The 288,358-nt window shown below is 45.1% G+C and overlaps 2 protein-coding genes across 2 annotated transcripts; one reads left to right on the top strand and one right to left on the bottom strand.

Moving 5' to 3' along the window:
* Positions 1 to 89,520: 89,520 nt before the first annotated feature.
* On the top strand, positions 89,521 to 189,602 carry LRIG1 (leucine rich repeats and immunoglobulin like domains 1). The gene is given in 21 exon segments (XM_076346606.1): positions 89,521 to 89,655; positions 89,657 to 89,809; positions 89,811 to 90,184; positions 127,784 to 127,855; positions 132,769 to 132,843; positions 152,368 to 152,505; positions 153,558 to 153,701; positions 155,997 to 156,140; positions 156,978 to 157,121; positions 162,122 to 162,265; positions 166,195 to 166,275; positions 171,738 to 171,809; positions 173,119 to 173,190; positions 175,477 to 175,640; positions 177,486 to 177,806; positions 178,459 to 178,740; positions 183,785 to 184,204; positions 185,509 to 185,631; positions 186,222 to 186,386; positions 187,519 to 187,827; positions 188,025 to 189,602. Coding segments are annotated over 21 exon segments (3,765 nt in total). The 3' UTR covers positions 188,258 to 189,602.
* A 1,309-nt stretch (positions 189,603 to 190,911) lies between these two features.
* Positions 190,912 to 283,120, bottom strand: SLC25A26 (solute carrier family 25 member 26). Its single transcript, XM_076346607.1, has 10 exons — positions 282,964 to 283,120; positions 280,761 to 280,917; positions 279,018 to 279,127; positions 262,488 to 262,592; positions 260,996 to 261,043; positions 220,473 to 220,517; positions 208,785 to 208,854; positions 200,570 to 200,634; positions 199,047 to 199,120; positions 190,912 to 194,149 (listed from the first exon to the last, which is right to left on the bottom strand). Exons 1-10 carry the CDS (start codon positions 282,994 to 282,996, stop codon positions 194,053 to 194,055), a joined length of 804 nt encoding a protein of 267 aa, XP_076202722.1. The 5' UTR covers positions 282,997 to 283,120; the 3' UTR covers positions 190,912 to 194,052.
* Between the last annotated feature and the right edge of the window lie 5,238 nt (positions 283,121 to 288,358).

Genomic DNA, 288,358 nt, shown 5'->3' with positions numbered 1-288,358 from the left:
AGAATCTCCATGACCTTGCACACCGGCAGGGCTCGGTGGCACCACCGACACGGCTGGAGCACCCTCCCTCTCCTGTAGCACAGACCCCTCGAACCCCACTGAGCAAGCGGCTCCAGAAGGGCCTTTTGCTCTCTATTGCCAACAACGGATTTGCACCACAAGCTCATCCTGTCGACACCCCCATGAAAATGAGGTGGTTTTTTTTTTATTTTCGCTGCACTGAATTGTTCACAGACTCCCTGTTTTAGTGACCAACTCTCAGTGCGTTGGACCACAAGAGCTCCAGCGGTGAGTGGTGATGGAAGGAACCCAAAGGTGCATAAGAGTCAGTATTTGTCAACCACAGTTATATCATCTTTATCCAAATAGGAAGGCTTAACCTCAACAGGCACACAATAAACCTGCATGGTGAAGGCGCGGCTTTCACGAATCTAGTACAAAACCGATGGCTTCACCAAACCCCAAAGTGTTGTTTCACAGAAGTGTTTGTCATTTACCAGTAAAATGCAGTGGTTGGGTATGAACTCTGCCTTTTGGCTACCCTGGGGTCAGTGGGTCCCAGATGAGGCAGCCCCAGCCCAAAGCAGGGCCTGAAACCCTAAACACCTAAGCCCTAAATTTGGGTCTTTGGAAAGATGGAAAATTCCCACGAGCCCTTCGTGTTGCTCAGCCTGCAGAAGGAAGGACCTGAAATATGGGGCCTTGGTGAGATTGAGATGGCCCTTGTCTTTATGGTTCAGCAATTTTTCATGGCAGCTGCTGTCTGTCATCTGTTTTGCACATTGGCCAGGTGGGCCCAAAAATAAACTGCCTGTAACTAGCTGTGATTATAACCAGCTTGCATTGCAGAAGGGCTCCTGCAATCACCCTCTGGCCTCTCCCATCACTGGGAGAACTCAACCAGTGACTTCTGCATCAAGCTTAACATTGTGCAGTTGGGCTGGTGGATCAGGAGCCAACCCTGAAGGCTCCAAGTGAGAGAGAAGTTACTAATGCTCATCCCTTCAAATTAAAATTCCTCTTCCAGCCAAGCTCCTGCCTCTTAGTTTGAACATGGCTCCATCACCCCGTTGGGACATTGGTCCTGCCAGGCGTGCCTTTGCTGGCTGATACCACTGCATCACGCTGTGTGTAGGCTGGCACAGTCCTCGGAAACTTTTCACTCTGTCTCTCAATAAAAAGACTTTGAATTAACAACTTGCGTTTTTTCCATCTGATTATTCTTCATTGGGACCCTTATAAGTGAAGTACCATCTAGAGACAGTGGCCATGGCCCATAAATTTAATTACTAACCTTTAATTCATAGGTGGCAGAAACAGTTCTTCAAGCATCTGAGTTAATCAGGCTTTGCTGACAGTGGCAATCAATTGTTCAGCGGTCTACTTTTTGCTTAATTACTGTTGGACTACATTGCATTTTCAAAATGTCAAGCATCCTCTTTTAGAAATGCAATAAATCATTTCTACATGGCGTGCAAGGCTAGGGTAGGAGACTATTATTCTCTCACACCTGACCTTGGCTACAAGGAGCAGAAATGGATCATTTACTATAGCAGTGAAATATCATTTAAGGAAAAATGAATCTTAACCAAGAACTTCAGCTCACTAAAAGGAAGGAGAGTTACTTTCTGGCCATGCAAGGAAGATGCTGGCATGGGGATGGGGCTCTCTTAAAACTCTTCTGCTAATGAGGCACCATCTACACTGGGGATCAAGTATCAGAGTATCAACTGCAGCAGGAATCCACAAAGCACTTGTGCCCAGATTTTCACTGTGTCCCAGGGAGAGATACCCTGATTCTTGTTCTTCTGATATCAGGCCAGGGTATGTGTGTCAACGAAAAAGTCATCTAGTCCTCTTGGTTTCAAAAAGGATGTCTTGGTGGAGGCAATTTAGTCAGTTGGACTGACTTGGAGAAGACAAAAAACTTGACTATTTGTCAAAAGTGAGATTGACTTTTCCAAGAGGAACATCTCATGGTCCCACCAGACCTACCTGTGACCACTGGCACCGCAGTCAGCTGCATGAACCTGCATGGGTACAGGTGGAGGGGCCATTTGCTGGAGCTGTGGCCTCCACGGTGCCCGTAGCTCAGACAGGCAGAGAAGAGGCAGTTTCTTCGTGGCACAGCTCCGCTGCTTGTGCCTCACCTGGGTCCGATTCTGCCCTAAGGAACTGCTGCCGGGAGTAGGTCCATTCCCATTTGTATCCATCTGTAAGAAGCAGTGGGCAATTTTTTAATTGTGTATATTTACAGTGACTAACACAATAGAAACCTGCTCTCTGCTCAGTCCCCAGAGACTAATGGGGTAGAAGTAATAAATTGACATCTTCCTTGCTGAGAAAAGGGAGGCATTTTCAGCAACAAGATTGTGCTCAAGTATGTTGAGAGCGGTACATGGATTGTGGCTAGTGTCAGCCAAGATGATATGAAGATAAAAGACATCCTCTGAGGATGCTGCCAGAAATAAGAAGGAAGAGGCTGTGTGGTGAATCATATGGATCAAATTTCCTCTCTCACTGTGTTTTAATAGAAAAGCTTTTCGCCTGCTCCCAAGGGTACCGATGAAAACTTCCTTCAAACCAGAGGTAGGATGGGGCTTTTTTGCTTTTTTTTTTCATTAAACATACATGCATCCAGAAAAAAACATTTTTCCCCTCTAGAAAGCAGAGCTGATTCAAGCCGGGAGCCAACAGCAAAGTGCGATCAAGAAATGAAAATGAAGCAATAAAATGTTTAGCACTTGCAAGACAATAAAAAACATTTCTTAGAGGAAAAAAGAGAAAGAAGACAGATACAAAAGAAGTCCCTAATCTAAATTAACATTGCTGTTTTCTTAATTCAAACTTTTCTCCCCATTTATTTCATCAGGAGTTCAACTGTGTGTGTCGGGCATCACCTGTTGTTTGAAACATGCTGATTTAGTGGCAGCAGAGTGCGATGGGTTGTATGGGAGCTTCCCAATGTGAATATGCCATGAGCTCGCAGGGATCCCAGCCACCACACTGGGGACACAGGGCACCACCGGGAGAGGACATCCCTGCAGAGCCACCATCGATCATCTGCACATCTCAGTTCTTCCTGTGACTCCAGGGGGGAATCCCAGTGTCAAATGGGTTTTCCTCTGTGTCTCCCCGCTCCATGGTGGCCCCAGTTTCTCCTCACTGCTGGCCACCATGGCCACCACCGATGCAGCTCCTCCAGCAAGAACAGCAACCATGGCCACCCCGTGCCCAGGGTGCTGGCACAGCAGCTCAGGGATTTATGTCCGTCTGTCTGTGCCACCAAGCCAGCTTGGACCGGGGCTTTGCTCTCACAGTTTTTCTCTTTAATATTTCCAGCGATGTCCAAAGGCAGCAGCACTAGAGGGCAGTGCCTGCACGCCGTGAGAAAAGGGGGACGCATCTCCGGCGGGTCTGCCAGGGCACCCAATTTTGGCTGTTCGCTGGCACGCTCCCTTCTCACCTGTGCCCTTTCTGTAGGCAAAGAAATGGAGCCAGCCGGGGCCATTAATTTTGTTGGCTGCAAATGAGGTTGGCAGTACAAGATGATGTACAAGATCACTCCCAGCAAACAGTTTTGGTAAAACCGAAGGGAGGCGTTATCAGGCGTGTTTGTTACAGGCACAACGCAAGCAGTGAAACAACTGCACGCATTTTTAGGCCAAAAGCTGAAATCATGCTGGGGGGTGTCCAGCAGTGCAGGGGAGGTAGAACCCTGCCAGAGCCCTCCCCCGGGGTGCCTGCAAGGAGCTGTGCCCGGCCGTGCTGCGGGGAACCTCACTGCTACGTCTCTGCTCCAAACCCGTCCTGTGGACAGAAATTCCCTTCTGGATCCAGCCATGCTGGTGAAAATGGCTCCTCCACCCTCGCTCATCCTCCTGCTGCAGTGGAAAAGCCCACGGACTCATGTCCAGAGAAAGCAGCAGAATTAATTCAGGTTAACCCAAACTGCGGGGGCTAAAGCCTAACAGCAGAGTAGACCTCCACGGGGCTGGCCTGGATTGCAGGGAGCTGGTATCAGCCTGGGCTACAGGTGACAGGGGAGCTGATCCCCTTCCTTTGCCAAAAGCATCTTGGAGTGCTCACACAGCCCAGGAGGAGCACAGGGGCTTTGGCACAGCAGCTGCTCCCACTGCCTGGCTCGGCCAGCACGTGTCACGAGTGAAAAGTCCTCAGCGGCACAGCTGATGCTTTAGTCTCTCTGGTGCCAAGCCCAGTTGCACCAGCCTCGCCTTGCACCACAGATCCTCACAGGCTTCCTGGATATCACCCTCCACACCAAAAAGCCATCAGGCCTGGACGGTGTGCCGTGGTAGATAAAGTCCAGACAGAGCCAAACTCCTCCGAGCTTTCCTATGGGGCCCTGTGCAGCTGAGTTGACACTCCCGTGACTGATTTCTTCCAGCCTGAAGTATTTCCCTTGATGATCTGCCCTAATGGAAAAACAGCTTTTCCACCTTTCAAATGCAAGCAAGATAAAAAATGCCTTCCTGGTTCGAAAAACACGTGGAACCGCTGCCAAAGAATATGCATGTTAATAACATATCCTTTGTATGAGAAGACGGCGCTGAAATTTCAAGTGATTTCCCCAGAATACAAACAATACCCAGAGTATGGCAAGGAGATTAAAATAATCCTTGGGTCGCCTTTCAATTTTCATGCCTTTTGTAAAATAAATAAATAAGTACAAATTAGCAGTGTATTACAATCTTCCGAAAGCTTGTGTTTTCGCCCCCTAGGATCCCTGCTCCGCAGTTAATAAAAACCAGTTGCATAGATAGCAGTTCCCTGAGGCTGAGGTGTTATTTCTAAAATAAATTGCTTATTTGAAAAATTGCAGGGAAACCATTGTGTTTGGAAAGTTTGAAACCTTTTCTAATTAATCTGGGAGCACGAGGAAAAGGCACAGATCCTGCTTTGCAACCCGGTTTCTCAAAGTGCTTGCACACCACAGGGGCTGCTGCCAGGACATGACACTGAGCCTGCAATCCGGAGGCTGATTTGTTTCAGAGGAGAAGGACTTGGTGATGGTGTTAAGCTATTTTGTTCACCAACCGGCTAATCAACCAGCTAGTCATTTTGCTGGAATCCGGATGAGGGATGCAGCACAGCAGCCGCCTCCAAAACAAAAGGTACTTCTGTACAGAGACAGCTGAATCTGCCTTTTCTGGGGAGGTACAAGGGCTCTGCCGCAGCGGGGCATGTTTCCTTTTCCCTCGTGGGGGAACGATGCTGCCTTGACACCCCATCAGCGTTTCCATGGGTGGGAGCTGCAGGGCAAGAACAGCTTCAGAAATATGCACATGCTTCATGCTGATCTTTTTTTTCTTTTGGTCAAAAAAAAAGAAACGCTGGCATTCCCGAGGCAGGGAATTGGAGTCCTCGCTCAGCAGTCACCTGCTGTGCTTTGTGAGAGTCCTTTCGACATCCCGGCGCTCCCCTATAAAGCTCCCCTGTGGGCTTTCCAGCTCTGTGACCAGCTCAGGCCTATATAAGGTCCCCGGGGCTATGGCACTTCTATAGGGCACCGCACCACACAGACAGATGAAAACCGGGCAGCTCCCCTATAGGGAAGGCAGTCCTGCAGCCGCTCCGAGACCAGGACATTCCTTAAGGCGCTGAGCCACAATACAAGGGCCCAGGATGTCCTTTTGGCTTCAATTCGTTGAAAAGAGAACATTCTGAGTTAATTAAAAATAAAAGCAGTAGTCTGTGGTGGAACTGCTGTAAGATATTCCCTGCGATGCTCTTGCTGCAGGAGGAAGCAATGGGCAGATTTGGAGATCAGAAAAGTCCACACAGAAGAATAACGTCCTCCTTTGGCCTGGAAACAGCCAGATTCCCATGAGTGACCAAACCTCCAACTCCTTGTCTGCTGGGCTGAGGCTGCGTCAGGGATTTTGGCCTCAGGGAAATGGAAGAGATGGGCTCACTTGTCCACATGGCTATCAAGGAGCAAACACAACCATGAAGCGCAAGATATAGAGGCTGCACCTGGAGACTGGGTGCCTTCCCACACAGCTCCTGTAGGCACAGGTCCTCCTTGGCAGGACCCGCCTCTCCAGCCCCTCCACCACCTCCTGCTACCTGTGAACTCGGCCCTCTGGAAATCAAGATAAAAGTAAAGAGGGAACACTTGAAAATTTCTGTAAAACAGAGTGATTTCAGGATTCTGAGATGCGGAAATGACTGTGAACTCCAATGCATTTATTTTTCAAAAAACAAAATCGGGTTTCCCATTTTTAAAACTGATCTAATGAAAAAATAAATAAATATGGGGCCTTGCTTTGCAAATGTGTATTTATAGAGACCACCCTCTCACCTTTCATCTTTGCCAGACTAAACAAGTTGGTTTAGCTTCTTCTCTGACAGACTCCCCATTGCCTCGCCATCATGCAGCCTTCCCACGCATCTGTTTCAGCTACAAGTCTTTGAACATGGGCAACCAAAATCATACACACTGCTCTAGACAGTGCCTCACCCACAGCTTCTACAAGCTCAATACATACATCCCTGCTCCTCCTGGAAACACTTGACCTGTGTCATTCTCAGAGCATATTTTGTGCATCATAGACTCTCTGCAGGAACTTTTTCTCTTAAGGCCCTTCCAACACATTTGCAACTGAAAAGTACATTAAGGGCTTTGGTTTCCATCTTTCTCATCCACTTGGTATCCTTCTGGTGCCCAGGTTCCTTTCATACTAGTGACAGCTACGGAGCACAGCTCATCACAGGCATGGGTGCAATAGTAAGGTGCACTTGGATGTGTTCATCTCCAAGCTCCTAAGATTTCCACCCAGTGCATGGAGACAAAGAGAGCCCGTGTTGATCTGCCATGAATACATATCATGGGGAAGGTGCAGGTGGGCAGACGATGTCCTCAGACTTGTCTTTATTAGATGGAAATCACGCTGGTTTGCCAATGCATGTCCTGTCCCAGACTCCAGGTCGTCATCCCTTTCCTGGCTGGCTGGACCCAGCCGTGGACAGAACCAAGTACTTAAACCACCAGCTTTTACCCGTCCTGATTACACTGGCTGTACTGGGATTTCTCAAAATGTTTTAAAGTAAGAGTACATGAGAGACAAAGAGAGAAGACAATGTATGCGCAGCAGTAAGAAAACCCATGGCCTCCTTTGTTTAATGGCCCTTGCAGTGGGCAGCACAGTATATTTTTACTCATTAAATCAAAGTGGCTGCTCCTTGCCCTTCAAGTCCCCAGAGAGCAACTATTCTCGATAACAGCCAGTCCCCACAGACTCATTAAGCTTTCTTGAAGCTGTTTGCAGAGGCAGGGTGCTAATCTATGAAGATAAGAAGTCAAACCTTTCACTACGAGGACATTTTTTACTACTCGCCTCGTGCTCTCCCTTGTAATTTCATCAAAGGCCAAAACTAAAAACCTATCTAATCTGTCAGAAGGGCCAATCTAATCTATCATTATTAAACACTTTTATGGAGAAAAATGGATTGCAACATTAGAGAGCTTGTGATTTAGCACATGAAAGAGATGGAAAAATGTCTCTGAAATGACAAACAATACAAAATCTGCTTTCCCAACAGAACAGATTAGCTGGTGGCACAAATAAATAAGTAAATACAGTTAAAAATGCTTAGATTTATAGCAAGAGGTGTAGAAAATGCCTGGGACTTGTCAGTGATAGCCTTTTATGGCAAGAGTAGATTTTAGTGGGTATGTATCAAAATGAACTTTCCCCTACTCTCTGCAAGCTTTCAGAGCCGAGTGCCATGAGAGCAAACGTTACAAGGTCTGTCACGGGGCCTTGGAAAGACATTGCAAGGTTGGTGGGTGCAGGAGGGGTTGGTGTTTAATGTAGGAGGCATGATGGCTTCTGAGAAGATTAGTACTCATATAGTCAGTGGAGAAAAACAGGCTCTTCCAGAAGATAATCAAAGGCAAGGACAAAATATAGCTCAAATGTCCTTGTGGAGCAACTCTCGACCCTTCTCTCTCCAAGCAAAGACCAGGAGAAGTAGGTCTTCTCGATGTAGACACTTCAGCTAGGAAAAAATTTTTGGTCCATCATTTCCACCTGAACAGGGAAAGCAATGGCCTGGCTGCAGGAGTTTCGGATGTTCTGCGGGGCTGCAGGTGGGCATTTCAAGGTCTGAGTGCTCCTTGCACCCACGATTGAGATGCTCAATGGGGTGCAGAGCTGCCCACGGCCAGTGGAAAGGCTCTGGGACTCTGGGTGCCATGCTGAGCCTAGAGCTTTCTACTAGAAAAAGCAATCTGATTTCAACGTGGGGAAACTTGCCATCATCCCAGACAGATTAATTAGACTTGGCAGGTTTCTCAGTAATTGGAAATGAGATCCGTTGCCATGAAGATGTGGGAAAAAAGAGGTGCTGGATGATTTGTATAGGGGATATATTTGTATTGCATGCCTGGCAGCCTGAGCGCAGATTGGGAGGACCCTATGAAAGTCAGAATCTAAAGCCCAGTCTTTGCACTATCAAGGCTGAAGACGGCACTAGGATGTAGCAGCAAACCCAACCCTTTCTTGCCCTTGGCTCCAGCAGGGTGCCAGGGGCAGGACTGGGGCTGGGAGTGAGTTAGGTGGGCAGAGGTCCTTTGTACCGCTCCACCGTGTGCTCATCAGGAGATTAACTGAAGCTTTACCGCATGTTGGCTATCAGGCCACCAAACTGCAGCAAGAGTCGCGGCATCATCTCTCTGCAGAGCAAATGCCGGCACAATGGGGAAGGGATGCAGAGCCTGGCTGTGCCTGGAAAGGACCAAGAACATGGACGTTCCACCTGCAAAGCAGGATACGCGCCCTGACACCTCCACTGACATTTAGGCTAGAAAGCTGCTCTTTAGCTGTGCTGAACACTTCCAGATTTCCAGCATTTCAAGGGGGATTTGGCAGGGCTTGCTTGTGCTTGATTTTACTTCAGATGCCATAACATTTGGGCCTTTTTATGCAGCTTTTGGCTGGTGTTGAAGCAATTTCTGTCTGTCTCTTCTTTCTCTTCCCCGTCCCCTTTGCATCCCTGGTGAGAGGCTGACAAAAGTCAGTGACTCAGCCCTAGAAGAGAATGGAGAACTCCAACAGGGCTTTGAATTGAAATGCAGGCAAGGAAGGAGAGACCAAAGGGGAGGCTAGAGAATAGGAGGGAAAGGGACTGTAATGAGAAAAAACGTGAAGGGAGCAATGAAGCACTCTACATTGAATAAGCAAGCAAAAATAAGTTCTTACAGGAAAGTCACTTATACTTCATAGACTGGGCAAAGGTATATTTACACACAAGCAAATCCCAAATTATTTGAACAAACAAGGAATTTCAGGAGCTGCAGAACTATAGCCTGATTAAGCACAAATTTGTGTCCTCTGTCTCCTATACCCTCACCAGTCTCGACACCTCCTTTCTCTGTGGCTCTTATGGCCTCTTACCGAGCAAGAAATTGACTGTCTTGGCAATAAAAAGGTGAGCAGAGAGACAAGCAGGCAAGAAAAGGAGCGCCACAAAATTTCATGGTGTGCAGGAGACATAATATTAAAATCCAGCAGCAGGCTTTAACCCCAGCCCAAGCTGCAGCATGGTTCTCCAGCAAAGCTCTGCACCCCAGTGCAACCCCGTCAGCAGTGGGGGCAAACACCACCCCCTTGCTTAGCGAGTCAGGAAGGTGTCTTCCAGCACCCACAGATGCAGGTTTGTCCTGAGGACAACAAAGGACCTCTATCCCCATGCACAGGGCAGTGCATCTGGTCTCCCTGCAGCCAGAGGGATATACAGCCTCCCCTCCAAAGCTCGATCTGGCCCTGTAGCAGTAACAGGGAACTGCTCCAAAGCCAAAGGTTCTCCTTCTATCAAATCTGCACGTATCACATAGGGACTCCCTAGGTTTTTCAGTCTCTCTGAACAGCCAGTATGCTACCCCATGGACTTGTAAGCAAACAGTGTGATGGACATGAGAATACCCAGGCTATCCAAGCACCAAATTACTCAGCCGTTTGCTGTTCTGGATCCTTGACACATCTGTGCAACGCACCGTGGAAGCATTTCAAAGGAAAAATCTGCCATTTTGGGGTTGCGATTCTCCCTCAATGCCTCATTGTGCTGAGGAAGGGCGACAACCAATGCATTGTACTGGCAAGCATTTCTCATCACACTGGGTCCCTGGGTAAGCTGGGTCCACTCTAAAGAGCTGTTGTCTTTTGCCTGCCACCACACCAGCGTAACATATCTCACACGTCCATGGCAGCCTACTTCTTTCCCATTCACAAATTCCTCCGCTGAATAACACCAAAGAGTTAAGGCTCTGTCAAAAGGTTGCGTTATGGGAAGGGAAACTGGAGAAAAAATGGCTTTCAATGCAATGCGAGCATAGACAATACTGTTTTGTAACTGCGCCGTTTGATGTGCAGTGACAGAAATTAATCATTTTACTTAACAGAATTACTTTTTGTTATGTAAACTTTGTAAAGTCAGTCTCATGTGACCTCTTTCAATTAGGAACAAATTGTTTAAAACTGTCGTCTTTCTGAAGGCGCAGTATTCGTAAGAGCGACCTCAGGGATGGGTTGTCATTTCACCCTGGAGTACTCACAGCTGTGCAGTTTGACACCAAATGGAGACCAAAATGTGCAGAATTACTCTTTTTTCTTTTCAACGGAGCAAGCGATCCCTCTGCGCTTACTCTAATCTGGGACAAACATTTGTTTCCCATTTCATTTTTTTCAGTTCTGAGAGAGCTGGATTTGTTTTTATAGGTTTCTCATCACCTCGGTCTGCGAGCACCTCAGTGGTGAGAACAGACATGCTTCCCGAGAGCCCCTTAGAGAAAAGGAAGCATTTTCCATCTACCAAGAGAGAACCCAGACCAGAAAAGATGAAGGGCCACATCTTCAGAGCATGAAAATCAGTGCTTCAGCAAAAAAAAGTAGAGCTAATGTCATGCAGAAAGTCTGTAGCAGGGCCAAGAAGAGCCTCCAGGAGTCCACAATTTCACCCCAACATCTCAGCCTTCTCTCCTGGTTCCCGTAACCTCAAGAGCTGCTGGAGCTCCCTTTGCTGCCAAACTGTTTCACACGAACTATTTGACCTGCAAAGGGCTGGAAGCATCCTCTGTTACGTACGGAGATGCTCAGACTTTGCCATATTGGCCATATTAAGGCACAGAGCGGGACTCTTGCCAGGCTAGTGTGAGCACCACATATTTGCTTTTGAAGCTGCTTGCAGAAACAAGGCAGCAGCAGACCTAGGATATGCATGCCTTGATGGTGCTGGGGATAACTGAGCCACACCGGCTGGGCTGCGCGTCCCGGTCCTCTTTGGAAATCCCGTTTCACCTCTGCTGCCCATGGAGGAGGCTGCCTGCGTTCCCGCTCCAGTCCTGCCCCTCCAAGAGGAAAACTCATTACACCTCATAACCTCTCTCAACCACATCAACAGGCCCAATTTTTGTCCTCTTAGTGCTGTGTTAAGCTAATAGCCAGCCCTGATTGCTCTCGCTGATAAAAGCATTTGCTCTCAGTGTTTCCCATGCATAATGCAACGTTTTCACTCAGGTCTGTGCACTTTCAAAGGATGGCTGTGTGGCTTTTATTTAAGAGCCCAATCAGAAGATACGCCGCTTGGCTTTGAAAGGCATCGGGCGAACTTTGATCTCATTTCCCTGGCTGCCCTGCCCAGCAACATTGGCCACGTTAAGAAAAACGAACCTACCTTGTCCAAACGAGAAGGCTAACAATCTCACATCCAGGGGCTTTCAAGTCAAGCTGAGCCATTATGTACATCCCCCCCGCTGAAATCAAACGTGATCAAAGATTGCAGAAGGACCATTGCCTGGCAGGACCTGCCAGCTAAGCTTGTCCCTCGTACAGCGCTGCTCGCCTGTACGGACTTCCCCAACCTGCAAGTCGCTGACATGACTCCAGTACGACCATAGGACTCACTTATTACTCACCACAATATAAAGTGAGGAAGCTATGGGGTCTGCAAAGGCTGGATTAACATCTGGGGCCACGGCCCCGTTAAACAGCAGCCCAGGGTTGCCCGAGGAATTAGACCACTGCAGTAGGTTTTTCTCAATATCTTCCCATGCGGGTAGCTGAACATAACCCCCAGCCCCTATAGTACCAGGTGAAAGATGCAGAAAGATGAAGCCAAAGGAGGTGAAGCGGGTGCATTAAGGTGTCCGGGGAGCCTGCAGCACAGCTCACATCACAGCTGACTTCCCCCAGGATGCCAGCCTGGACTTTGCAGGATGGCATCACAGGATGGAAACCACGTGGAACCCGCGCTCTGCAATAAACCACGCTGGAAACCAAGCCCTGTGAGCAGGAGTTTTTTGAGCAAGGCAGGCCGCAAGTATCTGCATGAGCTAATAATAGTGTCTTCCTCTAACAAGCTCATTAGCTTCTGGAGCAGTGAAATCACCTCTGGCATATTCCTCTTGATTGCTGTGGCTGTATCTAGTGTTTTTATCAAGGCATTTCTAATAGCTAATATTCATTGTGGTATTGCAATATGGGATTTACTCCCACTCTCTGCAAAATAGCCCTGGTTCAGCCCCAGGAAATAAAAAACAACAGCGGCTATCGGCACTGTTAAGTAGGAGAGAATTTTTGTCATCTGGTTATGCCTGTCTTTTACATAATTTCATCAGTTCTTTGTGAAAAGGAGCCCTTCCTCATTCCCTAGGACAGAGGCTGCATGTGCTGGGGACAGCCTCTCCATCCCAGGGGAGCAGTTGTTCACCCCGGGCTCAGCACAGTGCCCCAGCATTGTGCAATGGGAAACCGCCTTGACTGCACTGTCAGTGGAAACAGGCTTTTAGCTTGACAATTCCATGGATATATCCCTGCAAGCAACAGCCAGTGCTTTTGACTCCCTTGAGCCAAGGAAATCAGCCTCACAGTGGGGAACTGTTCAGCGATCTCATGAAAGAATGAGGCTTCAACCTATGAGACCAAACTACCTCGCAATTGAAAGGTCAGACAAGAGGATGCCCACTCTGCAAAACCACTCCTGGGCCTTTAGTATCCTTTCTCAACCCTCTTTTGGTCTATTTATCTGATACTGTATTTACATATCCAACAGTTTTCATGTCAAATACCAGCAAGAGCTGACATTTTGCTGGGAAATGAAGATGTCGAAGACGATTCAGTTAACACTTCAGTGCCTCTTCTGCAGTTTCCCCTTGAAAATCACTGTGTAATAACAGTTTTCTTAAACACATAAAACCCAATAGAAGTATTTCTAGCAGTAACTTCTGTTTAGCACCAATGTCCTACCACCACCAACAGGTGACAACAGCAGCAATCCAATGCAGTCTTCGTTAGAAGTAGATAAAGGTAATCACGCACGCGCGCGCGCACACACACACACACACACAAGCTTGTATGTTTAAAAGAAAGGTAATTTCTGCAAATGGTATTATTTTTTCCTGGAATTCCACTTGATTCTATTTCATCCTCACTCAACAGCATTAAAGCTTAAAGAAAGGATATCAGTCCCTGTTACTAGCACTTGCTGTCACTGAAATCTAGAGGACAGAGCAAGCCAGGAGAGATACTGAAGAGAAATGCATTCCCTGGGTAGAGTACATTTTCTCTCCCCTGTGTCCTCCCTCGAAGCCCAGGAATTTCGGCACCTGAAGGCAGTACCTCAAGGCTGGTTCTGTTGGGAAAAGCAACAGCAGGAGCATGTTTAACAGCAGCGATGCTCCTAAGGACTGGACCAGGCTTTAGGAACAACCTGACCAAAAAGTGACCCTGATGATGTCCTGGGAAGAGATGTACCCCACAGCTTGTCTTGGCTGTGAAACAAACTTGAGCTCCATCTGCAGCCAAAAATGCTTGACTGGGAGGGAATCGAAGGCAAACTCCTTGAACTCCAGTTCATCCTGTTCAGACTACTGCTGCAGACCACGGGCCATGCATGCTGCTCGGTGGAAGCCACCAGCGTTGCTCACAAGTTACGCCAAGACTTACATACCGCAACATATGACAGTATTGCAATTTCCTTCACCTGCAGCATGTTTCAGTGGCATTAACAGAAACTGTGGATGCTCCCCAGCCCCAAAAGGGATCCTGTGGATGGAGCCAATGGTTATCAGTGGAGCCTGCCATGGTCTCAGCCTCCCGCCCTGTTTTCAGTAACAAGTTCCACTCCTCCAGGGTTTTATTTTCACTAAGAATTCTTCATAACTTGTATTTATTTGCTCAGTGTCAGTTAGATGTCTGCCTTTCCGCCTGAACTATCTTTAGCTTCCAAAATATTTTGCATTTCAGGGAAGTATTTGAGCCACTTTTCTGAGAAGAAATAACGCAGAGCGTTGGACCGCAGATGCCGCGGCCGTGTGCAGCGTGCAGAGGCACCTCGGCGGCTCAGGGATTGTGCGTTCACCTTGGAAACTGTCCTGTTGGCTTTTTTTCTCGTCTATGTGGGGGGATCCACAACCTGTCCTGAAATGTCTGCATGAGGCTGGCGCCCAAGGCGAGATTAGTGGGACTCATGGAAATAGGAGGATGGGCACCGCAGCGCACAGCAGGATGCACAGTGCTGCACAAACACACAGCACGATGCACAGCACAGCACAACACGCAGCCCAGCACTGCCCAGCTCAGCGCCTGCTGCACTGGGGGACTGGGATCAGTTTTTAATTAAAGAAGGATTTCCATCTAATGCCCAGGGAAGGAGCGTGAATAAAATTGAACTCCCAGAAAACCTGCAGGATTAACTTTCTCTTTTTGTTGTCACTGAGAGAGCTGTTTGCCTGTAATACCTGCCGCACAGTTTGTGTCCTGGTTTTCCTTCCCAAGCATTTTCCTGTAAGAATCAGTGCCTGCACCATTCGCGCATAATCATTAGCATGTTAATCTTCTTTTTGCATATGCAAATCAGAGCTATTTGCCTTCCAGATTTTAATTTTAGCACATAAAAATAAAAGGAGAGGAAAATAATAGGAAAACACTATGGGATATTTTGAAAAGCGCTCTGCACACAGAGATGCAGGCGTGCCAGCTAACATTAATGGTAGAAAGACCCCTTTGAGATAAGTGAGCTGGAGAGGTTTGACAGTGTCAGTCTAGGATTGGGATGGTCTCCAGTCACCCTTCCTTCCCATGCAGGCTGTCACACTGCAGAGCAGCTTTGGTGAATGCAAACTGGGGTCCATTCAGAGGAAACCTGACCATAAGCATCCCCCAGGATGGGGGTTAACCAATGACTGGTCCTTCAGAGACCTCTACCACTTATGGGGACATTGGGTCCAGGGGACCAGATGAAATCTAGTCCTAAATCAACCATCACACCACACACAGGTAGACCTAGCAGCCCCAGCCCTGATGGCTTCAACCTACCAAGCCGCTCCTGCTGTGCTGAATTACCTGCTCAGGTAGCCCTAACTCGTACAAGCTGTGTGTTTCAAGACAGCCCTAAAAACATGTTATTTTTGATGCCACATTGCGAAGGCATAGCTCAGACCTACTGGGGGGAGCAGCATGGTATTGGCAGGCATAGCAGAGGTAGCACGAAAGGGGTGCGGTACCCTCCGGATACCCTGGCCACGCTGGGTGCTCATTAACTACCTACCAACTCACTGGGTTGGATCCAGCATGATCCACTCCCATTGCTCCCTGTGGGATTGTGCTGATGTCCAGCTCCTAAGGCTCCAGCCAGGGTGCATCTCCTTGCAATGCCAGCATAGCTGGCAGGATCATTATCTTTGCAGCAAGCTGTTAATCAAAGCCACCGCTTGCTGTGCAGGGATATGTAGTGGGCGGCAGAGCGGGCCAGTGGAGCTTGTCATTGTTAATGAGATTATGCTCTCCTAATCTCATAGCAAATCGGATTTTCATGCTGTGCGCATTTATCGCAGGCCGAGAGCGAGAAGGGAGGCGAGAGGCAGCGCAGACCCGGCCTGCCTGGTTCAGTTCAACAAGCAGGAGCTCTGCAGCAGAGGGGATCCATTTCATGTCTTTTAAGCATTTATTTGTAGATGACTTCTGAAACCAGAGAGGAGGGGGCTAGCAGGTTTGCCCGGGACCCCCAGGACAGGGAGCGAGTGTCACTGTGCGGGAGGGGGAAAGGAAACCTAACTGCAGGCGCGTACCTCTGGCAGGGAGGAGGACGTGGCTCTTGGCATGCCTGTCCAGCGTGAACAGCTGTGCTGTTTTCCACAGGGTTATGCAACTGTTTTGTTCCCAAATAATATAACCAGTGTTATGTTTAAATTCATACCAAATCTTGTTTATCTTGCTTCAGTTTCACAGAGAAATCATGTGTGAAATTTTACCGGGGCCTGATGATCGCTGGCCGCAGCTGCGGCGCTCGCTGCCTCCCACGCGTCCTTCGACGCGGGTCAGGGGCTCTCCCAGCCCCGCAGCCCCACGCTGGGGAGCGGGTTTGCTCCTGTTTGGGGACACGGCCTCTCGGGTGATCACAGCTTCTGCTCTCTCAATAAAGGCTGCAGTCCTACAGCAGCTTCCCCAGTACAAAACCCTGTTGCCTGACCTATGCTGATGCAGAGCATGGAGAAAAGACGTGGCCTGGGGGGAAGGACCCCTCCAACAAGACCTAGCAGGAAGACCCAGTGCCCAAGCTACAGAGCATCACTCAACCTAGAGGAGACCGTTGGTCTCCTGGTAAGCCCCAAAGCAAAAAATATATCTACTACTGGCTGATCTGACAAATCAGCTACATTTCTTTTGATACGCTCATCAGAAGTATGGTAAAATGCCAAGGTCCAGCTTTCAGTGAAGAGAAGAGGGTTCATAGGGCTTCTCTGTGCTCTTGCTGCAGCCAAAACCACGGTCCTGGTAAATGCAAGTACAAGTCCAGTGTCTGTGGCATCGCTGGAGAGTGCGAGCAGCATCCCTGCATGTGCTGGGCGGTAACTGCATGGGCAAGTCACATGTTTTTGCAACTGCTTTTTAAGAGTCTGAGCCCAACTGTTCAGCTACATATTTAGGGCAAAGTTGCAATAACCAGAGAGGCTTTTGAACTTGGGAACAATAGGAGCTATTTTCAATGGGTGAATAATGTTGAAAATCTGTCCCTTAACGTCAGCTCGCAGAATCATCATTTTTCCAAGTAATTAATACAAAAGTTTAATTTTTTTCTCAATGGATTTCAATGCAACATTTACTTTGAGACCGTTTATTCCTCATCCCAGAATAGCAGGGAGACAAACTGAGAAAGAACAAGATGATCTTTATCATTTCAAATAGAGCGATTCCAATATTTCTTTTAACCGTCTCACTGTAGTTCTGCATGTTTATATGCATCCCATAAAAACAATTTTAAGAAATCGCTTATTTTCACATTTCACATCACATTCCTTTCAAGAGGAGAAATAAAACCAAAACTCATGTAGATATTGCCACTGTTGGTGTAAAAAAAAAAAAAGAAATAGTTTTCTATGCAAAAATGAAGCATGTCCAAAGTAATGCACTTCAGGAGAGTATATTGATGTTTAAAGGAAAAGAATGATTATTCACTTGGATTCTTTTTCATGGTAATAATTTCTAAATGTTCATTGATGGCTTAAATATGGCGGGAGATACATATTTTGAATTGCATAATGTTTTGACACTACTAAAAAAACTTTCTGAATAGACATGTTTTAGAAATCCAATTTGGAATGAAAACTAATTTTGAAATATTGGAATCTCTCCGATTTCAAAGTAGGTCTCTTCATTACTCAGTGCAAGTATCTCTTCTTAATTAAAAGAATACATAGCAGCATTTTTCATAGCCTGGCAGCAGTGTGCTGGGCAAATAATTAATTTTGTATTGTCTGCTTGGCAGCATAGCACTTTCCTGCAACACTACTTGTGCAGTAGTTTATCCCTGTATGAACTAGGAGCAGGCTATGCTAAAATAAGGTTCTGATTCAGATATATTACAAGGACTGAGATTTTACAGCCATGAAAGCAGCTGTGCACAACAATTAAAAAACAGCAGTTTATCTAATCCTGTGTTTCATGAACGTGGGTCTTCTATTATTACAATTCAGAGATACCCTCCTTTTCATGTCAGACTTTGTGCTTGCAGTATTTGCTTTTTTGCTTCTTGTTGTACACATTTAAACATCTGTTTTCCATTACTGACCCTCTGAAACATGGCTTGCCACTGTAGCGCAGGCAAAAGCATTGAGGATGGCCATGAAAACCCTGCTTTTGTTTAGAGTGGAGTTGCCAGATAAGATTATTTAAGCTGATAAAAAACCAAAACAATCTCAGGGTCACCGATGTTGGCGTTCTGGCCCACTTCTCTTTATTAGATAGTTTTGGCCAAGGGGTTTCGACTGATCTTGTCGCTGTTTTAACCTCCTGCCCAGTGATGATTTCATCTTCCTCTCCACACCATTCTTCTGTGATTAGAAATGATCCTCTGACAACATGTCTGAAACAGAGCGGTGGACGGGGTTTAAATGAGCGGTCAGCACACAACGTGCTGCGACATCTATTTCTATGCCGGCACCCTGACACCAACTTGGTAGGTACAACAGGAGTGTCTTCGTGCCACCGTGCATCACCTTCACCTTACTGTTGAAAAGAGGTTATTGCCAATATAAGAGCTAGTAGGAGGAGGTGGCAGCAAGGAAACCAGCAATGTCCTTTGGTGATCTGCTGCATGTTGAAGAGGCTGGAAATCCCATTAAGTTAAAGCAAAAGGCGAGGATGGTGATGGCGGCTCTGCTGCAATGTTCATCCCTTTAGGCGATACGCAAAGTGGAGCTGGAGCAAACCGCATTTTCCCCACAGCGATGATAGCAGCTGCTTCCCAAAGCTCAGCTTCGGGATGACTGCTGTCCTCGAAAACCACCTGCTCTCCTGGACTGGGGCTCATGGCACGTCTGACTTATCCACGCACGGAGCAATTTCCTGCCAGATTTCCACTGCCATAAGAGGTTATAAATGATGCCCAAATAGCTCCTCCTCTGCACTAATTAACACTGTAACTCTGCATAGTCCTATTTTTGGCCGGCGGTTTCCCATGCTTTATAGTCCAAACGCTCCCCCGGCCTGTTCCAGCACTCGCTTCCCCTCCGACGGGACACAGGCAGAGTCCAGCAAGCAGTTTCCACCTCCTCTCTCAAGGCACTGACACACTGGCAAGCAGAGAGAAGGTCCCTCGAGTTTAAACTTCAGCAAAACTGAGTGAATGTGGCTGACTTTTACCACGAGTTGAAGAACATGGAAATTTTTAATGCATGTTTTGATATGTCCTGGGATAATCTATGACCTTTTGAGTCCTTTTTTATCCAAAGCAAACTTCAGAACATAATCCTGGCAGATTTCTTGGAATCGTGACGCTGAGTGATTCTACAGATATCCCAAGTGATGCTCTGAGAGGAATGAAAATATCTTCAAATTACCTCCCATTTACCAAGGGATGAAAGTGAAGAGTAAATGCGGAGTGCTTATTGCATGGGAAGCTGTCAGAGCAATCAGTTTGTATGTCTACATGGTGTGTCCTAGTCCCAAAGAAATTCCTTGCATATTTCTGTAATATTTAAATAATGCCTGCTCCTTGGAAAACAAAATGTTTCACAGTCTTTCATAGGCTTTTCACAGCATTTTGGGGGTAAGAAGTTCAGCTCTTTCTCAGAGTTGCACAGTTTATCTGAATTTGCCCATTTTACCACCATTCAGAGTGCACACCCAGGGTATCCCGAGGCACAGATGACTCAGCACCTCACAGCTAACTGCCCCTGCATGACTTTGTTCCCATGACCAGAGCCACGGGGGCAAGCACCATCCGTATCATGTCCTTCATCCGAGCAAACCAAGCTGCCTCACAGATGAGATGGGATTTGTGTTGGAGACAGCCATGGCTGAGAAGGTTTTACTCAGGGACACCAGGACAACAAATTATACTTTAAAAGTTGAGTTGCTCACTGTGTGTGCAAAGCACGATGAACTTCTCATTACTGTCTCATTGTAAAAGTCAAGAATTATTTTCCCTCCCAAGCTATGACCTGTCTAAACTCCCTGAGGAATTCCTCCTGCAACATTTAGCGTGGAGCAGAGCAGACTTGGTAAAGAGCCTCCAAATAAGACATTTTTAACATGGGCAATCCTTGCTCCCCTGCACCAGGAACAGAGTTTCTTTCACCCCTAAATGGGTAAGCATTATGTTGTGGCTGCATCTAACCCTACCGATGGCCAAGATAAGATCATTCAGGCTTCCTCTAATGCCAGGTACCCATTTAACGTGCGCCATTTTAAATACATCCTCTTCAAAAGCTCTGCAAACACCAGCCAAACAGATCACAGCTGAAAACTCCCTGTCTCACAGAGTTTAGACAGAAATGCACATCTATGTGTAGGCACGGCTCAGCACCTTTCTCATTGATCATGGTTTCTGGAGTGTTTAAAGGATTAAGATGAACCTATCCTAGATACCTGCTAGCTAATAGTTTGGGTCGGATGAAACTTTGTTTAGCTGCTCCCTTCAGCACTACTAAGGGAAGTTCATAGGTATTTTGATACAAAGAAGAGGAGGAGAGGACAACGATTTAAAAAAAGACATCATTAAGACTTATAAATGCAGTAACATCTGTCAGAAGGTGCTATCTCAGGAAAAGGCAATGTTTGTGTGTTTGTTTGCTTCAAAATCACTTTGTTTAGCTGCCAAGAGGACATTGTACGAGGAACTTCCTTTCCAAACATCGTGTATATGCCATCAGCCCCCACTCTTTCCTACTCCAGGCGAGCTTTTTGCATATGATTTCCAAACAGAATGACAGGTTGGACCTCTCTGTCTAACTCATTCTCTTTCCCATATTCAAAAACACGTCATCGTGATTCTGGAGAGGACAGCAGCATGTGTGAAAGTCTATTCTTGTTCATCAAAGCACTTAAGCTCATGCTTAAAGCTAAGAAAACACTTAAGTGCTCTGATAAAAAGGGAAGATCCGCCAAATTGGGACCAAAGAGATGCTACAGTTAATTGATTTCCTTTGAGAACAGCCTGTATTTTCCCCAAAGGGCTAGTACTGTAGTTCTTCTATTCAACTCAAAAGCTGTTCCAAAGCTGCTGCAAGTTTGATAGGGTTGGCATTTCTTAGAAGCTATTTATTCACCCATGACCAAAGTATTAAGACTCGCTCTCTGCAGTAAATATGCACAAGTGGACACACACTGGGAAATTCTTTGTCTTGTCCCCTGTTCTGCTGCTGAAGGAAGACACATGGTTTCAATGATGTCTTTGTTATCTGATCAAGCATCCAGTCCAATTTGCAATTTTAATGAAAATCAGACACCTGCGCTGCAACTGATCTCCACTCCCAGGATTAACAACAACAAGGAAAAGAAGCATTCCCCCTTATCAGAAGAACTGAAGCCACCAGTATCCTCTTACCAAAGCCCAGGCTGTGACTTCAGATGTTACCCAGAAGAAAGGAACCCTTTATCCCTCTTTAGACAGTGATCTCCTCAGACGGAGAACCAAACTGAAATGACTAGCTAGTGGTAACATTAGATCCAATGCAGAAGCACAAGCTGGGGAGCTCTGGCTGCAGCACATCTCTGCAAGCTTCAGAGACAGGCTGTGCTGTCGGACTCCGAGGCAGCACGAGTATTGCACTGACCACACAGCCATCTCTCTTTTACACACCATTTACCAAGAATACTACCAGGACATGCACTTTTTGGTGTTGATCCAAGTTTTTTTCCTCTTTTTAAATCTGTACAGGGTCATTTTTAATCTGGTCTGTCTTGGACGCAGCCTGAAGATGTCACACCCCGTGGCACTGAGCAAAACCCCAAAAAGAAATCAGGAGTGGATTTGGAAATGCGACAAGTACCCTGGTTGCAACGCCACCCAGGAGAGGTCCCCTGGCACATCCCCATGCCACAGGTGAGGCTGTGTGATGCCTGGGAGGGAGCAAGGCCAGGCGCCACACATGGGGCATTCAAACATCAGGGGCAAAAGACCAGCTCAACACATGCCTGGCACCTGTTTACAAAGCCACAGCTCCAATTAAAATGGGAGGAAGATACGGTGTGTGCCAAAAATGGGAAATCACTTCATAGAGTGTATCAGAGAGACTTCCTCCACTCTAAGATGCAAAGAAACCCACTTCCTCAGTGTTTTAGCCGATGTTTACTGAAGTACTTTCCAAAATGTTTCCTGATTTCTCCTCTTGCCTGAAGCCCATTTCTTTCCATCAGCTGGGTTGGTGTTTGTTGGTGTTTTTCATGTAGGGGGAGAAGGATAAGAGGAGGAAAGGAGGAAATAAAAATATTAGTGAGCATCTTCAATGAGTTGATAAACTTCAAAGACTACCCCAAATCAAGAACTTCTAATAAAATTGGCAATTTTTCACACAGCCTTTGGTTGTTAAAAGACATTTGTTTCAATGGAAACCCCCCTCAGCTGTGGAGATGCTCAGGTAGCTCTGACCACACCAAGGAAGTTTCAGGTGCCAGAGCTCTTGGGATCTTCCTTGTCCTGAGAAGAAAGTCTTATCTATTGCATCGTTTGTCTTCTTGTTGTAGCATGAGCTCCCTCTTTTGCCCTTCGGAAGGTAAATCAGGCAGCTCCAAAGAAAGGGCTTGTCAAATAATTTCAAGCCGTGCCTCTCTTCCTGTCCTACAGCAAGGCAAACAATTTGGAGACCCCAGGTCAGCGGAGCATCGCATGTATTGCTGAATTGAGCTCTTTATGTGCATGGGCTTATGTTCCAGAGAGAGGCAATGATGCTTTTTATAGCAAGACTATTTTCTATTCAACTCTGAGTTGGGCTCTGCTTTCCTAATAAGGATTTTTCACCCCATTTTGCAAAGGAAACTGTATTATTTTGAAACTACATTTAGCCACTCCAGCCTCACAAAATCTTCTTGAAAACACTGTGCGCTTGAAACTACCACCCGTGAAATAACAGAGGGAGCTTTCTCCCCAGGCTGTTTCTCTTTCTGTGTGGTTTAGGGACAGCCTCTTCACCGTATGCCCAGTGGATCATGTTCTCTTGTAACACCCCCAAGCCCGGTGTGCTGGTGCTGCTGCTGAGGACGCGCGCACTCGTTTCTAATGTGATTCAGGGCTCACATAAGTTGATGGAAAAAATCTCCGGTTGATTCCAGGAGAGCTGGACACTCTCGTAACGTCCCTGCACGGCATTTGGACATACCCTTGCAAGTGCTGCAGCAGTTGTAACGTGAAGCAGTTCCTTAAGGGCCTGTTTGGTATGTCCGCCTGTTCATCCAAATGACATCCACAGGGCTTATCTCTCCCATCATTTATCTTCCTGCCTCCTATAAACACCAAGTCTGAAAAAGTTGTAAAACAATCACAACAAATGTTTAAACGCCATGTTCAGGTCCATGCTAAGTCTCAGATCTCTTCTCCAAGTCCCATTGTCCCTGTGCATTTTGGTCAAGGAGCACTTGGGGAAGGATAGTCACGAACGTGAGACATTACCAGGCAACTAAAAGACGGTGTTTACAAAAGCACCTGCAGGTGGGGTTACGTGACTCAGTGCTAAAAACTGGATATTTGAGTTGTGTGCTAAAGCTCAGTGCTGTGATTACCCCAACGGGCATGTCTACACTGCACAACAGTCCTAAGAGGGGTCCTGGAAGCAGTGCAGCTGCGTTAGCTATTCATCCAGTGAGGAGCCGTTCTGGTGCAGTTACATTTCCTAATCCTGAAGCTTGATTTTTGACAGCTTCCAGGAGGATTTGTGCCCATGGTGTGGTGCAGAGGTACCTATTTCAGGCGCCTGTGCCTAACTGATTTCAATGCCCAAACTTCACACTGTCATAAAGGAGTTTTAGGAAAATTATATGCAAAAACATTTATCAGCTAGCGTGGAGGGGATGTCACAGGGCTGAACACAGGTCTTGTGATTGTCTCTCTGCTCTGGGAAGGGCCAAAGCAGAAGCGAGCCCATCCGAGCGCTGTGCACATGTCCTGGCCACCATCCCTGCTCCCTGCTCACTTGTCACTGGATGTGCTTGGCATGTCCCTGCGGGCATGGCAGGGCCATCTGGGCATCTTCTCTCCACCAGAGCCTCTAGGGACCATCACGGTCCAAAACTCAATCAGCAGCAACAGCTCTGCCTTCATCCAATGTTTTTAGCAGTTGTGGTATAACAGTTGCGGGGGAGGGGGAAATTTAAAGCTTTGTTTTTATCTTCCTCTCTCTTTGCTTCTTTTTCCTTTTCTTTTGTTTTTTAAGCAGGCAAACATCTGCAGAGCACTTTAAGATAACCATAGCAATGACATGAGGACAATTGGCAGGCACGCTCTGTGCTCCTCAGCTGCGCGCTGTGATTCACTGGTCCAGTGCTTGGGGCTGCGTCCAAGCGGCCCAACAAGGAGGGACCTCTTCACATCGAGACCTTGCCCGGGGGTCAGTGATAGAGCACACGAGAGCTTTTATTGGAGCCGAACGGGGGGAATGTAGATATCAGGGGATTTTCAATGGAAATCACAGGTGTTTCTTCCCTGCCTCCTCCCTGTGAGAGGCCCCTCTATGTTCTGTTATGATTTGTTTTTCTGGCAACCAGCGTGCTCTATTTTTCTTGCCTGTGTTTTTATGAGTTATGTTTGGTTTCTGCTAAAACAACAGAAAACAGCACAGGGCTGGGTTTTTTTGTGTGGGTTGTTTTTTTTCTTTTCCTTTTAGGAACTATGCAAAGGGTCATTTGGAAGCCCTGATTCTAGTAAAACTTTTCAGAAGGATTGATGGCGGTTTCAGATCAGCTGAAGGTCACAGGTCAAATGGTTTAGCCCCCGAGGCGGGTGAGAAGATGAGCTTAGCAGCCATGCAGCCACAGCTAAGCCGTGAAAGAGGACGCAGGGCTCCACAGGGCATGCATGGCGGTGGGAGGAAGACGAGCTTTTAGCAGTGGGCTTGCAAACCACCGCTTAAAAATGTCTCACTGAAGAGCCACTCTTCCACCCCGTTTCAGCAGAGAAAGTAAACTGCAGCTGGCCAGAAGTGAGGACATGGAAAGAAGCAGCCACGTGTTCACACAAGAGCAGGAGAACAAATACCCTGTTTTTTAAGAGGAAGAGTTTTTTTCATTTGGTGGAGGACTAAATTTTTTTGAAATATCCGATACTGTGTTTAAAAGCAGAATCAATGGCTATTCAGTGCAGGCCTGAGCCAAAGATCAAGCAGGGAATAAGAGCAGGTGTTTAATAAATCTTTAGAGGAGTTGCTTTAAAGAGTATCTATTTTTTGCTCTAGACATGAAGTATTGTTATTGGTAAAATGCGTTATTCACACACCTCCATCTAACCAGTGAAAGATTTTGGCTATGTTTCAGAGAAAAAAATTGGTGGCATATGGTCTGCATAAAGCGTAAGCATGACTTGTTCTTTCGGCTGGTCTTGGCACAGGGGAGGTCATGAAATCATCTTTAAGAAACCTCAGCTGGACCAAGGCAGAGCCTCCTCCCGTTTTCGTAGTTCTCCCTACCAAGAACCTTATTCATAACCACTACTGTCATCATCATGCCATGCATCTTCCCAGGACCAAAAATTTGCTGTGCTGAATACAGAAGTATCTTGCTTTTTCCCACTGAAGACAGGGATGGAGATTAAAAAAAACCCAACAGGCATTATTCCCTGAGAAATGCATGCAAGACCTCTGCATCTTCTAACATTTCAGATTGCTCCCCCCATCCATCGCCATCAGGAGGAGAGGACTCCAGGCTCTCCAGCAGGGCTCAGGACTCAGCTCGTGTTGCAGGCGTTCAATATTCACAGGAGCAATTGCTACCAACCGTGCGTCACCAGCCTGTGAGCCCTGCGAAGACAGGAGGTAACGAGCACCCCTAATTTTCACGGGTAACTCTACCTGCGAGACAGCTTTCAGGGGGAGGAGGGCAGCGGAAAGTCTGGAAGCAGAAAGGAAAAATTCCATGTTACATGAGATCATTAAGGCGAACTGCATGCCTCTAAGCCAAACCAACAGTGCTTATTTGCATGGACAAGCATCCTTTCTCTGCCTTTACAAAGAGTTTGCAAAGGATTAATAGACTGGCTATTTCAAATCAGGCAGAATGGACAAACCCTATTCCTGCAGTCCCCGAGACTGAAGAAAATATGTTAGACTCCTGCCCAACTGAGAAATGTGTTTGCATGATGACCACAGCACTTACATAGCTGGGAGGTATTGCATAGGGTTGGTTCCTCAAAGGAAGTAAAAGAGTCGAGGGTGCTTTTCTTCTCTACACAAAAAGTGATTTATTTAAAGCCAAAAGGTGTGAAGGATTATCTTTTGAACCTGCCAAACTGGCTGCAGACATCCTGAAGAGCAGATTTTATTATTTTGTATTATATTATTTTTAAAAGAATGAAAGAAGCTTTGGAAGCAGAGAGATGAAAACTGGCTTTCCCTTGACATTTCTCACTAATTCCTCAGATTAAGTGTGTGTAATTGTATGCTATATACACACCACTGTAGATAATAGAGGTGCTAGCTGTAGGACATTGCAACATCCAGGATGTCATTTATATCTCTCCCCACATCTTCACTCTCAAACATATGTGGTTCATCATATTCTTTGCCATTGCTGGACATTGGCAGGGCTCCAGCATTTCAGAGGTCACTGGGTTCCTGAGTGGCCGATTTGTCAATAGCTACTTTGGCCGTGTTTACCCAGGTATTATTCAGCTTTGTACCACTAAGACAAGCTCGTACACGCTGGTTCTGTTCCGCGTATTGTTTATTCTCTGGTGTTTTGACCTTAGAGTTCATCTATGAAACGTGTCCAACCAGCACTTCTAGAAGCTGCTGTGAGGCTGTAGAGATGAGGACAGGCATAGGGTAGGGTAGGATAGGGTAGGATAGGGTAGGATAGGATAGGGTAGGATACAATATGATACAATATGATATGATACGATATGAACGGAATGGAACTGGTGTTGGGGAACACCAGTTAGAGCAAGATGAATTTGACATTTCTATTAAACTTGATGTTTGCAAATTTAGTACACAGCAGAGGCATCACTCCTCTGTCTCTAAAACTTACAGCATGAAGATCGATAATAGCTTTGGCATACCTGTTTTGAATCCTACTGAACGTAACATTGGGATACCTCAGGAAGGTACTTCTTTTTTCCTTGTTTTACATTTAAAGATCACAAATTTTATCCCAAGGGGAAAGCCTGCCCTTTGCTCATGCCAGCCAAGTACAAGTACAAGGAGAACTAAAGCACCACAACACAGTGGGTAACAGTTGCAGTCCAGCCCCGCTGCCTTCGTGGCAGCAGGACTCTGAAAGACCATCTTAGGATGCCAGCGATGCTCCTCCAAGCCCAACCTGCAACTGTGAAAATGTCTACTCCATGAAGACCTCCAAGGACTGAGTCTAATCGCTTACCAACAGATGTTCTACAAGCCCAATTTTCAGAGGACGGCTATTCAAAGCTTTCTGAAAACCAAGACCTTTAGAAGTTTCTTTAGCTGGACACCCAATAGCTAAGGCATCCCAAATCCCTAGCTATTTCTGAACATCTTGGCACACAGTGCTGAGCATAGGAAATGGGTGAGATTAACGACTTCAGCTCACACATCGAGCAGGATATGAAGGCCTACGTGTGCTATGTGCATAATATGTCCCTTTTGCCAGTGTCAATCAAATTTTAAAGCACAAAAAAGACATTGTACCCACTTGGAGGGCAAATATCTCACTTCTCCGGATCAAAACTTAAGGGAAAGATCCTCTTTCTTCCTGTCCTCCTGCCATCATATGAACTGGAGAATATAATTATCTAATATGAAAAATAAGATTAAATAAACCAGCAAATTTACAAGCTGAAAATTCAGAGGGAACTGCTTCCTCTCATTGAACTTCTTATGTTTTTGTTGCCTGAGCTAAGATCGAGGTTTTCCAAAGGTGTATTCAAGGATCTTGCACAAACTCGCTCTGCTGCACTGGATGTTTCTTATCAGCCTCAGACTGCGAAAGCCGTGATAGGAAATGTGCTGTTCATTCACAGGGCTGCTGGTGGGGATCTGAGACGTATCTTGAACGTGTTATCACACGCTTTGTATTGTCTACTCCATCCTGAGAAAGAAACACTCTAATCAGCCCGACATTTTCTCCTCCTGGAAATCACCAACGCTTTTCTCTGCCTTTTGCCTTGCGTTGATTAAACACCTTCCTGTTGAAACAGTAACTAGACAACCACAATAGCAGCAAAAAAGACTTTGAAACTCGGTATCAGCTGCCCAGATTCCTGTTCTCTTTCACGTGAGAACAGAGTTATTTTGAATGCCTGGGCAGGGAATAGGTGCGGAAGGACTGTGAGAAGAAATTTTCCTGCTTGGTTTAATAACGATCACCTCCTAGTGCTATCCTGTGTGTACGTACAAGTGGCCTGGATTTGGTTCCTTTGGGTTTGGAAGGTGCTCCCATGCATGACCACCAGGAAAGGAACCCCTCTGCAGAAGATCTGCTGCCACTGAGCTCAGGGAAGCGTCTTCTGTGAGCAAAGTCATACAAACTTGAAATATCAAGGCCAAAAATATTAAATCTGATACCACCCAGAAATTCTAGGAAATTTACTGTTCATTAATTGAAAACAAGATGTGTGTCTGGAATTTTCTTCCAGCAGAACATTTTCCATTTTTCTGTGGGAAAGGGTTTTCCCTCGCACCAGTCATGTTACCCATTTAGATCTGCTCATTCTGATAAATTCCAACTTTCCAAATACTTTTAACTCTATTTCCCAAGCATAGGATACTTTTTGCTGTGTCCTTTTACATTAGCTAAAGTGTAAAAGGATATTTTCTAATAGGAAGGAGAACTCAATCATTAAAAATGTACACACACAAGCCACTAAGGCGGTATACATGTAAGAGAAGCATTTATCTAATCATACCTATATCAGCTTAGTGTGACATTGCCTTCCAGAAAGGGAAAAAAATTACACTAATGTTAACATTGCAATAAGATAAAAGGCTTTTTTTTTATAATGTAATTCTATCCATTCAATTAGCTTCTAGCACTTATGCTTCTAGGCTGCCCCCTTCTGTAATTGTCTTTTCCTTAAAGGCAGTTTTTAACTTTTCACCTCACTAAAATCTAGTGGAGGAAAACCAAAACTGCTCTTCTTTTTATCTAAACTGGTAAGCGTATAGTTCTCAGGCTGCTTCTGTGAATATCCAAGAAGAAAGAATGCTGTTCTTAACATCCTGTCTGTATGGTAAATTAAACATTCTGTGGATACCAAAATATTCCCTGTATTACAATGCTTATCAGCAGAAAGAAAAGAAATAATACAGTCCAGAAGTTATTTTAATTTCAGAAAACTCCTGGAAAAATTCTAACTGCAATGGAGAGAATCATTAAACTTCTTTTGCCGATGTCTATATTAATAACCGAGTTGAGCACTTTCTCTCCTTCCCGGGCAAATACTGCATTACGCTTAAGGACGTTGCATTAGTCTTCTCTCAGCTGCAACTCTCTGACAAAGGGCCCTTAGTTTAGTGGGTTGCATGGACCGTATAAGCTTGCAAGGAAGTGATGTGCAGAAAAAAGGCTGGATACAGAAAACCTCCCATGAAAATGAAAAGGCAATCCCAGCATTCTTCCCCAGACATCGTTCAACTCAGTGAGAACATTCAAGTGTCATGGTAAGGAGCGATCCCAAAACCAGGTCCTCCCAGACTTCATCTCAGCTGTAGTTTGGATCTCTTCTTTGTTCAGTGTTTCTTAAACCCTTATTCTTGCCAGTTTAAGGTTTTCCCCATGGCTATAATAATGCTTACCCTGGTATTCTTTAAATGACAATTTGGGATGAGCATATTTAGCTTGGGCACCGACATATATGAAATATATTAAAATGAAGAGTCAAAATGGCCCATTACTCCACTCAGTGCTTCACACACTGTTGAAAAATAGCAAATAACAAAGTGAAATTTCTTCATTAAAAACTTACTAGCAAGCATTTTAAATCCTTACAAAATCCACCTTATACAATACCTCGGCTGAAACTACTCATCAAATTCCACTCAAATTTGCCAAAAACAGTTCATTAAGCGTTGCCTAGAAGGGTGACCAGCTGGATGCTGTGCAGGAAGACAGGGCTGACTGATACACACACACGTACACACAGACGTCCAGAGAAGATTTAAGAGCCATCCTCTGCTGCAGCTGTTTTCATAATTTAGACCCAATGTTCTTACTCATTGCATGTAGTCCTATCAGTCAGACTTAAAGGCATGAGGAGGACCTAAAGATTGGTTCAAACCTAAGCCCTCCTCATCCATCTTAGTCATTTTACAGGCTTATAAAGCAGGAGTTTGTCCTTAGAAGCTTACATACAAGCCTTTCCTCGGTCAAACCAGAGCTTTAATTTATTGCAATTCAGCCACTTTGGACAAGATGACAATGTGATGACAGCAAGCCTGTACCATCAGTCTTCCTGAAAGCACCATGAAGATAACTTCCTTGATGTTTCATGAAATTCAAAGCTTCTGAAGAGCACATCGGAGTAGCATTAAAAAAGGGGATGAAAGTTTAGTCCAGTAAGAATGACACAACCCACCGAACTCATGGGACCTTGTTATCCGCATAGTTCCTACCGTAATCTGCCTGTCTTCAGGCCTCCAATAGTAACATGTAGCACAGGATATTTCACCTATAGTGCCTGCAAACCTGCTTTTGAAAAAACAAACATGTAATGGTATACTCTTATCTTTACTGTTACTAACGGTTTTTCTAAACTTCCCGTCAAAGCCTGTGGGATATTCAAGACAGTTCTCTTCATAGCAAAAATAAAGGGTAAAAATTAAGCATGTTCTGTGACCATTCCTAAGCAGATTTTGCATCAGCTCTTGCATTGTTAACCAAAATAAACACCTGCTTTATAGTGAATCACTCACCAAATTATCAAGTATTTCTGAATTTTTTACCCCACACGGGTGATGAATTCCCTCTTAGAGCAGAGGCTGTAGGTGGGGGGGTCACTGCTATGCAGAAGCTAAGCTCACTGGCAAGAAATCTCACAGTAAATGATCCCTTTGATCCAATGCTCAAGATCAATCCCTAATATTACTAATAAGCTTAGATGTAGTTTTGAGAGGAACAAACCAAACAGTACCACAACAAGAGATGGAGAACCACATAGAAGAGAGTCTTAGGGATAAGAGTACAACTATCTTTGGTCTGATCCATTTCTGTTTAAAATTGCTGTTTTTTTCTGGGAACTCCTGACCCTTGAGACATCAATATAAAAATGAATTCCTTCTTTCATTTCTATACACAGCTCTCTCTTGATCCTTCTTCATAAACCATGACGTCTTCTTCTTTTACAGTAGCTTCCAAATGCAATCTTCAGTGGTTTTGGTTATTTTTTTTTCTATTTGTCCACATTAGAAACAGTTTTAATATGTCCACAGACCTTTGAAAATATATTGAGTATAATTCAGGTTTAATCACCAGTGATTAGGGATGAGTCATTGCTAGAGAGTTTGCTTTGGTGTAGCTACCCAGTTGTCTCTGTCGAAGACTATACGAGGTGGCTGCAGCTGAGTACATACATTGTAAATCTAGCCCTGACTCAGACAGGAGAAGCCGCTGTATGAGGCTGGGTTCCATTTCTTTTTTAGATCACAGATAACAAAAGGTTGCGTTATTGCTGCGTATTCCAATTACTTCTGCAGTGGTTCTAGATACTATTGGCCCATAAGTCAGTATGTCCAAGATATGCGCAGGATGTACCAATTCACTGCAGCATCTCCTCTTCCTTCTGTAAAAGGAGGTATTGTTCAAATGCCAAAGTTACATGGCTGGATTTCCAAAAGCACTTACCATTTTGATAACTTTGTTCCTACTGCTACCCCGATGAACTGTTGAAACACCAACCTGCAGGTCTAGCAAACTGAATGGGAGGTGATTTCTCAGGAAGGATCTTGCTTTTAATGTAGCAAAATTCACAGAACCTGTGAAATGCAGGAGAGGTCCAGTGCTTGGACTCTGAAGGCAGCTCCTCCATCCCCATCCCTATCACAGATCCAGCTCTCCTTCCTTTTTCATTGACTGCAGAGGGAGTGGAGGGGACTGACTCCCTAATTTAATATACTAGCATTAGCTGACCGTGTCTTTGGAGGGAATGGGGCATGTCATGGTCTTGCAAGACATGTATACCATGCTGCCAAGAAAAATCCTCATCAAGGACATTATCACATCCTGCTGTTTTTACAGCTGTCAATTTTTTTCTTCCTAAAATGGAAGCAAACCTTTGCAGACAAACTCATCCCTGGTGTAAGTACACTGAAGCCAAGTTCAGTATCAATAAATCAGTGCCTTCATCAGGAAAGCAATTGCATGGTTGTTTTTATCTGCTATTATCTGTAAGTTTAATTGGAGAACAAAAAGTAAGTAAATTTTTAATGACAGCTGCATTCCCCATCCCAGCCTGTTGTATGACCTTCAGATATTGAAAACAAATGAATAATTGAAAACAAAGCTTCGATCATGCAACTTTTAGGTGTTTTTGAAGCTTGCCTAAGAGACCTCAAAAGACTCCTTGCTCCTACCAGAAAGCAAATACTTCAATCAATTCTGATTTTAACCATTTCTCCTTTAAAAATAATTAAAATCTATTTCTGTACTTCTCTAATATGGCAATAAAAAAATCTATATAGAAGCTAAATTCTGCTGGTTTTCATGTGGCTTAAGTCAAATAAATTACTGCAGATTTACACTGCACTAAGAATCCACTGTCTTTATGTTGGGAGACTTCAGCTTCAGTACTCATAAAATCAGTCCAAATTTCATATAGAAATAATGGTTTTTCTTACAGAAAGAGAAGAAAATTATTTTTCCATAAATTAATTAAACGGACAGGCTCAGAGGTTCTGAACCAGCCCCTGCACCGTTTTAGCTGACACTCTCTGTATTTCTCCCAGGGCAGCTCAGGCTGCCCCAGGAACGAAGCTGCAGCAGGAGCTTCGGGGCCACCCAGGGAGAAACCCGCAGATGCGGTGACAGTCAGGGGACACCGCGCCCATTCCTGACCACTGCACATGGAAACCAAACTGACACCCAGCTCGGAGTCACGCATCAGTGAAAAAGGCAGGCGGTGTTTGGGTAAAATCCAGCAGAAAATATCAGGCTTGCCTCCAGTGACCACTTTGAGTGACAAGGGGAGGGAGCAGAGCATCAGCCCAGCAGCCCAGTGTCAAGACCTGTCCTCCATCACATGCCAAGCCATTGCCCCCGGCGAAGTGATGCCTTGCCTCATTGCAACACCGACTGTGTGGCCACGTATCTGCCCAAACCCTTTTTGTTCAGGGATACGGGGTGGAGGAGCAAGAACTCTGCCCGTGAGCATCCTTGCAGGAAAAGGGACATGCAAGCATGAAGTTTGCCTTCTACATGCATCCAAAAAAACCCCACCACCTATATAGAAACCCTCCTTTGCTTTTTGCTTTGGCTCTGCGTCTCGCCCTAGCACGGAGGGTGGCAGGCGCTGACCCAGCCCAGCACCCAGCTGCTCCCCAGCTGCTGCCCGAGAGGTTGTGGCACATTTTCCAGTGATGGGACTGAGCCGGTGCGAAATGCTGCACATTGCAGCCAGGCGCGGGGCACTCACCAGTGTTTTAGAAGAAGCCCCTGAGATTTCCTTAGTTGGAAGAAAAAACATTCTCTGAATTCCCTGCTTGGGCTTTTGCTTTGTCTTAAAGGAAAACAGCGGGGGGCAGGGAGGGAGGGGTAGCCTGTCCATGCTGCAGCGCAGGAAGGCAGTCACTCCTGGCATTGCAAATAATTACCCGTGCACGAAGCAAAGAGCTGCCGGGAATTGCTACCTTCAGCAAAACCTGTACCGGCTTGTGGTGACAGACGACCAGCCAGGAGAATGGGCTGTTGGCAGCAGCACGTACATGTGCTTTGTTACAAGTGCAGTTGCGTGTTACAGATAAACCCTAATTGTCAGTTGACGTCCGTATGCTCGACTCGGTGCTTGCAGGTCTCCCCGCAGCATCGCCCTGCCTGGGCATCATGGTCACCCAGCTCAGAAGGCCTTACTGTTTCTGGAGTTTTCTCGATTTTAAAAGCCTCCTGGAAAGACTATAACCCGTGGCGTCCTGCAGGTCAAATCTTTCCCACAGCTGCAGAACTGGAAGTTGCCCTGGGTAAAGTGCAACTGCAAAGGCATTTCTGGAAAAGCTGACATTTTGTTTTTGCTTTCTGTCTTTTAACTGTGAGGCTTTAGAAGGAAACAGTGCACACAACAATGTGAAATGTTTAATTTATCTATATTCCATTTTATGTTTACTATCAGGTAGAAATTCAGTGTCAGGGAGAAAATCATTCCTCAGGGCAAAACAATTGGTTACTGTTCATTTCCCAGTGTGGCAGAAGACACTTCTAATATTTGTAGCAGATTGGTGCACTTTTACTAGCGATAGTCTCACGTAATTCTTTGCTCCCACTTTATGTCAGCAAGTGCAAATTCACTATTGAATTAATCATTGTCCTTGGCAAAGAGGTATGGGTTTTTACTGGGAAAAGTATGAAACTGATAGGGCTTTTTTTCTTTAAAGTTTAGTAGATTTTAAACTGAATATTAAATGAGGTAAACAACTGGTATTCCAGTTATTAGAATGCAATATATTCTCCTTTTTACCTACCCGGAGCTCTTTATGAAAGAAAATGATCTTTGTATATTTAGCTAACTCAAGCAGCATTTATCCAAAAAGGAAAATGCCACATGTGGGATGTGAGTGATCAACAGCTTTTGAAATGAATAGGAACTGAGCACTATATCCGTAAAACATCTTTGCAGACCTCAGACTGAAACCATATTCGTATGCCTCGACCCCAGTCTGAGTGAGGCATCCAGCCCAGATTTCTCCCCTTAACCTGGTTTTCATTTTGAATGCGCAGTTTACTTTAAGAAATTAATCTTTTAAATATGAATTGGTTTTCTCAGATGCCTGGCTATCATAAAAGGCTCCAGACACTGCCAGGAATGAGATTACAATGAATATTGGTATTTGTCATGATTTGTCTGCCTCTTTGCCGTTTTATTTTATGTTTCAAACTTGAATAATCTAGGCCATGCATATTAAGCACCTGTGGCTTGTACATTCACAGGCACACTGGGAGGAAAAAGGACAGGCTTTATTTTAGAAGTGCCCGGTTACACACCCAGCCCATAGCTATGGGAGTAGTCGTTTCCATCTGTTCAGCGGGAAATGACTCTTTCCTTTGTCAGATTTTGAGGAAACTTGGAATTCCTGATTTTGAGCGCAGCTGGCTAAAACGCATCCTCCCAGTTTTGAGATTACAGCCTGGTTTGGATAAAGCATTGCAAAACCACGCGTTGCAATTTAAAAGCTTGGGCAATGGGCAGCCGGCAGCGTTGCTCTGTGCCGAGCAGGAGTTGCAGCCTGGTCCACGCAGCAGCTCCCTGGGTAACCCTGCTCGGCACCCCCGCACTTGGGGGATGCTACGCACATCCCCGCTCACAGCCGGAGCCCAGGAGGCACCCAGCACCTTGGTCTGACATGATGCCACAGCCTCTGGGTGAGGAAGGCTCTGAGCTACAGCTGGCTGAAGGCTGGGGACTCCTCCATGCTCACCCCATCCCCACGCTCTTCCCATGCCCCCAAGGTGGACCCCAGCCCCCCCCAGGAGGTGGGCACCAACCTGCACAACCCATCGCTCTCACCAGCTGCGCCCGCTACGTTCAGAAAAACCCAGAAAAGGGCAAGTCAAAGCAAACTATGTCTTTTGCCTTCCGTAAGAGTTTCTCGGGCCTTGTTGACAAAGGTAACATTTGGTTTTTTGGAAAGCAGATGTCCAAAACCCTACCGAAGGCTCCTCCTGCCGGCCCGCCTGCTGGCCCTCATGTGAGTTTGGGCGGTCTTGTTTGTACACATTTGGTCTGCTACACATTCGGTCTGCTACACATTTGCTGTGATTTCTCTTGATTGAATAAAGCATTAATAAGATAATCAAAACAAATGCCACTCTTTGGCTGTCCCTTAAGCATGTCTGGAGCTACGTAAATTGTTCGATATGACTGCTGGAAAATGGGAATGGTGTAAAACTGTAAACATGGTGCCATATGGCTTACACGCAGTTTCACGATCAATCAGCATCAAATTAAAAGCAGGAATTATTATTGAAGTTGAAATGAAGTACAGAGAGCAAATGTGAGTACTTACAACTTCTGGGTCACGCTTGAGCAAGGAAATGATGCTAAGAGCTATAACTGGTTCTCTTCCAAAGGAACCTTTAATAAGAGCTCAAAATATTTTTAGAAGGGAAGGGTCCTATAGCTTATCCCCAAAGACCAGCAGAAGGCAGCGAGCTGAGAGGGCGCACGTCACGGGATGGCTTTCCCCACCTGAGCCATTTTTCTGGTGCTGCCTCAGTTTCTTAAATCTGTAAAATGGGCTAATATTCCCAGCAGCTTTGAGGCTGGATCAAAGCAAAACCCTGGAAGGCACCGGCAAACCCTGCACACCGCTGCAGAAAGTAAAGCATGACTGAAAGGAGCCTGTAGCACATTGAACCTAACCCTGGCCATATACCTTCTTCTCACCAGACGCTCTGTACCTGAGTGAGGCCGAAGGGGGATGCCACAGCAGCCACTATATTGTGTTTCTCTCCCCGACTATTTCAGTGAAGGGCGTTGTTCCCATCGTGATCCCCGCCTTGCATTGTATTGGCGCGGTGATTGCATTAGAGATTTTCTGGGAAATCTCCTTTCCAGCAGATTAGCAGGTCCTTCTCTCCACCCTCCCACCCCACCCCATGGTGCCGGGCAGTGAGCCCCTCCATAGCCCGCAAATCCTGGAGCAGTTAGGAGGAGTTTTGGGGTGTGAGGGCTGCAGGGCGAGGGCTGGCACTATTGCTAATTTAATCCTCTTTTCCCATTGCACCAGAGCCTGCAATACACCGAGGGTTGCAGCATCCTCAGATGCCCACTCTCACTTATTTTATTAAAATTTGAGAATTTTTTCTTGTCATATCAAAATATCTACCGGTGTCTTTGGGCAGTGCCTTAGAAAACGAGGTCTCCTTTGAAAAGCAAACAAAGCAGACAAAGCCAACAGCTAGAGATGTGGGGCTCAGTGGACATAGGGATGTTTTGCAAGCTTTAAGGGTTTGGGATTTTTTTCCCAGTATTTTGGATTGGACTAAATGAATCAGAATCAAATTCTGCCCAGAAAATGACCTTTTTCATACAACTCTTTAAAGAGACAGTTCTGCCCACAGGAGCAGAACCAGGCTCTTGTCTTAGACCTCATCAGTAGAAAGGTAGGTAGAAATACATAATGGCATTTTGAGTTAATATGGAGCTTTTGGATTTTATCCTCTCACTTTTAAAAATAGTGGAAGGGCATTCTTTGCAGTAGCGTGATTGGCTTTGCTGGTTTGCTTTAACCTCATTAATTTCTGTGGCAAAAATGACAATCATCTTGTGTAACCAAGCCCCTCATCAGGAGAGCGCTTAGACCTACTGCCAGGCTTAAGGTGGGGGAGCGCTCCCACTGAACCAGAAAAACTTCCTCCGGGCAGCAAAGCTGCTCACAAGGCCAAGTGCTGGCTGAAATGGTGCCTGAATAACTGGAGCTGCAGGGGAAAGAAAGCTGCGCTCGGCTGCTGATTTCCCCAGGCCACGGTGTTTGCTCGGGTGCTTTTACCACTGTGAACCAAGGGAGAAACAGAGCAAAGGAGATTGCAATGCTAATTATGGTTGGGAAAAACCTGGGACTCACTGCTGCTCTCATCAGACTATTTGTTTAATTATGAAAATATTCTCATTAATAAATGAGATACAAGAAGCAAGAGCTCCTGCCCCCCTGAGCACCTTGTATGTCGTTATATCACCGGTCCTTATATCACACAAGCACTTTCTCAAAAGCATCACAGGCTCCCCCGAAACCCTCCCACCCTCTTTGGTCTCCTCGCCTGCAGCAACCCCAGCAGACTTGATCATTTAAGGATTACAAACCTTCCCGTTTTCTGCTTGTTTATGTCCATTTGCTCTGCTGCCAAAACTCGCATTGGGATTTTTTTTACCCTATTATTTTCTAAAGAAACATGAAGTTAACTCTGAGCGCCACGTCCCTTCACTTGAGTCGTGTTTTGACAGCAACGCCACAGACCCCTTGCATGTCAAGAAAATGCTTGTCTGACTTTTAAAGTCCTATTTCAACAAGCCCTTCAATTGCTCCATCAAACTGGGGGGAGGAAAAAAAAGGTAAAACAAACAAGGTACACTTTTGCCCCGTCTTTAAAAGAGAAATCCACCACGCGCGCCCAGTGTTGATTCGGGCAAAACGCCAATTTGGGAGTTCAGTGAATTATCACCTTTTCAGCAGAGCTGAAAAAAAATCTGTCCCTCTTTTATTAGTCACCCTAGTCCCGCAAGGGCCGGACCCGTCCAAATAGCTGTGGGGGGAGAGAGCCCCAGGGGACGGAGCCCCCGCAGAGTGTCCCCACGTGGGGACGAAGCCACAAAGGGACCACGGCTTCTCCTTGCTCCCCGTCTGCATCCAAATGTGGCTTGGAACTGGGAGGGACACAGGGAGGGGAGGGTGTTTTTTAAGTAATAAATTAATAAATAAGGAATAAAACTAACACTGCCAAGGGCCACAAGTCAAAAAAAACCAAAGCGAGCCAGAGCGTTATGAAATCCAGGCAGAATATGGAAGCACTTCCTTCACTGTTTGCATTACAACCAGCACCCAAAAAAGTTCACACCTGTGCTGGGAACCTTGCCTAAAAAAAGCCCAGCCAAGTATTTGAAACAAACACATTTTCAGACTTTTCTAACCCCAAGGCATTTTCACAGGGATTGCCAAGGCTCCGAGTCAAAGCACGGAGAGGAGAAAAAAAAAACAACCCTTGGCCAAGCCTGGCTCACCTGTCTCATGCAAAGCCACCCCAGCGGGATGACCACAGCCGGGATGGGGAGCCGGGTCGGGCCAGGGATGGGTTTCCTAAAGAAAAGGCTCCTCCAGCATCCCCGGTCCCACCTCCAGCCGTGGGCGTCGTAGGGAGGAGCGTTATCGGCTCAGCATCTCCAGGAGGAAGGGAAGAGTGCCCTGATTTCAACTGTCTCTGGAGCTAAGCAGGACTAGATAACAACATTGCACAACGTTGCCATAAAATGTAAAAACGGGCTCAAAATGATGAGCTGCGAGTTAAGCAAGCAAGCTGCATTCAGGGAGGTAATCTGCTTGCTTTCTCGGTGAGGCTTGACAGTAGCTTAGTAACTCGTGTCACCAAAATATTGATAGGGTTTCCAACCTGGCAGAGCCTGCATACTGCATGGAGACCAACTGTATCAACAAACAAAGCAACCCCTCAGTGCTGCTCTCTGTTTAGTTAAGCACATCTTCCTGAAAGAAATAGAAAGGTAATTCCTTGGCTATTTATAGAGCAATTTACAGCACGAGTTGCCGCAAACAGCCCGCTTGCCCTTGCCGTGTCCCGCAGATGCCTGGGCTGTGTTTTTGCAGTCCACCTTGCTCAGCGTGCACGGGTGGCTCCTGCCAAGCGGTAGCAGACACCCGAGCAGACACAGACAATTAGCAGCGTCCCTCATCGGACGGCTGGACTTTCTGTGTGGTCCTGCTCTTCAAAGCACGGAGACTTAAGCCCAGACCCATGCGGCGCATAGGAAACGCTTGTAGGTGGTTTGTCGAGAAGACAAACCTCCCTGACAGCCATCCCACAAGGAGCTGGACCGCGCTGAAAGCCGCTCTGTACATTTTCTGCCTCAATCGGGAAAGGCATGGGGAAGGGGAGCTGGCCCTCCCCGCCATCACTCATCCTGCCAGATGTGGGGTCAGACATCCAAGTCAACTTGGCCCCGTAACAAATGCTCCCTGTGGAGGACCGTGGAGGTCCCTGTGCCAGGCAAGCCAGCAGCTCTGGCAGATAAAGCCGAGGTTTGAACCCGGCTCCCCATCCCGGCTGCGGTCATCCCGCTGGGGTGGCTTTGCATGAGACAGGTGAGCCAGGCTTGGCCAAGGGTTGTTTTTTTTGTTCTCCTCTCCGTGCTTTGACTCGGAGCCTTGGCAATCCCTGTGAAAATGCCTTGGGGTTAGAAAAGTCTGAAAATGTGTTTGTTTCAAAGCCATCCCTGTGATGCATCGATGGATGGCAGAGCCATCGGGGCTGGATGCGGGCTCCCACATGCCTGGCAGAGAAGCTTTGGGTTTGGCTCTGTCCTGCTGAGAGGTGGGGCGTCACCGAGAGCCTTGTGGTCCTCTGTGGAGGCTTCTGGACTCAGCATGGCAGCGCTGCCGATGGGCACGCATGGTGGGGATAAACCAGAGACACTCAACGTCAGCCCCATTCCTCCAACAGGCAATGCTAAGGTGAGAAAAGACTGTTACTGTTACCGATTTTGGGCTTCTTTTTAACCCAGGACACCAGGCTCCCTGGGTAAAATTAATGCTTAAGTTACAACCTTTGGATTTAAGGATGGAGAACTGGGAAAGACTTCTGAATCCAGCCTCCTACCATCACAAAGGAGCTCATAAAATCTCTTTCAAAAGCCAAAAAAGCTCCTTTTAGAAAACCAGAGGGTTTTAGCTGTCATTATTCATCCCAGGCTTGTAGGAGAGGAAGGTTTCCGAAGGCAGGGCTCAGCCCACCAGCATCCCCCTTCCCTTGCAGGCCCTGGACACCCCTGCTGAGGGCAGGGAAAGACGGATGCAGTCAGGGTCGTAGGGATCCCTATTGCTGGGAAAAATCTTTCAGGAAATTTGGGAGTTTCACTGCAATGTTTTAGGGGTAATCACAGTTCAGGAGAAAAGTAAATATTTCAGAAGCTCCAGAAGAAGGTGGGACAGGCAGATCCTGGGCTGGGGTAAGCCAACAAACAGCTCTTGTTCCTGGGGACAGCCTGTGTCAGCCAAAGAGCTGTTTCAAGAGCTGCGGGTGAATAGTGGAGAAGTAAACAACCTGATCTCCTGGTATGTCAGGGAGGAGGCGATAACACACCTCTACACCTCCAGTTTCTAGTTATTCTGGGTGAGGATTCAAAGCCCTTGCTTGAATTAGCCAAATCTGTTAGCATCCAGACCCCATCTTCTCCTTTGAGCGTTTGAAATCTGAATTCCTAAAAGGAAAGGCAGTCAGAGGCAACACAGGGATTAAAGGCACTTTACAAGTGACTGCTGGTTTCCCTGGTGGCAGTTTTTACCTTGGCTCCCTTGCAGGGCAGACTTGCTCCCATGCTAGCCCTGCATTTTTCCAAGGGAGAAGATGACTGCAGTTTGTTGCTGAGCTTCATCCCACTGACCTGGCCTGTCCTGGCTGACTTGTGGGCCACATGGTGCCAATGCAGGTCCAGCTCTGCATCTGTAGATGCCCGTCCCCAGGGCAGCTCCCCTGCACCCAACATCTGCTCTTTTTCTGTCTCTGCAAAGTGAAATGTGATTGCATGTTTGCAACTGCTGCACCCTCGCCAGAGTCTCAACAGCTCTGCTAGTGTCTGGGCTCCTGAGGGAATAAACAGTGGGGGGAGAAAGAGCCAAAACACCAGGGGAAACAAGAGAGGAGACGGGGAGCTGCCAAAAAAGACTCCCTCCTGCTTGTTCAGACAAAGCTTGTCTTGCAGCCAAAAGTGGCAGAAAAATGCTGCCCTATAAAAGCAGGCAGGGAGCACGTAAAGCAAGAGATGTCCCTCACTGCCGGCTGGACACTGGGGTTTGCGTGCCAGGGGAGCGGAGCTGGCTTTGCTAAACCAGGCTCCCAGGGAACGGGTGCACCAGGCACCCAGTCCTTCTGTGCGTGCATAGCTGGGAGGGTGATTTGCACCCTGTTGTGAATGATGGAAGGAACAGTTAGAGATACCCAACCTTCTGTCTTCTTAAAATGCCCCTCCTGACATTAAAGCAGAGAGGAAGCTTTAATAAACAGTCCTTTTTTAAAAGCTTCTGTCACCATCTTCTCTGGATTAAACTGTGCCGTCTGTCTCCAATCGAAATGTTAAGTCAAATCTGCTACAACGTGTCTGCAGAAGCCCCAAGTGGAGCCTGGGATACTGTCTGGGTTTGAAAATACTCCGTTTGAAAATCCCACAAGGTTCGAAGCTCTTAAAGCAGAGCCCACCGGAGTTGCTGATAGACATCCCTCTCCTTCCTGCAGGCTTTTGGCTCACTGCGGAGCTGGGATGCGGCAGAGCATTTGACGATAGTCCAGTATTTTGGAGAAGACAGGGTGGCCAAGCAGAGGAGGCGTGCAGCTGCAAGTCAGGAGACCCAGGCTGGGCTACCAGCCCCGTGACTCTGGATGTGTTGTGTCCTTTCTCCATTTATTGCTGACAGCATGATAAAGCCTTTCGCAACATCAATCATCTTAAAACAATAAAACCCATAAAACAGACCAAACATCTTACTTCCAAACACATCAGCATTAGTGACTTCAGATCTGTATCGGCTGTAAGTGCAACTTTATTATGATAAAGTAAGCTCTATCGGTCCAATACTCTTAGCAAAGGCTACTTTAATGGGCTGGAGTTTATTTTCCTGGACTACCACACACAGTCAGCACTGAAGAAAACAGAGAGGACTTGATGGGACTCAAGAGCACACAGATAATTCTTTGCAACTTTAAAACTGATTTAATGTTTTCACATATGTAATGCTGCTGGATGTTTTTAATTCTGAGAAGTTGCTCAGAGGGTTGGGCTTAGGATGTCCAGAGGAAAGTTTTATGTGGGTAATTAAAACACAGAGACAACCCACCCTAACCAGCACAGCGATGCTGCTTTGCAAAGATTGAACTAAGTATTACTTGGTCTTGGCGGCTATTGCCCTTTTTGTACTTGGCACCCCAGCATCCAAGCCCATAACGAAGTCAACTTCAACTCCAAGAGCCCAATTTTCCTGCCAGCTGTTACTAAACAATGCCCTGAATATTTCCCATAGCATTTTTTTTCTTTTTCTTCTGCCTTTTTTTTTTCCCCTGCATGGGACTGTAAAGTTCAATTTCTACAAATACTCATGCCAATGACATCCTGGCTTCAGTGCTTGCATGCTGCTGCCAGTAAAACCTGATGGACTGAGTATCAGTGAAAAGTGGATACAAAGGGTGTGATAACAGCTCAGGCAAATTCATGTAAAAATCTTAATGAATATTCATGACATTTTTGTGGCATTCAGCCATCACCAGCGTTTTGGACTTCACCCATCAGTATTGCAGCCGGTTGTGGGGAAGGGGAAAAGCTTCGCTCTTCACACAGGAGTTATCAACCCTTCACTGCTAAATTAGGACCAACATAAATTTGCTCCAAATGTTTTGCAACACTTAGCACAGCCTGTAAATATCCTAAACACAACCCTCAATCCAAGACGTGGCCTCCAGTCATCCTTGATGTGCTTTACCCCTTTACTGATGCAGTCTCAAAACACGGGGCAAACACCAACCTCTCCGAATAATTTCAGCTCCACTGACTCCTCTGCTAAAGACCAAATGGCAAGTGGGGCACTGCCTTTCTCACAGAGATTTTACCTCTCCAAAACCAGCTCAGGTTTGGAGAGCACCTGGCACAGGGCAGAGAGCCTGAGCTCAGCCAGGTCCTCTGAGTGCTGCTAAAATGCATGCCACTAATAATATTTTCCCTCATCAGCAAAAGTTTTAGCAAAATCTTTTGATATTTCTACTTTATTCATGGGAGCCTTGCTGACTCTGAAAGAGAAAGCCTGTTGTAGGAGAAGAACAGCCACATTTCCTTCTGTCAGCTTCAGTCATCTGAAATAACATCTCCAAAGAAACGTCTTCATCAAGACAGATAGCATTTACTTTCTGCAGTGAATGTGACAATAAAATACATCTAAGCACATTGTAAAAATGAAATGGTACGTCCATTACATCATGGCTCCTACACTGCCAGGGCACTTGGTTTGTTGGATCCACAAAGCTTTACCAGGAAAGGCTCTTAAAATTCAGTCAGCTTGTGATACTGCAAGATGCCAGGTCACGTCCCTAAAATGTGTCATTTTCTTGTGAAAATTTGGCTTACAGGAGGTTAATAAACCAGCCAGTGCTGCAAGAAAGTGATGGTGTCCCTGGACACCACCACCTCAATGTTCTCCCACCTGGATGTGAGGACACTGTTTGGGGTTGGTCTCAAAGATGGTGCTCGGTTATAATTATCACATCTCTCGTTTGGAGCTTGCTGGGGCTCAGACAGATCCACAAAAGCTTTATCATATTATTTCACAGAGACAAAAAGGCTGGCAGCAACCCACTGGGCAGATTCCCCTTTGCTCGAGGACAAAGCAAAGAAAGCAGAGGCTCAGGCAGCCTCCGAAACCCTCGCTGGTCATCGGCTGTCTCAAAGCTGGGCACACCAAAGGAGCCGGTGACCCTTCCCAGGTACAAAGTGTCAGCAGTGTTCACCTGCACCAGACATGCACATAGTCCCGACCTGGTGTGAGGGCAGCGGTGCCCAGTGAAGGATGTCGGGAGGAGCAAGGGCCTGAGCCCAAACACCTGAACGCAGCTGGGAAGCACTGACACTTTTTTGGGTCATAATCTGAGCTTTCTTTCCTGTCATCCATTGCTGACATTTTTATTAATCCCTCTCATTTCACCAAGTGCTCTAGCTGACCTTAAATTCAGTCCAAATCCCACCAGAGCCTTTTTCGTCTCCTTTGTGGGATGTGATAAACTTGTGCTGGTGAATCCAAATGCAAATGGCTTCAGTCTGACCTGATGTAGCTCTTCTGGGATCAGTCTGACTTGGCCAAAGAAAAGACAAATATTCACTCCGCACACAAAACAAGACAAAGCTGCAAAAAGTCGTTTGACAGCTTTTTGTCATACAGAGGCACTTTCAGAGTTGTCAGGACATGAAAGAAAGCACTATTAAATAATATTTGACTTGAGTATTATGTCACATGAAGTAAACATCATCTGTTGCCCTGATGGCTTGCTTCGGGTTGGAAAACAACCACTGCTGCCAAGGCACCCAGGCAACTTTCTAAAACAGGCTTTTGCCCAAGTGCTCGGAGCAGAGTTTTTCCGGCTCCACGCTGCAGCCAAGCCCCTGGCAGAGCCAACCTCCCGGCTGCGGACGGACGGACGGACGCAGAGGATGCCTGAGCAGCCTCAAATCCCATTGGGCTCAGCCCCATGAGCAGAGCTGCATCCCACTCGGACCCTGTTTCCCAGCCAGGAAGAGATGTAGACCTCCACGGGCAGCCTTTGAGGCTGGGGCCCGGTTTCCAGCGATGGAACAAGCCCGATCAGTCACTCAGATAGAAACCACAGACCTATGGGCATGGGAAATGTGGTGCTGAGTGTGCAGAGCCACAGGGAAAGATAGAGGAGGTGTGCGGAGATTTTGGCTGCAGCAAGGGTCAGGTTTAAGCAACGTTATTAGTAGAGGAGTGAAATCAGCAGAGGAGCCACTCCAAAAATTCACCCTGGAAACAAAATTGCTTTAAGGGAGAAAAAAGATGCAGGGGGAAGAGTCAAAACCAGAAGGTAACATTTTGCTTAGGGGAGAAATACAACCTGATGCATCAAGGAGAAATGAATCCCAGCCTGGAAAAAAAATCCCCAGGATGAAGAGCTGCTGTAAAGAGCAGTCTGGGGCACGCATGCACCAGAAAAGGTTTCTGTCTCCCCCTAAGGACATCCCCATCCAGGAGACACTGAGAGGTGGAGAGGGGCAGACACCATCCCCCTTGGACTGGCTCTTTCCTCTCTACAGCACAAAGAGGAGATGTGAGCATCAGGATGCAGCGATGGTCTGTACGGCTGCACGGGCAAGCCCTTGAGCAAATCAGCCCCTAGACAATGTGGTGAGCACCATGGTCACCCAAGGAAGACAGAAAACATGCCAAATAATGACAGCACCTTCAATTCAGGACATATGAAGAGCACCTGGAAAAATCGGTTTTCTTGGAAAAATTCCAGCGAAGTGCTGTCGAAGTGACTCCATCCCGGGGAGGTTTTGCACACATAGACTCACTCCCACCCAGAGGAGTCACAGTCTTGGGACATGCACGGTTCCCCCCGGAGATCCCTGCACCCCAGGAAGCTCCCATTGCTCAGGGAAGCTGTCAAAGAGTCTGAGCCGAAGCCGAGACAATGGGGTTGGCTTGGGAACTGCTATGATTTTTACAGCGCTAAATTTGATAGATTACCAAGATTTATTCTGTTTGTTTTTTTAAGGAAAACGTTTTATGGAACCCAAAAATATTTTGCTAACAAAAATAAAAAAGCCACTTACAGAAGGCTTTGTGAGCCACCACACAGACAAACGTTACTAAGCACAGCGTTTAAATTGGGATTAGAGACGCAGACATTAAATACCAAGAGGCAACACAACCTCTAGCGTGGGAAGTCCCCGAGATATTCATTGTCGTGAATCAAAATGATGCGGAGGGTGGTATCAGGGCACTCTTGCCTTGTCCTTAGACTTTTTCTCTCGGCATCTGTTCCATGGTCCCAAACACGAGGCAGGGCTAAACTTTGGTCTGACCCAGGGGAATGGTCCTAACCTACGTGCAAACCCCTGCCACATACAGGACTCCATTTTGCGGTTGGATTGCAAACATCTCCTGAAGATACCGGGGCTTTTGCCTTTGGATTAAGTACAAAGGCCTGGTGGTGGTTTACAAATAAATGCCTTAAAGATAAACACATGAAGTTTTTGTAGGAAAAGATGTTCTTGCAGGAAGTCAAGGAAAAGCAAATGTGAGCTAATCAGGGCAAAGGCAGAACAAACGAGCTCATGGCCAAAAACCCCCTAAATTCATTGCCATAAAAGATAAAAATTGAGTGACTAATGAGAGCACAGCTCTGTCACAGCGGGAGGAAAACTGGATAAAAATGTAGAGGTCTTTTCACCAAACAAATCTCTTTTACAGGAGGAAAAAGGGGAAAATACAAGAAATACAATTATCCATCAACTGCTTAGCCAATTTTCTCTTGGTGTCCTGTATAATAAATGCAATTTAACACTTTGGGAATACAAAGGGAGAATTGTGTACGGGACCTGACAAACACGTGATGGACATTAGTAATGGAAATTCAAGTCTTCCCAGCCAGCCAGACATGCCCCGGGAAGGGGCCACACTGTTACTAACGGGGAAAGGGGAGAGAAGGAAAACAAAGACAAGCAAAGGAAGTCATCAGTAAAGTTGGGGGAACAACAACAAAAAAATCTCTTAAATTAGGCCTGGCCACTCTCCTTGGTGCCTTTGTGCTGGTCCAGAGGGGCCTGGGAAGTCTGAGCATCACTCCTAGATGTGCTTAAAACGGGGCAGGTCAGTATCAAACCGCACTCCAGAGGGGCTGTCTCAGCTGGGGCCAGCCTCTGCCGGTGCCCAGCCTGCCTTTGCAGCAGACCCTGCGCAAGAACGACTTCACATCTGCACTCTTGGATGGTTTTCTGGGAAATGACGTTTTTAGGGGAGATGAGAAGCGAGCGGCTGCTAACCACAGCGGAGATGGAGCAAACGGGATGCTGGCCAAGCCAGGGCTGGGGCTGTGCGTCATTGTCATCTCTGCTAACGCTTCCCCGGATAACAAGAGTGTGGATTGGTTGCAGTCGGGCTGCCCCAGTGGCCCCCAGCCCCGTTGGCTGGTGGGAGGCTGTATACAGTCCAAAAGCAGGGAGAAAACCACACGCCTGAAGATATCCTTCTCCATTCATTCATTTGCACAGCCTCCCCTGCACGCTAAATGATTTCCCCGGGTTTATTTTACATAGCGCTTTTCAATGGTTACAGTTGTCAGACGCTTTCCATGACAAGACACTGGTTTTTCAGTTGCTGTTGCCAAAGTTCAACTATTGGGGCTTAAATTTTCCAAGCGAGCATCTGCTTCAGTCTAGATTTTGGGGGGAAAACATCTCTTGAAATATGTCTCGTGCTTTGTAGAATGAGCTCATGGAAAACAGGGTTGTTTTGTCTACGTTCAGGAAAAAAAAAATGAATCCTTACTGTTTCACAGAGAAACACTAACATTTCCATACAATAGAGAGAAACATTAATTTGCCAGAGGAGAGAGGAGTTTGCAAGTTCAAAGCCATAAGAAGGAAAGCATCGCTGCTGGGGAGGCTGAGTGATGGCCAGGACACTTTCCCCATCGCTCCAGAGATCTGCCATCAGACATACTCACTCCCAGGACTAACCCAGCACCCCACCGGGAACCCAGAGCACATCCTCCTTGGAGCAATCACTAGACCCTTGCTGGATGGAGCAATTGCACGTGTCCGCATGTGCATCTGTGAGGCTCTCCTGTTGATGCTTGGCCTGAGCACGGGCTTTTTCGCAGGGCAAATGCAACACAGTCATGTCTGGAGAGCGCTACGGAGGTATTTTCAGGCAGGCTAGTTGAAGATGCAGCTGTGATTACATCATTCATTAATTTGTGGTAGAGACAAGTATCCCATAACTCAAGACCAAGAGAGATTTCTAGTGCTTTGACACTAGAGATTAAACAGAAATAAACACACGAGTATCAGTAAAAGTGACTGCAAAATACCAGAAAGGGTAAGTGGTTAAGAACAGATAAAAATCAGTTATGTTAGCCTATAGTAAGGGTTTACCTGGAGGGAGGAGATGGGGATATAGAGACCATGACAAATTGACAAGTTCTTCACTGTTTATGAATAAAGGATGTATTTAAAAGGATAAAGAACATTTTTAGAGAGGGGAGGTGTGGGCAGGAGTATAGTCGTGTATAGTCCATTAAGCTGAGTGTGCTGCATTTTAGACTTGCCTATCTTGAAAAATGGCTCCAAGGTACCTCGTACCAGCACGTGTTGCTAAACCTAACAGATTAGTTAATACCTTATTGTACAAAGCACTCCTTAAGAGAAGATGATGTTTCCACTAGACTCAGTAGATGCCTCTGAGGCACACGTGTGTCATGAAATCCTACTGCTTTCTAAATGTTTTGGAAAAAAGTACATTAAAAAGGCCCATAAACAAGGACAGTAGCATTAGAGACATTCTTCTGAATCTTTATAGCCTGTTTGGGAGCGGTTACATACCGGCTCTGCCATGCACTCCACAAGGGATCAAACCCTACGCAAAGCAACGCCAAACCTCGCATTTGTTCCTCGGGACCCTGGTACTCAAGGCATGTGTGACAAACCTCCATCCCTTTTGCAGGGTCCCTGGGACCGTAACAGCACTGCCCTGGCCACTATGGCCAGCAGGGTCTGCTAACTCCAACGCCCCATCCTGCTCTGCCCTTCACCCACTCACCATGCATTTGCCTTTTTAAGATCAGGGTTTTCAGATGTGCTTAGTAATGACCCAACTGTTGTTTGTTTGTACCAGTGTTGGGGGGGTACTGTGCTCTTGGAAATAACATCTCCATAAGCTATGTACCAAACCAAGGATGCCACACCATTGTTTTAGTAACAGAGCCAAGAAAATCAGAGTTTTTAAGTTAATGAGTAACTAAATAAAATAACTTAAAAATACCTATGCATCTTGAACCAAAAGGAATGTTTCAGGAAAACACTCACCTCTCCTCCCTACCCTTTGAAAAACTTCAAATAAAGTCTTCAACACATAATATGATTTTTTCTTGATTCAAAATAAAATAGCCTACTTCACTTCTGGGTTACTCAGACTTCTTTTTTAAAAACTTTTCTGGTTTTGAAATTTCCTTTTAATGCTGGCCTAAAATACACGCCAATCTGAAGGATGACAAAATGAAACATGAAGATTTTTAGAAAGCTTTAGTAGAAAAGCTGAAGATCCAACAAGTTCAGTCTCAGTTCACAAGAGCTCCAGTCCTTCCAAAACCTCATTTTAAAAATAAATGTGTCCTTCCCTTCAATGATTCGCCTGCCCTTTGCAGCGTGTTCTACGTAACATGATGATAACAAGACTCAGAGAAGATGCTCAGGCACATCACTGTGGGCACTGTTCAGGTCTGTCTTGTGTCTGCAGGACATCATCTTCTTGCTGAAGGACACTGGTGGCATGGGAGCACCCACAGCGGTGCCATGAGTGACTGCCAGCCTTGAAATCCTGCAACAACTTGCCCTAACCAAGATGGCGCTTACCTATAAGCAGAAGCACATGCTTAAAAAACCCTCCAGGATTATGCAAAAAACATAAATGCGCATAGGCCTGAGGAGTCTCACTGAACAAGTTGGGCGTATTCGCATGAATGAACTTCTGCAAATTTTTCTGTGAGTGTTAAAGAAATGCCAAGAAGTATCTGATAGGAAAGAGCTCCGTTGCTTGCAGTGCCGCGGGCTCCACATACTGAAGAGCTCAGAAAGCATCGGGCTGCAGGGGGGACAGGGACGATTCCCCAGGCTGTTTTTAAAGGGTATTTTAAAAATATGGCCAGCACGTGGAAAAAAATTGGGAACAGCTTTCATAAAAAAGGTTTTGTTCTATCTGTTCGAGTGAAGATATTTATGGTGTCTGCTGTGTCATTCCAGATTTGTCATGGGCCATTAAATATCCACCTGGATATTGCATCATTTAACTACTGGAATGCGTAAGCATTTCTGCTGCTCGTGAAAGAGCAACTATTAGCTGTATAGAGCATAAGTGCTCTGCTATACTTTAACAAATAAATCAGAAAGTGGAGCAGATAATACAACTGTGTTCAGTTGTGGTAGACTAACAGTTATGTGTATTTATTTTTTTTAACTGATCATGACAAGAATGTGAGTAGGCGCTGCATATATTATTTCTGGCCTTCCCTGGAGTTTGTTAATCTTCTCCGGGTGTCAGCAGCATTTTGGAGATCCATCTGAGGGGGTCCCTTCTCAAACCAGACCCTGCACAGACATGGTCAGAAGCAGCCCCTGCAGCCTCATGCATAAGCAGATGCCTGGTATGGACAAAAAAAAAAGCCCATCTCACTTCAAAAACATGCTCCAAGCTTAGTGCATCTGAAGGTGGAAAGCCATCACTCAGTCAAGGTGGCTCCAACCTGTCAAGATCTGGAACAGGATTCTGAAACAGGGTCTCAAATTCTGCTTTTGTGCATGAAGTGTCCACACAAAAACCCAACCTTTTTTGACAACCGCAATGCCTCAGAGATGTGTCCGGCCTTAGGTAATGCTTTTCAGACTCTCCCCTCACGCTGGCTGGTCCAGCTGCTTCACACTTGTGTTCGAGAACTGTCCACCTCTTCTAAGTGTGACTGGTGATGCATGTTGTCCTCCAAGGGGGACTTTGGGGGACATGCAACATTACTACAAACACCAGCACAGTACTTAAAGTGGAAGATAAGACTCGTGGTTACACAAGGCACTGACATGGGTATTTCCTCAAGAGAAAGCATCTGATGACATATCTCATGACTACAGCCCTCTCTGGTGGTCCTGGTTTATGCGAGGTTGAAAAAGGGGTTTAATGTCTCATACTGAACTGATGGAAAGAAGGTGATATGTAGCTGTACTGCAGTTGGATGTTGGCACAGGATGTACAAATCCAATGGGCAGGGACAGCGCTGGAAAGGGCTGATTCTGCCAAATCTAGGGGGTTTAAAATATGTATATTTCTTTAAAATCCTCAGTGGGGATGGTGGAAAGGAACCTAAGCGCTCTCCAAAATCAAAATGTCGTTGTAGAGTGTTATTAGGCAGATGAAGTGGTTTCAGTGGGAGGGATTTAGCCAGGCTGGGGAGGAGCTGGAGTGCGGATTTTGGGGCTGGCTCTCCCGGGGCAGCCTGAGAGCCAAGCGCCCTGCTCAAGGGCCAGCAGCCCCACAGCCTTTGGCCACGGTGCGCATCATCTTGCAGAGTCACCGGGGGATGTAGATATTAGGAGCAGGTCAGAAAGGTCAGAAAATCAGGCAGATATCTGCCCAGATGACATCAGTGGTGGAAGAACTTCGTAGGAATCAAAATCCTGCTGGGGAGAAAGCAAACGTCTGCAGATCAGCAACTGCAGAGGAAGAATAAGCTCTTTCTGCAGGAGGGTTTTCTGGTTGCTCTGCAAGTCACACAGCGTGCCCAGGCCCCATCAGACACCCATTTAATGCCTCCTGTTGTCACCAGAGAGTAGCTGCAGAGGTGCAGGTTGGTCCCAACTATGATGTTTCTCTCTCCCAGAGTAGCAGGAGGATTTCTTTTGTAATTCCAAGGCACCCTAAATCTGCCATGTTTCCTCTAATAAGCCACTCACGCTGGAGGCCCCCACCCTCCTCCTCTGATACCAGCAGCGTGGAGTGGTGAGCATGTGGAGGAAGGAAACTGAGCAAGATCAAATTCCCTTGCAGAACAATTTTATCAGCAATTTCAAAGCTGCTCTACCCTTCCCAAGCCTAGAAGAGGCAGGTGCTCACAGTTTACTGTAAACCACAAAAGAAGTGTGAAACAACTCTTACTGTACTGGGCCATATGAATAGAAGATCTCCCTCCAGGACAAACATAGTTCAAATAAACCCATCCTCAAGACATACTCTAGGTTTAGGAGAAAGCAGGTCCTATAAAGTAAGCTCTGTGGCACTCGTCTTTGGAGGGGAGGGGGGAATTGTTTTCCTTGGCATTTCCCATCCCTTTTTGCCTCAGCTGCAGGCAAGAGGAAAACAAAACGCACACATGGCCCCCAGAACGGAGGCAGGGTGAGGAGAGGGAGAGTTTGCAGGCTGGGGTTGGTGTTAGGATGCTGCAGTTCTCTGGAGAGCCTCTCCAGTGCCGCCCAGCACGAAACCAGCAGCTCACTGCGATCAACCAGAGCAAGGAGCACTGAGGTCCTCCTTTAGAAATAGATACTGCAACACACAGACGAGGAAAGCCTTGGTAAAATGAGCAAACAGTCTGTCGATGCAAGGCAAAGAACAGGCAAACAAACGTCACCAAATAAAAAAGTGATGTATCCAAAAATCCCATTATAACAAAACTATTGTCTCACTACTGCTTTGCCCACTTGGAGTATATCACCTGACCTTGTCCAACAACCGCTAAAGACAACAGGGTGCTTAAAATTGGTTATTCCTTTAATTTAAATACAGCAAGATACCACTCGGCCAGTCATTACAGAGAAAGCAGGAACACTGGCAGCGGGACCCACTGTAGAGCAACCTGTCCTGATAGCTAAACGTCAGCAGGTAAAAGTCAGGCTGTTTGCTTTGCTTCTTTCCCAGACCAAGATCTGAGTAGTAACAGCTGCCTATTTTATGACTGTCTCTTTTTATTACTTTATTCCCCTCCATGTCCCCCCAAAAAAGGAGAGAAAAAAAAAAGAATGTCTAAAATTTATGGCTAGAAGAAACCGATTACTGTTGGCAAGTGAACTGAAGGGATCAATTGTTCCATACGGCGAAAGCCAAAGAACTCAGGGCTCTATTCACAAGAAAAGACTGATGTGCTAAAGGGCATGGAAATGCCACTTTTATTGTGTGGTGGAGAATTTTCACATTTGAATCCAAATTCCATAAGAAAGCGTGGTATGCAAGAGACCCAGCTACAAGGGCTGGCCAGACGGCATGTGTGAGCAGGGAGCATGTGCACGGGGAAAGCATAATACCCTGAGCACAAAGGTTCTGTGTTCGTGTCCTCCCGGGACAATATCGGGCTTTCACACAGGCAGGGAATTATGTGCAAAATGCCTGGAAGTCAGCACCAAACGTGCTCTGAAATGGGCAAAGCGGAGCAATGTTCTCCCCTTCCCCACTGAGCATGGACTGTTAGGTCCATTGCTCCTGGTGGCGCAAGAAAACTTGGTGAAACTCATGAGAATCCCTGTTTTAAGGGTGGGAGGATAAAACCCTCATGCTTCTGTGCTTCAGGAGAAGGAGCGGTGATTCCCAAGCTGTGCGGGCTGGGGCCACACGCCTGCAGATGGGTGCGGGGATGCGGGGCAGGGTGAGTGCAGGCATCAGTTACGGCATGTCAGGAGAAGTCATCAGAGGTAGGACGCAAAGAAATACGAGACCCTTGGCTCGAGGACAGACATGCAAAATGTTTATGTATTTGTACAGTGGGGCATGTTGATAGAGCACTTAAGCACGATGGATCCAAAGAAGCCAGTTTTTGGACGTGCATCAAAGGCAGCTCCCGATGGGGAAGCGGAGGGTTCGAGGCACTGCGCTGCCCCACCAGCATGCCTCTGCCATCTCGGCCCCACGTGTCGCGTTCGCTGGGGTACTGTCCCCCAAGGCTCTTGCTGCTGGGTGCCACACAGAAAGCAGGAACAGATGACTCCTGCTTGACACCGGGGGCAGCTATTCATTACCAGATGATTTGGTGCTTTCCGATAGACAGCTGTACAACAGCAGAGAGCCAGATAAGAATTTTGCTTTGCAGTTTTTCAAGCAGAAAATGGGAGTTGGGCCCAAATTTAATGAAACCTCCAATGACAGCTAGGTGCCTCACTCCCTAAAAGGCCTTGGAAATTGCTGCCCTTGCTCAATTAAGTGGAAAAAAAAAGAAGTTTTCAGAACAGCCAAGTACAAATTCTTCTAAAGCAAACGCCAACGTCGAGATTTCCCAGGTTTTGTTTTGGGATGCTCTGTCTGTGGGCATCTGAAACTCAGGACACACAAATGTTTATGCTCGTGGCTAAATTTGGGCAAATGTTTGTGAACTGGAGGAGGGGGAGAAGGCACTCGGAATGACTTCAGCCTGTGCTAGCGCAGACCCGAAGATCGGCGTGAGCAGCACAGCTCCCATCTGGGGCTGGTGCAGTGGGAGCGGGCGGTATCGATGGCTCTCTGGACGGCTGACAGCACAGATGTACTGCAGCTTAGCCTGTGACTAATTTTAACAAGCTGCTTGCACGGTTACAAAAGGCAGATCTGTTGGCATTTTTACTTTCAACCACCTGGTCTTGACAAACATTTTCTGCAAATAGCACATATGTCATGAGGCTGGACTCGGGAGTCGTGAAGGCAGGGAGGAGTTTAAATCCCAAGCATGGAGGCAGGGGCTGGAAGTGGTCATGGCCAGGATGTCCCACCAAACAGGCGCAGGTCAGCGTAACCAACAGCGGTCAACGGGCTGAAAGAAGGCAACGTTCATAGGAAGAGGTGAAACTTTTATAGGACAAATGATACAGTTGGACTGGTCTATTGCTCATGAGGGACCAAGTGCCTTCTCCAGGCCTAGACCGGAGCAGGAAAACCCACAGTGCATTGACATAAGCCTTGCATGGATTCCTCTCCTTGCTGGATCCCTGTTAGTCCATACCTATTAAATGCCAGAATGAGAGACAGAGCTCGAGGGGGAAAAAGCCCACAAGACAGCACAGGTTTGACCCTTTGAGAGAGAACGCATTGAACAGTTTTCATAAAAGGTTTCTATTTAAAATAGCTCCCTCTGTGTTTAAGCCAGCAGGGGAGGACACAGCTACAGAGATGTCGTGCTTTCAGGGGTAATCCTGGATCAGTTCAAACTCTCAGGCTGGATGCCATCGGGCACTGCTGGGCTCCCTTGGGCAAGGCTGCTCTTTTTCCATGACATCCAGAGCACAAGCTGCTCTGAGGGACCTGAACATGCAGCAATGACCACCACAGTTCTTTTCTCATCCCACAGTAACATCCACTGCCAAAATTCAGGGAGGAAGGACTGGTGGGAATTAGTGTTAGAAATGAACATAGCCAAATTCAAGCATCATGACTAAGCACAAAGATAACAAAGGAGCTACTAACGCAGCCTCCATTCCTTGACATCTTCACTGGCAGGCCATTTTGGAATAAGAGTTATTGGGCTCATTGCCAGCGTGACTGGGTAAATCCCATGATTCATGAAATGTAAACTTCCAGTTGTTGATCTTGTGATACTCTCTGCCCTTACAACTAATCCAGTTGTTCACAGAAGTTTCTTCTGGTTTCCTGGAGCCTGGCACAACGAGGGAGATGAAGTGCAGGAAAATACGAGTATTATGTCAAACCGGTGGGGCCATGTCTTGACTCAACTAATTCAGATGGGGATGGTGAGGGACTGCTGAAAAGCTGGTCTTTGATCAGATGAGGGAAGGGAGGAGGACACCAAGTGGTGCAGAAACTATCGCAATGAAATCACGTTTTCTGGCTTTTAGGAGGATGAAGCTGGTTCTTCTCTCTGCATCCAGAATTAATTTACTACAGGTTGGGTGAGGAGTGGAGAAGTGGGACAGCCCTGGAAATCTGCAGACCCATTCTCCTGTTAAAACATGTCCTGGCTCACACAGCTGAACTGTTGTTCCAGCTCATTTTTGGGCTATGCTAGAGCCATTTTCAAACTTCAGAATAAACCAAAAAGTAAAACAAGCAAACAACAGTCCAAGAGCTTATGTGTCACATCAGCTGAAATGCTGGGTCTCTCCTCCCCAGAAAATGTTTCATATTTTTACTGCAGTGTTACCAAAATGGGTCTCCACTGACGTATTACATAAAGCTCATAGTCAAAACCAGACCATTACAAACTTTCTACACACGGCCTCACCCCCGAAAAGGGTGAATCAGGAGTTTCAATAGTTGGTAAAATGCACACTTTCAATTGCCTACACAACACACAAACTCTTCACAGCTTGCTTTAAAGTAGTCATGGGACAGCAGAGAGGAATGAGAAGGATTTGAAGAGATGGAGATTTAGGAAAAAATGATAATTTATGTCTTCCAGAAAATGCAAGTCAAACCTTGCCTGTTCTGGCCCTTCAGCACTCCTGATGGGAACAGGATATGTGTTTAGCATATCTCCAAGGTATTCTCATATGAACATGACAACCGGGTGCCTACTGCGAGGACAGCTATAACAAATCACCCACATTCTTTTCAAGCCAACGCTGCAATTGTTCTTCTCATCGGATCATCTGGCTTCAGTGTGGGCTCCCTTCAATTTCTAACACGGAAAGTATTTCCAATAGTTGACAGATGTCTTTCCTCGCTTTACACTCCTTTCTTACCCTCTTCAGTGTTAGCCTTACAGGAAATACCGAGTTAATTGGAAAGATTAGGGAAGGTCTCCTACAGCTATCGGAGGAGAAAGTGGGAGCAGGCAGAATGCAGTAAAGGGAGAATAATTTCTTTAACATTTTGTTTTAGTATTAAACTTTAAATATTAACAGCCAGAGGAAGGAAGGGCTCTAAAATTATGTTGCATGTTTGTTATCACTCAGCACGAAGTAAAGTGATCTCTCTCATAATAATTTTAAACTAGTAGTTTAATTCCTTGCCCGAGTATAGAAGACATTTTCCAAGAAGCAAACATTTGTAAACAGTTACTAGAAATACAATTTGATCGTGCTGTGCAATACTACAGTGTACGGTCCAGCTCACTGGTTCATCCCACACACAGACCTCAGGGTTTTTGCCTATTAATTTCTCTCCTGTGGAAGATGCAATATTCATTCTCGGCAGCTAGAAGAAACACACAGAGGAATTTTTGGAGCATGTAGATAATGAAAATGTCTATAGAAATTGTCTCTCATGAGCTCATTGGATTTGGAAGGAGGCAGGGTTTGATGCCAAGATTTCTAAAGGACGAGGAGTCCTCCCAAAGGATCCAGGAATGGGATCCAGGTTTTCACTTCCATCTTCTCTCCCCCATTTCACAGACAAAATTAGTATCCTCACACCAGTGCCAGTTTGATCTGGAGTCTGATCTGCTCTGATTTACAGGCTATATTGAAGTGTGAGTTGTCAGTGGTTCCAAAGAGTTTTCTTCCTGAAAGGACACAAAACACACCCTGTCATAATTATTTTCCTAAATGTACTGGGGCCATCTAAGCTGTTTGGACAGCAGGAGCCTACAGTCATAACAAGATATCTAAGCACCACTGAACTAAATATATTACTCCTTTGGTAGTACTGCTCTTGCAGTAAGGCAAGCACTGTGCTCCTCAAAAAGAGGTTTGTAATCGGTGGGAGAAGGGGGGAAAATGGACACCTCTGTCCTGCAGAGACCAGCTGCAAAATCCCTGCATGAGGAAAGTGTACCGAAGGAAAAAGCTCTGCATGAGCGATGCTGAACATACAGCATTTAGCTTCTTAGGTGCAGTGCGAGAGGACGCAGAGATCGGACATGGCTGGAGCATGGATGTATGAACAGATAATAAATTAAAACCAAGAGTTTTGTGTTTAGACCTAGATGAGGAAGCACGGACAATTAGCAAAGACATGGTAATTCAAGGTACAAGTCAGTGACAGTAACTGCAGGGCTCTGCAGTATCCTGGCAGGAAATCACTTCATTAAGGTGCAGGTCTCTGAGCTGTTACCACCATTACGACTGGTGGGGATAATTCAGGATAATTTTCAAGATCAGTATTATTTGTGTCATGCCAGTCGGCATTTACCCTGCAGGTCAAAACTCAGCACTCATTTAAAAGACATTTCAAAGCATTACCTGCTCAGGCATCTGGAAGTGCTTAGGCATGTAAACCTGTTTGCTATTTACGCTGCTTAACTGTTCCCATGTTAGAGTGTGGTGGAAAGTTGGGTGATAGCAAAGAAAACAGTAAAGTGCAAGACCCAGCGCCTTTCCCAAGGCAACGGGATGTTAAAAGTCCACTGGCAGCTTTGTTTGCTCTTTGGTTTCTCCTTATCTCATGCCTTGAGAGTCCTGGGGAGCAGGGCAAGGGAAGGAAAATGAAGAGTAGTCATGACTTCAGATGAGGAGCTGCTCTGATGACATGAGGATGAAGACTGCCAAAGTCTGATGGAGAACAGGAGCATCCAGAAGGGAATCTGCAAGGAGCAAGACCTTAATGAAGGATGCCTCAGTCGAGGACACTGAACAGATGGGATTCAGTGAGGAAGGATCTTCTGCCAGGAGCTATAAAGCCTGAAGAAAGCCCATGAGAATTGCAGTGAAGGGCTGCAAGAATGCTTCATTAGCACTATTGAACTGCCAAAAAGAAGTCATAGGCCCGCAAGTCGTAGCAAAACTACCCAGGGCACATCCTGGATAGTTCTGACTTAAAGTTCAATGCAGTTTTGTGTTAATAGATCATACCTCCACATGCCACATGTGGTGGCTGGCAGAAGGAAAGAGGTAAATTACAGCAGAAGGCAGGCCGTAATGTGTAAAAGCTCCCAAACAGCCGCGCTCCAGAGGCAGGACTATTGCCTTACGCAAACAAAGCGATAGCAATCAAAGTTCAGTGCTGATAGAGGCAAAGCTGTACACGCTGGAAGGTGCTCACGTTACTGCATGGGGCAGAAAAGGACTGATAGCATTAAAGCAGAAAGGACAGGGAAGACCTCAGCTGAATGTATAGGCATGGTGAACAACACGCTTCAGTGAAACTCCATGACGGAGAGCAATACGGAGATAGGCAGGGATGTGCCACTCTGCTACCGGACACTCCATCCCTGGAGGACGCAGGGCAAGGAGGAGTTCAGAGAAGCTGAGCAAACACCGAGGCAAGAAAAAAGTTCTCCTCTGAAGAGCTAGTACAAGCTACCTTAAAAGGAAACAAAAAGGAGGAGACAAAGGAATCCACTTTCTATTATTTGAAGAAAGCTGATGAGGAATTTCTCTTTTCCTTCTCCCACGACTCCAGAACTACCAGAGCAGGACCAGTCCAGAGGACAGCAAAAGGCACAGTTTCATGCCACCTCATCAATGGGACATGGAGGCCACTACCATAAGATGTCACTGGAACTGAAGCTCCCACTAGCTTCAGAATGAGATGTGTATGAATATCCTGAATTACCACTCAGGCCCCAGGCTGGGCACACATGCTACATCTTGGAGTTATTATGTAGAGAAGTTTTAGAGATGCTGTGCGCAGGTCTGCCTGCTGCAAAGTTTTATTGCCTTCCCCAGCAGCAGGATGAGTCCCCCATTGCAGAGGCAAGGACAGGCAGCACTGCCGGCACAGCAGGCAGCAGGTGTGGCAGCGCTCAGCACCACGGTTTAACACTGCCTCAGTGACACACATGCGGCCATGCAGCAATGTGAGGACAGACACCTGCCAGCTCCCAAAGCCAACAAATTCCTGAGCCAGCGGCAGGAAAACAAACAAATACAACAATGACTTGCCCCAACAGCAACTGGGGGCAGGAGTCCCGGCTTGTCTGAAGTATCAATAAATTGTTCTTCGGAAGAGCATGAGGTTTATCTACTCTGAGAACACCCACACAAATATTCGGGGGCATGTATTTCTCCTTGGCTTTGGAGTTATTTTAAGACTTTGCCCTGTCACCATCCCTAGGCATGCAGCCCATGGCAGTGCCCCCCTGCCAGTCTGCACCGCTCTGCATGCCACAGTGTCCCCATGGGATCTTCTCGCCAAGGTGCCTATTATCCCACATTCATTTTCCAGCCTGTGAATGGATGCAAGGTGCAGCCACGGCCCAGGAAATCTTGCAACAGCCTGACCTCCACATCGTGACACTAGGCTAAAAAAATCTTCCATTTTCACCCTTTAATGCACATTAACATAATTCAAATTTCTAATACGAAGGTCTCTGTTTTCTTGTTTTGCTCCTCTCGAGCACTCCACAGGATGGTTGGTCACCATTTTGCTTCACCAGGTCAGTTCTTCTGCTCTTGCTCTGCCAAGGCTTATACTCAAATCTCAATTTTCCTTTGAATCCCATCTTGTAATTACCATTGTTATCTAATTCTTTTTCAAGAGAAAGGAATGCCCCTTGGTCTTTGAATCAACTCAGATTTGCGACCTGACTTTAAATACGTTCAGCTGAAAGCCATTAGCAATTACTCAATTGCCTTTGCTATAAAATGGCTTAAATTACTCAACTTTAGTCTGTTATTTGAAGAAAAAATATCAATTAAACCTTCAGATTTAGAGAACTTACATTTATACATTAGAGGCATCTAACAGTATTTTGATTCTAAATTTTTTCCACCAGCTTCAAGCAGAGACCTTATTCAGAGCACAACTTTCCCACACGGGAGTCCCATCCCCATTTGAAATGATGCTGGGTCCAAGTATGCCATGGACCTGAGATGATGCTGGGTCCAACAGTGTGCTTGGGACCGTGTCTGAGCTGCCAGCTGCAGAGCGCATAACCCCGGGTCCGTGCCACGTGCCCTACCACAGACCTGTGTACCCCCCACCGTACAAAACTCCTTCAGCTCAGTCGTGCAGCGAGAGCCTTATCTAACTCCACTAAACACTTTGCCCCGATGCTGTTGGCAGCATGGTTTGTTCCGATGAAAAAAAAGAAGGAAAAAAAAAAGATGGGGAAAAAAAAAGGAAAGAAGAAGGAAAAAAAAAGGAAGAAGGAAAAAAAAGAAAGAAGAAGGAAAAGAAAGAAAGAAGAAGGAAAAGAAAAGAAGAAAGAGTCAAATGAATAGTTTGGTGGTGGTGCTGACAAGAGCACCGTTTCTGTGTACACCCGTCCTCCCTGCTGCCTTTTGGCAGTGAACAGCGCTCAATTTTCTCCCCTTCTGCTCTGAATTTGACTCTTCTTCAGGGCCTGGGATGTTGAAATGCTCAGGTCCCAGCCATTAAAATCACCAGTTGTACACAGCACACCCATCTGGCACTGATCGCAAGAAAGGGTGGCTGGAATTTTAATGCAATCGGTTTGATTGCAGGAATTCAGTTTTTAACATCCCTAAGAAACCCTGAGCTGCATTTTGTCTCTATAATCCATAGGAACAGATATCGAAATTTGCCAAAAGAGGGAGCATTCCTTAAACAGCTCAGAGATGGACCATCCCTCCCGGTGGAGGGTGCACCGTTCCTGCCATCTCCATCCAGGCCAAAGCCTGTGAGGTTTTGCAACAGGGGGAGCTGACAAAAGCCTACAGCCAGACACCATCGTGACCGTATGTTCCAGCTTGTTAACACTGCAGGTCATCACCCCGCTCACGAGAGAACAAACGAAGCATGAGCTGCCCCCTCTAGTTAGGTGTGAGGGGGCATGGACTGATCTGGGGACCACAGCATGTGTCTGGCGCCCTGTTGGAGACATCCAGGCACAAATTCACCCTCCAGAGACAGCTGAGGCTGGGTACAACTGCTCATGGCAGCCAGGCGGCAACACGGGGTGGACACAGGGCAGGGGACAACTCCCTACATGAGGTTTTGGGCCACAAGCAACTTCTTTCGAAGAGTTGCTCTGAAACCATGCTGTTTAGATAGTAACTTTCCCCTCGATCCGTCTTCAATGCAGTGTGAAGGCAGAAATAGTCAGTACCCTGATACAGGGCTGGTGTTAAATCTCTTTTGAAATGGAAGAAGGAAAGATCAGGTACGATGCCATTACTGATGCCATGGGTGATGCCACTGCAGAGAAACATTTGTCTCACAAATGTCCACCTTCAAACACCAGGCCAAATTCAGATGTGGCTTCTAAGTGGCACTGATCGAAAGATATTAAATGTTCAGAAAGAGGGAACAAAAGTTTGCAACGCACAAACCTCCCCGCGCCCCCTCCTGCCAACTCCATCCCAGATATTTTCTCAACAGCATTTTCTGGGGCTGACAGTCACTGCTGCAGAGGAGGCCAGCATGAATCCCTGCACCGCAGTGGTGGTTTGGCAGCTTTATGACGTTTTATATCACTTTTGCAAAGAACACCATAGCTATAAAATTTGTAGTTTTCCTAAACCCCCAGAATCCATTTAATCAAAACAGTCCGGCGGCCGCACCAGGGCATTATGCAAGTGCATGGCTGCTCCTCCTTCAGCTGCCAGAGGAGGAATTCGCTGACAAGTCAAGATTAAACTTTCAGTTCCTTCTGCTCTCCCCAGTCATTATGTGCTGTTAAGAAGAAATTTCAAGTTAATTAATTCAATCTCAGGAGAGGAAGATACATGCAGGATTTCTTTAACATGGTGCAGCTATGGAAAGGAAAGGCTGAGCGTGTTTACTGCTGAGCAGAAAACAGTTCATGTTCTTTGAAACTCCCTTGTCCTCTTCCACTGCACAGGGTGTTGTCGGGGGGTAGCTTCATTGAAAATCATTTCAGTTGAAATTAATTTTGCAGACCCTAACTGGATTTTCACCGCCAAACCCCTTGATTTCTGAGCTACTTTTTGTCGTGCATTTTGTTTTCTTCCTAGGAACTGCCTGTATTCACAGCCCATAACTTGGCACAAGCACCAGGAGCCGCACCTCGCCTCCTTCCAAGCCAGAAACTGGTAGGCAAGCAATACAGCCCTATAAAACACAATTAACCTTTTCATTAAACAACAGCTCCCCCAGTGAAAACCAGGCCGTATTGAAAGGAATGAGACTGCTTTATGTTAACAGCGTGTCTCAAACCTTAAAATAAAATATTTGTGCTTACATAAATAGTTGGAAAGGTAAAAGTGTCATAACACTGGGTGTTTGTTATTGGAGCCGGAGCTTGCCTCCTGCCTGCAACAAAATGTCATAACAAAGCCCGTGTTGGGCTCGCTGCGTTTACTCCTCGCTGCAGTGTTTAAAAGTCAAAGACAATCCCGAGCTATAAACAGATTGCGTGATAGCTCACGCAAAGGCTCCTGTCAAAGCAGGGCTTATTTTAGCGTGCCACAGACCCAGTGTAGTCTGAGATGACACTGGGTCCAAGTGTGCCATGGACCTGAGACGACGCTGGGACCATGACATGCTTGGGACCATGGCTGAGCTGCCAGCTGCAGAGCACCCTGCTGCTCCCCAAAGCCTGCCCCAAAACACCATCCTCAACAGAAAGTTGACTGCAGACCAGCATGCCCTAAAATCTGCTTTTTGCAGAGAGCGTCTTCAGCCCCAGCGCGAGCTAAGCCAGGCTTTCCAACCCACCCGAGCCCAGAGGAGGTGCAGGGAGACTTTTATCACACTTGGCCAATGGCAGCAGCTTCCCAGCTGCTCGCAGCACCGGAGGAGCCAGGGCTGAGAGCCGTGAGTGCTCAGTGCAGCTCTTCCCCGCCAGTGAGGCCCACCTGCTACAGCAGGATGGTTTGGCAGCGTTTCAGCCTTGGAGTCTATCGATCCCATGGCTGGGAGAGGTTTCGGCCGCAGAAGGACTAATACAACTCAGGTGCGCTGCAGAATGGGGCAGGGGGATCTGTGGAGTCTTTGCGGACAGTCAGCATGTCCCCGCACCTCTAAGGAAGAGGAACTGGGCAGCGGTGGAGCACAAGGTGGACCGCACAGAGCTCCCGTGGTCTGCTTTGAAGTAGCTCTGCCCCGATGGTTGCTCCAAGGCAAGGACCATCCCCAGCAGTTCACTGCCACCCACCTGCCTCCACTGGCAGCATGCCACCCCTGGGCTCGTGGGCACCTGTGCCACGTGCTCGGTGTCTGTTGCCCTGGTTTCTACGCCTGGACCCACCCTGGTCATTCAAAGTCTGGATAAGAAGCAAGGAGAGATTTAGCCCTATATAACTGAGGCAGAAAAACCCAGCATGCATTCTGACATGGTGTGACTGGGCAGAGAGCAGGTAAATTAAAAGACATCTATATCCAAGAAGTGGATTGGCATCCTTTTTCTTCAGAAACGCCTTAGGTAACCTACAACTTATGACCTGCTTTGCTAGCACAGATAGGTACTGGTTGCTGTCTTGTGTAAGCTGCATGCAAGTGGTCTTGGAGAGAAACTGGCATTTTCTGTGAACCCCAAAGCAGGGACAGCCTGCACGGTTGTGCCTTACCATGCAGCAGAACCTGTCCTTAGGACTGCACCTGACCAATACACTTGTGCAGCTGTGACCAGCCAAGGATTAACGTGTAGTATAAAGCAGCATGATTCTCCCAGAACAGCTGTAGAAATACTTAGGCTAAATTAAATAAGCATTACCATAGCAGCTAGGTGCTTATTTACAAATGAAGACCTCGAGGCTGCAGCCAGACCTGCTCGCCCCAGTCCCCACAGACCCCCAGAGCCAGGGCAGAAGGCTTGCAGGTTTTGCATGGGGACAGGACTGGATGATGGATCAGAGGATCAGGGTTGTAAGCTGTACTGCCCTCTCCGTAGCTCTCCGGGGCCATTCAAGAGTTGGGTGATGATCACCAGGTCTCCAAAGGTTAGGGGAACTTTCCCTGAAGGGCTGAGCCTGTGGCAGAAGCCACCCTGCTGTCCGGAGGCCGATGCTGCAAGTGGGGCTCATCTCTTTACGCGAGCAGCCCCATGGGGAGGGAGGTCCTCCCTGAGCTGAGGCATCTCTCCGTCACCCACCAGAGACCCTCTTTCCTGGGCAAGGAGGTCACCCTTGTACCTGCGCTCAGGACTGTCCCCTCTCCAGCTCCCTCCGACTCAGGGACTCCGCTCTGCCCCGGCACTCCCAGACCTACTCAACTGCGCAGAACCTTTCCCATGTCCTTTCCCCACTGGTGCCCTTGGCATATCTTTTCAGAAGCAGGTGTCTATCCAGAGGCTTTTAAATTCACACAAAACCCCCTTAAATTGCCCAATTTCCAGAACCCCTGCCCACTCAGCAATCTGCTCAAGTCCCCGAAGAGGCATCAATCGTGGGCAGCTAGGATCTGCGGTGGAGCGAGACCCCGCAGCTGCAATCCCTCCCTTCAGCAAAGCCCCTGTTTGTTTATTTGCCCATCGTGGTCTGCAGCTGCCCCACGCAGACCCATTTGCTGCCCACCCCCCCCCCCCAGCTCGTGTGGGGCCGGGAAGCAGCTGCAGGCTCATCTCTGGACAGGGTGAAGGCAGGCAGGCACAGACGTACAGCAGCAAGCAGAGCGCAGTTGTGAGACATCAGGGGAACACACCGCGGTTTCTGTTGCCCTCTCCTGCCCCGCAGGAATTCAGGGTCACGTCATTCCCACCGGGAGAGGACTCCACAGCTGTCCTTCTGCAGGGCTTCCCTGGTCCTGAAAACCTGCCTCGCTGCAGCAGCGCTTCAAAGGGCTTCGCTTCGCACCGCCTGCCTGGTGAAGAGCAGGGGAGCCAGCAATCCCTGGGTCCAGGTCTTTGTTAAATGTCCCCAAGAGACCAGAGGGAAACCCAGATGCACAGGAACGTGGATGGGTGAAGGACTTTCCTGTTTACCTAGCTCGCCTCCCACCTCCCCATTGCATCACCTGGTGCCTTGAGGTTTAATTGGTGCAAAGCTTCTGGTACGGCATCCGGGGGACTCGGGGGGAGCCCCGGGGCAAATGCAGGCACAGGTGGGCAGTGCAGGTGGGGCCGGGGGGTGCCAGCAGCAGCTGGCTCTGGTGGGCAGGGAGCCATTGCCGCTATCGCGCTGGAATCAAACCCTCTTCTACGAAGCGCCTCGGCTCCAGCAAGCTGGCACCCTCCTATGGAAAAATGTGCTTGGAAGCTCTCCAGCCATCGCTGCTCCAGAGAGAAACTGATAACCCTGCCGCCAGCCAGATACCCCGGCATCGTCCTTCTTCCTCCCCACTGGGGAAGGACGTTTCGGATCCCGTACCCTCCCAGTCCAGCCTTTCAGTGCCTTCCATTTCTCAAAAGAAACTCCTGCACAGTCAGAAGATTTTACCACTTTGTTCTCAGAATATCATAATATTTTCTTTTTTAATTAAATCGCATTCCCCATCTGCCTTGCATACATGTTTTGGGTAGTCTACGTTTGCCAAACATGAGGTCAACATCCATGCTACTAACTTTCTATAAAAGCGCACTAATGCTAGAACACTGTTCTATCTAAATCCGATGTCTGTTCACAATTTTGACCGCACCCAGGCTAGGGCTATGTGACTTCACTGCCCCAGATCCCCATCAAGAGCCTTTTAACGTGAGTACGCTCATTTAGCAGCATACATTGTGCTGCTTTCTTCATTAGCACACTCGAACCTCACAAGAATGATTTATAATATTTCCATAACAATTATGGTCTTGTGGAGAGGGGTTGCTGTATTTGATTTAGGCTGCAAGCAAACAAGCAGGGTTCTCCCAGTCCCTAGTTTTAAAGCTCCAGAATTGACTGAAATCAAGGCAATTCAAGAGCAAAAAGCTAAAGCAAGGACATTAATAAAGGAGGCTGAAGGGGAGACAGCCAGGAAAAGCAAATCCCAACCTGCAGCACACAGACCAAAAGAAGAAAGTCTATACAGTTGGTCTGAAAGATGAAACACAAAAATAGATATAGATATAGAAGGGATTCTGTGATAGATGCACTAAAATGAAGAAACTCACGGTACTTCTACAGGCTTCTTGTCCAGAGTTTCCAACCTTTTTCAAGGGAGGTTGCAACCTCCAACTCTCTCATTTTACAGAACTGAAGCATAAAGATTAATAATTAATACCAGCTTCCATCTGTATCCTGCAGTATGGAAAGGACAGAAATGAGCACGCACTGGCCAGCAGATTACACAAGTCCAGAAGCTCTATTGAATTCACAGGGGAAGGATTTTGGACAAGAGCTCACCCATTCACATGCTGTTGGGAAGCACAGTGCTTTCCCTCCCCATCCTGAAGCTGAAGAAAAGACTGCACTCAGCTATAAATCTGGACTAAGACCTGCAAGGCCAAATCAAGATAAGCACAAAGCAGAATGCCTGCAAGTATAAACTCATCTTCTTCAAAGCATTTCAGGCCCCAGCTGCAAATTGGTTTATTCCGCGAACAAATTGTTGCTCAACTACTTAGAAGCAGTCTTCACAAAACTTCAGGCTAAGCATCTTTGATTGAAAAGAACGTATATCAGTGATAAATAATATCACGTAAGAACACAGGAGGACACCTCAACCTCCTCCAAAAGTGAGATAATTAACTGCAAGACATGTTCTATCACTTGCTGCTCCATACCAGCCAATAAGTTGCCCAAGAGTCTTCCCCGTGGTATCATACAGAGTGTCCTTCTTCCTCTGTGCAACTCATAACAACCTTCCTCCACCAAGATAAACTCACACTAAAGAAGGACAAATAATCTCTCTCTGTTAACAGCGGGTTGGCTGGCCCAGGAGTTTGGGGTGAGCTTCAAGGATGCCCAGAAAAAAAAATATGTCCTGTCAATATTAATTGCTGTCCTTCCCAAGGAGAGCACAGTCACATCTCAAGTACCTAACTCCCTTGGGAAAGGAGATGTTATACAAGGACAACTCAGGTCATCTGTGAATTCACCCTCCTTGTGCAGTTGGTGGCACTCTGGCTTCAGCATCAGAAACACCGAGGCCCTCCCAAGCGCTTGCCATGTCCCACCTGCACAGGCGTGACTACGCTTGGGCAAGAAGGAGAGGTGGAGACCACATCCCTTCTCCTGTTGTCCCACTCAGGGTTGTCCACTGGCATCATTTGAAATCTGTGTTTGGAGAGTTGTGGGGCTGTGCAGTCAGATGGCATGACACTCCCACAGGTTATTGTCTTCTTTTTTCGCTTGTTTTTGCTTACAGACTTAGAGAATTGCAACAAAACAAAAAATTGCTTCCAACACACTCAGTTTTCTAAGGTGAACAAACAAGTGTCAAACCTGTTCCTAAAAACCAGCCATCTCCTTCCTTCTTTTCCACTCCACATGGGGAAGGGTGCGTGAGAAGGAGGGACAGACAGAATGAGGGAGGACCACGGGGGACGAAGAAAGGCCAGCAGGAAGCCAATGTGAGAAGGCAAGAAAATAAATAGAAACAGATGAGGTAAAACATCCCTCACTTCATCACTAGACAGCTCAGCAGGGTCACAGATGGCATGAGGAACAAGCCCAGCAACCTCAACAAAATACCTTCCACGTTGTGTTAAGACAAGAGACTTCCCCCGGAGCCCATCACGAACTTCGGTTTGCTGCCACATTGGGTTGGTCAGAGGTGGTGGTGCTGCTTGGGGGGTTGCTCAGCAATACATGTCCCCTGCAGAGCGGAGCATAGAGCAGATGCCTGTGCTAGGGCAGAGCCAGTGAGCTCAGGTATCCCAGGCGCTTGCAGCAGGTCCATGCATCAGGGCTACGTGCATGCAGCTTGACATCTGAGTCAACACACCTGGGCTTGGTCCGGTGACCCCTGGACAGCACAGGACCGTGCTGCGGGGACTCCCCTTTCAGCAGATGTGCAAGATAAGCGATTTGCAGGCAGGACTGCAGCTGAATGAACAGCCCCAAAAGGCAAGGCCTTTCTTTGCATCTTGCTGCTTGAATTTTTTTAATTGAAGAAAATACACGAGGACATCTCTTCAGGGATGTGGGAGCTCTCTGGAGCAGCAGAGCATCATCCCCCTGAAAATACTTCATTGCTCATCAGGGAAATGAAAGACACAACGGGGCTGCCTGGTCCACAGCCCCTCTCCCCTCGGTGTCCGCACAGGGCCGGGGGGCCACATCTGGGGAAGAGCATCCACCTGCACTGGATCACTCTTTTGCCTGTTGACCTCATTTTGGCTCTCCTGCTCTGCGTTTGAAGTTCCTCTGCAGAATCAAATTTAGCAAGGTCCGTACCTGGGCTGAAAAATATATGTCCCAGGGGCACTTCCTCGGCTGTCCTGGCTTTCATTAACCAAGCTTCTCCACTGTCTTTTTTTCACACCCATTAAACAGCACCAAAGGGAGCTGGCAATACATTTTCCTTTGCCCTTCTCTTTTGTGCTCCTCCTTGATGAATGGCTAAAGCAGATGCACAGTCGTCTTTGAAGGCTCTGGAGGATGAGCATGTTGAATCAATGATGGATTGGACCAAATGAATCACAGTGTGGGAGAAAGCGCAAGGCAATGATTTCTAAGTGGCCTTCACATCTCTACACTTCAGAACTTGCTTTAAAAGCCTGTTTTCTTCTTTTTATCTGGTTCCAGTTTCTGCAGTGCCTTTGCATATGTTGAGGGAGGTAGGGGGGAAAGGAGGGGAACCTTTACATATAAACAGAAGATTCCACTTCTCCATCAGACAATAATGAAGCATTGTCATTTAGGGAGTTCAAATAGCTGGGAAACCACTTCAAGGCCATGCAAAACAACTGTGTAGCATCAGAAAGAACAGCAGTTGGCAACTGAGCAGTGGAGTTTAAAACTCCAGTATAGCAAACTAGCAAAAAAACCCACAGCTGGTTCGGTGGCCTACCTCCCCTCGCTGGGACACAAGGGCTGCTTCAGAAAGCAGCTTTAATGAAAAAACATTTTTAGGATACAGTGAATTGCCAGAGATTACCGGATATATAACTGCTGCTGCTCATTCCCAACTGAAACCCGTCCTGCTCAGCCAAGTCCTGCGTGCCCCTATCCGCAGCGAGCGGGAGGTCTCCAATACCCATTTAGAGCATCAGTCGTTTTCAGCTTGGCTGCTCCTGGGCCCTCCCTGTGACTGACGACATGGTTGTGCTCATCCGATGGATGTTTTTCTCCCCACAGGTACACTAGGGTGGATATAGGAAATCAAAGCCACCGATTTTGCAGTGCTGCTGGAAGAGCGGTGCTGCCTTCCTGGGCACAGGAGAAAGGCAGGGTTTAATAAAAAGGAAATTGCCTTTTTGGGCTGACAGTGGACAAGAGAGAGAAGAACATGCACACACACACTTTCAGGCTCAGACATCTGAAAAAATCCTGGCAAAACCCATACCGCAGGCTGGGTATCGGTTTTTATGGTTAAGCAACATGCCACACACATTCACCTCCAGGTCTCTACCACTCTATGCTGCAAAGGCACTTTGTGCCCAGATAACACTAGCATGAGGAAGACGCTGGTGGCTGATCTCTGTCTGGGCAGAGGTCTTCCCACACGCGAGCCTCTGCGGGATCTGCTTTATGTTACAGCTCAGGACGATGCCGCATGTGGAAATACAAGCGGAAGCTTGTTCAGAGCACAGAATTTGCAAAGCCTGTTCTCTTAACCAGAGCTAAACACGAGCCAAGGACAGCTTGGTTTGACTTCCTTTATTCTGGATACCCCACGTGAAGTGCTGCGGCTCCCGCAGTAGCATAGAGAGGCTGCGGCAGTGGTGTTGGCAGCAGTGTCGGTGCTGGGCTGCACGTGCTGGGATGGGCGCACCGGCGAGAGCTGCCGTCAGCACAGATGGGAGAAGGACAAACTGGAAGCTGTTCCCATGGCCCTTCTCAGAGACACAGTCTCAGCAGAAAGCAGAGAAAAAGCTCCCCGCGGCATACCAAGGGCTTATTCCTCCAGCATCCCCTTCCCAGCACCGCCACTCCTCACTCGGTTGCATTTGCATAGGAGCTGCCCGTCCACCTACAGCACTGGCATCACCATGCACCCTGCTGTCTGCCTCCTCACCAGCGGTACCAGCGAGGGACAAATCCTTCTGCTCCAGAGATAACGGACTCGGATGAATAAACTCCTCTAGAAGTCACAGGCTTGCCCTGAGCAAACTGCTGCCCTGACCCCTGCTCCCCCAACAAACAGCAACTGCCGGCACTGCAGGCAGGGACAGATCCAGCTGCAGCTTCCCAATAAATATTCAAAATCTCCGTGGCCTGGCAAACACAGCTCTGGAAAGCGCCTATTGCTCTCTACACAGGCAGCAATATTTATAAAGTGCTATGAGGTTTGGAAGTATTATTTTATCCACAGACAATGGAAGTAGGAACGAGCTGAAACACGATTTGCTCAAGACTGTTTTCCAGCGTAACACCAAGTTTACAATGAAAACAGTGGAAAGGGTTGTATGAGCCTGTCTGTGGCCAGGGGACAGTACCGCAGACTCCGCTGTGAAGGGAAATGTGTGAAATAGAGGTGCTTAGGACAAAGGGAAGTCTGTTAAAGTAAGAAAAGCCTGAATAAACAGGTTTTTTCCCCCAATACCACTTTCAACTTCATCCAGCCAGAGCTTAAAGATAAAAGAACAAGAATCTGCTGATTTTCCAGTGGTGGAAAGGCAGCTGGTGGCTTCAGGGACGTGTTTATTAAGCATCACGCTCACACAACTGATCCAACAGGGACTCAGGCCCCATGAGGCCAACGCAGTCAAGTGCTCACGGGAGTTAAGTCTTCCTTGCTTTGCGGACCTCTCAAACTTTTCAAGAGAAATTGAAAGCTCTCCAGCTGGAAAACCCCAGGAACACGCTTCCCCCAGTAACCCCACAGACACAGAGACCAATGTCAGGAGGAGCCGGGGATGCTGCAAGGTGCATGCCCCGGGTGAAGCTCTGTAAAACACAATATCCCTGTCCCAAGGGAGCGTTTACAGCCACCCCTGTCACATTTGTCACCGGTTCTCTGTGCTTTCAGATGCACATACTGTAACCCAGCGGGGTGCAGCCTCTGGTCAGCAATGCCCCGTGCATCGGCTGGGCTACGGGGCACCACGTGCTTTGAAGTTTTGCTCTCCAACAAGAGCACTGGTTGGTATGAGAGCTCACATACTTATTAGGAGGTGAAGATGATTAATTGCCTCCCCCTGCCTTCCCCTCCAAGGGGGGGCTCCTCGACGTTGTCTTGCTGACAGTGATTTTTCAGGACCATATGGCACTTCCACATCCCATTAGTAACGCGCCTGCTGCACCCCGTCCGCTCCATGCCAAGTTTCATCTTTCACTGGGTTGGGGAATGTGAAATACCAAAGCTCTAGCCGAAAACTTCAAGGTCAGAAACTTTAGGGAAACATATTTTGTGAAAAACTACACTTCTTTCCTGCCACCGGCAGCACCGGCGTCACACAGCACCAGCATTGCTGCGGAGGGCCACCAACTTCACCCAGAGAAGGGTCCCATCTCCCAAAAGACCTTACGTGGGTGCGATGCTGAGATGCCCTAATGGAGTCCCAGCTCTCCCTGGCCAAAAGAGCTGGGTTTTCTCTGTCATTACAATGTACTTTCATAAAAGCAACTGAAAACCTACTTTTGGCTCTCTTCCCTCTGCCCCCACATTATGGGGTTTCCTCTGGGACACATGGGGATATTTTTGCTCTTTCTGGGACTGGCAGCCATCGCAAGGAACGTGCCCTGAAGCCCACAGTCCCAGGGAACCTGCAGGCTTCATGGCCAGACACAGCATGATGAAGCAGTACCAAGGTGCACGATGCTGCAGAGCTACAGCTGTCTTAACAGGTAGATCTAGATTAAAATGGCCTCAAGTTGTTCAGGTTGTTGCTTTTTGTTTGGTTGTTTTTTCACTGCATGCAGTTCACCGTTTCAGGACGCCGAGCCCCTCTAACGGTGCGGCACTGTGCTCACACCTGCTTGGAGTGCATTCATCTCACCACAGATGTTACAGAGGGCACCTATGAGAGCAAATTCACAGCAAAAGCAAATCCCGTTCCCTGCTGCTTTTCTCCAGTGCCCCAGTGCCCCACGGGGACTTCTCCCAGCTCGTTTGCAGCAGAGCAAAGCGCCCTTTGCAGCCGGGGCACCTGCAGAGCACTAACGTGGGTGCTCTGGTGCCAGCAGCCAGTGCGTGACAAAAGCCAAATCCCCCAGGAGAGCAGGCTGTGCTCCAGCAAGTGCTGCAGCCCGGTGCGAGAAAACATACATGCTCAATTGCTAATCCGCACTGCACAGCCCCCCTTGGCAGGCAGCGTGGAAAATGCCAGTGCTCACAGATATGGTCTCTAAGGAGGACAGTTTCCAAAACCTAAAGCAAAGCAGGAGGAGCTGCCCCACAGGCCTGGGCGGCTGAGGGCCAGCACCCACCTCCCGATCAGCCGGCAGCTCCCGGTGGGAGAGGGCTGCAACACCTGGGTCCAAACCCGGCAGGCAGTTGCCCTGCAAGCATTTTGCTCACTTATCCCATCTCTGGTTGCTGTTTTTACAGGAAAAAGAGTCCAGCCAGCTGAAAAATAAATAAATACAAAAGCCAAGCAGAGAGCAGCTTCCAAATGACATTATTTCACTTGGTCATTCAGTTCCCATCACAGAAGGGAGTTGTTTTTTTCCGGGGAGGAAGTGGTTGTTCACCTCAGCCCCATCCTCAGTCCCCCCTGCCTAGGAGCTGGGCACCATCACGGCCAGAAAGAGCCACCAGCAGTGGCTGCCACCAACTCTGAGACCCAAAGCGGCTCAGAGCATCTCTGCAACCCCAGCAAGCCTCACAAGGAGTAGGGACTGCTGTGCTGACACTGCCTCAAGGACCCAAGCTGGGATCTGCACCAGGATTTCTGTCCCATGCTCACCGGCAGAGCCCATGGCTTCCTGCTCCAGTGAACAAGGAGACCAGGTTCTTCTCCTGCTGGGCACCCAGCAATGAGCAAAGACCCCTGTGCCATGATGCTCCATGATGAAGTTTCTCTCCATGAAGAAGGCTGGGAAAACCCTCCCTCAAAGACCTTCAGAGCCATGTAAGGGGAAAAAGGAGAGAAAGAGGGTGAGGGGAAACCAGATCCCTGCTGAACTGTGGAAGATCCCCACCGTCGAGCCCCCGTGCCCACAGGACACATGCCTTCCCCAGCCCCGCGAACATGCCAGCAAACCTTGCTGCTGTCTATCTAATGTATTCCATATGGAGCGTGCACCTCCGAAACATTACTTAAAATGGGAATAAATCCTTCACGAGACCTCTGCATGACAGATACCAGTTGATTGAATTGTGAAGCGAGGAACTTTTATTTTAAGGAAAAATCTACAATTAACCTATTGTCACTCCACAGCAGGGGGAAGCAATAAACTGTATATGTCTGCTCTCCAGCCAAGTACGAAAGGTTTATCCACAAGCCCTTCTTAGCAAATCTCCTCTGCAAGTTCTTTTGATACCTTATGGAATTGTTAAACATTTATAATATGAAAGTGAGAATATTATACACACTGCCCTGGCATAAATCACAGGTCTGATCCTCTGTATACACTGGCAATGGAAAGGGGACCTGGAAGGAGTAACAGGGTTCTAGGCTGCAAGGTGAATAATTGGAGAGGTTTCTCTCATCCCTCCATCCAGCACCAAATGCACACAAAGGTATTGCAAGAAGCTGGTTCCCTCCCAGCCCCTCCGGTTTTTCAAGTTTTACACCTGGGGAAAGAAGAATGAACAATCGCTGTTAGACATCGGTGAGGTGAGCGCACAGGACATTTAAAAAGTGGAAAAACATCTGTTTAGTCCAGATAGAAACCAGATGGATGTGAGGGGGAGGTGGAAAAATGGAGAAACAGTCGAGAGGAAAAACAGAAACGCGGTCAGGAAGAAGGCTGCAGGAAAAGAGAGACGCTTCCAGGAGGCAAAAGTGTCACCACACGGAGACCTGCATGTCCTTCTCAGGGTGGTGGGCAAATGGCTTGGACAGGGCTCTTGCTAACAGGATGAGGGGCTGGGGGCCACTCGAAGCAGCTGATTTTGGAAACTCAGATGCTGCCTGGCCAGCCGGGATACAACGTGGCCACCAACACTGGGGACAGCTAAGCAAAAGTCTTGCTGGTGGGAAGGATGGCAGACGTGGGCTATTTCCAGCCACCTAAGAACCACAGATCTCCCTGGGGGTCTCCAGTTCCCTAGCTCTATGCTCCAAAATGCCCCAGTGGTGCCTGGACCAAAGATGCTTCCTACAAGGGACGCACAAGATAAAAATCCTGCACTTGCAGTAGAAAGTAAAAAGGTCATTTGGCTCTATTCCCCAATCCTCTTTATCCTCACGTTCACAACAGCAATCAAGTGCTTCTCTTCTGCCATAGCACAGCTTATTCTAGGCCTTTCAGAGACACCAGTGTGGAGCTTTTATGGGTGTACTAGGGGCAGTAAATGAAAGTAATGCCTTGCAGACAGGGTGCAGCAAGCAAAACCTAAAAGAGTATGGCACAAGGCCATGGCAAGGGCATGCATACATTTTGGGAGATGGTTGTAGTGCCTTCAGGGAGAGAACAGCAAGTAATATCAGCAAGAGAGCTGGAAACCCCCCGGAGCTGAACTGCCAGGATGCTGGGGAGAAACATCATTGCAACACCAGGGACACGTTATCTGCAGATGCATTTGCAATGCAGACAGCCAGGTTGGAAAGAACACTAGGACAGGAGAGTGAGATGCACTGAAAAAGTTACCCCCAATCTAATAAGCTCTGTTTCCTCCTGGTTTTGTGTCTGACTTGTCTCTCAGATTCCACTTCAGCTGGCCAAGTGGATGCAAAGAAAGAAAAAAAAAAAAAGTGTTTTTTAAGCTGTAAAAGACCTCTCCAATAGTATCAAATGCTAGAACTCATGAGCAGTTTCCTCACTATATAATATTTTCCCACAGAAAAAAAAAAAATCATCAAAACAAACTTTTTTGCAGGAAATGTTTAGTTTTGAGGCCATTTTGATCCATTTTTTAAATCCAGGTGAAGTGTCCCATTTCAGGCAAGTGCCAAAGTTGAAGATCCTTTTTTGTGTCGCTGTTCAAAATGCATTCGTTCCCAAAGTTGCAAGTAGAAAAAGGATCAAAATAAACTCCCCCCTTAGCCTCAAACAAAACCCAAATGTTTGAACTTGGTCACTATGCAATCTAAGAATTACACCGTTCAAAGGTCTCTAAAATATTGCCAGTTTAGGAAAAGTATTTCCCACTCCGTTTTAAAGAAATGCATTACAAATGGCCTCAAGCTACCTCTTAGCTTGATGAAATGCTTTGCATGAAAGGAGACCTCAAATGTCCAGAAATCATTTGCAAAGAGGCGAGAGTAAATGAGCCCTCTTCTGACCAGGTCCTGCAGAGAATCAGGTAGGAGTGGACTCCTAATAGGACTGGATCAGGGTGAGGGAAAGATCAGTGACTGAAGCAGCCAAAATAGAGAAGAAAGGAAGAAGAACATAGAGGTACCCCAGAAGATGAGCAGACCGTGCTCATGCAAAGCCTAATTCCAGTCCATTGCAGCTGACCGCTGGTGCCCCTGCAGGCAGGACACCCAGAGAGGTGGCATTTAGACCATGCTTTTGGACCACGAGATGGACAAATGAAATCTGAGTTCTCCAATTTTGCAATCTCTAACAGGAGCTCACCTTACCTAACCAAAGCACGTCCCTGCTCTTGTGGAGTCCTTCATTGCAGACGCAATGCAGCTGTGCATTCATACCTTCTTTACCAGAGGCAGAACACGGACGGTCTCTTCTCTGCCCTGCTGGCTATTTGCACAAAACCTATGGAAACCTAGCTGTCCTGGAGCCCAGTACACATACAAAGCTCTTCTCCCGCCAGCTTCCTCTCCAGCCGGCTCCCAATTTGTCTGCAAACCACAAGTTTAATTGGAGTTGGCAAGTGTTTTGACTTAAAAAATGTCTGTAACACCTGGAAGACAACACTCAGGTTTAAGGGTGGAGGAAGCAGGATGATATCCAAATGCTATTGTCACGCTCTCAGCTGCCTGTGCAAGAAGGAATCAGTAGTTGCAGGGTCCAGCGCGTGCAAGTGATACACAGGCAACGTACACAGCTCTGCCTTCCTCCAGCTTCATACCAAAGCAGGATTTTGAGGTCACTTTAAAACTAGTTAAAACCCCCCTTTGCAAAAAAAAAATAGACACACCCTATAACATTTGTAGAAAATTAATTCCAAGAACTAGGAAGAGATGGTGATGAGCCATTCCTAGCCAAAACCAGAGACCACAAAGCAGACAAGTGATCTAGCAGTTAAGGGCAGCGGGTGGGAAAGACTGTGTTCTGCTGAAGGATGCCATGCGGAGGGACTCCCCCCATGGGTTTCTTCAGCATCCTTTCAAGCTAGACAGTCAGTTTGGATCAAATCCACAGCGGTGCAAGTCTGCATGCTCCATTATCCCGCAAGACATGAGTTCCAGCTGTCTGGACACCAGTTTTATGGTCCTCCCTGCTACGGTTTGCAGTGCTTTAGGAGAAGAGGCATGCAAAAGAGCCCATCGGCTGTCACGGCTGGAGCTATGCCCTGGGAAAGTGTGCCGAGGGTCTGCCCTCCTGGTTTTTGGAAACTTTTTCTGAAAGACTGCAGTGCCCACCGCTTTTTTGACCTGTTGCAGGAAGAGAAGTAACGGAGCCAGCTCCCATCGGAGCTGCCCCGAGGGTGCTGGTGTACCTGTGAGTGTAGAGTTGGACATCCAGTTTACTACTTTTCATGCAACAAACGTTTATGACCAAGTCTTGCTGAGTCTTTTAAAGACCAGCTTAGGTCTCATTGTAGGTTTTTGCAATTCCAATCAGTGATGCCCTGCTAGTTACCGTGGCCTTTCTCACCAGCGAGGTACAGCTGAAAACCCATTCCTCTCCCACAGCTTTGGGGGTGACAAATATAAACCCTTAGAAGATCTAAAACAGGATAAAACTGCTATGACTCAGAAAAATTCTGTGGTGACACCGTGTTTTATCACATTATGTAGACCTGAGAAGAACATAACCCCCGTTTGTCAGCCTCCCCCACCAAGTTTCACCTTTTATTTTGAGATACTACATTGCTGAAAGCCCTACTCATTTTCTCAGAAGGTCAGTTTATCTTTATTTAATGAATATCTAGATAAAGAGCACACAAAGTTTGAAAGTCTGATACCAAAGAGGTGAATTGACCATTTCTGCAAGTCTTTCATTCAAACCATTTATCAAGCCCTTAATAACAGGCACTAACATATGAGAAATGTTAACACAGAATGTTAAAAAAAGTAAATGGTTTGCAAGGTGCTCCAACTACAGCCCCAGAGATCAGTCTGATTCATGTAACAGATTTCCTTCCCTTTCGGGAAACCAGTAACTTTTGCATCCTTGCTGCAAAAGGATACAAAGGGCTACCGACATGTTCCTGGTACAAAAGCAATGCACCCAACTAGAAATCAAGTAGCTGTTTTATTTTTACTCCATTCCTACACACATTGCATCGCATTTTTTTTTCTTGTGGTGAACATGCACCTTTTAAAGTTGTTCAGCATTATATTGAGTGACTTCCTTAAACCTGTGCAAATTCTTCTGAGCCAGATTTTGGAAAAAATCCCATCTGGAAAATCTGAGTGATAATTAAGATTGTGACACTGGCATGATTGCCACGTGAAGGGATAGACAGTTTTGTTCATTAAAAAAAAAAAATCTCAAGAACTTATGCAAGCAAGAGCAAGTATAACAAAAGCATGCACTGAGCTGTCTCCTATTAACAGCGCAGATCAAATGAGCCAATGCAACTGCTTCTGCTTTGCCTAAATAAATGCCTGGATCAGTCATCAAAGTAGGATTGTTTTCCACAATACACTTCCTTGAGCAACCGAGATAGCCTTTGTGTTGGCCCCAGTAATGATGTAATGGGAAAAACTTACAGGCATTCTGTCAAAGCCATGCAGATTGCTCAAAATACTATTTCCCAAGGCTCCAACTTCGCAGGTGCGGACTCAGCAGCCATCAAGACTTGCTATGATTAATGACTTTTTCCAGCGTGTTGCCTTACATTAATACAGCGAGCTAACTTTTATTAAATTATAGATGATCTATTGGAGGATTCTAATCACCTGCAGGCTGCCATACGTAAGGAAGCTGTCAAAACCTATGCAATCTGGGTATCTCAGAGACAAGCCAGCCTAAGCTTTGTTTTACCTATATGCATGGTGGTACATATAGATCTCCTGTCTATATCGCCTTCTGTATGTTTGCCTTCTGCCCAGCTGCCAAAGGAAGACATTTAGGAGAACTACTGTTCGAGTCTCAAAGCCGTCAGCCAAAGAGCCAAGGGAAACCACCGGTCCTTATGGAAACCATCTGAAAATGCCCTGGGCATTGGAACCAGCAACCCCACCTGAACACATCCAAGACTGGGCTCTGTGCAGAAGCAGAGAGGGTATCTGAAGTCCCAAGGAAACACCTCATACAGAGGCACCAGTTCAAACAATGCAGTAACTCAGAGTCACCCATCCATTACTAGTCACAACTGGAGGTGAACAAAACAAAACAGCGTATGATAAAATATTATTTCACAAGAGAAGCAATTCTCATTCACTTACCCCTCACATTGTAGCTTGGGACCACCACAGATATTCCAAGTGTCACGACGCTCCACCATGCACTCGCAAGCATCTAGCCCACCCCAGAGGCATTCCCTTCTGCGTGAAACAAGGACAAGTCCTAGGGCCAGGAACAAGGAGTCGTCTGAAGCACAGATCTGGTATTTCTGGCAAAACAGCCAGCAAGGTCATCATGTGAAAAAATAGCATCCATTGCCTGCCATTTCACCCTCAAGCATCCTTTGAAGGATAAAAGCTTGGGGCAGTGTGCATGGTGCCTGGGACGTGAGATTGGCAGTTGATAACTCACAGCTGATTTTTCTCCCTACAGGTGTAGCCCATCTGGAAAGGCCCAGCCAGGGAGCCACAGCATACAGACACCCGGTAAACCCCATAAAGCTGGGGAGAGCAGACTGTACCTCTACTGCATGCAGACAGCCCTGGTTCAAAGGGAGGGGTTGCACAGCCAAGGTCTTGTATATCATCAGATGGTGCTGATGGAGCAGAAGGGAAGGAGCTCAGTTCCCCGTGCTCCTCTCAGCAAGCCTGTGCTCGCCCATGTCAGCAAGCAGTGAGCCTGTACGCAGGGGATGTGGCTATTTACTGCATCACTGCCAGCTGGATTCAGTGACTGCAAAAACCTCTTCAAGAGAGTGGGGTAAGCAGGAGGCAAGAGTAGTATTTTTTTTCTTTTCTCCTCCCACCTTCTTATTTGGGGTTTCTGTTAGACATTGCCTGTTCTCTAAGCTGTCCTCAATGAGAACCCACTCTTAGTGCCCTGGGAGTAGACCATAGAACCATAAATCATTTAGGTTGGAAAAGACCTTTAAGATCATCAAGTCCAACCGTTAACCTAGCACTGCCAAGTCCACCACTAAACCATGTCCCTAAGCACCACATCTACACGTCTTTTAAATACCTCCAGGGATGGGGACTCAACCACTTCCCTGGGCAGCCTGTTCCAATGCTTGACAACCCTTTCAGTGAAGAAATTTTTCCTCACATCCAATCTAAACCTCCCCTGCCGCAACTTGAGGCCATTTCCTCTTGTCTTATCACGAGTTACCTGGGAGAAGAGACCGACCCCCACCTCACTACAACCTCCTTTCAGGTAGTTGTAGAGAGCGATGAGGTCTCCCCTCAGCCTCCTTTTCTCCAGGCTAAACAACCCCAGTTCCCTCAGCCGCTCCTCATAAGACTTGTTCTCCAGACCCCTCACCAGCCTCGTTGCCCTTCTCTGGACACGCTCCAGCACCTCAATGTCCTTCTTGTAGTGAGGGGCCCAAAACTGAACACAGTATTCGAGGTGCGGCCTCACCAGGGCCGAGTACAGGGGCACGATCACTTCCCTACTCCTGCTGGCCACACCATTTCTGATACAGGCCAGGATGCCATTGGCCTTCTTGGCCGCCTGGGCACACTGCCGGCTCATGTTCAGCCGGCTGTCGACCAACACCCCCAGGTCCTTTTCCACCAGGCAGCTTTCCAGCCACTCTTCCCCAAGCCTGTAGCGTTGCATGGGGTTGGTGTGACCCAAGTGCAGGACACTGAGCCTTGTTGAACCTCATACAATTTGGCCTCGGCCCATCGATCCAGCTTGTCCAAATCCCTCTGTAGGGCCTTCCTACCCTCGAGCAGATCAACACTCCCACCCAACTTGGTGTCGTCTGCAAACTTACTGAGGGTGCACTTGATCCCCTTGTCCAGATCATTGATAAAGATGATGTTGCATGTTGCCCTAGCTATGTTTGGAGGCAGAGGTAGCTGGTTAATATGGCCTTATCTTCAAGGTGCCTGGTTATGGATCTTCCGAAACAGAATAGATGATGCTATAGCCCAGGGTAACCAGAACAAAGAGGCTCTGGCCAAGTGGGATGGAAGGGGAGTCATTTATCCCTCCTGGAGAAAAATATGGAAGCTGAAGAGCAAAAAGAAATCCTGGTTGAATTTAGCTCCTCTCTGGAGCAGCACAGTTGTGAGGCTAAAAGCTCTATGTAGTTTCCTTTAATCCAAGACCCAAATTACATAATACTGGGTGGTGGTGGTGGTGGTTTTGGGGGGGTTTGTGGGGTTTTTTTAAAGTTGGGTGGCAGGGCACATGAGGCATCTTGTGCCTCCACACAGTGCTGCCTCCAGATCACAAGTTGGTAACGGATTCAACCTCATTACTTCTGCATGAGCTCTTACATTACAGCGTGCCTTACTGCCAAGTTGATGGAAACCTCATCTCAAAGGCAAAAGGAATATAATCCTCCTGGGATATAACAGAAACAGTCATTATGCATCCCTGAAACTTCCCATGGTCGCTCACATCTTGCGGTGAGATGAAGGCATGTGAGAAACGGGTGTCACTGGAGATACACAGAGCTTATCAAATCCCAAACATCCACCACTGCATCTGTGGACAAAGTTGTCCAACTACTGCAATGCTGGTGTCATGATGCTAGAGACTTATTCATATGCCATGGCAAACTCTAAGAGAAGTTTGAGACAGTTCCCATCTACTTGTTTCCCCCTGTTTCTAATTAGTTATGGCATTGGCATAAAACAGGATCTGTGTCTATTAAGTCTTCATCTGCTCCTTCTTATTCCCACATGAAATCATAATCCTTCATGTCATCCCAACTGTGCACTGTGGAAGTGATTTAGGATGTCTCGAACCAGAGGATAATGACCTCAGGTATTGAATAAATAGAATAACTATGGAGGAAAACAACCCTTGTGTCACACACTGCTGGTAAGAAGCACATGCGTTAGCAGAGGGAGATGGGGAGAGAAGCAGAGGAGAGGCTGATGTATCCACAGAAGAATTTGAAGAACAATCATGAGATTTTACACATGGCAGATGTCTAAGATATTTTGAGAGATTCTTCTCAGAGCCTCTAAGCCACAGCAGGGCCCTGCCACATATTTTGTTCTTCATATAATGATGCTGTGCCATTTGTATTGCACTATTGATGCACTCCTGGGTGGTACCAGCAGGACAAGAAGTGTGGTTAATAGTTGGCTTCAAGGGCCAAACAGAAATATCAGCTTGCAGTTCAGTCCCTAGCCAAGAACGAGGCACTCAAGAGCAAGGAAACAGATTTCTTTTCTAAACAAGGGATCAAAGTATGATGAAGCAGCGGACAAATCCTAATATCTTCCAGCCAGATGAAGCAACAAGAGGCAGTTTGGTAGTAATAGCCCATGGTAATCACAGAGGCAGTAACTGAGTACCAGTAAAAGTTGTCACAAGGTATCTTGCCCCATTTCCAGTATGGATAAAGATCAAGTACAACGGTTGGAAAAAACCAGCTCTGACCTGCAAGGCAGTGCTTGCTTGCCAGATCCTTCCACAGTCTGGCTGCCGTGGTCATTCTGCAATCATCTTCCTTTAATTGTTACATGGGATCTGGACCTTTGAGAACAGCTGTAACTTGTGCAACTTTCAGCTAAACTTGCCGTGAAAATACTGCCAGGCAGAGACCACCCTTGCTGATGGCACCCTTCATTTGCAGTATAAAGGCTTGACAGCGAGCTATTAAATAAATATTCAGCTTGACTGCTTTTTGAGAGGGCATCCTGCACTTACTCTGTTTGGCTTTTTCCTTATCAACCTTCTGAGCCCACAGAGAGGTCTGGGTTGTTTTGCGGGGGGTGTGAGGTACCTTTGTTTGCTATGAAAGTCACTGGAAGTCAATGGCCATCAGCAAGGAAATACTAGCTTTACTCTGGAAATGCTTTGGAGATGGTTACTTTTATTAAGCAAGCTGGTGGCTCATTTTCCCACTTACATTGAGGCAAGGGTTTGCAGTAAAATAAAGCATTTACTATTTTTCAGATGCACCTGAAGTCTCTTGCACTTTCTAGTGTCCAGAGTGAAGAAATAGTCTCAATTTAAAGCATCGCTATCTGAGAGAAAAGTTAAACTCCTCCTCCTCCGATATTTCTAAATCTTCTTCTATTATTCTCTGAGCAGGGGCAGGTGGCTTTTATTTTAGCTGTAGCTGGATTCCAGCTTCTTTGCTCTACTTGCATGATTTCATCTAACACATTCCTCTGGGGCTGCAAGAACTTCACGCTTCCATCTCAGCCTAGAGGTGAAAGCAATGAAAAGAAGTTACACCATATAATTATAGTTATTATGCCAGTTAATAGCGCTCTTCATAGCATAAACACTATTAGCGCTAGTCACTGTCGGGAATAGCTGTGTCTCCAGCTCTGCTCTTGCTGTCGGAGGCTCGGCACAGATCTGAGTCCAAGCCCAGATCTGAAGAGCAAACCCTGATACCTGCCAGCCCGTGCACAGGGCCAAGTCTCTCCCTGGGCTTGGGGAAACTTCTGGATTTTGGATCTCGAGCACGATTAGGGGAGAGTAATGTTGTGCTGAAATGTGTGATCCAAGCAGACAGACGGTGTTCAGACTTCAGGTCTACCAGCTTTCTTCCTGCTCTTGGAGTTAGTCCATGGCCTTGTCTACAAAAACATGCTTTTAAGCAATTGAGTGTAAGTTCCAGGTTCGAGTACCACAGGTTTACATCCAAACCCTCACTCTTACCATGCATTTTGCCCATCCAAATGGCAGGCAATATTCTAGTGCTAAGTCTGCTTTCTCTCCCCCTTCTGTCTCGACAGTAAATTGCTGTCACAATTTTCTGATAGTTTACTTTTAAAAAGATGAGATAAATACACATACATTTATACAGAAGTTTTAAAACAAGTCCTTCGGGAGGGAAAAAGAAAAAGGATCAGAGGTGGCAACGTTGTGACAGAACGTGGATTTAGTTAATTGGATCGAGCTCTTTGCACCATCTTTTCCTAACTGACTGTGCCAGTCCCAGGCTGGGAAAGCAATTTAACTCATTGCCTGTGAAAAATGAAATGACAGCAGCTACTTGAGTGAACTTTCACATTAACGAAGCATGATCTGGTCTTGATCAAAGACTTTATGTTCCTGGAGGAACGGAGTTCAAGCACCAGCCTCCAATTTTAAGACAAGAAAAGGCTTATGTGTCATTGCAAGGCAAACTCTTCTGAGTTTGAGCCCAAGCTAAACTTTCATGTCAGCACTGTTATGTTATACTGAATCTTGACTTGATTATCTCTTCCTTTAATTCTCACTGTCATATGCTGCCTCCTGATAAGCTGAATCGGCTTCACCCATTATAGCAGTGAGAAGTGATGTTATCGTTAGTCATTGCTGCCAGGCACTTTTGGATCACGTCATACATCTCGCAGTTGTTCCAACAAAACGAGCTCTGAGGAGCAGGGTTGGGATCCAGGAGAGACAGACACCAGCTTTGGGTGGCAAAATGCCATAAAATTGTCCTTGCAGATCTGGTGTAACCAGATCAACTAATAAACCTCTGGAATGCAGATGCTTTGGTTGATCTGGTCATGCCAGAGAAACCGTCTCTTGCAACCTGGACGCCGGGAGTCAAACGATGCAGCTTGCCATGAGCAGCTGGTACCAAAGACCACTGTTAGCTATGTATAAATGTGGCTGTTGTGCTGAATAATCACTGCGATCTTGTACACTGTCCCCACAACACACCTCCTGTAACGTTTTTAAGCATTTGTCACCATAATAATATTGATTGACACATCAATGCACCAGGGTGACAATATAAGGGATTGTAGCCATGGGTATCAGACATTTTCCAAATCTCAGCACCATCAGGGTTGGGTAGAAAGCCATCATGAGCATTATTAGAAGAAGATAAACATTGTTACAGAGAGATTTGTGGCCCTGCAGATAGAAGCACCAAGCTGGAGTGCAGGAAAATTGTCAAATGCAAGGATGGTCAACATGAGCTAAGGTCCATCCTTTTCTATTTCATTGCCTCCAACCTTCAGCCTGCCCTAGGAGAAGTCAAACACACCCCTCACAAAGCCTGACACCATTGCTATCGTCCTCCATCCAGTGTGTCACATCTGCTGGGGTATCCTGCAGTCTCACCAGGGCTCCTGTTCAATGCTGGGCCTCGCTCCGAAAGCCGAGGCATTCGTGGAAAGTGACTGTAGATCCTAGATGGTTTTAAGTTATTTAGAAGGTCTAGCTTGCAAATCAAATCACAGAGAGATTCTTTTGCAGGAACCAGGAGACAGAAAGTAAGTTCACGTTAAAGACAAAGGGTGCCCTGCGTTCAGGGCTCGTGTGAGTTCCTGGCTGCACCCCAGGTGCGCAGGGTCGCCTAAGGTGAGTCATCTGGAGCTCCGGTTCCCCAGCTGTAGAATAGGGATAATACTTCTGTTCTCACCTCAGTTTGTCTTCTCTGTTTAGATTTCAAGCTCCTCAGGGCTGTGTCTTGCTACATGTATGTACAGTTCCTAGCTTAATAAAGTCATGATCCAAACTGAAGCCTCCAGGCACTCCTGTATATTATATCATTACTAATTTCACAAGAGGTTGCAATCAAATTCCTTTAGCGGGCAAAAAAAAATCCTAGAAAAGAATAAAGCAAGCTATTAAAAACTGAGGAACATTTTTGCTGAAGTGGAAATAATGGTACTTTGTCCCAAAATGTATAAAATATGTATTGCAATTAAATTCTCTATTGGCAAATTGCTCTACAATTAAAAAACACAGAAGCTTGAGTGAGGCAATTAGAATAATAGTAGAGTGTTAATTATAGCTTGATGGATTCTGCATGCTGTCTGCATGCTGTCAGCAATTACCTTCCAAGTGTGCACTTCTGAACCGACTCCAAATCCACAAAAAGACACCGGCAGAATTAGAAATATCTTCCTTGTTGGCATGCCTTTGCCATTTTAAAATTTGTTTTCATAAATACTTTTGTAAGCTATTTAATTAAATTTAATGAGGTTTGAGGAAGAAACATCCTCCATGCTGTACACAGGCTCCTCTCTAGCAAAGGCATGGACTCGGGTAGGAGGGGGAGCACGACTGTGTGAATAGTCTCCTACCAACTGCCCTCGCTGAATTATTTTCAGTGCATGGTGATCCTGTGCAAATGCGAGGCGATTCGGACCGGTTTCCAGGAGACCTTCCTTTAGATATCTTTTTTAAAAAGGTTATCTAAGGCTTTCGGATCTCTCTCTCCATGGGAAACCCCATGGCCAGCCTCTGATCCTTGTCATGGGGCAGGGGAACAGTGGAGGGGCTTTGGGGACGGGCATTGCGACGGCAGTCACACGGTGCAAGGTGAGAGTCCTGCATTGAATGAGTGAGATTAAATCAGGGGGGGTTGAGGTCAGGGGTTGCAAGAATAATTAAAAAACCTCTAAAATTAATTATTAAAAGTAATTAAGAAGCTTGGGTGTCAAATTTGAAAACACTAAAAGAACCAAACGTTTTTTATTTTCATGATGCCTTCCCCACTGGGCAAGAGAAATCTGCTCCATAAAAGTGCCTTAAACTTTGGGTTTCCCACATTGAAGAACTAAAGACATATTTTTTAATCAGCTATATATTTGTATAAGACGGCACTATCTTCTGTAATACGTCTACCTTTCCTGCCCCTGGTTCCCTCCCCAGGGACGGGAGCTCTTGCTTTTAGTTTGCAAACAGCTTTCAAATAAATGAGAGGACTAAACCTAAGCCATTCTCCTGTTTTCTCTAGTTGTTGAAGGCTGAAATGAGACCCCAAGCCACAATAATGTGATTTTTTTTAGCCCCCCCCCCCCTTGGCGTGACAAAAGCCTAAACCCCAAGTTCTACCTAGTGAAAGGCCCTGTCTGTAAATAATGCCTATTGATTCTTCCTAGAAAGATTTAGGGCTGGCCCACACAGTATCTGCAGTGTCTGCACTGAAAGGTGTGCTTGTCACCAGGGACCCAGCGCAAGGCTGTGCACGGCTGGGGGAGAGCAGGGGTCCCGGCCACGCTGCCGAGGGCGCCGATACTGGTGAGCATCACCCGGGCTCGGCACGCCGGGCGTTTGGTCCCCGGGAAGGTGTGACTCAGTGGGACGGGATGCCTGAAAGTCCTGGTCGCCCCAGTGCTGAGCGGGGAGAAGCTTTTGCAGAGATTGAGTTTTCAGTTTATCGTTAATCTCTGCAATCTGATACGTTCAAAGCTGTCCCCACGGCCAAACAGTTGCTGCACAAGTGGACTGTCAAGAGTAAATAGGGAAGAAAAGGGCAATGCTACGCCAGTAATAGCTAACACTGCTTCTTGCAATGTATGGTCGAGCTTTCGGGTGGGGATGCTGAAATCATAAACTCTTCATCCTGGAGCAAGATCTTGCCCCCATCAATAAACCCAGTTTCTACATTTCGTACCATCTTCCAGAGCTAACTCTTCCTCCCTCAGGATTTCCAGACTCTTTTCACCCATGCATGTTGCACATACTGATCCCAGCAGCCAGGAGGCACAGGGGCTGCGGTACGGTCCTCCCCATGTTGTTCTCGGGTCCCGTGTATGACTTAACTGCTGTCTGTTGCAGGCAGCTGGCTACGTAAGCTAGAAGATCCCTGTGCATTATGTCAGATGAAATGAATTGCTCCACTGCCGAATCTGTAAGAAATCTAGAAGAAAGAGAACAGGCAGAAGAGAAAATCCTCATCCAGAGTGATAGCTTCCAAAAATGTGTCTCCTCTCACACCTTCCCTCACATCATCAAAGTAGCGTTTCATCATTGTGACCACTAATGCTGTGGTAGAGGAGAAAGGTCTTTGCCCAATTTTGGGACCACAGGCAGGAATACTGAAGTCCAGCCTTAAAAAGCCCCAAGTCTTCATCACTGAAAGGCTGGCCTGTCATCTCCATTCCTCTTCTGTCAGTTGATGATGACGCTTCAACGTGGCGCTTCTCCATGCTGCAAGTTCCCACGCATGGGTATGGAGAGCAGATGTGACTTCATGCTCCTCGCGAGACTCGGGGGGCTGCCAAAACTCCGAGTCCCGCGTGGGGAAGAGACACATCAGGCTTTGACATGGGGCTTTCGCAGCCTGCAGCGAACCTGTGGGCCAAACCCGGTTTGTTCAGTTGGGCTTACCAGCAAATGTGACATCGCACCCGGTTTCTGATTCAGCCGACCCGATCTATTCTCTAGATGCCACCAATCCAGGTCTGCCACCTTTCAGGAGGTGGCATGTTTGTACAGCTTGGGTACTGCTCTGAAAAAACCTGAATGCAATTCCCCTCGTGCATGCTATTTTATATGAAGAGATACGCGACTCTGGGAAGATGAGCAGCGTGATTAAGAGCCCTGTGGTGCAATGCCTGGTCCTATTACAAAAAGGAAATACAGCTCCGTCCCCACAGCGGGGAATAATGTGTAGCAGAAGGATGGAAATCTCATCAAAGGTAGTGGAAGCAGGATCGGGCTGCGATATGCGTTTCACTCCCTAAAATATCTCACCTCCTTCTCCTCATGTCGTTCCTGGTGCAAGGCTGGGCTGGTGCGAGGGGTTAAACCGCATTCCCACCTGCCATGGGTGCACTGAGCCCACCAAGAGCTTCCTCCCCTAAATGCTGTGCCAGCCACATCCAGACTTGACCAGAGCCAGTTGCATGCTCACCACTAAGCTCAGGAGCAGCTTCTAAATTCAGCCTGTGGAGCGTATCGATGCTCTAAGATTAATTTTGCCCGCAATGGTCTTGCTGCAGCTATCAAATGAGTCATGCTTCCACCCGTTTTGGACTGTCTGCTCCCTTACATCTGGTGTGTGCTGGGCTTTCAAAAATAGGGGTAAATTTGGGAAGCGGAACCTGCCGGTTAGGTTTGGTCTGAAACACACGTGAATAATTAATCCACTCCTACGAAGGGCTCGTGGTGGGACTTGCGTGTCCCTTGGGAGTGTGGCCCTGCAGCTGCTTTGTGGCATCCAGGGAAGGGCACATCGGGGTGTAGGGGAGCCCCCAGGCCCTGGTCTTGCAGCACATTGTCCACATCTGCGGGAGGGAGATTTTTAAATCGCTTTCCCCGCGGCGGAGCGGGGACGGGGGAGGGCGGGCGCGGCCCCTTTAAGAGGGGCAGCGCGGGGGGGCGGTGGCCGCCCGCGTTCACACCTGGAGTGGGAAAGGGGGCGGGACCCGGCGCCCCTGATTGACGGGCCGTCGGCATCAATGGGGCGCCGCGGCGCCGCGCCGGGGGGCCTCCCGGCCAATGGCGGCGCGCGCGGGCCCGCCGGAGGACGCCCGCCAGCCAATGGGCGGGCGCGCGGGGGGCGGCGCGGCTACATGTTGCGGTGTCGCCAACGTGGGTCCGCGGCGAGCGGCGCTCGGGCCGGGCGGGGAGCGGCGGGGCCGGGCCGGGCCGGCGGCGGAGCAGCGGGAGCGGCGGTCGCAGCGGCTCTCAGCCCCGCGGGAGCGCACCGAGGAGGGGGAGCTCCAGCGGCCGCTGGGCCGGAGGCGTGCGGCGTGAAGGAGGAGGAGGCGGAGGAGGCGGCGGCGCTTCCCGCGGCGGGGACGCGGACCCGACCCGCCCGGCGGCGCCCTCCTGCCCGCCGGCGGGTGGATGCCGGTGCCGTGACCGCCCCGCGGGGCCGCGCCGCCGGCGGCCGAGGCGATGCTGCGGGCGGCGGAGCGGCGCTGAGCGCTCGCGGGGCCCCGCGGCGTTACCGCTGCGCTCCGCGCCGGGGCCGCTCCTGCCGCCTCCTCCCGCCTCGGACCTTCTCCGGTGCCGGATACAAAATGGCGGTGCCGTCACGGGCGGGCGGCGGGGCGGCGGCGGCGCTGCTGCTGTTGGGGCTGCTGGGCTCGGCCGCCGCCGGCTGCCCCGCCGGCTGCGCCTGCGGCGGGGAGCTGCTGAACTGCGGCGGGCTGGCGCTGCTCGCCGTGCCCCGGGACCTGCCCCGCTGGCCGCGGCACGTGTGAGTACCGGGCGGGGGCTCCGCCGCGCTGGGGAGGGGGCGCGCAGCGGGCGAGACCCCGGGGGAAAGGGGCTGGGGGCGAAGCGGGGGTTTGGGCAGCACCCCTCCGCCGGGGGCTGTGCGCCGGCAGCTGGATGCACCGGGGGGGCTTAAAGAACCCCGAAACTCAGATTATCTTTTTTTTTTTAAGGCAAAGTGGCCTCTGCCGTCTTGTAGGCGCTGAGCTGCGCCGCGTGGAACTTCTGTCGTGGTCCGGTGTCTCCTCTGGCTCCCACCCGAGGCGGGGATGGGTGCGATGCTGGTCCCGGGCGAGAGGAGCTCGGGGCTCCCTGTCCGCCCGGTCCCTCGCCGGGCTGGCTCTCCCTCTCCTCCACACGGGTGTCTCGGAGGAAGAAGAGCCAGGAGCGGGTTTGGTCTCTAATGATGGGATCTGCTGGAGATAACGGCCAGCTCGGGCTCCCGAATCCTTATTAGGACATCCATCCCACGCCCGGCCTGGTGCTCCCAACCGGGGCGCGCCCCAGCCCCGTCCCGTCCCCAGCATCGCACCCAGGTGCCCAAATATGGACCCCAGCGCTGGGGCCGCGCTCTCCCTTTTGACGTTTCGAGCTGCCAACCGTTAAGGTGCGAAAGCCGGCGGGGCAGCGAGCGTGGGCCGAAATGGAGTTGCGGGCTCTTGCCATGCTGTTGGTGCGTTTCACGAAAAACCAGGTGGTGGTTTCCAATAAAAGCTGCGTGGCTGGCTGCCCTTCCCTCGGCTCTCGTCCGTCCATCGGAGTTATTAACCTGTGGTGTATCGCATGTCCCGGGTGGTGGCTGAGCTTGTAGCCCAGCACCTGGTGGTTAGTACAGCGCTGTGGCTGGTTTGGGTTTGGTTTTTTTTTTTTCCCCTCCTAGAAGAGTGTTTTAAAGTGTTCAGGTACATGCCCGAGTGCAGGACGACGTGACTTCCATTTCCCGTAAAGTGCAGCGGGTCTGCTCCGGTTGTGTAACTGCTGAGCGCTGCTGCTGCTCCGACCTGATAAGATCTGAAATAAAACATCAGACACGTGAAGCACGGGAGATTCGGGGGGGAAAGTGCGCTCGGCTTTGACAGCTCAATTTATTTGACAGTGCGGGAGGACTGAGAGTGTGTGCGTGCTCATAAACTTGTAAAAATAAGTGTTCTTAACTATTAGCTGACCTTGGGAAATAAGGATCTAGAAGGGAGAGGGAGAAGTGCCTCAGCTCTCCTGTTGCCAGGCCTTTTGGCTGTTTGAACAGATTTATAGATTATTGAATCTATAAAAGCCCTGGTTGTAATAGATACTGCTCAGCTCTGCCAGGAGAGAGAACGGTCTCTGAAGTGTTGCTGGAGATCATCCAGCTCCTTATTAAGAAGAATTATTGGAGGTTTGTCAGGTTTTCCTGGTATTATGCACTTTTGGCTGCAGAAATGCCTTGTTTTACATGAAATTATCAGGTGTCGTACCGAGAGGAACGTGGCCTCTGTGTTAAAACCCTGACTCATCCCATTCACCTGTTGCTGTGTGCTCCGAAGGATCCATCCTTCAGCCTTGGGCACCTTTCGGGGCAAGTTTTTAGTCTTCTTAGCGTAATTCCAGTATGTCCATGCACCTCTTAAAACAGGACAGCGTATCTTTGTTCATGCAGAGAAATGCGTTAATAGCCCAGTCTGAACAAATTCTTGTTGTTTTTTCAGGAGTGTCTTCAGTTTAAATTTTATTGGTGATGTAATAGCATATATAAATCTACTGCTACGGACCTATGGGCTGTTGATCTTCTAACCACTTAGAATATGGTTTGTCATTTTGTAAGTTCTAAACTAACCAAAGAATTAGCTAAAGTGGAAATCTGTGATGGCTTTCATATCTGACAATGCAAAATTAGGGTGTCTTTTTCCTTCTCCATAACTAATATAAAAAGCAGACATTTAAGACATTTTGTTTTTAAAGTAATATTGTTTCTAATCACTTAAATCGCTTATTTCAGTTTAGGGACACAAAGCTGAAGCACATTTTTCATGCTTGGTAGGATCATAAGTGCTAGTTTCTGGTGCAGAGAATTGTTAACTAACTTTTTAGTTTTTTAATGTCCTCTATAAAAGCACCATGTGCTGGAGAAAAGTTATCTCTATGCAACTACCTCCATTGCTTTTTTTTAACATGCCCTTTTAAAGAAGCAGAAGGCAAACGTGAAGGTTTGCAGCAGCCCTGGGCTGATGTAGGAGCGCAGCCTGGGGGTGTGGGTCCCCTGGCCGATAACCAGGGTGAGACGGGCGATGTCGGAGCTGTGCATCCCTCATCTCCCATCACTTTTGGGCAGGCTGCGTCTCCCACCAAAGGTGTCTGTTTTCGCGGGGTGATAAGCTCAGGCATGTTCGATTGCTAATAGGAGACAAGATAAATCCTGTTTTCAGTGATTCGTGGTGGCTGTGCTTTAGCTTCGTTAAAGTGCTGTTGAAAAATCCCTCCTTAGTAGTTTATGTTTTATTCCTAATGAGTGCCACAAAGCTGAAGCCGTGCTTGGAGTCGGTTTTCAGTGTGTTGGAGATAAGCTTTTGTTTGCAGGGTTGGAAATGTGGCTCGGCACACTGGGGAGGGTTCTGGAACAGACTTAATTGCACTACGTATTTTGTCAACAGGACTATCAGTACTGAGGAAAAAAAGCATTGGGATCTTTTGAAACTATTGTTATTTCTCTGTTGGCAGTAGAGCTTGGAGTTGTAATTTCTCTCCCTAGCTTTCAGAAGGCATAACTGATATGCAGAAGGGCTGGTGCACTGCAGTTGCTCACAGTTAATGCAGCGTGGCACAGATGTGGTTTTTTTCTTAAAAGCAACAGGCAGCTCGATACTGCATGCCAGTTACAGAAGTGTACAGGACTTGCTGGCTGAGCAGCCCTGCGTAGGGCGTGTTGCAACACTCTGGCATGACCCATACTGTCCTCGCAGGAGCTGCAGCACCCAGCCGCTGGGAGCTCTGCAGCTGTGAAAAGTCCCTGGTCTGTGGGGGATGCCAGGAAAAATCAAACTCTGCTGAGCAGTTGCTGTGCAGGACTCCTTTGCAGTGTCTCACTTTGAAGCTGCTGGAGATGCTTCATGTCTTTGGGTGTTTAAGTCTGAAGCTTATTTTTACTTTAGAGTGTAATATGCGGCATAAACTTTAGTGCCAAGCTTAAGTACAAAACGCTTCGTGCCCAGAAAAACCAGGTGCAGGGCTCTAGCAGCGTTGGTGACGTGGCACATCCCCTGCATCCTCTGTTTCTGTCTCTCCATGCATCTTAATTTTTGAGGAGTGGTAGAAGAAAGATTTCTTCTAGGCATCGTGTATGAGAGCGGGTTTTTCCTTTTTAGTGATAGAGCAATAGTATTTTGGGTACAAATTTTAATGGTGAGAAGGCTTTGGAGCTGTGGAAGTGCAGCTGGACAGCTAATTCACTGCTGGTATGGTCTGGAGGAAGAAAGCTTTTATTTTTAAACAGATGTGTTGTGTGTTTTTTTAACCCAAATGACTAGGGGAAGTTTTTGGGATACTGGGCATCTGTGCACAGACCCTTCTGCCTCTGGGTTGGTGTGTACTTGGCATGTCTGGGAACAAGGCAGTCCTTGACAGTGCCCAGGAGAGCTGGGCTAAGAGCTGCTCTCGGTTTCCCAGGGAGGCTTTGGGGTTTGGCTATATGGATAAGTTGCCCTGAGGCACCAGCTGCGTGGATGCTGGCTGTTTGCATGGTGCTGCTGCTCTCTGGAGAGAGCTGGGTAAAGCGTCTGGATGCTTTTGAAAATCCTGTGGGTGCCTGTCGATGGTTTTAGGGCCTGGAAGTGCATTTGAACTAGGAATCAGGAGCAGACTCCTGCTGTGCTCAAGTGTATGCACACAAAGAGATTTTGTTGAAGGCAATGAAACTGAATGTTTGTGCTCAAAATTACCTATTAACTTTAAATTTTTTGCTAAACTGGGGTCTTAATGTGCCAGGTCTTGTTGCTCTGCTCTCACATGTTAGGGGTAGCTTCTTTGCTTACTTGGTAGAGCAGAGTGGGGCTCTGCAGAAAACTTGCTGTGCTGCTGCCTGGGCGCACGGTGCTCTCTGGAGATGGACATAGGTTGCTCTCGGGCTCTGGAATAATTTGTGCTCCTCTGCAGATGCTGGAGGAGAGGGTGGTGGTGGGGATTGTCCTGCTGATGGTGCTGGGAGGGGGGGGATTGCTGCTGGCAGTTCCTTGCCTGCATGTCCCACTTCCAGCCCTGCTGAAATAATGGAACAAAGATTAAGTAATTGTCACCCTGGGCTTGCAGTGCCTGGCCCCATGCAGCTGCAGAGCCCTCGGCATGTGCTGGCTGCCTGGGGGGGCTGCTGGGTTTAGAAGGACAGCTTGGGAGAGGGGGATGTGGATTGGTGCAGGTGGCTGGTCCCCCTCCCTCCTCCTGGGGAAAGGGAGCGGAAACCCAAAGAAATTCTGCAAAGCCAGCGGCTCCTTTCTGGGTGGTGGACTGGGGGAAGGCTTCCTGCTCAAGCGGGACAGTGCTGGGAGCTGGTGGAGCTTGTAAAAGAAATCGTGCTCAGCTTGTAATGATATGCTTGGGTTTGGTGCTTCCTGGAGCATCCTCAGCAGTGGCCTTGCTCAGGTCTCCAGCCCCAGGGCTGTGGGATGGCTCTGCACCCTGCAGGCTTGCAGTTGCTGCTCTGGAGCTTGGCCCCGGTGGGGTAACAGCAAAGCCTCTCCTTGCAAAGCAGTGTCTCTCTGGGCCTGCTGCTTACACACAAATACATGCACTTGCAAATAAATCCACCCTTCCAGTGAACGTATGTCAGTGGATTCGCTGAGCACCCTCAACATGCCGTGATATTTATCGGTGCTTACTGGAGAACCGCAGTTAACAGCAAGCCCTTTGCAACTGCTCTCTGATCTTCTCATCTTAATCCCTGACTGAGCCACAGCTGGGGCAGAAATTATCTCAATCAGACTAGGATTAGAAGTGCATGTGAGATTCATAATGAAGCCTGAATGGGATAAAATATCCCCACCAAGAAGCCTTTCTGGCTCTTGCAGAAGCCCCTAGCTTCAAGTGAAAGGCTCTAGGACCCCCTCAGCCTCCTCTACATATTCCTCTCTCCTTTTGAGAAACTTCATGGCATTTAATCACTTCGAGGCTTTTCCTCTCTGCAGTGACTGCAATTTGAAACGCAGGGGTCCCATACAAAAGGAGCAAGTGCTCAATGGGCTGTGTTAATATTCAGTGCCATTTACAATGGGTGCAGTTTGAAAAGGGGAGAATGGATGGTCTGGGAGCCGGCCATGGAGGGAAAATTCCCAGGGCAGAGGAACGAGCATCTCAGTAGGCAGCCAAAAAACCGAACACACCACCAATTGTTCTCTAGGAAAATCAACCATTATTATGTGTTAGATACAGCTTAATATTTTTTTCTTTGCTTGTGCAAACTGCTCTGCAGTTCTGTGGATGTAAGGTTTGGGGGTGGCTGAGCATTGCAGGAGTTCCTGCTTGGAGTTTAAGGGATGCAGGAGCAAATGTGAGGAGGTTGACTGCCTTTCCCCTTCGCCTGCTGGCATCAAGAGGCTAGAGGTGGTAAACTGATATGTTTGGGAGCCCAGACACTTCAACAAAGCACTTCAGGTACTTAAATGCTTCCTTGACCATGGGTGAGATTTCACTTCCCTGCTTAAAGTTAAGCTGGTGCTGGAGTCTTGTCTCTGATGGGGATTTAGGCAGATACAGAAGCACTTTGAGATGGGGCTTTAGTCTGTGTGAGCCCCAGCTGGTGCAGGGAAGTCCCAGAGTGCTGAAAGGATGCTCCCCAGTGTGCAGCTTAAGTGGAGTGTGCTGGAAGGGTTCAAGGTGGCTTCATGTTGAGGCACTCCCCCAGGTGCTGGAGATCTGTGTGCATACACCTGGGTTCATCAATCTATGTGCAGCTCCCACCAGCTCTGCAGGGCAGCTGAGAATGACTGAGTGCCAGAGGCTCTAGTCATGCCCAAGCAATGCCTGCCTCTGGCTTCTGGTTGCTTTGATCTCTTGAAGAGGGGTTAAAGTTTTGTCTTGAAGTCTGAGTGCTTCAAAACTGGCTGATGGCTCTCATTTCCCGGTAGCCAGCTCTGATGAGAACTTGTGTATTGTCCCTGACTTGTATGTCAACTGCACCCAGAAACTCTCAATTAGGGCTGCAGGGCTTTTAATTGATCTTGTTGGCTGCCCCGGGAGACACCTTGGATTGAGTTAGCTCAGCTCATCAGCTTTTAACATAATCATTTTGTGCTGCTAACCTAATTGCTAAGTGTGACTCCTGTGTTTTGCAATGGAGCTGGATGGAATCATGTGGATGAATGGAGTAGAGATAATTTAGGCTAATGCTGCTGGAAAGAGCCATCTGCACAGGATCCAGGCTCCAGGTTCCTCAGCTCTGGGGGACCAGGGTTGGGCAGGAATTAGCACCTCGTTCATGTTGAGGGGAGTGATTTAGCACAGAGCATGGCTTTGGTGAATAACAGTGAATAAACATAGCCCCTCGGTCTGGGTTGTGGTTTTGTGCAAGCCTGGGAGGCTGGGTGCCTGCTGGCAGCTCTCCCCTGAGGTCCCTTGCTGGTTTTTAGTGGTGTGTGAGAGAAGTAGCAGAGTGTGAGGCTGCAGGAAGAAACAAAGGGTGAATAAACTATCTTTCCTATTTCCTGGTATGTCCAGCTATTAAATAATGTGCTAAGAAGTATTTTTTTTCTGCTGTGCATAGGGGCCCAAGTCAAGGACCAGGATGCCGTTGCGCTAGCACAGAACACGAAATACGTATTATTATTGTAGCTGAGTCATCCATTAATAGTTAACCAAGTCCTGCACAGCAGCCCGAGTCCTTCAACCCCAACCTCTTCCAGCTTTAGATCAGGACCACAACATATGTAATATGTTATGCTCCCTCATTATATTTTCAGCATGCTGTCTCTCAAGCCATAACCATATAATTTTGGAGAAGTCTAGAAGCAGGCCCTGCTATTTTGGGGGCACCTTTCAAGACCTGATGACGTGTCGCATTGATTCCGGGAGCATGGTTTGCTTCTGCGTGGTTGCATTTTCAGTTTGAGTAAGAATTGAAGGACGGGTCTCAAACTGTAGCCATCTGCCTAGTTTTTATTAATGTCAACCATGCTGGACACGTAGGCAGGATGGTTGGTTATTTGCACTTGTCATGGCAGTTTCATAGTTTGGTGCAATGGCTTTGCATGGATTTCAGCAGGAAAAGTATTAGAGACCTTCTACAACTGAACAGCTTTACACAGAGCTACAGAGTTACAAAACATATACTCCAGTGTCACGTACAAGTTGCATTTAAAAATGCATTAGCTAGCTAAAGCTTTGTTCTGGAGCTAAAGTTTTGTGTGCAAGAGAATTTGTCACTGGTTTTTTTTTTTGGGGGGGTAGATAGTCTTGATATTGCTTGATATGAGCAGCAGTAACTTTTGTGAATTTTCCTTTGTCTTTTTTTTGACCCCCAGGGCAATCTCATTAATTTTGGAGATCTGCAGAGGTGCAGTCTTAAATGCATTTCCTGTAAACCCTACTCCTCTGTACTGGCTGTGTATCACAAACGCTTCCCTTTTGTTGAAGGCACCTATTTTTTTTTTAGATTAAATCTTTCAGATTAGAAAACACATCCATTGAGTTCTGTGGAAATTTGGCTGTGAAATCTTGAAATAAGACACTCTTTTCCTAGACCCCTTCTTCCAGTTGGCAGGTTTTTGCTCACTGCGGAAGGGCAGGATGAGGCCTCGGGTGCAAGAAGGAAATGAGAGATGCGAAATGCGGAGTCAGGGCTGTGCCGCTCCCCCACACAGAGGGATGTGGATCCATCCTCACCACCGATGTGTCTCTCCCTGGTTACCCAAAGCCTGTGCTTCTGGGATGGGTGCCTGCCAGGATAGGACCCCATTGTCTTTCAGTGCTGTGAATATTCCTCTGCTCTGAAGAGTTTACCATTAACACCAGCTACTAATGAGCCTCTCTCCAAATACTGCCCTGCAAGTTCAAAACACATTTTGCCTAGCCTGTGTAGACCAGGCTGTTTTATAACTGCACTTCAAGTCTGTTTTGCCTGTTGTGTGCCAATATAAACATAGGTTTTCTATGTTATCTATCATCTAGAAAATACTTCTAAAAAGTGATGGCTGGCCAGTGGGCTGGTGCTCGCGGTGTGTGCGGCAGTGCTCAGCTAGTGCTGTCTGATCGCCAGCACAGATGGGTACCGGGGTTGAAGGTGTTGAACTGGATGTGCCCAGGGCATGGAAGATATTCAGATGGAGATGGCAGGTTTACTGGGCGTTGTCTTCTGGTTGCATTTAAGGATGTGATGCTGGAGGTGTCCCAGGTGTGTAGGTGCTCCATTGGTGGGGCTTGCTGTGGGTGATGTCCCTGTAGGGGTGGTGGGAGACCTCATGGATGGGGAGCTGCTGGTCTGTGGGTTGTATCGTGGGTAATAAAACTGCCGTCGTAGGAAACTGCCTGGCTGGAGGCCCTGTGAAAAATCACTCCCTAAATGTGTTCCAGTTGTCCAAACACTGGTGCCTCTCCTTCCACTGCATGCGCTGGGGGATGCTGGAGCTAGCTCTCCACTGCTGCTGCCTGGGGAGCAGCCCCGAGCAGCCTTTGCTTGCTTTTTGCTGCATCTCTGTCAGCTACCATCCACCCAGGTTCGAGAGCTGTGAAAAAGCACCAGTAGCTTTCCTTTAGCACAGACCTAAAAAATATCCTCCAGCAGTCTGGGTGGCATGGGCTGTTCCTGCAGCAGCCTGGTCCATGAGCAGGTGACTTGGCTCTTCCCCAGTACAAGGTGGTTGCTTTGAGCTGGAAGGTGCATGGAGCCACAGGGTTGCCTCCCTTCTCACTGGGCTTTGCAGCCTGAAGGGGACGCGGGGACAGGGAGTATGGCAGGGATCTGTGTGTGGCTGATGTCAGCAGTAACCCCTCTGTCACTTGCAAAGGGTGAGGAAGTATCTCTTGATCTGGGTGGCACCTGTGGAAGCTCCCCACCCTCTTCCCCTTCTCTTGTGCCCAGTTACTTCATCACTCCTGCACCTGTCTGGCAATGGAGAAATAGTGGATAGGCAGTGCAGAAATGCCAAGTGCAGCTGACATGGGGCGGTTGGCCAGTGCTTGTCTCTCTGCTGCCTGTAGTCTGTCCTTGCTGGTGAGCCAGGAGAGCATCCCATGCTCTGTTTGTCTGTGTAGCTCACCATAAACCTTTGTCTCCTTCTGAACCAAGGGGCAGTGTCAGATCCACACTTGTATATCACTTGTTTTGGGAAAATGGGGAGACTTCTCCTATTTTAGGAGATTTAAACAAACCATGTGATGTTTTATTTTGAAAGGTCAAAATACTTTCCACTTTTCCTTTACTAAGCATATTTTTGTGCTGTTCCTATCTATGTTAGTCTATAAACAACTCTGTTCTTCCTTTTTCCTCCTTAAACAAGCTTTCTAAGTCAGAATTCTTGTCTTTCAAACACCTTCGGATTATTTCTGAAGTAGGGCACACATGCTGCATTAAATCAGTAAATAAGATAGTGTTTATTTCTAGACCTCTCTGATTTGGAAGCATTTGTGAGAGTTGTGCTGTCTCTATTGTTTCACATGGTTGTAAACCTCTTGTATATCTTCCTTCCCACTTTCCAACCTTTGTTATTGAGATGATCACCACCCAAAAGCTGTTGAGATCAATGAATTTAAGGGGTTTGGATGGCTGTTCATAAGAGTGGATGAATGAACTTTTCCTGTTATAGCGGGAAACGTTGCTTGGCTTTTGACTTTTTGGTGAGCTAGAACCCCTTCCAGGAGCTCCGGTTTCATTCTTACCAACTCTACCAGCAGAGATGTGTAGTGGTTTTTGAGTTAATCTCCTTGGACAGAAAGTCGTACAGATCTGACAGGATGCGTTTGGCTTGTACTGTCTACTTAAAACAGCAGTTGGCTTTGCTTCTCCCTGGTCTAACCTCTCTGAGGTGGGTACTGCTTTTTGCCCAGGTTTCCTGAGAAAGGAGGCTGTGTGATGGTGCATGTGTCTGTTCTCCCCCAGAGCTTTTGACGCTGTTGGTGAACTTCAATTTGAGGAGTGGACTCAATTTTGAAATGCCTACCTCTCCTAGGCAGCAGGCTGGGGAGGGTGGCTGTGCCAGTATCCCCACCAAGGGAAGGGAAGCAGCGTGAGCTTATCCTGTATGAGATGTCAAAGAATGCCCATGGGGGAGAGCAGGGCCATTAAACCATCTGTGCAGGAAAAGTGGGTAAGAGACCCAGTTGTGAGACACGGCTCTGCTGAGTGCTGTGCTTACTTCTATTAGGAGGTCAGTGAAGGAGGGCTTCAGAGTCTGGCTGGGATGGTGCTGGCATTAGCTAATACCTGTAGGTAGGAGTGGAGCGTTTGGTGCTGGGTTACCCCATGCGCTGTTCCTGTGAGCAGGGGATGCTGTGGAGGCAGCACCCAAATCCTGGCCTCTTTGGGGACCAGTGTGATCGTTTCTCTGTGTGTAAAGTGGTGCCACCCATGTGGTGGTGGGGTGTCTCAGCCAAAGCAGCAAGCCCTTGTGACTGCCACGGCCACAGCTGGGAATAGTTTTTGGTGACTTGCTGCTCCCCTCTTGGAGCAGAGTTTCCAGGAAGAAGATGCCTTTGTGGCCTGATGAGTGTTGAGCCATCGGCTATGGGTGGGAAGCAGTGGTCTGGGGTGTCCACATCTCCCTGCTCCCTGGCAGCACCGTGGTGGGGCAGGGACAGCTGCCTGGGGCTCCTGCCTGCTCCGGCCACTCATGGGGTCTGGGCTTTATAGCAAGTGTAGGGAGAGGGCAGAGCTACGCAGCAGTGTGGCATCCTCAGGAGATGCCAAATCACAGCCCAAGCTGTTTACTACAGTGTTTCTCTCTCATGGTTTCTAGCACTTGTGTCTCAAGTGCTACCACTTTGTGGTCTGCTTAATAAAAGCCTGATGAGCTGTCCTTTCAGCTGGCACAGAGATGCTGGGACTGTGCTGCATCCCTCTGTGCATCTCCCAGGCTTGCTCCAGCTTCCAGGCTTTCCTTTCATTCACACCATGTGAGCTTTTTCTGACACCTTCCCTGTGTGCCCTTCTGCCCACCCCATCCTCAGGTGATGGTCCCTTTTGGCAGCCCCGGTGCTGTGATGAGCTGGTGGTGTGTGCAGGCTGCTGTCTGGGCTCTGGTTGCTGCTGTTTACTTTGTTTGCTTCACCCTCCAGCTCTGAATATTTGAGCCAGCTTGAAGGTGAGGTTTTCAAGCACCCTGTGTGCAAGTTGTAATGCCAGTGTGAGGCTTGCTGGGGAACGGGCTGTGTGTGATTAAGCCATTTAGGCTTGTCATAAATTTTTTTAAAGTCAAAACAACAGAAATCCACCTTTTTTTGAGGGAGGAGGAGGAGGTGGCAGCTGAACACTTTTGGGACTGTGTGCTAATTAATGTTGCTTTGTTTGTGAGAGGCATGGCTAAAAGGAGGAATTCAGTGCAGACTTACGGGCCTGCACATTTGGAAACAAAATGGGGAAGTTTCCCTGTCCAACAATTTCCAATTGCTTCCTCTATGGTTTCCTGAGTAGTTCTGACTGCCGGTTATAAAACCGTCTGCCTTGCTGTTGCAGGATGCATCACCCCTCAAACCTCCCTTTGGCCCACCGTCTCCCTGGGCTGCTTGTCCCCTCCCTTTGGGCTCCCTGTGCTGTTGCAGCCCACTGCAGGAAAATTTCTGACTCCTGGGAAGTCGGTTTCCTGATGCTGCTGTGTGATAGACAATAACAGCAACAGCCCTTGTTGGACTGGGAGTGGATTGAAAATGTGCCTTGAAATGTTTTGGGGAGGCTATGGTCTGTTGCAGCTGAAGTGCTTTTTGATGGTTTTCCTGCTTTTTTTTGGTTTGAAATGTGGAATCCCTCTTGGCTTGTTTGCATGGCTTTGGAGCCACCTGGCTGTGCCTGCCCTGGAGGAGCAGAGCCAGTCCTTCTCCTGGTTCTCCCATGGCATGTGGGAGAGGGTTGCAGGATATCTGTTTAGATAAGGGTCCATGGAGAGCAAAGGCAGAGGACAAGCCAGGAATGAGCCCTCCAGCACTGCTCCCTCCATCAGGTCTTCGGTTGCTAGATCTTCCCCCATTCTCTGCAGTCACCTCTACTGAGAGCTTTTGAGCCAAGGTGAACCGTCCGTATCCCCTCTGGTTGTGTGTGTAATATTTGACGGTGCTTTTGGGGCAGTATGTGTCGTTTGAGCCATGTCCAGTCTGTCTCAGCGGTTGCTTTCCACCCTTGGTCTGTGTTTGGCCTGGCCCCATGACACTAGTGTCCCACAGCCTGGCAATCAGGAGTCGAAAGCATCCCTCCAGCGCTCATCTCGCAGTGTCTGTTGGGACTCGTCAGGGAGCAGTGCAGAAATAAATGCCATGCTGATGCAGTATTGAAGCAGGAGCTGGGCCCTGTTTCCGCTGCCACCAGCGGGCTGCTGGCTTGGGCAAGACTCCTTGGCCTGAAAATGGTCCTGTAATTCAAGTAGTGAAGATCCATCTGACCAAATGTAAGCCTATAAATATTAGGCTTTGTGGATAAGCTAGAGGTCTAGTTTTCTCAATTTTGTGGAATGCAATGGATATTTCTAGAGGAAATAACCCAATTATTGTCCCGGGAGCTGTGCAAGCAGAAGACCAAGTGCATGCTTGCCCTTTGGTGCTTGTGCACGGGGAGGCATTGGGAAGTGGGTGGATCCTGTCTGGGGAGAAGAGCCTCTCTGCCCAGAGCTCTTTCACAGTGTGATCGTCTCTGTAAAGGCCAAGAAAACTTGATCTGAAAGTCTGTTTTATTTATTCATTCCTAACTCTAGCCCTGCTTTGAGGGGAGCACATGGAGGCCACCAGCCTGGCTAGGCACACAGGCTGTCCTGGCACGGTTATGTTCCTGTGCTGGAAGAGCGTGTTTGGGGCAGTATTTGAAAAGCAGCAGAAAACCCGCACTTCCTTCAGAGTTTTGATTCTTGCATTTTTCATCTTGGTTAGACTTTAAAGTTTTCTGCAGCATTCAAGGGAATGGTTTGGTTTCCTTTGCCCACATGTCAGCATTCCTGAACAAAGCAGCCTCAAGATTTGTGGAGCAGATTCTTGAAATTCTGCAAATGTTTTGAGCCAGAAGATGTTTCCAGAAACTGCCTGACCTAACAAAAAGAGTTGGTAGGACTTGGACATGGCTTGGGGAAAATGAATAAGGCATTTTTATCCCTCTTTAAATGAACATCATTCCAATCAAAACCACCATCCCCAGTCTTGGGAGCTGTTGTGCTCTGCCACCTTGTTGCTGTTAAACCACAGCTGTGCTTATTTGAACAAACCAGATAAAGAAGATATGCATTTTAAAAATGAGGTTTGTTTGCCCTGCTCTTTCAGTGATTGCCCAGTGAACCTGGTGATGTCATTTAAGGCTAGGTCTGAAAAGGAGTTTAGCTACCTAAACATGGACTTAGGTGAAAGGAAGCACGGGTGTACGGCAGCTCCTGTACCTGTGGGCACTGCAAACCAGTGCTCAAACCCTGCTTAAGCCTTAAGCTTCTGGTGTGCTGGGGATGTTCTCCTGAGCATGTTCAGAGGTGATTCAGCCTTGTGGTCACCAGCACTCCATAGTCTACACCCTGCAGCACCCATGTGTTGCTTTCCTGGTCTGTTGTGGATGTTCCAACTGTACATCCATGATGAGTTTTTGTGGAAGAGCTCAGTGGGAGCTGCTGCTTTTGCCCAGAAATATGAAAGTGGAAGTGCTGCCCTTTCCCTTGGGCTGGGTGGCCAACAATTGCATTTTGAATGGGGAATGTGACAGCAAGCTCTGCTCGCTGCCTTCCTGTTCCTATTTAACTGTGCTTTTGCTGGTTGCTGGGGTTGGTGTTTAGGCATTAGATGTCTCTTCCCATGAGCGTTTTATTACAGGCGTGAGCATGAGTTGACCAGGCAGGGGATGCGGAATGTCACACCACCCAAGGCAGCTGTGGGGAGGTGTTTGCAGGGAGGCTCCTGTGTCTGGGACCGTTGACCCATGTATCTCAGTCTTGTTTCTGAAGGTGAAAGCAGCAACCCCAGTGCGGATTTGTGGTCATTTTGACCCAAATATGTGTTTTGTTTTGGGTTTTTTGTTTTCGCTAGTACACTTCTGGTGTGCTGGGGGATTGTGGTATTAACATCTCTTCAGAGAAGAGGTTTGACTGGGACCGAAATCGCTGATTGATTCCCTTTTTTTGCCCTCCCCCTCTTCCCGTTGAAGTCAAGAACCACTTCAAAGGCTCAGATGTGTTGGTGCCAGATGCCATGCAGTTATTGTTAGAAGAATCTGAAATATAATTGAAAACAAACCTTTGTTCAGCCAAGCATATCTGGCTGTAGGCTTTCACTCATGACAGGTGGGTGCTCAGCCTCTTCTGCTAGATTTGGTGTCTACACACTTGTCATGGCAGATGAATCGTCCATGAATTCTCTTACATCTGGTAAATGTTTGCAAAATCTGGAAAGTGCATATTTTAAAAAGGTTTTTTCCTACCTAGGAACCCACACTGACGCTTAAAAGTTACCAGCATACTTGTGGAATTCCTTGCAGTAATAAAATGCATCAAATTGGTCTTGGCAGGCTAATTTCAATAGAGCAAGCAGAGTTGTCCCACTTCCTTTTAAGACTTGTCTTTTCTGTGGGATATAGGATATTGTTTGACATAGTATCGAAAACATTTGTAACAGCATGGGTAAGATAGATGTTAGCATTCATTTTAGTTTTATTTGGTGTGAAGGCAGAGGTTGGAGTAGGAGGCTTGTAATCCAGCTTGGTTAGTTCTCTTGGTGAAGTCCATGAGGCTGGAGGCTTCTGAAGGAGCCCAGCAGACTTCAGGTGCTTTGCATGTAGCAGCCCTCACTTGCCTGATGCTCTGTACAAACTGTTTGCAAATGTAATCTCATGGGGTGTGAAAACATGGCGCATGGATGCAAAGGTGCACAGTGTATTTTAGGTTCCTCTTTCTTGTAGTTACTTCCTATACGCAATTTAGAAGAGTGCACCAGGTCTGTCTTGGATCAGTTTGAACTGCTCCTGTGCACATTAACCCAGGGTATTGCCCTGGGACTCAGATGCCACCCCGTACTCTGTGTTGTGCGCGTGCTTCGTGTGACCACGTGGACATCACTTTGTCCCTCCTTGCTGCAGGTGCCTGGTTTTGACCCTCCCTAGTGCTGGGGCAATGCTCTGCTAAAGTCTGAGAGATGCTAAAACCATTAGTACAGCCGAGGGCAGGGAAGCACAGCAGGGTGCAGAGAGCTGGCTTCTGTGTGGAGGCTACTCCTGTAGCCTAACTTGGAGAAACGGGTCCATCTGAAATTTAATAGGTCCTTTAGCTGTGTGATGGTTGCTGAATTTGGTATTTCTTTTCCTTTTAATTTGCCTCCCCTACCAAAAGCGCTAGCCTCATTGCATATGGCTGCCTGTCTGTTGTTTATTATCTCTGTTACACTGTGGTTAGTGCTCACACATGATATTTCTTTGGTTTCAGTACAGACTGAGCGGGTTGTCCGCCACTGGATCCAAAAAATGTAAACTATTTATAAATGAAAAATACTCTCCAGTTTAAAGTGCTGTGTTTTTCCCTTCTCCCTCCAGCATGTGCACATTTGGCTGATCTCGTGTAATCCCACTGATGTAAATCCAGATCTCTAACAATTTATAGGACTTGGGGCTGCCTGGAGACATTTTGATGTGACCTTGTGCTCGAGGGGGGAGAACACAAAGCAATAGTGATAAAAAGTAATGGAAAAATGTTACTTGGCTGTGTTGCATTCTGTGCAGATACAGGCCCAAACTCAGATGAACCTTCCTTCAGAGTTAAGGGATTCTTGATTTTTGGTTTCCAGTTGGGCTCATCTCCATCATAAGCAAGTCTTGAAAAATTGGGACAAACTTATTGATGTGGCTTAAAATGACCTGAAACAACTAGAGTGCTTTTTTTAATACTCCTTACAATTAAACTCTGTTTGTTCTCTGTCTTTCAAGCATGTACTTAGTTTTATATTGAACTAACAACCTATGTTTAGTCTCCCAGGGAAGAAAAATAAGACAGGATTTAATAATACATTAAGGGAGGCAGGGGGGGTAAGTTTTTTTTCTGTGCCTGTTTGGAAGGCAGGGCAGGAGGTGATGCTGGGTGGGCCAGGAGGAGACAGGCTGGACCAGAGGCTGAAATGGTCAAGCCCAGGGGGAGGAGAAGAGGAGGCTGTGAAGTAAATGCAGGGTGTTTAATTGAGGAGCTTGTTAGCCAACAGCTGATGGGTTGTTTTTGTAGAGAGAACAACAGGGGACTGAAGCTGAGTGTGTTCCCTGGTTGGGATGAGCGTTGTACACTGGCCTAGGAGTAATGGAGCATTGATGGAGCTGGTAGGAGCAGAGGGGTGTGGGGAGCCGAGCTGTTCAGAGGGTGCTCCCAAAAGAGCAGAAGTGACTTTGGTCTATGGTGACGCGGTTTTCCATGCGAGCGCAGTGACAGTAAGTGAGGCAGGGCTGTCCTGCTTCCTGCTCAAATCTGGAAGATTAGAGGGTAGCTGAAAAAACAGGTGGGATTTTTTTTTTGGGGGGGGGAACTGTTCACAGCATCCTAGCTAGTAATCATTCAAACGAAAATGGTGGAAACTTTTTCTCATGGCTAGTGCATTTAGGCAGCCTTTGCCATGTAGCTATGATTAGTCAGTCTGTAAATTGTGCAAAAAAATGTAGTAGTAGTGTAACTGGTGCATAAAGGAGTAAAGCATAATGAGACTAAATTCAGTATAGTTCCCAAGTTTTCTCTGGACACTATTTGCATTGATGGTGATAATCCCTTGTTCTGTAAAACCCAATTGGTAGGAATATAGGGTTTGGGTTTTTAATTTTGAGTATTTAGGAGCACCTAAACACACTTGCACTTCTGTCCCTGACAAGACAGCACTTGCTGGAAAAGGTTGTTACAGCCTAGCTGGGACTGTGGAACGAAGCCTTTAATGTAGCGATTGCATATTAATGAACAGCCAAGCAGGCGGGACAGTGCCAAAAAGCAGTGAGTGAGAAAGCCAACAATATCAGCGTGAACTTTGCACTCCGGAAAGTGTGAAGTGATGTTGGTGAAAGGAGTTTATTGCACAAGTGGAACACTGCGGTCCTCTTTGATGCCCAAATTTCTGTGCTAGTAAACCAAGGAAGAATAATTGGCTGGTGGAGCTCGGTGGGTTCCCGTTAACCTGTTCTGTAACTCTTAATGCTTCCCACTCAGGTGTGTTTTGGCAGTATGGGTGCTCGCTCCCAAGTGTTTGGTGTGCTGTGGCTGGCATATGAAGCTGTAATACCTCTCAGGGCGTGTGGAGTTACCATCCACATCTAGTTTGTATCACCTTCAGTGGGTTTTATTGCAAGCTGTAGTACTCCATCTGTGCCCTCCTTGCCCAGTTCTGTCCCGCAGCATCGGGCAAGCAAAATCCTAGCCTGGAAAAAGCAACAAAATGGGCCAGTGTATGAATTCATGTTTCTTAATCCTGACCTCATTACCAAGTCCCTGGGATGTGGGGTTTTTTTTAAGAGCTCCCTGCCTGCTGGGGAAGGGGAGGCTGGTCCCTGCCAGCCTCCCACAGGGGCTTCACTGCGGAGCCTGAGACCTGCTGTGGGCAAGTGCCAGTGGTGGCATGTCCCCACGGGGCGGTCGGGGATGGACCAGCAGTCAGTCGTGTGCGGTGGTTTGTCAATCGGCTTGATTATGTCTTTCTACTCTGCAGCTCCCTCCAGGAATGTGCAGTATTTGGCGTGGGGGCTTGTGTCTGCTGTGCAACTGGGGACTCTTCCATCGGGAACATTGGGAGTATTTAAGATGATCTCGCAAATATTTTTAATTTTTTTAATTGGCCCTTGGCCAATTTTTGCTTGTCTCTGATGCATAAAGTGGGTTTGAAAAAATGTTGTTGTTTTTCCCTCTCCTCCCATTTAAACATCTCAGGAATGTCAAGTCTTGTCAGCCTTGGCTTTGCTGGAAAAAAAAAATCCCTTGAGGAGCTTGGGGATGTGGTTTTTTTGTGATCTCAAAACCCTGAGGGAAGGTACAGGAGGGAGGGAAAGAGCAGGTCGTTAACAAAAGCTTCCTTTATCCTAAACGTTAACGAGGCATTGCAGCAACCACACAAAAAATTCACCCAACCTGACTTGGTTCTCCAATGTTCAGCCCCTCAGTTTATCTCATGCTCTCACTTTGCTGGTTTCCTGCTATGGCCCTTGCAGTGTTTTCCAAAGCAGATAAACCCCAAACTTGTAACAATAAATCTGTTTGGAAATACAGACAGATTAAGAGAAGACTTTTCATCAGACTTTGCTGTTGCAGTTACTTGTAATCGCCAGTAATGTGCATAGAAATGGGCAGACGAAGTCTGGTTTCCTGAGGATTTGTCTCCAGGGCTGACTAACGTTTTAATTGACTTCTGCAGAGTTTTCCTGTTATCTCTGCATTGTCTTTTAGTATTGCCTTCCTTCCCTCCTGGCTGTCTGTGGTGTATTTTGGGAGTGTGTGGGGCTGCCTGTTTACAGTAGCAGTGGGCCCAGGCGATCCCAAGCCTGGGTGAAGGCTGTGTGTCGGTGCCCGGCTGCTCTCCCTCCCCGCCTGCCCCCAGTTCTGCAGCCCAACAGGAGCTCGCTCACCCTTCCCACCCCTCTGGTCTCATCTCAGTTTTAAACTATTTGGGATGCGGACACATGTCTGCAGCCTTGTCTTCCTTGGGAGCAAGGCTGCAAGCAAGTTGTCCCCCGTCCCCCCCCTTCCTCATTTTTGCATCATAAACAGAGATTTGGTGGCTTTGGCGCATTTATCCTCTCTTAGTGGAGCAGCGGGAGAAACGCTCGGGGTTTCATGGAGCCCCTCTCCTGTTTTCTGGGCTGTTTTTCATGGAAGGCTGCAGTGAACACCTGACCCTGGCTCTCCCCTTGCTTCTCCTGGTGCAATGGGGTCGGTGTGCCCTGTCACCACTGCCAACTGCCCCCATGGAAGCTTTTGTGGGACTGTTGGAGGTGGTGGGGAGTGTGCCAAGCTCCCTAAGCTGGCAGTTACACCTCGACCCCATGCCTGCTGCCCGGCTGGACTTTGGAGCTGAGCTCTGGATGGGGGGGGAACCCCAAAGAAGGAGGAAATGTTTGTTTAGTTCCTGATGTAGTGTAAGGTTCAGAGTGAGCAGATTGTGAAATGGTGTGGAGTGGGGAAGTGCTTTGCCCATGGTTCGCAGATAACATGTGCAGAACAGGCAGCCGATGTGGGGCTTGGGCTGCAGTGGCCGGGGGAGGGAAGTGGGGTTTATTTGTTTGTGCAGTTTGTTTTTAATTTAAATAACCTTTATAATCCCCCCCCTCCAAATAGTAAGTGATTCCTTGTTTATAAAGGCCTCCCCTTATTATTTGGCCTGAAATACAGGCTGTGCTCCAGCTTTTACGATCAGGATTAATTTTTTTAATGGGGGTGGGCAGGCAGGGGGAGCGGGCATTGAGAGCCCCCCTGTGTTTGCGTTTCCTCTGCTGTTGTGGGCTTCGGCTTCGCTCCGTGCATACCCTGGCCCTGGGGCCAGCTGCCTGCTGCCCTTGTGGCTCTGCTGCTATAAATTAGGCAGCAATGTGTTCCCAGCTGGAGTGGGGCTGGGTAATTGCTCTGGGCAGGTTTATGGTGGGGAGGTGCGAAGTGCCTGCTGTCTGTCTGCCCCCTGTGGAAGTGGGTCTGCAGATGGGCTGGGAAGCGAGCAGCCCGGGAGAGCACCGTGGGAGGAAGGGATGTTTCCTTGCTGTGGAGAAAGGGGAGCTGGTTAGGGAGAAAGCAGCAGCATTATCCATCCCCAGAAGGATGCAAGTCATGAGGTGTGGGGCTCTGGTGCCCTTGCCCACAGTGAGAGCACTCAGTGGGTGCTTGGGCAGGCACACTGGGATGTCAAAGTGTATCTCTGGAGTTTCAGACTCTGCAGCATTTTCCTTACTAAGGAGGGGGGGAAAAAGGTGACAAAGGAGCCATTTGCAGACTTCTCATAAATATCACAGGGATTTCAAAGCAAAGCATGGAGACCATTGAAGCTGGTTGGGCGTACCAGAAACTTTATGAAATAGTTGGATTTGATCAACACTTAATCACTCTCAGACTTCTTGGCTCAGTTTCACTCACCCTCTCCCCTGTGCTGGAGGAGGCAGGGTGGTGCAGGAGTTGGCCTCGCGCCCCTGCTGCTGACTGCACGTGTCTGTCAGGTGGGTTGATGGCACATGAGGGCATCTGTAAATGCCAAGGTAAAATTCAGCAGGCGTTTAGCACATGTTCTTGCCATAACAAGAAAGTTGGGCTGCACCAGGTTGCTGATGCCCCTTTAGGTACGGGACAGTAAACGAAATGCTTTCTGCCCTCTTCCACAGAGGTGTGTGGAGCATTGCAGGGGGCAGCCTTGCAGAGCTTTTCTTAAGTGGCTTGTTCAGGTATTGTTTAACAAGCAAGGGTGCCTTGTGGTAAGGTTTTATTTGATGCTGTCCCATCCATTGCTGTTGCATGCATCTGCTGTAGGCAGCCACCTCCTTACCTGCTGCTCCATTGGCCAAATTTGCCTGTCAGAGCCCCTTGGGGTGAGTGTAGGACAGCAGCAGGTGAATGGCAGAGGAGTAGACTCGATGAGGATGATGCCCTTAACTTTAATTGCCAATAAGAGTATTTTGGGTGTATGCTTCCCTAAAACCTCTTGCTAATGCTTCCTGTTTGCCCTCCTCATGCAAACGGCTTCCCTGCTTCTGGCTGTCCAGGCTTACGGTATTTCCTAGAGACCTCTTCTCCTTGGGTTTAGAGGAGTTCTGTCTCTGCAGGCACACACATGCACACATTTTTCTTCACCGAAGTCCTTTCCAGCCCAGAGTTGCACTGCTCTTGCATTACCTTGTGGGCCAGCGTCCAATTTTGAGCATGGGAGAGAGATGTTTTTGATTCTTTCTGCTGAAAACGAGCTTGCTTTTTCCCTAGCAGAACTAAGCAGAAAACTTCAGATATAGGTTGGAATTTCCAGTTAATTTCATAAAGTTATTAGTAAACAGGAACAGAACATTTTCAGCAGCAGCAACATCTTTGAAAAGTTTGCTTGCAAGCAGTTTATTGATCTAGCACATAGGTGGATGACACAAGCCTAGAGGTGCGTGATAGTTAATGTGTAACCATTAATTAGACTTATTTGGGCACTTTTTATGTGTTCACATAGCAATTAAAGCTTATAAACCTGTGGAGAGTGTGTTTATGTGGAGTAAAATGAGAACCTTTATCCCAGAGAAGGTATTCATGGAAAAGGTACAGTTTATGTAATTGTATCCATGTGACTTGACGTAAGTGTGGGGCTGCAGGGGGAAAAAAGCTACTAGAGCTAATTCCCGAGGCTGATTGCAGTATTGCTGTGTATTGGCTTCCCTCCCAGTGGCCAATTTCAATATACCAAATCAGTGTCATTCCATGGGGGGCATTTTATTGTGAGCCTCCTGAACAGAGGGTTATGTCCTTGCTCTAGATGAATTATTTGTTGGCTCTTGTCCCTATGTGTGTTTTTTGTGTCTTGGAGCAACTCTGGTGGTTGTGTCAAATTTGCTGGAAAAAAAACCTCCATAAAATGGTTTCCTACTGGCTAACCTGATCAAGCAGTAAATGTCCCGTAGCTCTTGAGAAGCTCTGTCCTGGTTAAAGCAATTACATAGGAACCCAAGCTTTGTGGGAATGTGGAAAAGCCTTGGTTTCTTTTCCTTACCTTTTTTCCCCCTATACAGCATATTTCATGGAAAGCGAAGACTGAGTGAGATGTTGGGGATTCGGTAGACCAAGTATATATGTAAGCTGTAGCTCTTCCTCTTTGACTAAAAGAAAAGAAGGCTGAAAACCAGACTTGTTTCAGGTCTTTGCAGCAACACCTTCTCTACAGTGGAGCATGTGGATGGCAGGGGACAAAGGATGGAGGGCAGCCTGGCTCAGTTTGTGTAATTGTGATTGCAGAGCTCCAGGCAAATATTGACACCAGATTTCTTAGCAGACATGCTGTTCCTGAGATGCCTTGGGAGTAAAAGATCCTTCACTGGTGCTTGCTGTTGCATGAAGCAGTCCCTCCTGAGATGGTGGAGGTGGTGAGTAGAGGGGGAAGAGCTCAGCAAGAGTGGTGGAGCTGAGAAACATGATGCTAAAGGGGGTTTCACCCAGAAATACTGTGGTATTGCATTATGAGGTCTCTAAACAGATGGATGGTCTGACAGATGGCAGAGATGGGATACCTTGGTATGTCTGCAGTGCCAGTCTGGCACAGGTCCGGATGCAGGGGATGCATGCATTTGCTCTGCTCTTTGCACCACAGGACAGCCGTTACTTCTTCACATCTTTAAAAAACAAAATAAAAGCCAGCCGCAGAAAGGGAAAATTGTAAAATTCTGTTTTCCATCAGCAGTTGGCTGCCTGGGCTTTGCATTGTGGCAAGCGTGTTTTGCTGAGCATGTGTGAGAGAACCTGCCTTCTCTGCTGCAGTTCTGGAGAATACACCAGAGGATTGTTAACATCAGCCAGATACCTCTGTAGTATGACTTTGTACCATAGTCTGGACGAAAGGTTAGATCAGGCAGTCATTTCTGCAGTGTTATTTCCTATACAACACTCTGGAGAAAGTTCAGTATCACTTAGTTAACTTTTGCAGAGCCATTTCCTGTAGGTTTTGTTAGAGAAAAGCTAGATTATGTGTTTCCAGTTGCAGTAGAGTTATATTCCCCTATAAAATGCACTACAATTTATTTTTACACAATTTTCATTGGTTTGCAAAAGACTTTAGGGGGGGAGCCTGTGTGTTTGGAAGATTCAGAAAGTTTATTATTTCATACCTTGCTTGCTGTGACAAATTGAGGAAAATGTGGGGTTTTTTTCATGTGGCGTTGCTGTCACTGAGCCAGGCTTGGAATACAGAGTCTACATTAGTGCGTGCTCCCCTGCTGCTGCAAGTCGGTGGCCTGTCTAGCCCAGGGTCCTGCTTCTGACGATGCCCGCTTTTAGGAAGGACTGAGACAACTGTGCAGCTAACAGCCAGGTTGTGACCTGCCCAGAGGAGCAGCAGTATCTCCTCTTGGTGGCTTCATGAATGTGGTAGTGAGCTGCATGGGTGTTTCTCTTCTGTAGTTTTTCAACCATATGATGGGCTCTTACCTTCCAGTCTCCTCAGACTTGTCCTCTTTCATCTCCCATGACCCTGCTTGTGGGGTGCCTTGGGTTCTCCATCATGGTTCATCTCAGGATTTCTTCATCTTTTGCACATGAAGTGCTGCACTTCTTTCTCATTGCCATCTGCACCTAGAGCAGCAATGCTTTCCACGAGCCCTAAGAATTCTGTATTTCTGATTACCATGAAATGGTGACATTTCTTCTTATTCTCTTCATAGAGATTAATTTATCTACGCTCAAAAGGACATGGTTTGACTTCTCCAAGTGGTGAACATACCTGTGGCCCTCCCCATGCAATAGCAAACCTTGGAAGCACCTTCTGCATTCATAACTTTCAAATAATTGAGTGTGAGGCATTGGTGTGAAGCCAATGTGCCTTTTGCCCCATGAGAGGTGCAGTGTGAGTAGTGAATGGTGAGCTCCTTGGCACGATGCCCAGGCTTGCAAGGACCACTTGGAAGAGCGAAAGGGTATTTCTGTTCTTGGCCTAATCGTAGTGTTAGCTTTTCTATTTTCAATGCAGCCAGGTGCCCACCTACATGGAGTTTTGTTATGGGACTTTTTTTTATTTTCAGAGGCCATCAGGCAGTTTTAAGATGGCATCTACTTTGGGTTGTGCCTGAGTGGGAGGGGTTCGAAGCAAGAGGGAACAATCTGGCCTTCTTTCAGTGTCTTCCTGCAGAATTTGTTGTTGGAGGCAGCCTTTGTTCAGATGAAGGGGTTCCCTGTGCTTGAAGCTGGGACTGGAACCTCCACTGGCATATATGTACCTTCTGGTGGGCAGAAACTGAGATAATTATAGCAAAAAACCCCTGATCTCAAATGCCAAGTGCAGCAGTATGATTCCAGTAATAATTGTTAAAGAAGATGAAGTGAGCTTATCCAAATACCTTCTGAATCCAGCAGTTTTGCAAGGGATTGGGTCCTTAATTGCTTCCTGTACCAAAAGAATAAGGAAATGTTCCCCCTCCTACCCCTCTAACACTCTGCAACATGGAAGATATAAAAATCTATAGAAGAGAAAGTTTGTTCCTTGATTCAACCTTGATAACATCTGCCTTACCTTTGAATTAGCTGTGATGCTTTTAGCTGAGAAATCGCATGAATCTGAGGGGGTTCATTGAATAATAAATCAAGGCAATCCATCCAGCGAAGTACATCATAGCCCTTTGAAGTAGATGAAAAAATACCTTCCTGACTGAAGGCGAAACGTGTGCTCAGCTTTGGTGCCTGACTGATGCTAATTGCAGGGTTTAAGCTTAGCTCAAGTGCACCAGCTAGGAGTGTGGAGAGCAGGAGCAAGTGTGGGCTCACTAACTGGCTGCTTCACCTTTGCTCTGCCCAGAGCCCTGTTTGCCTAGGACTCCTGAAAGGTTAAGAGATCTGAAGAGCAAAAAGCTGCAGCCACTGGAAAACAGGGGCTGTCTTTTAATTCTGGGAAGTCCTGAGATACCGGACTTAGGAAGAGCAAGCTTGTTTGAAGAACTTTCTAAAATTTTATTGGCTATAACTTTTCCTCTTCCTGAGTCTTTCTGCAGTTTGAGTTGCACTAATAAAGAAGTCTGGCTTTGTAAGTGGAAGGAGTTAAAAAATAGCACCAATAAAAACTGTAAAGCTCTCAAACATTTTTAAAATAGTGCTTCTGTGAAAGATGTGGCATTATATGCTGGGGTAGAGTGTAATAAAGATTTTTACTAGTACTCCTCACAACTCAGTCATAAGCTATACAGCTGTCCCAAACACTCCTGATAAAGCCTTTCTATCTGTATACATCACTATAGATGTATTGCTTCATGCATATATTGATATGTAATGTTTGTAGCTGCATATGCATCTGTAAATTCACATAGTGAAAGTCATGTACATGTGCAAGTTATTTAAGCAAGAATATATGCTTATTTGTGACATTCTGCTGTATATAAGGAATGTGAAGACTGGCATGTAATGGAAAGCAGCAATAGATTTAATCATCCCCTTGACTTTTGTGGTGTTCTGTGGGCAGAGTCTTGAGCGCCAGCTTCATCTGCTTTGAAATCCTTGCAGGTATCCTGCTGCTGTCCTAGTGGTAAACACCAGTGCAGGAGTTATGCCAAAAAAGTATGAATGCTTGTTCTGATAGATGGCCCTGCTCTTAACATTGAGGCAGGAATATAGCTTTCTATAGCACATTGTGAAATAAAGAGCATCTTCTGGAGGAATGTCATATTCTTGGTCATACTTATTGTAATTACATTGATTCTACATATAAGCAGCCATTGTAAAGAAAGTGTCTGCCATGTCAAACAGTATCTGACCTGCTGGCTTTCTCCTGCTGGCAGGAGGTACACTGTGGACCACCATTTGGAAACTCCTGTGTCACACCACTACCTCTGATCTGCTTCTTCAGTCTCTTGCTAGCCAAAGGTGATAACACAGCTGTCTGCCATCAAGTGCTATAGTTTGTGATAAGGTGAGGGTAGAGGAAGCCATCTCCTGCTGTTCTCAGGCCATGTGCAGAGAAAGATGTGTTTGGAGGAAAATAGCTCTGCTTAGGACCTAAAATATGGAGTAAATTAACTTGAAAGTCTCTTCTGGCTTTTCATTGTCAAGTGAAAGGTAGTTTCATGGTAGATTTATTTGCCTTGTTTTGCAGCAAATGCATTATATATAGCTTGGCTTTTATTTCTCTTGATCTAGGTGGAAATGGCTTCTTTTAAATGCAGCCTTTCCATCTTGAAGGTCAATTAAAACAGGTTGGAGGTCAGATAAAATAAAAGAGACAGAACATTTGCTTCTTGGTGTATCTATTTCTGTAATGTTATCAGTGCATGTGGTTTTATTTCTAGCATTTTGTTCCAGGGCTTCCTCTAAGACTGAACAAATTGAGTCAGTTGGAATGCAGTACAGCTTCCAATTTGGGGTTAGAAATCCATTAAATTGCTCGGTGCTTTATTGGCAATACAAAAGTGCTTGGAATGAAAGTGCATTATGATTGGACATTGATTACTCAAAAGGGGAGAGGGTGGATGCCTGTGTAAACCACACACCTCCAGCCAGGATGACCAGCTTAGGCTTTTTTAGCTTAAAATGTGCATGTTTTGCCCTTAAAATGCTGTTCTTTGTAATAAAGAAGAACTATTTTTAAACTGAAAATGGAGAGCTGTCTGCCTTGTGTCTTTCACACCTCCAGGGGATTAGAGCTGGCCCTGCAACATGCAGTGCTGCCAGCCAGTGACTGCCCCGTAGGTAACTAGTCCTTTAGCTGAATCTTTGAGGTTATATATGTCACTCCTTTCCATGTGCAAGATCTCTGGATTTGGTCAACCTCTCAATTTCAGCCCATGGCATTGAAAAGTGCAGGGAATATCCTTGCTTGGGTGGATTTTAAACTGAGTAAGTTTATGGTGGGCATAGCAAGGAGTCCAGCATTGTAATTGTACTTAGACTGCTGCTAGGATCAGAAAGGGATTTATTTCCACTGTAGAAAGCTGCAGAGTTGTCTGGGTGTTTTGTGAGACCGGGGTTATTTCCACCAGGTGGGAAGAGGGGAGCAGAGCCAGGAGGGATGAGCACTGCCTGTGTCCTGGCAGGTACAGCTGAGTTGGCTGCTTTGGCTCTGGTCAGTTAGCTTGTTGAATTTTGCAGCAGATCTAATGAGACAGAGCTTCAAGTAAAAATCTCAGCAGGTATGTTTCTTAGATGATGGCACAGCAGATGCACTGATGGCACAGCAGATGCACTGGGTGGCTGATGAAGAGCAGCCACTGGCGAAACAGCAGTGTAGTGTGGCCAGCCTGGGCCAACGGAGAATGGGAGAACAGTGGTTCTTTCTGGGAAATGCCTCTTTGCTTTTGCACTGTTCTGCTGTACGAGGGCGGGAGGTGATGCAGCCCCTCTCTGGGGTATTAAAAAGCAGTGTCAAGTGCAGGAGAGGCAGGAGCAAGCTGGTGAGCCCCCGTGCCCAAGCTGGAGGAGAAATCTGCATGCTGTTTTTCTAAGACTCTTTTCCCCTGACTCTTTGCCTGACTAGTTTTAACCAGCACACAAATATTCCTTTGTGCCGCTTCCAAGCAAGCGTGCTTTTTGGGGGAGATCGGTCCTTCCTGATTAACTACTAAGAAGAACTGGGAGAGAATGAAGCGCTGAGCAAACACCGCGGCAGCAGGTTGCCTGCCCTCTCCCCACCATTAATGATTGACCGGACTCTGCTCCGGCACGGCTGGGCGGTGCTGTGCCCCACGCTGCCACTGGACCGGGCATGGCCGAGCCCTGCTCGCCACAGGCTCTGCAAAGGGGCGATGCCAGATGCGTGCCCAAACTTCAGCATCAGGGTTTGGTGCTCTCCCTTCTCGGTGTGCAGTGTATGCATACACGGTGCTGCTGGTTAGGGGCACCGTGAGAGCTGTGCCTGGTGATGTATTTACTGAATTAATATTTCTGATAAACTGTCGTGTTAGAGCAGTGGAAAAATGTCTTCTCAGCTAGTTAAGCACTCTGAGCTTACCAGAAATGCTTGCGGATATGATTGAAACCACTTGCATCCCCAAAGAGAGCAGAGCACAGCACACTACAATTCTGTGTTTTAGGAGAAAATGTATCTTAAAATATGGTTTATTGGATATTATTGAATGATTGTTGACCTCAGATGTTTTCTTAAATCGTGGAAACTTCTGAAGAGTGTTTGGGGAGTTTCTGAATTATCTCTTTTCCATCTGCACTCGACCTGTAACCCACAGCTGGATTTTAGAAAGTCATGTGGTGGGAGGGTTAGGTTGCCAGCAGTTGAATGTATTGCTGTGGGTCTTTCTAAACATCTGAAAAAGCCAAAGGTTTAACATGGTTTATCTGCTGTGAGTACTTGTGAAAAATTGCACAACTTTCAGATGAAAATATTTTTGCTTTGCAGAAGTAGCAATTTTTGAAACTGTAAATAGTACTTAATGCTGATTTATCAATGTAGCTCTTGTTACCAGTTAATGGAGGCTTAGCAGTTGTTCTAAGGTAGACATGTATAGTAAATTATATAGTTGTTAATCCTCAATAAATTGGTTTAGTATGTTGAATACACAGTGGGGAACCTTAATTGAAGATGTTAGTAAAGAAGTCATGGCCTTTATTGATTTAGTAAAGAAACACAGTGGTCATGGAAGTGGGAGTAATTTGTTTCAGAAGTATTTTGTTTATGAACTAGGCCTCCAGCCCTTGCTTCAGCGGTTTAAGACACAGTGTGCTTTGCCTTGTGGAGGCAAAATTGCTGAGAAAGAAATTTGGCATCAAATTGGAAAAAGGCGAGTTTGCTCTTATGCAGTGCAGTAAACAACTTGCAGGGTTTTGGTTTTAGGATATGTTTTTCTCATGATAGTAGGTAGCACTTCAAAACAATAAACCCAGAACAAACCCTATGGGTGTCTGGGCAGATGAAGAGTGGAGTCTTATTTGTGGGTTAAAAAAACCTTCCGCATCTGCTTTTCCTTCCAACTTCTTACCTGTCACAGGTGGCAAACCATTTATGTTAAATTAAATAAATTAAATACAGTTATTTTTATTTAGATATCCGTGCCCCCTTTGAAATGTCTTTGCTTTGAGGCAATCCTTGCAGCTGATGGCTCAGTGTGTTTTGGAGAGGATCAGCCCCTTTCAGGCAGTACAGCTTAATAGAAGCAGCAAATAAAGTGAAAAATTGCTGCAATTAAATACCGCCTGCTCTAACCCTTGCAGCATCCTCTGTTCCCTGTGTACAATACTGCCTTTGACTGCGCTGTCTTAGGAGCAGAGGAACATGCAATCCTAATAGGAGGGTTTGTAGCCTCAGTGACTGCGGGCTATGTGGCTGCTGCTAGTATTTTTTTCAGAAGCAGAGAAAGCATTGTTGAATACCTTGTCATTCATGCTTGCTTTGTCCTGCCATCTTCTGTTGGTTCGGGTCCCTACTGGCTGCCGGGAAAGGATGTATGTGTCCCCAGCCACGAGTGCTGCTGAGGCTGGTGGGGCACTCTGCAGAGACAAGGGCTCACAGTCCTCACTGCCACTGAGACCATTGGGTGACTTTCAAATTACTTCACTTCTTGAAATCTCACTTCACTTTTTTTGGTGCATGGAACAGTTGAAATACTGAGAAAACTCTTGTTGAGCGGACCAGGATCATGCCCTGAGGAAATGAGTATCCTCATGTCTGTCCTGATGCTGCAGAGGCACAGCAAGAGGTCCATAAGCACCTAAGTTACCCAAGTGCTTTGCCGATATACAAGTACACCACAATATATGTGTGTGATTATGTAGGTTAAGCTGAAGCTAATCTTTCTTTAAAAAAAAAATTAAAACATTTGGGGTGTTTGGAGGAGATGTCTTCCAAGCAAAACAAAAAAAAGCAGAAAAGAACTCCACTTTAGTTTTGCTAAGGCTATTAAAATAGGAGGAAATGGGATCCTAGGTTTTGTCAGAACACATTTGTGTAAACTGAACAGGGCCTAAAATAACCTGACACTGCTCTTTTTAAAGAGACAAACATGCCTGTAAGAGTTCCTTGTTGTAGGAGATGTAGAAGCCCCAGCAGCAGCGTAGTGTTACTCAGCGCTCCTGCAAAGGACTTCTCTGCCGTTCCTCAGCCACCGAGAGTGTGGTTGCTCTCCTGTGCTGCCTGTTGGAGCCAGGGAGCCGACAATGATAGAGATATTTATGTTTGCAGCCTCGTGTGAGCAGACCAGCTCTGGTGGTCGCTTACCAGGCTTGTATGCGCAGGCGTCTTTATGTGCCACATGTGTGGTCTCTGCGCACTTGTGAGCGGAAACAGTTGTGAGCACAGAGTGGCAGAGCAGGAGGAAGAGCCAGGGCTGAAAATGTGTCCCTGAAAGTTACTTGAAGATAATTCCCTAATTCCTTGAACCATATCAACCACATGCTAAATTAAATTGTAGTCCGGCACAATGCTTCTCAGTGATGTGGTTTTAGTTAGTATTCTTTGCATTAATGATTGCACACATCTGCTGGAATCAGTGTAGTATTGATTCTTTGGTGATCATGCTACAGGAATTTCCTTTAGACGGTATTGTTGGTCATGACTGGGAGTGATTCATGGTGCAGTTTTCTTGGTGTCTAGATGACCTCTCAAAGTTTGTCTTCACTGTCAAATTAGCTCTTATTATGGCTTGAGGGTTGCCCTTAAGTTGACTCCCTTCTGCACATAAAGCCCCTTATATGAGCAGGCTATTAACCCAAGCTAATATGATGCTGCTGCTAATTTGAGCTAGGGCATAAGTAAAGCCTGAGTGAGCACACTTGCTTAGCTGCTAACAGGACCTCTCAGTGATGGGGCACAGCTTCACCCACGTGGGTGCTGCTTGTCCTTCCCCTGTCCTACAGAGTCCCCTTCTCTCCAAAGCACTTGCAGCAAGCTGGGACATTCACCTCTGGTGCCCTGTGTTTTGTTGCTCTCTTGCTGAAGCTTGGCGTGGGACATTTCTGTGCCCCAGCAGTGCCCCTTCTCTTGGACGCTGGGTGCCTTGCACAGGCAGGCAGAGATCCCTGGGGTACACCACAGAAGAAATCATGAGGGCTGCTTAATGCAGCCATGGGCACCCCAGAAACACAAGAATTCCAGAGGCTGCACAGCCTGGTCAGTCCAACCACTGGAGTATTGCTCAGCAGTGTGGGAGCTCATGCTTGAGGCTGGCTGAACCGCAAGATGTAGTGTGGGTGCAGAGCCCTTCAGTGCATCCTTCAGCAAAGATGTATTACTATTCTTTGTTCTTCCTGACCATAGGCCTGATGCTGAGTTTGGGTGCGGTGAAATAGAGATGAGGGAGCCAAGGGGTGTAAGAATCTGATTTTTCTATCAGTTTAGCAGGCGGATTCAAAGGGATCCCAGGAATGGCAGTGGTGGGTTGGGTGAGTGATTCCCCAAGTCCAGGCTTTGGCTTCTGGCAGTGCATCAGGCACTTCAAAGGAATCTGCAAGAAATCCTCCAGAAGGTAATAAGGACTGCATGTCTAGTGTGTAAAAGCTCCTTCTCATCACTGTGGTGGCTTATGCAACTCCATTTAGTGGCCATTTGTTTTACGGGGAACTGAAAAAATCCCATTTAAGGGAAGGTGTTGCTGTGTAGTGCAGCTGTGGGTAGCTGGCACTAGCTGCGGTAGCTGTTGGGCTGCTCTTCCCTTAAGGGAGTGGATTTGGGGCTTGTCTTGTGCACAAGAAAAAAGAAAAACGGGCTAAAGCCGTTTCTGTCTTTACAGTCCACACAATCACCTGAATCCTTGCAGTCTCTTTGATCGCTTTGTGCTTCAGTGTTAAGCCTCGTGTGTCACTGCTTATGAGGACTCTATCTCTCTGGGAGCTCAAAAGCTTGTTTAAAAAATTTGTGTGCTTTCTTCCCTGCACAGCTGTGTACTTTTAGCATGGGCAGTGTGTTCTCTCTCTTGTTCCCCTGGCCCCCATCCCCAAGCTAATTCAGCTGCAGCCATGCTTTTCATTTCCAATCAAGTGTGCATGGGGCCTCCACTCCAGTGTTGTAAAGCCATCTACAAACATGTGGGAAGAGGATGGTGCCTATTCAGTAAGCTGCGGACTAGGCAGCTATCTTTCGACAGATTAGCCAGAGGAATTTCTATTGCAGGGCTTGATTGTTCTGGGCCCTCGGCTCCCTTTTGTGCAGGAGCAATGAAAAGTTGTGTTATGACAATGGTTGACAAAGTGTTTAATGAAAGCCACAGTTGGCAGTGGCAGAACTTCGAGCCATCCTCCTTTTCTCTAATGCCTGTCATCAAAAGGTGCAGAAACGCTTTTGACATAATCTTCTGCACTGACAGATAAATGGTTTTGACGTAAGGGTCGGAAACCTTCTCCTCACTGAACAGAATTCAGCCATCATCATGGTGAGCAGAGACCAGAAGCCACATATGTCTCTACTCCTTTGTCTGGCGAGCCAGCCAGGCACCTCTGTTTTCAAAAGAGGTGGCTTTTCTCCACATTAGTCAAGTTCCTAAAACAGAGCCTGTCCTGGTTTCGGCAGGGATAGAGTTAATTTCCTTCCTAGTAGCTGGTACAGAGCTGTGTTTTGGATTTAGGGTGAGAACAATGTTGATAACACACCGATGTTTTAGTTGTTGCTAGGTAGTGTTTACACTAGTCAAGGACTTTTCAGCTTCCCATGCTCTACTGACTGAGAAGGCTGGAGATGCACAAGAAGCTGGGAGGGGGCACAGCCAGGACAGCTGACCCAAACTGGCCAAAGGGATATTCCATACCATGTAACGTCACGCTCAGTATATAAAGCTGGGGGAAGAAGAAGGAAGGGGGGGACGTTCGGAGTGATGGCGTTTGTCTTCCCAAGTAACTGTTACGCGTGATGGAGCCCTGCTTTCCTGGAGATGGCTGAACACCTGCCTGCTGATGGGAAGTAGCGAATGAATTCCTTGTTTTGCTTTGCTTGTGTGCACAGCTTTTGCTTTACCTATTAAACTGTCTTTATCTCAACCCACAAGTTTTTCTCACTTTTACCCTTCTGATTCTCTCCTCCATCCCACCGGGGGGGAGTGAGCGAGCGAGCGGCTGCGTGGTGCTCAGTTGCCGACTGAGATTAAACCACGACAGAGCCAAAACTTCTACATGAACTCCTGGTCTACCCTGCACCTTGCCCAAGGAGGCAGGATTGGCATCTCATGGCTCAAAGAGCTGACTGATCCCTCCTCGCTGGCAAGCAGGGCTCTTTGTGTGACAGCATTATTACTTTCAGGAGGTGGTTTCAAGGCAGGCTACATACCTGGTTATTTAACAAGGCTTTCCTTTCAGTCTCTGCAATGTTCAGTGATCCACAGTGCCATTTTCACAATGCTAACTAAAGGCAAACACTGCTTTCTTATTTAGAGACTGGAATGGATGAATAGACAGAACAGGGCCCTTCCCATATTGATTTAACAGGCTCTCAGTTCCCGATCATGGGCATCTTAGTGTCAGGAGGGGAAAAACCCTACATTGTTGGATTAGCCAATACAAGGAAGACTTGAAGTATGTAATGGATAAATAATGCGCAGAGCACTTTCCATGCCATTAAGTCAAAATAAAATTTAAAAAACCCCACAAACTTCAGCTTCTATTCAACAGGGGGAAAAACAATCTGAACATTAGGGGCCACTCAAGTTGGTGCTCTGCTCTGTCTTTACTGCCATACGTAGAAGCTTGACCTTTGTAGGATGCTTCCCTGAACTTACAGCCCAGGCTCTTGTCCAGGTTTTATGTTGGTTTTCTGAATTCTGTTTTCTTTCCACAGTTGCCTTGGAGGGATCAAAATATCTTCCCATGAGTAATTCAACAGAAACATGTACCCATGCAGAGAAGCAGGCAGGACACTGGGCAGTCTGCTTTCTGTGTGGGTATGCCTACACTTGGGCTCAGCTAACCCCACATGTAGATGCAGGTGCCAGGAAATGGGCTGACCTCACACCAAAGACACGGTCTCTTGGGACTGGCATAAAACACTGTAGATAATGCTTTATAAACTGTCACTTTGAAGAGATGCCCAGCACCTGAGATAGCTCAGGTGGTTTAGGGGAGTGCTGATTTGGGAAAGGGCAGGGTTTTGGCTCTGGGTTTTAAGGGCTTGCTCTTTGAAGAAGACATTTTAGAATACTGATGGCAGAAACATTTGCTCAGTGAGCCATTGCACTACTGCATGGCATCAGACCAAAGGGCTCCTCGAGAAGGAATGCGTTCTGTGCTATGGGAGAGCAGAAATGTGACAGTTTTCAGCGATGGGACGGCTGTGCCCCCAGCCTGCATTGCTGGTCTGCTCAGCTTGGAGAGGCTGAGCTGATGGGGATGTTGCAGCCCCTGCAGTACTTCATGCACTGCTGTACATTTGGGACCTGTGCTTAGTCATGGGGGAGCATCATACGCACCCATGACCTCAAGTTTTGAGTTCCCTTTATTTGCATTACTGGAGTCCAACCAAGATTGAGGCCTCATTTCATCAGCATCAGGCAAACCAAGACAATACCTACCTCAATTTTATTTACAGTCTAAATAGACAAGACAGACAAAGGGTGGCTGTGGAAACAAAAGCTCTGGAGAGGTGATGTGACATGACCTGGTCACCCAGCAGGAGATTGAGAGCCAGGAATAGACAGAGGTTTCCTGACTCCCGGTCCCAATGATCTATCTATTGGAGCACGTTAATTCTTTATCCCATTTGAATGCTGTGACTAACATGCCAAATACTGTCTAGTGAGGGGATCCGAGTTCTGGGAAACACATCCTTTGATTGCTAATGCTTCAGGCTAGAAATTCTTGGGTGTTTTAATGTAAGTTAAAATATAGCTAGTCTCAGAAATTGAGTAAACTCTTTATTTTGGTGTATCTATTTAATTTCATGTCTACTGTTTATTTTGCACTGACTCTGTATTTCTAGCTTTTATTTCCCCACTGATTTTTTTTGAACAGTGTATTGTGTTTGGTGAGGATAGTTGGAGTGGGTAGCATGGGGAGAACTGAAGACTTTGGCATATAAGAAGGTGGAGTTCACCTGTATTTTTGCGGCAACCATTGGAAAGTCTTTCTGTTGCTGGAGTAGGCAAAATACGGCTGTGCTATCTGAAGAGCCAACTACTTGTGCAATGACTCTTGATGTTCAAACTTCTTGAATGGCAGCAACAATAATCAGAAAGTCATTCTGGATTATGTTAAACTGTGGCCATGAAATCCTTTAATTTACGAAGACCTTTTTTTTTTTTCACTTGTGAACTTCTGAAGTTCATGTCAGCATCACTCAGTGCTTGAGCACTGGCTGAGCCAGGGATCTGGTCCCTTTGACAAGTGTAGGGATGATCAGTTTGGTGCCTGTGATTCTCAGTGCTTGATTCATAAAATAGCCTCTTAGTCTTTTGCAGAGGAATGTTTTGAGGATAAATATGTTACCTTAAGAAATGCAAAGATTTGCAGCAATAGAAGGCATAGAAATACATGAAAACAGATGGATTCATGCATGGTCATGACTGTGGTTGTATTTCCCCCTTACAGTTTGTCACTATTATTTCTGTGTCAGCTTTATCTTCATTGTGTTGAGCCTATAGGACATAACTTGTTGTATTTTCTCTCTTTGCCTGTACATCAGGCAGGGACAAGCTCCAACCTGATCTTGCTGTGTGGTTTAAAAAAAAAAAGTAGTAATGTAATCTGTGGGCAAATTGCACTTTAATTCGTAATTATGCTATGAATATGGACTTGGCTTTCAAATGCACTCTGAGTTTAAACTGCAGTTTGACTTTTATTTAGATAAATGCCTTTGAGTTCATAGTGAAATGGATATCTGCTGTAGGCTGGTATTGATTTAAAGGTCTCTTGAGTGTTTTAAAAGACAGTAGGGGCTTACAGGACAGCATATTTTAAAACTAGATGCTTGGTTAGGTTTTACACTCCCGTGTAGCTTCAGGTCTAGATTCTGTTAAAAGCCAGCTTACGCTGTTGATTTGTAGAGCCTTCTTTCACAGCAGGTATTGGCAAAAAATTGAATGTTTCAGGCAAGATGCAAGGAGCTGTCTTCAGAGCTGGCTGCTCTGAAATGATGGGGAGCAGCATGTGCATGAGAACTATCGAATGGTTCCTGTGTGCAGGGGAATGCTTTGAGGACTTCCCATAAATGCGTTGTAGGAGGGCAAGTGATCAATAATTGCTTTTTAGCTTGAAAAAGGTGTTTATTGCTTCCTGCTAATCATGCAAGTTGGTGAGCTTTGTAGTCTTTCAAGTCTTGGTGTTAGTAAGCATTGCTGTGGGCCTAGATTTCTCTTTGCATTGCCACAAAGTGCAGGAGGTTAGCATGAGCAATTAAAAAAAGGAGATCTCTGTCTATGCTCTTCTGGCAGCTGCCCTTTTTTGTGTCCCTCAGCTCTTGGGTCACGTAGCATGGGTAAAAGTTCAGTAGGTGCCTTGGTGACTTAGGTCCTGTTTACCTATTTGGACTCCAGACCTGCTTGGGTTCTGTGGGCACAGCTTTAAAAGAAAGAAAATATACAAAACAGGGAAGATTGGCCAGTTTTCTAGTCAGACTGGCTTGGTGGTTTGAAAAAGCAGCTGAATGTTTGAGGGCTTATCTAAAATCAGGCCATGAATCTTTTGGGTCACGTTCAGAGGTGCAGTAAGAGGGTGTAACCTCCCTGCAGAGGAGATGGGAGGGTTGAATTTTACCCAGGATAATATCCTAGAGCAGGGTGTGGAGCAGGGTAAAATTAAAGTAAGTCCCCCTCACAATTTCCTTACAACTTATTGTGGTTGCTTTTCTGCTACCGCCCATCAATTTGCCTCCTCCCTCTTTAGATTACACTCACAGGAACATGCCAACACTGCATACATCATGTTAATTAGGCATTTGTTAATTTCTGCATCGTTAGTCACTTGATCTTAATTGATCTGTGCTCTCCCTGTAAGTCCCTAGCTGCAGGTTTGACCTGTCGTGTGTGGTGTGCTGATAGTGCATACCTTAGAGGGAAGACTTTGCTGTTGCACCGTATGATGCTACAGCAGAGCGTGGCAAAGCTCTTGCTTGTGGTTTTCGGAGTCAGTACTTTATTTGCATTATTCTGTTTGCTTGCTGTCCCTAGCAATCCTCACAGTGTGTTCCTTCCAGAAGCACATTGAGCTTCAGCTGTATTTCCAAACGGGGACGTCCTGCGAGGCAGGTCTGCTCTCCCACCAGGCTGTTTTCAGATAATACAGCACAACCTATTTGCCATCTATCAGTGAGGTGCTATAATATGATCTAGATTTGGACTGTTGGGTAGTTGGACGGCACTGGTTGAGGTTGTTGAGGACCAAAGTGTGTATATGACTGGCTGAAAGCTGTAATCGCTGGTTAAAGAAAACATTTAGTGATACACTAATAATATCTTGTTAGAAAACATAAAATATATTTTATGTTTACACATAGTAAGTGTACATACCTATGTGTGTATTTTGGATGTAACACAGTGGTATATAAAAATACTCTGTGTGAATATAGCTATAAAATACTTAGCAGAAGGCTTGTTGATTGTTTCAGTTCAGACTTTAATTTGTCAGGAAATAGCCTATTCATCTGTGATTAGTTTTGTGGTTGTGAATAACCAATAGAAAAATAATAAATGTAATTGTGTAATATAAAGACAAATTAAAACCACACTAGTGCAAAAGAGGAAAAAGCTTAGGGAGAGCTAGATAACATTTTGATCACGAACTAAACTCACTTGTATTCAGCAGAAAAGTACTGCTCTGCCATGTTTAAGTGCTCTTCTTAAAAAAAAAAAAAAAAACACACCACCCTCCCGGTGCAATCCAGCATAATTAAGATGACTGTTTTGCTGAGCGCAGTAACTGCAGTATGCTGATCCCACTGTCTTTTATTTTAACAGAAACCTGAGCTACAACAAGTTGATGGAGATTGATCCTTCTGCCTTTGCAGGGCTGTCAAACCTGCAGGAAGTGTAAGTATTCTTTCAAAGGCTTTAATTGTATTTTGCTAGGGTGGCTTGTGGGCCAGGAGGAAATTGTATATAGTTTCCTAAGACAGTACCTTCCTTTAGCTAACTTGAATGAGCAGATCTGACTTGGTGTGGAGGTTTTTTCTCCTTATTATACCTGTGCTGTTTTTTTAAACTAATCAATTAGCAGAACACAACATCGCAATTAAAACAGCATAGCTGTTATTGGAGATCATTGGAGTTTGCCTCCCTCAGTCTTGTGCAATGCTCTGAGGGAGCAGTTCAGCTAACACACCTGAACATACACACAAAGCTCCTTGCTGAAAGGATAACCCTGAAGCAAGGCAGAACAGCCTGGATTGTGATACCTGATGCCAACCTAACCCAAATCTCCCAGGAAACAAAGGTGTAGTGTAGTGGATAACAAAGCACTTAACTGTGTCTCCTCCTCTCTGACATTTGTGCTCCTTTTGGAACCAGAACAAATTCTGTTTGAAGTCTGCTAGGAGAGGCTAAAACAGCAGAGCTGTCTTCTGCTTTGGTGGGGGAAGAGAAGGAGCTGGTGAAGGTTTGAGTGGCTGTGCCAGACCCCTGTTACTGGTAAAAGAAACCTTGTTTGGGGAATCACAGGATTTCCTAGCTCCTGATCTGTGTAAATGCTCAGTAGTTACATTTGCAGAGGAGCTGTGCTTGTCAGCTATTCACAGTGATTCCTGGAGCTCTGATTTTGGGTTTTGAAAAACGAAAGTGACTAAAATTGCAAGTGGTGGGTTGAGGTAATGAGCTTGTGTTTGAATGTTGAATTGTTGGCATACTTGAGGTTTGGGCTCTGTTTGAAGAGCTACTGATGCCTCATGGGAAACTGAAAAAACATTTCCTTTCAGAAACAATACTGTGCACTGTGTATATCGTGCATTTTCTCTTGTCCTCTGTCTGTTTTCATTAAATGTTGGCTCTGGGGCTTGTGGAGGGGCCAGATCCTGTGATTCTTGAATAGGCAAAAGGGTTTGCTACAGTGGGAGTTCTGCCTGACTGATGCCTGCAGGATTGGACCATGGTGATTACTGTAGCATCTCTCCTGGCCTGATTGCCCCTGGCTCCCCTGCTTACGCTAATAGTAGGGACTTGCTAGGGATCATGATTAAGTGAGGAATATGCATCGGGAGTGACTACAGTGCTCTGAAATCAGTTCATCATGATTATCCTAGAAGAGAGGTCAGGGAGGGGAGAGAAAGTGATGCAGTTCAGCAAAACGCTGCCTATAGGATCTCTTTTTTCAACTTTTCTTTAAACTGTAGAAAGCCTTAAATTAATCTGTGCTTAAAGAAGAGAATTGCAGCCCTGATCCCATGAGACTTTAGAATTACCCTAACATGATTGTGGCTTAGCAATAGCTTTTATTTGTGGAAGTGCCTGAAGGCATGTGACTTCAGGGAGCGTGGGGCTGGGAAATGTGTGTGGCTTCTGATTCCTTAGGTCGGGAGCTCCCTTGTGCAATGTGCTGCATGTGTCGAGAGCAGGACAGGCCCTGCACTGAACAATCAGCTGCTAAAAAAAAAAAGTTAGAGTTTGGGGGAAGGTAAGTACTGCAGCCTGCAAAGTAATGGTGCGGAATAAGAGCTGCTTGCTGTGTCAGAAAGGCAGGCTAGGGAAAAGGGAGAGAGCAGAGGAGTGAGTAGGAGGGAAAGGGAGCAGTCAGAAATGGGAGACTGGAAGGGAGGCAGAGGTCTGGAGCAGAGCCTGGAAGGCAGGCTCTGGAAAGTGTGAGGGAGAAGCTCTATTAAAAGCCCTATCTACCAATCTTGGTTGCTTTTGAATAACAGCTAAACCACAGACCACTGAAACAAACTGCATTTCACAAAGAGAACCACATCTGTACTGCCAGAGCATCTCCTTTCTGAGGTTTTTTAAGCACTTTACAAACATTCATGAAATAAGCATCATGCTGTGGCATGTCTTGAGAGCAAGTCAGTGTTTTGCTGTGCGTGCTGTGCTGGGCAAACCAAGTCACCCTCAGGGAAACAGATTGCCCCAAATAATAGATGCATTGATAAGACCCGAAACCTCCCATGATGCTTCAAACACGGTGCCTGTGGTTCCTGAGCACTACAGATGAGGCTTAAAGCTCTGTGTGTGTATTTGAATAATTAGTGCGATATATTTTGAAAACCTTTTGTTTTCCCTTGATTTTTAAGAAAATGTCTGCAAACCAAAAGATTTAAACTTCATAGTGTACCTTGGATGCTCTGTTTTGCTTTACTGAGATTGTAATAAAGTAATAGCTGTATTTACCCTACACTTTTCCCTTTCCCTGGGTTTAGGCAGTTGTTTGTGAAGCTGCTTTTCCTTAAAAGTTTAAGTCTGTGGGGTGAAATTTAGTGGCTCAAAGTGATATGAAACCCTGTGATCCCGCATGCTCTGAAAATAAGTAACTTTGTGCTGATGGAGGCTCAGGTGGTAGGGGCCGGAGTGGGACATTACTTTGCTTCAGGACATCTATGCTTTCTCTCATCCCCTTTGGTGGCTCCCTCTAACGACAACCCCCTGGGGTCAGTCCATTCTTGTACCTTGGTTGAAAGGGTGGGATGAAGGGTGCTGCTGTGGGGTAGGCCCTGTGGGTCCTTTCTGGGGTTTCATCAGGTCATGTGGATCAATTCATGAAAGTGATGGTTGCACGGCTCTCAGGTTTTCCAAGCTCATTTGTAACAAAGAAGTAGTAACTGTGCTAAAATTCCTCTCCAAACAACTCACCTTTTATTTTCTGAAGTGCCTTTCACTGAAAGCTCTGGAGAGCTGTGCTATTTTTGAGCAGGCTCCATTTCAGCTTGACACCAGCCTGGCAACTGGACTGTAAATATTTTATATGGGTGGCCCCCCTCCCTCCTCTGCCTTAGCATCCAGAGGCAGCAGGTTTGTGTTGTCAAGGGGGAGGGCTGTGGAGGAGAAAGATGACTGGAAGTTTAAATTTGTTGAGCCTGGCTGTTTTGTTTTGGAGGTTTTTTTGCTATTTTTTTTGTTCCTTTACATGGGGGAAGGGGAAGATGAGAGGGAAATCCCAGGCAAATACCGAGCTTGGCTGTCTCCTCTGCATCAGCAACTGGTGCCTGTGAGCCAAGAGAGGAAAATGAGGTGGGAGAACCACTTCTGCCTGACTTCTGACCTGACAGGAGGCTGATATATGAAAGTGACACTTATGTCAGAGGAGGGTTTGACCAGTTGTTAGATGCTGGTTGGTGTCGGAGCTGTTTAACCAGAGCTGACCCAGGCTGGCAGAGGGTGGGCCTAATTATCCCTTCTCCTGTGCCTTTCCAAAAGATGGTCGGTTGGATGTTAATGAAAACATAGCACAAATTACAAGCATTTTAATGCTCTTTCCAGCTTGCTTTGTACCTTTGAAAGCTCTAGACGTTGCTATAATATGAGCAACAATGAGCTTTTAGTTGCAAAGTGGAGCTACTTGCTGAATTGCAATGCATCTGGCTTTTTTCCTCTTACATTTTAAGGTACGGGTATAATGTCAGAGGCAGAGCCGAGGCTGAGGAAAGCTTTTATCCCAGCAGTGCCTGGAACTCCTCATGAAATCAAATATCTTGCCTGCTCTCAGAGGATTCAGAAGGAAGTTCTGGGATGGATGTATTGCTGCTCTCTCCCACCTGCCAAAAATAGTTTTAAAGGAAAAAAAAAAAAACATGCACTAATTTAGGATTGCCTCAACTCATGCCCACAGGTTAGGATGCCTCAGCTGCACCGTGCTCCCCTGCCCGCTGTGGGATGCTCTGCTTCTTGCACCCAAATTGTGATCTTTTCGAGAACCACTTACAAAGCCCCTGCAGAAGGGGAAGAGTTTAAAGGCAGTCAGCAGAGAGAGACCCAACGAGGCTCTGCCTCAAGCAATAGCCGATCGGAGGTGGCTGGGGGTCCTGGGGAGCTGCTGTGTGCTGCCTGGCAGGGGCTTGGCTTTAATTGCTTCAGCATGTGGCGGCGGGGGGGTGGGGGAGCAGGCAAGATGGCTGAGAAGTTAGGTAATTTTCAAGCAGCCAGACAAGTGACTGTTACAGTAATTAATTGACTAATTCACCATACAAACAAGGGCTCTTTAAACCAAGGAAGAGCCGGTCACATGGCAAGGATCTGTTTTCAGTCAGAAAAACACTTCAAACATTAGGCCATTGAAGGGGACATTTTTGTACCAGCATTTCCAGGAGCAGGGCCCTGTCTGCAATTGTCATTAGCCCCGGGGGGCTGCATGGTGCTCCCCAGCCGCTTGGCTGGAGCAGGTCACCTGTTTTTTAGTGGCGTTACTGTGCCCAGTGCCAGTTTTGTGTGTGTGCGTTGCTGGCTTCGTGGGGCTGCCCTTGCAGGATTTCCAGAGCTTGGCCTGGTGTGGAGAGGAGGCCTGAGGCTGCCATTCCCCACTGTCATGGCACCTTGTTGGCCCCCTGGCCTGGCATGGAGGGGCGAGCGGGGGCTGCTGATTGGGGAGGGAGTTAAATTCATTGTCCTGAGGCAGTGGGACCTGGCTGCTTCATGACCGTGGCTGCAAACAGTCTCCTATCTCAGGCTTGGCTCCGTGATGACTCTGGAAACTCAGGCCGATGGAGGGCTGTGGCACAGTGCCTTCCTCAGTGGCACTTGACTTTGCTTAAGGGAGCGGGTGGAAGGAGAAAAAAAGCTTTGCTTTTATACAGAAGATACTGTGGGACCAGTTATAGTGGCTGTCATTTATTAAGGGTTTGGAGGATAAGGTGGGACTGGCAGAGATGCAGACAAACCCCTTGAGGTGGAGGCCTCTGCCAAAATGTCAGTGTTCCTGGAGAGTCAGGGGGGTTGGATAAGGAAGTGCTGCGGCCATGCCCTGCTCCCACATGCTTGGTCGTAGGCTGCTTGCTTCAACAATTAATTTCTGTTTGTTGCAGGCGACTGAACAACAATGAGCTGACTGCCATTCCCTCCCTGGGACCTGCTTCTTCCAGCGTCTGCTCCCTCCACCTGTAAGTCACTGTTGCCTCTTTTGGCTTTTGACTTTGGGCTGTTTGTGGGGTAGGTTTAACAGTTTTGTGTGTCACACCCACTTCGCTGACTCTTCAGATTTCATTATCGAGCTTGTTGGCACCTTAATTAAGAAACATCTTCTGGAGTCGTGTGATTTGTGTGAGGTTGGGCTCAATGTTGTGCTTATGGTCAGTGGTAACTTACGTCAGTAAGCGCCACAGGTTAGTTGTATATTGAGTAAAATTGTTTTTTTCTCATCTGCCTTTGGGTTTCAACTGTTATGTCTTACTTGTGCTATTAAAGGAGTATATAATTTTACCTTTTATTGTTCTTTTTTCCCTGGTCCTGTTCTGATCACTTCTTCTTTTCTTTTAAAGCCAGAGACTATTCACACCTTGATCTTTCAGGGAACTCATTCCAGATGTGGTTTTATGGTCTCTTTCAACTTTTTTCTTACGCGAGGGTGGCTGGTGATTGTAAGGGTAGATCTGCAGAAGCTTTGAAGTTCCTAACTTTGGTAGTTTAGGTGCCTGCAGAAGTGGCACTCAGACAACTGAGAGCCCTTGTGTGTCTGCCACTGAGGATGTTGGGTTGAGGATGCTGCTGATAGGAATAAAGACATTATAATGTCAAACTTCTTAGTACCTTAACAGTGTGGATTTCTAAAATTATTTTTGCATGTGTCTGCTTGTAATGCACACTGAGAAGGAATCTTGCTGAGGTATGCATGATACCTCCCAAGTTCCTGGGAAGGGGAAGTGGTTACAGCTAATACAGACTCCAGCAAAGTGCTTGAGCAGTTTAAGCGATGGTTTCCAGTGTGCATGGCCTTGCAGCATAGACCCACAGGCAGGTGTCCATATTTGTCATGGATTTGCTTCTCCTTGTAGTGGAAAATGCCTGTGTCTATACCACCAGGTGATTGGCCTCTCATGCTCGAAAGGCTCTGACTTACTCTGAGACAACCTTGATCTGTGGACTATAAGTACATTCCTATTACTTAAATCAAGGACAGAATTGAGTGAAATGGACTGGCACTGTTCCTGCTCTTCCATTAGGCAGTGTTAAAATATGCAAAGCAGAACAACTCCCTTACTGCCTTAATTCAGTTTAAGGATCTCAGCTTCAAATTTGTCTGTATCTCATTCCTGTTGTGAAGTGAGTTTAGCTTTTGTTTGAGATACGGTACCTTTGATCTGATTCTTGGGTATACCGTGTTCCTGCAGAGCTTATGAAGAGCCAAAGTGCTCCTCTGCTATCATCGGTGCTGGATCTAGCAAGTGCCTCTTAAATGCGTAAGTAACCACTTCACCTCCTGGGTGGAGGGGTGGCTTGTGTCTCAGCAGTTATCAGACCTATCAAATGTGTCATATGCAGTTGGTGTGAAACAATCTGGTTTGATTTCTGCCTCCTGCCACAGCCTCTCCCTGCTTGCGTGACCACATGTGATGTCTGGATGCGTGATCTGGGGGCTGCTGGCTGCAGAGCAGGGTGGTAACTCCCTCAGAGCAGGGTCCCTTGCTTAAGGCACGATCCCCTGACACGAGAGGCCATCTGCCTGCCACTTGAACTGAGCTTACCAGGCTGCCGCATAACCCAGTGTGTTATGCATTTGGATTCAAAAAAACTCCAGAAATCTGATTTATGGGTGGCAAGCTTGCATGCAACTTACTATCCAGGATATAGTTTTAGGCCCCCCAAATTGGCTTTTCTTTCTCACAGAGTCTATAAATGATCTGAGTTTCACAAGCCCCTGTTGTTGTTATTGCTATTAATTTAGCTGTTGGCAAAGAACCAAATTGCTAGAGCTTTGTTTTTTTCATTCCTGAAATGAAATAAGCAGTTTGGAAAGGAGGAATAATAACTCGTGGAAGGCAGTAGATTTACAGCTCCTCTGAAATTTCAGAGTGGTGTAGAAGGAAGGGGAAGGTACAAAGCCAAATGATAAAAGGACGGTATTCTAAACAGACCTGCTTAGTATCACTTTCCAGAAATCTGTATTGCTTTCTTCAGCTGCTACACATAAATAACTGATAGTGGGATTTGTAATGCTGCTGTCATACCTCTACAAGAAGGATCTCTTTGTTGAGCTTGTTTCAGAGAATGCCACTCTTTTTTCCCCCTGCATTTCCTTTTAATTTTTATCAGAGGTAAAAATAATCTGAAAGATGTTTTAAAGTACCTGCTTTAATCGATGTTGCTGACTAACTCACATTGGAATGATTTGCTGAGGAAGTGAGGCTTTCTCCATCCTTGGGAGTCTTTAAATCAATTGGATGGCTTCCTAAAAGATGGTCCTTTAGTTCAACTCTAGATTAACGGGCTTGATACGCAAATTGTTGGGTAAAGTTCTTTGGCCTTGTGTGATATAAGGAATCAGATTATATGGTCATACTGGTTTCTTCTGGCCTTCAAATCTGTGAACTAATAATTGGGGAGGCTGCCAAACCAAACCCAGGGTGAAAACTCAAATGAAGACTGTGTACTGAGAAACTGGTTTATGTTTAAGTATATAGTGTTACAGTGTATTCTTACTGCTAAAGAAAAATAAATACATTTCCTTTTTTCCCAGTGTTTAGAAATGTGTGAAGTGTGTTTACCTCACAAACCTCTGAAGTAGGTTTTGTATATTGCATGTGGTTAAGTATTTCCAAAGGGCTGTGAATGTATTATAAAAGCAAGGGTTGTATATTTGTCACTCAAAACAGCCCTTTTGAATGAGTTACTTCATCTCCTACTCTTACTAAACTGGGGAAGAGACTTTCTCTCCTTTTGGTGCTGGGAGAAAGAAATCTGCCATACTGCCAAGCTCGGATTTCCCATAAAGGTTTTTTAATGTGCTTGATCGCTTTGCATTCCCTGTTTTGGGGTTTCCTGTACCTGTCTCCATCACCCAAAACTTGCTTGACCCCATGTGCATGTGGACCGTGGGCTGGTTATATATATATATATGTAAGCATGTGGGAATCTGTTGGAGAGAGAATTCTCAAGACTTTCTGCAAATCTTTGGATGTTTCAGGCTGCAGATGGATGCAGGCATAACATATGTATCAAACGTGCTATGCTCTAATACACTGCCATGAAGTTTAGTTCAGTTTATTCCTTGAAGAGTCAGTTTGTTTGCCTTGCACGTTGAAAATACTGCCAAAGTTGTTCATCTCAGCAAGAGCAAACATAAGGGACTTGATAAGGCTTCTAATAGAACAGAAGGGAAAAATAATCTATGTACAGGTTACCAAATAAAGACAGACATTAAATGCAAACATCTGTTAGTGCAAACAAAACCAGGGAATTCAGCTGGGAGGGGGAGAGACTGAATCTGGATTCATTTCGAAATTACATCGGAGTAGCTGAGAGGAGAGTCTTGCCTGAAATTCCCACAGCATTTGTAATTTAGCTACAGTTCCTAGACTTGGACATTGGGGAGTTGATGGCAGGATGTTTTCACTGACATGCTCTTGGCTGAGGATTTCCCTTCCCAGTGTTCTGCTGCAACTCAAGTGTGTTAACTCTGTAGGGTCTTGAGAAGACTCTGTTACCTGATCTGGTGGGGAAGGGGAGGATGGAAGAAACCATTTATTTGCAGCAGAACTGAGTCTGTTTATATCCAACTTCCTCACTAACTCATGTGGAGAGTCTCTTAGCCTTGATAGCATGCCAGGTAAGAGGAGGACCTGAGCTGCGATCAGCTCTGCATTGGTCTGTTACCATGGGCTCCCCACAAGCCCCTGTGCAGGTACAAGCTCATCCTGTAGTCTGGGGCCTGTCTGCCACTGCTTCACCTACCTGCATATGGGTAAATGCATTCTGGAGGGCTTTTGGGATGTCTGCATGGCATGGCGGAGGTGGATCCTTGTCCTCTGCCCTGGCTCCAAGGTGGCCAGCCTGATTCAGTCAGCATCTACTGATGCAGACATGCCAGCACAGGCTGTTACACAGCTGTAGAGCTCAGTGGAGAGCCTGCTAACCAGACCTCCGAAGCAAGCGTGGTAAATAGAGCACACTCTGTGCCACATCCTTAGCTGGCTAGGAATTAAGGAAGTTAACAGATTAAACACTTAAAAATAACTTTTTGTTTCTTTCACTGTAAGCCTTTTAAGCCCCCAACCATTTAGGAACAAAGGGGATAGTGACCCATAGCAGTGAGCTGTATGTTAGCAACAGTCAAAGCTGTTTGAGATGCTTTGGCCCCATGATCTTGCTCTGAATAAGCACAGATAACAAGGAAGTCAGAATAGGGATTTTTGGAGCAAAAGAGTGTGAAATAGGATTAGCTGATTCACAGAGGATGCAGTGACACTCTGCAGCGTATTTACTGGGAAAAGCGAAATCAATAGGACTACTCTGCTGCCAAACTGAGCATAAGTCTCTTGAAAATCAATCTTCTTTACAGGCTCATTAATGTAAAGATCAATTCACATTAAACTGTAATTAAACAGAGAGGGCTAATAGGAAAGGGGTAAGTGATCTACTGTGCCACAGGCAAAATATATCATGTAAAATTTGAAAACTAAATACATGAAGAATTGGAAGCTGGGAGTGGCAGGGAACATGCTAAGTCTGATTGAAAGGACTGGTGAGCTGAGATGCTGATTGGGGCAGCATGGTCCTCATGAAAAGGAGGGGTACTCTATGGTATTCCATCTGGATGTCGGGGGTAAGACAGGTCAAAGACTGCAGCCAGTAATTTCTGCATCAGGAGTAATGTTTCCATTTGAATTGCATGATTTCTTGGAGCTTTTCCTCTGAAGTGTTGGGGATTTCACTATAATTCTGGTTAAATTATTTACATTGTTAGTAATATGACCCTTGTTTCTTGTCTGACTCTGGCTTTAATTTTCATTGTTATCTCACTAGACCTTTGTACTGGATTAGAGTTGACTGGTCTTGGAGATCCCTAACATGTCAGAACTGGGATCGTACTATTGATCCTCCTCCTGGAGCTGTTGCCTCATGCTTTCTTAGTAAGGGCTTGGGAAAGCAACAGTTTTTTAGTGCTGTTTGCGCTGCTTCCTGTCATGGTTTAACCTCAACCGGCAACTGAGCACCACGCAGCTGCTTGCTCACTCCCCACACCCTGGTGGGATGGGGGAGAGAATCAGAAGAGTAAAAGTGAGAAAATTCGTGGGCTGAGATAAGAACAGTTTAATAATTAAAATAAAACAATAATAAATATACAAAGCAAGTGATGCACAGTGCAATTGCTCACCACCCGCTGACCAATGCCCAGCCAGTCCCCGAGCAGCGGCCCCCCCCAGCCAGCTTTCCCCAGTTTCTGTACTGAGCATGACGTCCCAGGGTATGGAATGTCCCTTTGGCCAGTTGGGGTCAGCTGTCCTGGCTGTGCCCCCTCCCAGCTTCTTGTGCACCTCCAGCCTTCTTAGTTGGTAGAGCACGGGAAGCTGAAAGTCCTTGACTAGTGTAAGCACTGCTCAGCAACAACTAAAACATCGGTGTGTTATCAACATTGTTCTCCTAAATCCAAAACACAGTGCTGTACCAGCTACTGGGAAGGAAATTAACTCTATCCCAGCTGAAACCAGGACACTTCATTAGTGTTGTCAAATGGTGTTTGCAGAGCCTCTTTCTAAAGACCCACGTGGTCCATTAGATTCTTTGAGCTGCTGTTCTGCTTTCACCCAAGACATGTGTCTTGTTATGTTAGCTGAAACAATGCTAGCAGTTGCTGTACTCTGATCCAAGTGTGAGCTAGCAAATACACCTTTGTTTCTGCAAGCTTTTCCCAGGGGCTGAGGTGGTGATGTTGAGATGTGACTCCAGCTCATCTTTGCTTTTCAAGTTAAGATGGTGAAGACTTGGCTGAGTACGAGGAGAACTGCAGCTTCAGTTTCTGCCTGTGGCAGCCTCTCTGGGTGACCCTTGTTAGAGGAAAGAGCTCAAAACTACTGCATCTGTGCTGTTTATAGAGCACAGCTCAAACCTGAGCTGGTGTCTACATGAGGTGTGAGCTCACTTCATGTTCCTGACCAGGGCAGAGTATAAACCTCTGTGTAGGTGGTGTTGATAGTTGGGAAGTTTGGGCTTAAATGAAGAATTGAGGTTTGAGCTAACACGATACTATAGATGTAGCCTTGGAGGCCATTTGTGACCTGGGATCCTGCTGTGCTAATTGCTGTACAAACAAAACAACTGCCTTGACCCCCAAGAGACTTAGTCTGTAAGTCATCTTTGGAGTTACAAAAGGATGATCTAACAATTAGAAATAAGGAGAATACTCTCTTAATTCCATCTGGGTCACAGCAAGTGGTTTTGTGCTTGTAAGCACAAAATCCAGATGACTCAGATGCAGCCATGTGTGGAGTCCGGTTGAAGTCAGCAGGCTCTGCTTGTGTGCAGGATATGTCTTGGGCAGCTCAGAAAACTGCGCTGCCTGCCATGCTGCATAAGTACTAGCACAAAGAAAACTTTCTCTGGTAAGTAAGGTAAAGTGGTGTATGCAGGTGTAGATCCATCAGTGGGAGCAGATTCACCCTCAGCCCCTGCTTGCATCAGTTCTTATGTGTTGTAATGTCTACAGGGACCAATTCTCCAGTGTTTACTCAGGCAATTCCCCTCAGAGGCTGGAGAGAGAGTTGCTTTCTGAGGATTTAGTCCATGCTACAGGCTACACTACTCAGCTTCTGTTTTTGAATGTGAATATATTGATGTGGAAAGGTGAATAGAAAGCTGGCAGTCAGGCTGTTCAGTATGCAAGCAACGTACAGGCATAAAGATATTCTGAAATCCACCTCTCCTGTTTGTTTTGCTCAGAGTTCATAGTTAGGCTCTGGTGCGTAAAGTCTGCTAGTTTTTGAGGCCAAAGACTGCAAGAGCCTTTCCCAGTGGAGGAAATTCTCATTAATCATGTGCTCCCAAGCACCAGAAGAGATGCTGTTTTGACTTCTTTTTTGGGCTGTTGGAACTGTTCTAATCATTTGCATGTCCTCTTCGAGCTTTCAGATATAATGTGAGTGCATGGAAATGGCAAAGGATCTGAGGCTATTCCAGGGAAATGAGTAATCATGTCTTCTAGAAAAGCAACAGCAGTAAAGTACATAGTCCTCAGACTCAACAAAAGAGCACCAGAAAGCAATCTGGGTATGTATAGAGCAGTGTAAAAATTGGCCAGAGGAAAAAGATAGTGAAAGGTTGGTGGCAGCTCATGGAATACCAGTTACCCCTTGAGGCTACTTTATTATGTATTTACTAGTGAGGATAACTGTGTTGTGCAGCCATGGCAGCTTCTTCTGTGAGTAGAGAATTGCTTTGAGCTGGGCTAGGTCTGCTCTGACATCTGTGTGCTGCTTAGCAGGCCACGCTAGGCTAGTGTTTGTTCTGGAGGAAGGAGAGGACATGAGTGGTCTTGTGGGATGGAGCACAAGATTAGGAGTTGGAATACTGGAACAGTATCTTTTGTGTGTGTCCCACACATTCATTACACCCCAAGACCAAGTAAACTCCTGTTTGGGTAGGCCTGCTTCCTCTGAGCTGAAGAGCAGGTATTGCCCTAGGGCAGATGTAACTCATGAATGCAAAGCATCTTCTGGTGCGTTGTCTGGGGGCAGGTGCGTGTCATGTACAACACACAAGATGGTTTCCAAGTTCTGTCCCTCTGCAGGTCAAGCCTAGATTAGTTGGTAGGGTCACTTGCGACCATGATCTTTTGTTAAGGTCAATATGAAAAATAGCCTCATATTTGAGCCTTAGAATAGCCCAAACTTGCTACTATTAATATCTGTGGTAGATTGACTGTCTCATTTAATGGCATATGGCAAATAAAGCACATGTCTACAAAAGCAATTCCTTTGTTAGTCTTCACAGGCTGAGCAGATTTCAAACATAAATAACTTGCCGAGTTGAAAGGGTTTTTTTTAGCATATTGGAGTTTCCTGCCTAAAAACTGCTAGTAATGGCAATTTATTTTGCTCAGGGGTGAGTAAAGCAGAGTTGCGGCTGCAATAAAAGCAAGTTAAATTATTTCTGGGTAGAAGTCTTTACCCATTTTTTTCTCTGAAAGTTTGGCTGATTCAGTTTTGTAACAAAATTGCAAAAAATCAGGAAACTACCAGTATGTGTTACTGTTTCTGTGCTTTCTTCCCTACTGAGGTTGCACAGTTAGTCTTCATAACCAGGATAAACTGACAACTGATAGGTAGACCAGTGGGGCTTGCTCAGAGCATCAACTGGAAGCCTAGTGAGGAGTAAGAACAGGGGTGGGGGTAGAATTGTGATTTTTCTTTTTTTAAAGTATGGTGCCATAAAGCACTTTCAAAATCTCTCAATCTTGTTTACCCTCAAGTGTCCTGGAAGGCTTGAGAACAGGCAGTGTCTTTTAGTTCCTCTGCATACAACAAGGCTAAAACTGTTTCAGCAGAGGTGTTAAAAAAATGAATCCTGCCCATGTGGTTCAAAGCCCAGTGAGTAAAACATCAGTTTTGCCATTTACCTTTTGCTCTGTACGATGCTTAGCACTTCCATCATTGCTTCCACTGGCACCATTAGGAATAGTGTGTAATTCAGAGTAAAGAAACACTAGTGTAAACAGTGTTCACTAAAATGTTATCCTGCCATGTCTAGGTTGGAAAAGATTAGCAAAAAAAATCTCTAGAAAGCTCATTTTTAACTGAATAAAAGCTGGCTATGTGCAGGTTTTTCTTTTTTTAACCCCTGTTAAACACCCCGATTAATTGCAGAGATGAACAATAGAGATCACGTCAAGTTATGAACTTGTGCAAAAACAGCCCTGCTTGGGGGTATGTGGGGTGGAAAATCTGATTGCTGGTTAAGGTAGACAAGAAAGTGATCAGTCATACCTTTAGACGAAGTGATCACTTAAGAGGCCACCCTCCCATCCAAGTGTGTGCATAACTCTTGCTTGTTAACAAGAATTCCACGTGAATATTGATTGGGAATAAGTGGTTGGGTGAGTACATGTTCTGCCTGTCAAACCATTTAATGTTCAATTGCACATCAGGGAAAATAGCAAAGGCAGCTGGAAAATGAAACAGGAGTGCAGGGGCGTACAAGTGAAAAGACAACTGTTTTAGTGGTCAGATCTGAGCAGAGAAAAATAAGTTGGGGAGAGGGGAAGAATTAAGAGTTGATGGCAAAAGAAAGAGTCTATAAATGGCTCATTTTTTTAGACTTAAAATATCTTCTGTCCAATCCATATACTGAAGATCACATGCTGCATGGAAGCAGTTGCTGAACAGAGGGTTCAGCATAAACAACTAGGGAAGGGGATTGGACTTTCTGTAATTTTTCAGGTGCCCTGGAAAAGGAACACCTTTTGGTGGTCTTATTGAAGACTTTTTTCCCTCCAAATTATGTTCTTGAGACAGCTCTTTTTCAAAATAAGAGTAAATGAAGTAGTAAATGGTTGTCTTATAGAAGCTTGAAGAACTTATTGGTTAAGTGGTGGTAAATGCTTACCACTGATTTTACAAGACCTGCTCTAGGGAGGCTTGAACACATAGGGTTTTAGACCAGCCTGGCTTAGCACAGTAGCAGTTCTACTTCAGAGCTCAAATTTTCTGTTCCCTGGATCTTTTGACACCTTGTTCTGCAGTTTGCTGAAGCCATCCTTCCTACTTGACATGCTTTATTAATAATAGGGTGCCTAGACTTGTTAAGAAGAGCTATTTTCTTTGCTAATATGACCATTGCTTTTCCACATAGGAGCTATTCCTTCTTGCAGGCTGAACAGTCTCAGCCAAGCAGAGCTCACAGTGAAGTCTGCCCAGAGGCTATCCCTGTTCTGGCGACCTTGCTGACAAGACAGATAAGCCCTTTCAACAGAGCACAAGTGTGTGTCATGTTGGAACAGACTAACCAGCCAGCCTATCTACATCTCTAAAGTGTTAACAGGAGTTTGACTGGCCAGTCAAAAATGTTTCTCCAACTGCTGCCTTCTTCAAGGGGCAAGTCTTTTAGCAACTTCTGCTGCGAGTTCCATGAGATTTATAGAGTTTGATCTGGAGAGTAGACATGTTCAAGTATGTTGCCCTTTATTTACCTGCCATAGCATCAGGGTCACAGAGCTCTTGTGTAGTTAAATCCACCTGTTTTCACTGTGCTCCTGTCAAAGGTGGGAGAAGCCCCTGTGTCACACCATGGCTTTCAGGCACAAACAGTGCACGCTATCGAGAAGTCTGCTTGTAGTTACGGTTTGGATTAATGTCCCAACATCACGGGCAGAGTCATTACATTTGGTTTGCACTTAAATTGCTTCTCCGCTTGTGTATTTTCCCTTCCTCACTCCTGTGGAGAGACAAAAGCAAAACAAAGCCACCCACAAAACACATGCACTCACTAGGCTGTGGTGGATCTTTTTTACTTTGATCATTTATTACACAAAGAGAAACTAAAATCAGCATCAGGATTTAAGGATAAAAGTGCCTACATGCCCTGTGATCCTGGACCCTATTAGCTTTCAAATAAAAATGCTGCCCTTGTTGATTAGAAGCACAAAACTTGCCTGAGATGAAAATGAAAAGAGGCTGCTGTCTCTGCTTGGGAGTGGGACAAGGTAGCTGTTCCAGCCTCTGCTCTGGGCTAGTTAAATTGACATCTGGGCTGGATCTGATTCTTAGTGTCTGCTCTTCCTCATCACAAACCTGACTCATCTTTGATGCCGGTGATAAGGATGTGGGGGGGCTAGGCAGCAGCCCTGACATGGAGTGACTCCTTCAGCTGGGTGCTGTGCAAGTGAGGGGCTGTGAAGAGCAGGAACTCATCAGAGCAGCAAGCCAGCAGGGGTGAAGCTGGGCTCTTTCTTTGCTTCAAGGACTGGCTTATGCATTTAATTTGTGATAAAAAATTGAGTTTGGCTGGCATGTATCAGCAGTGGAAGAAAGCCCTCGAGGTAAAAGTGGAAGAGGAAAAGCCAATGGTGGAGCAAGAGAGTAGCAGACCAAAGGCATAAGATGTAGAACTTAGAAACACTGACCTGACTGTCATCTGCCAGCAACTGAATGACCCCTTTCAAATACTGATGCAGCCCTTCCTTCAAAGAGGCTCTGCTGAGCCCCATGACCCCATTCAGACAGCTGGTGCAGAGCCATGTGGTTTCCTGCATTCTTGTATGAAAACTGCCATTTACCTTATGACTCTCTTCCTTCTATTCCCATAGGACAATTCTCCTCCTCCTCAGCAGAGTTCAGCACTCAGCAGGGCCTCTCCTCTCCTTTGCAGCCTTTCTCAGTGCTTGTTCCAGACTGAGGTCAGGGAATGTGAGAAGATGGAGGGTGATGAGCAGTGGTTTGGACTGAGAGCTGGAGGAGAAGGGGGTGAAAGACTAGCACAGCTATGAGTGTTCACAAATGGGCTGTTTCAAAACCAGTATTGATTATACTCAGTGACTTAGAGGTGCTTTCCCTCCCTTGTGCCAGAGAACTGGCCAAACTGCATTACAAGTTGGGCAGCCCCTACTGAGGATCCCTGGCCCCAACCCTAGCAGGTGCATCATCCCACTGAGGGATGCACACAGTGACTCTGAAGATAATTGCTGAGATGTTTTGAGGTAGAGCTGCACATCAGGGAGGCAAGGTTGTGCTCTGGTATTGAGTTCATAAAAGTTCAGGAAAGCTCCTTACAGAGAGGCTGTGACAGACAATGAAAGATGCTTTGCACAGCCTTTTTAATGGATCTGCCCTTTGTGAATACATCATTTAAAAAGCCTCTGTGGAGTACAATCTTCCTGAAACATCCAGTGTAACCAGAAGAGAGCAGAAACTCTGGTCCTCTTGGAACCACCCTGTTGCTGATGGGGGGACTGTGCCCATAACAGACTGTCTTGTCTTTAGGAGTCTTAATTTGCTTTGATGTCGTAACAGGTTGTGCAATCTGCTGAGGAGATAAGAAAGTCTCTGTTTTAAAGATGACTAACTTCTAATCCTGCCTGTCCCACACATTTTACTCTGCTAATGGGATTGAATGCTGAAGGCTTAGGAAGTTGCGTATTGCAAGAAAAAATCCAAAATCATATGGTGGCAGGTCAAAAAAGTCTAGTGAGAGTAAATGCAGACCAATGTGAGGGAGAGCTTTTAAAAATTACATCACTTACCTCAGTGGATCTAACACACAGGTAAGGTCATCTAACAAGTCAGAACGTTTACATAAACATTGCTAGTGCAGAAATATCCTAAGAGATAACCCCACATATCTCACTGGATGTGGCGTTTTTGGTTATGTTAAAAGAAAGGTTTTCCTTCATGCAGTTCATACTGAATCCAACAAAAGCCCATAACGAATGTTCATTGAACCCAGGCCCTTGGTTATGTTCAGCTGCTCTGAAAGCCAGTTTCTAAAGAGCGTGCTTGATCTCTGCCTAATTCTTATCTATGTGGCTGCCTCATGAAAGAGCTACGAGAGCGTGCCTGGCAGGAGGATAACTTCTGCCCATGTTCAGGTACCCAGGGCCCAAGGATGCTCTGAAGCCATACTTGGACTGCACCAGCATCAACAGTTGCAGTCCATCAATGTGAGAGGCAGAGGAGTTTGGTCCTGTGGGTGGACACAGAGCAGCCCTTAATAGATAGTGAAAACATAGCCCTTGAGTCACACTGGTCTCACATGAATAGTCCCGTTGACTGCAGTGGAACTATTTGCGTGAGTAATAGTTTGCTTGTGGGAATAAGGAGTTCGTAACCTAGCCCTTTGCAGTGTCACTGACTTGAATTGCAGGTGGCTGCTGCTTCCAGATCCAAAGGAATGAATGAGCAAATCCCATCTCCCAGACTGCTTTCTGACTCCAAATGTCCATGACCTGGAACAGAAATGCAGTCACTTCACCATGAAAGGTTGCATTTCTTTTTTTCTTGCCTTAAAAAAAAAAAAAATAAAACCACTTTTTCTTGAACCCCCTGTCTGTCCCAGCCTGCCTATAGCTATGGGTAGTTTGCTTCATGCTTGTCCATCCTAACCCACCAACATAAGGCAAGAACATAACCTGATGAATGAAAGCCCCCTGAAATACATCAGTTTTGAAGCTGACGTACAGCAGGTGGGGAAATGTCTTTAGACTTCCTGTCATAGCATGATATAGTTGGACTAGCTCCATCAGCCTGTTCTTGCTTTACGCTTACGTATGACAGTTAAATGAAAACAGTGTAAAATGGTCACAGATTTTGTTTGCTGCATCTTAGAAAGGCTTTCTTCTGAAGGAGTACTAGGGAGAGGGAAGATGCTCACATACAGACTCGGGCAGAGCATGTAATCTTCAAGGAAAAGGCAGGATACCTGTAAAAATTACACAAGGGTTTTTTTGGTGGGTGTTTTTCGTTTGGTGGGGTTTTTGTTGTTTTTTGGTGTGGTGTGTTTTTTTTTTTTTGAGGGGGGGTGACCCTAAAATGTGGTGGCTGCTTGGCCTGCCACTGCTCTGCTCTTGTGTGCGCAGCCAGCACCTGAGCAAACAGAGCTGTATCTGCGGCAGCCTGGGAATCCGCCAGGATTCCTCAGGGAAGGAGTGAGTCAGAGCATGTGAGAAAAGTGGGGGCTGCTTCCATGCATCCTTGCTTCCTGCCCGGACAATAACCCATATAGCCTTACTCTGAAAGGACAGTGGGGCTGTTCCCATAAGCAAATACAGTGCATGCTGTGTTGGATAAAAATGTACATTCTTGTAATGGTACAAAATCTTGAGCCTCGTGAATTATCCTGGTAAGGCTGACATGATAGTGCAAAGCGTCAGACAGCTAGTGGGGCTTTCCAGGAGCAGTTGGGAAGCATGAGGGCTTATGTACTTTGGGCAGTTCAGTCTTTTAGGGAAGGTCTTGTGCATAGGGATGGTGTGCCACAGACTTCCAGCGTGTCATCTGCATCTTCACTTCATATTCTGCTGCAGAGATAGCTTCACTACTCCAAAGCAGATCTTTCACAAGTTCTAATACAGCAGAGGAATCTTTCTGGAATAAGAGTCTTCGGAAGCAAAAAAAGTTTTTACAAGTAACATGTTAAAATCATGCAAGAAATTGTGCATTTATAAACTGTATGAACTTTGAGTCAAAGCTGATGTACAGGTCACAATGACATTCTCCTCTTTCCTTCTTTCCATACATTAATAAGAAGCACGTGGGACAGATCTTCAGTTATTGATTGTAACAATGTGACCAGAACAAACAAACACTTACATTGCTGCTGTTATAAACACAAACACATCTCCCACATTATCGGTTCCCCTTCATCCTTGTCAGGAAAATTGCTCAGGCATTGCATTCCACTCTGAAACGATGATTTTTTTAAAAAAATATTTTTTTTTGTATGTAGTGAGTGATGGGCTAAAATCAGATGGGAGATCATCTAAGGTGAGAGTGTAGGAACCCATGTCTTGAATCTTCTTGAGTGTTTCTAGGAGGATCAATATTAAATCTCCATCTTCTCTGAATTGGGAAGGTGGAGGAGGGGGGCAGGTAATTCCAGGCATCAGTTAGTCACAGTATATGTGATCCGTCTCACTTTGCATGGCCTGTCTCTGACACCAAACCTTGCCTGTCCTTCAGTAGCAAACCCCATAACTCTTTCTGGCTCTAGCATTTGGCTTCTTCAATGCTTTCCCAGTATGGAAATATTAACCAAACCCTGAACTTTTTAATATCTGTTTCTAGTCTTGCAATCTCCCTTGTATGCTGATTTAAAAAAAAAGTGCTCGCATATTAATAGAACCTTACCCGAGGTGCAGAGCCTCCCTTTTGATGCTTGATTTTATTTTTGATGCCTATAACAGGTGTTGGTTTAATAGGTTTGCTGTATTACAGCTTGCCTCTCTTTTTTTTTTTTTTTTGTGAGCTCGGCCAGCTCTGTAAGCTGACACAACATGAAGGCCAAGCATGTGACTTCTCCCTGCCTTTAGCCTCACTTCACACCAAACATTTGGGCTGCAGACTCCCAGCAGCCAAGGCAGCTTTAATTCAAGCTTTGTCTGAACCAGGAGGTTTTGTGCTGATTGTATTTAAATCAGTCCAGCTAAAGTCCCTTGTACATTCCTATCTAAGGGTCTGCTTGCTTTGATTTTCCGCTGTCAGCTTTCTAATGGGCAGCTGCTGAGGGGAAGTGAATGTGGCTCAAACAACAAAGGAGTGTGTTTGCGCCACTCTCTGCATCGATTTCACACAAGTAGTTTGAAGCCACGGTCTAAATTAAACTGATTAGTGTTCTCCAAAGGACAGGCTTGCTGCAAAGAGGAAGGTGAATTCTTCTCCTATTAGGTCTAGTGGAAAATGTTTCACAACCTGTTTATCAAATAAATACTCACAAAGACGCTTCGAATGAGAAACCCACCAGGATTAAAGTGTAACTTTACCTCTAAAACACAAGCTGAGATTCCTGGAAATGCTGCAAGCTTTTGACTTTGTGCCACCTGTTGTTTTCCTGCCACCCCCTTCGGCTCCCTCTCGACTTAGAGCAAACCCAAACACGCTTTGGCTTTGCTGGAACATTTTGCTTGTTTTTCTGTCTCACAGCAGCCTGGAGGAGCACTGCATGCGCGTTCACTTCCTGACATGGTCCTCATGGGCTTGGTTCAGCAAAGAGCTGTCTGAGGTTAATCCAAATCCCCTGTAATCCTGAGGGGTCTGTTCAAGAGCGGTACAAAGTGCAAGGGCTAAGAGGCTGCGGTACCTCAGGGTGTTGACCGGGGGTGCAGGCAGGTTAAGCGGCGGTGGCTGGAGGGTAGCTTCCCTCGGCTCTCCTCTCTCTGTTTGCAGCTGTAGCTGGTGCTGACCTGAGGGTGAAGCAGTTCCTGAACAAGTGCCATACCTATACAGCTCGCAGTGTGAAAGCGATCCATTGCTGACTGATTTACTTTAGTTTGGCACTAAGATGTTGCAGTTCAAGATCTGCGTTAGCTGCAAATGGGGTGTCTCTGGGAATGAGGTTGGGTATGAGCTGGGAAGTTCAAGTGTTTTAACCAGATCCTCCCATGTTCATGAGCAAACCCAAATGGACTTGGATGGGCTCCTTAGTTCCTATGATTTCTTTTTCATTTGAGCTGCGTTCACTCCAAATTCTTAGTCCCCAGTGAAGGCAGTCCTGCATCATCCTAGTCCGGTAGTACGTTCCCATGCACATTGGTAAGCCAGAGGTAGAGAGGGGTTAAGAAACTTGCCCAAGGCAGATGAGACAGTGCCAGAGCTAGGAATAGAAACTAAGAGACTTGGCTCCTGCTCCAGGCTCTAATTGCTCAATCTCACATTGAAGCCCTGTCATCGTATACTCTTGAGGTAACACTGGCTGAAGTGAGACAGGGAAAGCTGTTTCCAGGCTGTGATACCTAAGGAGTGGGGAGAGGAAAAGACACCTGGAGGCAAATTGGTTGTGGAAGCACTGATAATTTGTGTTTTAAAGCCTGGTTTTGGCAATTGGTACTAAAATCTGATCTGTCACCTTTGAAGCCAATGAAGTGTAAACTAAGGAAACTAGTTGGGAAAAATCCAGCCCTCTTCTAGTCACTGCTAAAGGGGAGAGGCAAATCATAACGTCACTGGTCTTTTTTTCTGTAAAACACTCTTGCGATGAGATTGGGAACAAAGGCAGGCGAGTTGAAAGGATCCAAGTAATAACAAAGAAGGGTTAAATCACATTTCAGCTCTTACTGAAAGAATGAAAAATAAAATGTAATCAGGCCAGTAAAAGGTTTGGACGATGTGGCATTCATATCACATGCTGTGTATGGGAAAAGTCAGCCGGATTGGTTTTGTTTGAAGTGCAGTGTTTTGAGAGGGTGCAGTGCTTTGCAGCAAACTGTCTGACATTCCCCAGCTGGGACTGGCCGGGATGGTGTTTGGAGCTGAGAGTTACGTTTGGAGTCAGCCCATGTTTGAAGGAGACAGAGAGGGAGAGAAAGGAGCCTGTTTTTTTCCTGTGTGAAATAATGCATCCATCTAATCCGCCAGCTGTAGCACATGAAAAGCAAGAGGCAAATGGACAGAAGTCACCTGGAAAGTGCGAACATGGCTCAAACAATAGTTCTTTCCTGTCCTTTTCTTTCCTTCTTAAAGTCTGTCTTCTGGGACAGGCTGGGAGATCTGGCAGGCGAGCAGATTGTATATATGCTGAACAACTAAAGCACAGAAAATATTAATACTCCAGAAAAATAACATTGGCTTCTGAAAAGCACTTCATGGCCAAACTTGCTCTGTGCTCTCACTTCCTTGCAGACTTAGCTGCCCTGCGCAGGGATTGTCAGGTAGTTTATAGATTCTTCACGTTCATTTGTACAAGCCTTCATTTCCTGTTAATTTATGGCCAGATTTGTCTGAGCTGTCACAACCTAGATGAGATCAGAGTTGTACTCACAGCCCCTGCTTCAGCAGAGCTCCAGAAAACATGCTTGGGGTTTACTTTCACTTACGTCCATGTTGAGGTACCTGAATCAGGGTCACACACACATTTAATGGACTCTCTTCTTTTGAGGAGGAAAAAAAGATTGAAATTTTTGAATTTGCTGATTCTACTAATCAAGTTCCTTGCAAAAGAAACTAGTCCTTGGGGAAAAGAAAACCCCCTCACCCATGTGTTCAATTTATGGAGGTCACAAAAATCTGGGTATAGTGAATTTTCTGGTATTTTAGTCTCACTACAGTATAAATTCACTGGAGTTCTGTTTTACTATGTGCCATGGATGTGAAAATTCAGTCTTTATTCCTAGCTGTAAATTAGTATTGGTCATTTGGATAGTAGCCATATCATTGCCTTTTATACAGTTTGTGGTTGCAGAGACCTGTGTGCGTGTAACCCATGGAATAACCCGTTTGGGGACATAAGTTAATGACTTTCTTTTAATTTTCCTGATGCCTTTTTGCACCATATTAGCAGCGCATTGCTATAGTGGTGTAAAACTTATCCTTAATGATTTGTGAGCCTGCACTGAATTAATTAAGTAGCACTTAATCTCTTTAGTCAAAGAAGCATTTCTGTGAATGTTTGCCCAGTGTAAGCGAGGGTCATGTGCTGGCTGTTTAAAGGGTGAAACTCCAGAAAGCAGGAGTTGTGGGGATGCAGTTTTTACCCTCTTCCTGTTACAGACACCAGCAAATGTGGTGGTGAAACAATCTGGTTTTAATAACAGGGAGGGTAAAGGAGCAGATCGCAGTGTGGGGAGCAGGTCCCTTGCCATGTGCTATCGGTATTTTCTTTTGCGGGGAGAGGTTTTCTTTGAAAGGGGCTTGTCTGAACGCCTGGGAGAGCCTGAAATGGGGGTGAAGCTGGAGAAGACGGGCTCCTAGACACCCATAAGCTGCAGTGCCTGGACGGCTGTGGTCGGCTCATCCGTCAGTTTTTTGTTTCAAAGAGCTGATGCTTTGTCGGGAGAGCTGGGATGTCCTGGTTTACATTCAAGAGTGCTTTCACTGGCTGCTGTCTCCTCTTCTGGTTACTCAGTGGGTAGCCGGCCAGATTAAGGCACAGTACTTGTCTGAACCCTTTCTGCTATCTCTTATTATTCAGCAAGTTCTCAAGCGTCTGGTGAGCGTCTCTGTTTGGAGTGCCTCACTCTCAGCCTTGCCAGTAATATCAGTGACTGGTCTAAATTCACATCAGGCATGTGCTCTACTTCTTGTGACTAATGCGCAATGTATTTTTCTAATTGGTTACTGTTCTCTCTACTGATTCAGGCCAGAAAGGAGTCAGAGGAAAGGACTCAGGGGATTTTTAGTTAGACCTTGTTGGGTACAGATGAGGTCTAGAGGTATTTAACTGTTTGATGGCTGCAGAAACCCTGAGGACAGCTTGTAGTACCTTCTCTAAAGAAGAACATTAGATTGAATCCTTCAGACTGGTACTGGTAGGGCAGCAAACACAGGTGATCGTTACAGGCTCTCATCCTGCAGTCGGTGCTTGGGCAGAGCACTGGCACTGCAGTTGTCCTAATTGCACAGTGGGACAAACTTAGCGAAAGATGAGGAAACGTTTGCGAGAACGTTTGCAAGCCCTCTTACAGTATTCCTGTGCATTACAAGTCATTGTAACATAGTCCAAAGCTGGGAGTTTTCAGAAGAATCCTTAGGAAATAAGGAAACAATGTTTTGTAACTTTTGCTGAGATCACATTTACTTATCTGTTTCCTGCTCTGAAAATCCCATCTTCTGTGTAAAACATTGGCAGGTTGCTTAAACCATTGATCAGCACTCCTTGCCTGCAGGATTAAAATCCAGCCTTGCAGTCCTTGCATGTAACAAATCCGTTCTGGAAGTGCAGGCTTGTAGGAGACCGAGCCCAAATTACTGGAAGAAAAACTGATGAATAGAGTCAATAGTCCTGCAGAAGGGAAAAGTCTTGTACCATACCAGAAAAAGTGTCTGGAAGCTTGCAAATATCTGGGAGCTAGTCTCTCTAGCCATAGGAACAGCATGGGGATTAGGGAAGATCTCTCTGGTGTGTGTTTCTCCTCAGACAGCTGTTGAAGAAGCACCGTAAGTCTGAGTGTGTGAACTCAGGAGCCAGCCTGTGGGCCTGCTGCGGCCTCAGATATTCTTTTTGTTTTTTTAAGAGAACTAAATTGTCTCCGTTTCTCCTCCTGACTGTTTCAGGCATCACAACAGGATCCGCAGCATTGAAGCAAGTCAGCTGAAGCCCTACGTTACCCTGGAAACGTTGGACCTGAGTTTCAATGACATCACGGAAATCCGAAACGGCTGCTTTCCACAGGGACTTCATATAAAGGAGCTGTGAGTTTTTCTTGTTGGGAACAGCTTTTGTTGAGTTACCACAGCAGAGAAAAGGGCCTCAAACCTTCTTTAAAAAATAGAGAGGGAATGAACATACAAAGTATGGGGTTATTCGTCAGGATTTTAAGTGCAAAGGAGAATTAGAAGGCAGCACGTTGTCCCTACTGTCAGGTTATTTTTTGAGCTCTGTCTTTTTGGTTTCTGATGTATCTGTAAAGAATGCAGATTATTATTAATTGTGTTGCATGGAAATGTTGCAACAGAGAAAAGGTATCCTGCATTCTTCAGGTATGGGTGTCTTTACAGCTGAAAACCTAAAAGCCAAAAGAACTGTTTGTGTCTCTTCCCCAGTGGGAAGTGTATATGCTGTTTCTGAGATCAGCCCATGTGCATCTGGGAGAGAGGAGGCGGAATGACTATTTCATCATTAAAATGGCTACTGAATGTTAAGAACAGAAATCTCTTCATTGGTTATTTGAAGAAAACCGGGGGTTAAGCAGAGTAACACCCTCCCAATAGAGATGTTTGCCCATTCAGGGAAACATAAAATAATATGTGTTTTAGGTACCTTTGAAGAGGTGCAGACAGATAATCTGCTTGCATTAAAGTTTGCACCCAGGTTTCTGTCCCTGGTTGTGAGAGGATATAAGAGAGTGGTGTTGTGACTGATGTTTGCTTGTTATCCTGGAAAAACAGCCTCTGTGGCTAAGACTAGGGTCCAGGTAAGAAAGAGCCCTGGGACAGATGCTGAGGGGAAAAACAGGAAATTAATAAGAGTCATCCTGCACCGGAATATTCTCTGGTTTCTGGCTTCCACTCCCAATTGCCTTGCTGAAGTAGGAGGGTATCAAGGAGCTCTTGGGAAGTGCGCAGCGCTTCTCCATGTTTGTCACACGGCTCTGGGAAAGGCACTGTGCTCTTTGTGCAGCCAGATATCCAACTGATTTGAAGCCACCTCTGTAATTTCACCAGCCTGTCTGGAGACCAACCAAATGCTGATAAAAGGAAATTTCTGACAGAACTGTTCATTTTTCTGCTGTGATTTATTGCAGCTACCTGGGGAGCAACAGAATCAGCACCCTGGAGCCTGGTGCTTTTGATAGTCTGTCACGGTCCTTGCTAACGCTTCGTCTGAGTAAAAACAGGATCACTCAGCTTCCTGTCAAGGCGTTCAGGCTACCCAGGCTAACACAACTGTGAGTAGAAATGTGCACTTTAATTAAGCTCAGCCACACTTTATGGAGACAAAATGTCCCTGAGGATAAACACACCAAACGTCACCCTTCCTCACCTGCTATCTATAAAACTTAGAATACACTGTGCAGTAGTCCTCTGCCAGCACCTAGTAAAACATGTTGGGAGAGGGTCCTTTTTGTCTTGTACCTATTGGCTTTTCAGGCCATTCTTTTGATCAGGTGGGAAGGGAGGGATGCTGCAGCAGACATCAGCATCTTGTGCACTTGACAGCCTAAGACAAATCCATTCCCTTAAAAGCTGCTGGTGTCTGTGGCGCAAGAGAGGTTTGGAAGATGTTTCTCTTGCAAGTGACAGAGCTCAGCTACCATGTTAGTTTTTTCAAGACCACACAGGTATCTTTATGTGGCAATAAAAAAGTAATGATGGAAGGTTGTTAAACGGTGTGGTGATACTTGGGCAGAGAAAATAGCACTCTAGATGAGTTAACACACACATTGTTGTTGTCCTGCCTGTGGTCCATGTGACAGGAGCTGCATGGGTGTCTACAGACGTAGACACCTGCAGCTATAAATACACTTTATGTGTAAAATAGTAGCACTAATGGTTTAGCTTTTCCCGTCTGCTGCTGTTGGAGAAATGGGCCCAGCCTGAGGCCTGTTGCAGTCTTTCCATCAAATTTGATAGGCAAAAGGTCAACCTCTGTCTGTTAACATAAACTTCACAAAAGCTGTTGGAATTCACACCTCTAAATGGCAACCTCTTGACTGAGAGACAAATCCTTAAGCCAAGATGTGTCTAAGGAATGGGTGTGCACTTGTGCTTGCATACATGTAGGATTTGTAGCCAATTTGGGATTGAACAGTGTGACACAATAGCATATGCATCTTAAAAGTCTGTTGCCTCTCAGTTGGAAGTTACTGTCCATTGACTAAGAGCTTTTAATCCACTGTGTTCGTCTGCATTGTGTGCAAAACTGTAATAAAAATGAGGGTCAACTCAATCTGTTAGGAACACAGTTTTCACTGAAAGTTGGAGTAGTTGGTACTCTTAAAGATAGTCTCACAGCTGGTTGTTTAACCCTGTAGATAAACATAAATGAATTGCAAGTTGCACTTGATGTGTTGTAGAATTTGTGTACAGTTCTTTTTCTGACAAAGCATAGCTCACTAATAGTCTAGGAAGTGCAGTAAGGCAAGAGTCTTTAGGCCTGCAAACTGTTTAATTGCTTGCTTGACTTTAATTACACTCAACTTGAGTGCAAGTTCAACATTGGTTTTTTTAGGCAGTTGAAAAGTAAGTTTAAAGTTTCTATGGCTTCCTCATCTTTTCCAAGACTAGTTCTGATGTTGTAACCTCCACCAGTTTCTTCAACACAAATGCTGAATAGGGAACTACCCTTAGGTTAGTCTTGATGTGCAGAAAGGTATCCATTTTAAAAGCTCTATCTTCAGCTTTAGTGGATTGTGTCGATGAAATTTTCCACTGACTTTACGGAACTGGGTTTTCACTTGGTATGTCTGGGTCTAGCAATCCATAAGGCTGTTTGATATGGGTTGGTAAAGCGTGCTGTGATGATGTTCATCCTGCTATCCAGAAAAAAAGGTATTCCCAAAATTTAGGAGTTCCTCCCTACCCAGGGGAAAAGAAAAGAAAAAGAAATTTAATGAACCAAGTTGGAGAACTTTGTATACGCAAAATACTAAGACTGCCTTGTTATTGGAAACAACTTGTTTCACTCTTTATTAGTTTCTTATAATAGGAAAAAATGTGAAATTTATCAGGGGAACTGAAAGCTTTCCTTTCAAACTTAGCCATAAAATTTCCTCTTGGGTTCACAGTTCTTATGGCACCCGCTTGCTTCAGAGCACGTTTTTACTGGGCGATTACAAGTCCTGTAAAAACAATGGGTTGTAAGGGAAATAGTGCTGATGTTTTAACTGTATTGGTTCAAATGGTGTCTCTGCTTGAGAGAAGGTGACGTGTGAAAATTGATGAAAAGGATAAATGGCTTAAGAGAAATGCAGAGAGCGGAGGGATGAAGAGGAATTGCCACACTGTCTCTGTTATTTCTCTATAGTGAAAGTCTGTTCCAGGGTGAGTTTATTTAAGCGATCACACCCAGCTGGCTTCCCTGGCTAGCTCTGGGATTGAAAGTTTCCGGTGCGCTTCTGCTCTCTCCTGGGAACTGTTGACAGAGGAGTTGTTGGCATTGCTGTCCCCATTGTATGCTGCACAGATGATTCCGTGAGAAAGGACTGGGTTTTAATAAACTTGTATGGCCTTGGTGATTTTAGGGAGCTGAACCGGAATCGCATCCGCCTGATTGAAGGCCTGACGTTCCAGGGACTGGACAGCTTGGAAGTCCTGAAACTCCAGCGCAACAACATAAGCAAATTGACTGATGGGGCTTTCTGGGGTCTAGCCAAGATGCAAGTTCTGTAAGTTGGAGAGATGGGCTCTTTTCCCTTAAACAGCCTAGAATTCACCTGCTATCATGTCCTCCTCTGCATTTTAGCAAGGACTCCCATCAGAGACCTGTGGGCACCTGTGCCAGTCCTCGTGCATCTTTCCATGTCCTGCATGCACAGAGCTCTGCCATGCTACAGCAGCTTCTGTTTAGTTGACCCACAGTTTACTAAAGCTTGTTGCTTTACCAGGTGTTCAATAAAAGAAGCCCTGTTTTTCAAGCTGTGGCAGTATTCCTTTGAAAGTTTGACGATTTGAACATTCACTAAGATCTCAGTTGGTCTTTAAATAAAAGCTCATCTGGCTTCTGCAAATTTGTTTTGACTGATACATGGAAACTCTGTGTTGCAGACCTGATTTGTCTGCCTCTTGGGATACCTAGAAACCAAGCTAGCCTATCTCAGTGATGTGTTCTTTCCATACGAGAGAACAAATTGAATAGTCATTGCAGGGAAATGCTTGAAACTTCCAACATGATTGGCTTTCAGGTGTGTTTGCAAGGTCACAAGTGATCAAGGCAGCACGTTTCTGGATGCTGCTGTCACAACTGAGACTCTGCAAATACAAACTTGAATGGGATGCTTTAAGCCCAGTTTACTCTGCAGTCACAGCTCATTCTGGGTATTTCCTTTGTGTTGTCCTTGAATTTCTATCCTTCACTTGCACGAGAAATGCCCACGCATTCACATATCCACATGGGTATATAGAAAGGTGTGTAGGAATGGCTAAAATCGCGATCCTTGTTGGAAATTCTTTAGCAGTTGACCAGTGCTGCTTATCTGTCAATTCCTTCTGATTTTTCTCCACAGCCACCTGGAGTATAACAGCCTGACAGAAGTAAACAGTGGCTCTCTCTATGGCCTTTCATCTCTGCACCAGCTTCACCTCAGTAACAACTCCATATCCCGCATCAACCCCGATGGCTGGAGCTTCTGTCAGAAGCTGCATGAACTGTAAGTTGGTTTCTATCGTGGTTGGCTGGGCAGGGTTTGATGCTAATGTAATGTTGTCAGGAAAGGGGAATAAGGATTTTTCCCAATCACGTGGCTTACAGCTCCTGCTATATCAACCTGTAGAAATGCAGGAACTGCAGCCTCCTAAGTGATGCCCTTGTTATTCATGATGTTGTGACCTTCACAGCACCTGATTAAAATGCATTTGCCCCAGAAACAAAGACTAGAACCCACTAAAAGGATACAGTGCCAAAAGACCTGGAGAGTTTGTGATCTGCAGCTTGCCAGCGCTTTTTAGCTAGCTAGTTAACAAGACATGCACGGCTTGCCATACAATGACTGTACAGCCTGAAGGAAGCTTTGCTTTATCCTCTGTATTTACAAAGAACAATCGTGTTTTTAACCAGCAGAGATTTGGCCCTTTAAAGGCAGTTCTCCTTGTTTTTCCTGTTTACGCTTTACCCTTCCTTTAGGGCTCAGTTGTTTAAAAGTAAATACATTGACTTTGCTCTCCTGAGATTTCCAGCTGTGAATACAGTCTCTCTGATAAATGAAAGAAAGCCTTGCTGCTGAGGACAGCCCCACAAGGGTGTCTTTTGGGTCTGTGGCACTGCTTAATGCCTTTTTGAAGACACGCACATGGATGCTTACAGTATTTACAGAAGTAGCTGTCATCTCCTCGGTGGGACTGTGGAAAGATCCACTTTTTTCTTTGGAGAACTTGACACGTGGTTAGCGGAACTGTAATTCATTCTGCTTGGTGCTCAGAAATCTCTTGGTAAACATTGTTAGGGATTCTCCTATCCACCAAAAAGCAGTACGGTAAAGCAGCTTCCTGCTTGCAAAGGCCTCACTCTGGACTCAGGCTAAAAGTTGGTATCTGTCTACCCAGCTGTGAGTCCCTAGTCTTTTGGGATGTGGATTCAGAGATAGGTGGACATGACACACGTCATTCCTTTAAGTTTAGAAGCTGTAGAATTAACGTGTTAGCCCAGTGACCAGCTGTGATCTTCTGTTGAACTCAAATTATTCATTCAGATGTGGATTATTTTTTTGGGGCACAAAGAAATATTTTATTTTTGATTTTAGTTAAATACATATGTGATTGTTTAATTACCTAATTTTTCAAATTGCTGTGAAACTGCCCATGCCTAAAGGGCTCCTTTGCTTGGCACAGTGCTATAGGCAGCTACAGTTCCTTCACGTGCAGATCCTCAAGTGATATTTTACTAGATTAAGGCAGTGTCAATGGAGAAATCTTCAAGGCAACAGGTCAGAATCGGCACCGTGTTCCGCTCATGGTCTGCTTAAATCTGAAGCATCAAGAAAGGGGAGTCTAACTTCTAGGGCACTCACAGCTGGACCCCTGGAATAGCCAAATTCAGATCACTATACTGTGTTAGTAGCACAGCTCTGGGAGCTTTCTGCTCTCAGGGACGCAATATCTGGTGCCTGTGTTGAAGCTTTATTTCAGCCTCGGTTCAGATGGGATGAGTAAGCCCCATCTGCATCTTGCAGAGCTAACGAGAGAACTCTTTTAGGGAGAACTATGCTTGTCTTTTCTACCTGACGCTGTCTTTGCAAACCCTCAAGGTTTAGATGGGAGGTTGCACGTCATGCGGAGCCCTTTATTTGTCAGGTATGGATTGGGATCTCTTGCCAACCAGTAGTGCTAGCGGTGAGCAGTCCTGGCTTAGAGACCATCCTCTGCAGTAACTGCAGAAACCCCGTGCAGGACTTACTTGCTCTGGTGCAGAATGGGGTGGATTTGGAAAATGCCTGGTGGTGTGAGGTGGTAGGAGCCGCTGGGGCGTGCTTGGCCCGACAAACAGGATTGTGCTAGAGTGTGAGGCCAGAGACGACATTAGCTGAGATTCAAAAGGCGATTATGTGGGTGTTAGCACACATCTCTGCAAAATACTACAAGCTCTTGCAGGTGTTGCCTTTAGGGTAAGGCTGCTGCAGGGAGCCATCAGATACTCCTAACTGAAACTCCCACAGCCAAAGAGTACTTGTAGGAGAGGTCTGCTCTGAAATTGAAGGGTGAGGAAAGGAAGCACTAGATACATCGATTGCCTCTGTGCACTTCTTTGAATGTGTACGTTTCATTCCTTATTAAAAGATCCTTGCTCACCTCCCCTATTGCTAAATCTACTGGGTTTCAGTTATCAGAAAACACTGTCTCTGCTTGTACAGGGAATAAATTTCAAAGTCCTTGACCCAAGAAAGAAAGGTAGCCAGACCCCTGCTTATCTGTGCTAGGGAAGGAAGTGGTCATATGAAGGATGAATTGTCTCTCCTTCAGTTGATGGGAGAAAACGTGACCCCAGGGCTCTGGTCTGATGTAAAAGCTAACAAGGGAAGAGAGCTCTTGCCTTGTTATGGGCATGAGAAAGGGCTGATTGTATTCACCAGTCAGGTGCTAGGGCATCAACATAATGGAAAAATCCACAGTGGGAGCATAGGATTTCATCAGAGGTAAATGATGACTTGGCAGCTGGGTCTGTCTTTTCACTTTTTACCTATAGTTTGGTCAATGGGAATGAAATGTGTTAGATGTATCTGGTCCAGAACTGGCTGGCAGCAGGAGCCCCAGCTGCACAACAGGTTTCTGGTTAACCCGTTTATGTATCCCTTTTGGCGTGCTGCTCTCCCATTTCCTCGCCAGGCCAAAAGGGCTGTGCAGACAAACATTTCCACTTGTTCGTTCCAGTGATTTCTCACTGGTAGAGAGATGAGAAGGTAGGGGAAGCAGCAGAGACCTGCTGACTTCTCGCAACACAGATAATCCAAACTACTGAGGAGGGGAACACATTGTTTTGGAAATTGGCCTGCCCCATTGGCAGGAGGCAGAGCCCTTGCATGTTGAAGGAAGCCACTGCCAGGTATGTTAGCTCCTGAAACCTTCCATCTGGTTGCAGCTATTGAGAGAGCCCTCTAAAGACTGCTGCTGTCTGTCCATCTTGAGGTGATGTCAGGACAGAGGGGAACATGCCTTCACCAGTTGTGGCAGGAACTCTTCTGTGTAGAATCAAAAGGAACTATTTTTTTTTCTCAGCCAGGTTTAGGATTACTTTTGAACACTTTTTTTTTTTTAAGCCAAATTCTTTAATCGCAGGTGAGGACATAATTTTGACTGGATGCCAGTTCTTCTTAACTAACACTACAACTTCTTTAGGAATGAAAGTATGTTGTCCCATACCTTCTTCAAACTCATTTATCTTTGCTGAATTTTTTCCAAAGCTTGCCCTCTGCCCACTCACACAGCTAAAAGATAGACGGCTCTTTTGCCAAGTGAATGACACTCTCAGTACTTTGGAGTATGTGTCTGTTTTGACTTAGGTTTTGGCTTTGCAGTGACTTTCATGCAAGCCCTAGATACATTTTTAAGCACTCATTCACAGGCAGTACTAAAAGAGGCATTTGGAGGTTTGGAACCCAGTGAGATTTTTTTTTCTTGTTGTCTGTGCAATGAAGGATTTCAGTGCTTGTTCAAAGCTGCATAACTCCACATTTTCAAAAGTTTAGCAGCTCAAACCCTCACATCTTTTGAAGTGACTTGTGTTCCCAAGTCACTAAGGTATTTTTGAAAATCCTGTGCAACTGCCCTTTGTAAAGAGAAGCTTGAGAAAATGTGAGTACCAGCATGTAGTTGAATGCCAGTTTTTATACCCCACACATCAGTGTGCAGGCAACTTAAAGCTGAGGCTGTTGCTGGTCACATTCACCTGCCAGTAACCCTGCAGGGCTTACCCAGCTGCAGTGACATCCAGAGATCAGGAGGAATATACTTGCAGCGGGGAGCTGTGGGTGGATGCTTCAGGCTGAAGATCACTGACCAGTGACTCTGCCTGCTGCTACCCCAGGAGGTCCCTCATTTGATGAGCCAAGCTGGCTTTCAACATCAGCAACGCTGCGGCTTTACTGCTTGCATAGAATGTGGTTGCATATTGTGTGAGGTTTCTGCAGTGGCTTGTAGCTTCCGACGCCCTGCCCTCGGTGTCAAATCTCAGAAGCCTCATCTGCACCCTGGCTGGGAGAGAAAAAGAACTTTCTTCCTACCAGCTTCCAAACTGCAACAGGAGTAGCACTTTAAAAAAATCTCCAAAACCAGATATAATACAGGCAAGGGGAAGAGATGGATGGGAAACTAGGAAAAAACTAACCCTCCAGTATTAGTCACTTGCAAGTGGAGAAGATTTCAAGCAGACTGTACACTCCTTGACAAAGGGGAGCGGGAGGGAAGGCGGCTGGTTTACAACAAATACCTCCTTCCTGCGCGTGAAAGGAAGCATTCAATTGCCTTGTGGTGAAAAGCTTTTGGCTCTTGACTGGGGTGGAACAGGCTGTGAAGACACCCACACCCAGACGCCTGGGGCTTGCTGTGCACAAGTGCAGAACGATAAGACACCTCCCGAATACAGAAGTCTGGACCCTGCCAAGAGCGCGTGTGAACTTCAAAATCCATCTGTTTGACGTCACTCTTCACCTCGCAGGGCGTGGGGAAGGAGGGGACTGCTTTTTCCTGTAAGCTGCAGAGGGAGTCCAAATGGGAGTGAGGATTGAACACAACCAGGACTGATATCTGAGTGTTACCTATATATCTGGGGACCGAGGAAGGGTGGTGCTCCCAGGCCCTAACCTGGCCATACAGGCCGTGGAGAAAGAGTAGCTTCTTCCCGCCATAACTGGCAGCATGCATATTAGTTTATTGCTCTCATTCACTTCTGGAGGAGGCTCTCTCTGTTGCCTGTACAGAAGACTTCCCTATAACTGGGTACCAAATGCCTCCTGGTCCCTTGTGGTCATCCAGGCTGCCCCGTGGGTATCTTATGGGAATATTTGCAGACAGCAGTCTTATTTCCTAATCAAGCTGTTATGTATCCACCCAGTACACATTGCCTCTTGTAAGGGGGTTGTGGGAGGCAGGCACTGGTTGGCACAGAGGAGTTTGGAAAATACTGGTTGGATTGACAAGGGCTGCTGGTTTTTTTCCTCAGAATACTCTCTTACAACAACCTAACCAGGCTGGATGAGGGAAGCTTGGCAGACCTCGGGGGACTGCACGTACTACGACTGAGCCACAATTCCATCAATCATATTGCAGAAGGTGCCTTCAAGGGACTCAGAAACCTACGTGTCCTGTAAGTTGCCCCCAGCTTTTGTCAGCTAACACCTGTCTTCCCTCCACAGTTTGTGTTCTGTTGAACTGTTCTGCTTTGCTGTTGCTTTGGGTGCCTGTGCCCTCAGCGTCAAACTCCCTTACACGTTGCTCGGTTGTTTTCAGCAGCTGTTGTGTTTACCCCATTATTCAACTTCAGTGAACTTGTATTTTTTAATTAAAAGTAGTTAGGAGAATTGCAGTTGAACTGCTCAGTGTTGTAGGGTGCTTTCAGAGTAGAGAGCTCCAGAGTAAAATTATAGGAACATGGGACAGGATCCTGAATCTAGCCCAGCTGAGCAAAATTCCCTGAGGTTTCAGTCCTTCAACTAATAGCAGAATTTCTCTTGCCATCATATTGACTTTAATTGAAATTCTTAGAAAAGGACAGTTTCTGTTGGGTCATTCTGCACTCAGGAGGAGTAGGGAATGATTCCTTCCAGTGACAAAGCTGGAAATCTGAATATCTTCTTAAATGTGATATTGAGCATTTTTGTGTGCTGTTACTACTTTTTTTTTTTTAAATTGAATAATAAATATAAAATCCTGGGCTAAGGTGGTGTTGAGAAGAAAAAAACAATGGCAAAACAAAGACATTCAGAGATTGGGCTTGGCATCTGATTATACCAGAAGTGTAACAACACATGAAGCTTCACCCAGTCTTGGGTCCAACCATGGGAGCAGGAAGCTGCTACATGTGCCACGAGAGTAACCAGAAGTCTTTCTCTTTAATGCAGAATTGGGCTCACCTCGGTCATGAAGTGTTCTGTTGCTCTGATTTTTGTGGTAACCTCTGAACAACAAAAAAGTTGCCATGGTATCAAGAGAAAAATTTCACGTGCCCTAATACTGAAATGCAAAATGATCCATCCAGTGGTGGCTATGGCCATTTACCAGACTTTTGTTTTAAAGTCACTGACACAACATAATACCTGGAAATGTCACACTGGAAATGAGCTTGCCATCTAGAAGATAGCAACTTCTAGATTGTAGGGCTAATAGGACAGATCAATCTGACCTCCTCTGGGGTGCCAGCTATACAATTGCACCATTATACACTGTTAAGCCCAAGAGCTACGTTAGATTAAGGTACATCTGGGCTTGCCTTAGAAACATCAGAAGATGGAGAATCCAGTTCTTTTAATTGTCCATTCCTGCAGCTGTGTTGCCTCTGTCTCCCTTACTTGTACCTGCAGAGCTGCTGGCTGCTCTCCTCCTCTCTCCAGAGGCTGCGGGCTCAGCACCTTCATCTGGCATGCTACAAAGTTCTCACAGCCTGTGTTATAGCACTGTCCAAGCTCCCAGGCTGGTTGAGTTCAGCAGGCTGATTTAATTCTTCCTTCAAAAGAAAAAAAACACACTTTGATACTTTTATTCCTCTTCAGAAGCCCATTGTGGCCTGAGTAATTAAAAGGAAATGGGAACAGAAAGATCTGCCCTCTTTACAGTACTTTTTGCATCTTACTCTTTCTTTTATTGAAGTTCACAGTGAAGGAAGTGACTGGAAAGTGAGTTTGGGTTTTGTTTGCTTTTTCTCATTTTTTAAAACTTAAGCCAAAGTCTTTCAGCCACTGGGCATTCAGAAAGGGACCTCTCTGAGGCAGCTGTCAAGACCGGAACTAAAGGTTTCCAAAGAAAAATGGAGGGGAAGGGGAGCTGGTAGTTCTCTTTGCTCCGCAGTGAATGTGGAGCCTCTTTTATGTCTAGGGCCTAGGGGGGAGGAGGAGAGGGAGTGTATGAGTGAGCTCTAATTTAATAAAGAGAAAGGCCTATTGGGTCCTGCACCTGGTGAAAAAGACCCGAGCATGCTTTAATTATGGCCTGTTGTTGGGGAGCCTTTGGTGGGTGTGAAACTGCTGAAATGTGGAGCTATTCAAATAGAGGTCAGGCCCAGAGACCTCGGAGCACAATGATTAACAAGGCTGCAAGCATTCAAGCTCAGCCAGCCAGAAAGAATAGGAAATTGGCAACAGGGGCTGGGAGAGGAGTTTGAATACAAAGAGAGCTAGGCCAAAATACCCCACTCTTTTTTTCTCTCTCTCTATTTTCACTCATTTGTTATAAAGGGTTTTATTCCTCCTTTCTAACACTAAACCTTTGAGTTGCCTCTGGATGAACAAGCAATACCACTTTCTTTTCCTTTTTCAAGAAAACACAATGTGTAGCAGTCAATTAATAAAAGTGCGTGTCAGAGAGCTCCTACAGGCTGTTCCCACTTGTCTGTCTCTGCCATGGGAAAGGGCTTGCTGGTCCAAAGACCGGTAGCCCACAGTGGAACTGAAGAGGAGAAATGTCTGAGAAGGGATTTGCCCTTAAAAAACAAACAGAACAACGGGCATTAGCTTGGCAACCATAAGGGAAATGTAGAAACTTAGCTCCAGGAGGATATATTTGCTCCTGCCCCACTCAGATAGATAGTGCTGAAAATCTCAACACATCAAAGTGTCTCTCCTGGACTTGTCTCTTATGCCACCACAGCATTATGTGCGCCCACACCCTGCGGGGATGTTGAGTTTTTATCCATCCCTTTGGCACAGTCCTACCCACAGATCACCCTGACATCCACAATGATGCTGGCTAAGGGCAGGGTTCCCCAGGGACATGAGATTCAGGTCTCACGCTGAAGCCAGCTGAGAAACAGGAATTGTGGCTTTTGGCCATCTCCCTTCACATCTTCAGTTCACACACCAAAGCCGAGAAACAAGCAAAGACTGCAGCCAGCTTAGGTTCTGAGAGCAAAAGTCTCAGCCCTATCTCGGCTGAGGAGAACCATGCCAATATTGAAACTGTGGGATTTTTAAAATTTCTGTTCTCTTCTTTTGGGTTATTGTGTATTTGTGCTGCACAGCCCAGAAGCTACACTATGATGCCCGTGTCTGGAATGTTGCAAGGCGGCTTTGCTTTGGAAATATTTTTCTTTTTTTGTCTTTATATATTTAAACTGGAAATGTTCTGATAATAATCTTCAAAAGGTGCAAAAGGAGTACTTGAGGGTTCGGGGGGTTATCTGGATGGTTTAGTTTGCTTTGTTGTTGGTTTTTGCTAGGTTTTAAATCAGAGTGATGTAACAAAACCAACAAAGCCTATTTATTTTTTTCTTTCTTTTTACTTAATGTTAGAAATGATAAATCTGTCTGTGTTGCTGGGTATTCATTGCTAGCTGGAATTAAAGCTAGGAGGGAAGGATTTTTAAACAGACTGTTTAAACAGCTTTTGTGGATCTCTGTGTTTGTTCTGTGTGCTTGTTTTTCTTCAGACCTCTTTGACTCTTGTAATTGATGGTCAATTTGAAAGCCAAAAGAAGCTAACTCTGAAAAAGGAATTCTTACTCATTTTTTTTTTAAAAAGTGGTTATACAGAGAGTTAGGCTTGTGTAGTGATGCTAGTGCTTTCCTTTGAGCTTTCAAGTTCATTGCCAGAAAAAAATGTGGCTTCATAGAAAACACACCAAATCATCTTCCGAAGAGATAGCTATAAACAAATAACATGTATACATTGGAATAACCAAAGTTATCTTAATTCATGATGGTAGCACTTAAGGACAGCTGTTTCTTGCGGTTTAGTTTTGGGACTTTATTTTCTTTTGCCTTGTTTTGTTTGGATGCACAGAATTAGAAAAGGACCGAAACCAACCTGTTAAAAAGTAGCTATCTGCTACTGCTGCTGTCTCAGAAACAGAGGGTTTCAGCTAGGAAAAAGCCAGGGCTCTTCTTGGAATGCACCATTGCAGCATGGGTCAGTGCAGGAAAAGTGATTAGTGCTGTTTTGCTGCAGGACTCGTCTTTTTCTGATAAGTGTCAGGAGAAAATGGGAAGCTCTTCGTGTGGCATCTCAAACTTTCTTCCGTTTGTTTTTAACGATGAGCCTAGGACTAAGATGCTGATTATGAGCTCTCTTTTGTCCTCTCCTTAGGGAACTGGACCACAATGACATCTCAGGCACAATAGAAGATACCAACGGAGCCTTTACAGGCCTAGAAAACCTAAGCAAGCTGTGAGTATCCCTGGGTTTGAAGTTCTGCAAAGCAGTTGTGTAGTGTGCCTGTGTGGGGGTGGGTCTCTCCGATGTAGCCTTCCTCCCTTTGGAACAAGATAAAAATCAACAGAAAATCTGAGGTGTAGTAGTTTTGCAGGCTTACTGCAAGAGTGCAAATGTAGTTATCAAGCACTTGTGTTTCGAAGCAGATATGAGGTGATTATAGTCCTTTGAAAGTGATGAACAGACAGTGCCACATGCTGTAGTTCAGATACACAGGAGAGAGAAACCTGTTTTCATCTGTAAGATTCAGCACAACCGTTCTTTCCTTCCAAAAGCAAACAGCAACAAAAAAGACCCCTTGCAATCTTCAGCGAAGCACTGATTGATGCAGCAAATAACAATAAACAGAAGAGAAAAATCACCCCATTTCCTGTTACAACAGGGGATTGAAACAGGATTCGTTTCTGTGGGATACTCTGTCTGAGAGTGATCTTTTGGGCTTGCTTCCATGTGCAGCAACAATAAAAGGCACCATGGGGCATAGGCTCTTAAAGAGATAAAAAGAAACCTAAGGCAAGCATGCGCCTTGCAAATGTTTATAGCATGCTTGGCCTTCACAAGTATTTTTACATTGCTCTGTGCTTGTTCGTATTCCATTTGAAATCGGCTATATAAATCAGCCCTGTCAGAGAAGTCTCTGATGGCTTGTGACAAATCAAGAGTCTTTCTAATCATTACCTCTTGCCTTTGTTTAAGTTCTCAGCACCCCCTCATCACGCTGTCTCTGATGCTGAGATGGCACAGCCAGAGGTGCAGTAAAAGTACCTCGATGGATAGCAGATGGCTAGAATGAATCCTGGCAGGCGGTATATTGTCACAATCTCATTAGAGACTCCTGGGGGAGTGGGAAGAGCCGTGGCAGGATTCGTGGGGACGTAATGCTTAGATGGAGAAGAAAAATTTTGAAGTCACAGACGTAGAGGGCATTTGATCATTGTTGAGGGGAGTCACTGGATCCAAGAAGAGGGGAACCAAGTTGTAGCTGCAAGTAAAGTGAGGCAGGAGGCAGAGAAGGACTTAAGGACCAGGGGAGTCAGGCAGGGAGGTAGAAGAAGTGTGGGGGGGAGAGAGGCCAGTAGGAATCGCTGTGCACATGGAGTTGGGAAATCTTCCCGCAAGTTGCTAGAGAAAAGGCAGAGGTGGTGGGTGGGGGAGTCCTTGGCTGCTGTTGCTAAAGTTTTTGGTTTGTCTGAAGAAACCAGTGAAACCATGCGAGGAGCTGGAAGGGTAGTGTGAGCAGAGTCTTTGTCCAGAGGGATTTGCAGGCTGTAGGATTGTGAGTCTGTAGTGCTGCTTTGACAAGGGAGAGAAGGTGGAGGAAAGGAGCGGAGAGAGCGAGCTGTCCTGGTGGGACATCCACTGCAGGGCATACCTCCAACATGGCCACTGGCATGGGAGCAAAAGTGGCGGCCTCAGGTGATTGGGATATGTTAGAAATGCTGGGTGCAGATAACAGAAGAGAGGTGGAAAAGCCAGAGGAGACAGTATTGAGGGAAAGAGTTCAGCAAAAGGATTGACTCAGCAACTGGGAGAAATGAGCACTGATGAGTTGCGGGGGTTAGGCGGAGGCCAGGAGGTACAGCAAGGAGCGGGAGGAGAAAGGGAGGGAGCAGAGGCAGCCTGCGGGGTTGCGTGGGTTGTGTGTTTGGAGTTCTGGGCAGAGCAGCTATCACCCCTGTGAAATAGCCATGGCCTGATCTGATGTTCATCATCTGGCACAAGGAACTGCTTCGAAAGGTGTCCGGTTTTGTCTGCTGTTAGTAAAGGATGCAACAGGGGCTTGTGCAAGTCTAAAGAAGCCGGGTGTGCATCTTTTTTCATATCGTTGACCTCTGTCTTCCGTTGCACATGGGCTTGGGCCAGTTCTGGGTCTGGTTGAACGCAGGGAAGGACATGTGCCCGTGGTTTGTGGGGGGAATTGCAGCGAATTTCGTAGCCTGGAAGAGCATGCGGATCAGGTTGGACTTGGGTAGACAGGAGTGGTTTGATTACCTAACAGAGCGAACCTGCTGTTGGACAGACAGGTTGCTGGGATCGTTCATTGTCAGCCAGAGTGTAAGGCTAGAAGAACCCTTAGGATGAGATTATTTCGTTATATTTCTTGAGGCATTTTGGGGACACTTGTGAGTGGTCAGTTTTAAAGGCATCTGTTCAGGTCTATTTTAGCTCATCAGCACGTAAATCCCAAACTTGTAATTTCATCTAAGGCTGAAGTAAGTATCATTCTTGCTGGCAGGATTTTTTCGTAAATAAAATAAAATATCAGCCTTTACAGCAAACCATTTCACTGCGTGATTTAGGGCCTGTGTTTAAACCGTCAACCAGCTTTAAATGCATTAGCATACAAAAAATAAATGGGCACTTCAGAGGAGACCTTCCAATGAATTAATAATCACCTCAGCTCTGTGGAGGTTGCTTTAAAAGCTGTTCCCCTTTGATCTGGCACAGATTAGCCTCTGAAAGGATTTAGCACAGAGAGGGTTGTTCGCTAAAATGAAGGTGTTAAACTGAGAGGTGGGGAGGCCAGTCACTTTAGCCTTCTCTGAATTATATATGAAGCTCTCCAGGATGGAGAGCACAGGCCTAAATTAAAATGTTGCTTCAAGAAAGAGGGAGTCGAGAAGCACCGAAGCATAAAAAGCATCAGTGGAATCACTGGGGAACAACGAGTTTCCTAATTATTCAAGCTGCTAAACGTAACCGGTTTTTTGATGGCTCACTCAGTGACTGAGATCTTCCTGCAGGTGCAAAACTGGCTGGAGGAGAAAATGCTGTTTTCTAATGAATTGCGTGCCTAGCGTGTAATTACGCTTATGCAATCACCGGCAGAGCATGCTTGCGCCTAGCTCTGCCGACAGTGGAGGAGCGTTTCTGGACTGCAGCAGGCAGGCTAATTGTGGAGCTGCATACCGCCGCGTTTGCATTCCAGCGTGCCAGAGCCCTTTGAAGGGGGCCGCTGGGTTCAAACCATTTCGGAATTGGAGAAGTGGTTAGTTGAGATTTGAAAGGCGTAATGATTTTAATGAGTTTGCTGGGGCATGGCGTTATTACCAGTGTGTTTTGTATTTCTCATGTATATAGCCATAAAATTGTATGCACCTATACAAGTGATGTATACATTGTGTATTCACATCCCCAGACATACTGCTTATCTCTGCACCGATAAGTAAATGGATATAATCAGTATCTCCAATTTTCAAAGTCCAAGATCCACTGTAAATAGAAACCTCCAGTTATCAAACCCAAGCTCAGCATAACACCCTCATTTAGGAATATGGCTCCAGAAATTAGTGTGTATGGATGCAGCCATATGACCAGAGTTTGCATATAGTAAATTATTCACTATATTAATCATTCCAGTGGATTTTTTTAATGCCTTCATTAATACAACATCCCTTTTACCAAATGATGGTACACATGATTGCACGCATCCTTTGGTGCTTGGGGTATTTCACCTAAAGCAAAAAGCCACACACTCTCATGCAATAAATAGGACTTCTGATACCCTGGTTTTGGTGCTGTAGCAAGGAGCTCAGTGAAGCTCACTGTAGATATTTAGAACGATACTGTCGGTAAAGCAGGTTGCAGCTATCTGGAGCCTTTAATCAGCCACCAGCATGCCTGCAATAGCTGTCTTTATTCTTGCCTTAAATCAAATAATTAACGAAGGGACGCAGCTCTGAAAATTCAGCTGTGGTTTTGTACCAAGTTAACTCTGCCCATAAGAAAGGGCTTTGAGTGTGTGTCTCACTATGGAGGCTGGGAGGTGGCTTTGCCTGAAACTGAAGCTTTTGGTTGTGTTTTGCTCTGGAATGGTAATATTTGTGATTCTGGGGCCACAGACCTTTTGTATGGAGCTGGAGTAACCGGCCTTTCCTGTCTACTCAACAATTAGAGTGGTGGCTCATCTGGCAATACCACTGTCAGGGTGATTGATTTTGTGAGGACCTACTTGGGGTCATAGTATTGTCCAGTGGCAGGCATCCAAATTCCCTCCAAAGACAACAGGCTGCAAGGACAGATTGTGATACAGTCTCAGTCCTCCCTGTTGTAACAGTCAGCGTGATGAGCCCCATTTTTGCTTTCTACCTGGTGTGGCATCCACTGCTTTCATCCACACAGAAACTGGGCTTTCTGGGTGCCGGTGTCGAGACACCAAATTATCCTGACATTTGAAGGGTACTTTGTGGAAAGCCCTAACAAGCTTCTGCAAATGTATTTGCTCATATAATGGCCGCACATGCTCCATCTTCTACCCCGGCCTCCTTTCCCCAGCCAGTAGCAAGCAGTAGGACCATCATAGTTGTAGGGCCTTTTTAGGGTGCAAATACAGGTTACACCCTATATTGAAGGGAAAATCTTGAAGGAAATGCAATCAAATGCAGCACTGCATGTGCCAGTTTTTTACCTTAGGTGTTAGTGATGACTTGCATTGGACACCATGTGAAGCAGGCAGTGATAAAAGATGCACCTGGAAGATAAACCTTAGAGAGAACCTGGGGAAAGAAGTCATTTCCTAATTAATGACATTGGTTGATGTTTTATTAAAACAGTTGAGGAGACTATCCATTTTGCATGAACCCTGCCCCTGACCAATCACCACTGGTCAATATTTATAGAGAACTGTTACTTTGCAGATAGCAACTGGGCTGTGATCGCTCCAGCTGGCTGTCGCCTGCTGGTAGTCCCCCTCTTGCTGCTGCGTAGCACTGTCTGCTGATTCAGAGGAATGCTCTCTGGTCACAGATGCAAGCAAGCACGCTCCTCAGTTCTATACATTACCTTTTCTCTTCTTCCTTTTGCCCCTCGAAATTACCCCTCAGCTGTTATTTATTGCATTATATTACTTTGCTCTTGTATTTATCATAAGCCAAGGAAGGAAGTCAGCAGTCACTTCAGTTAGCTGCTGTATAAATGTGCAGCCAAGAGACAGCCCTCAGCTCTTGTGTGTGGATGTCCATTCAGGCCAAGCAGCGATGAATAAATTACCACTCTCTTACTATCTGGGAAGAAGTCAGAAATGAAGTGTGTTGCAGGGAGAGACCAAAATCTTGTTAAACTGTCATTGCACTTAATCCTGTCCACAGCCAGCCTGCAAAGAATAGAGGGGACCTTCTGTTACTCAGCAAGCTGGTTTCCAAGCACTGGAGCAAACCTGCCTTTTTACGTGATATGGCACATTCCCTTTTGTGCTGTCATCACTATTAAATTCGAATACAGATAAAAGGTTTCAATTTCAGGAGCGGGAAAGCGAGTGTAGTTCAGCTCCCTTAATCTCCATGCAGTTCAGATTTCCCGGGACTTACACTGAGTGCGTATATCAGATAAAGCCACACTAATTGTGTTCCTTCTTTTTCTGCCCCCCTCTCCCCGTTTTTTTTTCTGTTTATCTGGCACTGGATGTTTGGAAACTGCAGAACTCTGTTTGGAAACAAGATCAAGTCGGTGGCCAAGAAAGCGTTCTCAGGGTTGGAGGCCCTGGAGCACCTGTGAGTAACCCACCATGCCTCAGAGTTTGGGAAGGGGGGTCTGCCAAAAGTAGCTGCTTGAGAGATCTGCTAGCAATTTAATAGCGTCTTTGTAAACCGAGAAGCCAGTCCATTTGTGGGGGCCACCTGCTTCCTTCTCATTATAAGTCTGCCTCAACTTTGGCCTTTTTTTGTGCCAGGAACAAAGTTATAGAACATATGGCAAATCTGCATGCTCTTAATTTTTTGATTTGTTCTTGGATAAATATTGCTTTGACTTGCACATTGCTGCTTTGCAGGCTGTTAGCAATGAAAATACGCTATTTCAGATGTAGCCCTCTCCTCCTCCCTTGCCCCAGCTTCCTCCTAAATCTAGGCTCTGGCAGTGACACATGTTGCAAATGACTGCTTACGATGCAGGCACCGAACATCCCCATTCAGCGCAACTGCCTTAGAGCAATCTGCAAGAAGTAAATTTTGGCTGCTGCTATGTAATTTTTTTTCTGTGTCCCAAGGCTGATGACTCCAGCAGTGATTCATGAATAACTTCCTGTCTGAATTAAGACAAGTTAAAGTATATTTGATTTTGCTCTAGATGTTTTATTGGCTGTTGATTGTATGAAATGTTATGACCATTGAGAGCATACTGAAGGGTTAGGGCTGCCTGACTGTGGGGGTATGTTCCCAGATAAAGTTTCCCTTATTAATGCTCTACTGAGATTTTCCTCTGCAAGCGGTGCTTGTCTGTCCTACACTTCACTTAGTAAAGCTTAAGCCCTAAATCTGACACTATGCTTTTTCAGAAGACAAGTGATTTTTTTAATTAGCAATAGTTGTGAGGGACGCTTTTAAGAATACCTTCTTTTGGAAACATTGCAATGTTTTTCGAACACAATAGTATCCTCTCAAAGTCACTTTCAAATAACTTCTCAGATGCCATTTAGTGCAAGTATTTGCTTTCTTCATGTTTGCTGAAGGTCTAGCCTGGGATACGACATTCCTGGCTATCTTTGGTTATCGAGGGGGCTGAGGAATTTCTGAGCTATGGATGATGGAGGTAGCTGAGACTGAGAAAGTGTAGTGAGAAGATGGGGTGTGGAATGACTTAGTGATTTATTCCCGTTATTTTTGTCAGTTGACTATTGTTTGGCGATCTTATTCAATATTAAAGTGTTTTGTGGAAAACCATTTCTATGAGCTGCAAGTGCATATGGCCTTAACAAGGAGCTACCAAATCACCTGCTACTGGAGTCATTGCTTACACATGGAGAGACTTTGTCACAGCCATAGCATCCCTTTTGTTCACATTGCCTTTGGTTGTGTTCTGCAGGAACCTTGGGGATAATGCCATCCGCTCAATTCAAGCAGATGCTTTTGCTAAGATGAAGAGCCTGCGGCAGCTGTAAGTAATTGGGCTGTACCACCATTAAGGAGACAGGGATCCGTCTTGCCCTGGACGTGAGAAGTAGCACGTTGTTTCCAATGGGGTGTTATCCACATTACCACCCACTTATTTCCTCCTCCCCTCTGTCCTCCTCTGCGGGGTATTTTTACACATGAGTAGATGTCACAGGAACATCTTGCATTTAATAGTGAGTGAAATTAGATCATCGGAACAGGTTCTTCCAGCAGGTTTGCATCTCTGCAATTATTCATCTCCGCTCAGGAAGTCCAGCCCTGGTCCTGTTAGCCATCTCTCCTTCTCGCGCTGCCGCTGATTTAATTCCAAGTGGCCCATCTGCTCCTGCTGTACCTATGTTTAGGGTTCACATACAGTACTGACATTTCAGTGATAAGCACCATTTGAACTGGATCCACTTGTCATCCAGCCTTCTGGTGTAAAAATAAGGATGTTTTATCAGAGCTGCTGCTTGTGCTCCAGGCTGGGGCTCTGCACTGTTATCAGACACTGTTTCCAGTCTTGCCTGGTTTCCTTTTCTCTTCTTCTCCATAAATATTTAATCCACTGTCAGCGCATTGCTACGCTCTGGAGTAGTGCAATGTCTGTGGAACAAGAAATCACTTATTTGGTATTTGGGTGGGTTCAGATTCTTCTTCCTGATGTTGGAAATGGGAATCGGATGGTCGCTGTTAGCAATGGCTTTTAACACCAGTGACTGGGGAATGAATAAGATAAATGTTGCATGTCCGTTGTTTGTTTAACCACCTTTATGTTTTGCACTGGCTCTGGAAACAAAATTGAGGCAAAAGATTGATCTTCTTGGAGAAGGGCTTGTGGGATCCCAGATATTGTGAAGGAACCTTTATACCATGGAGAAGGTGGCTTTCAGATAGGGGACATGTACATGCAGAATGCATTGTACTGAAGCCGTAAATACTAAGGGTCTCTCTGGCCTGTCCCGGCTACCCAGCAGTGTTTATGCCATCACGTGTATTAGGGGCTACACATCTTTCTAGGACAGCAAAGTTGGACAACTTTGGAAAATCAGATCCCTATGTTCCCTCATTCCCTCCCTCTCCAGTCCATTTCTTTCTTTTCCCCTTTCCTGGCTAGTTTCAGGCTTCAGGATTTCCTGAGGTTATTGGGTAGAAAAATGGGAGGAGATTCACATCTTCTTACAACACAGTGCTGGAGCTGGGATTCTGCTGTGCTCTTGATATCCTGCTCTTGCACAACTTGCAGTATTGCAGGACAGGACTTCTCTGTCCGGGGCCATTTTCCCAGTCTCTGAGGCATCCTCACATTTGATTTGAGGGATCAGACTGGGTTTCCCTAGGATGTTGGACCAAACTAGACCAAAGTCTGAATTCCCTGTTGGTGTAAACTTGCAGTTCTTCACTGGCCTCAGAGCTATGCTGAGCCACAATTTGGCCGAGAATATTTAAAAAAAAAAAATAATAATCCCGAGGCTCCCCTTTTATTTGCTCCTTTTTCACAGCTCTTTTCTTAACAGAAGGTGCTAAGTTACTATTAGGATGCTGAGAAATGTTTTGGTGTTTTGCTTTCTGAAATAGTTACTGTTTGTATTGGGTTTACACAAATGCATCTGGTCATTTCTCTTCCACTGCTTCTGTTAATCAGTAAACACAACATCAGCTACACCTCTTATCCCTGGTGATACTGGTGTGCGAACAGGTACCTTACAGAATGCAGGCAGGGACCTCTCCACTTATTCCTCGGGTGTTGGCCACTGAGGGAACTAAAGGTCTTACAGCGGGAACTTGGCATCCTCTCGCTGTTCAGTAATTAAGTCCTGAATTCAGTCCCCACCAAAGATGCTCAAACCAGAGAGGCAGAGAAGGAGCATGCGTGGTAATTAGAGATGAGAAACGGGAGCAGGATGGGCTGTACTGTTGACTTGTGCCTCTGCTGCCTGTCTCCTTTGTAGATGATCTGCCTCGGTTTCTCTCACTTAAGCCAGGGTTGGCATTGCGCATCTGTTCCTGGCGATCACTCTGGAAGTTGGTGAATAAATACAAGGCGCTAGGGAGTGTCACTGGAGTACAGGAGTGGGTTGCTCTGTGTGGAGATGAAATGCCGTTTAAATGTGTTATGCATTTAACATCATTAGTGCCTCGAGGACAACCCTCCAGTCTTTTTTTTTTTCCTTCCACCCATGCTGGGGAGAAGGGAGAAATGTGTCTAACATGAAAGGGCTGTGAGATTTCCAGCCTTCTCTCCTTGCGGGACTCACAGCAGGCTCATGTTGGTTTTGTTTCCCTGCAGCCACATAAACAGCGACAGCTTCCTCTGTGATTGCCAGCTGAAATGGTTGCCCCAGTGGTTAGTTGAGAAAGAGCTGCAGTCCTCTGTGGTGGCCACCTGCGCCCATCCTGAGTCACTAAAAAGCAAGAGCATTTTTGCCATCGTGCCAGAAAGTTTTGTGTGTGGTAAGTCTTGCCTGTGTGTTTTGAGGTTGTATGAAGGGTAGGACTCACTTGGGAAACATTTTCTTTGACTACTAACATGTTATTACGAGAGGGTTTCTGTTTTGTTTTGTTATTCAATGAGATCAAAGGAAGCCCAAGCCTGCATTTAAAAATTTGTCATTGGCTACAATTTATTTCCCACCAAAACCACACAGCGCATTGCTTGCATCTAGTGTATTCCTTACAGGGCTCCCTAAGTATTAAATCAAAAGGGACTAATGCTTGTTCCAGTTCCAAACGGGGCTGCACAGAGACTTCCCCGGTCCTCTCGGTTTGATGCTATCAAGACTGCGGCTATATTTTTTTTCATTCTGCAGCATTCTGAGCTTCTTCTGTGGCTTTGTGTTCTTCTCTTATCTTTTCTCCCTCTTGGAAATAACAAAGGGTTAAAAAAAGCAGAGGAGAATCTCTCCATCACAGCTCCTTTTTTTGGGCCAGTAAGGCATTACACATGAACCAACCGATGGCTAACAGTTGCATTGTAATCTTTTTTTTTTTTCTCCTATGGTTGTTTTTTCTTCTAAACGGCACCTACTGCTGTTCTCCCACCCACTGTAGTTGACTCTGCACCTGAGCTGTGGTTGCAAAGCAGCTTTACTTAATACCCAGCACACACAAACATCTACCTCTCTCGTAAAGAAATGAAATGTAAATGATCAGAAGATGCCAAAGTGATGCTGCTCATGTATCCAGCTTTTGGGCAAAATAAAGGCCTGTTTTGGTGAGCCAAACCCTGTGCTGTGGAGCCAACCAGTGTGGATCCTGGGTGGAGCTGCACATGGCTGTTTGATGAAGGAAAAATGAGCTTTTGAAAACACTGTTTAACTAAGTTGAATGCATGACTTGCGTTGAACACGGAGCAAAAGCTTTGTTCCAGCTGCTGTCCCATGTCCCTGTTGATCCTGGAGTGGCAGGGCTCTGCCTAGGTGGCCTCTTGTCTGAGTGGGTCTGGGAGGCTTGCTGTGTTCATCTGGAAGAAGAGATCATGAAGGCTCCATCCCCACAGCAACATCACAAAGCGAAGACAGCTTTGCTTCGCTGGTGCCTGCCAAGTCCTCCAGGCACTAGTACTCCTGGTTCCAGAGGCCTGGCTGTTTAATTAAACCTTAGTCAAATATTAAATTACACCATTTGTAGAAATCTAATAAATGAGTCTGCTTGGAACCTTGCTAAAACCAACAATCTTCAGGGCAGAGAGAGAGTGTGCAAAGCTTTCCGCCCCAGACAGGTGACAGGCAAATACAGCTGCTTCTGCTTTGACAGTGTGTGCTGCAGTCACCTTGCTCGTGAGCTTTTATCCCTAGAGGTGGCATTTGCAGCCCTTTAAGTGTCCTCCTGCTCTCCCCTCCTGCTTCACGCTAATGCAGGCTTGGAGGTGAAGTTTTAAGTCCAGTATTGCTCTTCATGCATGGGTTGTACAAGGAAGGATATTTTCTTTAGACCATAGTATCTTTCTGAGGTTCAGCTACATTGGTGAAGAGAGCTAGGCATCTTGTAGGTGTTTGAGGTCACTAAGTGACCATCTCAGTCTACTGATTACAAAAGGCACCAGAGGAACAAGAGTCCTAGCTTAGACCAGCCACTCAGTGAAGTTGTGCATGGCACATCTGCACTGTAGAGCCAGTCTCGATGGTGGAGTGCTCTGCAAGAGCAAGCTGCTTTCCTGGTGTAGACAACAGTGGATGTAAAAGCAGATGTGCAATAATGTCTTTCATTTATGCACTGCTCGTTTCTCGTTGCATCTCTTTGCTCGCTTCAGTCTTTCCTCATAGTCCAGAACTACCTATGCCTGCTGTTTTCTCTTAGATGATTTCCCCAAGCCACAGATCATTATCCAGCCCGAGACAACAGTGGCTGTCCTTGGGAAAGACATCCGTTTCACTTGCTCAGCCGCCAGCAGTAGCAGCTCCCCCATGATGTTTGCATGGAAGAAAGACAACGAGATGCTGTACAATGCTGAGATCGAGAACTTTGCCCATGTGCGGGCAAAGGATGGCGAGGTGATGGAGTACACCACCATTCTGCACCTCCGGCATGTCACCTTCGCCCACGAAGGGCGTTACCAGTGTATCATCACCAACCACTTTGGCTCTACCTACTCCCACAAGGCCCGACTCACTGTTAATGGTGAGTAGAAAGCTGCTTTCTCATTCCTTTCCTCAGCCTGAGGTGGTACAATTCTCTGGGACCCTCTTTTTGGCAGGCAGTTACTCCTGAGGGTCCATTCCTGATGGTGAGGAGCTCCTGACCTCTTCACACCAGCTGCTTGCATCTCAGTGGATGCTGAGAAATGCCATGTGAGGAGCATATGCCAGGCTTGTGATGGCTGCCATCCAGCCAAGCACTTCACATTCTTAACGGCTTTAGCCGCCTCTCTTTGGCTGTTCCAGTAAAGTCTTTGCCCAATGAAATGGGCAAATGAAAATGAAAATACAAAAGAATACAAAGAAGAGGGACTATAGTGATTGAAAGTTCTCTGTAGGAGAGATAATGGGGTTTGTTTCCAGGTTAATCACAGAAGAAAACTAGCTTTGATCCCAGCTCTAATGATCCCGAGTGGGGGGTCTTGGACACTGCAGGCAGGTATGTGCTGTAGAAACACAGGGTTAGTCCCCAGCAGTTTAGATATATCCTGCAAAAGCAACTTGCCATCCTCTTGCCTATGGGTAATTATCATACCCATCTCCTGCCTAGGAAGGAAAACAGTTAGAACTGCCTGGAAGATGGTGTTTTCCCCATGGAATTGCTCATCCCTTTTTTTCTTGTTTTTCTTTATCAGTGTTGCCCTCGTTTATCAAAACTCCCCACGACATCACCAGCCGGACAGGGACAACGGCACGGCTGGAGTGTGCAGCTGAAGGACACCCCACCCCACAAATCGCCTGGCAGAAAGACGGGGGCACGGACTTCCCTGCGGCCCGAGAACGCCGCATGCACGTCATGCCTGACGACGATGTCTTCTTCATTACGGATGTGAAGATAGAAGACATGGGTGTCTACAGCTGCACGGCACAGAACTCTGCAGGGTCTGTGCTTGCAAATGCCACCCTGACTGTACTGGGTAAGATGCGTTAGTGCCCCATGTCTTAGTGGTCTAGAAGTGGGAACTGGAAGGGATTGCTGTTCAAGCTCTTCAGAAATTGCAGGTACAGAAAAGGGACAAAGAGGCAGTGCTCTGCATTAGTCTTGTTTCATTTTTTTACACTGTAGTTAACTAAGGAAAAATACCCTGCTAATTAAAAGAAGGAGCCGTGAGTCGCATTTCCTCTTGTGCCAAGGAAGCCCCTCCAACTGCCCTGTTTGCTGCCTGGGAAAATTAGAATCATAGAATCATTAAGGTTGGAAAGAACCTCTAAGATCATCGAGTCCAACCGTCAACGCAACACCACCATGCTCACTAAACCATGTCCCTAAGCGCCGCATCTACTCGTCTTTTAAATACCTCTAGGGATGGTGACTCAACCACTTCCCTGGGCAGCCTGTTCCAATGTTTAACCACTCTTTCAGTAAAGAAATTTTTCCTCACGTCCAATCTAAACCTCCCCTGGCGCAACTTGAGGCCATTTCCTCTTGTCTTATCACGAGTTACCTGGGAGAAGAGACCGACCCCCACCTCGCTACAACCTCCTTTCAGGTAGTTGTAGAGAGCGATGAGGTCTCCCCTCAGCCTCCTTTTCTCCAGACTAAACAACCCCAGTTCCCTCAGCCGCTCCTCATAAGACTTGTTCTCCAGACCCTTCACCAGCTTCGTTGCCCTTCTCTGGACACTCTCTAACACCTCGGTGTCCTTCTTGTAGTGAGGGGCCCAAAACTGAACACAGTATTGGAGGTGCGGCCTCACCAGTGCTGAGTACAGGGGCACGATCACTTCCCTACTCCTGCTGGCCACACTATTTCTGATACAGGCCAGGATGCCATTGGCCGCCTTGGCCGCCTGGGCACACTGCCGGCTCATGTTCAGCCGGCTGTTGACCAACACCCCCAGGTCCTTTTCCTCTGGGCAGCTTTCCAGCCACTCTTCCCCAAGCCTGTAGCACTGCATGGGGTTGGTGTGGCCGAAGTGCAGGACCCGGCACTTGGCCTTGTTGAACCTCATACAGTTGGCCTGGGCCCATCCATCCAGCCTGTCCAGGTCCCTCTGCAGAGCCTTCCTACCCTCGAGCAGATCAACACTCCCGCCCAACTTGGTGTCGTCTGCAAACTTACTGAGGGTGCACTTCATCCCCTTGTCCAGATCACTGATAAAGATATTGAACAAGACCGGCCCCAAAACTGAGCCCTGGGGAACACCGCTCGTGACCGGCCGCCAACTGGGTTGAACTCCATTCACCACAACTCTCTGGGCCCAGCCGTCCAGCCAGTTTTTGACCCAGCGCAGAGTCCACCTGTCTAAGCCGTGAGCCGCCAGCTTCTCGAGGAGAATGCTGTGGGAGACGGTGTCAAAGGCCTTACTGAAGTCCAGGTAGACCACATCCACAGCCTTTCCCTCATCCACTAGGCGGGTCACCTTGTCATAGAAGGAGATCAGGTTGGTCAAACAGGACCTGCCTTTCATGAATCTGTGCTGTCCGGGCCTGATCCCCTGCTTGTCCTGCACATGCCTTGTGAGTGCTCTCAAGATGATCTGCTCCATAACCTTCCCCGGCACCGAGGTCAGGCTGACAGGCCTGTAGTTCCCCGGATCCTTCTTCCAGCCCTTCTTGTAGATGGGCGTCACATTGGCAAGCCTCCAGTTGTCCGGGACCTCCCCCGTTAACCAGGACTGCTGATAAATGATGGAGAGTGATTTGGCGAGCTCCTCTGCCAGCTCCCTCAGCACTCTCGGGTGGATTCCATCTGGCCCCATAGACTTGTGAGCATCCAGGTGGCGTAGCAGGTCATTGACTGCTTCCTCTTGGATTATGGGGGGTTCATCCTGCTTGCCATCCCTGTCTTCCAGCTCAGGGGGCTGAGTACCCTGAGGATAACTGGTCTGCCTGTTAAAGACTGAGGCAAAGAAGGCATTAAATACCTCAGCCTTTTCCTCATCCTCGGTGACAGTGTTCCCCCCCACATCCAATAAAGGATGGAGATTCTCCTTGGCTCTCTTCTTGTCATTAATATATTTGTAAAAACTTTTTTTGTTGTCTTTAACGACAGCAGCCAGATTGCGTTCTAGCTGGGCTTTTGCCTTTCTCATTTCCTCTCTGCATGACCTAATGAGATCCCTGTACTCTTCTTGAGTCGCCTGCCCCTTCTTCCACAAGTGGTAAACTCTCCTTTTTTTCCTGAGTCCCAGCGAAAGCTCCCCATTCAGCCAGGCCGGTCGTCTTCCCCACCCGTTCTTCTTACAGCGTACAGGGACAGCCTGCTCCTGCGCCTTTAAGACTTCCTTCTTGAAGATTGTCCAGCCTTCCTGGACCCCTTTGCCCTTCAGGACCATCTCCCAAGGGACTCTCTCAACCAGCGTCCTGAACAGGCCAAAGTCTGCCCTCCAGAAGTCCATGGTTGCGGTTCTGCTGGCCCCCCTCCTTACTTCATCAAGAATCGAGAATTCTACCAGTTCATGGTCGCTAAGCCCAAGATGGCCTCCGACCACCACATCTCCCACCAGTCCTTCTCTGTTTGTAAACAGCAGGTCGAGCGAGGCACCTCCCCTGGTAGGCTCACTTACCAGCTGTGTCAGGAAGTTGTCTTCCACACACTCCAGGAACCTCCTAGACTGCTTCCTCTCTGCCGTGTTGTATTTCCAGCAGACATCCGGGAAGTTGAAGTCCCCCACGAGAACAAGGGCTAGCGATTGAGAGACTTCTGCCAACTGCTTCTAGAATGCTTCATCCGCCCCTTCATCCTGGTTGGGTGGTCTATAACAGACTCCCAGCAGGATATCTGCGTCGTTGGCCTTCCCCCTCATCCTTACCCATAAACACTCGACCGTATCATCATCACAATCGTTGAGCTCTGTACAATCGAAACACTCCCTAACATACAGGGCCACCCCACCGCCTCTCCTTCCTCGCCTGTCCCTTCTGAAGAGTTTATAGCCATCCATTGCAGCACTCCAGTCGTGAGAGTCACCCCACCATGTTTCTGTGATGGCGACTAAGTCGTATCTCTCCTGCTGCACAATGGCTTCCAGCTCCTCCTGTTTGCCGCCCATGCTGCGTGCATTGGTGTAGATGCACTTGAGCTGGGCTATCGATTTCGCCCCCAGCATTGGCATGCCACCCCTAGGCTCATCTCTAATGGGCCTGGTTTTATCCCCTTCCCCCTTCGAACCTAGTTTAAAGCCCTCTCAATGAGCCCTGCCAATTCATGAGCAATGATCCTTTTCCCCCTGTGAGACAGCTGGACTCCGTCTGTCGCCAGCAGCCCCGGTGCCATGTAAACCTCCCCATGATCAAAAAAACCAAAATTCCTCCGATGGCACCAGCCCCTGAGCCACGTGTTGATCAGGTGTGTTTTCCTGTTCCTTTCAGTATTCTTCCCTGCCACTGTAGGGATAGAGGAAAACACTACCTGTGCTCCTGATCCTTCAACCAGTTGCCCCAGTGCCCTGAAGTCCCTTTTGATCACTGCAGGACTTCTCTCTGCAACCTCATCACTGCCAGCCTGTATAACCAGCAGCGGGTAGTCATCAGAAGGCCGTACCAGACCAGGGAGCTTCCTAGTAATGTCTCTGACCCGGGCCCCAGGGAGGCAGCAGACTTCCTTGTGCGATGGGTCCGGTCGGCATATTGGGCCCTCTGTTCCCCCCAGAAGGGAATTGCCTATGACAATTACCCTCCTTTTTTTCTTAGCAGAGGCAGTCATAATGTGTGGGTCTGACTGCCTCACCCTAGGCAACCCCCTGGATGGACCTTTGTCTACGTCCTCATTTGCTTGGCCCTCAAGTTCCAGGGCCCCATATCTGTTCTGTAAGGGCAACCGGGAAGGTGAGGGAGGCCGGGCAGGGGTTCACCTGGCACCCCGAGCAGAGACTTGTTTCCGTTCCCCCCTGTCACTTAGGTCCCCTCCTTCTACCTGGTGGCAAGAGAGCAGGGACTCCTCTGCTTCTCATGGAGCCTCCATCTGCTGCCTTTGCCTCAGGGACGGTAGGGTGCAGCTCCACCATTCTATCTGCCTCTCACACTCCCAGGTACTCCTCAACCTTTCCACCTCCTCCTTCAGCTCTGCCACCAGGCCAAGCAGATCATCCACCTGGTCACACCGCATACAGGTGGTGTCTCTTCTGCCCTCCGGTACAAGTGACAGGCTCAGGCACTCCCTGTAGCCGGAGACCTGGACAGCTGTATGCTTGCGTGAGGGCTCCGTTTGGGTCGCCACATTCCTACTGGCAACGGCTTTCGGCCGAGTGGAAACCATAGCTGGGTCCTCTTCTGGGAAGGCGATGACTACTAGTTGAGTTGGCCTCTAGAGCCAGGAGGGGGACTGCGCCCTGCCTGCTCGCCTTCCCTGCACGCCCTTCCTCGTGAACTGCAGAGCAAACTGCTGCACCATGCCCTTCTGACGTGCCCCGCCCTGTTTGCCGCGCTCCCTGGGGGCTGCTATTGTATGTGAGGGGGTCTGGCTGCTGTCCCTCTTGTCCCCGCCCACGCTGAGTCAGCGCTGCCCCTTGTCAGGAGCTCCCTCCTCCGGCTCGGGCAGGGGGGAGGCGCTGGGGCACCCTCTCACCCCCTGCGCTTTTGCCTTCGCGGGTTTTGCCGCTTCAGGAAGGGTCCCCCGGCGCGATCCTCCACTCCGGAGCCCTTTGCCTCAGTGGCTTCGCTGAAATGGTGGGTACACTGGGTTTTAAACTGCTGCAGTAATTTAAACTTAATTACTTCAAGAGGAAATTGCGCTCCATCTCTCTTGCCCTATGAAATAATTCATGTGTGTCAGCCGTTGCCCCTAGTCCTCGGGGGGTTTCTTTGTTGGGAAGACTAACACCAACTGGTTATGGGAAGGCCTTGGTTGCGATTGTTAGATCTGTTGTGGTTTGCAGCTGCCGTGCTCCTGGGCACGTGGCTGCGTAGTGCATTGCTGTATATTTGTCTGCAGGAACATCAGTTACATTCAATACTGTTACAAGAAATCTGTTGTTACACTATCCTCAAGACTTAATTTCTGTGTTTATTCTCCTGCAGAGACACCATCTTTGATTCACCCACTGGAAGACCATGTAGTGTCTGTAGGTGAGACTGTGGCTCTTCAGTGCAAAGCCACAGGGAGTCCACCTCCCCGCATTACCTGGCTGAAAGGTGACCAGCCCCTGATCGTGACAGAAAGGCATCACTTTACCTCTGGCAACCAGCTGCTGATCGTTAGGAACGTTGTCTTGGAGGATGCTGGGAAATACACCTGTGAAATGTCCAACACCCTGGGGACAGAGCGCGCGCACAGCCATGTGAGCATCTTACAGTCTCTTGGCTGTAGGAAGGACCGTACCACTGTGGGGATCATCACCATTGCCGTGGTGTGTAGCATCGTGCTGACTTCTCTGGTCTGGGTCTGCATCATCTACCAAACCAGGAAGAAGAGTGAAGAATACAGCGTCACCAACACAGGTAGCTCTAGTCTCCTGCTAAGGCTTTCTCTAACCTTTTGTGCTGTCAGACTTCCCACTGAGGCTGAATCGGCACACCAGGTAGCCACGCAATCACACTGGAAAAGCAGTTGGCTTATCTCAGTGGTTCTCTTGGCTCACAGAGCTGGAACTAGCTTTCACTTGCTGTTGAAGCATGTTCAGAGCTGCATTTCTACCCTTGGCTGCCTCTTCAGAAAGGCCTTTTCCACTCGGCATAGTGTCACCCATTGCTTTGCTACTTCCATTTTCCATGACTGTAAATGATAACTCTTGAGACAGTCTGGGTTATGTCCACGATGCTGGGAACCTGTCTTACTTCTTGGGAATCTGTATTTTCAAAGACTTTGTATTCAAAACAGAGAAAAATTAGACTTTGAAGCTGGAATCCCTTTTTCCATGTTGCTTGTAAGAGCTGTTGTAGCCCTGCTGATGAGGGGCATCCCTCACTTTTTAGGGGAAGAAGCAGTGTTTATTGCATCCTGCTGATCTTCAAAGGGGATAATTTGGTGCCGAAATAAGTGTTGCAGTGAGAATAAACTCTTCTGCCCTCAACGTTAACAACCTCTGAAGTATGGAAGAACCAGCCTAAGGCTTGCCGCCCTGCTGGGATTTGCAGCCTTCCTATATTACCCGTACCTTTAGATATAGTACAACATAGGATTTTCAAGACATGGGCTAGGCAGGAAGTCTTGGATACCATATGAGCAGCGCGATGTGTAAGTGGGGTTTTTCTCCCCCTCTTTTGCAGTCCTGAAAACCTACGGCTTCATGCTTAGCATAGTTGAGTGAGTTTGTATGGCAGGGGAAACTGAAATTGCCTGATATAAAATGGAGAAAGCCAAGGATAGCTAAGGGGTTTAGACTTACTTCCCTGCTTCAGTGAATCAAAGACCTGTTCTCCAGAAGTCTTTTACTCATGACTTTGGGAGGCAGAGGACTTGAGTCAAATGAGGTACTCTGAATTTCAGGGGAAAAGGAAGGATTTTCTTGTTCTAAAGAGACGGTTCCATCTCCACCTACCTTGTACTGACCATGCCAAATGCAAACACCCAAAATGGCTTTATCAGCATTGTATCTCACAGCTTTAAGCTTTGAAAAATCAGGAGTGGGGCTTCCAAGGGAATGGAGTATTTAGGCAGTTCAGTTTCCATTGCATCTACAGAAAATACCAGTTACAGGTCCGGCCCCACATCCCTCTTGAAAATGTGATTTTTACGTGCCTTTGAAAACAGAAGCCTTTATATCTTACTAGGGACTGACTTTTCTCTGCTCCCGTTGCTCTAGATGAGACTATTGTGCCTCCTGATGTGCCAAGCTACTTGTCTTCACAAGGGACTCTTTCTGACCGGCAGGAAGCGGTCGTCCGAGTAGATAACCAACAGCCGAACGGGCACATAGACAGCAACGGTGAGAACTGGTTTAATTATTTTTTCTGTAATGCTGTATCTGAACTTGATATGAGGAGGGAGAAATCGCAGTACAAAGTACTTCTGTGCTTGTTATGAGTTATCTGAAGGATCTGCATAATGGTAATTCTCTAGCTACTGCATTTATGCAGAACAAGGATCTGTCTTCCACTTCACGAAGCCATCCTCTCCCAGTAATAACAGAGTTCATACAAGCAGACTGCTTCAGAAACTGCTCAGTCAAGCCCTAAGGACTATTTTTTTGCTAATTTTGGATTAGTTCTTTGGCACCAGAGTTACCCATAGTTAAGCTCTACTAGAAAATACATTAGCGTTGCCTGTCCCTGCCTTCAGGCTCAGAAATTAAATGCTGGGATTTTACAGTATTTCAACACAGCACGTTAGGAAGGAAAAGTCAAGCGTTCTGAACTAAGATTCTCCTGAGATTGCACAGCATTTATTCTGTTAAACATTAGCTTGAAATTACCTATTATCTCCATTGCTATTTTTTCTCCCTTTTGCAGCTTTTACAGTAGAAATAAGACTAACAAGTCATTTAACTGAGAGCAGATGGTTGTAATCTTTAGCCAGATGGTTCGTTTGTTACAGGTATGTGTCAGACTGATGCTGGAAGGTGTCCAGATGTTGAAGCTCCCACTGTAGGTTGTAGACAGCCAAAGCTGTGTATCGGCTATAATAAAGACACTTGGAAAACTGAAGACATGGCTGATGGAATGCTTGTTCCAGATAAGACAGGTACAAAACCCATTAATCTGGAAAGGTATTTCGTGTTTGTACAGATCAGAAAGCCCTCCAAGTCAGACAGCATTAAGACAAGAAATTGTTACCTTCAGAAAAAAAAAAAAAAAGCCCAGAATAATTCTCAGGTGTGAGCACAGTAAATTTACTTTCTCCTGCTTGCTTTGATCCTCTATCAAGTTTGGATAGTTTGAATTCGAGGAACCGTCAGAACGAGGCAGACTAAAGCTCACGATAGCCATGGCTTGCAGCTGGCTGATCGGTATTTTGATTTGAGCTGTTCCTAAAACATGAGAGCACTTTCAGACGGAAGGTGTTAAAATTTTTCATGCTGACAGCTGAAGGCTGTCAACTTCAAAGCTCAGCTTTTTTTTTTTAGTTTTCAAAATTTAAAGGTTGTTTTGGGCACTACACCTGCCTCTGCTCTTTGCCAGTTTCTTGGGTGTTGCGCTCATACTTTTCTATTTTTGGAATGTGTTTTCTGTTCTCGTGCTGTATTGTAACATCCACAGAAAAACAGCCAGTGAAACAAATTTTCTCTCCAGGAAAAACTGTAAAGTTTAATAATGGAAAGCTGTTGAGTGCACTAAGGAAATTAACTTTCAACATTTAGAAACTCCTTTCTGCTTGCTGCTTTGAATTCTGCTCATCTGTTATTACCGCTAGCAGTAATAACATCTCTTGAGATAACAATATGAGTTGACAGCGATCCCTGTAAAGCAGCAGCACAAAACTAAGAACGGTAACTTGGTATTTTAAAGCAGGTACAGGAAAGTTCCGCTTTCTATTTCTACCCTGACTAGAGAGTCTGGAAAAGGAAATAAATGCACGGTTTATTTAAAAGAAAGTAAGTCACAACTTCTTCGGAGTAAAAGAACCCAAACTACTAAACCTATTAACTGGAACTACCTTTAGCGATAGCCACAGAGTTCTGAAAACCGCAGGGGTTTACTAGCCCTGTATAAAACCGAGAAATGTCCGTATTATTTAGTGAGAGAGATTCCCACACTGCCGAGGGACAGATGAACTAAACAGCTGCCTTTTCCTTCCGCAAGTTGTGTGCTTCAGTGCTGACAACTTCCAGCTGGTTAATCCTCGTTTGTTGCTCTTTTCTCTTCCTCCCACAAAGGCTATGGCCTGCCAGTTGTGTGCACGGACTGCAGCGGCAGCACGGACAGCATGAACGTCCACATTTACCCCAAGGAGTCGGAGTACTACTCCGAGAGCCTTAAGACTGTGGATAATACCTACCCCAACGCACTGAGCAGCAAGGAACGAAATAGGAAGAGGGGTGCAGGCACCAGCCTTCTTCATCCTCAGCCGTGCAACGGGATTGCCAGCGGCAAGAGGATGGAAACAGACGGGACCCTCTACCCCAGCAACCACAACAGAATAGGACCCGTGAGCACCACCAGCCCGCTGCTTGCAGACAAACATGGTACGTGTTTCCTTGGGGATGTCTCTTTCTCCCCAGACGTAACACACCACCATCTGGGTTGTATCAGAGCCCTGTTTTCTCCCATCAGCTTTTTTAACTGGCTCAAGGGCACGAATGGTAGTGGCAGGGTTGGTTTTATGAGGAGCGCTGGCAGGCCGAGCATCAACTAACCACGCTGGGTCTTTGGTTTCTTGCAGGGTCTTCACAAACAGTAGCAAAGCCTTCGGAGCTTAACAACCTTAATTTGGTGAGAGCTTCACCGGCAGGAGGGTCACTAAAGCAACTGAACGTGCTTCCTGAAATTTCCCCAACACTACTGGATTTGCAGAGCGAAGCAGAAGTGAAACAAGCTCTCCTGTCCAACGGCTGTGCGCCCAAGCCGTGCGACTCCGTTCATGAGTTGAAGCCACCGAACAGATCGCTGGACTGAAAGGACAGACTGCCATGTGCAAATTAACAAACACGCTATTATTTTTTTAAAATTTTTTTTTGCACAGAGTATGTAGGCTACTTACTTCTACCTCAAATCTTGAACTGATGACCTGTCAAAGGCAAACAACTGAGGTATGAGAAACAAGCTTGTATGGGGAACAAACTCCTGTTCGAGCGTCATCTGTTTGTACATAGTTTAAAACTTCCCTGAGAAGTATGAAGCGTTCAAAAGTTGACTTGCATATGAAGCACATAAATGCAAGGGATTATTGTGTAAAGAGAAAAGTATTTGATACAATTGTACATAAGAGTTTTCATATATAAATATATATATATAAAATATATATATATCTTTTACAGAGGCTATTTTAATCTTTAGTGCATGGAAAACTGAGTGAAATTTTACAATTTTGGCAATATTGTTTTCAGTATCAGGTTGCTGTTAAACTTTGTGAGAGAAATAATTCTGGTGCCTTAAATGCATAAGCAGAACTTTAAACAGCCAGACTGTTCCAAAGGGATTGTCCTCTTTTCAATGGAAGTTCCTTTAAATCAAGTATCAATTTGGGTTACTTAGCACAAATTTCCTTCCCCTTTGAAATTTATTGCACTTAACACATTTAAACAGAGATCTTCAACTGTTTCAAATGAAGTTTATAGGAAAAAAAAAAACCACGCAGCGAGAAATTACGTAGCAACCTGATTTTTTCCTGTTGGTGGAAGAACTTAAATTCCATTAGTTTTCATAAACCGCATAAAAATTAAGATTTGAACTGTGACTGTGTGATATGTTAGAGCGGACCACACAAGAGGCACTAAACAATTCAGCAACAGTGCAGAGCCCCCAAACCACCAGAGAAAGAGGCTGTCGTGATTAGCGAGCAGTCGTTACCAAAATAAGTCATTCATGCAGCACGCTGTGGGGTCGCCTCATATATTGCACCATTCAAAAAGCATCACAGCAGAAGGCGCTAATCTGCCCGTATGTGCTGTTACAGCGCTGATCACCTGCAGAGCTAATTGCAGACATTTCCCCTCCCAAATGGATGCAGCTTTACCTGTGTAAGGTGCATATGATGATATACAGCCTAGCCCTGCTTAGAAGGAATAACCCGTGCCAGTATAATGCATTTTCACACCCCAAAAAAATGCATCTGTTCTGGTGGGGGTTTGAAACCATAGAGCTGTTTTGACAACAGAACTAGAATCACACTCCGAAGCCGACAGCTGTGCCGTTAATTCAGCTGATGCTTTTTTTCCCCTGCAGCACAGTATTACGCTTTCTTGTTGAACACCGTTACCCCCATCTGCAGCCAGAGTCTTTATATGAAAATATCTGCCTCAGATGAGTAGCAATTCTGGGCTATTCAGAAATACGCTCATTTAGAAGGGGAAACTGGGTATCTATGGTTGAAAGTAAGTATGCTGTTACGTGGAAATGTCCCAAGTATTTTCATGTGGTCTTTTAAGTTCATCCATGAACAGGGGGAAAAAGGAATACCCACGTTGGTCAAACAGGTCTTTGTCACTTCTAACTTCACTATGATGCTTTTTATTTATAGAAAGGCTGCTTTCTGTCGGTGTTGGTACCTGTGGATGGAGGACTCCCTTCCAGTTACTTGTAATTTGAGTTCTGCTAACATAAGGTTGCTAACTCTGGTGATGACTACTTTAGGGGGAAGGTTTAGTAGGGGGTTCTGTAACTTTTTTCCTTAGGAGCAACTCAAGTGCCAGTTCCCCTGAAGCCGAGTCTGGTGGAAACCCACCTTTGCTAGTGCTGTGGCTCAAAGCAAGCATCAGAGGTACGGGCGGAAACGTTTCGTTTTCTGTTCAGATCCATCCCTTAGGGGATCTGCCCGAGTGCTACCGCGTCCTGTCCAGCCTCGCCCTGAGGAGCCACCACCTCCTCTAAGGGAAGGACCGCTGTCTGTGGCCCAGTAGCTGATGGCCGGTTTCACTGTAGATGAGCCAGCTGCACCTGACCTTGGTGAAGCAAGGCATAATTCAGCCAGGTACCTGTCTGTATCAGTTCCTGACTATTGACATGTTTGCACTTTGAGACAGGTGGTGAATTATGTTGAGTGCCAAGTTTATTCAAAGCAAAGGAAATGGATGTTAGAAAATTATAAACCGAGCGTAATTTTCCCTTTACTCAAGGGAAAAGTATGCTTCAGAACTGACTCGCAAGGTGAAAACAGTGGAACTGGGGCCACGGGGAAGATGGGAATGATTTAATTGACTCATTTTGCTGGCAGAAATGTCATCACCGTTGCAGATACAAAGCATGTTTGCCACGTTAACGTTGAAAATAATGTTTCTGAATAAAGTTAACTGCCTAATGTTATGACTTCCACTAAATATGTGAATTTGCTGCTTCTAAGAGGCAATGTGAAAGAGGAAGTATTACTTTTGTGTACAAAGTTATTTATTTATTAGAAAATTTGGTACAATGTTGTACATTGAAAAACATGTAAGATATTGAAGTGTCTAACAAACGGCATTGAAGTGTCTTTAATAAAGGTTCATTTATAATATTACAGCTGTTTTGTTGAGAGTGAACTTTTGGGAGTTTCAGTTGAAAATTAAATAAAATTCTAATCCATTGCTATACTCTTTTCTGTCTTTCTCTGACGAAAACGCAGACTAACTGCCAAAATACCCACTCCTGAAATTAGACCCGTGGCTTTAACGTTACATACTGTAGATCAGCACGAGCCTCTGGCAGCCTGACTTGCGGATGGGGTGGAATTTGGGGGCTGTATTGAAAGATACAACAAAGAACTCGTAAGAAAGACATTTCTAATATATCAACTTGCTTAAGTATCTGGCAAGTGCCCTTATCTTGGCACTGAAAACCGAACAGATGGGGTGGGTGCATGCGTGTGTAAGTATTTAAGAAAAATGGGGCCAGGATAGCACTAGACTCAGCTGCAGTTGTGAACACCTCTGGCTTTCTCAAACCGAACCCCACCCTGTGTGGAAATTCCAGAGGCAGCTTTGGAGATAAGCTTGAATTCTTGCTTTAACTAAAAATCTCAATTCAGTTTCTGTATACTTCAAAAAACTTTTAAAAAAGTATTTCCTTCTCCAATTCCCCACGCAATTTGGGTATAAAGCAGATAAGCTACTCTGATAAATCCCTTAACACCTGTAGCAGTTAAAAAGTATTTTAAAACAGTGAAGAAAGAGCCTTTAAGAGGCTGGTGCCTGGTCTGAGATTCAAGTTTTGTTATTCCACATTATCCCAGTAATGGAATAAAATGAATTTTTCAAGTTTCGGTAAACTTGAAATAAAATGTCACTAAAACTCAACGCAAACAGGTAGTAGGGGAAAAACAAACACATTTTTAGGTCTTTCCCCCCCCGTAGTCCCATAATTAAAAGTGTCATTTTCAGCAGGATTAGACAAATTGATGTGTGCAGAACAGCCCCTGGCCGCGCGGCGGGGCTCTCGCTTGCCTGGTGCCATTCCCCGGTGACCTTGTCCTTCCCGCCGCAGTCGGGGGTGCGGAGCCAGTCCCTCAGCACAGGGGAAGGGGAAGGAAGCATGCGGGGTCTGGCTCTCCCCTGCCCCCATTTTTAAATAAAAGCAGTGATGACAAAAACTGATTATGCAAATGTTAAGTAAAAACAACAAAAATCCAGCATTTGGACCCAACGACTTAGGGGGCATGATTATGTTCAGCTCAGGTAATTAAATGCACCAACTGCAGGGCTAACCCTCTCACCACGTTTAAAGCGCTTTAATAGAAAAATCCAAGTTAGCTTTCAAGACAGAGTAATCAATCTCGCCCCCCCCAATGCCCCTAAAAATCAGTTCTGCTATATATATATATACACACATAAACTTCATAGAAGAGACAACCTTGAAAGTGGCAGGAAGCACTGCTACACCGTGCCATGGCAACTGGTAAAATTAACCAGCCACTGCAGGACTTGGCTGAAATTCCCCATTTTAATTGAACATTATTTTTAAGAATTATGTCCTTTGTTCTGTATGTTTTACTTGTTTGCCAATTATTTTCTAAGTTTTGGCCTCAAAAAAGTCTTATTACTATGTCACGGGATGACGGTGTAATAAAACATCCAGCCTTAGTAAGCCTGGCCCATGTTTGCGCCTGAGCAGCAGCCTGTTCTCTGGGCAGGGGCTCAGGCTTTGCACCTGCCCCCCCGTTCGTTTGTGCACTAACCTGGTTTGGCATTTGTTCTCCCTCGCCCCAGACTCCCTATGCTTGTACGCCTTCCTAACGAGGAGAACAACCTCGGTGTTAAATCGTGGCACCCCAGGGGAGCACGTCATCACAGGTACAACTTTAGTTAACTCAGGTGGACGCGTGCAGTGCCACCAGGTTGAAGCCGACGGCCTTGGCGCCGCTATGGCTGCACAAGCCGGGCTCTGCCACCCCTCTCAAGCCTGACAGCGGGCGCCCACGGTGCATCGAGTCCCAGCACCCGGCACAACAGCCGCCCTGCTCACCCCGGGGCAGCTCACCCCACGCAGCCCCTACAGCAGCCAGGCTGCAGAGAGGCTACACCTCCTCACCCCCACGCGCAAGTCCACCAGCGAGGGGCCCCTCAGCCTCCGAGCATCACGGCTGAGCCCAGGGCAAACCTGGGAACTGCCACCACCTGACCCAGCCCCTCTTATCCCACCGCACTGGCGCAGCCCGAGGAGGGTCTTCGGTGCGTGCTGAAGGCGTTCACTGCAGCAGCTCAGCTTTGCCTGCCCAGGCATCCCCATGCAAACACCTTCCACATCTAAACAGTTCCAAGTTACACCGCCTAGCCAAGTTGCCGGTGTAAACTTGGCCAATTTCCCCCTTCTGGACTCTGGTGATAATTTTAATTGAGTAATTTCAATAAGGCCTTTTCACCAAGCTCGTCCCTGCACCACTTTGGCCACTACAACTTCTCTTACCTAACATGAGAGCAAGGGCAGAGGTTTGCTCTGCCTGCCAGCAGTCCCCTGAGAACCCTCCGTACATCGGCAGGAGAACTTGTGCGCTCCCCCTGCCTTGCCTTCCCAGCCTCCCTCCTGGGCTTCAGCATTTCCAACCTCCCGCTCCTTCAGCTGCTGAGGGAGGAAGACGAAAAGAAGGCAGAGCTGCATGTCTTTGCACAAGGCACAGCTGTAAAATAATACAAGCCTGTGCTTTTACTGGAGAAATGTGAGTCTAATTAATAAAGCTGCACTGGCTACCACACAGGAATGCTTGCTGAGCACCTGTAGGTATAAACAGGAATATAAACTTTCACAAATACACAGAAACAAATGGATTATTGTCTTTTACAAAGAGCTCTCCCAACCTGGAATACTTTCAGTGCTGTTGGAGGGCAGCAGGCTGTAACTCTATCGGCCCCTTCCCCAACCAGAAAAACCCTCCCCATGTTATGAGGCAGGTGCCACTGAATTATGAAAACTCACTTTATTTCAGCCTCCCTGCTCAGCCCACGATCTGGAGGTTTGCAAAACATTTCCCCTGCAGGAGTTCTAATAATGCCTTTCTCAGCCACCGTAATTAGCTGTTTACCCCCCAAATATTACTTTTTTGGCACGACTCTCACAATGACCTCACTCACTTTCCATGCAGGAAAATTTCGTCTTTGGGAAATTGAATTATTGGAGGATTTACTTTTCTTTAACAGTGAAAGCGGCGCTCAGCCTGCTGAACAGCTGCTGTGGCACGGCGAAGGGGTGGCAGGAGGAAGGCTGCGTTCGCAGGCGGACTCCTCCTCCAGCTCAGCGGCTTCTCCAGCTCTTCGGCGGCCACCGGCAGGACCGGCCGGGCTGGGTCAGAGCAGCAGCTGGCGAGTCTTCTCGTATGTCCCCAGGAAGATGAAGCCTCCCAGGCTGATGGCTGCCATCCGTGGGACAACACCTGCAAACAAGCTGAAGGCGAAGAAAAGGGGATTTCAGAGGATGAGTGGAGAGCGGATGCTGCACGGCTGGCTGCAGGGGCTTTGGAAAACAAAGCCAAGAAAAATTCTCTCTTGCTGGTTTCTTAAATCCCACCCCGCTGCTCACTGAAGGAACCTGTCTGGGCTTCCCTAACAGAGTACTCCCAAGCCTTGTGATTTTTAACCCCTCTCCGCACTCCTAAAGCGCAGAAGCAAAGGTGCAGGAGCACACAGGCCACGTTGCAGAAAGAGGAGCTCAGACACATCCCCACGAAGGGCTGCAGACAGACGGGAAGTGTCCCATCCTCCACTACCCCCATCCAGCCTCGGCAGAGGGACCCCCTCTCTCTGACAGGAGTTCCCCCACTGCAGAGACAGCCCTGCTCACCGCAGCGGCTCATCCCCAATAACATCCAACGGGGGCCAGCAGGGAGGGAGCAGGAATGGCTGCGCGTTCAGCCGCCACGATTTTTAGGTGCCTGATCTTAATAGTTCTAGGAAGTTAACAGGAAACTCATGCAAAGCCAATTGCTCGACACATCTAAGCTCATAGCTGGTTTAACAACATCAGGATAGGCCAGTGTATCCTCCCAGAGGATTACAGGCTTCCTTCGTTGCAAGCAAGGATTAAACATTAGGCTTGAATCTGTCTGGCATCCCCCCGCTGATCTATCGCCCGCACGGCGGGAGCCCTTCGCAGCACGCTCTGGCTGAGCTCCGTGGGGACGCTGTCCTTGGCTTTTTCCAAACACTGCATGGTCCCTGCTAGGAGCGTGTCCACAGTGGGACAAGGTGTAATTCCCGGTGAGACCGGGCTGCGTGGAAAATGCACGCACCCCCAGGGCTGCTCAGGAGCTCTCTGCTCCCTGCCCGCGCCCGGCTACTCACGCTGCGCTGGGGAAACCTCTGGCTGCAGTAACTCTGGTTTTCGTTGTAATGAGCTTTGCTAAGGAGCCTGGAGCACACAGGCAGATGGAAACATTTTATGGCTTTACTAGACAGCAATTGGGTCTATTACCATAATGACAGCTTTAAAACAGAGTAATTTGTACAAGGCATGTATGGACAGAGTGCTGATAGGGTAAATGCTACGGTGCAGCATCGCTCTCGAAACGCGCACCATCCTTCTCCTGCCGAATTAGGCAGCCCTCATTACAGGAGCAGTGGCAGACATTCATTTACAGAACAGCCCACTCGAGACACAGCTATTATACAAACAAGGGCAGATAACTGAGTTACCCAGAAGCTGCATCCCTGGCAACCTCTATTACTAACCATCACTTCCAAGAATCCTGGCCCTGCTCCCTCCAGCTTCCCTTTCCCACCGGCCACCCATGGCCTCTCCAACGCTCACTTCTGCAGGAAGGGAGAACTAAACAGCTCTGGGGCTCTCCGAATCCGGAGAGCTGAGCTCTGCTGCAGGCCTGATCCAAACTGGTCCCCGCTGGGCCACACCTGCCCTCAGCAGCAGATTAGATAAATTGCTGGGTTTTTTTCTGCTGGCCCCATTAGAAACCCCTCTGGTGGGCACAGGTCTGCCGTCCATTTGTATTTGCTATCTGTTTGTACAGATTTCACCTGGCACCCTGTCACTCCTCTCTCCCTGCCTGGGTTTTCCCTTTTGCTTAAGCAACTCTCCCAGTTACTGGTCAGATCCAGCACCAAGGCTGGAGGGCTTCACCCCCACCTTCTCATCACCGACAGCTGCAAGAAACGCGCAGCATGTCAGTGACTGGCAAAGACCAAACGCAGGCTTTCAGGTACAGACACATCGCTCTCCCCAGCCGTGCAAGGAACGGCTCAGCAGGAGACACAAATCCGGGAACCACATTTATATCCCAGGGCGAGGCCTGGCTGAGGGTGTTAGACTCACACCGTGTGCTCCCCCAACCGTGTGCATGCCCTCCGGGGTGCAGCTCTTCGTTTCAGGGTTCCCAGCCCAGCAATACACCTAGTCCCACGGTTCCAGCAGAAAAGTTGACATTTTTGGGCCACAACTCAGCAACCCAAAGCAAATTCTTTCTCAATAGAGACTAAGCAGGACCCCTGAAGTTACCCTTTGGAAAAGGCACTGCAGGGCCTGGACATAGAGGGGCCCCTCAGCATAGAGGGGCCAGCGCTGAAAAAAGCACTGCGTGCTCGGCCACAAAACTGCCGTATTACGCTCCGGACCAAAGAGGTGGCCATGCTGAGAAAAAACACCGCTTTTACCTGACTACAGCTTTGCACTGAGCTCACTCCTGTGGGCAGCTTGTGTTTCGCAAGGCAGCAAGCCCTGGGCATTGGGGCTGCTTTCACCACTCGCGTTGGCGAGATCTGGCTCCGGAGAGCGGTGTGGTTCACACCTGCCGCGCCACGTCCATTCCAACCGGGAAGCTCGGCTGAGGAACGGGACACCTGGTGCAAACTGCCAGCTCTGTCCCCATCTACACACAAGCTGGGACAAACCATCTCACCAGATTTATCAGCCAAATAACCCTCGTCTTTCTCACCAGCAAGTTGTGACATTTCATCCACGGCTTTCAAATGCCACCACCTCCTTGCATGAAAAGCAGTCGGACAAGATGTAAACCCGCTTTCATGTGAATGGCTCGTCTACCCTGCTTGCAAGAGCGAAGAGGCACACAGATCCGCTCACCCCTTCCCTATCCTACCTCCCACTGCAGGCCTGGCTCTCCCCGGACAGAAAGGGATGTGAAATTTCTTGGCGTGAAGCAGAGGGATTTACTAGGTGCAGACCAGGAAGCTGAGCCCTGTGCTCTGGTTTTAATAAGGTGGCAATAAGCAATGCGTCTTTCTGCCCTCAGAATTCCTCCTCTTCAACTATGAGATTTATTAGAGGAGCCATAAATCATGTCATGTTGCAACTGGCCAAAAAAGCCCGACATTTTTATTGTTTTTGATTAATAGATTTATAATTGGCAGCAGGCATGGCAGCCTCTGCGTTTATTTTTCCCAAGACTTTCTTCCTTTTCCTTGCAGCTGACGCAGCTTGGCCTCCTTTACATGTTACTTTTTCTCCAGATCGCTTATTGTTTTGATTTCAATTGAATTGTGTTCCCTTTGGTCCTAGTCCATGGATACTATCTTTAGGCAGAGTTTAATTTTGGGTTGTTTAGAAAAGGGCACTGCTGAAACACCCTGAAAAGAACACAAACATACATTTTTATTTTCTGCTGTTGGCTGGGGAAACCTCCCCTTTTCCCCAGCCAAATCCATGCCTCTTCACACCCTTCAGAGTTCAACTGCCATCAGCAGCAGACATGGCCTCACTTCTCCCAGTCCCTTTCAAAATATGCCCTAGAGTCCACCAAGCCATGTAGGACCCAAAACTCATCCACTGCCACATGACCTCATCACCTCAAAGAGCAAACCTGAGACAACCCCTCTGAGCTCTGCCGGGGGGCACAGCTGGACGTCTTCCTGGAATCGGTGTTCAGGAACTTCCTGCAATTTGTTTTGAATTACTTCCCACACGTGCAGAAAGAGGATTGAACTTTTATTAGTTGTGCGAGCAGAGATCAGATGTTAAGAGAAAACTATCTCCCGCAAAGCTGTGATGTGCATGCTGCTTCGAGCAACAGTTTACAAATGTTAAAACATCACCCTGAAAGTACTGGCCACATCAAGCAGATTAAAAACCTATGAGAAATTACAGTGAAAAGCCCCAAGTAAAGCTTCAAAAGAACCTCCATTTCTCTTCCAGGCCAAGGGCAGGTGGAACACAAACCCTACCGAAGGAAGCACAGGAGTTGTTGTTTAAGACTTATATTCACTACGTGGCCAGTAACTGGTATGAGTCATGCACTCAAAGAGGGCAAGGTGGCGTAAATGAAGCAGGTGTCTGTAAAAATCAATAATAATTTATAAGCCCGTAACACCTCAAAATGTTCTACAAATGCTAGCAGAGGACTTTTTGTTCACAACACTGCTCCAGCGTCAGAAGAGCAATTCTCCATCTCAGGACTGGGTAAAGCGAGGCAGGCAAGAGGCTGGATCGACGTCACCCCAGACTTCCCTGACCAGTCAGCAGAAAGCCCAGAACATGTCTACACCCTGGTCACAGGAGGAAAGCAGCCAGAGAGCTGCTCTGCGGCTGCTCAGACTTACTCTTTGTACTGAAGCGTGTCTCAGAAAACTTAACATTTTTGCAACAAGTGCCTCTGGAGAAATCCAAGCGGGCATGCGCTCAAGCCCAGACCTGACAGGAGGCTCAAAGGATCAGTCAGGGAGCACATGGCTCCCTTCCTTCTGCTTCAGCTTGTCCCTACTGCCAGCACCACACTGGCATCGCGTGCTCCCATCACACTTCACAGTAAGAACAGCTAATATAAAGGAACAGAGGAGACCTTGCTGGTGTTTCACATCAGTAGGAAATTGCCAGGAGGAGGGAAAGACTGTCCATAAGGGACACGTGGCTCCTATGCTGGCCTTCCCTGACGTCTCAGGAGGGGTGATTCACACACCTCAAGATCAATCTGTGGCACTCACTTCCACAAGAGGATGTGCATGCCCAAAGTTTAAATGGATACAAAACACAAATGCACATATTCATGGAGAAAAGTCCATTAAACATAAAGCCACCCTCCGCTCTGAAGCCTGGAGCTAAGCTTAGAGATTGTACCATGGATAAGTCCCCAATAATGCCCCGTTTCTGTGCTCTTCCCTGGACACTGCTCACAGCCAGTGCTTAAGCGAGGACACTAGACCTCCCTGGATGGACCTTCTTGTTCCTAGCTACCTTAGAGCTGCTCTCTGGCCATGTGTACAGCAATTAAAAGTCTTTTCTGTCTGACAGGATTTAAATATAAGCAGACCATCCTGTCCTCTCCCACCCCCCAAACACAGAGAAACAACACATGAAATGTGCTTCTGCAGCATGTCCTTACCCTGACAGGCCTTGTGTCCTCCAGATGCCACCGAGGGCGGCCAGAACGTTCCCGCTAGCATTGCTGGATCCAGCCTGCACCACAGAAAGAGAGAGATTGGAAACTGTTGGCAGAGAGGTTTAGTTATTTACTGAGCTCCCTGTCCCTGGTTAGTGCTACTTTACAGCAATTACAGACATCCTAATGACCTCTTACCCCAGGCACAGGCAAAAGCTCCTTGTATCTCCAGGAATAATGCAAAGGGCAGAAAGGGAAACCAAGGCACAGAAGAACAAAACGATCACTCCAAGGTCACAGAGCTGGTTAGTTCAGAACTGGGTATCCAGTCCTTTCTGCACTACACTCAGTCCAGCAGCTGACACTGGAGTAAGAATTTAATAAAAACTCACTCTCAAAGCACCAACAAGAAACTTTGCTGCTCACTGCAAGAGGATTTACTTGAGATGTACTTAAAAAAAGGTGAGTCGTGTATTGCATGTGAAAATTGCCTTGAGAGCAAAACAGAGGACAAACAGCATGACTACAGACAATTAAATTGCATGTGTGATCTAGTTAGTGAGAGATGACTAATATAAAGATGCTGTCTGGATGGTCTCAGAACATCCCAAAGCACCGTCATTCCCTTACCAACGCTGACCTGGTTGCTCAGCACAGTGGCAGACAGAAACAAAACCCAGTTCTTACAGTTTTATCGCCCCCACTATCCAAAGGCAAAGAAGCTGCAGCAGGTACAACACCCCGCAATGAGAAATACACAACACAGCAACAGGGTGAGTGCAGATGTGCCTGACTCGGCTGGGGCAGTGCATGTCATCAAGAAACATCTCCGTACCGAGGGACATGAGCAATAGGGTAAAAAAAACATCCACAGAAACTCCAGGATGCCTGACCTTTGCCAACACAACAGCTCTTTCCAGGGCAGGGAAAGGTCGAGGGCTTTTAGCTATGTGGCTGCTTAGCTCTGCTCTGGGGTCAGCAAGATGATGACGGGAACACTAGACTTACTAGCAATTTAACTACTTACTAAACTTACTGATCTTATAAGCAACCTTCCTTCTGCCCTAGTTGGCAGATATCAGCCATCATGATCTTTGTGCCTTAAAATTTTAGGTCAGAAAATCCAGTGCCAAGCCGTCCTCAGAAAAGACACACACACACACTCCAGCCCAACCATTATCAAAAAACCCAGAGGAATAAATCCGTGATGGGAAGTTTAACTTTGGGCATCTGACTCTGCAAGGATTTTCTCCTAAAGACACTGCATGAGACTCTGGAAGTCTAGCACAAACACAGGCCCTTCTCAGCTCCTTTGGGAAAGGACCAGAAGAGCAACACAAGGAAAGGAACATGACAATTTCATTAGTTCTGCATGCAGTACCTGTTCACGTCTAATCCTGCCTTTGAGGACAAAAGCAGAAACCATTATTAATAAGTGCTGGATTTCATTCTGTAATGACCATACAGAAACTCTGGAACTACCCAAGCCATTCACCTGCGTGTCTGCTGGCCTCCTTTGCTCTTACCTTTGCCAACATAATTCTCGTCTTCGCTACATCGAGAGGTGTGGTGACTGCAGCTGCAAATCCACCTGAGCAAATTAAAATACAAAACACAAGTGAGACATTGTTGGTTGAATATGAATGCCACACTGCCTATAATTCCCATGGCTGTGGTCAACACTGCTCCATTATTAATGCCTACAGCATGTTTCCTCACGTCAGAGTCCAAGTACTTTGTTGAAGGTCTGTACACAGAGTGTTTTATTCCTGTGTGTTGACTTAAGGAAAACAGCTCTATAGAAGTTAACTGTAAATCCAAACATCCCCATTGAGATTACTGTCCTTTTGTTTTGGACTCTGTACTTATATGAACATGTGAAGGTCATAAGGATAACGGATTCCACTTCCAACACCTACGGACAAGTTTGAAAGGAAGAACCTGCTTATTCATTTGCAGAGATCAGAAAACAAGCTCGTCACACTGTGCTCTGCCTTGAGAATTAAAGTCTGACTATTCAAATGCTAGAAAGATAGAGAGGAAAGATGCTCCGCATCTGAAACACACATGCTTCAGGGGCAAAGCTATCTACAAGATACAGACAGACTGGATATGGACTGCAACTGTTAGACCTGGGACTCTTGTTTCAGGGAAAAAAAACAAGCCAGTTTTTGGGATGGAGCTCATCTCCACCGAATGAAATCAGCTCCATTTTGGAAAACAACAATGTGAAACTGCCCAAGGGTCTTTGGAAATTGTCAGAAGTCTGCTGCCACAAGTGCCATCTTCCCCTCGCAGGCATTTTTGTTCTCTCTAATCATGCCCAAACTTCACCCTTGGAGCTCATTACTTTCACTTGGAGCAGCCAGCTCAGCTGTGGCTTTCCTCCTGAAAGCCAGAAATCTTCAGCTTATCCATCTGCATGTCTCACCCACAAATGTGCGTGTGTCTGTCTCCATATTTTAACCCTGTGGCTACAGCCTGGCCTCTTGTGCTATCTAGGGACCAGTTTTGCTGCTTTTTCTCCCAGGATCTTATTCCCTTTGCCTTATTTCCCCATCCTAAAATTAACTCTAATCTCTCTCTCCCTCCTCGGTTCACAATATTTCAAGCAAGTAATTCGTGCTGAGGAAAAGCCAAAGCGAAGGAAACTTTTAAAATGCAGGAGCAGTCCAGCAGTAAGTGAAGAAAGAAAGGGGGGAAGAAAAGAGAGAGAGGCTTGTTCTGAAATCTCTCCTCCTTCTTCCTCCTGTTTTTTTCTCTGGAGCTTGTATAAATCCTGTATCTGCTACAGAAGGGAACAAAGTGACTCCAGAGACTGAAGCCTACACAGTACCCAGGGAATAAGCTAAAAATAATCTATTTTCTGTTCCAAGTTTTATGGAATGTAAAAAAATTGATCTCTCTTTTCTTGGGATGGGAGAGGGGAAAAACATGTCTTCTAAAATCTGTAAAGTAATGAAAAAATCCATCTTCCTCACTGGCTTGTGTTTTTACCTGCATCTCTCTCTCTCAAGCACCTTAGCTTTAACATATTAAACCCCTGCTTTATGTTAGAAAGGAGGTTGGGCCAGCTGGCACCCTACACTGACTTCTTCCAGTTAATTAAGGAATGTCCCATGACAGTTCAGGAGATGCAGTAAGGCACATGTGCAGTCCCCTGGATCTCAAACAAGAATAGCAGGCAAGCTGAGTTAGCAAACAGCCCAAAATGCCTGGTTTAGGAGCAGCTTCTGCTCACGTAAGGTCGGCCCATCCGGTTCCCTCTGCCGGAAGCTTTCTAGCAGCGATACCTCACTAAAAAGCAGAAAAACGGGTTGTATTCAAGAAGCCAAAGCAGAAAATATGAGCAAGTTAAACTAAATTCCAGCTCATTCTTGGACCTTCTTTAAGGTCAAAAATCTTTTTATTGTGAGCCAGTTTTTCAGTAAGTGACCCAAAGGCTTTGAGAGAATGGTCTGGATGAAACTTTGGTACTCATGTCAGCGATGTATTTTTAGAACAGTAAAAATAATCTCCATGGAAAATAGTGGCTTTACAAGTCTGGATGCAGAAGCCCTTCCTTTGCCCACAGACCAAGATAAAATTAAACAGTGAACCACACGGCTGTCAGGCCTGTATCAAGCAAAAAATCTCAATGCATCACTCGGCTATAGAGTTGACGGTAACACTTTAGTCAGACTAACTTAATTCCCTTATCAGATCCCGGTAATTTTTTTATGCATTTGTTCCTAACAGTTCCTTATTGGCAGAAGCTTCAATCTTGGCTGATATAGCGATTAGAACAAACACAATTTATCCTGATAGAATGTTCCCAAATTCTTATCTGAAAGGTTTAATCAAGGCCGATTGGTTTTCATTTTTTCCCCAGCTAACATCTGGATCTTTCAGACTCTTTTGTTATTAACATTTCAATGTTTCTTTTTCCATCACTGGGAAGTATTTGGTGCAGATTTACCAATCAATTTAGAATGACAACAGCAACAATAAAATGCTTCATAAGCACAAGCAGCAGGATAGCAGCTAAATTAAATGCAAGTTTGTATATGCTTGACAAAAACACAAGATTAAAGCTAGCATTTGTTGGGAACTGCATTTTATTGAAGGCAGTGAGTCTGACAAAATGGATTTGCTCCAGCCTTAACGCTAAATGTCCAAGGTAATTTTAGAGTGACCTCTTCAACGTTACTACATAGGTACCCAAGAACAGGCTACAGTGCTAGCGAGGGACTGCTCAGTCCCACCTACTCTAGCTGGGTAAAGGAACTTGAAACATGACTGTTTCCAATCATCAGATTAATACAACAGATACAAACTAGTACAGCCAGAGTCTACTCATTCAAAATAGGAGGGCTGTCTTAATACACAGTAAGGCCCAACAGATCTTTAAATCACTCCTTTAGTCTATTCCTGCTGTCACAGAATTCTCCAAGAGCTGTCACATAAAGCTGGAGTCTGCTCAACTAGTCAGTGACCAGGAAAAGCGGGTATGAAAGTATCGGGTGGGCAAGAAAGGCCCAGACACATCCAGCCTTACACTCCTAATCATTCCAGCTTCTCCGCAGAACTGACAGAGAAAAAGGCACCTTTGCAGGCAGTCTGCACCTGGACAGACAGCCTCACCAACTGACTCCTGGAGAAGGCTCCTTTCTCCCTTGCCCTAGAAGGATCTGGTGATGACTTGGGCTAAGCAAGTAGGCATAAAGATGGATTTTCACATGGGAGAAGGCTCTTGGCTTGTTAATACTTCTAGCAGAGTGACAAACTCCTCTATTGGGAAAATAAAACTTCACGCAGTAGTGGAAAATTCATAACCTGTCTCCCAAGAAGTTACAATGGACACTGTATATTCACACGTCAGTGGAGCAGCTAAACTTTACCAAGCTTAGGGTGTTAAACAGAAAATCCCTCTGCCACTCACACCCTCCCAGTGACCAGTTCTTGATGGAAGCGCTAGTGACAGACATCTGCAGAGAATGCTTTACCTTTATTTGGCAATTAGAATAAAAAGTCCTGAAGACTTAAAATATTCCCCTAGGTTCCTGCTGGCATTTCCTACCCTTTTTAGCTGTCATATGCAAATAAAAATTGAGAAGCATCAAAACAGAGTGAAATACTTCACCTGAGAACAATACATAACCCTAGGTCCTCGCAGTAAGGTGGCTGCCTGCAGAATTTGCTGCTGCTGCTATAGCAAAATGTTTCACAGGTTCTTTGACACACTCCTCAAATAAGATCCTATGAAAGGAGGAAGACAAATTCTTCTTCAGACTCCGTATCTTTTTTTTTCTGTACCATTTTAACTTCTCCTCACCCTTTCTAAAGGGTCCAGGGAACCCTTCTGGCCATCACAGGGGCTCCTCCTGATTCTGTGTTTCTGCCATCTGGCCAGACGCCTGGCACTCTCTTCTGCAACACCAGCCCAGTTCGGTAGGTCAAGCTTGTTTCAAGAGATAGGAACATGTGCTGACTAATGTCCTTGCATGAATTGGCACACCTTAGGGAAAGAAAAAAAATCCAGATTGAGCTGTATTATTACCTGTCGTCTTCTTATTATTTTCTGTACTGACATCTGAATGTTACCCAGGACTGATTCAGGATTGAATCCCAAATCTGGGTCGAAAAACTGAGTCGCATAGGTCCAACACTAAACCTCACAGCATCCTCTTACACCGACTGATTTCCAAATTCACAAACGTTCTTTTTCAGAACTCTTCAATCAATCACTTCTTAATTGATCTTTTATTTTATTGATATTGTTATTTTTTTTTAAGAGGAAGTTTATTCTGGTCCTTTATCACTGTGGGAACAAGACCTGCCACTGGTAGAGCAAAGTGACCCAAGAACCTCTTCAGATTTCAGCAGAAATACCAAGAGGCAAAGCACTGCTCCTCCGGCGATTTAACCAATTCAGGGTTAGAAGCATGGTCCAAGCAGACACTGCAGGGAAATCTTGAGAACTACTCAAAAATTTATTCAGAGCTATAGAGTTAAAGAGGCTTTTAGACACAGTGTGTAATCTTGTCAGAGCCGATTAGATCAAAACAAAAGTGATGGGAAGTCTTCCTTGTCAATGTGCAAAAAGCTCTCGTTAGTGCTTTATTATTCACTAGGCTTGCACCTCCATTCTTGGGGACTTTGTCACCACAAAGCATTAATTATTAATGTTAAGCCACACTTTTTTTACGGTAGGGAGAAAGAAGGCATCTTTAACAGAGGCAATTTTCAATTGCATTAAATGGACACTCAGGATCTTTGACAAGCTGGAGCTGCCTCCCTGCTCCAGGGCAGCACTTTGCTTTCCCAACAGCCAATGCCCAATGGCAGGATTTCCTTGCCACTGGACCAGTTCCACGGAGGGCATACGAAAACCACCCAGAGGCTCTTCTGGGACAGCCTGCCCTGGTACGGTGCAGGGCTGGGGTGCAGTGGTCTAGCCAGGCAGCCTAAGCCCAGAGAAGACTTGAGCATGGGGTGCAACCACAATCACGCCTGGCCTGCCCGCAGCATGGGCGCACGCTTCCCTCCTCTGCCGCCAGCCTGCCAAAGCCTGTGCCCAAATCTGGGCTGGTGTCCAAACAGCTCAGGCATGAGGCAAGGTTTGGTTCAAATGCAACCTCAGGCTTAAAATATCATGTAGATCTACCCTTGGGTTCCTCCCCACCAGCTGCTCAGATATCACCTTCTCTCACTCCCCGACTGCTCCAAACATCTCCTCTAGTTAAGACACCAGAGATGATGATAAAGCTGGACAAGGCCTCCAGGGATTAAATTATTAACAGATGACACAGAGAGGATTCAAAATCTCTGATATTTATGCTCATGCCTATTAAGTTTCTATAAAAAGCCCATGGATCGCATACATACATCTTACACGTGTGCTCAACAAGGAAGAGTCGGGCCTCTCACAGCACTTTGGCTGAAATCGCTGCCGTTTCACAGGCTCTGGGGATGGAATGCAATATATTGTTGCTCTTTGTTCTGTCTTCGCCAAATAATCAGTTACGATTTAGCTAGGAACTAACCAACGCACACAGACACACAAATATATGTGTCTGTGTGCCATAAAGGGAAGCCAAACAGGACTTTTCTTTCAGTTTGTTTCAGCTTATTACCCTGCCCCTCAGGACCTCTAACGTATTTTTAGAAAGTATTGAATTCAAGCAAAGAACACAGGAGAAAAGCAGGTCTGTGTGATTTTGCCATCCCACTACTACCATGGTGGCATTTGACAGCATCTCTGTGTTTAAAGGTTGGGTTTTGGATAATCTTTTCCTTTTAAGGTTTATAACGTGATGATTTTAAATCACTCAGATGCACACATCCATCTTATTTTATTCACAGGGTACTGGTGAGGTTTTGATTTTTTTGTTTTGGGGTAGAAAGAAAGGGATAAAGAGTTTGGTCTGTTTTTTCTTTCTTCGTTTGAAGCTATATGTAGGTAGTTAATAATTTTTAACCGTGGAATCCATTCTTCAGAAAGCAGGAAATTATTTTTCCACTGCCTCCATTCAGCAAGAAGGCTAAATATTTGCACTGAAACAGAATGGATGCAGTACTGGATTAGATCAATACAGGGCCTGCCTGTTACATGTCTGCAGAGGGAGGCAATGAAGACCAAAGGGTAAGGTTCTGATCCAAAAAGGGTTGAACCTTGTGAATTTTCAAGCAGGTCCTCAAAGGAGACATGGAAGAGGAAGGTTAAAATACTGCTGGTGAAAAGGAAAGACTGGGATAAGAAAGAACAAAGAAGGAAAACCAGGCTGGAGGAAGTGAAGATGGAAGGATAACCCAGAGAACATATATCATCACCAATTACAACACTATTACAAAATAGCACTCCAGCTCTGCAAAGATTTATGCTTGGGGAATAGAGCCTATGAAGACAGCCAGGCTGAACTGCCTCATCTACTACCATCGTGAACCTGGAAGTCTCTGTGCTGCTCCACAGAGGACCCGGTGTCTCTTTCAGCACAAAGTGTTAGGTCTCCCCAGCATCTGCCGAAGGGCAGTGAATCGTTCATCCACCGTTCAGCTGTGCCTCTGGAAGCTCCTTCTGCAACATTTCTGCTAGAAAGCGAGCAGACACTACTGAACATCCATCAATGAGTAGCAAGTCCAAGCACAACTGGTCAGAATCAAGACATACAGAGAAGGAAATGAAGGCACTGGGCTAAATTTCCAATTGAGGCACCAAATTGGACTTCAGGAAATTACTCCACAAGGCCTTGGGTAAATCAGATAACCTTTCCAGCTCTCTGAACATGCCTGAACACAGTTTTTGTATCAATCTGACTGTAAAGAAATCAACAGAGCTAAATTAATGATCCCTTATCACACCTGCAGCCGTACAGATTGCATTTTAAAGCATTTTTAGTCTGATAGCTTGTTTTGTTTCAAAACAGAAATGAACGAACTGCTTCAATCGCTCTGATTTTGTTTGCACTGATTTGATGAAGTCAGTGTAAAATCCAACAGTAGACCGAATTTTAAGCAGAATAAAACTCCCTTCCCATCACATAAACATAGAAAATACAGCTGGACGAGACCACAAAAGCTCATCTAAAATATCCTCCCTGCCCCAAAATGGAATCAATTCTAACTAAACCATTCCCTCACAGCTCACATACCCAATCTACTAAACTGTGTGGGGTTACAGCCACACACCCTCTCTCGGTCGTGCAGTTACAGCGCCCATCAAAACAAAGCCTCAGTCTCTGCTGGAATTCTGCTGCTATTAATACTTCAATTCCCCTAACAGAGCTTATTTTTAAAAAATTACATACGATGTAATGGCTCTGATTTTGTAAGTCATCAAAGAACAAGCTTTGCTTTTGATAATCTCTATTTCAAGAAATGCTATAATTTCTCTTTAAACAGGATTTATTTTTTCCACATATTCTGTTACTGGTTTGGAATCCCAAAATGTATTTTAGCTCCTTGGGGAAAAGCTCTGGCTATCCATCTCTTAACTACTAATCCGTTTCTTCTATTAAAACATCTCTCCTCCCTCAAACTTGTCAGCTATACTGATGAGTCATCAATTGATTTTTTTTCTTTTTTTTCTTTTTTTTTTTGAAACAACTACAGTAGGCTAAAATCAAGCAAGACGCCTACTGAAGAATTCAATTAACTTCTGGCTTGTTTGGTAATAAATAGTGCAGTATTGTATTCTGCCACTCTTTATTCTTGTTCTAGTGTCTGGAGATTGCCCAGATGTTTCGCCCTCCGTTTTTTTTTTTTTGCTGCGGAAGGCTTTTGCCTCCGGGCTGTGCAGTGCTAGCCTCTGCTCTCCTGACTCTAGTTAATCTACATGGCTGTCAGAACTGTCACATGAATGGTGAATCATGGCCTCTCGCTGCAATCACTTCAACCCCTGGGGAAGTGCTCGGAGCAGACAGCTGCACAAACCCCCACCCAAGCAAAGTTTCTCCTGGATGAGGATTTTACAAATCAACTTTGAAATAATCGCAAAGCCTGACTGACAGGCCCCTGGTTTTTAAATAACAGAAATTTGTCAAAAACAAATTGGTTGTCTTTCAAACAGACACCCTGTTTGAGTCTTTTTTTTCCCCTTCTCTTTCCTTTGCTGACTTTCCTATTTCCAGACAACAACTGGATCCATTTTCTTCTAAACAAACTTGAATTACAAAGGAATGTTGTTCTGCTATACTTAATAGATTTGCACATTTTTCCCTTTCTTCTTTAGTCTTTCCCAGTATAACATATAATCCTTTGCACCTGCAAAAGCTCCACAGACTGCTGACTGCCAAGAATCCACCACGTGACCCTGCTTCCACGACCAGAGATCCTGTGTTTAAAGAGAAAGGAAAATAAAAAGTTATTAAATGTTTGAATCTATCTGATCCCCATGTGACTTAACTCCGAGGATGGGAACTTAAATGAAAAGCTATTTTTGTGGCATTTTTCAGTGATGTAATAAGTGATTTTTCCCAAGGAACTTGTGTACTTGAACGAGCAGATGGAGTGAGAAAGATGTCTGGAACTGAGGAGGGCTTGAAGCAAATTGCTTTCAGGGATTTCATATGTATGTATTTAAGCCTGTGGCCATGCAACTTTGCAAGTATTTTGTGATTTTTTTTTTTTTGGCAGATAAAACATTGCAAAGCAAAACACTGAGCGGGGGGGCGGCATGCAAGAACCAGTATCAGTTCAGCCCAGATGTACCAAACACTCCCATTTAAAATGAACAGTCCCCAGCACAGCAAGATAGAAGTCCTGTTTGCCCCCCCTACGTTTTGTAAACCCACCCTTCCCCTTGCACTCCCAAAAAACCCCCATCATTAAGAAATTACTCTTATCACTCCCATTATATCCCAAAACAGGTGTGTCTCTGTTTTTCACTTGGCGTCATTAGGGACCACACACCCTTCTCCTCTCCAGTGCTCCCACACACCATGCTCCAATCCATTTAACTCACAGCATCATTTAAACATGCACATTTAAAAACACCAACAAGAACGGTGCCTTCTAAAAAACACATATCAAGAATCACGTCAAACAGTTTGATGAGTCAGATCGGTATCAGCAACAAAGGCCAATGAGTGCCGGGATGGTTTTTATTATGCCAGCTACAGTCCCTTTGTTCTCTCCTCCTCCACCCTGCTCCACCACCCCTTTCCCATCTCCTGAAATGCTTAACACTGGAAGTTCTCTGGAGGAGAAGTTTCTGGTTTATGATGCAAGGGCCAGTGCTGAGCAAAAAGGGATGGGATCCGTGGCCCTTCTGAGGCCTACCGCAGAGAAATCAGTAATTTTATTTTATAGCTGTGGCACTATCTCATTCTTTTTAAAGCCATGTTACTTCTAGACTACAAAATTTTCTTAAAAGTAACCCAATAGCTGTGCTAGGCCGAGATACTGCTCTTGGGCTCCCGGCCTGCAGTACAGCCACTTTCCACCAGGGCACAAGAACTCGTTTCCCTCATTTGCTGACTCTTCATTTAACACACTGTCCTTGTGACTCACTTCTTCCAACTTGGCTGCCGGTTACATTTCAGCTGAATGTTTTAAAAATCAAACTGTTCAAGCAACAATGGCCAGCCACAATGTTGTTTGGTATCCTGCCATAGCTAAATAGCTGCAGCTCTGCTGTACGAAAGCACTAAAGGTATTTCAGTCTCTTTAATGCTAGCCATTCTTTTCCTGGTGTTTTCAGTATGGGCTTCTATTCTGCTGTCACCCACAGCAGAAACTGATTTTCTTCTTCTAAATAAATAAATAGGGATTCATAATTCTTCAAACCCATAAGATGCTTTCCTGAATAACTTACACTCTTCGGACACACAGTTTTCTTGCGAGTCCGTCCTGCTGGATGAAGGACACACACCCCTTAAGACAAAGGGTGCTACGCTCCAAAGCATCTAGGTATTGTCAAAGCATAAATCCCACCTTCAATAGCCATTTTCAAAACACTTCAGGTGCTTAAGAAACCTCAAATTGAAAGTCAGGGTTTAGAAATTCAACTGCTGGAGCCACTTGATAAAACAGGAATTACTGTATTTTTTAATTAAATGTTCTCCAAACGTGTATACATCTACAACTAAACCCGAGAACTCAGAACAGTAATTTCTGTCATGCAAAAAGCACTATGGAAGATCTACTGGAGGACTATGAGGAAAACCAGCACTTTAATACAGACATTCATGGCTTTGCTAGAAGCCCAGCCAATTCTCAGTCATGCTGGGGGTTTTATGATAATGGCATTGTCCAAAGAAGTAGGAAAAGGTCATTCTTATTTGTTGGCATGTAGCTCAGAAATCTAGTTGCTGATGGAGCCTGGCTTCCCAGTACAGTTCTGCACAAAGAGCCTTTGCCAAGCAAGGCAAACGGTAATGAATTCCCATCCGTTATGCCTGCAAATTGACAACAGGTATTTGCAACAGTCATGCAATACGGAAAATTGTTTAGAAGGGTGGAGCCAGGAACAGTTCAATTAAATTAGGGAAAAGGAGAATTGAGGCTGGAGAACAGGAAGAAAATTCCCCAACAGTGAGGTCTACTGAACAGCAGAGCCAGCCTCCCCAGGGAGGAGAGGAAAGCCCTCTCCTTTGAGTCATTTAAAAATAGACCAGAGAAGGCACTCAAGACTGTACTGTGGGGAATAATCCTGCGTTGGCAAGGGCAGGATGAGATGACTTCATGCATTTCTTTCCATCTCTGATTTCGGTGATTCACCCAGAGCTCCAAACCTGAACATGCAGAAGGGGCGCGAGGACGTGATCCCAGAGGAAGCCGAGAGGAGCAAGTGTCACAGGGCCAAGAGGACCAGCAGGACTCCGGTCCAAATTCTTTCTAACCACACTCACGCTGCAGGCCAAGCTGATGTGCTGAAGGTCACACATGTTTTTTCTCATAGCCCACAGACCCACTAATTGACAGGGCTTTGTGGTACGTTGGGCTTGTAAGTTCTTCAAAAACACTCGCCTTAGTGCTGCACTGAGCATGGTTTTAATACTACTAACAAAGGGCAAAGCACAGAAGCTCTCAGAGGCTTGTAGATATAGGTAATAACAACATCACTGTAAAACCGGGGCTGCATTCTTGAAATTCTGGGTTTATACACATACCCCCAAAACATCGACTTTGGACAGAATCACTGGTTATTTGCAGTGATACAGTGCCTAGATCATGCTCCACCATCCTAGATGCTGCACCAATTCAGAAGAGCCTTCCCTCAGTCACTTCCAGTCAGGGGGATAACGGCGAGAGCTCAGGTCATGCAGAAGACGGGTGTCAGAGGCAGGCTCAGAGCCCATGGGCCACTGCTCGCTGCTTGGGGCCTCCAAACAGGGCAGAAGTGCCCGCATAACGCCTGCAGAAGCCCTGCAGTTATGCTGCTTTTCCTACACATGCTCTTTCAATATAAAACATAAACTGGGAATTACGAGCAACACAACTGCAACAATTGGATGAACCTGGTTTCCCCACTACTGCCACCAAATGGCTCCTACCTGCTTACACTGTGCTCCTCCTGCAGAAGGCAGCAGGAGATAATGAGACTTTTCCAGGGCAATACCCATTCCCACTAGTATTCACAGCCTAGGAAAGCAAAATGACAAGGAGCACATTACATGAAAGCAGGCCGCCATGCCAAGCCTGTGTCATGTGTATTCTATTAAGCTGAAGGCTGAATAGAAGACTTTGTTTTCCACTTCAAAGGACCCCATCCCAATCTCTCACTCTTCCCTTATGAATAACAAATTGGAAATAAATCTTCTGGCTGAAGCGCATGGAAACTCGTACAGTTGGGGCCCTCTGCAGCTTTCCAGCTCAATCACATGCTAATTTTTTTTGTAAACACTTTTATGTGATATATATGTAAATCTCGCTGTGCATTGCCGCACCATGTAAAGCAATACAGCGGGTGTGTCCTTAAGGGATGGGACACAGTGGGAAGCCTGAATGCAGATTTCTAATTATTCACAGGGATAATGTTCGCAGAGAAGGGTCAAGTTTTATATGTGGGCAGAACCTTACTTTTCTTCCTAGCAATCCCATTTCATACTGTCCCATAGGCCAGTGTCCTCTGCTTCTCACCACAAACGTTATTTAGCTCTTTTGATACTGAGAATACAAGGACACCCCATTTTGCTGGGCAGAAGGCACACTGGAAAAGTCACTCTTAGGATATATCAAGGCCTTTCAATCTAAAAAAAAAAAAAAAAAAACCAAACAAAGATTAGATTACTATCGCCTTTAAATACAGGAGGGAAGTATATGGTGCCCACAAACGCGGGCTCCTCACGTGTTGAGGACACCTGGCCTCTGGATGCCCAATAACCTTTGACTAGTTCACACAACTCCTTACCCGTGCGTGCCTGTCACCTTTGCCTCACGTTTGTAGTAAAAGTTTGGGGTAGAGATCATCTGTCAGCTTTGTTCTCCCAACGCAGCTGGGTCTTGGTTTATATTCAGGACACCTAAGCTATAGTGATCCTAGGAAAGTGCAACACTCGCATCTTTCTCAAACCTGATGACCAGACCAACACCCCAAATGCTGCAGGAAGCATCGCAGAGAATGAGACATCCCTGCCTTGGCCTTCCTACTCTTCAGGCACTAAGAGGCAAGCAGACCTCATGGCATACGCTAAGCTTGAGGCCTGCAGCTGAGTAAATATTACAATTCACTCCAAAGATAAGCATCTGTAGTATTTCTACGTACCCCTCTGTTCAAGGCAGTGTTCAACTTCATGATAACAGAGGGGAGAAAAATCTCTCCGAATTAATCACATAGATTTGTGTGCATGTGCAGTCCTACAGACTGAGGAAAGAAAAGCAATTTCATGCTTGCCTTTGCTACTAGGTATTTTACTTGCAACGTGGCATTCTGCACGGCTGATCCTTACAGATGCATGGCACATTAGCTACAGGAGAAGCAAAAAATTCATAAGCTGATTGCAGTTTCTATACATAAAGTCAAAAAGCATAGAGCCAAACGTCCTCCCCAGTGAATTTTTATGTGCATATGTGCAGCATATGTGCAGTACATATGTATATTATCTTGCAGGAAACATGCAAGCCCAAACATGGGAAAAATTCAATGATCTAAGTTCACTGTTGACTTAAACGTTGAGAGTCCATTGACACTAATGGAGTTGCGCTCACTTATGCCAGTACTGAATTTGGCCCTAGAATTAAACCCACCCAAATCCTAGATAAATTGAGAGAAAGAGAACAAAAGTTGGCCTACATGCAACAGCATATTTTTCATGTTAAAAGCATTTCATTCCCTTTTTCTCCCCATATAATACTGCATTGATGTCTGTGACCCATTTGGATGTAAATCAAAATGGATGTGCTCAAAGCCTGGTTAAAGAAAATGTCTTTGAAACAGTGTTCCCATGGCAAGGCAGAACATAATATGCCAGCTACACTCAGTTTCCATGGCACAAAGGGCCATATATGTGTCTGGCGAGGAAAATGCACTTCTGAAAAATCACTTCAAAGTTAGGACGGCTTTCCTTAAGCATCTGCACTACTACTACTACTACCTGCTAATAAATCTGTGCTTCATGCAGGCTTGTGTGAATAAATTACATGGAAGAATTACATGAGTCTTTTAAGGTTCTTCAGCAAGAAGCAAGTGTCCGAATCAAATAGTGAGCCCTTCACATTGATTACTTCTCTATTCTACCAAACATCCCCAGACATCATTGGCAAGCTCAGTGACTTCTAGAGAACTGCTTGTGGTCTAGGCATAACCAAGAGCATCACAATCTGGCTCTGTATCTACAGACTCGTGAGTCTGTTTTACTTCTGCCGTTTTAAATGCTGCATTGATGATCCAAGACCATCTGACTTTCTCAAACGTGTCTGCAGTGCTGTAAGTAAGGATTGCATTTGTTTCTTTCTCTTTGGTGCAGATGGCATATAGCATTCCTTCGACTGTGCTTCAAGACTGTGTGAATGACACTTATTGTGACACTAATAAAGCGAGGGCTGTTTGCTGAACAGCTGTTGGGTACATTGTTCTTTTGTGAGAAAAATGCAGCCGTTATGCTAATGGCATGCACACGCCGCATTGGCCACAAGTTACATCACGCCTCGAAACACCACCATGGAAATCTGTTTTCCCAATACAGCACCTAAGCAAATGGCAGACACATTAGCGTTATTTAACGATTAGGACTTAATCCCTAAATCAACCCTATCGTTACTCAAAGAGGGAGCTAGGTATGGTAGAACACTTACTACACTGCCTGCAAGGAAATGGGTTTAAAGCCGGGCCTGGGTTTCATTTACTCTTGACTTATATGCAGCTGAGCACAGCAGAAAAGAAGTACTAGACTGCTTCTCCAGGAAAAAAGGGAAGCTGTCACCTACCTATAGAGCAGGGAAAGCCATTTTAGGCCCAGTTTGGCTACATTCCTCTATCTTCTACCTACCCTGTTAAACAGCAACAGATTTGATTGTAAATTTTAGGAGGGAAATAGCATGTGATTTATTGTTTCAATGGTGGAGTTATAAACACGTATTACTGCTGAGAATCCCAGCTGCCTGGGCAGAAGCATTCTGTAAACTTTTCATTCTTATTAACTTTAAAAATCAGGTGCAATGAGCTCCAACCAAGATTAGAGTCCTCGCCCTCCACGGAAACCCACCGAACAGTCTTTGCACAGCATGCTTCAAGGTATATCTCAAAGGTATATCTGCACTGACAACTACAAGCAAGGCCGAGCCCGCCCTCGAACCAGACTTGTTCACACCCTATTCTGCCTATACCAGCCCCCAGAAGTTGAGGTCTCTGGAGGAGGGAACCAGCAGAACCAAGCAAACAAGTACATGTGCCAATGCCTTCGTGTAGATCTACAGTCCCGTCCAGCAGCAGATTTCGCAAGCTCTGCTCCACTCAACACAAGTGCCTTGTGCCTGGGGTGGCCACTGAACCTGGACAGAAAACAAGGGACCTAAGGAAGTGCAAACCCAATCCCAAGCCTGCTCTCTATCGTGTGGGCAGAAACCAGTTTAGGGACAACATGGGGAACTTCTGTTCTGACCCAACCAACCTTCTGCTATTGCTCAGCCTCACAGGGGAACGGCTGGACTCTCCCCATTCTCTTTACTGTGATGCCCCGCTTATTGCACAGGGTGGAAATGTGCCTATGCATACTTTTGAAACCATTCTCTTCTCCTGAAGCTACCAAAGCATTCCTCTACTTGTTCAGCATCTTACACCACTATCACATGCCACCATAGTCATTACAAAATCCCACAAAAGAGACCTGCCCATGTACCTCAGCTCCCTGTCTCTAGTTATTGCCTCTGAAGGTCCAACCAAATCTCTCTCTTTATAAAACACCTGTTAATTTGTGAGACTTACAGATTTGAGAAATTATCTTATTGCTAAAGCCAGTGACAAAAAAAAACGCGTGAGCTCACTATAGCCGCAGAAAGTCTTAAGAGCTTTAGGTTTTGCCCAGCACCAAGACAAAGAAGGAAATCCTGGCCCCACTGAGAGCCAGAGGAGCCAGAACATCACCTTGAGCATGGTCAGTCCAAGATTTTTATCTTTCCTTGCAGGTCCTGGGCCAGCGGAGCAGCACAGTCTGTGCCAGCCCTCCCAGAGAGGCTGTGTGTACAAAAGCAGGACTCGCTGGCACACACAGTCTGCAGGGCGAAATCTGCCTGACCCTGACGTTATATAGTCTTAGCAACGTCCAAGTGTCTCATCTCAGAACCGGACATGTCTAATGAAAAAGACAAAAGGTTCCCAGGATAGTAGGTTTGTTTTCCCTCCTTAAAAAAACAACCAACCAAACAAAAAACCCCTTATTTTTCAAGTCTACTCATTTGAGACCTATGTCCTCCTGTCCTGCCTGTTCCTTCCCTCCTCACTGGCTACCAGAGCCTTTTCTCCAGACACACAATACATTTGGTCTATAAAGAGAGCATTCTCCATGTACAGCTGTGTTGGAGTAACTCTCAGAGGCTCTGAAGCGCAGCCAACATGCAGAAATATAAAACCCAAGAGGACTGAGTCTTGTTTTACCTGAGACGGGTTTATCTTACACACAGCACTGTTCTCTGAGGGAGCTGACCATTTTCACTCACACAAATAAGAAGCAGGCATTTTTGACAAAGATGTTTCTGGACTCAAACCTAACCAGAGGCTCTTGATTTTGTGGGGTTTTTTTAAACTCCATTTTGTTGGAAAAAAACGGATGCCCTGTATTTCTGCAATATCCCACAACAGAAATTAAAGTCTTTTTTCTTAGTTAGGTCTAAAAGAGAAAAATTATGGATTAAAACGCAACATGAAACAAATGATAAATTATTTATGTGCTGTTGGTAGGTACTCGGATATGATGATTAGAAGTGCTGAATAAAATGCCTGAACAGAGCAGAACAGAAGATCACACAGAAGGGATGAACTCCACAGTGCTGCAGTCATCTGAGTGGAGACTCACACCCCTGGCAGCAGGGTGAAAGCAAGGGAGCTGCGCCAGACTCCCTGTAACCCACCAAAATTTCATGCCAAATACACAGGCCCTGTAATTTGAAATTCCCACAATGAAAAACACACATATAGTATTTCCAAAGCAAGTTACAGAGGCACCCTGGAAATTCCAGGGCAGCATACAAGGGGACTGTATCTTACAACGTTATTCCAAAACTTGAACTAATATGGAAAGCAGTGTGCTCGGCTGGCATTTGGGAAGCACACCACAACTATGTTCTGCTGCATTTCTTCATGGCCAGCTGGCTTTGAGATGGGATCAGAAGTATTAGCCCCACCTAAAAGAACCTAAACCTGATCAAACTGCCACAGTGGTAAGCGGCCATGGTGCTCTCTGAGGGTTGGTGAGGCAGAGAGTGAATGAAATTTGAAATGCCCCTTCTGTTCCTGAACTCTGAGAAGACTTCAAAATTGTTTTAGCTGTAAGACTTGGGCTATAAAGACAGAGAAGCACTACACTAACTCACCCTAATAGAGAATTACAATGTCTGTCCTGAAGTCTGATACATCATAGCACAGTTTCCTTCTCCCCTTTGGTTTGTATCAATAATCTGTGCCTAAATCAAAATATGGAAAAATGAAAAATTGTGAAGGGAAAGGACATTAAGCATGCAATATAGCAGTGGATGCTACCCACATAAAAAAAAAAGGAGTTTTCTTTTTTACTGAAATCACCATTTCTTTACTGTGTTTCTTGAGTCACTGTGATCTAAGAAATGAGTCTATTGACTGTTTCTAAATTGTGTGTTCACCTGAGTCACTGGCAGCAAAGCCAGTATTTGAAGCCGTATCTATTCCTTGCTAATTACTGCAATACCCCCTTTTCCAGCACACACAGTGTAAGTAACCTTATAGTTCAGTAATCTATACAACGGTCTCTCTTCTTCTTCTAACTTAGTCTGGTGCATGATATGCAAGTTTACTCTCACATAGGACAGCTGGTCTACATTCACAGACAGAAGAAAACTCTGCATGTAAACTATGTGGCTGAAGCCTGCTGGAAGCATAAAGAATAACCATAGCAGCTTGGAGCAAAGCAGATAGAGAAAATGGGATATAGAAACACTGATTTGCTGCCTACAACAAGCCTTTATTAGGGTTCTTTAAGTTTAACACCCTACTGCTGGCTGCAGCCAGCACATATGTGAAGGAAAAGGAAACTCTTCTTCCATGTGCGTTGCTAGCTGTCCTTTACAGTGGAGAGATATTTTTTCTCATTTTTATGGTGATTGGCTTGTTCGGGGAATTATAAGACTGAGTCTATCATCCGTCAGCTTATGTAACTTTCTACTAATGGTTTTAAAAATGACACAGCCACTGCACTTGTTCTGTTCTCCTTTGTGAGATGATCCACACACATCATACACAACTGCTCCCACATATACTTTCTCAAGTAATACCATTAACACAGTGCAGAATAGTCCCTCAGACATTATCTAACCAACAGCTTCAGTAAATTCTTCTGTGTTCAGGCTGCGCGCCGTTTGTCTCTTGTCCTCTGCACTCCTACCTCTTCTTAATTACTGTCTCTTCATGCACCCATGAGAAGCCCTAGCCTGAATCGTACTCCTATTGATGCTACTGGCCACATCCAGCCTGTTGATGGGACCATAATGTTTTTTTCTCCTTTGTTGTACTGTCAGGGCAATTTTTTTTTTATTTTATTTTTTTTTTTTTTTTTAAGAGCTTCATTCAGAAAAACAAAACGTATTCTGCTTTCACTGCCTGGCTTTGATGTGACAAACCTTGAGCGCTCTCCCTGTGCCGAGCCAAAGTGACTGGAGCCTGCAAGACTGATTTTTGCCATTTTCTACTCTTGGTTCCACAGTCAGAAGACTATATTGCAACTGGTCCATGGAACAAACTAACCCAGTTTTGTTTCTCTTCAGATCTGCACTGACCTCTTTAGATTAAACATGAGGTCTCATCCTAAGTGACTCACTCCTGTAGCTAGCTAAATTCAAACTGTCTTCTTTAAAGCCTCTAATCTAAACAATAAATTTCATTGTCACAGCTACGTGGACATTAGTTAAAACAACTTTACATTCTGAAAACAGCTACACGATGTTGCTGTTTTATGTGGTTTTGGCAAGAACACTGCACTTTTTCCTCTTAAAGCACTGCCACCTCTTGCTCCCAAACACGGCTGCTGCACTAACAATTAGCAGGTCAGGCCAGTATCGCTGCCGAAGAGTTTACAGAAAGCCATTCCAAGACACTGGCAGGGAAACAGATTCCTAATAAGGCAGCCAAAGCTACCCTGTGCAATGGGACGATACCCAGACACCGCATCAGACCAAGCTCATGAAGTTCCTACGGAATCCTCTGCAAAACGCAGCTCAGTTCTGTGAAAGCTCTTGATGTATTTCATGCTCCTCCTGCCTGTGGACTCCCCTTTATATTTGACTCCCTGAAGCCTCTAGATGCAAACTGTGGGCTCGTCCCTCCAGAACAACCCAAGCTACTGACACACCGCAAGAAGATAAGCTATTGTCCCAACCAAGCACACAAGGACCAAGGAGAACATAAGCCCTCCTCCCTCAATAGAAGGAGCAAGGGGCAAGGAAGATCATCACCAGTTTCCATCCTTCCCAGTACCTCTGCCCAGTTTGGGTCTCAGTGCCAAGCTTTCTCAGAAGTCCAGCACCCTTAACAAGAAGAAAACTACTCTCTCTCCAGCTCCTCTCTTGTAAATACTATATTTTGCTACAATGCTTTTAACGATCTGCAATAATTTTCTGTGCTTCCAAGCCAGGATATCAAAGCACCTGAAAAACCCTGACTTTCCTTCATCTTTTGCAGTGAGTTAAAGGAAAAAACAGAGGGACAGAGAAATTACATGACTTTCAATCCAGCTCTGTGCTCAAAAATCTAAACCCTGACTCTGTCCATGATAAACACAGCAACCAGCTGGTGGGAGAACAGCACCATCATTCTGAAAGACTGCGCTATTAAAATATCATCCAATTGACACCTTCTTTAAATGACCTTCGAAATAGCGTACACGCAGCCAATCAAAATAGCTTGTCAGCGATGCACTGAGAGTCTCTCCCTGTCTACAAACCCAGGCTCAATCAGTTTTCTCTGTATCATTTGCAACTGCCTGTTACCTTGAAGAGTGAAACGCTAAAAAAATTAAAATAAAGTAAAAAAAGCACCACAACACAAGATGGTTCCCACTCTAATCAGTAAAAATAGCTAGGGTAGCAGATAAGATTTCTGGCATGCTGGGGAGTAAAATTTAGACTGCATGCCACATATCAGTGGTTAGATGTTCTCTGTTATTTTTCAGATATTCAGGCAAATGATGTTCACATGCACAGGTAGGTTGGTACATACTTAGTGATTCTTGGCTGTGCCCATAATTGTGATAATCAAGTTAGATAAGTTACCATGGAAAGCCTTTGCAAAATGTATAACTTACATTTCTATCATTAAAGAGGACTTACCTTTAAGGACTCCCAGAGGGGAAATTGTACCAGAGAGAAAGGAATCTGGAGAGATGGGAAAAGAAAAAACAACAACAACAAAGTTACAAAAGCAAATTAGGTTGGCATGTTCCTCGACTGGCTAAATTAGGAACAGTTATTGTTCACTCAGTGAACTGCAGCTTATTACATTTACAAATCTTTAAGGACACTTTATGCACGCTGCCATTAAATGACTGGTTTCACTAAAGCAGTTTTACTTTGTTTATCACATTCCCTGCTGAGAGGTTAATGTATTGTTACCAGGGTGGCCTAGTAGAGCAATAAGCAGTATGATCTAGTACAGGGACATTCTTGGTTTGATGCTCAGCCAAGAAAGCCATAAGGATGGCTCAAAAAGCATGCTCCTAAGGCCAGGAACACAGCCTGGCAAAAAAACATCTTCAGCAATACACACTCTCACAAATGCTGAGCTGAAAACAGTTGTGCTTCAACCAGGGCTTTGCAGTTTGGGCATAAGCTGCAGAGAGAAACTTTTCTGAACACCTCCCAGTGATCTCACATTAACAAGCTCCCTAGTGAATTAAAAGCAGGTTGTGAAGAGCTACCACAACCCAACCAAAACCCAGGGGAGATGCTTGGTGGTTCCCTTCTCATCACCTACAACAAGAGGTTCTTCTGTTCAGCAACAGTCTGTATCTCTACCTAGGCTTATTCCTGCTGCCGTGTGTCCTCAGCAGTGCCTGTGCATTTCCAGCTCCTTTACAGATTTTGCCTTGATAAACACCTCATGACCAACTCTCTTAACACACGGGGAAAAAAGCCAACATACATCTCCGTCAGCTCTGTAGGCTGTGCAGGGCTAACACGTGTAATAAATCAGTTTTCACCGCGAACAGAGTGATTCTTTGCAACAAGAGACATCACTTTCCAAGGTTATGCCTTCCCTTATAGTTTCTTCCTCCTCCAATCTCTCCACTAAGTTCTTCTGGCTCTTCCTCCTCCTTCACCACTCTGACAAGCCCTGTCCAATATCCACCTCTGGTACCAACCCTGCCTTTGCTATCTCCTGCCTGGGTATCTATCTCAAGACATCTTGGAGGAAGGAGTCCCTCTGAAAACACTAGCCTGTGCCAGAATTGCCCTACAGCCGCATCTGCAGGTCTACTTTGCCCCTTCCTAAATGCTTCTGCAGTTACCTCCTCCACTTCAACAGCCACTCAGCCGCACTTTCAAATCTTCTTCCAAGTTATCTATTTTCTTCTCCTACTGTTATCTTCCTTCCCCACGCATGATGCATGTCGGATCAGTTTTCCCCCTTACGTGGGCTGATTTTGTAGTCTGCGCATCATTTTATTAGTCTCAGAAAGCACTTATGCACCTTTTGCCATAAAAAGTAGTACACACTCAAAATGGGTCACACTAATACATAAATCTTTGCTCTTTGTAACATGAGTAACGTCAGGTTAAAAACATTCACTACAGAGATATGAACAGCTTATTACATCCAAATTCAAGCTACACAAAGGAATCTGAAATGGTACATCCATTCAACATCACAAGAGTTAAAAAGTACTGTCTGCTTCACCGTGTCGCAACTAATGATTAATAAATGAGTCTATTAAGTTAATCTGCCAGGCAAAACTAAGCTTGACAGACACCTGTCACAGGAAATTTGTTATCTATTCAGGCAGGAAATGGCAGTGAGAAGAAATCAATGTCACTGCTGTACATTGAGCTGACAAACTGAAATCTCAGAGGAAGTTTGTCATCTTGAACAATGAGCAATATCCCTGGTGGCATCTCAGAGCCCCACAAAAAAGGTCAGACATGGCTCTTATTTATCAGGGCCTTGAAACTCTAGTGTAGCAATTAAATTTTGTTTTTAATACTGGGTGAAAAAGTCCAGCTATTTGACAGTAATGTGTGGTAATATATTTATGAGAAGATAAATATATCCACATGCTGCTGCATCATTGTTGAATTGGAGTTAAACGGCATGATTTCTTTGCAATGTAAAATGAAAAGCAACATAATCTTCTATTATCTAGGCCAGAAAATAGAAAAAAAAAGAAACAATACCCACTACATTTGCTTCAAATTTGTTAAAAGAGAGAAAAGGAAACGCTCTGTATCCAGCTGCACACCAAACAAAACAAGCTTTCAAATACAGTCTCCAAGTTTTGCTTTTTTATACGCGCGAATGAGTGGTAAAATTATGCAGCTGTTAATAAGACAACAAGGGAAGCTTTTGACATAAACCCCTTTTTATCTCCTAGCTAGAAGCATTTCAATCAAAGAGGCAATTTGTTCACGACTGCTGTTTGATTTTCAGTGTTAGTGGTGTTTGCTTTCTGCGTCCCGCTCAGCGGGGACCAGAACTGGATAGGGATTATCAGTTTCACTTTTCCCCGTGCGTCCCATGAGATGCTGCAATAAGCAGGCTACCAAAATGCCTGGGAAGATTTCGGATGTATGTTAGTGGGATCTGCACAGCTGCTGGGCTCCCTCCTCTCTAAGATTCCTGCAGGATAAGGGCCTAAACATTCAGAAGTCACACTTTAATAGAGTTTGAAAACTTGCAAAAAACAAACAAACTAGGAAGCACCACCAACAAAAACAAGCAGCGCAGCACCTTTGCCTGCACTAAGATCCTAATGAGATGTCCTCTATTTCTTACAGTCATCCATTGGAGCCTGTTTGACAACGTCCTGACTTAAAAACAAAACCCACACAAGCAATTTCATGGGTACTGGAATGAAAGGGAGTCTGGCTTCCTGTGGATTTGGTTTTTGTCATCAGATTATCTGAAGCCAAATAATTTCCAAACCGGGTTCAGCGATCTTCCCGCAACAGGAACCTCCATCACATTTCCTCTCGACATCTATTCCACAGCCCCTGTTGCAAGTTCAGTTCCTATTGCAAGCCTTCCCCCAAACCCCTTAATAGCCTTTATTCTCCTCTTACATATTCTCAAGAAACTTATAGGAACTTCTATTTATCTTTGCAGCCTCTGCCTTTCCACCACATTTCCATGGCCAACATGTCCAAGGGCTGCGCAGGCTGCTGTGTGTTCTGTTCATGTGTGCATACACCCTGTTTGCATAAGCCTTGTTTCCCTAAGAGACCAGGCTAAACAGCCCACGCCCAAAAGTAGTATTAATATATGCAAAAAGAAATAGCTTTGCAAGGGTAACTCATCCAACAATGAAAAAGCCTTTAGATGGCTTATTGCCCTTTATTCCTCTACCACGACAGACACGACAAAATCTCGCAGTCTGGGGATGCTTCTTAATTTGAAGATTTACAGCATTTCATTCCTTTTCATATTTTGCTTTTTAAAAGAAAAGTTCTTCAGCAACGAACAGAATCACACCCTGCCAGGCAGCGATATTTATGCCTGAAATAGGCTAAGGCAACAATAAAAATATGGTCCACACATGTGGGTAACTTTCTGCCAGCAAATATGAAACCCTGGCGAGCTCCACCAACCTCTCATTTGACATTAATATAAAATAGACAGAGAGTACCAGTTCTCATGTCTGGCCTAATGTTATATAACTGTGCTGCTTGTTCAGCAGAGTCAACTCTTACACCAAAAAAAAAAGTTTAAAGCCCCCAGACAGCTGTAAATCATTATTCTAAAATGTTTTATAGGTTAGTGAAATTATCATTTACTCTGGTCCCTGTAGCCCTTAGCACCTGATGCCTAACTTAATGTAATGAACATTGCAGATTCTTATTTCTACAGATCTACTTAATTCCCCTGATACAGAAGGATTTGAAAAGATTATTTTTAATAAGTTACTTCTAGAAATAGTTGCACCTCACAGCCAGAGCAACAGATACACACACATCTCACTTCTAAAAAGAATACCAACTTGCAAGTACTGAAGAGTGATGACAGAGCAAAGTCCTCCCACCAAATACTGTTTAATTAAATAAAAGAAACTTAAGGAGGAGCTTAATAATACTCTTTGTAACTACAACACAACATTTTAAAGTAACTCAAAATTCACCCATTCAATATCTGATGCTAAATTGCAAGCTGACATTGTCCTGAAGGAAACATAGCAGCCAGGGAGCAAGGAGAACATGCTAAAGGAGTGGCAAAGAAGGGGGGAAGAACCAAAAAAAAAAAAGAAAACCAAAAAAAAACCCCAACTCATCAGCCTCTTCAGAACTGGGATTCCCTTCCAAATATGAGAATTCTTTCACACAAAGAGGAAACAGATGTCCATGGCTGGAATTTGCATGTGGCTTTATTCTCTTCTAGGATACAATAAAACTACTCTTCTTCTCATCCTCCAAGCTAGAAATTAAACAGTGGCATGTCATGCATAGTCCAGCTGTGCTTTCTACCTCCAACCTTTATTAGCAATATATTTAAAAAGAAGAAGAAAAGAGAGACAGAAAGAAAGGGAGAAACTAGAAAAGCATAAGAAATGAAAAACTATGTGGTATGTGTTCTCAAAACAATATAAAACCTACAGATGTTCTTACTAATCTGTGGCACATGTTTGTTTATTCAGGTTTTCTCTGTCTCCAGTTCAGCGGGCTTTGCTCTCCGGAAGAGCTATCTGTTTTTACAAACGTTAGAGTAAATACTGAAGGAGATATTGGCATAAACAGCCAGATGAGGAAACAGGCTCACCTTGTAAGAGCTTTCTCAATGTCCCTGAAACTGTACCTCCGTCCCAGAAACCGCTCTCACCCATACCTCCGCTGTTCCCTACATTAACAGCAACAGGAGAAAAGCCAACAGTTATGAAGAGGATTTTGACAGTACTAATATCACAAGAGGCAACGGCAAGAACATCTGTTTCCTTCAGGGAGAACGTACTGCAGTCATCACGCAGTAGTTCTCAAACTTGCACCTAACCTGTCACTCGCATGCACTTTGACGAGGCTCATAGAGATGCTATCACCGTTGAAGCCTGTATTTATAAGGAGTACTCCACCACAGTGTCTGAGCTGCAGGTGCCAAACTGTGCCTTCTCCACTGTAATTACAAAGAAAAATCTAATAAACCACTTCTGAGTATCAAAAAATACACTGTTTTCCAAGGATACACAAACCACAAATTTCAGGAGAAGTGTCTTTCCTTTACCTAAGTCCCTTTTACATTGTTTTTTTTTTTTTTTAATCAGCTTCTTTATAAAAGATGGCTCTTTTCAAATAGGTTCAAGTTACAGTACAATAAAACAACGCTGCCTGCCCACTGGAGCTAACACCAAAACATTTCCGCTAATAATCACAATAAATCTGGTTCAGTGTCCTGTCCTCCTAAAATTCTTCACACGCTTGCCCAATACATCTGGATTATGATAAACTGATGTTCCAGCTATAAATACACTTTCCCCACGATGGGATCTGAAAAGACAGCATGAAATGAGGTAAGCCTCTCCCCTGGTCACGTCAGAGGTCATAGCAATAGACACCGTTATGAAGACCTGTAACTTTCCACAATACTGACTAAAGGTGAAGGTGTAGAGGAGCTCAGCACAGCCATCATCGATGGTATACCCCAAAGCTGACAAAGTAGACTTATTTTCTTGCAAAGCTTCAATTAATACTGCCTCCCAGATCCTCCTTGACAAATTGCAGACCCCACAAGGAACCTAACAAAGGTAATTTGTAATCTTAACATGAATGAAAGACTGTCAAAGCCATCAGCCGTGTTCCTGCAGCTCTGAGAGATGAAAGGTATGAGCGTGGTGAAAGAATGGACAAGTTTATATGTTAAATAAATGATGGAGGGCTCTGTTAATAAACACTGATGCAATTAGAAACAAAACTCTTCAGGCAAGTATGACAACACTGGTATAGCAATGACCAGAGGAGATGATTTCTTGGCTCCATTCCTTAAGGGACACAGTGAAAGACCAAGTTCGCATACAGCACCTTCCTATAAGACTGCACAAAGCCAAAGAGAGGTGGAACCCCATGGGAAGCTGGGCCATCACAGGTAAAACTATCAAGTTGCATTTGCACCAAACAACTTTTCACAGCTCTTCGGAGTTGAACACATGGCTCTGCAGCACTGCCAGAGGCAAAGGAACGGCATTTAGGGTGGTAGAAACACGGGTCTCAACATTGCCAAGAGTATCATTAAAACAAAGGTTTGAGATCATGCACCAGCAGCCACCTGAGGTAATCAGCATTTTCTCATTTTCAAGCAAGTAACATTAACCCTGTGTGAGCTGGGAGACGACTGCAAGCTACAAATGGGAAGAAATACAAAATTCCTGAATTATACTCATTATTCTGATTCAAGCATCCACTAACCCTCAAATAAATATTTGCACCTTGCTTCCTCTGTTTCCCCAGCTCTAAACCCAAAGTATTTCCACTTGTCACCTGGCATATGTGAATGTTTGGAAGCAAATTCCTTCCTGAGACAAAATATTATGTGCCCCACAGGGTTGCTTAATTTGGTTACAAGCCATTCTCACAGATGTCCTTTGGACCTGCGTGGCAGAACTTCACATACAACAGGATTTTCTTTTAAACAGCACTGCACGCTCATTATAAAAGCACCATATAAAGGACATTATGTAGAGACAGATAAATACAAGGAAAATTCTATCCAGTTTTCCCTCCACTAGAAAAAGGTTTTATGATTAAAAAAGAAACGAGAAAAAAAAGACAAAAAGTTTTTCTGAAGGGGCAATGTTAACCAGCAAAGGCAAAACACACAGTCAGAGATTTGGCATGACTCCGTGTTCCCAAAACATGGGAAAAAGAGAAGCACTGAGGCAGATGCACAAACTCAATGCAGGCTGGATTGATTTAAGAGTGCCTGATGATCACAGAGCACTAACTTTGCACATGCATGAGACAGACCATCATCGAGCTATTGAAGGCTCTTTCCTCAAAGAAACATTATTAACAGCCTTCAAAATCCCCCCCTTTTGCAGCAGCCCCTTACTTTGCTGGCAGGACAGAATAACTACTAGAAACTGTATAATGTTAGCCACAGAAGTCGATCTTACTGGGCTTCAAACATGAGCTGGACTGATCAGCCCCTAATTAGACAAATAATACCCACGTTCTCCCATTCTCCAACAAACAAGCACTAAAGGAGATGCCCGTTTTGCTATTCCTTCTCGAAAACAACATATCAAAAAAATCCTCAACAAGAAAATGAATATGCTGACATCGATTTGTACATGCTGTTTTCAAGGCACAGATAAAAATCTTGTAGGATAAAAGATGAGTTTAGCAGCTCTAGAAGAATGAAGGTATTGTTTAACAGGAAGCAGATGTATGTCAGATGGCAAACTCATTAAAGTGTCCCATCGTTAAAGGAAACGGGATAACAACAAGCCATCTGAAAAAAACCTGAACTGATCAGGAAATACACAAGCCGCAGCTAATCTCCTATTTATTGGTAGGTAATGCCTTTAAGTCATGCACATGCATTGAGTTTAGGACCATGAAGGACTAATCTTTGTTCTCATGAAAAAAACATAGGAGCAGAACCCTAGAGCATGGAGTGCAGCATTTCTGGAGAAAGTCTTCTGAGGAAAAAGCCTAACATTTGGAGAAACTATTACATCAATACGTGGGTGCACGCACACGCGCGTGGTCATGTGCTGCTGTCCAGGAAGCATGTCAGTTCGCTAACTTTGAAGGCATTTTCATGTATATTTTGCATACAGGTAACATTTTACATGTAAGTATAATTACGAAAATGCCTTACAAAAGGCACCTATGAAGGGAGAGCCTCTAAATACAAACTTTTAAACTCTAATCAAAGAAAAAAAATTTATAGGCAGACACTGGACTGAGATTTGCAGTATCACAGAGTTGAACAGTTCCTCAAATGAGAATTTTGCAGGAGATACAAGGACCTAAGCACAAGGAATTAAACAAGCAGCATGTTTGATTCACAAGGTAGGTAGATCTAAAGAGTGAGAGTATTGCTTCACCCAGCAAATATTCAATCAAAGAAACTTGACAACAGTGCAGCTGTAATTGCACTGACATCAGCACAGGAACTCTTGTCCTCAGAGTAACAGCCACAAAAAAATTAACAAACTGGAAAGAAACATGTGTTTCTCCCTTCCTGGATGTATCTCAACCTATAGCAGTTTTGTTACAAATGTCTTGTTATTACATTATGATTACAAATATAACACAGCAGGTCTCACCACAGAAATTAAATACATCACTCACCAGGAGATTTCTGAATGTCACTAAAAAAATTTCCATGGGAAAATCCATCTCTGCCTTTGCCTATGGGCCTGATCCAAAGTTCATTGAAATCGCTGAGAATTTTGCACATGTGGCTTCGATAGCTTCTGGATCAGGACCCATGCTCAAGATGGAGAAAAGAGGAGAGAGCGGATGCAAGGGTTCTAGCAAACAACGCAAGGATCAACTAATTTGGATCCTACCATGTCCTTCCCAGGGTGCACAGACTCAGACTCACGGTGAGAACAGGATCTAGAATGTGCTCTTTTTAACTTCCTAAGCAGGAACTGCTGCACATTCCCTGCTTCTACAGAAGCCTACATCACAGCCCTACTAGTAGCTGTATCAGAGCCCAAACTGTGTACATTTAAGTACAACTTAAAGTCCCAATAAAGTTAATGCAAGCAAATTCTTTTGAATGTTTTACCAAATATGAACTTTGGTGTTTTGCTGCATCACTAGCCCTGATTATTTGGTAAGGGTATTCCTGCATATTTGCCTTTTGTGGGGGCGAGGGGGAAGAGAACAAGACAAGTAACCAAATGTTGCTTTAAACAAAACACCCCACAGATACTATGAGAAAATTACTCCATCAAGGCTAGTGCAAAACCAACATTAATGGAAAAACTACTATAAACCACCGAGTTGAAACTTCTTTCTTTGAAGTACATGACCCATGCAGCACTGTTTATATATCTTACACCATTATCTCCATCATGTGGCAGAGAGAAAAAATGCAGATTAATGTCAAATTTAGGCGATGCTATTCATGTAAAGGTATTTTACTTATCTTACACACATGTATACACGCTTAAGTGTATACACATTCAAAATTTTGTGAGCATCTCACAAAATGGCGCATTGCTAAGCTTCCTTCTGTGGCTAATATTTTCAACTATTTAGGAAGAGCCATACCTGCATTGCACACCACAGGTAAAAGAAGAAATAGCCTTGTCCTGCAAGGTGCTCACAGTCTCACGGGCAGCACCTCAATGGGTACCAATGAAACAATGCTCAGGGGAAACACAGGGGAAGCTTCAGCAGGCCAGGGTGAGCGGTCCGTCATACAGCAGCCCAAATGGCAAGTGAGTACAGGTGGAGTTAAAGGACTGATCTTCACAGACTCCTTGAAAGAGTTCGCCACATGTGATCTCCATTGGTGTTAGCTGAATAGGAGCTGGTTCTGCAAAGCACTAAAACACGTCTAATCTCCCACCTCTTTACAGAGAAGCAGTTAAATATGTCCTTAAGTCCTGTACTGAATAGTCTGACTATCCTGTGTGCCTGAAATAAGACTGAACTATTTTCTCTCCCTCATCTACCTTTTTTATTTTTTAATAAACAGTTGCATTGCTTTAGCCCAACCACAAGACATGGTCTTGCAGAAGTCACTGAGTGAAATGACTTGCCTATGTTACATCGGGGGACCTACCAGCTTATGACAATGATCTGTCCTAGCTTTTATGTATTAAAGTATGAGCTTTCCTGAACTGCAGCTACAGTTCCACGAACTTTAATCTGATTCTACATTACAAAAAACCTAATCTAAAACACATTAAAGTGAATTGAAAAATGGCAACAAGCATTTGATCGAACCCAAATGAACAGTTAGACAATGCACGTACAGATACAGGAAGGATGGTTCCTTTATTACTTTTTTTTAATCCTCTATAATTTTTTTTGACGGTTTAACCAATTCTGCAGACTCTGTAACTATTTAAACAGGAAGCCCCTTGGACCCAGCAGACCTCCCTGCCTATGCAGCTGGAGAGCTACTCTGCTCCTAATGGAGCATTTCTTCCACCCCCACCCAAAGGTAGCAGCTGTACAATGTCAGGTCGGACACTGCAGGGCCACCTGGGACTCGCTGCCCTCCCAGGTGTGGACTTGCAGACTCGTCCACGGCAATCGAGCCCCTGGGAAAGCCGTCTCGCTGCCTGCATCCCCCCCAACTTCCTGCCTGTCAGCAGGCTGGGAAAAAACTTTAGGCGAGGCTGGCTGCATACGCAAATCCAGCGTGCAGCGAGCAGGGAGGGTTTGCTTTCAAGAACCTCTTGCAGGCTTCCTCAAAGGAGCCCGACCCTGCTCGCACAATGGCACCACCATTATAAGACCTGTGGAAATAAAAGCCATGACTCTGAATGATTTGTTTTAATTCATTTATGGAGAAGATGCTTTCACCATAAGCCTTTGAATTCATTTGCCTGTCTTTATACAGCCACCTCATTTCCATCTGCCTTGAGGATCTATCGTAACCACAATGTTAAACCATAAAGCTAAACCAAAACAATTTCTCACACTCAGTTACCCAGCTTGGACATGAGGAAAGTGTGCCAAACTACAAGAGCATGGGAACAGGATCCAGAGGAACAAGGGTGCTTTGCTGGGCAAGAACTAAACAACTGGAACATCCCAGACACACACAGACCCTTGTTTTCTTCATTTGCTCATCCTGCACGGCTGTTCACACATCCCAGCTATAAGTTCAGGCTATCTTCAGAGCCTGATGGGAACTGAACTACACAGCACGACAGCAGCTAACTCTTGTTCTATGAATTCCTGGTTATAGCTGTGATCAGCAAAGTAGACACTATTAAGTTTCCACTTTACCAGTATAAATCATCCGCTCCATGCTTGGCAAAGCACTTAAGCACATGCTTAACTTTCACTATTGCTGAATAGGAACAAGATTATGCTTTAAAAACATTAAAGACCAGACCCAAACAAGTTCTTAGACTCCATACTCTTCTTTACGCTCCCAACTTCCCATTAATCTAAAAGCTCTTCCAGAGTTGGAGCTGGGCCAAAGCGTTTTGTTGAACTGACGCCTAAACAAAGTTTTCTGCTAATTTGGGGCTGTAACCAATGTGGTGAATGAAGAGAAAAGCCAAAGAAAATAGTCTAAACTTTTCTGTGGGTTACTTTAGATATACAATTAAGAACTCAAAGTGACCTCAAACACCCAACAGAGGATAAGCCAAGGTAACACCACAACTGCAGCTCCACCAAGAGGTTTTAGCACCACAACTAGCAGCAGAAAAATCCAAGTAGTCAGTGTAACTGCCAGGGCCCCACGATGGGATCAGATCCCACCATTTCCAGCACACTCCTCTCTCACGCAGCAGGTCTGAGCACAGCATCTGTTGCACTGATGGTCCCTTTAAGAAATGTACTTCTGTGGAAAATATTGACACCAAAAGGAGAAAGCCAAATTGCACGCCCACTGCAGTGTGGCCTCTAGAGGGAAAGGGATGGGAAATGCTGCTCTCACAGCTTTAATTCATTTAAAGGCCATTTCACATCCAGAAGATTCCACTGAGATAATTTCTTTTCCTCATTGGTTTTGCAGCCATGTCAAATGCCCATCACAGCCAAGTGGCAGATTCACCAATTCCCTGCTGTCATAGGTAGATTCATAAAACTCACAGTGCAATGGCTTAAGTTGTGTTGCCTGGTATGGGCTTTTGTCTGTGATACACAGCAGTAGATGGGATTTACATATATATGATTTGAATCATAGTCTTCCCAATTGTTTTCCAGCTGGGAAACAGAAAATCAGCAATGAAATAACTTTCATGCTAACAGGCATTACTTGAGGGGAAAGAAAAATCAAACACAAAAATGTTGGTTGGGGAAATAGCCAGACATTCCCTAACCATGAGGAATCTCCAGAAATTTTACCTTTTCAGTGGACAGTATTTTAGTATCTGCTTGAGAAACCTGCTCTTAGGTAGGTCTCCAGAACTGTTTCTGTTCCTGCAGCATTTAGATGCCTTATTCTGGGTGCCACTCACAGACCCCGTAACACATGCAGGATGCTCCGTTCACCCTGAGACTGACTGAGATGTATCTGTCCAAATTAGTTCAACAAAATTGTGAGGCAGCATCTGAAGAAAAAAATACTAATCCTGATCAAAGACATGGTGTCCCTGAGGTTGCACTGCGCATAGCTGGGCTCAAAGAACTGGGCAACAGGCAGTGCAGTAAAGAAACATTAGCAAGCAAGTTAAGGACCAAAGAGAAAAGGAAAGAAAGCAATGCTATTGCCTAACACAAAGAATGAGCTGATCTCAAAGCAAATGCGTTTTCCAGTGTAATGTTCGCAACCTTTTGGGCTGAAAAGGAACAGACTGGTGTTAGCAGCATATAATATATCCAGGTGACTTAAAACAGGATTTTTTTCTAATGAGATTAGCAAACTATACATTACAATTCCCATAACGTTTCAATCTCAAGGCATTTTAATTACATTTTTAATTTATCTTCCCTGGGATTTTCTAATTTGTGCCAGAATGCTTTCTTCACTCAAAACACAATTTTTATCTCAGCGGAAGTACTAATAGATCACTTCAGACAGAACAACCAAAATCTGCGGAACTCATACAAGAGCAAAAATCAACTGTGGCTTTCAATCAAAAGATACAATACCATTAACACCTTTCTTTAAATAGTACCACCAAATGCTGGTAGTGGTCGTTGGGATCATGAAAAGAGTTAAGAGATCTGCAGAACAGTGTGTTGGTTCTGCATTCACACATTCAATTTTAAAAGCTCAGCTGACATGATGCCAGTAAATGACCTGACCTCGTTTGGAAGTCCTGCAGTGAATATTATCAGTGTCTTAGGCCTAGGACTAATCTGGGGGGGAAAGGAGGTTCCCAAATTCGTGCTGAAATGCTGACAGACATGGTGAAAACAGCCTGTTAGGCTGGAGGGAAATTTCCAGTAGACTAAGAAAGAGAATCTGAAACAGAATGAGCTCTACCTCTACTGTCTGCTTGCACTTCCCCTTCCAGCTGCAGCCGTGGGGATAGAGGGGTTAGTTGGTTACCACTTTCATCCTGCTCCCAAGTGCTTATCACAACCCCCACCACACATTACTGTCCCCGTCGCTCCCAAGCGCTGGTCTGGCTCCTCACATAACTGCTCCGTCCCCACTTCATGCCAAATAAGCCAGGTTAAAGATGGCAACCAGCAATGGGGGGCTGTAACCTCTTCAGCCGGCTGCGCAGCCGGAAGAGGGTCTCTGAGCACGGCCTAAGGAACACACTTGGCTGACTTCACTCTCAGGCTTAAACCAAGGACAAGCTATTTCCACCACCACCATGGTGCGCCCAGCAGCAGTCATCCCAGAAAAGACCCTGACATGATGCCCTGTGCCCACAGACCAGCTGATAAGTACCCATTTGGAAAGTGTATCTGAACACTGGGAAGATCCTACCCTGAGCAACAGCCTTTACAAGATGTGTTGATTGAAAAAAACCGAAAAAGTCAAGAACACATGCCTTTGCTTTGCAACACGTAGCAACTCAGTAAGATAAATGACAAAAGCCTTTACTGTGGCGGAATAGTTAAATACAATCACAATAAAATTCCACCTGTCAGCTCCAAAAGCACCCCACATGTAGAATTTACACAAGCTGAACTGGAGCTGGTTCAGGGCATGTCATAACAGTTAGTCATTTCTGCACTGTGCACTGTTAAAATTGGCCTCAAGATGAATTGAGTGCCTGTAAAGGGCAACCATATTTCAAGCAAACCAGGACACGCTCAGGGTAGTTGGACTGCCCCTTCAGCTGCATTCCAGAGCATTTAATTTTTGCCACTCGGTTTTCATGAAAAATATTTCCAGTACACTTCCAAAAAATTCTGCAATCCAGTAAAAATACTTTGTGGTAAAACTTTGGAGAAGAAGGGAGAAGAAAGGTATTAGTTTATATTGAAAGGATTTTTAATAGCATTATTCCAGCCTACAGTCCCAAGTGAAAAGTAAGAATCACAAGTATTTTTTGCTCACACGAGTTGTTTGCAATCTGTCAGTTCCCATAACGAAAATATGGCATTTCCAATCTAATAGCATCACATGGGTGTTTTTGAATGGCAGCCTATTTTGTTTGTGTTTGTGATGCTTTCCAGCAAAAGCCACTTCTGGTGTAGGAGACGGCATTACTAAAATGTAAATAAAAAGGGCACTGTAAATAATTTCACTCTTACTCCAGTTTTTCTTAAGGGGCTTTAACTCAAGAAATCTTCTCACTGTGTGCAAAAGACTTGAATCAAGCCAGTGGTGCTGAGCACCCTCATCCCTTTTTCAAGTCAACTTAACTTCAGGCAAACAAGTAGGGGGGAAATAATCAGGCATAGCCCTTCCCAGAAGCTGTGCATTAGAGAAGTCAGTCTGACACCAATGAATAGGAAACCTCTTGGGCTTTCTCAGAAATTAACGCACCAATAACGTAAGATTAATATGTAATAATGAGACAATTTTCTTCCTAGTCACACAAACTACATATACTGTATCGGCACACCACGCGCACTTGGAAGCCAGCAAATTACACTGTCAGCAACAAATACATTTCAGATGTAGCAACTAGAACAGTTGTTAGTGGCAATTTCGCAGTGAAGGCTTCAGTGAAGCCCATGTCCCCTTTGCCCACACAGCTGAAATAAGTCTTCAGATGCTCCGGCACACAGTTCAGACACTTCGGTAACATATTTTTAGCAGGGTATTTGCTCGATTTTGAAGGTAAATATTTTTGTAAATTATTCACTTTTAAAATGTTGCTATTCTCACATTTCTCTGGATTTGAAAAAAAAAAAATTGCCCTCCCACAACCTTCAAAAATAGATAAACCTGTATCATTTAAAAAAAAAAAAAAAGAGAATCAGGTATCTTAGATTTCCTCTTATTCCAGGTAACTTATACCATACGCAGTCCAGCCAACTAGTTAAAACTTCCTCCCCCTTCTATTTCCTCATGCTACCAACACCCAGTTCACAAAATCCACCATCTGGAGAGATAATGAGAAATCCAAATGGCCAACTGGGCTACACAAGGTCTGTGGTGTCCTCTGGGGAGGCCAAAGGCTCTTCTGGGGATAAGGCATTGGGCAGGGAATGATGGGGCAGGAAGAAGTGATCACACATTAGAGAAAGAGAACGTGGAAAAGGCAGCTATAATTTTGTTGCAGGTCACTTTTGTACCAACCACTTCACAAACAACTGAAGATTTGCCCCAGGACCTGCAAATATGGGAGGGAAGGCAAATGTCATTGCTGAATTCACTTAAAAGAAATGCAGCACAGATGCTGCAAGCTTAAGTGCCACTTTGGTGACAGTTTATTCTTGATAAATAAATCATTTATACACCTGACACAGCTCGTTTCTTCCTTTCATGATAATTATAGTTTTAGAAGCCTCATTTAAGGGGTGCAAATTAATTTCCAAATTCCACCTACTGTCAAAGAGTGTACTTTATTAGGTGATTAATTACCTGCAGGAGCACTTCAGGAGACACCTTGGAGGCAAACAAGGATTGCTGTGACAGCTCCTTTAAGATATGGCTCCGATCCTAAAGCCCGATGAGCCCAGAGATAAAATAACTGCATACAGGTGTTATCATCTACAGCACCTTGGGATGTTTGTGCTTCAGAGAAGTGCATTTCCCCTCTAGAACATGAAAATATTTGCCTCGATGCTATAGCCCTTGCTTTGTGAGAGGTCCCATAAACTGCCTGAGGTTGGGTCCACTTGGGTCCACTTCCACAGCGAGGCAGAAAGCAAGAACATCTCTTCCCTCAACCTTAGTGTACTCCTGAAATCTTCTGCACTCCCAAAACACAGACCACTTGGCCTTCTCCAGCTTGTACGCCTGGATGACATACAACTGGTTTCAAATTTCTGGGCCAAAAATACATCTTGTAAGTTTTATGTAAGTCAGTTACAGAGGTGGCAGGATTTATAGCAAATTTTACTGCAGTTTCCTTGCTGTCATTTCAGACCTCTACACTGACCAGAGCTTCCAGCAGACCTACACTCTTCACAGTACGGCAAAAAGATCTATACATGTGCCATGTAACTCCTCTTTGCGGTCAAGTTTGGTGCCCAAAGATCACAGTGAGAAGAAACCAACGCAGCCCAGCATGGCTTATATACACACCTAAGCACCAAGTTCAGGTACCTCTACACACCACAGTCACCTTGACACATCATTTAGATACTGAAAAAATCTCCATAGAAAAACAACCCTTCCAGTAACACAAGTGGAGAAACGCAGAGTTTAACAAATTTTATAGGCTTTATCCACCTGTTTTACTTAAGTCTCTTATTCCACACAATACCCAAAGCACTGCTGTCACAAGAATAGCTCTGCTCCCTTGCATTTCTTGTTCGCCTTCTCTTACAACTACACCTGCCTTTCCCGGGAATTACAGTAATATGGAGAAAATGAGATCCAAAGGCCGTTGACCAAGGGCAGGGCCTGTTCCCAACATGTTTGTCTAAGCTATTTTAACGGCCTCTCCTGATGGATGGACTGCACAGATGATCAGCTCAGGTGCTGCTTTGTTGGATAGTTCCCCAGAGCAATTTAAGTCATTACTTCTTCACCTTCTCATCACAGGCACAGGAACAGATTTTTCTTTACTCCTTTGCAGAAAATTTTCAAGTACTTGTCTTTATTTATCATTTTTCCTCCCTGTCGCTTTTCCAATGCTTTTTTCCCCCTTTCACGCACAAGGACATCAGTCTCAAAGACTGCCAAAGGCAATTCTCACTGTGTATTTCATCAGCAAGCTTAAGCCAGATTGTTAGCAAAAGCTGGTTAAGTCTAAACCAACATTAACCCTTCAAGTTTGGGAGCAAAAGAAAATACAGAGTCAGAACAGTCTAAGAGAGATTCTCTCAGCTGACAGCAATAAATTTTTTCTTCTGATTTCAGGCTAGTGGAATGTCACACTCTCCCTGCAGTATGCATGGAAGAAGGAACATCAGAGCTGAACACGTCTGAGATGGGAGAAAGGAACAGAAAACCAGATTTTGAAAATCTGAGAACTTACTGCTCTCTAATAAAATAATAATGAAAGACACAGTCTTTTCAGAAGCATTTTGCAAAGCTGAGGATACATGGCGAAGGGAAGGATTGCTCTGGACTCTGAAAAGACCACCTGAAGCCAGAATGTATCTATAGCAGTTGTAGTTTTCGAGATGTGGATGCCTAGTGTGACTTTGTATTTAAAGAAGTATAAGCCCTTGACATAACTCTCAGCTAAAACAAGATCAGAAAGCTACTTGCTGCACTTTCTCTCTCTCAAAAAAACAAAACAAAAAAACCCCAAAACCCCAACAACAGCAGCAAAACAAAAAAACCCAAACCCAACAACAACACACAAACTTCCCAGAAAAACAATCAGATCCCAGTGAAGATCAAACTGGAGCTTATTGCTCCAAATCTGCCCTTGATTAAGTATGGAGCCTTCCACCACTCAACAGTTGTTATAAGGTTATAGAGAGAAGTCTCATCTAAAATGTCATATAACCCAAAAGTAATTAACCAACTCTGACAAACACTATACTACAACCCTACTTCGATTTTAACCCGTATCGTATGCTGGAAACTTCCAGTTGAACATTCTGTATTTTCTCATTTGCCCACATACGCTTGTTATTAAAACCACATGCGGGCACTGAATCATTTCATGGTTCGTTTAGAGACAAACACGCAGAAAATTGTGGGAAACAAGTATAACCCTAAGAGTCTGTGCAAGCCTGTGTAGTCTGAGGCATGCTGTGGTGCAGAAGCTTGAGCTACAGGACTATGTTATTCTGGGGCTCAAAAGCGAACAGGAGAGAAGTCACCATATATGTACACTGAATTTCTGAGTAGATCGTTAGCAAAGTCAGCCAGTGTGACAGTTTCAACCCTCAGCGCCTTGCAAAATGCCACATGTGTGCTCAACTGTTAGTTCACAACAAAAACCCTTAAGTGAGGCAGTAGGATAGTCTTTCATTTCTGAAACTGGTCTGGCAATGAGGAGAATTCCCCAACCGCTTAGGAAGTCAGGAGCATAACCTCAGGCAAAGCACTCAATCTTTCTGGATCTGACATCTGGAAAAAATGGTAGCCCTTCATCCTGTCCATTGGACTAGAAGGTCATCAGCTCAAAGATGACCTTTTGCTGAGAAGACAGTCAGTAAAACAGTAAGGCTTTGCTTTTGATTGGGTTTGTATGGATTATTCATATTACAGCAGTGGCTGAAGGACCCAAACATAATGTGCCAGCTCAGATGTGCAATGATAACACACATGAAGTCCACCTGAGAACACAATCTCTTTCCATTAATGATTACTGTTGCATTCAGAAGCATAAATTCCCTGAAGGGAAAAACTTCTGGATAAGCATTTTCATAAGAATACATCTCACCTACGGATCTTATCCCCCAGCAACACAAGGGACATTCATATTATGTCCGCAGATCTCCAATTTTGCTTTGAAGCCTAAAGCAGCATGTACATGATCCAGGTTTCTTGTGGAGCCCTCTATCAGGATTGTAAAAGGTCAGATCCTGACATTGTAACACAAACATTTTTAGTAGCTGCAAGATCTCAGCTTTCCTCTTACAGGGGTGTATGTACACACATACAAGAGATTTGCCATGGAACCCAAATGCTTCAAGATAAAATTAAACCATTAAATAATGATGTCTTCGAGGAAGTTCTAGGGGAGACCTCTCAAAGTCAACTCTGATCAAACGGCTGTCTACTAGAAAGCTTCACAAAGACGTCATTTGTGAAGAAAGACAAGGAAGATGATAAATGATAGATCTACAGCTCTATAAACCATCTGGCCAGATAAGGGGCACACATTTCTCACAAGAACATTGGCTTACCTGTAGCTTTACAAGGACAGTAACGACTCTCAAAAGCACTAATGAAAATCTCAGACCTCAGCCTTCCACGAATGTTTCCACCTTGCTCCTATTAATGTAATGCTATAAAGTAGGACTTCTAACTGGTATTAATGAGGCAGTAAACATCCCCTTTCAGAAAAGGGAGCTGTAATTTCAGACAGCTGCATATGTAAAACTCTATCTCATACTAAATAGCTGATTCCTGAAGAGGGAAAACAAAGAAAGCCCAGCCAGGTTCCTATGACCGAGACTTCTGATACTTCTGACGTACGGCTGGAAAAGTGGAGGAGAGGGGGGAGGGAAGGTCACAAGATTAACAAGCATGTAACAAACACAGAACAATATCCATCAAGAAGATGTTTATTGCAATTATTTCAGAACTAGGGAAAGAGACGGCTTTAGTACATACTAAACTTTTTTTTTTGACCAAGCTTTTGGAGTAATAGGAAACTGTATTTGCTGCTCTGTACTGCTCTAGGAAGAACTATTCATTCCCACTCCACTTGCAACACTGGTGAGCTGCGGACGAAAGACAATCCTTTTTTCCTGCATGTTTCTGAACAGAAACAAAGCTTTTTCCATGAGGAAAATCCGTATCTTTGAAGGAAAGAACTTTATAGCGCAATCTAAATATTCATCAAAGCTCTACTTGTAACAGCAGGAACTTAGCACAGGGCAGCAGGTGGGGTGAATAAGAATTTATGGGATATCTGTAGACATATTAAATATCGTAAGTTCTTCAAAGCATAGGTAACACTGAAATGGAGTTTACAGACACAGTTGTTTTAAAATATGCGCGGTCTCAATCTATACTCAATACCTTCTCATATTAAAACACATTCAAAAGATACCATCTGCTCTTTATAGGCACTGGTAATCAAAAGGTTTTCTGTTAGCGTAAGCACAGGCATTAAAGGATATATTGGGGTAAAGCTCATGCTAAAAAGGGAGCAGTACTTAACTGCATTCTTTTGCCCAAAGGTACACCTGTATCCTTGATCAGAAAGTTTATTCAAGCTGTGGCATCTGCACTGTGCCCATATTCATGATACTTCAGTTTCCAAAACCTGCAAAATACTTTTGGTCAATAGGATTTTCTAATGCTGTCATTTCTTTACTGTCAAAGGACCATTTGATCATTTCTCTGTTAGGCAACAAACTTCTTTTATCTCCTGATTATTCTCAGGGAAAAATACAAGAAGGAGAGGGACAAGGTACTAGTAATTTCCTGCTAATTCAACATGCTTCATCAAGTAAAGAAACCAGGGTATCTTCCATCTAGATGCCTGGAAGCAGCCTGACCCTGCAAACATCTCATTCAAGCAGTTCACACTTAAGTTAACAGGAGCTTGAAGAGCAGAACAGCTCTTAATACACAGAAATGCCAACAGTTCTGTTTTATTGTGATTTTTCTTGACTGTACTAAAATACTTCAAAACACGCTTGTACAAAAATCTTTTCCATTCCGGTAACGTGGAATGTTAAGATGTGATTGAACAGAAAAGCTTTAGGGTCACAAAATGCTATCCAATTTTACTGTCTCTGATCCAAACTGTAGCCTGGGTATCCATTTTCAAATAGAACTAAAACACATTGGGAGCTTTATGCTCTCTGAACTGTTATTAAGCTACGCTATAAATTTAATTATGGAAACACCTTTGACAGAACTAAATAGTAGTGCTTGTAGTCAGAAATAAGATCACCAATGGTAGAAAAAACATTGATAGATTTACATAAAACCTGACTACCAGTGCTAAAGCTTAAAAGCAGCAAAGTACCAGACATCTCAAAAGAAAAAGATTTCTAAGCCCATTCAAGTACCTGTAACAGTTATCTGGTGTGGATACAATTAATTGAAAATAAACCAACAATGGCAAAACTCCACCTCTGCAAACATACAGCATTTTCAAGTCTGATTGCATTACAATCCAATGCACATACAACACCATGCAATTCTAATATCTTGGCTTTAAACTCCCTGATCCTCCTTCATAGGCTTTTTTTTTTCCTGATATTTCAGGAATTTCACTACAATAAACTATGGAATTCTGCTCATAGAGAGAAAATTCCATAACTAAATCTTCAATTAAACTCATATCTACCAGGAAAAGGAAAGTGGTACCTCAGACCTGCGTCATGGTTTGGTTACTCGCAGACTATCAATAACAACTACTGAAAGGACATCTGCACTGATGACGTTTGAGGACATTTTGTACCAAGAAGTATTCCTCATTTTTAATACCTGAGTGGTTTCAGGAGTGCCCTGAACTAAACCTTCAACTTGTTAATCTCCACAGGTATTTGGACTGTAGCCCATGTATTTTCAATGGGTACCTAAGACACAATAAATGACAATATTTGGTTAGTACAGTAAAATTCAGTGCCTTTGCCAATTATTAATACCATAACTGCGTCCTGATCCAAATTTCACTGGCATTGTTGGGTTTTGCCTTCCACCAACTCCAACTACACAATGTCTGAGTGGTAAAATCTTAGTTAATCACTTGGATAATAATACTTAATCAGTACTAAGGTTTCCATCTCCACCATATGCTTATAATCTGGCTCCAAAAAATTAATTATTTCACTGCTGTGCCAGTAAGTAATGGAACACGAGCCATTCAATAGGCTGTTTATTGACATCTTGTCTCTGACTGTATAGAGGTGCATTTTTAGACTGGTTTGCTATTGAAGTGGTGCATGAAATTGCTGTCTTTTTCCCTCTCCTTAGCTTTTGAACTTATCATCTGATTTCAGGCAAATAAGACAGAGGTAGGACAAAGCTCCTAAAACTTCTGAGAACATCAAACAAACATCTCAAACACATCTGTAAGCATCTTGGTTGAGCCGAGAGACTCAATTTGGCAACTCCACTTCGCAGGAAAGGCTGCAGAAGGAGCTCAATAGTTATCTGTGTGGTTGCTGGACAGGCAATTAGTGGGTACGCGCAGGGAGGCAACCAGCACATGGATACCTGGGGAAGCGCCCCAGAATCTGTTATCACCTGCTCAACCAACAGTTCAGGGCTGTAGGAGGGAGTTTTAGGGCCATGAAAGCAGAGCTTGAGTCAGCGCAATAGGGAAAGCAGAGGCGCTGTGGATTACAGGTCCATAGGAAAATGTGTTTCTGCTGTTTATAGAAGTACTTCAGTAAAGAAAAGGTACTATGGCCTTGAGAACAGGATGCTGGTCATGTATTACACCATGTGCAGAGATGACTAGATGAATGTACAGAGAAGGCAGTATGCATGCAGCTAAACAGCCTTTCAGAATTCCCTACAGAAAACAGAACCATCCAAAACACAGCGGGGGGCAAACCACAGATGAAACAACAAAGAAAACAAAAAGCCACTGCAGACCTGTGTAAATAAATGGTGAAGCTGCTTAAACCCCAAGGATTTCTGGTTTGTGGTGCTGGATTAAAGAGTAAAGCAAGAGCCTAAGAGATTCTGCCTGTATTCTGCTCTCAAAGGAAACATAATGCACAAAACAAAGATTGGCAGCAGAAAGAAGATCCAGTGTTTGGGGATCAGCGTACAACTATTAAAGCTGAAGTGCTCTTTATCAGGGTTCTCCAACATACAGCCTCTGTGGGGAAGCTCTGGAGACCATTTACAGAGCCCTTTCCCAAGCTCAGGGCACCACTTAGTCTTTCTTGGCCACAAAATGTTATCTCTGGCTGTTCAGGATGTGTTCAGAGTCCTTAGTCCTCCCAAGGAGATGGGGAAATCTGTGAGGCCAACAGGCCAGCAGACATCTGAGGAACAGCTGCTGAGAACTTCAGAAGTTCCAGGGACCTTAAAGTTGATTAAAAATAGAAATAATTTAATCGAGGTCACATTTCTCCTCAGAAAGAAGGAATTCGCTTTAAATACACGGTATTTTGTTACAGTAAAAGTACTCCCTGCGTTGGCAATTCACAGGCCTTGGGAAAATAAATACTATAAGTCGTTCTAGGCCATCCCATTTCAAGATCATAATTTCCAAGGGGACTGAGAGATGAAACATTAACCTCAGCAAGTGGTCCAATGTTTCAGTGTCTGCCTCATAACCCAGGCAGGATCTTCCAGCTACCTACGTAGCATAAAATTCATATTGGATCCTTGAGTTGGCTTCTTCCTACCAATATTACCCAGCTCTGCTCCCTTTTTTAATTAAAAATGGGGGAAAATTCCAGAGAAAGGAAATTTAGAAATGGGAATAGTTCCCTTACACACACAAGAGACATTTCCAACTCATATACTTAATAGTTAAAGAGCTAAACCAGATTTAAGCACTTAAGCAGCCTTATTTGTTTCTGGAAGTACTAAGCTCCTTCCCCACCGTTAGTGGGAGCTCTGCATGTCTGGTGGGTTTTGGGAGAGCATGAAGGTAAAATGAAATCACAGGTGAGGGGACACATTCTTTTCAGGTCCCTTAGTAATACACAGGATTCCTGTGGCCTGAATTAGTTAATTCCTAAACTGCTAGGACTGTCAAGAAAACCATGCTTTTGCATTCCCTTCTTTATGTTCCCTTCTGTTGAAGTAAATTAACAAAAGAGGTTGGTTTGTCAAACCACAGATATTCATGTGCTTAGCTGAGAGTCATCACACTTGGTGGTCTGGAAATTTTTAAAAGGACACAGAACTAAACATGAGCTGGACAAAACGAGGAAAGATACTTTTAGTCACTCTGAACAAGGAACACAAATGGACAGATGGAATTTTCCTAGCATTAGCTGCAATAAATACATCCCAGGGCATGAGGGGTGACAGAGCAGTGGAAAAAGAGGTGTTCTTGACTGATTTTTAAGGTTTTGCTTGTGCCCAATGGCTTAAGAAATTTGTTCATCCTTCCTTAAGGACTACATTTGTAATGCTGTACCATTGCTGGGGTGAGTCAGAGGTTAAGTTACTGGCCGGATAAATTCCAACAGCACAATTTATGTTCACCTGACCCATGGATCTGTGCAACATATTGACTCAGATATTAGAGTAAAACAAAGGACTAAAGATCTTTTGCATCTTGCCTTTCACCACTCTGAACATGGCACAGCCCTGTAGGATCTTGGGCAGAATTCTCTCCCCGTGGTTTGCCAATCCCAAACATTTGTTTTTAACTGTTTCTTCCTCACTCAAATTGTTGTTGTTTTCCCTCATTTATTTTCTCTCACAGGCATCTGGAATATCTAGGCAAGGTGAGTTTGCTCTCAGTCACCATGCAGAGAAGCCATGGCGGTTCACCAGCCTCTTAAATCACACAACTACACTACCTTCTTCAAACGCCCTCCTAAAATTCTGAATCAAGCATCAACAATCATGAAATAGGCTCTAAAAAGTACAGGAATGAAAACAAACACATCAGGGTTCTTTTGTTGGCTGGTGTTTGAAAACTTCACCATAGCATCTAGTTCACCTCTCAGATATTTTTTCCATGGTCGTTAGATGTATACACACTCCTCTTTTTTAAAAGCGGCTCATATTTTACATATTCACATCAGTCAGAGATGTGGATCATAAAAGGCACAGTGAGAAGACACAGTAACATCCAAGTTTACCCAGAGAACATTTATCCACCAGGAACATTCATATTGTCTCTCAGAGTGTATGACACGTATCATAACATCAGGGAAGGAATGCTTCAGTGATTCGTAGAGGCACGGTGAGCTTTAATCTTCTTCCAGTCAATGACAGTTGAGGCCAGAAGTACCTGACCTGCCACAGAAATTCCTGGGCTTAGTTTCTAATTGCGTTCTTTCAGAAACGACATGTTCTGAAAACAACGGTTAGTACCGTTCAGAATAAGCATTCTCAACTATCTCAAATTCAAAATTAACAGATTAAACACACACTTAGACTTACAACCAAAGTGAAAAAAAACAACAGAGAGCATTGGTGACAGAGCTGTGAATCCAAAACGAAATTCCTACTCATTACTTTAAGATGCAGTGTTAACACTCACAGAAAACATACATATATTTCAGAACACCAAAAAGGGTAAATAAATAGGGGGGAAAAAAGAATAACTAGAAAATGCATAAAATATAATCTTGTAGGATACAGTTTTGATACAAATACTAGAGACAACCGAAAGCAGAATAACATTCTTCAGAATCTAATTCTACCAAATCCCAGAAGCTTCAGATATATTAATTTACAAAACAAATCCTGCTGAGATTCAGTCCCAAAGCCCTCACAGAGACACCCCTTTTACCTTCTCAGAGCAGCCCTCATTGTCCTTCTGCTCTTCATCATACCCTCTTAGTCAATTCCAAGCCCAGTGAGCCCATCTCTTCTCAACTGGTCAAGCCAGAATCTTCAGCTTGAACAACCAGCTGAGCAAAATAAAAATTAAGTAGCTCAACTATATGAACTACTCAAGCTAAAGCTAAAGAGTAAGTTTCACTGAATCATTTATCTTAGAAAACGCAGAGTCTATCAAAACTTCTGAAAGAATTAAAAACACAAAGATAGATGGTCCCTGCAGTGGCGTTCTCTCCTCATTTTTAAAAGCCAGTACAGAAACCAAAGGCCTTTAGAACTGGCAAGAAAAAAACACCACATTGAAAGCATCCACAAACATTTCTCATGTTGAAAATTACATGCGCTACCCATTTCCTTTCTGCAGGGTGTTCCCTGTGCAAAACACAAGGCCTTACAGCCAGCCAGAGCACATGACAAGAACCCTCAAGTGTCCATGAGCGAGTGCATTGCTCCCAAAGGGAAATCAATAGAGATAAGAAAGCACAAAATCAGTTGAAATATCTTCCTCCCATTGCCAGGTTTTGACCAAGTCTGGAATTAAACACAAGACCTTACACAACACTAAGAGCACCAATTCCTTTCACTGCACCTCAGCGTTCTCACTGCTGCCACTCCTCAGGTTTTCTTGTCCTCTGCTGTTGTTTTCTTTTTTGTGACAGCTCCAGCTGAATTTTGACGTCAACTCTTTCTCTCGTACCACACTATCTCTACATACCTCAGGCTTCTTTGGATGTGCACAGCTTTCCCCACCCCGCCTGACATGGAAGTGAAATCCTCTGCCAAGCATGGCAGGTGTGGGATGAAGTTGTTCCAAAGCTGCCAAGAATTCTCATGGTGAGAATTTCTCTTTCTGAAACATCTTCTCTGCCCGTAGCTTTGTTAGCTGTTCTTCTGGTTATTACTTTTCAGACAACAAACTGCAGTGTTCAAAAAGCTTTGCAACAAAGCTGAGGGACCACCATGCAGTCACCCTGGAGAAGCCTCTGCCACACAAGTCTGGGAGACACATGGTCTTGGGTTGTGCCCCAACTTGTCGGCCCACAATTCTGCTGAGAGGGAAGTCAGCAGTAAAACACTGATGGGAGCATGATTTGGCCCACAAAGATTGTAAGTTTATCTGTGTAAGATGATGTTTTGCAAGGCAGGATACAGAAATAAATAAGGGCGTTTTGGAGGAGAGTCTTGAAGGGAAAGATAAATGAGGAATAAGTAGGAAGGATCATTTGTTTTCCCAGCTAATAAATATAAGCTGCCCCCCCCCCCCCCCCAATATCCATCTTTGGTGTAAGAAATCTCTGAGGCAGTTGCATCCATTTAAAAGTAAAACATAAAAGTTTGGGAATTGTAGTACTTACTACTACAGTCATTTTTGTTGGAGGTGCTGGTAGGAACAAGGACTCACTGAAGGGAGGTTGAATGCTTGCCTTTTGACAGCTGCCAGCTGTGAGCCTGAAACACAGCAGGGCACCTTTCCTACCTCCTGACTTCCCTCTGGATTTCACATCTGGCCCCAAGGAGAGACAAGACACTGGACTGGACAGAACATGGGTCTGATCCTATCAGGCAATGTCTAAGTTGCCTGCTCAGGTTTTCTCATCTGCCACCCACAGAAATAAACGCTCCAGGTGTGAGGTATCTGGCATCTTATCAAGGGACTATAAACAGAAAAGGGACAGGGTTGCTTGGAAAAGCAGCTTGTCTTTCAGCTAAGTTTCAAGCTTATGGGTTTTTTTTCGGGGGATGGCAGGTTGCAGTGAATTTTCACCGAGTACAAAGTTGTATATTAGGGGTTGTATAGGACAAGAACTTTATCTCAGTAGATCCCAAAGCACTATGAAAACAACTCTTACGTGTTTGTGTAGAACTCGGGTAATTACACTAACTATGCAGCAGAAAAAAAACCCCATTGCACTACCACTTGAATACTGAACTGAAGAATATTTTCTAAGCAAAACACTGGGAGTTAAATTAGAAGTAATTGAGTTACCCAGCTGGAAAGCTAATGGTAAAACACCAAGAAGCCATAATTCCCCACATTCCTTTGCTACCAAGAAATCATACAGCCCTTTCATAACTGGTAAGTCCAGAGGAAGTGCATTTAATGAACTATTGAAAGGCGATGTTGCTTATTGAACTAGGTCAGCACCTGTGTATATCTTTAAAGAGTAAGAAATAGAGCCTGTCTGGTTATCTCCAGCTACTGCCTGCTAGATGGCACATCCCAGTTCAAACCACAGCAAAGTTCAGAACTAGGAAAAAGGCTGCTATGTGCAAGCTACAGCAGGGAAAGGAGCTACTGAAGTTACTGCATGGTGCAGTGAAAATAAACCCTTGGTTCACTTGTTTTATACTGCTGAACGAATAAAGGAAGACACCCATTGCCATCAGGTTGTAGAGGATCTGCAATACAGGAGATGGTTGCTTTTGACTTCATAAAGCATCTGCTCACGTAGTCTGGGGTGCATATTAAGACAAAGAAATGTTTGCTGCTTCTCTTAAAGCATGAAGAGTGAAAAGAGCTATCTTTGGTAGCTTTCTCTATGAAATCTCAAAACATGAATAGCTTTACTAATCTGATTCAAAACTGTAACTAGAAGTGAGGTCTATATGTAAAAGCAAAAGTCACGAATGTGTTTGATGTATTTTAAGTAAGGCGCTGAACTGCAGTCGTTATTTACAGATCAAAGAAGCTCCAGCGGTGTCCTGAAACAATCTAAGTGAGAAATGCCAAAATCCGATTTCATCCATGTCCATATGTTGCTTTGAACTCATAATTCACAGAATTGGTCACTATATTGAACTAATTATCAAGCTTAACGCTTGCCAATTTTGATGGCTGTGCTCCCTTAGAAAAAAGTCAGGTTTGAAGGGAAGCAGAATGATATATTGAAAGACGTGCAGCCTTTATTGAAATCGGGGGAAGAAAAGCAATGAATATACAAAAAAATAATCCCTCCCTCCAAAAACCAAACCATTTATTTTTCTAAACAGTCGCTGAGACACAGATTACCAAAATAAATAGTTTTCATTAACCAATACATATAAAAACCAAAGTGGTTAATTCCTCCTCCCCCACAGGAAAAGTTTCTTGTAACAGTTAAGTGGAAAATACCTATGCTATCTAAGAATCCAATGAGGACATATATTGTACATGGAAGTAAAATTAAAACAACAATTTCATAGCACATCCCAATACATTTAAATTAAAATACTAGTAACAGTTAAGAGAAACACTGAGAAAGTATTTCTGCAGGCAGGAATATATAAGCAAAGTGTGTTCTGATATCAGTAAAGACTCTAAAAATTACTTTTTTGCCAATTAGTTACAGTGGTTGGAAATGACCACAAACATTGTTTTGCCAAAGAAGCGATTTCAGGAATCACACAGCTTAGGCTATAATTAAAAAGCAATCCATGGGAAATAGGTTATTACCAGTATTTAGCAGCTAATTTGTTAGTTAATGCCTTAACAAAGCTCTCCTTTGATTGCAGTAGAGGGGGGAACAACTTCAAGAGGATTATTTGCTATTAAGACTTGTACTCAATTGTTGAGAATGCTTATGTGCTCCTGCAATTACAATTGCATAGCAGTCACCGGGAAAGCTAGATGGATTCAGCCTGTGCTACAGCCAGCAATTCACACTTGCAGGGCAGAGTCTGGCCTCTGAATTTTAAGGACAATTTGCAGAGTACCCTCATGAATGTGAGTGTTCGCTAATTAATAGAGGTGCAAGCTGAACGTTCCTTGATGCCAATCACATTTTATTTTATTATCAGTGACATCAGTGTGGGTTCCACCCCCCTCCCCCTTATATTCTTTAATTCTGTTTCTGAAGGAGCAGTCACGTAACTGCTGCAGTCTCTGGATAGCATTTTTCATCAAGATAATGTGATACTTCATTTGTTTTTCCTTCTGACAAAAGTGACAACACAAAAGATATTCATAGAATCTGACAGAAAATATCATATTTAAGTCACATTACTGGAAATAAACATAACAGTAACCTATAAATGTATTCCATGTACCGACAAGTTGTAATCAACTCAAGCTACCATCACTTGCTACTATCTCCTATCATAGTTACTATCCTGCTGATCAGAGCAAGGAATTAAACACCCCGCTAACCCCAGACTTAACTTCAGTTACAGGAAATGTAACCTACAAACTTCTAGGTAACAAGACAGAGGGAAAAAATCCAAACTCACCCATATTTATGAATTGCTTTTCCTGCCAATACTACCTCTTCAGACTCTTATTACCATATTTCAATTGCAAAGACTTTCCTATAGCGAAAGCTGTGAATAAAAATATATTTAACAACATAATTGAACCTAAGGCACAGTTTCTATGTAAAGGTTGTTTTGGGGAGCTGTAGCCCAGCTGACACAGAACCTCAGGAAGCATTCAGCTGCAGAGCAAAGCAAAGAGGCCCATTAATCATATTTATCAAGATTGTCTACCCTGGCTTTCATGCAGTTAGGGGAAATGTGCTATTCTACTTCAGCAACAAGGAGCAAGGCTAAAACAAACTGACCTAACCGCATGGGTCATTTCCAGAAATAGAAAGTATACTAGCAGCACAGCTGTACAGGCCAGAAGGCAAAATGCTGAGAAGGTTGGAGAAAAAGGGGAAAAAAAAACCACCCAGAACTTGTGAGGTATGTAGCCAGCGGCAAAATTATACTGGGCCAAATTTTGCTTTAATTGGCATTCAGTACATTTAAAGTCAGCAAGACAAGATTCAGCTAAGTGCCTCATGGTCTTATATTTCATGAGACTCCTAACATGTCTTCTTGCACTTCAGGACTCCATATCAGCAAAAGCAAGAATGGAGCAGATAACCTCCCGCTGAGGTACGAGCATATTATTTAGTCTGATACGTACGGATACTTCTTTATTTGCTCTTCTCTTGTTAAGTTAAGAGACTGTACAATGTCAAATGCAAACACAGAATACAATGTACTAGCTGTTCTCCCATGGAAAGCGGGGATAGTATCCTGGCTTACATTTCTCTTTCTTTTTTGGGGGTTTGTTCTGTCTGAAAGAGCATTGACAGGCCTCAGCTTACTCATGACAGACATTCATCCATGTCACATACCGCACATCACTAGCAGCCTTTAACTGGGAAAGATTCGAGCCTGGGATAACTAGATCTGGCAGAGTGACCCAAGCACTGCTCTATCTGCAGCGTGATGCCAAAATGTTCAGGCCAAGCTCTACTTTATCGTAGCTAGATCTGCTGGCTTTGAAAAGCAAGATCACAATTTTCACATATTCAACCAGCGTAAAAAAGAAAATTTGCAGAGCTTACACTTCATTGGCTTCTATAAAATTAACAGAAAAATAGAAGTGAGATAAGAGCTTAGTTTAACAACACTATTTCCATCTGCAGTATACGCACCAGGCCTGCTTTGCCTACATTTCTATAAAAATAATGAAAATCACGTTACCACCCATCTCTCCTGTTCCATCTCCCACATGCATTTCCAGCTACATACAAGTGACATTGGATCTCAAATTAAGGCGCACACCACATGGGGATTATCCCAAAGATTATAAAGCTTATTGTATTTTTCTTAAAAACAGATAAGCTAAGAAATGCAGAATCTTGGCAAAAACTGATGCTAAAAAAAATTTAAAATAGCTTACTACATAACCTGTGAACTCTCAGCATGGACACTGTAATGTGTTACGATCATACAACCTCCTTTCTCTTCTTTATCATCACATAGGCATTATTCCACTGGGCAAGGATACATGGGGAATACTACAGACCTTATTCAATCGATTCATATCAAATGAAAACCTAGTCAAAGTTAAAAAATAGGAATCCATAAAAATCATTCCCAAACTAAATCTCACCCAATTTACTCACACAAGTTAGTCCCAGGAAATTCAATGGGACTAGTCCCCAGAGTCAAATAAAATTAATAACATTTCAAATTTTATGTTTCCTTTGCAACTGGGTTGAGAGGCAGGATTAAAGCAAAGTCAATTCCAAGATCCACAGGTCATCCTAAGATTAGATCCCTTGCGATAGGCATTTCCTTGCGCTGGCAGTGCAGCAATCGCAAGCATTGTGTGCCCTCTAGTGTATGACAGCTTGTAGCACTGAAGTCAATATGCCCATAGCAAGGAAGAAACAAAGAAAGGTCACTGTGCTCCAATTTTTCTTTTTTTTTTTTTGAAATAGAAGCAAAAGTTCCCATGCTCAAAATTAACTTTTCCCTTAACTGGCCAAAATGTTTACTATAAGGTTTGATTGCTAGTGCACTCCCAAGATCCCCCTTTAAAGAAGCTAGGAAAGTTGTTTCATGTATTCCGTTAGCTAAAACCAGCCAAATCTGGCCCTGAAAATATTCTGAAGCTAGGTGTGACTTTCAGTATTTTCTTTTTTGGGGGTCACTTCTACACTCAAAACAGTGGAATCAATTCTTATTTCCTGCAAGATAATAAGCTAGTCTTTCAAAAAAAGTTGAAGTATGATCTGTATTAAGCACTTGGAAGAACTGTTCTTGCAGCAGACTCTCACAAGTGCCTCTCTAGCCATGCTTCCAAACATTATTATAACTGTGATAAATTATATAAGCTCTCTGCCACAGATACGGTTTCTTTTTCACACCTTCACCATAACCTTTGGGTTTCAGATTCAACTTTTCAGTTTCATGCTTCTCAGTAGATGCCTAATACTTATTTATATATACATATTATACGTAATGTAAACAAGTAACAAAGCAAGTATTATATATATCTCTAGATATATAAAAAAAAAATCTAGTGACATGTCACGGTTGGGTGGAATTATTTATGGGCAAATGAAGGCATGGTTTCAGCAGCAGCAGTCCAGATTAAAATCAGTTTCCTCTCTTCTACATGCTTTAGCTACATCCCTCCAAATGTGCTGTTGTACCTATAGATGAAAGATCATCATCACTACTGTCTTGGAAAATCTGCACAAATGGTAATTCAAGTGCTGAGGCTCCCACCAAACCCAGCACCACTCACAGGCACGTTATTATGGATACATGCAGACCTGAATTTTCATATTGAGGATATGGATGACAGATTCCTAGACTCAATGCTGGGACGATTTAAGAGAAAACCCCGGCTGCCTTCCTCACCCCACTGCCAGAGATCTCTTACTTACACTAGCTTCTGCTGGTTCTGGTACAGGGTATGTCAGGCCCTCCTTTGAACTCCAGCTCAAAGCCCACCGGTTTATGCTACTTTGATTTAAACTACAGAGGTGCTAAACTCCCAGCAAAAAGAAGGGGACTCTCCCAAACAAGTCACTAGAGCTCATATGTCAATGCTCTCAGACCTCCCTCTTGCTGAACTATTTCAACAAGCTACAAAATACGAAAACATCGTCTTTCTGAAAACATCATCTTTCTGATAAAAGAGAAAGCAAGATGACAGCCACCACTCAATTTATGGCCAGAGACTCGCAAGTGCTAAAGGCTCTCAGTCACTGCCAAGCTCAAGGGCAATCAGAAAGCAGACAGCCTGGGCTCCTGGTCCCACACCAGCCCTGCTCCCCAGAACTCTCACTATGCCCTCAGGTCCTGAAGTGCATCTTCTCTTGACCAGGGCAGATACTCGGGTGTTTCTGTTAAAGCAGAACTGTTGGGTGAGATAACATCATACAAGGACTTTTGGGGAAAAAACTTTTGACCTTGGATTGCCGATTCTTTTAACTGTGCTTCTGGTTTTTAGCAGAGGTAGATACTAGGTAATAGCAGCCCAAGTATGAAAACCAGGTAATTGCTATTAATACTGACAGCAGCATGATTCTGCTGGTGGAAGTCTTCCACTGTAAAAATCATGGTTTGGTCTACTTCAGGCAAGAATTTCATCCTTGAAAGACAGCCCTGTACTTTTAGAAAATTGCTAAATTGCTTGTTGTTCCAGACCAATCACACACATTTATAGGACTAGTTGCTTCAGAGAGTCCAAGACCCTTGACAAGGTATTATTAAAAACAATACCATATTTTACATGTACATGCATCCATATGTCTCTGTACAGATTTTATATAAACAGATACACCACACGCACATATCTTTTTAGGGTTAGAGAATTACCTGCTTCAGCACAGACATACAGAAATTGCTTCACCCACAAATGAAACACAGTCTTCACCAGATACAGCCCAGCAACCCTTCAGCCATCGGCAGGATTACTCTACAACTTAGTAAAACAGGAAATCTTGTCTCCCACTGAGAACTACAGAAAGAATTTAGGCAGACAAAATACAGTTGCCCATAGTAATGTAATTGTACATAGTAATGTAGCTGTGGAATTAAAACTAAAAGTCACCACTCAGCCAAAAATTCCACAAATTTGTTCGATTCTTCCTTTTTTTTTGCTTTTAAACAATAGCAAGTGTTAAGGCCAGCCAAATTTTACAGAAGTAGGCACAACTGTCTAATCCCATTAGACATGCAGTGGCTTCCCCTGACTTCAGTGTCGTGCTATCAGGCTACAATGACTTAAAATTCAAAGTTACTCCATTAACTCTAATATCCTTAGTTTGCTCTGGAAAGCTTTAAAGATGTTACTCATCTAATGACACTATCAGATAGCTTTTTTTTTTTAAATACGCCTTATAATCACTTTGATTTGCTACTTAGTACTTTTACTATTTTAAGCCTTTTCCCCTCCTTTTACAATGAGGACTCTATCCCTTGGTGCCTGTCCTCCCTCTTGTTACTGTCCCACCTTCTCATCAGGGAAAGGGATGCTTTTTGTGTGCTCTGCTTCATGAGGGATTTGCAACCACTTCCTGATCCTTTGTCACAGATAATTTTATTTAGGTGGGGAAACAGATTGAGGAAATCCACATACTCCACTGGAGATAGCATGTGGAGTGTGCTCTTCAAACCATTGTGAAACTTGTAAAAAAAAAAATCAAAAGCAATCAATGTAAAGAATATGGTTCTTAGGTTATTTAAAGTTAAAAAACAAACAAAACAGAACAAAGAAACAAAAATATATCACAGCATGAAGAACACCAGAACAAAGTTAGGCATTTTCTTCTTCCCAACTTGTTCTTGCCCAGAGTGTTGCTACTGACCCACAAAACATTCCTACACCATGAATGCTGCAGCAAACATCACTTGCAAAAATGCTTTAGTAAGCTGCTTAGAGAATGTATGGAAATAGTATCTCTATTTCAAGCATGCGGTAGAATACACTTCCTGCAAGACTCTGCTTGCACACGCATTCATTTGGAAAGAATCTGCATTATCAAATCACAGAAGCCGTTTTTAGTGCACATAGTTTTCGAAGTGTTTTTTCTGTTCAAAGACCCTAGATGCAAGGCTGTAGTTTTCAAAATACAGAAACACTATGCATATATGAAATTCTTTTCACCTGAAGATATCCACTGATGTCAGACAGATGCAATAATTGTATGCTCCACTGCTAAACTGCAAATCAATGGCAGCAAGGATGGCCGCTTTCTGCTTCTAACCAGTATATATGGATACTGCACCTAGCCTGGGAAAGAGTGTTCAACCGGAAAAACCGAGATCATTGCACATGCTTGACCAAAAAAAAAAAAAATTACACCCCCCCAAACTTCAACAAAGGAATTTGCTTTAGGTCTCTGTCCACCTTGGGCAGTTTATTTGCCATTCAGGCATGTCACAAAACCTATTTCCCACAACTGGTAAATTAGAAAAAGCAGGGTTATTTTGTGGTCTGTAAAAGTCATTTATAAGTGCTTTTTGAGATCTCCATTTTCATTTCCAAGTACTATTCCAGCGTTTGCAAGGAGAAGGTAATGAGCATAACCTACAACAGCGAAGGACAGTTATTCCTTTTGTCCATTTATCAGTGTTCCAGGTCACAAGCTAGATGTGCCTGAGCCCTTATCCCACTGCATGGACTTGTCTCCTGCTCTTACCCCACAAGAATTACCTTTAACCCTTTTGCACCTTTCAAAATGAAAATCCCTTGAATATGGTTATCTAGAAGGATACAAGCATACAAGTGATACAAGAGCTGATACAACTCCGGTGATAGGCTTTCCAAGACAGAGTAGTGTTAAGGGGGGGAGGAAAGCAGGGACTTATTTTTCAACTTTCCTCCCATTAATCATGTCACATAACTTCTGCACAATTTTCCACATGGCAGGGACTAGCTAGTTAATCCATTTTACAGTTCCTACACCTTTCATGAGACTGTTGTTGTTCTATGTAGAAACACCCAAGACAAAGAAATGCTGGTTGCTCAGTACAAGTCAAAAACCCAGTGTTACAGATCCTGCCTGGCAAATTCCTGGTTAAACCTAACCTATCTAGAATCGCAAAATAAAATAAAGCCAGCTCAGTTTTCCAGAAGGTAACAAAAGACAGATACTGCACATATTTCATTAAGGAGGATGTTTATTTTTCCAAATATTATATTAAGATAGTGTCCTGTTTGCCTATTTCTATCAACATCTGCTCTGTAATACACAGAGAATGATAGAAGATCAAAGTTTTAATTGTGCAAGTGAAAGAACGTATTAATAGCATTCTTTCTGTCCTACAGCAACAGAGATAAACTTAAAAAAAGCCCTCTAACAGCTATGAGAACAGGATATTTATATAAAGATGTCCTAACAAAAGAAAAGCATGCAAAACTACCTCTAGTGGATAAACAAACTAGGCTCCCTGTTTGCAGACTGTTCCCTATCAAGCTCAGCCCTCAGAGATCCCCTCCCTCCCTCAGTCAACAGGGTCAACATATCTCAGCTGGGTTTCACATTTTTATACAAACCCTTCTCAGCATCCTTTGTTCACTGACCCTTTAAATTTAGGAAAATGCAGCAGGTGTGCCTGTAAGGCCCATTTTGCTGCTAGTTGCTTTAGATTCCCTCTCCCAGGTATTAAGTCATTTAAGAAGGGATTTTTTTGTTGGTCTTTTTTCTGCTAGCTCCTTCATCTGCATAGGCTGCACTGCGTACCCTCCATATCCCTTTTGATACACACATTATAACAGGACACTAGTTCTGTGGCATACATACAACAAACAGTACCTCCTCCTTAGGAGACGTTATTATTTCTTGGCTTTGAGATTGGGAAGAGCCTGAATTTGTTGCCTATTTATCACACTGCTGCCACTCATTAATGCAACCGCACACTTTGAACTAGCTGTCCTCCTCCCCAAAATTAATATAGCATGGAGTGCTTTCTCCCTCCCAAGACAGCAGTAGCTGCCTTTATCCACTTAAGGCTCTGACTTGCATACACTGAAGGGAAAAAAACAAACAAAAAATCCCAAACCAACCCACAACTGTACTAACATAAAAAACTAGGACTCCCAAAAGTGATAACTAGGCTATCTCACTGAAAGTATGATCAATAGCATGCTGTACAAGAGTGGGTTCAGATTTATCAGTAGTTTTCCTTCAAATTCAGAGCTCTGAGATGAGTTCTGAAACAACGTTGTCAAGTAAAGCATCATTACCACCTCTACCTGAACGGAGGCCACCACAAGCAGACAGCCTGAATTGTCTCAGAAAAGTCTAAGAGGCAGCGCAGAGGACAAGCTTACTCAGGGCTACCTGCACAGCAAAGACTGACATCTGAAAGTGATTCTCAGTCTCCTTTCAAGACATCTGTGAATTATAAAGAGCCAGTCATCCTCCATCCCCTTTGTCTTTAAGGAAGAGTTTTAATATTAATTTTAGCTCCTTTTGAATCTACTTCTGGGCTAGGGCCCAGTCCATCTGCAATATTTTAAAAAGTGACAGATTAAAAACACACAGAACACCCACTCAGGACTCACTCAGTTCTTCCAAACTACGGTAACTCAAGACAGAAGGGACACTACGGTTAACCGTGGCACTGCTTGTGCAAAGCTGCAACCTGCACACAGACACGCAGAGGGTGAAGTAACTCACTGTACAGTGAGCTATTGTACACAGGGAAACTGGACAAGGCACTTCCTTTTCTTTTGTGTTGTCCTCTCATTCATAACAATGTCCTTTAAGACATCTGCTAGAGTCCTGTAACATTAATGGAAAAGCTCCAACGGGAACTCAAGGGTTTCTCTCTTTTTCCCATGAACTGAACATTATGGAATTTTAACAGATGTTCTACTTGGTCATAGTTAATAAAATGAATTATGCAGGAATTAAAAATCTGGCTCCATTTGCTTATATAAGATCTCAGCAGCAGAACTACATTCCCATTAAGACATTCTAGAAGATTTACAGTGGATTTATAGTCTGCTCCTGCCTTGTTATAAGATGGCTGGAGATTTTACAAATGAGCTTGTCTCTGTTGTGGAAAACATGAATAAATTTACCTGTTCATTGACTGTTCTTAGTAGCATGATCCAGTTTCCACACCGATGCACACTGGTACACTACAACCATAGGAAAGGACAATTCTCACTTGGATTTGCTTTGGAAATGACATCATGGGAATTCCACATCGTTTCACAGCCTCTGATTTCTGCCATTTATTCAAAGTCTCATTCAGCAACCTAATAGCCATACTCCCACTTTGTGCTTTATCACAAAAGCTTTCCTCTTGGAGCACGGATGTCTCTTTTGGGCTACTACTGCCAACAGAATGATGCAGCGTACCTCACTTCCCTTTCCATTTTAGGGTTAGTTCAGTGTAACTACATCAAAGGAAGATGTAGAGACCAAAATGTAATGGAGATGTGAGAGAAAGGCACCAAAAAGGAGTTAGGTGAAAGTCATAGCCAAAACTTCCAAGCATTGAGGTTCACTCAAAGTTGTTTCCAAAAGCATTACGTATTTAGCCATCTTCTTTCTCTTCTAATATTCATCTGTACAGAAAGTATTCTGATGAGAAGATAAAGGGGATAAGTGAAAAAGTGAGACTCAAAAATGAAGGATGAAACAACTACCCTGCATCAGAACAGAAGCAGCACAGGAGCTAGTGCAAATTACACGGAGCAGAATAAGGGTGTCTTGAAAAGATCTACTATGCTACAGTAAAAAGACGAGGTTTTAACATTACACTCCCTTTATAAACAATCAGACTCATTTTCACTTAAGTCCAAGCAATTGGCAAGCAGATCTCCGTCCAGGCACTGAAATCTGCTTTATGTAGATATTGATGCAACAACTAAAATTAACCTTTCTTAAATTCTGGTTCAAGACTTTTGCTAGTGCAAGAATACCATCATCTGAAAAGCATCAATATTCCCAGACTCTTCCAATTATTTTTTTTTTTTAAAATGAAAAATCATGCATTGAAACCCCTCTATCCAAAAATCCCACTCCACTGTAACTAAACAAAAGGTTTTGTGTAAGTAAAGAACCAAAGCATGTAAACAAACTCTGTAAGTATAAAAGTCAGCTGTAATTAAATACCAGTCTATATATGCTATGCAGCTACCTGGATGTGTCCAATAATGAATTAATATAGATTTTTATCTGAAAATAAAGACCTTCCCTAAAGGAAGAAGTGTACTTAAAGAGAAGGGAAAATACCAAGATTAAATGTCAGGCTTACAACAGTTCCAGCTGAAGGTTCAATATGCTGTTCTTACTCAAGCGGACGTTGCTTTACAATATTTAGTGTCAGAAAAATGCAACGGTCTTAACAGATTTTTTTTTTTTTTAAACATCACCTATGATTTGTTTCATTTTGAAGAGAAAGCACATTTCATTTGGTAATCATTTATTTCTCATTCTATTGGACAGATTCTCCCAAAAAGCAATACTTCAACTGAAATCAGTTCTGAGGGATCTTTTATGAATATACATAATGGAGAGGACCCCCATTAAATTTCCAACAAAGTGCTGCCATTTTGAGTAAACAAAGTTATCTCAGCAGGGTCACAGGATATGCCATAAATATGGTCTGCAAATTAATTACCACCCTGACATATGTCAAAACTAATTTTAAGGAGAATAGCACCCAGTAGTAACCATGTGTTTTATCTACCTGTTAGTATGCAAAATCTGTATTCAATGGCATCTAAATTTATTCATTTATTCAGAACCCCTCAGAGAAATCAAAATAATTTGTTCGCCTTTTTTGCCTGTCTCCAAATGAAATCTGAGTGAATAACATGTGTTTAGTGAGCCAGAAAATAAGTACAGGACGAAGCTATGGTGGGGGGTTACGTTTCAGAAAAGCAGGTGTCATCTCTGCACAAATAACTAATTTTTTAAACACTCAAAACTGCTAAAATAGACTGCAGCGCATTATCATTTTTCAGCACTTTAAGGAACACTAAATTTGGTATTTCTTATTTTAGGTAATATCCATCTTTATTCCATAACTGTAACAAGACCTGGCTAACATAACTGTCCTAAAAACAGTTTTCAGCATGAAGAAAGGCTTTTAAAAGCAGAGCTATTGAATGAAGGCTTAAAAAGCCTCTGCAACTGGCTTTATTATGAATGGCAACACAGCCAACAGATCTGATCCTGTGTTTAAAAAACAAAAGAAGCAAAGATCCAAACCTAGTTTACTCGGTTGAGTTATATAAGGAGAGGACAAATCCACATGTACCACACTGAACACAGTAAGTAAAGAACCCTTCCTGGACAACAGCTGTTATGTTTTCATAGGAATTGAGCCTCATCTCTTTATTTGAGGTGCTCATGGTGCAACTTCTGCTTTGTCAAAAGATGACCTCCTGGGATCTGATTCTGAAACAGTTTTAGACTGGGAAATCATCAGTATGTTTTTCTACTTCTTTTATAATCTGCCTTTAGTTCATACACCATATCAAACACTTCCATGACACTAAGCCTGTAATTCATAGTACATTTATGAAGAGATTTTAGTTTAGGAACTATTTTCTGCCAAGCAGGCCAAAATATTTTTAGCTCCAGTTTTTTTTCCAACAGTGAAGTACTTCTGATTTAGAGTTAAGTAATGCCATATCGCATCTACAGACTGGATGACTAAATGTATTTCTTTCACACATTTAAAAAAAAAAAAAAACAGGGAGCACAATTCTCCCTATATACAGATGACAGATAATCTCTTGGCATCTGCTGACAAATATATTTAAAGAAAGCCTAAATCTGTCTGTGCCAAACTTGGCCTGATGCCACCAGTTCACCATTGTTGGCATACATACTTCACATGATGCAATCACAAGACTTGAGGAAGTTTCCAGTACTTTATTTTATGGTTTTCATCATGTTAACTTATACATTTCCATCCTTTTACAATTTAGCAGCAACAGAACTGAGAGACAGGATGGTAGATGACTTTTTGCACGTACCACAGGTTTTCTTAGTGCACATTATCAGTATTCTATTTAAATCACAGACTAGTAACTTATCTAGAATGAAATACAGTAGGATTTAGAGCTTACTGTTACAGCAATTGATCTCAATTGTACTACTCTCTCTTCTTAGAAAACAAAGTGAGGCAAAAGAATCAATTTTAGAAAAAAAGAGAAAGACAAGTGTTTTACCTCTCTTAATACTGTGCTTTTATAACCCCGATAAAGTCCTTGAATACCCTGTAAACCAACAAAAGAAAGCATCAGCTATATGGAATTAGTTTGCCAAAGACCACAATTTATCAGTGACTACGAGGCAAGCGTTACAGCCTTACTGAGTGTCAGACCTGAACTTCCTGCAAATTGACTATATTGATTATAACACTGTATACTGTATTCCATGATTTACAATGCCAGAGGGTTTTATGCTCATTTCAAAGATCATTTAACCACTGTTCAGAATAATCAGTTACAGAGAAGAAAAAATACCTTACAGTTAAAATTAAAAGGGCAAGAAGGCACAGAAACACATTACTTCAAACTCTACTTGCCCAGTATTTTGGTGTAGAAGTATCCACTATCCCATAAATATTTTGAAACTACTACTCTTCTGTTTAAATAGCCCATGCAAAATGAACCCAAAGGATGAGAGCTTCCTATGTCCACCTTCTTAGCCTTGATTCAGAGCTTTTATCAAGACAAATATTTTGTATTTTTAACCAGCTGATAACATTCAAAACAATTAACATTTTATTTTATCAGTGTATATAAAATTATGTTTAATATCTTATAGGACAGTTTATTTCACTGTTTAGCCAGTCTTATGGTTCTCTGGCCAGCTACAAAGAAGGGGAAAAACGTACAGTTTTGAGAGCACCAACTTTTAGAGCAGAATGACCAAGTCACAAAAAGAAGTTCCAGTGACCCTCTTGTGCAGGATTATCACAATAGTTTTCATTTACAAGCAAATAAAAATCAAGTGGATCATTTAAAGGTCATATTTGTGTCTTCATTTTCCTGGCTTTTACACACGGAAATGCATGTAACATTTTTCCCCACAATGTTTTCAGGAGCCACTTTCTCTTACGGAATACAACTTGAAAAACGCCCCTTGTGAGACTCAGTAAAAACAGTGGCAAACAGGTTTTTACAGGAAGGAACAGTATAACTACTGAAATACTACTGTCATACTGAAAAGATGACAAAAGCTCTTATTTTTCAAAAGTTACCAATACTGGATAAGCACGTTTCCAGAGCTCTTACAGAGCCTCTCTGAAATGGTGCCTTTAGGACATGCCCTCCAAAGCCTGCTTCAAAAACTGGAAACCACTCGGCAAACTCTAGATACAGAGAGTCAATGTTCTGTTGTCCCAGACAAGGACTGTTTACAAGCAGAGCTTTGGAAACTGGAAAGCTAAATACCTCTTTTTTTTTTTTAATGTAGGTACCCCATATAAAAAGAGGAAGAAAAAGAGTTGTTTAGATTGTGCATATAAGTGCATGCACACGAGGGAGGTGGGGGTTTGGTTTCCTTAAACACAACATGCCCATTGCTTCTAACAACAGACAGGAAAGCACTAGAAGAGCACAGAACTGGAATAAAGTTGTAGGAATGCTTCCGGACATGTATGGCACTGACTGGGAAGAATGAAGCAACTTCTTTGAAATTTTGGTCTGAACTCACCTCATGATACAAGGTGTGGGACAGAATCCGGAGGGTACTCGAGGAAGGAGAAACCTGGGCCCTTTGCTTGACAATCTCAGATGGAACCCGTATGAGGCATGCAACCTGCAAAAGAACCATATGTTCAGAGAGCAATTACTTTTGCTGCCTTACTCTTCAGATAGCGGACACATTTGGAGATTGTTCCAAGTACAGAAACCTGAAAAACGAAGAAATCATTTTTGTAATTATACAAGTTGAACTTAAAAGCTGTTTATGAGCAGCTTATGTATTTGCTCTGAGCACTATGTACTTTCTGAACACAAAATTGTACTAACAGAAAAATGGAAGTACCCTTGAAATTTTTAACCTCCAAATCAGAAGTAGATTTGGGTGGGGAAAATCACCAATGAAACCAAAATTTTGAAGCCATCCTGCCTTTTGGCAGCCACAGGAATTTTTCCCCACCACTTTCACAGATCTAAACCAGAGTCAGGACTTGAACAACAAACTTCTTTCCTAGGTACTTCCTTTGCGCCCTCTAGTGACTGAGAGCAAGAGACACTCAGGTTAGCTTTAGATGCACACAATATATTCAACGTTTACCTTAAAACACACACTGGATTTCATTCAAGATGAATCATTGGATTGATTCTTTCCTACACAATAAATTTATTAGGCAAGAAAGGCCCCTGCCGCTGAATGTAATAATGTGGCTGCTGCCACAAAGCTCCAGCTTTTCTGAAAAAGCCAGACCTGACTTTAAAACGTTCACCTGCCACTACAACTTCAGGTAGGAGTTAAGCTTGTGTGCACATAATTTTGAGGAATGAGGATCCTGAAGTGTCGGAGAGTTACAAGCCTCTCATCTCTCTAGAAAATGCCTGTTTATCAGCACTTAAACTTTTAAGAAGAGTTTGTCTTCAGTTGGCCCCAGAGATACTTAAAGCAGTGCTGGGACTGGTGGCAAAACACCAGAGACACCACAGGCCCTCACCAGATTCTTAGCCTTCCTTGGTCCCATCCTGTGCTGGGCTCAGGAACACACTGCGACGAACCTGGTCCCTAGACATAAAGGTGATCACCGAGTACTTCAAGTCAACAGCAAGCGAGGTGAAAACTGTCCATCTGAAGTGGCAAAACAAGCTGCTAACTCAGAAACCCACATGTGCCAAGGAGAGTTTAAGTTCAGGAGTTTACTGCCAGATTGCACAGAGACAGTAACTTGAGTGGTCATTTGTGGGTAACACAGTATAAGGTTTAAGTCCCATTTTCACAGAGAGACCAAGAAAAAGTCCGTTACCCTGTTATATTCCTACAAGTTTACCAGACAACAATATCCAAAAGTCATTACAAACAGATCTAACTGCATGTGCTCTTCGATTCTCAGGGTCAAAAATAACAAGTGACCCCAATCTGTCAAGAAAATAAGAACTGTCAAGTTTTTTGATAGTTCAGCATAAATATTTATAGAACTTCATGCTTCATAACACTCCATGTCCTTATATTAGCTTTTTATTCCTTCAAAATATGGAGGCAGGAGGAAAGCTTTAAAAAGGCTTGGATGAAAACAATCTAGTCAATCAAGACCAGACAAAGAGTGCAGCGTGGCTTCCTGACATCTGGGGTGCTGCAGTTTTGGCATGAGAAGGGTGGCTACAAAGTAATGTCTCTATTTCACCTGGACTACTTGGGGTGCATTTCATTTCAAATTAACTTTGATGTTTCTCCCATTTGAATTTGCATTTACAAGGGAATCTGTGGCTGCACAAGAACAAAAACAGTGATTACATTGCTGTTATGAAAGGAAATAAAGGCTTGTGTCACCCGGGCTGCGCTGTCAGATTGGCTCCACAGGGCACTTCTGGTACTAAAAAAGCCACGAGCTGCAACTGCCAACATCAGACTGAACGGTGACATTTCCGCTGTGCACCTGAACTTACAACGTGTTACCTTGTTTGTTCCTACATGTGTACCTTACTATCAATATCAATCCGAGCAGTCTTTTGATGTCAGTCAAACACGGGTCTCTAAAGGGAAGTATGCAAGATTAAGTTCACTCGTGTCTTATTAGCCCACAAGGTTGAAAAAAAAGTAACAACCTGGGACAGATGGGTGCAGAAAAATCTCAAATCCATTATGCTCAGATCTCAATCACTGCAGCGCCTTCCAGGTAACACTGCCAAAGTTAAAAGAACACAACATGCATCTCCATGGTTTGCTTTCTTAGCTAAATATGTTCAAGCAGCACTGGTATGATAACACCGCACCAAGAGAATTCATACTTAAATTTTCAGACATCTGAAAGCTATAAGCAAATTGCACGAGCAAGGGTGAAAGATGTAATTGTGTGGCTGTTCCGCAGTAACTGTCCACATATATGCTTCTACCTGCATCGACTACTAGACAAATAGACATGGAAGACAGACAATCATGTGACCTTGCACGGTGGGAGCCCATTCACCTCCCTAAACACCAAGATCCCAGGAAGAAATTGCTTTTTAATCTCTTGGCTGTTCACACAGATGTAGCTTGTTGCTTGCCACAGAAGAGCACAATACGGCCTGCCAAACTGAGGCCATTCCTGGTGCATCCTACCAGTTTTGGAGATGACCCTGTGACAAATTAGCTCTCTGTTGAACATCTGCATAGCCAGCCACGGAGAGGGTACAGCAGTGGGCCCTCAGCTACCTCGGCCGACATTAAGGCATGAGACAACAGCACCCTGTTGATAGGGGCCACGCTTATTTTTCCAAGGAAGCTCTGGACCCAGGAGTTATTCCCTTTTTTTTAATGGGAGTAGAAAGACAGAATCAAGATCCTACAGACCAAGTTCAGGGGAAAAATGGGTGCTGCCCTGTAAGCTCCTTCCTTATTTGTCAGGTAATACAATTCTCCAGTTTTCAGACTCTCTCCCCCATGTCAGTGCACGTGTATATGTACTATAAGGGCAGGAAGACAATAACACTGAAACAAAAGGCTCAAGGATTTTTTTGATTTAAGCTTTAACAAAACCTGATTTTACAGCTACAAGCAAAGCTATTATTAGTTTACAGAGCAGGTATGCAGAAATGACAGTATTAGCATCTATTATCTTTCTAGTCTTTTAATACAATAACCACTTCTGAACAAAAGAGTACTGAATTTCAAAATCCTTGTCTTAAGGTCAAAGAGTGACTCCAGTATTTAGGCACAAACCTAAGTGCATTTTTAACTTACTGACTTGCATTAGCCAGTTAGGGACAAAAGCTAAAAATAGGACTATTTTGTTAACATTTATCTATGTATTGCTAAGACAGTATATCTTCCAATTAAATGAAGGTAATTTTTTTCCTCTTGTCAGTTCAGGGAAAAGTGTTTTAACTTTTGGATACTCCTTACATGCATCAATGCTGCCATCTCCTGGTCGGATTCATGTGGGAACCAGACTTTCCTGGTTGGTCTGACCGATGTCTCCACTGATCGTGAAGAATGAGCAGTGCAATTAAAGTCTCAAAAGTGCCTTAAAGTGAAGACAAAGCCTCTTCATATATACCGATTTAAACATTTTGTTTCAGTATATCTGAAACATGTTCCTACATGGCTGTAGCTAACAAAATAAGATCTGCTGCAAATAGCACCAGGAACCTACACAAAGCCTTTTGCATGGACTCATCTAAGTTTATTGGAAACACCTTATCTTAAAGCACTACCTTCTGCACAGGGGCCAATCCTACTTAAAGCTGGAGCAGCTGTTCAGAATTAGGCAGTACTCATCTAATTCATCAGCACAAGGCTACCGAGCATTTTTCTCTAGACAATAAGACAAGACACAATAAAAAAAGAACAAAGAGGGGATAGGCCTGCTTACAAGGGGGTTCAGTGCAAGTAAGTCATCCAGGCCTTGATGACTCAATAGCCAGGGAAATGCAAAAGCTACAAGATATACACAGCTCACTGTTCATCCAGGGAAACCAGCAACAAACAGCCTACTGTGAAAACGGCTGAAGAAAACTCCCAACCAAAAGGAGATTTTTTTTTTTTTTTTTTAAATGATTTTGTGGTTAACGTGACAGAATCTGGAGTAGCTGGTTGGACTAGAAAGAACCCATTGCATTGCCACTGCAAATTCTGGAGTAAGCACTCATCTGCAAGCCGCCATGACACCACTTCTAGTTCACTAGCAGGTCCTTGCTCCTCTATCCAGTATGTTCTGTTCTTTAGGCAAAGCCAAACATAGACAATGACATCATCTTTAGAAAAGACCACAACTCCTCCTAGTCTTCAGAGATATATTATTATCCAAATATTAACATATCCCATTTAGATTAACAGCCTTTTGCTTCCATCCTTCGTGCTCCAGGCTAACCATTTTCTACATGACTGGTTTTGTAGGATTTAGAGAATCAAAGATAACACGTGCATTTGGTTTTAGGCACCTATACTACAGTTTGACCACTAACCCTGCAGGCATGATCTGTGCAGGAGATGTATCCAGAAACATTTGAAAGAGGACAGAGCAGGTGTTACAGTTGCTATTAAGGGCTTATGCTGGGTATTTAAACTGGGTTGATACATGGCAGGTTTTTCTCAGAACCAGGGACGCAGCTGGTACAGCACTATTAGCAGCTTTGTACCTCTAAGGAGAGCAGCTTGAGAAAGCACTTCCTTATGCAGCCTGGCATGCACCTTGCACAGCTGGTGATCTGACTCACACTCTTAAAAGCTCCCACAACCATACGGTCTGAGCACTTCTTGTCTTTAATAAGAGACAGATATTATCCATGCTCTTAAGACAGGCTACTGAAGGGCAAAGACTAAGAGCCCATTCTGCTAAGATGCTGGCACCTGATGTGCTCCTGGCTAAGAGCTGATCTATTCTCTGCACTAATCTGGGCTTGGGTGAGGATCAAGACCAAATTTTTTCCACTTGGTAATTAGCCAGCCATTCTGCTACAAGGCAGGAGAAGAGTAGTCTGAGGACAGAGAACTGTTCTGGAATACGTTAGTGGCTGGTGATTTAGGAACTCAGTGACTCCAAGCAAATCTCTGGCTTGCATGTCTAAGCCTGCTTTGAAAACTGGGTACAAAAACATGTGGTAAGCTCCAGAAAACTTTTCTGTGTGGCAGCTTTAAGCCCTTTAGAACACTTTCTAAAGGATTTTAATTTTAAATTTCCCAAGCAGGAGGTTAGTTTTAATGACTTTGCCCGAGTAGGTTGGGAAGCTTTAATTGATGTTCACCATATAAATATAACTTAATACTTAACACAGAACTAAAGGAACATACCTGGGGAGAGTTACTCAAATGTCACTCGCATAAGTTTATTCTTGATCAAATAAGAACCTAATTTATGACACTATACAACTTTGTATCCAGAGAGCAGAGACTTTAAACTAAACTTCACAATACCTGTGCAAGATAATCACTAACCCATTCAGGAGAAAAAGCTGCTGCACAAAAATTACAACAAAGAGGCTATGACTTATCAAAGGACATATGTTTAGGCTGCAGTCAATCTCTCACCCCATTCTTGAAGGTCAAAAGGATTGCCTGCTCCAACATAATGTAGAAAGAGCAAGAAAAACAGAGCAACTCTAAAACCCCGTTCAAAGAGAAGCAGCAATAAAGATGTTTTTGGTGTTGTGGGGTGTTTGTTTTTTTTTTTTGTTTTTGGTTTGGTTTTTTGGAAGTTTTTTTTTGTTTTTTTAAAGTGCATTCTGCATTAGCCCTGGCCATGCTCCTGCAGACAAAAGCTACCTTATAGCTCAGGTTTGTTTTGTTGTTGTTTGTTTGTTTGGGGGTTTTATATTAAAAAAAATGCTGCTTCCCGAAATAGGTTAATAAATGCGACAATCTGAGCATCTCAAATGCTACATCAGATGCTCCCTTCTAAGTAGGAAGTTACTATTTTTAATCTGAAACATGAAAAATGTCCTTTTCCATTCCTCAGATAACTGAATGATTAAAATAATAGGCGAGTCTAAAATTAAGAGATCTTAAATTGCACTGATTTCCTTTGGATCCTGAAAAAGGGGAAATTTCCCTCTTGATTCAAGTCAGAGGCTCTCAAAAAACCTTGAATTCAGCACTGCAGCTTTCCATGCTTCTCCAAACCCTGTAAGTTTATGTTTGGTTCTTCGTATCTCACTGGGATTCTCATCTCCAACCGAAGAGAAAAAAAAATGAACCTTTTCGATGCAATATTATGAGATTAGCAAAGTATTTCATCCTCCAAATAATTGTTTCTAAACTCTGATCACAACTCTTGGATTGGGAATGTTACATAGCAGGGGAAGTGTGGAGCATGAGATGAATCTGTAGACAGAAGATGAACTGCCTCACCCTTTCCACCACCAGGAAAATTAACAGAAAAGTAGAGAAACATGAAATACGCATTTGTCATTTGGTTTCATATTTTCTTTGAACAGAGAAGCCTGAACTGCTGCAATCATAGACCCATAACAGTGCAAACACCAGTAAACCTTCATGTAAATAATTGCTGCCCTTTTGACCAAGATCGAACAAAAATATACATTTCTATGGTCTGTAATTTGCTGTGGGTCACAACTCAAGTTGTGAACAAGTCTTTCCACACATGCTTGTCAGCAGGCTGTGCTACCTGCTAAAGCACAATTGAAGTGGAGAACTGAAGTGTTAACACCTATTTTAATGAGGAAATTGTCTCCAGGAGTGACAGAAACTGCCCAGTATATGTACTGTCCACTATCAGTTTCTGCTTTAAGTGCCAGCCCCAGAGAAAGAGTGTTCATTTTCAAAATAAAACCGCAGAATATGCTTATTTTCCCCTCCCACACTCACGCACAGCACAGACATGCCCTTCTAGCATAGTTAAATTCAGTCCTGTGCAAAGCTGCTGGGGTCACGAACAGGTGACTCCACTCTTAATTTAAACCCCATGGAGAGAACAAGTTTTGACTAATGGGCTCTGGATGGGAAAGTTTAGACAATGCCAAGCTCTTTGTCCCATCTTTTCCTCTGACTGACACAATAGGGCCTTCATTAATTTAACTGCAGCTCCCCTGTATGCTGGCAGGAAACATTTCTTCAAAGAGCAAGCTCACCCAGCAAGATCCCTCAGATCTCAGCACTTCCCAGAGCTTAAAAACACACTATTTCAGAGATGAGACCATTCACAGGAACTGAATGTCACAAGAATTTGGAAAAGCAGAGCTTCTGCACACACATATTCAACTTCCTCCAAGTTTCCACCTTAGATGACTTCACCTGGAATCTGCAGAGCTGTTTTGCAGACTGTTATTTCATCCTGTCATTGTCAAACCTAAGTCAACTCCTTATTATTGCTTTCCAGAGCTCCCTTCTTCCTGCTCCAGAGCATCATCTGCACCACCACACACTTCTTCCTTCACAATGGCCATCTTGGCTGAGCCTTTTCACTGCAGCTGCCTGAAGTCCTCAGCTGGCTCCTCGTCCATCACTTCAGTAGCCCTCTCAACACAGGCTTCTGCCCCTCTCTCAGATTTCCTTCCCCACATGTGGCTCTTCAGTTGCCCAGCTACATGCCCTACAACTCCTGCTGTGGGTTTCCTGCCTACCTCTCCATCAGCCATGTCAGATACACCTTAGAAAACTTGTCCTCAAACAGTGGAAATTTGTGCTGAGTTCTCTTCACAGCAAGGAGAAACTGTTACCCCAATTATATCAGTTAACAGGCAAAGAACAGAGAAAGTTTGTGAAGCTGACAAGGCTAACACTGAACACTTCTTTACAGAAGTACTTCTCACTGCAGATGTTTTGCAAGTTTGTGCGCTTTGCATAACTAAACTAGTCTTTCACAGTTTAATCAATGTAGAGTTTTGTTTCCTTTTTAAAACTAAACCTAAAACTTACTGGAAGTGGCCTGCTGTTATGCACATCTCTTTTGTACTCCAGCACAAACTTAGTGTCCCACAGATCTTGAAGTTCCTCAGTACAGTCAGAAGGAGTTGGTTTAAACTCGAGTGGCAAAAATCAGACAGCTGAATAGCTTTAAAAAAAAAATCTTCCTTAACCTGGTTGATGCTCGAATCATAAATTAGTACCACATTTAAACACAGAAAGCCTTAAAGCCGAAGAAGAGTAGACCCTTAATTCAACCTACAGAATTGTCTGCCTGATCCAATCTATCCCAGCAACTCTTCCACCACTGAGAGTCTGTTAAACTTCTTTTAAGAGGCTTAAGAAACTAATCACATCCACCAGCCAAACTGTTCTTTCAGCAAAAGTAGCATGGCACATCCCATCCAGCATAAAACTGTTTCCAAGGAGCCAAGTGGGGTCAGGCTGTGTTACAGGAGGACAAATGTTAATGAGATTCCAGGCAAGAGAACACAGGCAATATTTTCTGAAAACACATTAAGTCTCCTGTTGAAAGATGACTAGTATTTTACAATTTGCTCAGTCTCTTGGGGTTACATTGGCCCAGAACACGGAAATTTCAACTACATTGTATTTTATCAAGTATTTTCCTTTAATTGATCCCTTACTCTTTCCTACAGCCTTTTCACTTAAAGAATTACGGGCTTGTTCACATATGGAGCTATTCAGAAATAGTTATTCCCGACAAACCCTGTACAGAACCTTACTTTGGAATAAACTTACCTTAAACTATCTCAGACATTTCCAAAGCCGACTCTGGCAGAATATGTTGCAAGCCAGGAAATCCATCAGGAAATACTTCTAAATTATTTATTTCTCACTTACACTCTTTAACCCAAATTAGCTTTCCTCTATAGAGGACTTTGAGCTACAAATATTTCTACATCAGCTGAATATCAGCCCTAGGACTGAAAGGAAAGAGATGACAACCATCAAGCTTCTACTCCTTACTGCAAAGTAGCATGTCCTCTAAGCCCTGAATTGAGTAGGTAACACAAAGCAATCTCGGAAGGGCAGCTGATGAAGAAGAGGCCAATACATACAGTTAACATAGAGCATACAAGAGAAGATCAGCATGGGTGGCTGGTTAGGTGCTTGACAGTTCTTAATCTGCTGTTTCAGCCTTTAATTGTATGATGAATTTGTTGGCAGCATTTGTGGATTCATGCCTCCATTCATCTTTATTTACAACCAATTTTCAGCTGCAGCTCTAATTTGAGTTTCCATCCGCTCTAACTATGCTCCTTCTCCACTAGCCCTTAATGGCAGCAGTCTCACCTTCACAACCATCTTCCAACCACTGCTCAGCTACACTTCTGCATCAGGATTTGGCAAAAATCCTGCAGCATCTGTATTGCAGACGTGACCTCACCTAGATTAATTTATGAATATTTCAAAATCCACCATGATTAATTCAAAAGACCACCTACATTGCTGCACTCCCCACCATTGCTCATCTCGCCAGGGTCGACACGTTCCCCTTCTCAATGCCTATATATGCATCCAGATATGCACAGCACAAAAGACAGTCACACCTAAAATGACAGGCACTGATCAATGAAAATAGTAAAAAAAGCTTAAGTACCATAGAAGAGGGCCCATCAAACTTTGACTGCTGTCAGACTTTGGATACTACTTTGAATACTACTTTGAATACTACGGTCTGCCAGCCCATACTACACTGATTGAGAGGAGATAGGATGCAAAGCAGAAAATGCAGCTTTTTGTTTTTAAACAGTTTTGTCCATTTATTAGTTCAGTTCTTAGAAAAGGGATAGTTAAAAATTCAAAGCCATTAGCCCAAAGTCTAGACACAGTAAGTACTAAATCACTTCTTTGTTGCAGCAGACGATTGTTGATTTAGAAGCAACTCTCCCCAGAGTGTCAAACTTGCCTGTTGAACTGAAAAGCCATATCTTCCAACATGCAAGTTTTGGAGTTTCAAATAGCTAAAATCTTAACTCCATATCTGATGTGAGCAGCTGTTTCATCTCTGTTAGATTGGGCTCCTGCAAGCTGATCTTCTAGGGCTTACTATGCTGTAAAGCCCTGACCAATTATCCTGCTGGAGATTCTTTCATGATATTACTCTGTGGATTTGTCTGACTCATGCTTCTGCCTCTTCCTCAGAACCAGCATTAATAGCAACTTTCTTCTCTGACCTAGCCAGTTACTCTCATGGAATTCATACCAATACACTTTTGGAGATTCCTGTTCTTCTATTAAACCGAAACTAATTAACTGTTTCAAAAGATACTGCCAGGGCAGAGGGAAGAAAGGGCTGATTTCGTGGACAGAGAGAGACAACATGATGTTGTCTATCATGTCTAAAATGCCTTTTTGTTCCAGAAAAAAAACCCTAAAATAATATAAAACATGCGCTTTCCTTATTTTAATTAAAAGCACACTCAAAATGTCATTCTACAGAATCGTGATTTGTAAACTGTAAACTGGTTTGCATTTGGGCTTGCTTCTTCTAAGAAACAAGTTAGGACTAGTAGAGAAAGCTAGCTGAATTCCCCAGAAAGATAATTCCTGCATTAAGAAGCTTTCCTATTTGACACATCCCAACAGCAGATAAAAAAACTCCCAACTTAATAATACTGAGGGTCAGATGCTAATCACAGATGAACCACACACTTTGCTCTTATCACAAAAGTATCTTAAGTGGCAACACACTGGAATACACAACTGAGCTTGGAATTTCACCTTGAAGTACCTGTCCTCACCTTGCCCTGTGGAGCCACATGATCCCCTCTCCCCAGTGAAGTGACAAACTTTTGGATGTTTCAATTCAAATTGATTCAACATCCCTCCTTTCTCAAATTTTGGAAAAAAGTGAAGTGTGAGGCTATTCCAAAATCCTCCTTGCTGAGGACAGCCAAACCTATCGTCTTCGAAGGGAGCAGTCCCTACCTAACCATTCAGAGCTGTCTCAGAAGACAGCCGAGGTTTCCATCTCTTCCTATGAGGTTAATGCTCCACCAAAGCCTAGTACGTAGCCTGAGTTTTGGCATTCTTTCAGCCAGACCAGAAACACCTTTCTAGACCCATAAGCTTGTCCAGCATTTATACAACTCAAGGGACCACAGTGCAGAGACACTGAAGCAGAATGAAAACAAGCCAGATGAGGAACCTAAAGTATCATGGCTACATCAGCTTAAAAATTTAACAGGACAAACGAATGCAGGCATAGTGTCACTAATATGACTAGGCAGCTTTCAGGACCTGAGTTACTTTTCTCTGTCTGGTGCTATGGCATACTCTGTAGACACACAACTTCATTGCAAGTAACCTGGGATCTGGCAGCTTTGGGGATGCACTGCACAGCGTCAACACACCTCCAGCACTGTAATCGTAAAGTACTCTGGAAACTTACACAAGGACAAAAGCAGCTCAATAACTTCAGCTGGTAATCTACTTCCAGAGCATGGTCATTACCGCTAGCTGCCAAAAGAACAGGACATCTACCTCCCATCCTGGTCCTCAGTCCTCCCTCACATTTTCTCTCACAAGTGAGCTGAAAGTCAAGGTAGCTTGCTTTCCTACAGAGTAGGGAAAAAAAAAAAAAAGACATCACCAAAAACAGCCAATCAAAAATAAAAGGTCAGAAAGATAAGAGTGAACCTGATATTTACAAGCAACAGCCCAAAACTTTCACTAAATATCTTGCAAAGCTCAGATCGTAACCATAACAATATCTAAATATTAGATGGGAAAGGCTGTTGTCTGTTAGCTTCTCTAGAACGTGATCCAAACAACTTTATTCTCACCTCCACGGAAAAGCCAGCAGGATGTAAAACTTAACTGTGCTGAATCCAACCATTTTGGCACTCATGAAGAAAACCTCATCGGTCAAACCGGGATAATCTTAAACTTGTCCCATAAAACCATGTTTGCGGGAGGCTGGTGGGGGAGGCTCAGAGGGGGACGTCTCTTTATCAAAGTTCCTTGTAATTAATAGTATACACTGTCATATTAAACTGACATAAAAAATTCTGTACAAATCAATCTGGAGCTGTACAATTAACTCTGGATCTGCAAGACGCACCTGGTTACTATTTAAAATGGGCACTAGGAGGTTAAAAATACTGCTCCTTCTCCGAGTTACTTACACTGCCTTAGAATATTAAAAGTAAAATTTTAGAACATCTGGTTTTCCTTTCCACTCCCTATGATATCATGTTTTCCAAGCACATTTGGCAGCTCACTGTCAAGATACAGGCAGACTAAACATACAGGGCAATGTAGAGTCAAGATGAAAAATTCCAAAGCCCTGGATGCAGTAAGTGTGTTTCCTATCTCCAAGTTTCAGTGACACAAGTGGTATAATAGAGTTTTCCCCCCCTCGGTAACTCATGTATTCTTCAAGCTTCTTCCCTGATGAAATGATATACCATGTATCTGCCCTCTAGAGTTTTGGCTGTGTCTTTGTAAGTAGTTTTTCATGTATTATGGTATATTCAGAGTCCCTATACAGCAAGATTCAGTTATAGGACAAAATAATTATGTTTAACAGGGTCAGATTTTGTATGTACTTCTCTGTCTCACTCTGGGAGATGAGATTAGCCTTCTATATTCCTCCTGCCTAAAAGGAGAAAAAAAAAAATAAAAAAAACCTCCCAAACCATGCTACAGCCACCGCCTTTTTACTGCTTTGTTTTGTGCCTCCTAACCTGGAACTGGGAAATTGGACCAAACCAGTTCCAGGGGACTATGTTTCCCATGAATTTACACAGGCTGTAAACAATACAGAAGAGTGGCTGTTATAAAAACTAAGAGCTCCCATTTGACCAATTTCTGCTGTATATTTTAACATATCTTGATGCAACCTTTGCATTTTTTCCTCTTTACCTATTTTATTATTTTCACTAGGTCACATTCAAAACACAGATTAGTCAGCATTAGCATACCTTTAAGCTTAGCACATACTCACATTTTATTGATGCACAAGAAGGTAGCTGACTCATTTACGCTCACCAGTGAAGGAGCAGCAAACCGAGAAATCCAACATCAGTTTCTCGCTCTAAATCTTAATTTCTCCGTTTTGTAAAAAGACAGTTTGGAAATGCAAAAAGATGCCTTGGGAATCCTAACATGACAGAGTCTTTGGCTTATTATTTCATATTTAAAAGCAATTTATATCATAGTAATTATTAAAGTGTACAAAGAAGGAAAAGTATGTATTAAAAAAACCACTACTGACAAAATAATAGTCCCAGTGGTTATGCCCTGATTAAAACTTAATGACTAATCAATAAAACTATAATTACAACTTTCACCATGATGCAATTTGGAATAGTTTATATAACGTCTTAGCTGATCAATAGAAATATATAAAACAAATGTAGGAAGATCTTGCTTTGTACTATTTTTATTACAGGTTTGTTGTAGCAAATCTCTAAATCCCTATCTCAATTATTTTAGAGCTTAGTTCTCCCATCGCACCAAGGGGAGAAGAAAAGCTAGCAAAAAAGCAGAATCTTATTAGCTGAAAAATGGCTATTACAATATCACAGTTTCCACACCATAAAGTCAGATTGCCATTTCAATGGCTATCACTATCTCTCTCTGGCCTTAGAGTAGCAAGAGCCAAGCACACAAGACAGCCCTGAGCAACTCACTTAACTATGCTGCATCTCCGTTTGTCAGCCTGAAAATGAAAGCAGTAAGTGCCTGAGTTGTAAGGGTCACGAGACTACAGACCACCTTGGAAAAAATGGGCAACAGGTTCTGTAATCATGCAAGGAGTCATCTGGAGCCAACTGTTCTTTGGCTGCTGATGATTAAATTACCCAGTTACAGCTTTCTCACAGAATCCTCACAGGCAGAAGAGGTATACTATAAATAACCCACTCATGAAAGAGACTTTTTTTTCAGTGGATTTTATCGCAGAGCACTGGCAGCTCTTCATGAGCCTAATCGTCATTTTGCTTGATTCTGAAACAGCACTCAAGAAGCTTAAAACACCTCTTGGATCTCCTGTTCCACAAGATACCAGGCAAACAAGGAATTTAAGGGCTATGCATTGCCATAGTGGTGAAGAATCTCTTGCTGATTTCTAACAGCCTTTATATAATTTCCATGGAAGTAAATTCTATGCATTGCCTTAAGTTAGAAGTCATAACCTGACAGCACAGGCTCTAATCAAGATCAAAAAGAATCCACCTGAGGCAGCAACACAAATGTATCCCACCCAGCCCTAAATCTATCACCTTCTATCCACTCCTGCCTATAACCACTACCAGACTGGTTAGTACTGGTGCTGCATTCACCTATCTTCATGTGCTTGGTATGTTAAATTAAGTTCCCTGGCTAAGTCCCATTCAATCTAATCAGTATCATTTCCACAGAATAAAAATTACTTGGGAATCAAAGCTGAACCCACAGAGAGCAGGGAGAGCTGAACTGCTTCCCGTGGGAAGTAGCTAGGCTATGCTGCTATAATAGCAAGGCACCTGGTGCTAAGCTAAAATGGCATAGATCCCTCTGCACTCCTGGTAACTTGGGACCAACCTGCAAGTAAACTAAGCCACCACAGGGAGTATAAATACACAGCTACCTGTAATGGAGAGAAAGAAGCCAGTGTCACAAGACATGAAAAAAAATCAGTTAATAAAAGCAGAATATGGAACCACAGACACAATACATTTTTCTGCCCCACATCATGGGCTAAGTTTAAGTTGCAAAAGAGCAGAAAAGCTAGTTTCATACAGCCCATTTCCCTCCCCCAAACTTGTGGAGACACAGCAATTCGCACCCCATTTCATCACTGCAGTGCCAGGAAACACCCAGTGTGACAAAAGCAGGAGAAAGGAGGTGGACAGCGCTGGCAGGAACAGCAATGGACTGCTTACAGCTGAACACCCAGCCCGGAACACTGCCAAGGCACAGTGCCAACTCTGCAGTTAAAAACGAGAGGAGTATCTGGGGAAAGAAGGATTTTGCTGAACCCAGAATATATTTGATTCAGCTAACCCAAAGCAACCTTGCTCTTTGTTTGCAAATAACCCCAGAAACAGTTTTTAAAAAACACAATATTCAAGCTTCTAGGATAAAGCGTCTTCAGTATTTACCTACAGACAAGTTTGTGCCTGGATCAGACAGGAATGGTCTTGGTTTGTTTGACCACACGGAGAAGTGTTCTCTTTCAACACTTGCTACAGTCTATTTGCACAGGAAGTTCCTGTTACAGCGTCACGTACTAGCTCTTCCAGAGCTAAACTTTCAACTCTGTGGATCTACAGGTTGTCCAGTCACCCTGGCATTGCATGTTGGCAATGAAAGTAATTTTATGATCTTAAACTGGAATATAAAGTCACTTTCAAATACAGCCTTGACATTTCCTTAGTACTGAAAACTTTTCCTTCTCTCAAAGAAATAAAAAGAAAAGATTTCTAAGGAGCGGTCAATGTAAGCCAGGGAAACAGCCTAGATATACCAGATTGGAAAGTCATGAGAGCAAGAGATATTTTGTTACTTAAATTCAATAGGTTAATGCTATTTCATTTGTAACTTACAATATAAAACAAAACAACCACCCACCCACGCACACAATTTCTGCAAAGTCCATGCTGTTAACAAGACAAGGGCAACCTAGGCATCAAAACAAGAGAGGCTTCTCTTGTGATCTTCCTTAATAATCATCTAAAGTGTTCAGCAGAATTTGGTCCCAATTATTCTGGGTACTGTATAAACCTAGGCAAAGCAAGCCATTACTAGCAGCTCCAGAACCTGCTATAAACAAAGTAATGGATTTAATGCATAAGAAACACAGCAACTTTTTGGAAAAGTGGGGGGAAAGAGTTTTCAAAAAGCTTGTATATAGAAATTACTTTCATTATTCATATGTATCTTTATCCTGCAATAACCCAACCAATACACTAAACTAAGGGCTACAGCTATCAGAGACCATGTGAGAAGCTGTCACTAAAATATACAGATGTCCATCCCAAGGAAAAAAGCTTCATTAGATTACCCATGACACTCTCCACTGAGACACGCTTCATCAGGAAAGCATTACACATTGTTTGGCAAGTGAAGTTACACCACTGCCAGTTGCCCTATACTGTCACATCACTTGGTTCATCCACTAGGAGAGTCTGTTTAAAAATACAATAAAATATTTTGTTCAATAGTCTTGGCTGAATGTGAATGCATGGAGGGAAGGAGAGGGAGATAATTATTTAATTAGTTAATACTGGTTCTTACATGTCAAGGTGAATGGGTTTCAGATGATGACACCTACCTACTGTACATATAACATCATTGTCTTATGGCTATTTTTGAAATAAAAATCCTTTCCATGACTACTCCACATGAAGCTGAAAGGCTGTAAAAGCCTTTCTTGAATGTTAACACTGACACACAATCACTACAATGTGAAGATGTATTCATGTTTTGGAACAATCCACATCTCCACTATCTACTGACTTCGCAAGATCAACCAATAGGCCTACTAAGAATTGTTACTAACCGATTTATTCACTTTAAAACAATCCTTACAAGTGCCAACACTTCATTAAAAAATAAGTAATATTTTTATAAGAACTGTCACAAGTACAAAGATGGTCAACAACCAAAAACGTAAGATATGACACCAAGCCTGAGTTTTCATAATTGAATGGTTTCCTCTCCTCCCACAGACACACAATATATGAACTTATTTCTTACCACTTCCCCAAGGCAGGCAGCCACCATGTGTGTTGCTGGAGTCAAGTAAGATGTAGAGCCATGGTGCAGCATGGATTTCACATTCTCATAGGTGATAAAAAACGCAGCAGCTGAAATTCAAGAATACATGCAGTCATTTTAACTGTTCCTCCATCACAGAACTAGCACAAAAACATTTAGAGGTGGATTTTGTCACCTATTATTCTGCAACTGTAGTTGAAAACAGGAAATTTTTGCCCCAAAACAGTACAACAGTATCAACACAATCTGTGGGATAAATCTTTCAGAAGTTCATGCTCCTGACTATCACTGGCAAACCTCCCATTAATATCAAAGGCATCAGGACTTAAGGCCATATTTAGTATTGAGGTAAGGAAAGATGTGTTAATTAGTCATGAACGTCCAGTACGTTTTGAAAAAAAAGGTATCTTCCATATTCATAGATAGGAAGGGTAGAGAGGAGGTCGTTTGGTTGAATTGGATGGATGGTCTTTATTTGGGGGGGGAACCGGACCAAATCAGTTGATTAACTGAAAAGAAAAAAAACAACCCAAAAATCATCAAGGTGCTTGATACAAGTCTGCTACTCTGCAATATGCAAAACTGTTTCAGTAGCAGTTATTAATAACTTCTTCGTAGCTATCATCAGTTTAATATTTTGCACTTTAGCTCCATGAAAAATTCTTCCAAGTTTCTGAAGGACTCGTAAAAGTCCTGTCCAGTGAACAAGAAACATACAAAACTAAACTGAGCATAGCAACATGAGCTGTGTTTATTCACTCCTACAGTCAACTACAAAGGCACTTACACCTTAAGGGTTACTCCCTCTCCTAAAGATAATTTCAGTTCTCAGTCATACGTTGGAAAGATAAAACCAGAGTTCAGATTTTGAAGATGTAAATCCTGAAAAAACTGACATGTCTTGCGGGCAAACAGATTTTAATTGTAAAGAAGGGCTATGTGAATTGCCTTCTGCTAATCAAAAGATGCTTATCACCTCAAAAGGAGATAACAGAGCAGACAAGATAAAGAACTGATTTTTTTAATATCATCTTATGAAGGACATCAAACATCCAAAGGTGTCAGTGGATTTGTCAGCAAAGTTCTCCTAACATTTACTACTGACAGCATAGCTTGCTGCTTTTTTATCCCTCCCTACAAAGACAAAATGGACAAAGGCATTAGGAATTTTAGATGCCTTTTCTCTGCAGGGACTACAAGCATTTACTTTTTTAAAGCCTGGCTTTCAAAAGTATTCCTGACATCTTCTCATTTTAAGTGTTGTAGTTGTTTCTAGGGAGAAAAAGATGGGCATAGCATCCCCAGGGCAATTAGCTCGAAGACCTCCAGTGCTCCAGCACTTTGAATTTTGATTCATTTCCAATACCATGAAAGAACAGGTCATGACAAAAGTGTCCAGGGCAAGCAAGACTCAAGCCCTCTTTGGCACCTGGAAATGCTTTAGGGTGCCCCTATAAGTAAGGACAGGCTTATAAGACATATCCAGGAACGCTTCCAAGGAGTAAGGGTTGCTTTTCAGAGTAAACATGCAGCAGCCTTCATTCCAGGCTTGCTCAAAGAGTTTGTTCAATACTGTACAATTCTAGAAACTGTTCTTCACAGCTGGACATGGACTCACAGAATCCAAAGTCACCTGCAGGAAAGGAAGCCACAGACACGAATGTCCTATACTACATAAGTTCGCACTTAAAGAACACAAAGCATAATCCAAAGAAAATTTACCATTTGGAAAGGATCCTATAGCAGTGGAAGGGACACCAGCATAGATGCCATGAAAACCACCAGCCTTCCGAAATCCTTGAGGGCTCTGCAGTCTTGTTTTTACAGTATCCAGGGGAAAAAGGATCAAGTCAACACAGACACCAGCAACTCCACCAGCCTTCAAGACAAAACCATGGAGTAAAGTGCATTAATATTCATAAGGGTGAAGCTGTGGTGCTTATGTGAGTAACTGAGGCATGCCTAAACCAAAGCACTACTGACCATACCCTTTCTGAGGCCAAAGTATAAACTGATAGTCTTACACAGACCTCAGTAGCTTCTATAGCTATAACAAGGAAGCTTCAACAAAAGAAAGTAATAGATATTACAGCTTTTAAATCACTTTTAAGCTATTTTCAAAATAATCTCAGTGTTTTGAAAAGTACAAGCAAAGCAATGCAACACTTACCCACTACACATAAAAGCAAGACAGTGAATGCCACTTATCAAGATGACACAGCACAGAATGACCAACGCCTAGGAAGTTGTGCGATAAGATCAGGGAAAGACAGAAGCAATTCTGCTCTCCCCGCCCCCCCCCCCAAGCATCTCTAGAAAGCACATTCACATTTTTCTAGCAAACTTCTTCATTTAAAGTGTTACCCCCCCATTTCCTTTGTTGAACAAAGCCCAAACTAAAACTGCTTTATTTTCTCTTGCTGACAAAAGCTTATAGGAAAAAAAATAATATTGAATAAAGATGTTTTCAAAGTCATAAGGAGAAGGGGAAGGTTTTTATCCAAAGCAATTCTTGAAACCAAACCCTAAAAAAAATAGTTTCAACTAAAGCTCAATCTAAAGCTCCATTGTCTGTGTTTCTAGATGACTTCTTTTAAGCTTCTCCAGGGCACAGCTGATCTGTAGAAAAGAATTACTCGTCAAAAACAGGAGGAAGAGACCGAAATAAATAGAAATATTCATTTCAGAAAAAGAAAAGAAAAAATATCAATAGTCAGCATTAATTCATTATGAGACATTATTTAGATGCACTGTTATTCAGAATAGAAAACAGGTTGAAGTCTGCCCCATATAGAACAGTGCACAAGAAACAGCTGCTCAGATTTTTAACTCTTCCTGAAAACACATCACAGGTGTTATTCTGATTTTTTTTTTTTTCAGGGCCAACAGAGAATTCAGAGAGGTGTTCACTATCTACTACTAAAGTTTTAATCAATAAGTTAATTACTCTTTTAATCTAGTTGGCTATTTTGCATGCATTGATTTTTCTTTACTCTTTTTCATCAAAATCCTTATCTGCTCAAAATAACATTGATCAGATTTAATCAGATTTAATCTAGCCATCTGTTAAGACATGAATCAAAAGTTACTAATTGCTTCTTTAGTTTTCAAAGTTCTGTATCTTAAATGTCATTTAAATTCATGAAGCAGCTAATAGAGCACCTGCCAGAGGGCGACGATACCTGTGCGCTTACGCCATCTGCAGCAAAACAGTAATGATTTTTAGATAATAAGACAACTAAAACGCACCTTCTCCACCACCTTTCAGTAACGGTAGCGTTATCAGAAATTGAACAGCTGAAAAACCTTTACCGGGAGTTGGACATACCCGTTAAACTTAACTCCAGCAAAACGATTAAATAAAACCAGGACCTAATTCAAACGCATTGAACCGTGATCTTGCGGACGGCAGCCGACTGCCCCTGGAGCGTTTGGGGCAGGGACCTGAACTCTGCCAGCAGGCGCCGGCCTGCAGCTCTCCCCACGCCAGCCCAGGGCAGCGTGTCCATGCTTTTCCACGCAGAACCGAGAGGGAGCGCTGGGTATTTCCAAGGAGGCCCCTAGCTATGCAGACTGGCAGCTCTACCCGCCTGCACGCCACACTGCTGGGAGTGCACGTTGACGAGTAGCTTTTAGGGCGGGAACTGCAGCGCAAAGCACGCGCTTCACCGCGCACCCACCCAGCAGCGAGGGCCAGGGCCGGGCCCGGGGAGAGCCGGAGCGCCGCCGGGCTGCCGCGGGGGTCACGGCCTCTCCGCGGCCCCGGCACCCCCCGCCCGGGGGCGGCTGTTGAAGCCAAGAGGCGACGAACCAAGGCTCGCTCCCGCCGCCCCTCAGCGCGGCGCCGGCCTCGGGGCCTGCGGGGCCGGCAGCCGAGGCCGCCGCGTCACCTTGGCAACGGGCGGGCCCGGGCCCGCGCACTCACCGCCAAGGCCGCCCAGGACTCCCGCGGCTCCATGCAGGGGTGGCGATACGGGGTGGGTTACACGGCACGGCACAGACCGGCTCTCCCCACCACGGGACGGGACGGGACTAGACCCCCCGCTCTAGCCGCGCCCCCGGCGCGCACGCGGGCGCAGCCATGTTGCTGCCCCTGACCCGCAGTCGGGGGGGGGGAGAGCGTGTTGTCATTGCGCCTGTGCAATGCTGCCGCACATGCGCACAGCGGGCAGCGACGCCGCTGCCCGCAGTCTTGCCCTTCCTTCTGCCTCCAGTGAGGGGAGGGGAGGGCAGGGCAGGGCAGGGCAGGGCAGCGCTTGCGCCGCACCGGCAGGGCGCTGGGGCTAGAGCCTGGCGCCGGAGTGTTAGCGCTGTAAGGGCGACAGCACCCGTCAATTATCACTAAGCGCTAATTAGTTATTACTTAATGGTGATTTGCGGTGCGCTAGCAGCCGTGCCGCTCCCGAAAAGGGCGGGGTGACAGGCTCTTCCCGCTGCTCCTGAGGTGCGGCTGGGCCCAGGTGGCCTTGAGGTGCTGGCAGGTGCGCTGGTGGCCACCGTGGTTCCTGCCACCTGGGGCTGGGATCTGTTCAGAAAGCAAACCTAAGTCCACTGGGAAAACAGGCATTTTGAGGGGAATACTGAAATCACTTGGGGTTTTTCCTCAATTCACGTCTGCAGCACAAACACCCTATGCATGGTCCTGCTGACACCATCCTGCACAGGCGTTCCACGGGCCGTTCTGTGAACGGCAGATCGGAGCAATGCGCAGGGAAACAAATACAGCCTCCTGGCCAGGGTCATCTCTCCTGCCATTTCCCGGGACGTGTGTTTGCTGTCTCTGGCAGGGAAAATGCCATTTTTCACTCCCATCCCATCAGAAACACCTGTGTGTTTTGTATTTGTGTCTCTGAGGCCCCTTCCCCCTCTCCACAAAGGGCATTCAAATCCACAGTGGTTTCAAAAGTTGCAAAGAGGATTTTGGAACAGAGTCCTCACGTAATCCTCACCCAGCAGGAAACCACACTTGAAATTGCGGGAAATACAATTGTAGGGGAGGGAGAAGGGATAAATATTGGAGAGCACTACAGTGCATGCAGAGACAGAAAATCAGCAGGCTGCAATTCAAGATTTCCTTGGCTGCAAGCATATCACTTGGGATGACTTTTGGATGTAGCAGCTGAGGATGTGTCGATGCTTCACGTTCTCAGCATCTGTAACCACCTTCAGGCAGCTGAGCTCTTCATCAAACTGCTAAGGGTGTTTGCAGGTGGGAAGCACCGCGCTGACCTGTCCTGTAACATCTGCCCTCAGCAGCGTAGTGATTGACATCAAAGTGGAGTTGCCAACTCCAGCAAATTTATTACAGCTCTCCTGCAACGCTGGGATTTTTTTCTGAACTGCCTCAGTCCCCAGAGACAGGCAATGTTAGAGTAATCTTCATTTCATTTAGTCCTCATTTTCATTTGAGTGAAAAGCTCAAAGCTCTGCAGGCAAAAATAGAAAGAACCTGAATGTATCGTATTTCTCATCCTCCTTTGATTTTTAAGGGAGCTCCTTGGTTTTCTCATCCTAACTTACAATTTTTATGATAATCTGGTGGGTTATCAGTACGTCATTCTAATTTAGGCTTTGTTGTGTTTATTGAGGATCACTTCTTGGTTTCATATCAGGACATGATCAAACAAGTGGAATTCTTTGACATTACTAGCACACCTGTCCCCAGTACGGCTGCCTGACCACCTTTCCTCCAAAGCCTGTGATGTGCGTGAAGCCTAAGGCAGGCCAGTTTGCTGTCCTAGGAATTAATTCCTGAAAACTTTGGTTCTTATTCCGGGAAGAAGCAGGAGCCACAGTTACATATTTCAGCTGTAATATAGCGAAGACTGGACTGTGAGCAGTTATAGTAACACCCACCAGAGTACCTGGCTTTCTGAAAGAACCTTGCTATTTAGACAGAAATAAAAATGATCTGAAATCTACCGTTTCCAGCTGGTGTTCTGGTAAGTGGCTAAATAAACACAAAAGCTGAAAGTTCCTCAGTTTCCAAGTCCACGTCTGTCATTAAATTAGGTACTTTTGAGCGATATTGAGGGGAAAATCAGACATCTGCAGTAAATGAAGCATGCTTTTAGAGTTACTGCTATCCCCATACAACCCACTGATGGCAGCACTTAAAACAAGACCTTATTCCCCACATGTGTCCTGGAGGTCTCTTGATGTAAAGGTTCTTGGGGTCATAGCAAGCATTTTTCACATTGTTCAGTGCAAAGCTTTCAGATACACTCAGTGGCAGTGACTTTTATTTATCACCTTCTGTTGGAAGAACTGCTGCTGCATCGGAGAGGTCACAACCTCCTCTCGTTCCAAGCCACTGTCCTGTCCAAAATGAACAAGTTCTGCTTAATGCCGCAGGCCAAACATTAATCTTTGTGCTAAGTCCTTCATTTGACTCCCCCTGAGCTTGCAGAGTAAGTTGAGTGAAGAAAGAGATCTGTTTTCTCACATCCTTTCTTCCTTGCGGGAAAATGCCTCCAGTGTTCCTGAGCATCTCCACTGCAAGAGAAGAAGATGGGCTGAGCAGAAAAACCTAGCACAGGCAAAGGAAAAGCCTGACTGTGCCTGAACAACAGATGTTCATGGTCCCATACCTTCACTCAACCCTGTTTTCAGCTCGTTCACAGTCCTGTATCATCTCCCAAACCCGCTTTCATCTGTGGCTGAAGCTCAGGGGCTGGAGGGCAAGCTGGGGACACTGAGGAACAGCCACGTGGTGCTCTTCCCAGGCACTGTGGGTGCAATACCCTGCAGCAGAGGAGAGGGTAGACAGTTGTGTCTGTGCTGCTGCCACTGCTGACTCTGCCAGCACTGGAGCAGCGTGGTGGCCACTGGGTTTTCGCTCAACCCCTCCTTTCATCTTCTTTTTCGTTCCCTGCTCCTCTCTTTCTCTGCCCTTCCCTGCAGGCTGGTAAGAGTGCTTTTTAGAATGACCATTATGCCTACAGCACCTCACCTGCTTCCCTCAGCCTTTGCAGCACATAAAAGCCTTGGCAAGAGATGAAAAGCCTTTTAACTACACTATGATAAAGAACATATTGCATCTATAGATGCACTGAGTGGGATATGAGCTGCCAACAAGAGCAATCCTCTAGCTTATACTCTGCAAAAAAGAGAGATCATAGGGAATTAATATTGGCCACTGATGGGTCCTCTTTGTCAGGGCTACTTAAGCACCATTTTGAATCAATTTCACATTATTAATCCTTCCACTGGTGCAACAATGCACATGTACAAAAATGCCTGTATGTGTATATGTATATGTATATGCTTATTTGCGTGTATTTCCCACCCCAGCCTCTAGTTCCTATAGGATGTCTGACACCAGCAGCAGAAGATATGTTGATCTGGTCATAACATATTAAGGCTGCTGAAGAGCAGATGTTAAAAACAGACTTCTTGGCATGTATCAGCCCCTGGTGGTATCAGTCACACACATGTTCCAGTTTATTTATTAAAGCAATTGCTCTCCTCATTCTCTTTATTATCTTTCTCCTGGGCAATTCTGGTGCGTCAGAGCCAACCCCTTCCAGTCAGTCAGCCCTTCTTGGATCGTCATTTTTGCTTCAGCTAGGACAACACCCTGCAACTCTTCCTTCCTGAGAAACCGGGCCCGTCCCACTGTTGTGAAAAGCAGATGAAAATTTATCAGCTGCAAAAATTTATCCTGGCATAAATATAGTGAAAGACTCAACGATCCCTTCAATTTGGTACTAAGCAGGTACATAATGGTACCAGGGAGGCCATCTGGAGGGGGAATTTCAATGATTTTGCCACAAACAACACCCAAGAGGCTGTGATGCACCACGGGAGCACAGCACGGCAGAGGGGGCCTGTTAATTCAGAGTCTAGGAACAAAACATAACCTTTTGGCCATAAAAAAATTGTTTGTCCCATTTTATTAAACAGCTGCAGAACTGTGAAATTAGCGCAGAGCAAAGGGCCTTTCCTGAGACCACGTCAGTGCATAGGAGAGCAGCATGGCTCCGTGCGCTGGAAAGGTGTGACACTGGTCCTTCCTCCTCCAGGAGACGGCATTGTCACCAGCCTCCTTAAACACCTGACGTGCACATACTAAGGCGAGGGCTCCTGCCATACTCTTGCAGAAACACAGGCTTATATTCTGCAGTTTATTTCTGCCAGGGATAGGGCAGCAATGCTCTTGGCCGCAGCTTCAGCGTAGCAAAATCTGAGAGGCCCCCTGACACCAAGTGGCCAGGGGCTCTCATGCAAGGAAGCAGAATCCCGTGCCCAGTACTTACCTCCAGCTGCCACCCCAATGCCTGGTGCCCCATAGCCCCTCTGCACGCTCAGTATCTGTGCGGCAGACCTCTACCCACTTCCCTGGCTGTTGCATGTGCTTCTGGAGCCACCTCCTTCAGAAAAATGAAAATGAATTAAATATTATCCTAATATCTAGCCAGCAGTGGACAGCTGGACCTGGACAGGCAGCAGTTTTTCCAGCCTCTCCTCATTTTGTCAATCTCCCTTTTGCTGCCTTAACCCTCCTGCAAACTACAGGGAAGGCTGGTTTAATGTGGATTTTAGATCATTTTTTGCCACTCAGACACCATAAGCTTCCCCTCACGCTTACAGTAGCGTTCCCTGTTCTTAAGAAATCTGGCAGGTTTTAGAAATTTTGCTGAAATACTAATTGCAGTAAATTATTATGGAAACAGATGGGGGAACCAGACAGCCAGAAATTTAATAACTCCTTTGAGTACTTAGCAGCAGAAACACTAGTCCCCAAGTTCATTAAGAAAAAAAGTGATTAATGAAGATACAGATTTTGCATAATGATAGAAAGCCTTAAACTGTACAACTTTCTGATGATCCTCATTTATTCTGCCTTATTGGCTGCCTGGACAATTGAAGATGAACAATCTGGGAAAGACAGAAAACGTGCATTTTAACTACTGGGTAAAGTAAGTGAAATAACGATCCAGTGGCAACGTAGTGACCTTTTCCATGTGAACACGTCTTCCAGAGACTCTCTGCAGTTAGTCTTACAGCAGAGCTAATATTTCCATTTAGCACATAAGAGAAATGGAGGAAAATCTTAATTATGCCTGCATTTGTGGTCATAGTCCAAACGCCTGACACTGGAATCACTCACATCTGTTCTCAGCTCATTTTGTGGGCAATGACTTAGTTGACTCAGGAAGCAGAGTTAAGAAAAAGTTTGCAACAGGATGGCCCTAAGCTGCCCAGACAGTTGTGCGTTACCAAATGGTCCCAGAGGAGTATCGCTAACGTTCCCGCAGAGCAGCTGGAACCGGGACACCGGGTTCCTTCGGCCGCCGAATTGCTTGAGTCATTCTACT

The sequence above is a fragment of the Aptenodytes patagonicus genome, chromosome 8 (genome assembly GCF_965638725.1).
Source record: "Aptenodytes patagonicus chromosome 8, bAptPat1.pri.cur, whole genome shotgun sequence".
NCBI classification, from domain to species: domain Eukaryota; kingdom Metazoa; phylum Chordata; class Aves; order Sphenisciformes; family Spheniscidae; genus Aptenodytes; species Aptenodytes patagonicus.
Note: the sequence above shows the minus strand (reverse complement) of the source record. Positions and strands in the feature narration are given on the sequence as shown.

Coding starts and splice junctions, on each gene's coding strand:
- SLC25A26 (XM_076346607.1), bottom strand. CDS start 282,996: ATGGAGCCGCGGGAGTCCTGGGCGGCCTTGGCG. Junction 280,918..282,963: donor AGTCCTGGGCGGCCTTGGCG/GTGAGTGCGCGG, acceptor TTTGTCTTGAAG/GCTGGTGGAGTTGCTGGTGT. Junction 262,593..279,017: donor CTGCCTGCCTTGGGGAAGTG/GTAAGAAATAAG, acceptor GTTCTTTTGCAG/GTTGCATGCCTCATACGGGT.